This window comes from Oncorhynchus clarkii, chromosome 24 (genome assembly GCF_045791955.1).
Source record: "Oncorhynchus clarkii lewisi isolate Uvic-CL-2024 chromosome 24, UVic_Ocla_1.0, whole genome shotgun sequence".
NCBI lineage: Eukaryota > Metazoa > Chordata > Actinopteri > Salmoniformes > Salmonidae > Oncorhynchus > Oncorhynchus clarkii.
Window position 1 is genome coordinate 21,151,755 of NC_092170.1, and position 257,554 is coordinate 21,409,308.

The window sequence follows — 257,554 nt, forward strand, 5'->3', positions numbered from 1 at the left end:
TCCAACACGGAAAAACACAAAAATCCAAAGCACAAGAACATGAACCCACATGACAACAATAACGCACAAAACAGAGAGGGAAGCCAGAGGGTTAAATAAGGAACATAATAAATGTAATAGAAATCAGGTGTGTATAATGAAGACAAAACCAAACGAAAATGAAACATGGATCGATAGCGACTAGAAAGCCGGTGACGTCAACCGCCGAACGCCGCCCGAACAAGGAGAGGGCGGCGGAAGTCGTGACTTCTGCACTTTTCGCACCAAACTACATTCATCTCTAGGAGACAGAACACGTCTCCTTCCTGAGCTGTATGACGGCTGCGTGATCCCATGGTGTTTATACTTGAGTACTATTGTTTGTACAGATGAACATGGTACCTTCAGGCATTTGGAAATTGCTCCCAAGGATGAACCAGACTTGTGGAGAACTACAATTGTTTTTCTGAGGTCTTGGCTGATTTCTTTTGATTTTCCCATGTCAAGCAAAGAGGCACTGAGTTTGAAGGTAGGCCTTGAAATACATCCACAGGTACACCTCCATTTGACTCAAATGATGTCAATTAGCATAACAGAAGCTTGACATAAAGCCATGACATAATTTTCTGGAATTTTCGGAGCTGTTTAATGGCACAGTCATCTTAGTGTATGTGAACTTCTGACCCACTGGAATTGTGATACAGTGAATTATAAGTGAAATAATCTGTCTGTGAACAATTGTTGGAAAGATGACTTGTGTCATGCACAAAGTAGATGTCCTATCCGACTTGGCAAAACTATAGTTTGTTAACAAGAAATTTGTGGAGTGGTTGAAAAATTAATTTTAAATACTCCAACGTAAGTGTATGTAAACTTCCGACTTCAACTGTATACAGTCCAGTCAAAAATGTGGACACACCAACTCATTCAAGCGCTTTTCTTTATTTTTACAATTTTCTACATTGTAAGACATCAAAACTATGAAATAACACATATGGAATAATGTAGTAACCAAAAGTGTTAAACAAATCAAAACATCTTTTATATTTGAGACTATACAAAGTAGCCACCCATTGCCTTGATGACTCCGTTGATTCAACCAGTTTTTGTCCAGTGGGCTGTACCTCAAGTTTGACTGCAAGTTCATTTACAGTCACACACACACTCACTGAACACCCTTAATACAACAAGACTCCCAACAGGCCTCAGGGTTGGGGAGTAACTGATTTGTCAGCGATTGGGTGCAGAGTGAATGCGGGGTCAGGCGCAGGACACAGGTATAGAGTAATCCAACTGAGTTTACTCAAAGAATAAAGCAAAATTCCAAATAGGAACATACAACACAACTCTAACACAAACAACAACTAATGACATGAACAATCACGGAAAGAACAGAAATGTATGTCAGATGGTTATATAGGGAACGTCCACCTCGGACGCGTCCACCTCAACTATGAACGCTAAGGAGGGATCAGGATGAGCCAGCACGGGAGCCGAGGTAAACAGAGCCTTCAGGTGACTAAAAACCCTGTCCGCCCCTGCTGTCCACTACAGTCGCACCGGTCCCCCCTTCAGCAGTAAGGTAATGGGAGTCGCTACCTGACCAAAACCCCAGATAAATCTCAGGTAGTAGTTGGCAAACCCTAAAAACCGCTGCACCTCCTTTACCGTGGTTGGAGTCAGCCAATTACCCACGGCTGAAATGCGATCATTCTCCATCTCTACCCCTGACCTGAAATGCGGTACCCTAGGAAGGAGATGGACTGTTGGAAGAACAGACATTTCTCAGCCTTGACGTACAGCACATGCTCGGCGCGTGTAGTGGAGTATATTAGAATGTCATCTATATACACCACTACACCCTGCCCGTGCAGGTCCCTGAAAATCTAATCTACAAAGGATTGGAAGACTGATGGAGCATTCATTAACCCGTACAGCATGACGAGGTACTCATAATGCCCAGAAGTGGTGCTAAATGTTGTCTTCCACTCATCTCCCGCCCGGATACGCACCAGATTGTAAGCGCTCCTGAGGTCCAATTTTGTGTAGAAGCACGCCCAGTGTAATGACTCTTTACCGTGATCTTATTCAAACCTTGATAATCAATACACGGGCGCAGACCACCATCCTTTTTCTTCACAAAAAAGAAACTCGAGTAGACAGGTGAGACGGAAGGTTGAATGTATCCCTGTCCCAGAGATTCGGTGACATATGTCTCCATAGCCACCATCTCCTCCTGTGACAGAGGATACACATGACTCCTGGGAAGTGCAGCATCTACCAAGAGATCTATCGCACAATCCCCCTGTCGATGGGGTGGTAATTGAGTCGCCTTCTTTTTACAGAAGGCGAGTGCCAAATCGGCATATTCGGGGGAATGTGAAACCTGGTTTGGACTTTCCACCGTAGTGGCACCTAAGGAAACACCAACACACCTCCCTAAACACTGACAGGACCATTCCTTGAGAGCCCTCTGTTGCCATGAAATAATAGGATCATGAGAGGCCAACCAAGGAAGACCCAGTACAACAGGAAACTCAGCAGAATCGATCAGGAAGAGACTAATTCTCTCCTCGTGACCCATAGCAATGGGTGCTGTGACCTCCCCAATTAGCCCCGACCCCAAAGAACGACTATCTAAGGCATGTACAGGGAAGGGAACATCAACAGGAACAATAGGAATCCCTAATCTATGTGCTAAGGAGTGGTCAATAAAGTTCCCAGCTGCGTCTGAATCTACTAGCGCCTTATGCTGGGAATGTGGGGAGAACTCAGGAAATTCTATAGGTAACCACATGTGTGCAACAGGGGGCTCTGGGTGAGTTTGTGTGCCTACTCACTTGGGAAGACCCACCAGTGCTCCGCCTGCTACCTCGACCTCCTGGAGAACCACCCCAGCACCGACCAGCAGTGTGCCCTCTGCGGCCATAGCTGGTACAGGGAATGGTCCCCCCCTCCGGTCCCCCTCATAGCAGCCCCTCATAACTCCATAGATGTGGGATCCAATGTGCTGGGTAATGGAACGGGCGGACCCCGATCCAGACGTCCACGGGAGGCCAACAGGTTATCCAAGTCCACCAGCTGGTCCAGGTTGAGAGTAGTGTCCCTGCAGGCTAGCTCCCTACGAACGTCCTCACGTAAACTACACCTGTAGTGGTTGATCAGGGCCCGCTCACTCCATCCTGCACCAGCTGCCAGAGTTCTGAAGTCCAGTGCGAACTCTTGAGCGCTCCTCATCTCCTGTCTTAGATGAAACAATCTCTCTCCCGCCGCTCTCCCTTCAGGTGGATGATCAAAAACTGCCTGGAAGCGGCGGGAGAAGTCCTCGTAGTCATCCAGAGTCGGACCTTCCCTTCCCCGGATGGAAGCGGCGGGAGAAGTCCTCGTAGTCATCCAGAGTCGGACCTTCCCTTCCCCGGATGGAAGCGGCGGGAGAAGTCCTCATAGTCATCCAGAGTCGGACCTTCCCTTCCCCGGATGGAAGCGGCGGGAGAAGTCCTCGTAGTCATCCAGAGTCGAACCTTCCCTTCCCCGAATGGCGTTGGCCCACTCCAGGGCTTTTCCAGTCAGGCAGGAGATGAGAGCGCCCACTCTCTCGTGTCCGGAAGGAGCCGGCTGAACAGCTGCCAGGTAGAGCTCCAGCTGGAGTTGGAACCCCTGGCACCCAGCAACTGATCCGTCATACCAAGAGCGAGAGCTGAATCCCACTGGAACTTGACCACAGAGGGGTGGACATCGGTGTAGGTTGAGGCGTGGGTGGAGGTGTATTAGCGTTGACAGGGAAGCTTCCTCTCTCCCATCTGTCCATAGTTTGCAACACACGATCCATGGCTGTCCCTAGCCGGTTTAACATGGTCGTGTGCTGCTGAACTCGCTCCTCTATTGGGAGAAAGGTTGGCTGTACTTGCTGACTCCATTTGAATGGTCCGTGATTCTGTCGGTGATTGGGTGCAGAGTGAAAGTGGAGTCAGTCGCAGGACACAGGTATAGAGTAATCCAACTGAGTTTACTCAAAGAAAAAGCAAAATTCCAAATAGGAACATACAACACAACTCTAACACAAACACAACCACTAGCAACATGAACAATCATGGACAGAACAGAAATGTTTGTCAGATGGTTAAATAGGGAATGTAATGAGGGAATGCAAAACAGGTGTGTGTGTGTAATCAGACAAAACAAAATGAAACAAAAAAATGGATCGGTAGTGACTAGAAAGCCGGTGACGTCGACCGCCGAACACCACCCGAACAAGGAGAAGGGCCGACTTCGGCGGAAGTCGTGACATGATTACATGTAATCAATTACTTGCAATATGATTACAAAAAATGTAGCTGTAATCAGATTACAGATACTTTTGAAAAACTATATGATTACTTATTCGATTACTTTTACATTCAGAAAGGGTGTTTGCGAAACAAATACATTATGGCAACTTTGTGTTTTGTCAATGACATTCAGTTCAGCATTGAAAAAAGGTGCAAGTTTAAGTTTATTCATGATCGAGTCTGACCACAAGTCAGAGACCACTATGTTAACACACCAAATGTGTTTGATGGATCATTTTTGTCTTCTTCTAATGCCTCATAAGGGGGAAAGTAATTGGAAAGTAATCTGATTATGTTACTGAGTTCGGGAAATAAAAAAGTTACGTTACTGATTACAATATTGGACAGGGAACTATTAACTGTAAAGGATTACATTAAGAAAGTAACCTACCCAACTCTGATAGGCCTCATCTCGGAATGTGAAGACAAAACATATTATAATGCTCAACCATACCCATAATCAATGGTCAGAGACAAGCTTGTGATGACTCATCCATGTGCCCTAGCATAACTCTAGTCTTCTGAGTACAATAAGTACTGTAAACTGCATGAGCCGGACTTTGAAGGGCCCTGCTTGTTCCTCTGTTCAATTCCATTGATTGTCTGATATGTGTGGGCAGAAGAAAAGTGGAAAGATCACCCGTCTCTTATTTCCTGGGATTCATTTTCAATTCTCATCTCTCTTTTGAAATGAAAACAATTCTCTGCTTTTCTACTACTGCAATATTTTGTGGGAACACAACAAACTAACATGACTAACATTACAACATGACAGACTGGATTTGTTTGTGGGAATGAGGACTCCTGCTGACACATTGATCCTCATTACTGATAAATGCATGCCATGATGCTCCTGAATTACGTGTGTGTTATTTAAGTCATAATGCCTGAGAAGCCGGTGTTTGGAGGATATATTGGCACGGGTGTTGTTAGGCCCGAGACGAATTTGAGGCCATTATCACTTTTATACAACGGGTTACCAACATATTCAAATAATGATTGACATATTTTTATTGAAACGTTATTTTGAGGAATTTATTCATAGTATTTCATCCTTCCACAAGATGTAGTTTAGGGTTGCTACCCAAGCCGGCTGGTCATTCGTTCTATCGGTTCGGTGGCTAGAGACTCAACACAGTAGTTCAGTCTTTTTGTTCTGTATCTATGGACACAACCCAGTCGTTTGTTCTAAATGTTTCATTGCCATACTGGCCAGCAATGTTCTTATCACTTGCTTGCTAGCTAGCCAACTACGGCTAATTTACAGTCACGTCAAAAAGAGTAGCTAGAATAACAGCAAAGTAGCAGCATTTTCATTTGTTTAAGCTGTTTTGTTGTGACATTTAGTGGGATACACCCATAACAATGAGCTAATGAGGTGCGATTTTCCATGGCATAGAAAATTTGCTCACTCGTCAGGACACTGTTGTTCAGAGGAGCTAGTCAACAACACAGCTAATACAATTACAATGTTGCAGTCGGAGAGACAGACAGCAAGGTTCATACAAATCTCTGCTTTTGAAAACAAAATGTTAGTTTAAAAGAAATGTGAGATAATGTCTTGATGGTTTTTATAGTGGAGATCAAGTTTAGAAATGAATTGGCTAGGCTGATGAGACAGGATGGATTGCGCAGTCAGATGGAACAGAGTAAATAGGCATTTTAACATCATAGATTTAGTTGGTGGTAACTTGTGGAATAGACAATGGCTGGAATGCAGTTTTAACCAATCAGCATTTAGGATTAGACCCACCCATTGTGTAAATGATCATATTATGCTATTTAGCAGATGCAATATAGGGGTGGCAGGTAGCCTAGCAATTAAGTGCGTGGGGCCAGTAACTGAAAGGTCGCTGGATTCAAGGTGGCAAGGTGGTAAAATCTGCCTTGAGCAAGGCACTTCACTCCCCAGGCACTGATGACATGGACGTTGATTAGAGGGATTGGGTCAAATGCGGGACAGACATTTCGGTTGAATGCATTCAGGTTCTGTAACTGATTAGGTAGACTCTTTTATCCAAAGCAACTTACTTATGTTATGAATGTATATATATATTACAAATATTATTATTATTTTTTTACATATGGGTGGTCCCGGGAATCAAACCCACTATCCTGGCGTTGCAAGCGCCATGTTCTAACAACTGAGCTACAGAGGACCTACGTATGTGTGAGTGTGTGTGAAAAGTTAGTCACCTTGTTTTTTATTTGTTAACTTGAATGGAACCCCTACCTAATGTATTATATTTTAATGTATTTTAGTTGATGCTGCATGATGACACATTATCAACATCAGTGGCTGGACAGTTGTTGGCTATGGGTCATTTCTCTGAAAGCATTGTCTGACACAAAGGATTTCATTATTTGAAGGATAGCGCTATGATCAAATCTTTTTGTTTGAAAGGTTGAAACAGAGATGTCTCAGTCAAATCAGCACCCATTTAAAAAAGCATTAGGATAAACAGCCAGAAAAAGACTATGCTTTTCTTTGAAGTGATCCTGAAAATATTTGATGTAATATTTGATCACGTTTCATTTCACAGCCAATGGATATTGGACCTGGACAAAGTATATTAGGTGTCACTTTGCTCTTTGAAGTCAGCTAGCTATACCATCTTATGTCCTCATCCTCATCATCCTCACATGCATATTTCAAATCACATTTTATTCAAATCAAATCAAATCAAATCAAATGTATTTATATAGCCCTTCGTGCATCAGCTGATATCTCAAAGTGCTGTACAGAAACCCAGGCTAAAACCCCAAACAGCAAGCAATGCAGGTGTAGAAGCACGGTGGCTAGGAAAAACTCCCTAGAAAGGCCAAAACCTAGGAAGAAACCTAGAGAGGAACCAGGCTATGTGGGGTGGCCAGTCCTCTTCTGGCTGTGCCGGGTGGAGATTATAACAAAACATGGACAGTATTATTAAACATTATTATGTTGATCCTATCTGCCACCACCACCAACTTCAACTTAATCTCCTGCCAGCCCCACGGTACTAGTCTCTACTAATGAGTCCTTTCATGCTTTTTCTGTGAAATTCAAAAATCATCACAGAATAAAAGACAGAACTATTTATAATGTCCTGTCAGACAACTCCAATTAAGTTATATTAACGTTAATACAGTAGCACAAAGACCTATATGAGTTGTGTGTCAGGTGAACAATATGCTAACTGATGTGTCACAAATGAACCGTTTAATGGCTTTATCATCCACATCACTTTCAGCTCACTTACTCAAGATATTAAAGTCTAGTTCTCAATTCTAGTGAAACCTGCCACAATATGATTTCAATGCAAATATAATGAACAAAAATATAAACGCAACATGCAACAGTTTCAAAGATTATAGCGTTACAGTTCATGTAAGGAAATCAGTCAATTGAAATAAATCCATTCGGCCTTCATCTATGGATTTTCACATGACTGTATATACAGATATGCAACTGTTGGTCACAGAACCCTTAAAAAAGGTAGGGGCGTGGATCAGAAAACCAGTCAGTATCTGGTGTGACCACCATTTGTATCATGCAGCGTGACACATCTCCTTTGCATAGAGTTGATCAGGCTGTTGATTGTGGCCTGTGGAATGTTGTCCCATTCCACTTCAATGGCTGTGCAAAGTTGCTGGATATTGGCAGGAACTGGAATACGCTGTCATACACGTTTATCCAGAGCATCCCAAACATGCTCAATGGGTGACATGTTGGGTGAGTATGCAGGCCATGGAAGAAGTGGAACATTTTCAGCTTCCAGAAATTGTGTACAGATCCTTGCGACATGGCCATTCATTATCATGCTGAAACATGAGATGATGGCGGTGGATGAATGGCACAATAGGCCTCAAGATCTCGTCACGGTATCACTGTGCATTCAAATTGCCAACGATAAAATGCTATTGTGTTTGTTGTCCATAGCTTATGCCTGCCCATACCATAACCCCACTCTCACCATGGGCCACTCTGTTCATTATATTGACATCAGCAAACTGCTCGTCCACACAACGCCATGGTCTGCGGTTGTGAGGCTGGCTGGACGTACTGACAAATTCTCCAAAATGATGTTGGAGGTGGCTTATGGTAGAGAAATTAACATTAAATTCTCCGGCAATAGCTCTGGTGGACATTCCTGCAATCAGTATTCCAATTGCACTCTACCTCAAAACTTGATACATCTGTGGCATTGTGTTGTGTGACAAAACTGCACATTTTAGAGTGGCCTTTTATTGTCCCCAGCATAAGGTGCACCTGTGTGATGACAGGTGTGATATGCCACACCTGTCAGGTGGATGGATTATCTTGGCAAAGGAGAAATGCTCACTAACAGGGATGTAAACAAATTTGTATAATCTTTTTGTCCGTATGTGAAATTTCTGGGATTTTTATTTCAGCGCATGAAACATGGGACCAACACTTTACATGTTGTGTTTATAATTTTGTTTAGTATATAAGCAGTATATCAAACCATCTGTATATTAACTCAACATATTGAACACTAAAGGGTGGATACTTGCTCTGAAGTGAGAGAGATAGAGACAGTAAAGAGAGAATGGGAGAGCGAGAGAGAGACGGAGCAAGAGAGAGAGAGAGAGAGAGAGAGAGAAAGAAAGAAAGAAAGAAAGAAAGAAAGAAAGAAAGAAAGAGATTGATGAAGATGGATGAGTGCCCAGTACTATGGGTTTAGAATGCTGATGAAGTGCAATGGCATATCCTCATGTGGCCACTGTACGGTGACAGAATTAGCTGAACCGGTACTGTGTGATTAAGACCATCTCTCCCTTGGCCAAATTCTCAATTATTGACAGAAAGACAGTATACATACAGTATCTGACCATGCAGTACTTTTATTTATTTATTTAACCTTTACTTAACTAGGTAAGTCAGATAAGAATAAATTCTTATTTACAATGACGGCCTACTCCCCCGGCCAAACCCTCCCCTAACCCGGATGACGCTGGGAAAATTGTGCACCGCCCTATGGGACTCCCGATTACGGCCGGTTGTGACATAGCTAGGGAACAAACCAGGGTCTGTAGTGACACCTTTAGCACTGCAATGTGCCTTGGACCGCTGCCCATTTGGGAGACTTCTAGTCCGTGTCTGGTCTAATAACCTGTGGAGCTTGTTGTCAGACTGGGAGTGCACTACACAACACACCAGCAGAGCTGCAAACAGCCAGTTCTCATCAGATTCATCCCATTCAGGATAATACAGGCAGAACCATTATCATACGGATAAGCATCCAGATATTAAGGATGGAGAATTATGCAGAAACCAATTGACGAGGCTTTTCATGTGTCAGTATGAGTATTGTCCCTCACTGAGTTCTGGTCTCTATGAGATATGAGTGACAGACTGTAACAGAGAGACTTGATAAGAGAATGGTGAATGGACAGATGTTGGATTCTACAGAAGACCATGTTTGCGTCCCAAATGGCACCCGATTCCCTATGTAATGCACCAGAGCCCTGGTCAAAAATACTGCACTACATAGGGAATTGGGGGGCATTTTAGGACAGTCTAGATTTTAATAAAGATGTTTCATATTAGTCACTATTCAGCTATTCAGATTGAATGATAATACCTAATGTCTGCTGTGAGTGAGTACCTTTATAATGGATAAATGAATGATGTATAGGTCTTGCATAATTATTAGTTAAATAGACAAATACATTCAGTATCAGAATAAGGAGCGAGACACTAGTAAACTAGAACAACATAAACATAGTTGGAAATTCAAAAGATTACTAGTTTGAATGTATATGTTGTTCAAATAACTAATAAATTGTCAGTCTGAAATAAAGGTTACATTTTGTTATATCAGAATGTTAAGACCAAACTCTGAATGTTTTGATTAGGCCCCTCTGAATATGTTTTAAGGTTTTAACACCTGTTATAAAACAAATGCAATAAAAACATGAAGCTTGCTTTGTTCTTAACCACAGACTGACTACCTCTGATCAGGCATTTCCTCAGCATTTAAATGTACTTGTATTGTCCTCCCATTGGTAATAGAGTCTATTATAAGTTGATTCATTTAAATTGAGGTCACTTTTATCTAGGGGTCTCATGCCTGTCCCTTTCTGATTACACCGTATATTGAATGAATGAAATCTTCCCCTACATTTCCATTCAAGTAAAGCGACATTGGCACAGCCACAGAGCAGCTCAAGGTTATCTTCAAGTCAAATCAATTGATAGTGTGTGTTTTTTTTACAGCGCTCTAGGGTAGTGCCTCAAAGGATGCAGTATGCATTATGCAATTACAGGTGCAATATGGTAATGCAATATTGTGTGGTTGTGTATACTTACTGTCTGTGGCTGTTTATGCCATGTAGCATTAGATGAGGTCATTCATGTTTAGGTTAAGTTAGAGGCGTATGGCATAATTTACTATCCAATCCATCCACTTCCAACACAGCACCCCATTATCATTGACTGTTACACTTGAATGTGTGACTTTACATGCAATGTTTTCTATGAAAGATTATTCTTTCTTTTTCATTGCATGGCAGATGGATAGTTCAGATTGAACTATAATTGCTTTATCAATCATCAATGGCCGCACACACATGTAAACAGGGATAGAGAGTGAGATGGCTGAAGGGGCTTCATCAATATGTTCCACTGGGACCTAATATCTCACTGGGGAAATATGAAGCAAACTGCATCACCAACTCAACATTCATCCATTGCATGAACGCTAAAGATGGATTTCATCAAGCTTCACTGAGGAGGGAAGGACATGTTAAATTCAGTTTAAATCGTGTTCAGTTTGACATGTTTTATACGTCTCGTAATTTTGTAACTTTGTCAGAGTGACAGAGAGACAAAAAACCATGAGAGAGGCAAACCCCTTTCAAAACCAATCACCAGTAGTACCAGGACAAGAAACAACTCCCGTAACTTGATCTAGGGAGGGACTAAGCAATATTGAGAAAAAACAGTTTGTTATTGGATTGATATGTTCAAAATGGAACCCAAAATGATTAGTAATATAGTTCCTATTTGAGAATGGAGGTGATGTTGCACAATCTATCGTTATGATTGAATGTGTACATTTCAGTCAACTTGCTCTGTGCCTCACAGTTGAGTGGAGTTCAATTTTAGACAAAGACCCAACATAATGGCTTTAGAGAGCAAAATCTCAGTGGACTATTAATACAAGAGCTTACAACCGAGCGACATTTCCTTGGGGAGCAAGTCATTCTTTGTCCCTGTGTATTAACTAGATAGTCAGACACTCAGGAATGTCTTCCTCTCAAAGATCCATTCTGAAATGGCCAAGTACCAAATGAGAATATCTCACTATTGGGTGGGCAATCTGGAGAATGCTATTGAACCAGACCTATTGAGTTAACTGAGTTGAGTTATTCTTATATCTTTGGGTACTTTAGTTGACCATTGCAACTGTTCTATTCAACTGTATTCTCCTAAAATTCCCAATGATGGTGAGAAGATGAGAAGGTGGCAAGGTGGCACCTAAAGAGTGACAATGTGACACATACAGTTGAAGTCGGAAGTTTACATACACCTGACATTTAATCCTAGTAAAAATTCCCTGTCTTCCGTCAGTTAGGATCACCACTTTATTTTAAGAATGTGAAATGTCAGAATAATAGTAGAGAGAATGATTTATTTCAGCTTTTATTTATTTCATCACATTCCCAGTGTCTCAGAAGTTTACATACACTCAATTAGTATTTGGTAGCATTGCCTTTAAATTGTTTAACTTGGGTCAAACATTTTAGGTAGCCCTCCACAAGCTTCCCACAATAAGTTGGGTGATTTTTGGCCCATTCCTCCTGACAGACCTGGTGTAACCGAGTTAGGGTTGTAGGCCTGCTTGCTCGCACACGCTTTTTCAGTTCTGCCCACAAATTTTCTATGGGACTGAGGTCAGGGCTTTGTGATGGCCACTCCAATACCTTGACTTGGTTGATCTTAAGCCATTTTGCCATAACTTTGGAAGTATGCTTGGGGTCATTGTCCATTTGGAACACCCATTTGCGACCAAGCTTTAATTTCCTGACTGATGTCTTGTGATGTTGCTTCAATATATCCACATCATTTTCCTACCTCATGATGCCATCTATTTTGTGAAGTGCTTCTAAAGCCCTTCTGGAATTTTCCAATCTGTTAAAGGCACAGTGAACTTAGTCTATGTAAACTTCTGACCCACTGGAATTGTGATATAGTGAATTATAAATTAAATAATCTGTCTGTAAACAATTGTTGGAAAGATTACTTGTGTCATGCACAAAGTAGATGTCTTAACCGACTTGCCAAAACTATAGTTTGTTAACAAGAAATTTGTGGAGTGGTTGAAAAACGAGTTTTAAATACTCCAACCTAAGTGTATGTAAACTTCAGACTTCAACTGTATTATTAGGAATTTAATAGGATATCTATGGTGTGATATCAGTTCTGAGGGGCAAAGGTGGCCCAGCTTCATGAGTGACAGTGTGGGTACCGAGGAAGGAGCCGTAAGGTTATTATCACGTTTAAGGTAAGACCCAGGTGCAGACAGTGTCGAAATAACAAAAGTTTATTATTCTAACAGGGGAATGCAAAAGGACAGGTCAAGGGCAGGCACAGGTCAGTAATCCAGATAGGTGGGGCAAAGGTACAGGACGGCAGGCAGGCTCAGGGTCAGAGCAGGCAGGAATGGTCAAAACCGGGAAACAAGAAAACATGAACAATAACAAAGACAGGAGCAAGGGGAAAAAACGCTGGTAGGCTTGATGAACAAACCGAACTGGCAACAGACAAACAGAGAACACAGCTATAAATACACAGGGGATAATGGGGAAGTTTGGCGACACCTGGAGGGGGGTGGAGACAATCACAAAGTCAGGTGAAACACATCAGGGTGTGAGAGTACTCCCCCAGGGGCACCACCTGGCACCCTACCTGGGCGCATACCTGGTTGACCAGGGTGTCGGTGTTGGAAATCCGCGATGAGGCCTGGTCCGGGATGTTCCTGGCGGGGACCCAGCACCTCTCCTCCAGGTCATAACCCTCCCATTCAATCAGGTACTAGAACCCCCTGCCCCAAGGTCAAACCTTCAGGAGTCGCCTCACCGTGTATGCTGGTTGGAGAGAGGGGTGGGCCTGGAAACAGGAGACAAAGGGCTGTGAGACATGGGTTTAACTCTGGATGTACACGAAGGGTACGGGGCAACAGAAGATGAACAGCAGAGGTGCTAATGATTTTGGAGATGAGAAACGGGCCGATAAACCAGGGGGAGGGTTTGTGGGATTCCACCCGGAGTGGCAGATCCAGGACGGACAGCCATACCTTCTGCCCGAGACCGTACCAGGGAGCTGGGATCCGGTGGCGATCCGCTTGTTGTTGATACCTGGAGGTGGTCTTGAGGAGGGCCGGGCTCTCCTCCAGGTACGACAACAGCGGCAGACAAACATTTGGGCAGAAGGTATGCCGACCACTTCTTCCTGCTCAGGGAAGAGTGGGGGCTAATACCCCAAAGAACACTCAAAAGGAGAAGGGTGTTGCGGGCGTATTTGACCCACACAAGCTGCTGGCTCCAGGTGGTGGGTTTGGCGGAGACCAGGCAGCGCAGAGTGGTCTCTTGGTCCTGGTTGGCTCGCTCTGACTGGCCGTTGGACTGTGGGTGGAACCCGGAGGTGAGGGACAGGCAGAGGTTGGAGGAGACCAGCCGGAGCTTGCCAAGGTGTCTTGTTCTGTGCACAAACCGTGCAAGCGACGACGAATGCGGACACGTCAGGCACCATGATAGGCCACCAAAAGTGCTGTCGCACAAAGGCCAGGGTCCAATAGGAGCCTGGGTGGCAGGCAAGCCTGGATGAGTGGGCCCACTCCAGAACCGCGGAGCAGACGGTGTGAGGAAATAACATTTGGTAATCAGAGCCCCCCAGGGTTCACGGACCTGCTTCCCTATTCCCCAGCTGAGTGACGTCACCAGGCACTAAGTGGGAAGGATGGTTTCAGGTTCCGGGGTCATAGTCGAGGGACTATAGTGGCTGGACAGTGCATCCGGCTTGACATTCTTGGATCCCGGCCGGGAACAGCGGTGGGGAACTGAGAAATATAGGGGAGGTAATAAACAGGTGATTGATTCCCGGTGAGTCCAATAATACGCTGATGCGCGTGACGGGGAAATGCAGGTGTGCGTAATGATGGTGGCAGGAGTGCGCAATGCTGGGGAGCCTGGCGCCCTCAAGCGCCATGGGGGAAGAGCGGGAGCATGCGTGACAGTTATATACCAATCCTGTCTAGATCAGAGCACAAACTACAACCACATAGCCCACATGTGCTGTATCTGGGAAACATAGGCATATCCATTCTACAATGAAGGCAACGTGTTATCAAGGTGGACAAATAACCAGCCGAAACCAGCCATCGCATATCACAGAATCTCACTGAGTTTTATTGCATTGTAATAATTTAGCAATTTGCAGATTAGTAAATACGCTTTAAATAGATTCTGTATGTTGTTTGTTGGCCTTGTTTATTTGTTATATATGTGTGTAAACCATTTCCAAATCAGTGTGTGAGGCTGCTGATGAAGAGATCAAACATGTCTCCTCTCCACTGTGAAGGGCTGACAAGCTCAGCAGGGGTAGTTACCATGAGGATGATAAATATTTCACAGCGCCCCAGTCAACTGTGTGAAGTTAGTTGGGTTTGGTAGACAAAATATTAGAGTACAATAGATAAAGAAACAGTTCAATAGTAGTCATTTGAAACATGGTATTTATGGTTGAGGCTCTCTATTAAGGCTCTAAAACTGCTGTTTATTGACAGTCCCTGCTGATGCAAATGTACAAACATATGTATCACTCATCCAAATTCATATTTGTACACAAATCCTATCAAGAACACTGAGAGAAAGAGAGAGAGCATCAGAACTATTTAGGGTGCACTCCAGCTGAAGTGATGAGTCACTTAAGAAATGTGCTGAAGAACAGCACGGTAAAATCAAACAATACTTTCTATTTGACCTCATTCAAATGACCCTGTACTGCTTTCATCTACTGGGAAAGGTGCCAATCTAAAGAATATACAAATAAAGGAAGTATTGTTCTTGGGAGTTAGATTTTTTGGGGGGCAGCTCATTGAGACAATATTAAACTAATTCTCTCTAATTATTTGCACACACAGTGCATCCCCTGATATCAAACCAAATCTACCATGTTTCCACGTTATGATGAGACTCAAGTACTCTGATCAATACATGAGATAAAAACATCTCAATATTATTTTCCTCTGACAATGATGGCAAATCTAAATCATCTGATAGCACATCAATAGACAAGGGAGAAAGCATTGTTTCCTCACTGAAATAAGCCAGTGACTTCCCCATATAAGTATGTTTCCTTTATTCATATTGTAGAAACAGCGCAGCGTGCATGTGACCAACGTTTTGGAGATGCTAATTTATGCTAAACGGGTCTATACCTAATCACAGCCTGCCTGAGTAAGGCATTATGCATGATGTTATAATAATGTCTAGAAAGGTATTTGCCAACATTACCTCCTCAGATCACAATTACAGGGGAGTACAAAATTGCTAATAAAAGATTGGGATAATTAGGGTCACTTTGCAAACACAAGTCATCTATCTGGTTCCAGCGAGCTGAATAATTCAATGGGCAGATTAGTTATTGTAATGAGGCCTGGTGATTGTGTGACGAGTTGTCATATCTCTCATTCTGATGTGCTGCGGCCTCCTTCATTTGCATTGATCTCCTGTCCGGTTCATTGCTCTCCCGAGTGATGATGAGGAAATTCCACTGTACGTTTTCTATTGGCCTAATTGATTGTGGGCTGCATGGAGCCAGACACAGTCAGACTGTGAATGCCAGAGCAGGTGTTGATTGGCTGAGCAGGCAGTCAGGAAGTGTGTATTTTGGGCTGATAAGGTGTGATGCTGTCTTGGCGTTGTATGGGAATGAACTAGTGAAACCTCTGGATGCTATTTTAATTCATATACCCGTTCATTACAAGCTTCTTATCTATCGTTAACTGGCTGGCATGAAATGAATAATCATCATGGTGGGGTTGGTAACACTGTAGTAGTCTAGTTATACACTGTAGTATCCTCTATTTCCCTCTCCATTCATTAATCTGTGAATGCCATTCATGGCTTTATCCAGTATAATGTATGCCCATGGATGACCAAAACACTTATGGGTTGAATAAGAATGGCACTGACTCAGCAAATAATATGCATACTATATCATTTCAAAGCCCATCTCATTGCACCATGACTCATTTTCTGAAGGTCATTTCCATGTAAAAGGATCCATGAGTGTAACCTGGACGCTGGCAGTCGGAAAGCAAGTGCAGGTGGTAAATACATGAGTATTCCCGACCCTTTACCAAGTACAGCGATTTCAGCCTCAAGACTTCTTGGATATGACGCTACAAGCTTGTCACACCTGTATTAGGGGAGTTTCTCCCATTCTTCTATGCAGATCCACTCAAACGCTGTCAGGTTGGATGGGGAGCATCGCTGCACAGCAATTTTCAGGTCTCTCCAGAGATGTTCGATCGGCTTCAATTCCGGACTCTGGCTGGGCCACTCAAGAACATTCAGAGACTTGTCCCGAAGCCACTCTTGCGTTGTCTTGGCTGTGTGCTTAAGGTCGTTGTCCTGTTGGAAGGAGAACCTTCTTCCCAGTCTGAGGTCCTGAGCGCTCTGGAGCAGGTTTTCATCAAGGATCGCTCTGTACTTTGCGCCATTCATCTTTCCCTCGATCCTGACTAGTTTCAATCCCTGCAGCTGAAAAACATCCCCACAGCATGATGCTGCCACCACCATGCTTCACCATAGGGATGGTGCCAGGTTTCCTACAGACGTGACACTTGACATTCAGACCAAAGAGTTCCATCATGGTTTCACCAGACCAGAGAATCTTGCTTCTCATGATCTGAGAGTCCTTTAGGTGCCTTTGGCAAACTCCAGCGGGCTGTCATATGCCATTTACTGAGGAGTGGCTTCCGACTGGCACCTCTACCATGAAGGCCTGATTAGTGGACTGCTGCAGACTTGGTTGTCCTTCTGAATGGTTCTCCCATCTACACAGAGGAACTCTGGAGCTCTGTCAGAGTGACCATCGGGTTCTTAGTCACCTTCCTGTCCAAGGCCCTTCTCCCCCAATGTTTGTTGTTTACATTTTTATTTAACCTTTATTTGACTAGGCAAGTCAGTTAAGAACAAATATCTACAATGACGGCCTACCAAGAGGCAAAAGGCCTCCTTCAGGGATGGGGGCCTGGGATTAAAAATAAATACAATATAAATATAGGACAAAACACACATCACAACAAGAGAGACACCACAAAACCACATGAAGAGAGACAGCAGAGACGGCTGAAACAGCAGATTTTCTGACTTTATACACTGCACTCTTTGAGAGAGGTAGTTAACAAACCAGGCCAAAGACCCCTCAGAGACATCAATACTCCTTAGCCGACCCACAAGAATGGAATGGTCTACCGTATCAAAAGCTTTGGCCAAGTCAATAAAAATAGCATTACAATATTGCTTAGAATCAAGGGCAATTGTGACATCATTGAGGACCTTTAAGGTTGCAGTGACACATCCATAACCTGAGCAGTAACCAGATTGCATACCCGAGAGAATACTATAGACATCAAGAAAGCCAGTCAGTTGATTATTGACAAGTTTTTCCAACACTTTTGATAAACAGGGCAAAATAGAAATAGGCCTATAACAGTTACAATCAGCTTGATCTCCCCCTTTAAATAAAGGACGAACCGTGGCTTCCTTAAAAGCAATGAGAACTTCCCCAGATTGGAGAGACAGGTTAAAAAGATTGGAGATAGGCTTGGCGATGATAGGGGCAGCAATCAATAAGAAGAAAGGGTCTAAACCAACTGACCCAGATGGTTTTTTGGTGTCAAGTTTAAGGAGCACCTTTAGCACATCGTACTCAGTGACTGCCTGCATGAAGAAAATTTGACCAGTTTGGCCGGGCAGACAGCTATAGTAAGAGTCTGGGTGGTTCCAAACGTCTTCCATTTAAGAATGATGGAGGACACATGTTCTTGTGAACCTTCAATGCTGCAGAAATGTTTTGGTACACTTCCCCAGATCTGTGCCTCGACACAATTTTGTCTCGGAGCTCTACGGACAATTCCTTTGACCTCAAGTCCTGGTTTTTACTCTGACATGCACTGTCATCTGTGGGAACTCATATAGACAGGTGTGTGCATGTACACATCCTCTCCAATCAATTGAATTTACCACAGGTGGACTCCAATCAAGTTGTAGAAACATCTCAAGGATGATCAATGGAAACAGGATGCACCTGAACTCAATTTCGAGTCACATAGCAAAGGGTCTGAATACATATGTAAATAAGGTATTTCTGTTTTTATTTTTATTACATTTGCAAACATTTCTAAAAAACTATTTTCGCTTTGTCATTATGGGGTATTGGTTGTAGGTTGATGAGGATTTTTTTAAATCAATTTTAGAAAAAGTCAAAGGGTCTGAATACTTTCCAATTGCACTGTATATACATTTTTAGGAATACGCAAAGACTGTGAAGTCTTGTCAAACAGACGGAAAACAGGTCTTGAAAAAAAAAAAACAGAAAAATTCTTAAAAAGGTATTAGAAATACATCAAAACACAATGTTGGAGTAAAGACCCATGCCCAAAGATTTTATAAACAATACAAATCATACACATAGAAACGACCACAATCATACAAACATCAACTACATCACACCTGCTCACACCCCCATCTCCAGTGCCGGCATCACTTAAACTGCACCATTTTGTTTCTCTCCGTAGCCCACGCACTTTCAATATTTAAACAATACATACTTTGATTTTCCCATTGTTTTTATTGATTAATTTCCAAGTTTTTAGTATACGTTTTTTCAAGATGAGTGATGAGAAGAGAATTGTCCAACCCATTGGGTTAGCTCCACCAACAACTTCCTGACTTTATAGAGTTTCCAGAAAGCATGGATTATTGAGTCATTATTCGTTTTACACTTAAAACATGACTCTACCGTTGTGCTGTAGAATTTGTGAATTTTGTCTCTTGTATAATCAATTCTATATATTATCCTGTATTGCATTAAGCGTACATTTTCTTTAACTGTAATTTTGTTAGTTATGCTCAGTTTTTGTAGGTTTTCATTTCCAATCATTTCTATTTTTTTGAACAGATTATCAGTTGGATATGCTCTCTACAAAACGTTGTCTTCCCTATCATATGAATATCCTTTTCTGACTCAAATAAGATTCCCTGAAGGTTCCTCTGATGAACAAAAGATTTCAAATCAAAATGTTGTGATATACAACTGTTAAGTTGCATGTATTTGAAACTATCTACATTGGTCTGACCAAAATTACTTTATAATTCTGTCATGGAAATAAGTTTAGTTTATATTAATGTTTGGTTCAATTGCCAGTGCATACTGGCCAATAATTATAACAGCGATTTTGATCCAACCATAAATTTATACATTGTGCCCATGACCCGAGAGGATGGACATTCAATATGTAGCTAGATGTAGAAGGCTAATGTTAACTAGCTAATGTTTCCAACGAAAGGAAGTTAGGATAGCAAGCAAGCATTTTAGCCAGGACAACAAAAAATACAAATGTGTACTGTATGACAGAGTGATAGACTGTTTCGTCATCATGAGAGGAGGACAGCATCGGAGTTTCTGCAAGTAGGGTGAGTCAACATGTTTTTTCTACTTGCACGCACACATGCACAGAAAAAACACATACACAGAAGTCAGAACCATGGACAGCCACATCATATTTAGCTTACTTTGATTGAACTAAATTGTTTTTGGTATCTTTTAATTGTCACTGTATTAGACAAAGCATAGGTGATTTGATGATGTTGAAATGTTGAAGTTGAAATGGTGATGGAGTAGTGGAGGCAGCTCCTGTTTTGTTTGCTACTTGCGGTAACTCTCCATGGTTCTAAATCAATAGTTGTTTAGTAATCCCAAAATGCCGGAAACATTAACTTGCTTGACCATGCTGTAGGTAATGTAACTGTCTGTTTACATGCAATATGCTTTGTGGACATCACCAGACAGAGGCTGCTCTCCAGTTTTGTGAAAAAACAAAGGTGTGGTTGAATTTATTTTGCCACTGTGTCTTCTTATTGTCTCGGCCTTGGTCCTATATATCACGGTGTTAAGGCATATGAACTAACAGGTTATAGAGCAGACAACACAATTATCACAACATGTAGGTTGTAATATGGTTTTTTTCTGGCTTGTCTTCCCCAGTGATTTTACCCACACACTGCTACTGGTTCTTGTATTTGTTATTAAGTGTCTATTTTAATAAACCCTGTTTGATTGAAATGTATCAAGTCTGGTAAGACTTTTGCCATTTTATTGTTTATAAGCTTTGTTATTATTTTATTGTTACGATTTATTAAAGTATGGGTCTATAATCAGATGAAGACTAAGAGTCTAAGCCTCTACTAAGCTAACACATGGAATTGTTTTAAGACAGTCATAGCATGGATCATTTAGCTATTTCATGACCCATGTAGGTATCACAAAACAATATTTAGAAATTATTTGATGAAACATTGAATTTGCTTTCTGTCCAAAAATGATGCAGAAAAATTAATCCATGCTTTTGTCACTTCTAGGTTAGACTACTGCAATGCTCTACTTTCCGGCTACCCGGATAAAGCACTAAATAAACTTCAGTTAGTGCTAAATATGGCTGTTAGAATCCTGACTAGAACCCAAAAATTTGATCATATTACTCCAGTGCTAGCCTCCCTACACTGGCTTCCTGTCAAGGCAAGGGCTGATTTCAAGGTTTTACTGCTAACCTACAAAGCATTACATGGGCTTGCTCCAACCTATCTCTCTGATTTGGTCCTGCCGTACATACCTACACGTACGCTATGGTCACAAGATGCAGGCCTCCTAATTGTCCCTAGAATTTCTAAGCAAACAGCTGGAGGCAGGGCTTTCTCCTATAGAGCTCCATTTTTATGGAATGGTCTGCCTACCCATGTAAGAGACGCAAACTCGGTCTCAACCTTTAAGTCTTTACTGAAGACTCATCTCTTCAGTGGGTCATATGATTGAGTGTAGTCTGGCCCAGGAGTGGGAAGGTGAACGGAAAGGCTCTGGAGCAACGAAAGGCCCTTGCTGTCTCTGCCTGGCCGGTTCCCCTCTTTCCACTGGGATTCTCTGCCTCTAACCCTATTACAGGGGCTGAGTCACTGGCTTACTGGGGCTCTTTCATACCGTCCCTAGGTTGAGTCACTGATGTGATCTTCCTGTCTGGGTTGGCGCCCCCCCTTGGGTTGTGCCGTGGCGGAGATCTTTGTGGGCTATACTCGGCCTTGTCTCTGGATGGTAAGTTGGTGGTTGAAGATATCCCTCTAGTGGTGTGGGGGCTGTGCTTTGGCAAAGTGGGTGGAGTTATATCCTTCCTGTTTGGCCCTGTCCGGGGGTGTCCTCGGATGGGGCCACAGTGTCTCTTGACCCCTCCTGTCTCAGCCTCCAGTATTTATGCTGCAGTAGTTTATGTGTCGGGGGGCTAGGGTCAGTTTGTTATATCTGGAGTACTTCTCCTGTCCTATTCGGTGTCCTGTGTGAATTTAAGTGTGCTCTCTCTAATTCTCTCTTTCTCTCTTTCTTTCTCTCTCTCGGAGGACCTGAGCCCTAGGACCATGCCTCAGGACTACCTGACATGATGACTCCTTGCTGTCCCCAGTCCACCTGGATGTGCTGCTGCTCCAGTTTCAACTGTTCTGCCTTATTATTATTGGACCATGCTGGTCATTTATGAACATTTGAACATCTTGGCCATGTTCTGTTATAATCTCCACCCGGCACAGCCAGAAGAGGACTGGCCACCCCACATAGCCTGGTTCCTCTCTAGGTTTCTTCCTAGGTTTTGGCCTTTCTAGGGAGTTTTTCCTAGCCACCGTGCTTCTACACCTGCATTGCTTGCTGTTTGGTGTTTTAGGCTGCGTTTCTGTACAGCACTTTGAGATATCAGCTGATGTACGAAGGGCTATGTAAATACATTTGATTTGATTTGCTTGGCCTTACTTCTATTAGCCCAGGGGTCTGTAACCTTTTTTTGCGTGGAGTGCCAATTTATCCTACCATTTCTAACGATCTGCTTGTCAGTTATGATTTTCATATGTGCATTACAACTAATTGTGTCTGTTGAAATAGCTGAAATAGCTCGCTAAACAGTCTATTAGCACCACAGGCTTGATCTTGGAATACAGATTCAGATTTGGACCTAACAACACACGTGCCAATATCCTCCAAACACTGGCTTCTCAGGCACTATCACTTAACTAACCACGGGGTGGCCAATCTTATCTTCAATCAGCTTTCCTTTATGTTTCCCCACCATAGCGGGGGCACCGTCAGTTGTGATAGCGAATACGTTTTTAATATCGACACCTCTCTCCTCAAAATGATCTGTGAAGGCTTTTGCTACATTTTCTCCTTCAGTAATACCATGCATGGGTTTTAGAGAAAACAGCTCCTCACGTACCTGCTCTGAGTCATAGTATCTTCCAACAACTGCCAGACGTGGAAAGTCATTCACATCCACACTCATCAAGAGCCACACTAAACACAGGTGAATCTTTTAATGTGCCTTTCAACAGTTATGGCAGACACAGACATGTCTTTTATCTTTGAGATGATTGTCTTTGTTAGGCCATCCATCAAATAAAGCCTGCGAACTACTGAGGAAAGCCTCCTTGATATATTCCCCATTAGTAAGTGGTTTTCCATTTTTAGCAATGCACTGTGCAACTTTATAGCTCCCCTCTGTAGCTTGATTTTTGACTGCATGTAGATTTCTAAACACACTGCTTTGGTTTTTATACTTGGACATGGCCCTCTTGATTCCTTCAGCCTTGTCTGCCTCATCGTTGAAGTTTTTCTCATGTCTCGTTTCAAAATAATGCGGTACACTTCATGTCTGACAGAGAGCGCAAACAGACCGGTCCTTCAGTAAAACAAATCCATATTCCTTTGTCCAAGAGGCAATAAATGAGCAGACATCTGCCTTATTTTTCTTTGCTGATGACATTTTGAACCCTGAACTTGTTAAAATAACAAAAGAATGCTTGCTAAGTGAAAACGAGTCTATCATCTACAGTGCTGCCTTGGTTTTGAATTTGGTGGGAGAGGCGAGGCGGGTCGTCTTCCGCTGAACTGATAATATGAAACTCCTGCAAAATCATGAAAGCCCATTGGCTAATCAGGATTTAAATACCTTAGGAACTACAATGTTGCAATAAATACCAAAGCAATTTCGAAACTAATGCATGCAATTTCAATTATTAAAAAAAAAGAACTATTTTTTAATATTTTTTTTATTTTTGGGGGGGTGGCTTGCCAAGCCTTGGCGTGCCAAGGCAAATACAGTGTGCCATGCCAAGGCTGGCACACGTGCCTTAGGTTGCCGACCCCTGTATTATCCCACAGAAACACATTGAATAACACATTCATACATGGCAAAACAAATAGTCCAAAAATAAATCAAAAGGAAGTATGGATTGAGGTGTCTGAAATTCATCTAAGAGATATAGGAAAGTTTTAGGAAAAAGTATCAGGAACTTCAGGTGTCTCATGTAGCTCAAACCGTTCAGACTTTTCGTGAGAAGACATATTTTTGGGATGTCTCCTGGTCTGAGAAACACATCTGTAGCACAGAGGCGCAACATCGCAAGACTTCCAGGCCGCTTGCGAAATTGACCAAGTAGACCAGGCCGAGGTGTGGCTTTCATCAAAAAACAACCTCATATTGTCATGCCCTGTTTTGTTTCACCTGTCCTTGTGCTTGTCTCCATCCCCTCCAGGTGTCGCCCATCTTCCCCACTTATCCTCTGGGTATTTATACCTGTGTTTTCTGTATGTCTGTGCCAGTTTGTTTTGTTTGTCAAGCTTACCAGCGTTTGTCCTGTCAGCGCCTGTCTTTTCCCAGCCTCTCTGTTCTCGTCCTCCTGGTTTTTGACCCTTGTCTGTTCTGACCCTGTTCCTGCCCAACTGACCACTCTGCCTGTCCCTGAGCCTGCCTGCTGTCCTGTATCTTCGCTGCACCCCTGGATTACTGAACTCTGCCTGTCCCTGACCCTGAGTCTGCCTGCCATCCTTTGCCTTTGCTCCACCTCTGCATTATCGACCCCTACCTGCCTTGACCTGTCGTATGCCTGACCCTGTTGTTACAATAACATTGTTACTTCACACAGTCTGCACTTGGGTCTTACCTTACCTACAACTAACGAAACACGCTCCATTATCACTGTTTTTGACACATTATTGCTCGTATTATTGGGAAACTAGTAATAAACTAATTTGAGTAATGGATTTAGCACAAAAGGCACCTTGATTCGGTATTAGGCCTAAAGAAAAAAACAGAAAATAACAACATCAGCCATCAGCTATGTTTAATCTAAAGGCAGTAAATGAGGCTGAATGAACTATTTCGCTGCCAGACAAGGCTCCGCTGACAGCCAGGTGTAGCAGTGGTAAGATGTTGGGACTACTGTTGGGATAGCTTTATGTGGGCACTGTTTGTCACCGTTATAGTGCAATTCATGTATTGTTTAGTGTTGTGGCTTTGCTGGCATGCCTCCCACTTTAGTGTTGTGTTGTGGCTTTGCTGGCATGCCTCCCACTTTAGTGTTGTGTTGTGGCTTTGCTGGCCACAGTCTGCAACTGGTCATAAAACTAGATCATGGGAAAGTCTGAAGTGATTACCTTTCCTGTCCTAACTTTATAAATTGATTTCACCAATTAGTATGTGCAAATGTGGCAGTGAATATGACAGAACACTAAATTAACTATAGCTTATGATGCTTCATTATACTGTACATAGAGCTAATTTTCTTATGCAAATTAAACCAATTAATAAATGCCCAGGAGTTGGTTGACCTTTTTATCAATCAGACTTTTATATAATAAAAGAATGCAGTTTTCAGGAAAAATCATCTACTTTTGGGGGGAAACAGTGGTGGGAATTGTGGGAGATTATTTATATCCGTTCAGTCTTTGAGCTAATCTAACATGATTGACAACTGTCAAGTAGAAGGGTACTAAGGAAGGTAATTAAATACAGCTGAATGTTGTTGTACTGCAGTTGGTCAACTATAATTGATTTAATTCTTTATTCATTTTTTTTAATCATTTTAGTCTCTCTGTCTCTGTCTCTGTCTCTGTCTCTGTCTCTGTCTCTGTCTCTCTCTCTCTCTCTCTCTCTCTCTCTGTCTCTGTCTCTGTCTATGTCTCTCTCTCTCTCTCACACTCACACACACACACACACACACACACACACACACACACACACACACACACACACACACACACACACACACACACACACACACACACACACACACACACACACACACACACACACACACACACACTATCATATGCAGCTCCATCCTACTTACTTGGTTTAAGCATGAGAAAATGCACATTTCATTTCAATAAGCCTGTTCTCTCTCATGCTATTGGGGTTATCTTAAAGGTCTTATTCAATAATGTTTTTCTTTCACAACAGAAGTAACTTGTTTTCATGGTAAAACTGTTTGTCTAGATAAAAGGATTACCACCTCAAATAATTATGTTAATTTGTTTGATTTCAACAAAAACAACAAAAAATTGTTAATTTAAAATGCATTGCATTTCTAATCAGAAGTTGATTGGAGGGGTGTGTGAGATTAATTTTCTACTAGAATGTTTTCAACCAATTATTTTTGCTCCTATCCAAATGAACATGTCACTTACTGTGCTGCATAGATAACATTGATAGAGATGATCTGATAAGTTAAAAATGTACAATAATGTTAAGCCATAGACACAAGGTATTTATGAATCGAAAAACAAAATCTGAACCAATTCTGTTTGTCTGCATTGCAGGTCCTTATCTCTCCAGAGAACACACTGACACTGTGGTCACCCCCCCCCCCCCCCCCCCCCCCCCCCTCACACACACACAAACACACAGTGGACTGAGGCTGGTCATTACTACAGAGGACCCACATGAAGAGAGTCAGCCATCTGATCCAGTCCCATCCATTATTCATCTTGCTGGGGGAAAGACGGTCGGTCGGCTCCTCAGAGAGACCCAGGAACCTCATCTATCCTCATGAGCGCAGGAAAGACACACACCAGTGGAGGGAGCCTGCAAAGCTGCAAAAGAGAGAAGCAGGTACAACAGAAGTTTGGAAGTGTGTGTGAGTTTTGGGAGTGCAATAACAACTAAATAGTTCTGTCCAAAACTTTCCTTTTGTTGTGAAATATTTTCTCTAGGACTCTGCAATGTTATATGTGAAAGACCATTTAAAATCATGTTGGATTCTCATCAGAAGTAGGCAACAGACACTGACATACTGTACATGAAACACTATGGTTTGTGCTAAGGCATATAACAAAGCCCCTTGTTTATGTCCAAGTACACCAAGCTCACAAACCTGTCTCAAAACAGCTCTACAATAAATATTCTAATAAATCCAATCATGTAAATGCAGGGTTATTATAGAATAAATGTGAGCTATACAGTCCTTGACAGCTGCCCATCATCTTATTCTCCTAGCAAACAAAGTAGCGTCAGGAAAAGACCTTGTGTACATATCGGAGTGACAGGCAGGGCTGTCAAGCTGCCAGGGGTAATGACATCATAAATGAATTTGATAGGAGGGAATTCAATCTGTAGCGATAGAAACGGCTCAAACATTAGAGTGAAGTTCTAAAATGCTATCTGCTCATCCCCTGAAATGAGGATTGACACATACTCTCAGAGAATAGATTGTGCAATTAGCTGTCCTGGCTTCTTTTTGACATCATAAAAAGATAAGTGAGATTCAACATTATCATGCAGACTCCTTCATGCACACTTCCGTGTGACACTATTTCACCCAGGTTGGAGTAAGTCTATTTGTTGAAGATACGACTGATAGGTTGTGTAGTTATTGGAGAGAGAGAGAGAGAGAGAGAGAGAGAGAGAGAGAGAGAGAGAGAGAGAGAGAGAGAGAGAGAGAGAGAGAGAGAGGGAGAGAGAGAGAGAGAGAGAGGAGAGAGAGAGAGAGAGAGAGAGAGAGAGAGAGAGAGAGAGAGAGAGAGAGAGAGAGAGAGAGAGAGAGAGAGAGAGAGAGAGAGAGAGAGAGAGAGAGAGAGAGGAGAGAGAGAGAGAGAGAGAGAGATGGAAAGGCACTGTGTGTAGAACAATCTGGTGAAGTAAAACCATTGCTTGAGATTAACCTTCTAGATAGACATGTGCTCCGTGCTCAAAACACATGGATGACATGTTTTGTACTGAACAAGGTTCCTGTTTGTGCTATTAGTCCCTGAGTCTGTAGGACCTGTGCTGTATGAGGTGACTGACACACACACACACACACACACACACGCACACACACACACACACACACACGCACACACACACACACACACACACACACACACACACACACACACACACACACACACACACACACAGACAAAGTTTAACACCGAATCACATATAATGTAGCCTATATGGATACTGCCTATACGTCGTCATTCGTGACAAACTGCTCCGCTCAAGGAATAACGTAGGGGGCGCTCTGTGAGTGACAATGGTTAAATGTCAAACTGCGTAGGTACTTGACAAAACAAACTGTAAGTACATGATGTTTTCTGAATCGTGATCTATGATCGTGATAGACATTCTGACTAACGAAACACGCTCCATTAAACGCTGTTATTGACACATTATTGCTCGTATTATAGGGAAACAGTAATAAACTATTTTTAATAAGGGGTTTAGCATAAAAAGCACCTTGACGCAGTATTAGGCCTAATCAAAAAAACAGAAAATAACAACGTAATACTTATTTTTTATAGCCGATTAAGTGTTAATTGGACTGGGGATAATTATCAACATAGATAATTAATGCACATAGCCTACACAGTTTATAAACATGTTATGATATTTATTTTTTCCTAAATTTGACATTTGTCTCAAATCAAAAATACTGAACTATGGGTGGAATTATGCAAAACATGAGGTAAGTGACTCTAAAAATCACGGAGTCTCATTTGATAGAAGATTCCCTATTTGCGCCCTCCCTCCGCTCGCATCCCATGGCCGTCTCTAGGTGATTTAGCGCCGCCAGTCTCGAGCAGGTGTCCAACATGGCGATCACGGGAAACGGATCTCTCACTATTTCTCTCTCTGTTTTCGTGATTTCAGCGGCGTTTCTTCTAAAAGGTAGGATTACTTACTCGTGATTAGGCGCATCAAAAATTGTATGACCTCACGGAGTGTTTGAACATAGGCTACCTACAACTTGAGATGGTTGGTGCGGGATGCGCGTGAGCTTCTCCTAAATCTCAGCATCGGCACTTTGCTTCTTTTGATCTTACTTCAATGTGCAACCTTTTCTGTAACCCGTGTCCCTATATACAAAACAACATATATGTCATTGTTTTGGGGGGACCTTTGGATATAGCCTGTCCATCCTTTTTATAATCAGAAAGTAGCCTATTATGTAGTGTATGTTGCACCTCAAAAGTGGTGAAAATTAGTAAATGAGATAATCAACAAATAGCCTACAATTTTCTTTCAAAGAAAATAACGTTAATCTACCACTGTAACTTCTATGTGCCACATAATTGCCAGTGGAAGAGTTTCCTCGGTGTTCCTCGGAGAGGTCAGTGTAAATGTATTGCAAATGCTCACAGTTGCTAATATTTATGTTGAATAACTCGAATGCCTATTCGAGTACTCTAAATGGATGTCCGGAAAACACGCAATGCAGCTACAGTAGGCTACACTCACGCCAGTGTGTCCCCTCCACGGCTGCGGTGAACGAGTTTCGGTGCATAGGCTCCAACCGACAACATACTGTACCTCCTTACTATTATCCTATTATACACATTGACAGTTAGAGCTTGTCTACATATTATTTCCCGCGAATGGGATACTGACGGACCCAGAAATCTCTTGAATTACTGGATTACAAGGAATTTAAATCCTGCCCGACTGTTCCTGCTATTTGTAGGCTACATAAATTGAGGTGCGCTGATACGGTGCACGCACTAGTCTACACGGTAAATGATGTCCAGAACCAATGTATCAATCTCTACCCAGCAGCAGTCAGTCCCGCCCGTATAATTTCATATAGTAAACCTCAGACACTGTAGCCAAAAATATGTTCATAATCTTTTAATTTACCCTACTGTTGTAGTGTGGACAGTAGCCTAAAATGTATTTTTTTTTGTCTCATGATCTGTCGCTAATATGCAGTCAATTTATAAGATACATTATTTTTAATGATGACCATAACATTCTTTACAGGTCTCTTATGTTGTTCAGATGTAGCCTTTCATTTTCGCAACTCAAAATCAACAGGTCTCTGTGTGTGTTTTTACGCGTGTGTTTGTGTGTGCGCGTGCATGCGTGTGTGTGTTTGTGTGTGTGTGTTTGTTGGATGGATGGATGTTTGGGGGTGATCTAATCAGGATTCCACATTTGGTTACTCAGAAGCCTATCCAAACTAAAGCAACATGGCTAAAGAAACACAGTGCCTTCAGAAAGTATTCCCACTTGTTCCACATTTCCTACAAGCAATATCCCATAATGACAAAGCAAAAACATGTTTGAAGAAATGTTTGCCAAATTTATTGAAAATGAAATACAGAAATATCTCATTTACATAAGTATGCACACCCCTCTGTCAATACTTTGTAGAAGCACCTGTGGCAGCGATTACAGCAGTGAGTCTTTCTGAGTAAGTCCCTGGGAGCTTTCCACACTTGGATTGTGCAATATTTCCACATTATTATTTTCAAAATTCTTCAAGCTCTGGCAAATTGGTTGTTGATCATTGCTAGAGAGCAATTTTCAGGTCTTGCCATACATTTTCAAGTAGATTTAAGTCAACAATGTAACTTGGCCACTCAGGAACATACACTGTCTTCTTGGTAAGCAACTCCAGTGTAGAATTGGCCTGAACCAAGTTTTCCTCCAGGATTTTGTCTGTGCTTAGCTCTATTCCGTTTCTTTTTCATCCTGAAAAACTCCCCAGTCCTTAACAATTACAAGCATGGATTTGCCCCAAACATAACACTTTGTATTCAGGACAAAAAGTTAATTGTTTTGCTAAATTTTTTTGAAGTAATAATTTAGTGGCTTGCAAACAGGATGCATGTTTTAGAATATTTGCATTCTGCACAGGCTTCCTTCTTTTCACTCTGTCATTTAGGTTAGTAACTATAACGTTGTTGATCCATCCTCAGTTTTCTCCTATCACAGCTATTACACTCTGTAACTGTTTGTCACCATTGGCCTCATGGTGAAATCCCTGAGCGGTTTCCTTCCTCTCCGGCAACTGAGTTAGGAAGGACACCTGTATCTTTCCATGGGAGTGCTCGGAACTTATTATGTGACTTGTTAAGCAAATTTTCACTCCTGAACTTATTTAGACTTGTCATAACAAAGGGTTTGAATCCTTATTGACTGAAGACATTTCAGCTTTTCATTTTTCATTCATTTGTAAAAATTTTGAAAAAACATCATTCCACTTTGACCTGATGGTGTATTGTGTGTAGGCCAGTGACAAAATAACTACATTTAAACCATTCAGGCTATTCAGGCTATAACACAACAAAATGTGGAAAAAGTCAAGGGGTGTGAATACTTTCTGAAGGCACTGTACATGTATAGGTAACATAGTAAACTACAGGCTTTCGCTTGACAACTGTTGAATGGAGTGTAGTCTGCATTGAGTAGTGGTTGAACACCATTCACTGTATTTTAGAGCTTCGCTCTCTGTCACCATTAATGTAATTAACCTCTCTCTCTGTGTTAAATGCCTAAATGCATCCAAAATACACAATAGCTTCCAATACAATATCCCAAGTGGTGCAAGATTTGAAGATTATATTCTGGCCTAGCAAAGCTTTACATTTGTAACAAAACCCACATATTGTTAGGACCATAGTTAACCAGGCTTGGTAGGATAACATTTAGACAGTGGCGATTTTAGCATGTAAATCTTTGTGGAGCAAAAACATAAAAAAGTGGGATGCATGCCAGCAAAGCCACCTCACTACACAACACAACACTAAACAATACATTAATTGCACTATACCACTGCTACACCTGGCTATCAGTGGAGTCTTGTCTGGCAGCAAAACAGTTAATTCAGCCTCATTTACTGCCTTTAAAAAAAACATAGCTGATATGGCTGACTTGCTCAAACGAATGTGGTTTCTACTGACAATTGAGATGTACAAACTATGGCATAAAGGGATGACAAGTGGATAAGAGGCAATCCGGAATTTCGATTAAGACATTAATGAGCGAGCTAGGATGTACGTAGTCTGTCGTAGTCTGTTCAGCACTTTTGAAATGTACAGCCGACAGAATTCAGGACATGGGCCGTTCTTACGGTGTTCTCCCTGTACACCAAGTCAGAACCGTAGGATAAATAAAGGGGCGTATGAGCAAACAATGAAAGCTCCTACATTATTCAATGATTACATTTCTCAAAAACACATTATAGGCTACATGTGCACCACCAAGTCAGAACAGTAGGGAAAATAGACCAAATTATTAGGGTGAGGCTCATGGGCTACTAACAGCTAACTACACAACATACACTTGTATTACTTTCTTAGCTACAGTATACATATCTCCCTGGAATATTACATAATTTATGCAGCAGCATACAGGACATTTTTGGACTCACCTTGTTGTGCTGTGCTCACTTGAACAGGAAGGTGGTGCAGTGGTCCTTCATGAGCAAAGTCTGGCATTCTCTGTATTTATGGTGCGTTCAAAGCAACTGGGAACTCGGAAAAAAACAAGGTTGAATCATGATGACGTCATTGATCTTCAAGTTATAGCTCTAGAAAGACGACGGATTTATAATTTTGAGTTGGATGAAAGTTCAAAATGTATTTTCCCAGTCGTAGCTCGTTTATTCCCGATTTCCCAGTTGTCTTGAACTCACTGAAGTCAAGTTTTTGCAGTTAATTTGTATTTATTTTTTATTTCACCTTTATTTAACCAGGTAGGCTAGCTATGAACAAGTTCTCATTTGCAGCTGCGACCTGGCCAAGATAAAGCAAAGCAGTTCGACACATACAACAACACAGAGTTACACATGGAATAAACAAACATACAATCAATGATACAGTAGAAAAGTCTATATACAGCACGTGCAAATTATGTAGGATAAGGGAGGTAATGTTCCGAGTTAACAGTTGAGTTAACAGTTGTTTTGAGCACGGCACAAATCAAGCTTTATTGACAGCATGGCCAATGTTGAATGTTTCATTTTATCTACATTTTATCTATAATTTATTTTAATTACTTCTCTTCATATGACAAGGATTGAAAAGGATTTGCCAGTAGATTGTCGACTTGATTCATGATGACGACTACTAGTTACGATTTAGAAAGTATGATGTTGACATGATCAGTCCAATCAAAGCTACTGTACATATAACGTGATTTGACGTAATGTTATCTGTGGCCAATGACCTTGAGCCTTCTTGGATGGGCACTTCTAATGTAACTCTATGGCAGCACCCAAGGGGCTAGAATTTTCTAGCTCTACCCTTAGACTTGGCGGTGACGTAGTGTCCCCATGAGTAACAGAACACTGAGCCAATCACGGCGCAACACTCTGTATTTTCTGCTGGCTTGCCCCACCACCACCGAAAGCACTGAGCTAGGCTGAAACACCTGTATTTTGGAGCTGCCTTACTCAAGAAAATGAAAAAGAGACCATGTTTGTATGTGGCTTTATTCTCAATTATATATATATATTTTTTTACATTGTTTACAAACTAATATGTGACACGTATTAATGCCAAAATAACAACCAAAACAGGCAAGCTCCCCCCTAAAAAATGTGGGGCTCACCATAACGGGTCGCCGCTGCATTTAGATATGTTTTTATAGTGAGAGTAGAGCACCAAAGAGAAGGGCAAAGTCGGACTAGATCTTGCTTAGCTGGTCTAGGCTTGGCAGGCGTTTATTTGACCTCAAGCCTGGTTGGTTTATACCTCAAAGTAAAGATAAGTAGCGATACAAAAATACAGATTTAAAATGACTGTTGAAGGATCTTGTAAATATTGTTTGGAATAATCCATCTCTTACAGAGACATTACTCAAGGTGAGAGATGGATTGGCTCATCCTCCTCTCTGATAAACCGCTGAGATAAGATGCTGAATGTAAAAAAAGGGTTTGTTTGAACCCTATAACATTCTGTATTTCTCCTTGTGTCTCTCCAGGCGTTCCTAATTCTCTCCAGGGGTCCTCTATCTCTCCAGGGGATTATTCTATCTCTCCAGGGGGTTCCTCTGTCTCTCCGGGGTGCCTCTGTCTCTCCAGGGGGAGCCTCTATCTATCCAGGGGGTTCATCTATCTATCCAGGGGGTTCCTCTTTCTCTCCAGGAGTGGTTCCTCTATCTCGCCATGGGGGTTCCTCTATCTCTGCAGGGGGTCCCTCTATCTCTGCAGGGGGTTCCTCTATCTCTCCAGGAGGTTCCTCTATCTCTATTTCTCCAGGGGGTTTATCTATCTCTCCAGGGGGTCCCTCTATCTCTCCAGGGGGTTCCTCTATCTCTCCAGGGGGGTTCCTCTATCTCTCCAGGGGGTTTATCTATCTCTCCAGGGGGTTCCTCTATCTCTATCTCTCCAGGGGGTCCCTCTATCTCTCTAGGGGGTCCCTCTATCTCTCCAGGGGGTTTATCTATCTCTCCAGGGGGTTCCTCTATCTATCCAGTGGTTCCCTCTATCTCTCCAGGGGGTCCCTCTATCTCTCCAGGGGGTTCATCTATCTCTCCAGGGGGTTCCTCTATCTCTCCAGGGGGTTCATCTATCTCTCCAGGGGGTTCCTCTATCTCTCCAGGGGGTTTATCTATCTCTCCAGGGGGTTCCTCTTTTATAGTACATATCTGTTGTGATCTGATCATGGTATTTCAGACGGTTGCATAATGCTTCTTTATTGTCAGCTCCAGCTCATTCATCAGCGCTGAATGATGGTGAAATGGATCAATAGAAGCTGTCATGGAGCCTTAGGCAGGCCTGTACTGCTTTTGGTGTGTTTCTCTGAGAAACAAAGGAAACATACACTTGTTATGGTGCTTATGTTTGCCATACAGTTTGCTATGTGTGACATGGATGGTGATTGAAGATGGCTGTCCGAGTGCGGTTGAAGGGTTTGGCTTTGAAACAGAGTGATATAAGGCTGCTGCACTGTATTCTGTCTGTGTGCTGCGTCATCACCCTCATACTTCACAGGCCTTGGTAACTGAACTGGCATCTACTGGGCCAGTTTAAATAGAATATATGTTCCTGGGTTCTTCACGTATCCTGAATACAGCGGTTTAACAGTGCTGTTGACTGTTGGGGCCAGTGTACTGATCTTGTCCACTTAACTTGTTCTGTATGCTTATAGAAGATTTGAATGATAAGTAATAAGTACAGCCCCATTGATATCATGTGGGTACTGTGGTTGGAAAATTGCACAGCTCTCACAGCCTGCAGTGAAATGCACTTATCCTGTTTCAAGTCAAATTTAACACCCAAGCTAATGGCCCATTGCCAGCTAGTGAAATATTTCATTGCTTGTACTCTGGGATCACTGCATCATTTGTAACAATAATATACTCTTCTATTTAAAGAAATTGAATTTATAGCTCATTAAATTTACATTAGATTCTGCTTAATAAGCCTCACCCTAATTGCTATAGATAATGCTAGATAATGCAGGATATTACTTGATATGGTGGCAGCAAACAATGTTACTCTTAGGGAAGGGAAGGCTGAGACATGGCAGCTCTTCTCAGTACAACTTGAGAAATAGAGAAGATCCGGTAGACACTGTTGACATCCATAAGAAAATCAGCTACTGCAGTTTTGTTAGTCATTAGTGTCTGATGGAAGACAGCACATTTCAAGCTGTGCGGGTAGTTCTGTCTGCTTCAGACTCAAATTCCGTGCGTGTCAAAACACTTTCTTAAGTGAGCTCTTGCTTACCTGTCCTCTGTACAGGGTTGTAGGTATCCTAGTGTTTAAGTGTTGGGCCAGTAACTGAAAGGTTGCTGGTTTAAATCACCAAGCTGACCAGGTGAAAAATATGTTGATGTACTCTTGAGCAAGGCACTTAACCCTAATTGCACCTGGATAAGCAAGTCTGCTAAAATGTGAAGGGAAGCAGAGGATTTAGCTGAAGTGTGATTAAGGGCTGCAGTGAGGTTCCGCTGTTGTATTTGTCTTCAAGTCAAACTGGGTGAAGGCATGCAGCTAAAGAGGGGTGAGAGGTCAGAAGAGATGGCCTTTGGCTATGTCTGGTGGTGCCTGCAGAATGTCTCTCCATCACTGACCTTGTATAGTTTTTCAACCTTTCAAGACTACTAGGATGCATCCCAAAAGTCACCCTATTCCCTTTATATTGGACTACTTTTCAAATAGTGCACTATATAGAGAATAGGTTGCCATTTGGGACAAACACATAGTCCTCCCTTCAAGCCCTCAGCAGGGGAACACAATACAACTTTGCTGTCTGTGTAAAATAGCCTTTTGCTAAATAAACATGTGTTAGGCCAAGGTCAAAGGGCAGGGAGAGGGGAATTGTTGACATCCTATTGACTTTAGAGTTATTTGTGGATGGAATACGAATCAGACCTCCCACCTTTTCGTCAAAGGCATTTTCACTATAGAGAACGCTGAGTTGTCAATGAATGAAGAATGCTGAAGATAGTGCTGAAACAACAATGTTGGCTGTTGAACTTAAGTGTAGTAAACAGTCAAATAGCAGTAAAGGACTGGTGGCGGGCCCTTTGATGAGTGTGAGGACAGAGTGCTTCATTCATGCCAGTGTTGTGATAATGAGGAGGAGGAGTGGTGTCTGCTGGTATGAATATGACATTGTTCTCTCTGTGCCCTGGATCTGAGGGTCCTCACTGCATTGTTCACATTGCCTGGCTATGACTGTGCGAATCATTTCCATGATAAGAAAATGAAGAAGCAATATTGTTGTTTAGGAAGGCATAGAGTGCACATTAGCATGCCTCATGGAGCAATCACAGCACACCATTAAGAGAGACTGTGGACCAGTCACCGGCTCACAGCACAGCACCTCGTGAATGGAGACATGGGACAGTTTTAATGCAGAACAGAACCGAGTCTATCAACAGACATGGCACAGTCCCTAGCATGCACAGAACTAGGGCTGAACCCACTTATTCGACTGGACGATTGTTTGGCCGATAGGCTGTTGGTCGACCAAGATTTTATTTAGTCGAGCATCAGCAAATATATAAATGTTTTTATGGCACAGAAGACATCTGTCTTATTTACGTCCATCTCAGTCCCTAATCCATTGCAGAGGCCACTGGGATGGCACAGTTCAAGAAGAAGGGGAGTGTCACTAAGATGCACGATGCACATCTCTCTCCAGAATGTGCTCTTTCCTACCAATTTGTGCACATTCATTGTTTCATAACTTCATTCTGTGAATTGTTTGCATTTGATTGTTAGTGTCTATCAATTCCCCATTATATACACTACATGGCCAAACGTATGTGGACACCCCTTCAAATTAGTGGATTCGGCTATTTCAGTCACACCCGTTGCTGACAGATATATAAAATCTAATCAAAACAGCTATGCAATCTCCATAGACAAACATTGGCAGTAGAATGGCCCTTACTGAAGAGCTTAATGACTTTCAACGTGGCACCGTCTAGGATGCCACCTTTCCAACAAGTCAGTTCGTCAAATTTCTGCCCTGCTAGAGCTGCCCCAGTCAAATGTAAGTGCTATTATTGTGAAGTGGAAACATCTAGGAACAACAACGGCTCAGCTGCGAAGTGGTAGGCCACACAAGCTCACAGAATGGGACAGCCGCGTGCTGAAGCATGTAGCTTGTAAAAATCGTCTGTCCTTGTTTGCAACACTCACTACCAAGTTCTAAACTGCCTCTGGTAGCAAAGTCAGCAGAAGAACTGTTCGTTGGGAGCTTCATGAAATGGATTTCCATGGCCGAGCAGCCGCGCACAAGCCTAAGTGGTGTAAAGCTCGCTGCCATTGGAATCTGGAGTAGTGGAAACATGTTCTCTGGAGTGATGAATCACGCTTCACCATCTGGCAGTCCGAAGAATATGGGTGTGGCAGATGCCAGGAGAACTCTACCTGCCCGAATACATAGTGCCAGCTGTACAGTTTGGTGGAGGAGGAATAATGGTATGGGGGCTGTTTTTCATGGTTCGGGCTTGGTCCCTTAGTTCCAGTGAAGGGAAATCTTAACACTGCAGCATACAATGACATTCTAGACGATTCTGGCAACAATTTAGGGAAGGCACATTCCTGTTTCAACATGACAATGGCCCTGTGCACAAAGTGAGGTCCATTCAGAAATGGTTTGTCGAGTTCGGTGTGGAAGAACTTGACTGGCCTGCACAGAGCCCTGACCTCAATCCCATAGAACGCCTTTGGGATGAATTGGAGCGCCGACTGCAAGCCAGGCCTAACTGCCCAACATCAGTTCCCGACCTCAGTAATGCTCTTGTGACTGAATGGAAGCAAGAACCCACAGCAATATTCCAACATCTAGTGGAAAGCCTTCTCAGAAGAGTGGAGGCTGTTATAGCAGCAAAGGAGGGACCAACTCCATATTAATATTCATGATTTTGTAATGAAATGTTCGATGAGCAGATGTCCACATACTTTGGGCCATGAAGTCTATATCACCAGTACTACATTTACCGTTAATTCTTATAATTTCTAATCTACAATGTTTGTTTGGTTACTGTAATGTCTGTTTATGCATTCAATATACAGTAACTGCAGAATCTGCTAAAGCCTGTAGGAGCAGGAGGAGGATGGCCGGGACAGGTGAAGTTTTTTATTCTTCTGGTTATGTTGATCTCTGGCTCCTTCGAGTCATTTGTGTCTTATTTCATTCAACTGTGATCTTAAAGCATCAGACAAGCTCAATGAATATATAGTTGATTTTTATTAAAACACATATGGTGTGTCTATATATGGAATAATTACCCATTTAAAAATGTAGACCAATCGATTGGCCGACCAAGATTTTTTTACATCTGAGTACTGTCCAGAGTTTCCAAAAAGGTACATTTTAGCTAGTTGCAGGTGGAAATGTTGGTATTTTTCAAACACTTCACAGCTTGCATGCAGTTTATTTAACCAGCCTCACGGAGAGAAAGTGGAACAATTCAGAAACCATGACAACAGCTGAGAAGCATCCCCATCTCTAAGACTACATAACTGTTGATCAGTGTGGTGGATAGAAGACCATCAGCTTTCTGTGCGGGAGAGAGTTACTAATCGATAATCTGTACAGATCTAGCTTTCTGAATGAGAGACTCAGCCGATCAATAAATGTACAGATGCTGCCAAAGGAGAGGAGAGTAGGGCTGGCTGGGTAACTGGGAATACCGTATTCAACTGATCTGATAAATAGTCAAGAATGCCAGGTCATCAGATTGCCTCAACTTAATCTAATTGGAGGAAGTAAATGGGTGAGACTCATCAACATCTGTTTGCTCTGCCCTCTCCGCATCAACAGTCACGCTGCAGTCACTCCCCATCGGCCATGGTTAAGTGATGTGGTTTGCTTAGCAGATGCTTTCGCCCAGATTGACTCAAATGGCAGCCACATTATCCACTTACACAGCTGGATGCGACTGGACGTTTTGGAGGGCAACGGAGGGATGTCCCACCTGCCATCAGAATCAGTGGCCCTCTGGAAACCTGCCAATCCACTGAACTAGTCGACTGGTTGACTGAGTCAGTAAGACGAGGGTGTTCAGTAATGGCTGCCTGTTGCCTACTGACTTCATAATCTGACATCTGCATGGTGTTAGTTCACCCTATTGACAGTCATTTAGCAACAGTCTGTTAGCAACTTAGTCAAACACCTGATTTTCTGATCACACTACATGACCAAAAGTATGTGGACATCTGCTCGTCCAAGATCTCATTCCAAAATCATGGGTATTAATATGGAGTTGGACCCCCCTTTGCTGCTATAACATGCTCCACTCTTCTGGGAAGGCTTTCCACAAGATGTTGGAACTAGAGGTTGACCGATTAATCAGAATGGCCGATTAATTAGGGCCAATTTCAAGTTTTCATAACAATCAGAAATCGGTATTTTTGGACACAGATTTGGCCTATATATTTTTTTACACCTTTATTTAATCTTTATTTAACTAGGCAAGTCAGTTAAGAACACATTCTTATTTTCAATGACGGCCTAGGAACGGTGGGTTAACTGCCTTGTTCAGGGGCAGAACGACAGATTTTCATGTCAGCTCGGGGGATTCAATCTTGCAACCTTACAGTTAACTAGTCCAACGCTCTAACCACCTGCCTCTCATTGCACTCCCCGAGGAGACTGCCGGTTACGTGAATGCAGTACGCCAAGGTAAGTTGCTAGCTAGCATTAAACTTATCTTATAAAAAACAATCAATCAATCATAAGTTAACTACACATGGTTGATGATATTACTAGTTTATCTAGCGTTTCCTGCATTGCATATAATCGATGCGGTGCATATCGTTGCTCCAATGTGTACCTAACCATGAACATCAATGCCTTTCCTAAAATTAATACACAGAAGTATATATTTTTAAACGTGCATATTTAGCTAAAAGAAATCCAGGTTAGCAGGCAATATAAACCAGGTGAAATTGTGTCACTTCTCTTGCGTTCATTGCACGCAGAGTCAGTGTATATGCAACAGTTTGGCCCGCCTAATTTGCCAGAATTTTACGTAATTATGACATAACATTGAAGGTTGTGCAATGTAACAGTAATATTTAGACTTATGGATGCCACCCGTTAGATAAAATATGGAACGGTTCCGTATTTCACTGAAATAATAAACGTCTTGTTTCCGAGATGATAGTTTCCGGATTCGACCATATTAATTGTGTTATTGTTATTAATTGTGTTATTATGTTATAACTAAGTCTATGACTTGATAGAGCAGTCTGACTGAGCAGTGGTAGGCAGCAGCAGGCTCGTAAGCATTCATTCGAATAGCACTTTTGTGCGTTTTGCCACCGTTTTGCCACAGTCTAAGGCACTGCATCTCAGTGCAAGAGGTGTCCCTACAGTCCCTGGTTTGAATCCAGGCTGAATCAATCATGCTATGAGAGTCCCATAGGGCAGCGCACAATTGGCCCAGCATCATCTGGGTTTGCTGGGGTAGGCAGTCATTGTAAATAAGAATTTGTTCTTGACTGACTTTCCTAGTTAAAGAAAGGTTCAATAAACTAAATGTATTTCATTTAAGCCTACTAAAAAGTGTGTCCCCTCAGGCCTGGATGGAAGCAAAAGTCACCTAGGAATAGTAAAGCCCTTTTTAGTGGCTAAAATAGCCGACCAATCAGCCTGTCACCAACCCTTAGTAAACTTTTGGAAGGAATTGTGTTTGACCAGATACAATGCTATTTTACAGTAAACAAATTGACAACAGACTTGCAGCATGCTTATAGGGAAGAACATTCAACATGCACAGCACTTACTCAAATGACTGATGAATGGCTGAGAGATATTGACGATAAAAAGTTTGTGGAGCTATTTTGTTAGACTTCAGTGCGGCTTTTGACATTATCGATCATAGTCTGCTGCCTGAAAAACGTATGTGTTATGGCTTTACACCCCCTGCTATATTGTGGATAAAGAGTTACCTGTCTAACAGAACACAGAGGGTCTTCTTTATTGGAAGCCTCTCCAACATAATCCAGGTAGAATGGAATTCCCCAGGGCAGCTGTCTAGGCGCCTTACTTTTTCAATTCTTTACTCACATGATTAAAGCCAGTGTGTCTATGTATGTGGATGACTCAACACTATACACGTCAGCTGCTACAGTGACTGAGATTACTGCAACACTTAACAAAGAGCTGCAGTTAGTTTCAGAATGGATGGCAAGGAATTGGTTTGTCCTAAATATTTCAAAAACTCAATGTATTGTTTTTAGGACATATCTTCCACTAAACCCTAAATCTCAACTGAATCTTGTAATGAATGATGTAGAAATTGAGCAAGTTGAGGTGACTAAACTGCTTGGAGTAACCCTGTATTGTAAACTGTCATGGTCAAGACATATTGATACAACAGTGGCTAAGATGGGGAGAAGCCTGTCCTTAATAAAGCGCTGCTCTGCGTTCTTACCAACACTATCAACAAGGCAGGTCCTACCTTGACTTGACTACTGACTACTGTTCAGTTGTGTGGTCAGGTGCCACAAAAAAGGACTTCGGAAAATTGCAACTTTCTCAGAACAGAGCAGCACGGCTGGTCCTTGGATGTACGTAGAGAGCTAATATTAATAATATATATGTCAATCTCTCCTGGCTCAAAGTGGAGAAGAGATTGACTTCATCACTACTTGTTTTTGTAAGTGTTGACAAGGTGAATGTACCGAGCTGTCTGTTTAAACTACTAGCACTCTCACCCATGCATACCCTACAAGACATGCCACCAGAAGTCTCTTCACAATCCCCAAGTCCAGAACAGACTATGGGAGGCCCACAGTACTACATAGAGTCATGACTACATGGAACGCTATACCACATCAGGTAACTGATGCAAGCAGTAGACTCAGATTTGAAAAAAACAGGTAAAAATACACCTTCTGGAACAGCGGGAACTGTGAAGAGACACACAAAGGCACAGACACACACATACACACACAGGCTTTAGCACACGCACGTACTTTGTAATATTGTTGTACAGTATATTCGGAAAGTATTCAGATCCCTTGATTCTTTCCATATGTTTATATTTGTTACAGTACGTTACAGCCTTATTCTAAAATTGATTAAATTATTTTTTTCAAGTCCGAGCTCTGGCTGGGCCACTCAAGGACATTTAGACTTGTCCCCATTTAGAGACTTGTCCCGAAACTACCCTTGAGTTGTATTGGCTGTGTGCTTAGGGTTGTTGTCCTGTTGGAAGGTTAACCTTTGCCCCAGTCTGAGATCCTGAGCGCTCTGGAGCAGGTTTTCATCAAGGATCTCTCTGTACTTTGCTCTGTTCATCTTTTCCTCAAACCTGACAAGTCTCACAGTCTCTTCCGCTGAAAAACATCCCCACAGCATGATGCTGCCACCACCATGCTTCACCGTGCTTCACCGTAGAGATGGTGCCATGTTTCCTCCAGACATGACCCTTGGCATTCAGGCCAAAGAGTTCAAACTTGGAGAATTTTGTTTATTTTTGGTCTGAGTCACTTTTGGTGACTTTTGGCAAACTCCAAGTGCGCTGTCATGTGCCTTTTACTGAGGAATGGCTTCCGTCTGGCCCGAGATGGTTGTCCTTCTGGAAGGCTCTCCCATCTCCACAGAGGAACTCTAGAGCTCTGCCAGAGTGACCTTTGGGTTCTTGGTCATCTCCCTGACCGAGGCCTTTCTCCCCCGAATGCTCAGTTTGGCCGGGCAGTCAGCTCTAGGAAGAGTCTTGGTGGTTCTAAACTTGGAGGCCAATATGTTCTTGGGAACCTTCAATGCTGCAGAAATGTTTTAGTACCCTTCCCCAGATCTGTGCCTCGACACAATCCTGTCTCTGAGCTCTACCGACACTGACATGCACTGTCAACTGTGGGACCTTATATAGACAGGTGTGGGCCTTTCCAAATCATGTCCAATCAATTGAATTTACCACAGGTGGACCCCAATCAAGCTGTAGAAACATCTGAAGGATGATCAATGGAAATAGGATGCACCTGAGCTCAATTTCGAGTCTCATAGTAAAGGGTCTGAATACTTATTTCAATAATAATGACAAAGCGAAAACAAACCTGTTTTCGCTTTGTCATTATGGGGTATTGTGTGTAGATTGAAGAGGAAAAACAATATTGAATCCATTTTAGAATAAGGCTGTAAGGTAACAAAATGTGGAAAAGTCAAGGGGTCCGAATACTTTCTGAATGCACTGTATGGTGGTATTATATGGGGATCCCTAATAATTACAAATACAAACAGTTATTTTCCGTCGTTATTTTAATACAATATAGAATTTATTAGAATACATGATATGCTGTCAATAGTAAACAGCTACTGAGCTACTTGTTGTAAGCCTACCTTTTTATTTAACTAGGCAAGTCAGTTAAAAACAAGTTCGTATTTACAATGACAGCCTATGAACAGTGGGTTAACTGCCTTGTTCAGGGGCAGAACGACAGATTTTGAACTTGGGGATTCAATCAAGTAACTTTTCGGTTTCTGGTCCAACGCTCTAACCACTAGGCTTGGCTACTATGCCATAACCCTTTCCCTTTGAATTGTTTTCCAGTGGTAAAGGGCTAAAAAACGTAGCTATAGCTATTTAAAGAAAAATATTGCGTTGGAATATTATGTATTTCATAGACAAATGTATTTTGTAGAATTGCCCTCAAGAGTTGTTACACACAACAGCATGGGGCCTTGTATGTCAATGCAGCAATTTGTGCATGATGTGCCTGTATGAAATCTTATTAAGATAGGGTCATATAGGACCACATCAACAGTGTACACAACTACTGTAGAACTTATCATTTCTCAAGGTTGTATACTGTGTGGTATAAGATCATATTTCTGATGTTTACATGAGAGAGGGTTTACAGTCTGCAGGTAGTGTGCTACTAGCCTGGGGCGTCAGCCTCGTGGAGTTATCAGCCTGACTTAAGAACCATCTTAATTACTCTCCCACACACACCTCTAATCTGTCATTGTCAGTTGAATCAGGACTGTGCAACCCAAGCAATAATATGAATTGACCCAAACCAGCAGCCCATTGATTACTTCTCACTCTTGGTCCAGTGCTATGTCTGTCAAGGGACGGCGAGACAGGAAGGCAATATAGTTAATGTGAGGCAAAAACTCAAAGTCACATTGTTTACCTCTAAGATGACAGGTAAATGTATTAAAGAGGAAATATGGGCTTCGTCCATGGGCTGCCAAATGACAGTCTGTTTGTACTTAACAAGGAAAGCAAGCCCACTGTCAAACTATCTAATCTGTTCAGGTGTTACAGGTGTCATCTGCCTGCCACTTTATGAACACTCCATAGCATAGCCTTACCAGTCCTCTTATAATGAATTCTTCTCCCATGCTGCTCTGTGGTTTTGCCGCTGCAGCTCAGTCTTTCACCTTATTGTCACTCATTGCAATTTTTGATTGGCTAACAAACTCAATTGGCCACATAATAAAGGCATGTTTAGTATTCTTTTGAAGGTTTCATCATGATGACTAAGCGTTTATAACAACGTATAATATAGACCCACCACTTGCACTATCAGTAATGAAATAGTTATGTAAAAAAAACTGTCACATTAAACCACATTTAAGTGTAATTAATTGAATTGATTAAAAACAAAACAAAAACATTTGAATTGCAGGATAGATTTGTGTTGTACAGTAGCAATTAGCTTTGTCTGCAGTGGGGGTTTGATTGAATGTCTACATCAAAACACTTTGCTGCAAACTCTTCTTACTCATATCACCATCCCTCTTGAAGTTTATCCCTTTGCAACTCTTGTCACAGGGAAGGAGGACTCTCTATCCTCTTTTCCTCCTCTTTTCCTCCATCCTCATCTTCCCCAGACCTGACGTGTCCTTTATTCACCCAGAACACTGAGGCCTCTCCACATTGTTAATTTAATTTCACCAAGTGAAGCCCATTGATTTCTCCCCACAGAAGCCTGAAACAGAATGAATGGAAAATAGTTTTCACTAACAGGGTTATTTGGACTCATTTGTTGTCTCATTGATGACAGTGGCTGTCATTTACATTTACGACATTTTGGAAGGGTAGGCAGTCGAAGGCCAGGGACATCTCTGGTATCTGAAAACACACATTACATACTCAGTGTTAACTAAAAACACCTTACAAAAAGTTGCAAGTGATGTAAAGTTAGAGAGTTTGTGTTTGTGTAATATTTACATGATGCATTATGCTTGTTTATGCTCAGTGGTCCGACAAGGACCCATCCCAAAGCGTCTTATGTCTGCTCCTTAAATGAGAATTGACTTTCCTTCACCTCAAAAGCCGGATCCTCAAATGCATGTATATACAACATGCCTCAGAGGAAGGCTAACTGCTGCTGTTTAAATAGATATCAATAAAGGAAAACAGGACAGGCTTAGGGATGCTGTGGGAAAGAATAGTATGTCTAGACCTAATAACAGCACAACACAGTGTTATTAGAAAGCAGCATGAGTTATGACCTGTGAGCACTAAGATGACATCCATCAATTTAGGAGTTTTATTGGAAAATGTAGATAAGCTATGCTGCTGCAGTGGGAGATGTAAATGGTTTATTTAGCATAGTAGTTGTGGTTGAGCAGGCAGGAGAGGGGAGGAGGATAGTTGAGTTAGGAAGGGAAAGGGTGGGCCTGTTTGACAAAGGCACTGTTGGAGGATCTATGGCTGATTTCCCCAGCCTGAGAGCAGGCCTGTCTTAACTCTGGTAATTGGGTTGGTATTGGGGAAGTTGGATTAGCTTGTTCACAAGTTATTAGTCTTCAGGTGGACAAGCAGACAGTCACATGTTATGTTACAAGAGTTCAGTTGGTAGAGGAAGGAGTCTATTGAGTTGAGAGAATAATGTGTTTTTCAGTGGACTTGTTTGGTCATATTGTTAAAGTTTGATGTGAATAGTTATGACTTTGGAACTGTGAGTGATTTGTGTTGCCCTGCTGTCATGAATCTATTAGTTTTACTAAACAATAAGTAGTATTTAAATTCAAGGGGGGTATTTTTTTTTCTCCACATGTTTTAATTGGCTGTTTTCCATTCAATTAATTTGAACCACTTCACATTTAGGCTTTTCTTTTTTTTTGTCTCCAATAAATGTTTGGTGGTATGGTGACAAACAAACATGCATCACATATTCCATTAAAAACAACATTGACAGGATAAGAATATTCCCATTAGTATTTCAGTAGGTTGTTTCATATTTTTCCACAGTTGCTAGAACTTTCTAATTTGACTTTTTTTCAGAGTGATTTTCAACAAAGTTTTGAAAGCTTTGCATAATCTAAATAGGCTGAAGTAGTGTGGAGGGAAATGGTTCAGAAACCATATCATGGATCCCAGAGAACAAGCAAATCACTCTGTTCCTTCAAGCCTTTTAGATGGTAAAAGGTATGTTAAAAATTATTGATCTACAGTACATTTCACAATAAACAATATAACGACAAAAACACCTGGAAGACTTTTGAAGCAGAAGTTCAAACTAGACACAAAAATGTTTTACTCCAAAGCTGTGAAATATTGTTCATTTGAATGTAATTGTGAATCACTATGACAGACATGTTGGTTTCATCTTAAATCCCAAATCTGCATTTATTTAAATGTGTTCAGTGCAGTGAGGATTGTCACTGTATAATACATCAGGATGTGCAGGCTTCAAGTATTAGACTACTGTTACTGTCTGCTGCCTCCCTCCTCTCAAGAGTCTGTTTGCAAAAAAGGCTCTTCCAGTTTTTAGCGGGTGCAGCCAAAATGCCTGGCTATCTTCCCAAGCTGGCCTCATCAAATATACAGTATCTAGGACACCTAATCACCCAGCAGTTATGTAAACTCAGGAAATGATTTGTTCCAAATTGACTTGCGTTCTCTTTCATTCCCACACCAACTCAACAAGATTTTAACAGTTTATTTTATTCATGTTTAAAAAAAGATGCGTCACCACAAAGGATCTTCGAAAGGACAAAGATGCTTTGGTTGTCATGTCTTCCGTCTGCCTGATAAAAATGATAATAATGTTAAAATGTGATCTGTATTGCCATTTTGTTTTGATCTTTTTTGTTTGGAGACCTGAGGCTTCCATATAGCCTTTTATGTGCTACAAATGTGCCATTTTCCAGCTCCCTACCAATGTGCACTGTCTTATAATGAGGGCTTAAGACACAGAGTCATCACCAGACTGGTAATTAAATCATTTCACAGCACATAACAGACTGTGGGCTGGAATGGCTGGCTCGCCATACGGAGGTGATGACTTGTGAGAGAGGGCGAGGCGTTAGTGTTGCTATGTTGTGGTGTCAGATAATATCCCAGACTCTTACAAGTACCAGAGATACAGGCTTGATTTACCTGTTCAGACATCAACGTCTTGTTGTTTTCATTGATACAATTGAAATTATTTTACTGACATCACATGCTAGATTAGATACATTTCTGTCACTTAAACCAGATTAAATCAGTTAACTATATCCTGTCTTGTTTTGTATGTCATTTCAGAGCATTTCAAATCGCTCACAACTACAGTAGTTCTAGGTTTGTCCGGAACCTACCACTTTGGAGATTGAGGTCTTGTATCACCAGAGTAGTCGACCCCCATAGATACTGGTAACTAACCCAAGATAGTTAATCCGCGTCAATGGGAGCAAATAAGCACAGTGGGCAGAACATGCAAGGAGGTGAGCAGAGCCAAGCATGAGCTGGCGAGATCTAATTGCCGTGTTTTAGTATGTATTTTCATACTTCTGTTAGGGAACGCCTACTCTGTGAAGTGTGCGTGTGCAATAAATCAATTTGCCCTTGCCATCCTTCTAAACAACGCCATTTTTAAAAAACTTTGGCCAAGGGCCAAGTTTACAAAATGTAGTATGTATTCATGACATATTCTTTTCATACCCCATGTGAACTACCTGGGTTTCCCCTTTTATCTATGGTACTCCTTTCATAACTCATAGTGAAATATTTGATTTAAATAACAAACATGAACTATGGTTGAAGGCTCCAGTACTAGGTTTAAGACAGATCTCCAGCTCCAGGTGGCCTTAATTAGGCAGAGATTGTATTATGTTAACTTCACTATATCACTCACAGCCCTTTGTGGTCAAACATCTGCAGGAGGAACATTTCTGTTACAGTTCTGAGGAAAATGTGACCCGGGGAGGGATTTGGTGAACACACCCACCACACCCCACTGGTTTAGGATGAAGATAGGATTTGGTGAACACACACACCACACCCCTCTGGGTTAGGATGAGGATAGGATCAGCTACAAATGACTGGCTGTCATTTACAGGGACATAAGCCTGCCACAGAACTTCTCTATGGCATATGAAGGGCTTTGTGTCACTTACTGTATGTAGACTAGGGTTGGGGTCAATCAAATTCTAAATCAATCCTTGAATTGACTCATGAAGTGGAGAATTTATGTTGAATTCAATTCAAATTTCAACCATCAAGTTATGGAATTGGAATTGAATTGGAATTGTAAAGACATTTAATCTTTGGAATAAAAAAATTATTCAATTTCAATTTGTATTTCTTTATTTCCAATACAGCTAGGCTGACTGAAGAGTGACATGATCAGCCTGAGGGAATTTAATTGGAATTTGTGGAATTTTGGGGGATAATATTGAATTTGGAATATAATTCTTAGAATGTACAGTTGAAGTCGGAAGTTTAAATACACTTAGGTTGGAGTCATTAAAACTCGTTTTTCAACCACTCCACAAATGTCTTGTTAACAAACTCTAGTTTTGGCGAGTCGGTAAGGACATCTACTTTGTGCATGACACAATACATTTTTCCAACAGTTGTTTACAGACAGATTATTTAACTTATAATTCACTGTATCACAATTCCAGTGAGTCAGAAGTTTGCATACACTAAGTTGACTGTGCCTTTAAACAGCTTGGAAAATTCCCGAAAATTATGTCATGAAGCTCAGAAGCTTTTAATAGGCTAATTGACATAATTTGAGTCAATTGGAGGTGTAACTGTGGATGTATTTCAAGGCCTACCTTCAAACTCAGTGCCTCTTTGCTTGACATCATGGGACAATCAAAAGAAATCAGTTAAGACCTCAGAAAAAATATTGTAGACCTCCACAAGTCTGGTTTATCCATGGGAGCAATTTCCAAATGCCTGAAGGTACCACGTTCATCTGTACAAACAATAGTATGCAAGTATAAACACCATGGGTGTAAGGCGTCTAGGTGTAGCAGGTAAGGCGGAGTCAGGCGCAGGTCACAGAGATGAGTAATAAATGTAACTTTACTCAAAAAAACTAATATTCCAAGAAGGAACATAATCAAGCTCACAAACGAGACCAACTTATAATGAACAAACATGCACAAAACCATGGGGGACACAGAGGGTTAAATAAGGAACATATAATTATGGGAATGGAAACCAGGTGTGTACAATGAAGACAAAACAAATGGAAAATGAAAAGTGGATCGGTGGCAGCTAGAAAACCAGTGACATCAACCGCCGAACGCCGCGGAGGAACCTCCCGCACCTCAGATTCCTGGAGTGGACCAGCCACCACCAGCCTGAGGAGAGACACATGGAACGAGGGGTTAATACGATAATCAGGGGGAGCTGTAACCTGTAACAAACCTCGTTCAGTCTCCTCAGGACTTTAAATGGCCCCACAAACCGCGGACCCAGCTTCCGGCAGGTCCCCCGGTGCGAACACTGAGGCCTCACTGCGGTGGCGGTCAGCGCTCGCCTTCTGCCGCCTTATGGCCTGTTGCAGGTGCACATGGGCAGCGTCCCAGGTCTCCCCCGAGCGCCTAAACCATTCATCCACCGCAGGTGCCTCGATCTGGCTCTGATGCCACGGTGCCAGAACTGGCTGATAACCTAGAACGCACTGGAAAGGAGATAGGTTAGTGGAGGAGTAGCGAGCTGAGCTTCTTTGAAAAGAAGGCACAGGGGCGGAGCTTTGTTGGCGTACCCGAGCGCTGAGACAGCACAGCTCCTATCCCAGCCTCGGATGCGTCCACCTCCACTATGAATGCCAAGGAGGGATCAGGATGAGCCAGGACGGGAGCCGAGGTAAACAGAGCCCTCAGATGACATAAAGCCCTGTCCGCCTCAGTCGCACTGGTTCCCCCTTCAGCAGTGAGGTAATGGGAGCCGCTACCTGACCAAAGCCCCGGATAAACCTCCGGTAGTAGTTGGAAAACCCTAAGAACCGCTGCACTTCCTTTACCGTGGTTGGAGTCGGCCAATTACGCACGGCTGAAATGCGGTCACTTTCCATCTGCACCCCAGACGTGGAAAATCGGTACCCTAGGAAGGAGACGGACTGTTGGAAGAACAGACATTTCTCAGCCTTGACGTACAGGTCATGCTTCAACAGTCGACCAAGCACCTTGCGCACCAGGGACACATGCTCGGCGCGTGTAGCGGAGTATATCAGAATGTCGTTGATATACACCGCTACACCCTGCCCATGCAGGTCCAGGAAAATCTCATCTACAAATGCCTGGAAGACTGATGGAGCATTCATCAACCCGTACGGCATGACGAGGTACTCATAGTGCCCAGAGGAGGTACTAAATGATGTCTTCCACTCGTCCCCCTCCCGGATACTCACCAGATTGTAAGCGCTCCTGAGATCCTATTTTGTAAAGAAGCGCGCCCCGTGCATTGACTCGATCGCACTGGCTATGAGAGGCAGCGGGTAGCTGTACCTCACAGTGATCTGATTGATACCTCGATAGTCAATACACGGACGCAGACCTCCATCCTTCTTCTTCACGAAAAATAAACTTGAGGACGCAGTTGAAGTGAAAGGCCGAATGTATCCCTGCCCCAGAGATTCGGAGACATATGTTTCCATAGCCGCCATCTCCTCCTGTCACAGGAGGATACACGTGACTCCTGGGAAGGGCTGCGTCTACCAGGAGATTTATCGCACAATCCCCCCGTCGATGGGGTGGTAGTTGATTCGCCTTCTTCTTACAGAAGGCGAGAGCCAAATCGGCATATTCTGAGGGGATGTGCACGGTGGAGACCTGGCCTGGACTCTCCACCGTAGTCGCACTGATGGACACACCTACACACCTCAAATCAAATCAAATCAAATCAAATGTTATTTGTCACATACACATGGTTAGCAGATGTTAATGCGAGTGTAGCGAAATGCTTGTGCTTCTAGTTCCGACAATGCAGTAATAACCAACAAGTAATCTAACTAACAATTCCAAAACTACTGTCTTGTACACAGTGTGAGGGGATAAAGAATATGTACATAAGGATATATGAATGAGTGATGGTACAGAGCAGCATAGGCAGATACAGTAGATGGTATCGAGTACAGTATATACATATGAGATGAGTATGTAAACAAAGTGGCATAGTTAAAGTGGCTAGTGATACATGTATTACATAAGGATACAGTCGATGATATAGAGTACAGTATATACGTATGCATATGAGATGAATAATGTAGGGTAAGTAACATTATATAAGGTAGCATTGTTTAAAGTGGCTAGTGATATATTTACATCATTTCCCATCAATTCCCATTATTAAAGTGGCTGGAGTTGAGTCAGTGTCAGTGTGTTGGCAGCAGCCACTCAATGTTAGTGGTGGTTGTTTAACAGTCTGATAGCCTTGAGATAGAAGCTGTTTTTCAGTCTCTCGGTCCCAGCTTTGATGCACCTGTACTGACCTCGCCTTCTGGATGATAGCGGGGTGAACAGGCAGTGGCTCGGGTGGTTGATGTCCTTGATGATCTTTATGGCCTTCCTGTGACATCGGGTGGTGTAGGTGTCCTGGAGGGCAGGTAGTTTGCCCCCGGTGATGCGTTGTGCAGACCTCACTACCCTCTGGAGAGCCTTACGGTTGAGGGCGGAGCAGTTGCCGTACCAGGCGGTGATACAGCCCGCCAGGATGCTCTCGATTGTGCATCTGTAGAAGTTTGTGAGTGCTTTTGGTGACAAGCCGAATTTCTTCAGCCTCCTGAGGTTGAAGAGGCGCTGCTGCGCATTCTTCACAATGCTGTCTGTGTGAGTGGACCAATTCAGTTTGTCTGTGATGTGTATGCCGAGGAACTTAAAACTTGCTACCCTCTCCACTACTGTTCCATCGATGTGGATAGGGGGTTGTTCCCTCTGCTGTTTCCTGAAGTCCACAATCATCTCCTTAGTTTTGTTGACGTTGAGTGTGAGGTTATTTTCCTGACACCACACTCCGAGGGCCCTCACCTCCTCCCTGTAGGCCGTCTCGTCGTTGTTGGTAATCAAGCCTACCACTGTTGTGTCGTCCGCAAACTTGATGATTGAGTTGGAGGCGTGCGTGGCCACGCAGTCGTGGGTGACCTCCCTGAGCACTTACGTGACCATCCCTTGAGAGCACTCCATTGCCACGAATTAGTGGGGTCATGATGGGCCAACGAGGGTAGGCCCTGACCCTAATGGTTGACTATCTAAGGCGTGCACAGGGAAGGGCATATCAACAGGAACAATAGGGATCCCAAACTATGTGCAAATGAGCGGTCAATAAAGTTCCCAGCTGTGCCTGAATCTACTAGCGCCTTATGCTGGGAATGCGGGGAAAACTCAGGAAATTCTATAAACACAAACATGTGAGCAACAGGGAGCTCTGGATGAGTCTGGTGCCTACTCACCTGGGGTGACACGACAGTGCCCTGCCTGCAGCCTCAACTCCCTAAGGAACCTCCCCAGCACCGACCAGCAGTGTGCCCTCTGCGGCCACAGATGGTGCAGGGAATGCCCCCCCCCTCCGGTCACCCTATGAGCAGCACCTCCTAGCTCCATAGGTGTCGGAGCGGAGGTGCTGGGGGATGGAACTGACGGACCCCGATCCGGACATCCGCGGGTGGCCAACAGGTCATCCAGCCGGATGGACAGGTCCACCAGCTGGTTGAATGTAAGGGTGGTGTCCCTGCAGGCCAGCTCCAGACGGACATCCTCGCGCAAACTGCACCGGTAATTGTCAATCAAGTCCCTGTCATTCCATCCCGCATCGGTGGCCAGGGTTCGGATGTCCAAAGCAAAGTCCTGTGCACTTCTCGTCCCCTGTCTTCGGTGAAACGATCGCTCCCCAGCCACTCTTTCCTAAAAAAACTAATATTCCAAGAAGGAACATAATCAAGATCACAAACAACTTACAATGAACAAACACGCATAAAACCATGGGGGACACAGAGGGTTAAATAAGGAGCATATAATTATGGGAATGGAACCAGGTGTGTACAAAGAAGGCAAAACATATGGAAAATGAAAAGTGGATCGGTGGCGGCTAGAAAACCGGTGACGTCGACCGCCGAACGCTGCCCGAATAAGGAGAGGGACCAACTTCGGCGGAAGTCGTGACAATGGGACCACGCAGCCGTCATACCGCTCAGGAAGGAGACGCGTTCTGTCTCCTAGAGATGAATGTACTTTGGTGCGAAAAGTGCAAATCAATCCCAGAACAACAGCAAAGGACCTTGTGAAGATGCTGGAGGAAACAGGTACAAAAGTATCTATATCCACATTAAAACGAGACCTATATCGACATAACCTGAAAGGCCGCTCAGCAAGGAAGAAGCCACTGCTCCAAAACCGCCATAAAAAAGCCAGACTACGGTTTGCAACGGCACATGGGGACAAAGATCGTACTTTTTGGAGAAATATCCTCTTGTCTGATGAAACAAAAATATAACTGTTTGGCCATAATGACCATCGTTATGTTTGGAGGAAAAAAGGGGATGCTTGTAAGCCGAAGAATACCATCCCAACCTGTGAAGCACGTGGGTGGCAGCATCATGTTGTGAGGGTGCTTTGCTGCAGAAGGGACTGGTGCACTTCACAAAATAGATGGTATCATGAGGTGGGAAATTATGTGGATATATTGAAGCAACATCTCAAGTCATCAGTTAAAGCTAAAGCTAAAGCTAAGTTAAAGCTTGGTTGCAAATGGGTCTTCTAATGGACAATGACCCCAAGCATACTTCCAAAGTTGTGGCAAAATGGCTTAATGACAACAATGTCAAGGTATTGGAGTGGCCATCACAAAGCCCTGACCTCAGTCCCATAGAACATTTGTTGGTAGAACTGAAAAAGCATGTGTGAGCAAGGAGGCCTTACAAACCTGACTCAGTTACACCAGCTCTGTCAGGAGGAATGGGCCAAAATTCATCCAACCTATTGTGGGAAGCTTGTGGAAGGCTATCCGAAACGTTTGACCCGAGTTAAACAATTTAAAGGCAATGCTACCAAATACTAATTGGGTATATGTAAACTTCTGACCCACTGGGAATGTAATGAAAAAAATAAAAGCTGAAATAAATAATTCTCTCTCCTATTATTCTGACATTTCACATTCTTAAAATAAAGTGGTGATCCTGACTGACCTAAAACAGGGTATTTTTACTAGGATTGAATGTCAGGAATTGTGAAAAATGTAGTTGGCTATGGTTTATGTAAACTTCTGACTTCAACAGTACCTAACATTGGAATTTAAATATTTCTGAATTCAAAGATTGACCTTGAATTGGAATGAAATTAAAATGAATTTAGAGGGATAGGGAAATCATTTTATTTGTGGAATTAACTCTACTGTAGAGTTGCTTGTTGAATTAAGTTATGTTATATGGATCTTTAATATTGTCAAAAAGAACCTGAGACACATTTCCCTCAATGACTGACTGCATGTTTAATGACACCCTGCATCTCCGGGGAAGCCACCTGCTGCCTGTCAGTCAGTCCAACTGTTGAACATCTAACTGACATTATTATGCAAACCCTTAAACCTTGATCCTATGTTTTGTAGGCTTACTGGGCTATTTATGTATGTACATATTCAAGTAAGGAATTCTGTATAAACATACTATTAGTGTGATGGATGGTATGGATGGTATTCCTTGTCCAGCCATTATGCATAATCATGTCTAATGATTCCCCAGATTGTGGCAGACACCAGACACAGACTAAATGCATGTTTGTTTTTTGTCTCCTGCCATTGTTCTTTGTGTGGGTAGGTCACCTCTGAATATTCATCACTTCTCATGTCATCAACACCGACACTGAAATCTGCAGCAAAACATCTCAGACGGTCGTCCTCTTCAGACTCTACACATTACTGTACATTCTCAGCCCCAGGCCAGCCCAGCTATCAGACATTTACAATGGCATAATTATGTAGCATTAAGCCATCACTTTGACATATCAGCCAGACACGGTATGCATAACGGCCGCGGAGGCCTGCTTCATTTACTCTGTCTTCAGATTGTCAGAATGGCCTCTAAGAGAACGTTGTGTTTCTCTCTGGATGTAATTAGAATCTGTATTTATGGAACCAATCAAACCTTCAGTCAGAGGAAGAGGGGCCCATTTGAAGGTGACACCAGGATGCATCAGGCCCATATTGCAGACATTTACTGTCAGCAGCCTTTTAGACGGGCCATCTACTCCTCTCACAGCCTTTTAAATCATCATCAATCCAGCCAATTGCCTGTTAGTTCACATGACATGTAGCCTTTATGGATCCCACTAATACAGCAGCACTTACAGACCCCCAGAGTGACATTGACTCTGCCAGGGTGTCTGTGGTTTCTTCTAAACCCACATCAGAGCAGTGACGTCAATGTCTGTGGTGCTGCTTGTTATATTGACTGGAACTCTTGTGTGTTAGCTTGGTCGTGATGCTACTTAGTGCCTACTGTGTTACATTTTGGTATGTTTCCTCTTCACCTTGTCAGAGGAACTCTCTGTTACCTGCTAGTTGATTGGTCTGTGAGTCTACAGTATTCTGTCAGCCTGTCTGAGTGGCTGCTTGTTAGCCTGTGTTTGCCACTGCGCTCTGGCTGCTCCACCTCTCATTGTGATTGTTCACTCTTCTTGACTTTCCATGGCAGTGGCGTGTATTTATGGATGCCAACAGAAGCCAGGCTTCCCTAAAAAAATGACTAAAAATAAAGAAAAAAAATCATAAAAAATAATTTATCTTTCATCTCTCTGTGTTTTCATAATTTTCCTTCAATTCACAAGAGGCTGAATGTATCTCACCGGAGAAAGCATCTGAGCGAGCGAAACAGCGCCCCTCTGTCTCTGTCTCTGTATGTATAAGCCATGATGCTGTCTGGTCAAAAAGAGTATGACATTGTTGCCGCCCATAACATTGAGTGCAAGGGAATCCAGCAATCATTTGGTCTCCCTTGATCAAATTATAGCCAATCAGCGATGAGCTAATCTGAGTGAGCTCAACTGTGAATGGTCCTGGCGCACGAAAAAAAGTGTAAAGGGAAGCCAGTCTGGTTTTGGCTTCACTCCTATCACATCGCATCGAGAGAAATACCTCATTGACAGAAACAACTTGAATTACTGCATCTTGTTATGTTGTTTTCATCCAGTGGCTAGCTAGCTAAAATGACTCATGGATGGAGATAGGAATTTGGACATGTGTTTTTACTTCATTCTCCGTACTGGTCAATGATTATAATGGCGACTCTGATCCAACCATAAATTCATACATTGTGCCCCTGGACTGAGATGATGGAAGCTAAATATGTAGCTACATGTACAGTATCAGTCAAACGTTTGGACACACCTACTCATTCAAGGGTTTTACTACATTGTAGAATAATAGTGAACACTTTAAAGCTATGAAATAACACGTATGGAATCATGTATTAACCAAAAAGTGTTAAACAAATCAAAATATATTTATTGTTTGAGATTCTTTACAGTAGCCATCCTTTGCCTTAATGACAAGTTTGCACACTCTTGGCATTCTCTCAACCAGCTTCATGAGGTGCATTTCAATTAACAGATGTGCCTTGTTAAAAGTTAATTGGTGGAATTTCTTTCCTTCTTAATGTGTTTGAGTCAATCAGATGTTTTGTGACAAGATAGGGGTGGTATACAGAAGATAGACATATTTGGTAAAAGACCAAGTCCATATTATGGCAAGAACAGCTCTAATAAGCAAAGAGAAACAACAGTCCATCATTGCTTTAAGACATGAAGATGAGTCAATACGGAAAATGTCAAGAACTTTGAAAGTTTCTTCAAGTGATGTTGCAAAGACCATAAAGCGCTATGATGAAACTGGCTCTCTTGAGGACCGCCACAGGAATGGAAGACGCAGAGTTACCTATGTTGCAGAGGATAAGTTCAGCCTCAGAAATTGCAGCCCAAATACATGCTTCACGGAGTTCAAGTAACAGACACATCTCAACATCAACTATTCAGAGGAGACTGCATGAATTAGGCCTTCATGGTCAAATTGCTGCAAAGAAACCACTACTAAAGGACTCCAAAAAGAAGGAGTGACTTGCTTGGGCCAAGAAACATGAGCAAAGAACATTTGACCGGTGAAAATCTGTCCTTTGGTCTGATGAGTCCAAATTTGAGATGTTGGGTTCGAACTGCCATGTCTTTGTGAGACACATATTAGGTGAACGGATGATCTCTGCATGTGTGGTTCCCATCGTGAAGCATGGAGGAGGTGTGATGTTTTGGGGGTGCTTTGCTGGTGACACTGTCAGTGATTTATTTAGAATTCAAGGCACACTTTTAACCAGCATGGCTACCACACCATTCTGCAGCAATATGCCATCCCATCTGGTTTGCACTTAGTGGGACTATCATTTGTTTTTCAACAGGGCAATGACCCAACACACCTCCAGGCTGTGTAAGGGCTATTTGACCAAGAAGGAGAGTTATGGAGTGCTGCATCAGATGACCTGGCCTCCACAATAACCTAACCTCAACCCAATTGAGATGGTTTGGGATGAGTTGGACCACAGAGTGAAGAAAAAGCAGCCAACAAGTGTTCAGCATATGTGGGAACTCCTTCAAGACTGTTGGAAAATCATTCCAGGTGAAGAGAATGCCAAGAGTGTGCAAAGCTGTCATCAAGGCAAAGGGTGGCTACTTTGAAGAATATAAAATTGATTCGATGTGTTATTTCATAGTTGTGATGTCTTCACTATTATTCTACAATTTAGAAAACCGTAAAAATGAAGAAAAACCCTTGAATGAGTAGATGTATCCAGACTTTTGACTGGTACTGTAGAAGGTTCATGTTAACTAGCTAATGTTGCCCATGAAAGGAAGTTAGGCTAGCAAGCAAGCATTTCAGCCAGGTAGCCTAGGACCTAAAAAATGTAAGCGTGCACTGTATGACGGAGTGATAGACCATTTTGTGAACATGAGAGGAGAATAGCGTTGGTGTTTCTCTACAAGTAGGGTAGGTCAACATGTTTTCTACTTGCACAAATGCATGCACACACAAGTTTGTATCATTCACAACTAAAGTTGCCAAATAACTCTAAATCTAGCAAATAGGACATGTTTCAAATGTTAACTTTTATGTTCAACATAGCCACTTCATAGCCACTTCACTCGCTCCTTAATGGTAATCTTCCTATTTTATTCAGCTAAGATCAATTCTTATTGCATTGGACTTATAAGCATATCTTGTCAGCTAAATGAACAAGCCTACAGCCTATGGCAGGGAGCATCGCCAGATAGCCTACTGTAGGCCTATGTTAACTCATTATGTTCTTCTAAAATACTTTTTCTCCATATCACAATGTTTCTTTAGACCTGACTCTTTTGCATGACAATAACTGGCTAACAAAATGTAATGACCACCACAGCTCGAGGGTTAACCTGCAGAGCCTTTCTCTAACACACACACACACACACACACACGCACGCACGCACGCACTCATGCACACACGCACACGCACACACGCACACACGCACACACACACACGCACACAAAATCTGAACCATGGACAGCCACATCATATTTAGCTTACATTGATTGGACTAAACAGTTTTTGGTATCTTTTAATTGTCACTGTATTTCGACAAAGCATAGGTGATTTCATGATGTTGAAATGTTGAAGTTGAAATGGTGATGGAGTAGTGGAGGCAGCTCCTGTTTTGTTTGCTACTTGCGATAACTCTCCATGGTTCTAAATCAATAGTTGTTTAGTAATCCCAAAATGCCGGAAACATTAACTTGCTTGACCCTGCTGTAGGTCATGTAACTATTTGTTTACATGCAATATGCTTTGTGGACATCACCAGACAGAGGCTGCTCTCCAGTTTTGTGAAAAAACAAAGGTGTGGTTGAATTTATTTTGCCACTGTGTCTTCTTATTGTCTCGGCCTTGGTCCTATATATCACGGTGTTAAGGCATATGAACTAACAGGTTATAGAGCAGACAACACAATTATCACAACATGTAGGTTGTAATATGTTTTTTTCTGGCTTGTCTTCCCCAGTGATTTTACCCACACACTGCTACTGCTCTATGGGTGGTGCCCTGCCATGCCAAAGGGGGAGATTATACACTCTAATTATACACTCTTCTAATTCCCTGTAAATGGATTAACAGAACCCCCTTATCCCCTTTTTTCTCTTTCACTCCACTTCCTGGTGTGGCTTGGCCCTGGCCAATGTGGCACCTATGGGGCAGATGGGGGTCTGGTCCCAGTGGTTCTTACATCTTGCCTGGGCTGGATGGTCCTGGACGATCCTCAGCCCCCCCCACCCCCCTGCATGTCCTTCCCCCTGGCTGATAAACCACAGACCAACCCCATGTATCATTTACAGGCTATTCTTAAAGCCCATCTCTTTCTAATGATTAATCCACTTCAGTTTGATTTAGAAATGATCAAAGGCAAGGCATCAAAGCACTTTATGAAGGTAATTACTCACTCATTAGCCGTATGTTTGACAAGTAAACCCTCCCTGGCATTGGATAGCACTCTATTAATCAGAAAGAGATCTGACAAAAGGTGAGGTTAGCTATGATGAAATATACATCCTGTCCTTTCTGCCTGTCAGAGAATCTGTGAAATTACAGTACATAGCTGATGAATTATTGAGCAAGCTGTCATGCAATAGCATGGTTTCCACTTGATATATGATGCGCTTGGACTATATTTTGGGTCAACTTCAGACTGGTTAAAATCTTTGTCACCATATTTCATCCACAGCCTCATGTGTGAGGGTCATCGGAATCAATCTACGACATGCTAAGGGAAATATTTTTCCTGGTGAAAGTCCCCAGGTGTCAACTTCAGCAGCTTGTCATCACCAAATAACAATCTAAATAGATGATGATAGCCGGCATCTAAACATGAACATGATATCCTCTGTGTTACGAAGACAGCCAGTCCCCCTCTCCTCCCACTCTCCATCTACGACACCACCGCCCCATATTGCAGGCAGATCACCCCAGGCAGCGAGGACAAGACAGGACAGAGGAGGATAAATTACACCCACAAAGCCCAGCCTCTCTCCCATGCCTTCATTTGCACCAGCAATTAATCAGCCATCACTAGAGAGATCCTATGTCAGGCCCAGGATTTTATTAGGGATGTCCTTTATGGGCCTTAATGAGACTTATGTCTTCCTTGAGTATTTCATTTGCAGCACACTGGCTGGCTGCTGTAACCTTGAGGTGAAGAGCTTTTCCACTAAAGTATAGCAGCTCAGCCTTCCTTTCCTTCAGGATATTCCTTTCAAGATGTTCTGACTGCTGGCTTTTCTTCTTTCATTCACTGCATGGCTGGTTGGGTGTTTTAATTAGATAAAGTCTTGTGTCTCCGAGGTGGCTAATTATAGCTGCAATTAGTCAGACTCTCTTTTAATTTTGTGTATTTCCACATTCATCCACATTTCAATTAAATCTAACATTTAAACTTTGCCACGTAATTATTTTGTGCGCTGAGAAAATCTCTGAAATAAACTGTCATGTACAGTATGTTTAATGAGTACGTGAAGGGGTGGAATCAGTCAGAGATGACAGCTGTGCTGCTCGCCTGTCAAGGCTGTAGGTTTCTGAACTAAACTGCTCAAGGCCCCAAACAGAACAGACTTTAAACCTTGTACTAAAGCTGAATAACAGATGAGCAGGTATCTTATCGCTGCTCACAGCTCGTTTCTCTCTGTAGAACAGATCTGCTAGCTCTCTTTAATTACTTCTAGCTCCTAGCGGCTCCTGTTAACTCACAGACAGACCAGACCGGACACCAGACAATTTTTGAAGAAAATCCTTGGAGAGGAAATTAAAATCTTTGTTCCCCCGTTGGCTATTTTCTTCTTCATTCATGAACTTCTCTTTATTACCGTTTGTATATATATTGTAAATTATTACATGGTAAATTGTAACAAGACATAAAATACTTGAAATACTGACATTTTTATAAGTACCTGCTAATACACTGGCTCTTCAATTTCAGAAGTAAAACATTTTCGCTGTCTCTCTATTCGATTTCCAAAGTATACCATTTTTGTTGAATTTGTGTAAACCATTAAACCAACATATTGTACCTCTTCAAGCCACTCTAATAATTTTTTTAAATGGCCTCCCTTTTTTCTTCCACTTAATTATCCACACTCTAGATTTGAGTCTCCCCTCCCCTGCCTTTGCCATAAAGTCAGATAGTTAATGTTGAGCTAATATGTACATGCCCTGTGCTACCCTGATCATTAAACACAAGTCTCACTGTAGATGTAAGGGTTTTCCTCCTCCTCGTCTGAGGAGGAGAAGCGAGAAGGATCGGAGGACCAATGCGCAGCGTGGTAAGTGTCCATATTGTTTAATAAAACGTAAACTGAACACTCAATGAATACAAAACAATAAACGTGAACAAAACCGAAACAGTACTGTGTGGCGAACAAACACAGACACGGACACAATCACCCACCAAACAACAGTGAAACCCAGGCTACCTAAGTATGATTCTCAATCAGAGACAACTAACAACACCTGCCTCTGATTGAGAACCATACTAGGCCGAACACAGGAAACCAACCTAGAAACACAAAACATAGAATGCCCACCCAACTCACGTCCTGGCCAACTAAAACAAACAAATAACACAAGAACCCCCCCCCCCCCCCCCCCCCAAGGTGGGGACTCCGGCCGCAAAACCTGAACCTATAGGGGAGGGTCTGGGTGGGCATCTGTCCGCGGTGGCGGCTCTGGCGCGGGACGTGGACCCCATTCCACCATAGTCTTAGTCCGCCTCTGTGGCCTCCTAGGAACGCTGACCCTTGCCGCCGATCCTGACCTGGGAACCCTAATAAATAGGCCCACAGGACTGGACTGAGGGGCAGCTCAGGACTGAGGGGTAATTCAGGACTGAGGGGTAGCTCAGGACTGAGGGGTAGCTCAGGACTGAGAGGTAGCTCAGGACTGAGCGGTAGCTCAGGACTGAGCGGTAGCTCAGGACTGAGAGGTAGCTCAGGACTGAGAGGTAGGTCAGACTGGTTGACGGCTCTGGCAGCTCCTGGCTGGTTGACGGCTCTGGCAGCTCCTGGCTGACTGACGGCTCTGGCAGCTCCTGGCTAGCTGACGGCTCTGGAAGCTCCTGGCTGGCTGATGGCTCTGACAGCTCCTAGCTGGCTGACGGCTCTGGCAGCTCCTGGCTGGCTGACGGCTCTGGCAGATCCTGGCTGACTGGCGGCTCCTGGCTGACTGGCGGCTCTGGCGGCTCCTGGCTGGCTGACGGCTCTGGCGGCTCCTGGCTGACTGGTGGCTCTGGCGGCTCCAAGCTGACTGGCGGCTCCATGCTGACTGGTGGCTGTGGCGACTCATGACAGACTGGCGGTTCTGGCGGCTCATGACAGACTGTAAGCTCTGGCGGCTCTGGCGGCTCAGGACAGGCGGGAGACTCTAGCAGCTCTGGACAGGCGGGAGACTCTAGCAGCTCTGGACAGACGGGAGACTCTAGCAGCTCTGGACAGACGGGAGACTCTAGCAGCTCTTGACAGACGGGAGACTCTAGCAGCTCCGGACAGGCGGGAGACTCTAGCAGCTCTGGACAGGCGGGAGACTCTAGCAGCTCTGGACAGGCGGGAGACTCTAGCAGCTCTGGACAGGCGGGAGACTCTAGCAGCTCTGGACAGGCGGGAGACTCTAGCAGCTCTGGACAGGCGGGAGACTCTAGCAGCTCAGGCGGGAGACTCTAGCAGCTCTGGACAGGCGGGAGACTCTAGCAGCTCTGGACAGGCGGGAGACTCTAGCAGCTCTGGACAGGCGGGACACTCTAGCAGCTCTGGACAGGCGGGAGACTCTAGCAGCTCTGGACAGGCCGGAGACTCTAGCAGCTCTGGACAGGCGGGAGACTCTAGCAGCTCTGGACAGACGGGACACTCTGGCAGCTCTGGACAGGCGGGAGACTCTAGCAGCTCTGGACAGGCCGGAGACTCTAGCAGCTCTGGACAGGCGGGAGACTCTGTAGACAAAGGACGGAGAGACAGCCTGGTGCTGGGAGCTGCCACCGGAGGGCTGGTGCGTGGAGGTTTCACTGGATGGACCGGACCGTGAAGGCGTACTGGAGATCTTGAGAGCAGGGCTGGCATTATCCGCCCTGGCTGGATCTTCAGTCTAGCCCGGCAGATGTGGGGAGCTGGGATGTAGCGCACCGGGCTAAGCACGCGTACTGGGGACACCGTGCATTCCACCTCATAACACGGTGCCTGACCAGTACAACGCCCGCCATGGTTAGCACGGCTAGGAGCTCTGTAGCGCTGAGCTGGCACAGGACGTGCAGGGCTAAGAAGGTGCACAGGAGGCCTGGTGCGTGAGGCTATCACAGTCTTCACCAGACGACTAGCACGCACCTCAGGACGAGTGCCGTGCATACTGCTCCAAACCAACAGCTCTCTCTCCTCACTCTCCTCCAATTTCATCAACAACTCCTCGAATGTCTCATAATCTCCCCTCCGTTCACTCTCCTCCAATCTGTCCAACAACTCCTCGACAATCTCAGACTCACCCCTCAACTTCGCCGACTGCTCCATTTCCACCCTGACCGGCTCTAGTTTTCTCCTTGGCTTCTTACGGAAAACAGGGGGAGTTGGCTCAGGTCTGACTCCTGACTCTGCCACACTCTCCCTGTGCCCCCCCAATACATTTTTGGGGCTGCCTCTCGGGCTTACAGCCGCGCCAGCTCCTCGTAATGCCGCCTCTCTGCTTTCGCTGCTTCCAGCTCTGCTTTGGGGTGGCGATATTCCCTTGGCCCTGCCCAGGGTCCTTTTCCGTCGAACTCGTCCTCCCATGTCCATTACTCCTTCTTGCGCTGCTCCTGCTGCCGCTGCCTGTTACCACGCCGCTTGGTCCTTGGTGGGTGGGTGATTCTGTAAGGGTTTTCCTCCTCCTCGTCTGAGGAGAAGCGATAAGAATCGGTGGACTAATGCGCAGCTTGGTACGTGTCCATATTGTTTAATAAAACATAAACTGAACACTCAATGAATACAAAACAATAAATGTGAACAAAACCGAAACAGTACCGTGTGGCGAACAAACACAGACACGGAAACAATCACCCACCAAACAACAGTGAAACCCAGGCTACCTAAGTATGATTCTCAATCAGAGACAACTAACGACACCTGCCTCTGATTGAGAACCATACTAGGCCGAACACAGAAAACCAACCTAGAAACACAAAACATAGAATGCCCACCCAACTCACGTCCTGACCAACTAAAACAAACAAATAACACAAGAACTAGGGTCAGAACGTGACAGTAGAGATGTTACTGACTTTATTCTGGGCAGGCAGTGAGTGTTTTGCTTCACACAATTAACACAACACTCGCTGGAATCCTATGGTCTACAGACTGTTGTTCATTCAAAACGTAAAGTGTGAGTTTCACAGTCAACACTTAAAACCTTTAAAGCCATTTACAACTTAAATAACACAGGCAACCTTATGAAACTGAAACAAACAATGTGTTATGAGATTCGGGGGGCAAATAAAGCAGAGTGTGTTTGCAGCAGAGCAGCCAACCAGCTGCCAGAGCAGAAATAGCAGGCTATCATTATGGTTGTGCGAAAGGGAACCACCCTGTGTTTTAGTTCATAGTGGAGGTTGTGTAGTGGGTGTGTCTTAGTTTTTCTGATGGAAAGCCATAGACTAAATTAAGCCTTTATGATACAACCATACAAACCCTTCTGAAAGCTTCTACTTCAGACATGAAAATCTTCAAACATAAAAAAATAAAAAAATCTGTCTCAAAGAAAATTACGTTTTTTGACACTGTTAATTACATTGACATAAGATGATGAAATTCACATACAAATCCATTTGCTTTGTACATTGCTCATTTGTTTCTAGAGAATTTTAAGGACAAGCTCTCTTAAAAGAGGTGATAGTGGTTGACAAGATCAGTGGAGCTGAAACCTTTGTTGTCTCTCAGCTTATGCTCAGATGTAGGTTCGTCTGGAACGGGTTTCACAGCAGATGATTCAGTGGTGTCCTCACATGATGCAATGCTCTGCAATTCAATATTCCTTTGAACTTGGCCTTTTATGTCAGTCTACCAAGTGTTCCTTTTGTTATTGTGTTAATACAGCTCTTTGGTTCATTACTAGTGATGGTTGTCATCAAAGTTAATGATCGGCAGCTCAGAGGAAGAGAAAAAGAGGTCATTTTTTAAAACTTTAGTTTCAAATCCATCATTATATTTAGCCAATAACAGAAGTTATGGTTGAAGCTTTCAGTATAATTGCCTCATGTTCCATGAGCTGAATGGTCTATGAATGATCTAAAAATATGATTTGTTTTGATGCCTGTAAAAAACCCTTCCTTGTATCGCTTCTTGTATGATTTACTCTCCCTTCTATGAAACCTGATCCCAATCGCCAATACATCCTCCAGTGTGTCATCCCCACAGTTTGGTCTCTGCTTTATCAGTGCCAGCATGATCCTCATCCCCACAGAGGGAAACTTGGCTGCCATGTTCTCTGACAGAGTGTTGATAAATTCCTGGAACGACTTCCACAAGTGCCGCGTTTCCAAATGTGAGAGCTATAGTGAAATATTTATGGCTGTGATAAATGAAAAGCCTTATCAGAGGAAATGTTGATGAAATCTCTATGAATGAGTTATGTTCCTTGTGCTTTTGGGTCTGTTAGGGATATAGGAATGAGCCCTGACCCCCTCTAACCTATGTTGTCTCATGTCTGTCAACGGCCTGCTCTTCATTCATGTGTTGTATCAGTGCTATAGAGGGAAAGCTCCCAGAGGATAACCCACATTGAGATGGGTGTGATATAATCTCCTGCTTCCTTAGGGCTGTCTGTGTGCTAGACATTGGCAGTGTTTATCTATGGACTTGTCCTGTCGATGAGCATCCATAGAGCTGTTGAGTGTTCATCTGTAAGAGTCCTTAGAGGTCTGAATGGACTAGACTAGCCGACAGTGTGGCTCCCTTAACCCCAGTCAGTTAGTCTGGGTCCAGCCAGGTGATTTACTTCCTCATTCTTCTCCCCTGGTTGTATCCAGCCATCCCCTTTAACAGCCTTAGCCCTTTAATGGCCTTTAGAGCCCCATTCTCAACAAGGCCTTAAATCTGACTGCTGTCCACTACAGCTTCATATCGACCCCACTGGACCTGGAATGAGCATGTCCATAGTATGTGATTTATCTCCACTGGCTTTATGTTTAAACCAATATCAATCCCTCCCTTCGCTTCATGAGTCCTGTCTCATGGTGGCCATTCTATTTACCACATGTTAGGAGGTTATCACTGGGCTAACATGACAAGGACTATTTTCAGTTATGATGATGATACTCATTTGCCTTTGGAGGGGAGAGGGGGTGGAGATAGTAAATTATTAGGCTAGTGCTGTGAAGTGAGACAAGATTTGAAAAACAACAGCCATTTTATTAAAGCTGCCCTTGGTAGCCTCTTTGGCTTTCCTCCCCATTGGTAGCTTTAACGAATTGCATACAAAACCGTGGCTGATACAACACGAGCATACAAAATCTAACAACTGTCGTGTGATTACTGTAATGCCAAAAAAGTCTAGTGCCTGTCTTCTTTTGTGTAGATTTTGCGCTTGTAAATCCTGCGTCCATCATAAAGAGTTCCTACAATTTTCTTTTGCAAACACTCAAGTTTTGATGCTCAAACTTTTCCAGTTCACACTTTTACTCGAGGCAGAGTTCACACATCCAAGGCTTTTATCATTTTTCAAAAGCTTTATAATGTACACTCTGTACAGCACACACGTCTCAATTCCCACTCCTTTCACACCTCCTTGGATATGTCTTGTATTATACCACAAGAGAGAGTTATGATGCCCATAGCTTTGTAAAGTATTCCCTTACGCTCGACTCCTTCTGAATCATCTCATGTCATATTCAGCCTGCGCCTCCCTTTGGATTCTAAATAAAAGAATCACATCGTTTGCACAATGACATTTCTACCTCACTTCTCACCGCCTATGATTATCTTGTTTAAAGTATATCATCTGGAAAATATACTCCGCTATTTCAATAGTAATGATTCCGCCAAATATGTTTGGTAGCGAGACAATTTTATATTCTTTTATAGCTTTTTTATCTTTCGAAATGCCGCTTTTAGATTGTATGAAATGAACCCTCCACCTGTGAATATGACCTTTATTATGAATATAAATTGTAACTGTGTGTATGTACATGTCACATCATTGTCCTCCGATGTTAATGTGTTTCAGTGTGTGTGTGTGTGTGTGTGTGTGTGTGTGTGTGTGTGTGTGTGTGTGTGTGTGTGTGTGTGTGTGTGTGTGTGTGTGTGTGTGTGTGTGTGTGTGTGTTAGAGAAAGGCTCTGCAGGTTAACCCTCGGGCTGTGGTGGTCATTACATTTTGTTAGCCAGTTATTGTCATGCAAAAGAGTCAGGTCTAAAGAAACATTGTGATATGAAGAAAAAGTATTTTAGAAGAACATAATGAGTTAACATAGGCCTACAGTAGGCTATCTGGCGATGCTCCCTGCCATAGGCTGTAGGCTTGTTCATTTAGCTGACAATATATGCTTATAAGTCCAATGCAATAAGAATTGATCTTAGCTGAATAAAATAGGATGATTCCCATTAAGGAGCGAGTGCGCATATGAAGTGGTTATGTTGAGCGTAAAAGTGAACATTTGAAACAGAAATATGCTAGATTTAGAGTTATTTGGCAACTTTAGTTGTGAATGATACAAACCTCAGAATGTCTTAGAAATCAAAACAATATGGGCTGCATGGTGCGACTATAGGCTACTGATGATTTGAGAAAGTAGCAAAAAAGTTTGCCCTCTGTTTCTTGCCTCAGGCTGCACAGCTGTTCTCTCATCAAGTGATCATATTTTCACCCATCAGACTTTTATCAATTTAGTCTTGTCTTTACTAATATGTAACACATATTAGTAATGTCTAGATTTAGAATGGCCCATTATGAAATGGGCAGGAACAGGGCCAAGGGGAAAAAGACACAATCTGTACGCACTCGAGTAGCAAATGGAGGCCGCACACTTTCCCACCTGTCCGTTTTGTAGGCTACTTCGAGTTTTTAGCAGAGCATGTGCTTAATATTAATATGAAGAAATAAATAGAAGAACACTTTTTTCACACCATGCATCAACCACTGTTTGAGGAGCATGCTCTCGCTGCCTGACAGTGTAAGGACAGATGCTGTCCTTACTAAACAATTGACATGAAACAGAACACGGACATTAATACTGACTCATGGGAGCCTGACTAGACAGCTGAGGCGTGGCTGCCTGATGAGCCGGTTGAGGCGTGGAAGCCTGACGAAACGGCTGAGGCATGACGTGGGGTGGGAGCCTGCCGAGCCAACCGAGGCAAGGAAACCTCTCGAGCCACCTAAGGCGTGGAAGCCTGACGAACCGGCTGAGGCATGACGTGGGGTGGGAGCCTGCCGAGCCAACCGAGGCAAGGAAACCTCTCGAGCCACCTAAGGCGTGGAAGCCTGACAAACCGGCTGAGGCATGACGTGGGGTGGGAGCCTGCAGAGCCAACCGAGGCAAGGAAACCTCTCGAGCCAGCTAAGGCGTGGAAGCCTGGCGAACCGGCTGAGGCATGACGTGGGGTGGGAGCCTGCCGAGCCAACCGAGGCAAGGAAACCTCTCGAGCCAGCTAAGGCGTGGAAGCCTGACGAACCGGCTGAGGCACCCCCGGTTCCTTCGGCAGCGGCCCCCGGACCGACCTCACCATCCAAACAAAAAACAAAACTATTCAAAAACCAAAACTAGGCTATTCAAAATCAAATACAAATTCAATAATTGTAGGTGAACTGTACGCCACCCTGCACAATCAATGAACCAACAGCATTGCTTAGGGCTGGCTATATGTTCTCTCCCAGACTAATGCATTGACATTTTGTAGTGTCGCATAAGGTAACCAGTCCATCCAGTATGCACAATAATACAGTCCACACAAAGGCGATTACTCAAATTTGTTTTTTGGAGTATTTATTTTAATTTTATTTCACCTTTATTTAACCAGGTAGGCCAGTTGAGAACAAGTTCTCATTTACAACTGCGACCTGGCCAAGATAAAGCAAAGCAGTGTGACATCAACAACAACACAGAGTTACACATTAACAAACGTACAGTCAATAACACAATAAAAAAATCTATGTACAGTGTGTGCAAATGTAGAGGTCTAGGGAGGTTAGGCAATAAATAGGCCATGGAGGCAAAAATAATTACAATTTAGCATTAACACTAGAGTGATAGATGTGCAGATGATGATGTGCAAGTAGAGATACTTGTGTGCAAAAGAGCAAGAGGATAAGTAACAATATGGGGATGAGGTAGTTGGGTGTGCTATTTACAGATTGGCTGTGTACAGGTACAGTGATCAGTAAGCTGCTCTGGCAGCTGATGCTTAAATTTAGAGAGGGAGATATAAGACTCCAGCTTCACTGATTTTTGCCATTTGTTTCCGTCATTGGCAGCAGAGAACTGTAAGGAAAGGCGGCCAAAGGAAGTGTTGGCTTTGGGGGTGACCAGTGAAATATACCTACTGGAGCGTGTACTACGGGTCGGTGTTCCTATAGTGAGCAGTGAGCTGAGATAAGGCGGGGCTTTACCTAGCATAGACTAATAGATGACCTGGAGCCAGACTACATCCAGTTTGCTGAGTAGAGTGTTGGAGGCTATTTTGTAAATGACATCACCGAAGTCCAGGATTGGTAGGATAGTCAGTTTTACGAGGTTATGTTTGGCAGCATGAGTGAAGCAGGCTTTGTTACGAAATAGGAAACTGTGAGTCTGGAAGAAGACTTTACAGTCTAACCAGACACCTAGATACTGTATGTGTAGTTGTCCACATATTCTACGTCAGAACCGTCCAGAGTAGTGATGCTGGTCGGGCGGGAGGGTTCGGGCAGCAATCGGTTGAAGAGCATGCACTTAGTTTTACTGGCATTCAAAGCAGTTGGAGGCCTCGGAAGGAGTGTTGTATGTCATTGAAGCTCATTTGGAGGGTTGTTAGCACAGCGTCCAAAGAAAGGCCAGATGTATACAGAATGGTGTTGTCTGCGTAGAGGTGGATCAGAGAATCACCAGCAGCAAGAGTGACATCATTGATATATACAGAGAAAAGAGTCGGCCTGAGAATTGAACCCTGTGGCACCCCCATAGAGACTGCCAGAGGTCCGGACAACAGGCCCTCCGATTTGACACACTGAACTCTATCTGAGAAAAAGTTGGTGAACCAGGTGAGGCAGTCATTTGAGGATCCAAGGCTACTGAGTCTGCCGATAAGAATGCGGTGATTGACAGAGTCGAAAGCCTTGGCCAGGTCGATGAAGACGGCTGCACAGTACTGACTTTTATCGATGCCGATTATGATTTTGTTTAGGACCTTGAGCATGGCTGAGGTGCACCCATGACCAGCTCGGAAACCAGATTGCATAGTGGAGAAGGTATGGTGGGATTCGAAATGGTCGGTGATCTGTTTGTTAACTTAGCCTTCGAAGATTTTAGAAAATCAGGACAGGATGGATATAGGTCTATAACAGTTTGTCTATAACAGTTTGGGTCTAGAGTGTCTCTTCCTTTGGAGAGGGGGATGACCGTGGCAGCTTTCCAATCTTTGGAGATCTCAGATGATACGAAAGAGAGGTTGAATAGGCTAGTAATAGGGATTGCAACAATTTCGGCAGATAGGCTAGACCAATTACAGTGTGTACCAAAAACATATTAAATCAGTTTTGTTTTATGTTTTTCTGCCTTGGGTAATATGCGATAGGCTATGTATTGTATAACGGCACAATCATAATTTTAATTCCGTTTTTTTTTGGGGGGGGGGGGGCTTGGGCTCATAAGCCTATGCATTTGCATTAGCTCTAATATGTGTATGGGTGTTTTTAATTAATCATCACTTTTGAAAACGCTGTCCGTTTCATTGTGTTAGGCTTTGAAACAACATCCACAACAACCTTGTTTTACACTGGTTCAACCTGCTTTTCAACTTCGTTCTTCAAATGTATCACAGTGAGGTGAGTTTTAAAAGTACTATAGGCCTACTGTTTTGATGATCAGTGTTTGATGTGATTTTCCATGGTATTTGCATTAATGTCAGAGTGGTTAGAGGAACAATATAGTCCTGAGTACCAGGCCATTACAACCTGATGGAGGAACAATAGAGCCCTGAGTACCAGGCCATTACAACCTGATGGAGGAACAATAGAGTCCTGAGTACCAGGCCATTAGGACCTGATTGAGGGACAATAGAGCCCTGAGTATCAGGCCACTAGAACCTGATGGATGGACTATAGAGTCTTGAGTACCAATCCATTATGACCTGATTGAGGGACAATAGAGCCCTGAGTACCAGGCAATTAGGACCTGATGGATGGACAATAGAGCCCTGAGTACCAGGTGATTAGGACCTGATGGAGGGACAATAGAGCCCTGAGTACCAGGCCATTAGGACCTGGTGGTCGTTAGCTAGTAGGGTACTACCAAAGCATGTCCAGAGTGCATAAGAGGAGATCAACAGTCACACAGAACTTTACTGCTGTCATGACAGCTGGTGTGGCGGTAATATGGTCACTGTAACAACCCTAGTTAACCCTCCCCTGCTACTATAATGGCCTGAAGCTCCCGTTACTCTCTCCCAGGCTGTGATAAAGATGGCCAAGTGTAGGTCAGCCATCCCTCTCTTCTGTGACCACAAAAAGCTTTCCACAGCCATTGTGTTCCTTTAGGGCTCTTTATAAAACACAACATGTCTGTGTGTCCTCCCTCTAAGTGAAATTAAATGTACTTCTGAGTGAGTTTCAAGTCTCCGACTCTTGTCTTCCCTGCTTGCCTAACTATGATGCTGGTTCAAACTTGAACCACAGACAAAGTTAACCATGATTTTAACATAATTAGAATTATTGTACGAACAGTAAAACAGGCTAGCAATAACTCTGCCTCTCCACCTCAGTTTTACACCCATTATGGGAGAGTGGTTAAAGTAGTCATCAGCAGTAATGTACTACCACCAACACTGTGTTGACTGATCTCCACTGACAGGTTCATTTGGTGATATTAATATGCAATTAAGATTATTTTGCCGTGCATGCCGCCTTACTGCTGCAAAGATAAGTGGTACCACCGCCGTCCTCCTCAGTGATGTGTCAAAATAAATAATATATTCTCTCCCCGCTCTCTGTATCTTTTTCTGCTGGCTCGAATTGCCTGAGCGTGTCAGACAGATGGTTATCGCTCGGTTTCAAAGTCAGGGAGTAAAACTAGCTATCGCTGCCGCCAACTCCAGTCTTTTGTCCCACTGAGTCGTGCTGTTTCGAAAGCAGTCCCATGTTAATTGTCTTAATGAAAGAGTACAACAAAAGGGATGTGCTTACTGCTTACTGCTCAGCACATCAGGCTGCCTCTGCGCTGCGCTGCTCCTCTCCGTATCCTCTCCGGCCCCAGCCTTCTGCACTCCACTGCTGCTGCCTGCAGGCTGCTAGAGACTAGAGCCCTGAGAGGTAGAGGGATGAATAAGGCCTTTATGGAGATGAAGAAGTGTAATGGCACACTCTCCTCTGGAACAGTAGCTCTCTCTCCGTCTTTTATCAGAGACATGAAAGGCAGACAATAAGCCTCTCTGCTATCAACAATATGGTGCCATTTGAAGCAGATTATCCCTCTGTTTAAAGTGGAGAAAACAAAAGACAAAAAGACAAAGGATGCGGCTGAGAGTTGAGAGCCAAGGTTTCTACTCCCCTGAGGAAGTCTTGCCAAGCTGCTTTATCTTATTTCCTAACTCTCATCTGCAAAAGTGCCCGCTCATATTTATCTGAGGGTACAATTAGCGCCCCTCCTCTGCTCAATGCCCAATTATAGTTATTTCAAGGCCCTCTTACAAGTACCTTAATGCACACTCCTACTGTAGTTACACTACCTAGATGTTACACTAACTTAATGTCCTCCATAATGCCCACTGAAACGATCTGAGGCCCCACTCTCAGTAAAGAGGCCTCTCCTGTTGCTAAACTGTTTTGATGCAGATCGATGTATGTTGTCAGAGACAGAGAGTCAGTGGCATGGTGCCATGCTGACGTCATATAGACGCTTAGTGTGTAGCAGATAGGACTCATGTTAGAGAGTATGGAGAGTAGTGCCATGGTGTTCTATGATACAGACACAATGGGGGACACAAGTGAGGACAATAGAGAGAACGTACTGTACACACACAGAGAAAGAGAACAGTCATATGAAGTGGTGATGTGGCATGATGATGATGATGATGATGATGATGATGATGATGATGATGATATTAGTAACATGACAAACAATTAATCATTTGTTTGTCAAGGAATCGTGTGTACAGTTGGCATGATTGAGCACTGGTGCATGAGAGAGAGGGAAAAAGAGAGGGAGAGAGAAAAATAGAGAGAGAGAGAGAGAGAGAGAGAAGAGAGAGAATAAAAAATAAAGAAGCGAGAGAACTGGGACACAGCCAGATGCTTCATGTCTCCATATTAACTCCCCACACTTCCCCTCTATTTCTCTACCATTTCTTTCTTTCTTTTGTTGTCAGCAGTTGCAGAATAAGTTAATTAAAGCTGTGACAGGCTAACATGCTGTGTGAGATGACAGGAGGCCCGAGATGATTTGTGATGGATAACTGCACTTTCTCTTCTCTTTATTTGCTCAGTCAAAAGGCACTAGAGCTTGATGTACTGCCTAAATGAATGTGCACTAAACAGTGATTTTGTGTTTTGTCATAATGACTTAACAACAGTGTATCTGCATGCAATTTGAATAGGGATTTTTTTGTTGTTGAATTTTATGAATATAATGCCACGTTATGGTTTTGAATGGATTGTCAATGTGCTCTCCCACCGGGCAGGAGTGGTCTGAGCAACGGTATGTACCTGTTAAAGGCTTACTGCAGTATGCCATAGATAAACACAACACGTCATGGGACATTATGGATGGAGTGAAAAACACATCTAACCCACAACGTGATGATCTATTTTCTCTCAAACTAACACAGATGTTGTGTTCAAGGTCATTGGTATAACAGAATACATACACATGTTAAGTACATGTTTTTTCCATCCTCAATAACACTGTGGTTTATCTGACCTGCAGTTCTCCAGACCCATCTGTTTCAGGGCATCTCATACTAGGCTATGTGATTCAGCTCTTTCTCTGAGAGCAGAAGGGGCTGGTGATTGTTCTGTCTTCAGGTCAGTAATGAACCACTCAGTGGAGAGTCATCCTGTGTGAGTGGGCATTCAGCCCAGAGCTGGAGCTCTACACAGCCCTTATCTCTAAGCCTAGGACTATCTCAGGCCATGTGGACTACTGGAAAGAATGGTTAACAGGAGTGTACTTTTGTTCCAAAACATTGGCTTTGCTTTGGGAATGTAGTATACAGACCTGCCAGGTAGCCAGCCCCTCAGTAAATCACTTTGGACAGTGTAGCTAGTGGTAGCTACAGCTAGGTAGGCAGGGTATAGGCTATGTGGTGCTCTCTCTCTCTCTCTCTCTCTCTCTCTCTCTCTCTCTCTCTCTCTCTCTCTCTCTCTCTCTCTCTCCTAATGGACTGTCCTCAAGCAGGGTGCTATCCATCACATGTACTACCTGAGGTCTGGATCTTCCATAAAGATTAGGACTGTTAAGACAAGACGGATGGCCCTTGTCATCGCTAAGCATCATCCCCAAACGCCTAAATTAATTCTAGGAATCCTCGCAAGGGGCTTAAATTACCACAGTAATAACAGCAGCTAACAGCAACGCAGCAGGTCCTGCACTCAGTTCAAGGATGGTTAGTATGGCATATCCTCAAGTATTTATGAAAATGGTAAACATGACGATGACATAGAAGCTGGTTTAGGGGTATTTTAGAGGGACAAGGAGAGGCACTTAGTGGCGTGAGAATGCTTTTCCTTGTTAAACTCTTAATGGTTACTTAGTGGTGTGAGAATAATTTGTCTTGTTAAACTGTTAATGGTTACTTTGTGGTGTGTGAAGTATTTTCGACAGGGATACCAAAGCATTGGAGACTGAGCTAGCACTAGCAGTACTGACTATGCCCTACTCCCCCTGTCCCCTCCCCTGACCTCTGGGAATTAGTGAGAGAGGAAAGCAATCGTTAAAGGAGTCCATATTTGATTGACCTTTGTTTCTCAGCTTACACTCCTTCTGGTCTTTTAAAAGCTCCTATTTCACGGTGGCCTTATAAAAGCAGTGGTTATGGATCTGTTTCCCCTGATTGACACAGCTAGTCAAAGCTTTAACTCCCAGTTGGAAACCATTCATAAAGATGTGTTTCTATTGTGTTTTTCTGAACCACAGCATTTCCATTAGAAAGTGCTGTGAGAAATGAACACCACACACTTTGTTTGGTTTGTTTACTGTGCATTGATGAGTCATCTTGTTATTGATAGCTATGTATAGACATTACAGCTTACCTCAGTCAACAACAGCACTGGTGGAAATAACCCCTGTGTTATCGCTGCCAAGTTTGTCCAAGAAGTGCCAAAAGATGTCAGTCTTCACTGACAAAACCCTCAGATCCAAACCTATCCAAATAACATAGATCTCAACGGGGGATAGCCTTAATGGTATATTGAGTTGTCACAACTCTTTTTAAAAATAGGATCAAGGCTTAGGTCGTGGACTCCTCCGCTCGTGTTTTTGCCATAATGCCAGTAGGGTTGTCAGGTTTCACTCTGTCACTCATGATGTAAAATACTTCAGTTTTTTCCTCTTGGGGGAGATTGGCTGTCAATCAGCCATATTAAGCTTGAAGTACTCTGTACTGCCAGGCAGCAAGACTCCCTCTCCTCAGTAACTTATATAGCATTTAAAGCTAGCATCAAGAATTCCCCACTCTTTCTGCACCAGGCAGTAAGTGCCTTTGCTCAAATGTCAATGTATCATGCATGGTTTTATAGTTTTATCTGGGCTAGCTGTTAGACCCTTGTGTGTCATATGTCTGAGCGCTGCGAGGAAGAAAAGATGAGCTCAGAGTCTCTTTCTCTCCTCTTATCTGGCTCTTTTGTAACTGAAACACATTACCACGTTGACAGGCCTAGGCAGAGGTACTGAACTTTAAAGCATCCTGCCCTGCCTGCCTCTGTCTTAGTGAGAGATAGTGCTAGTCACTGCAGGTGTCTGCTATTAGCTATGTTGGCTAGCTGTATGCTAAAGCAGAAATATGACAATATATCTGCTCAATCTTAGAATTCCTGTTTCGCCTTTTTTACTTAGCTAGTTAGATCATGAGATATGCTGTTAGTCCCATTAACAGGAGGCCTGCACTCATTGTATCTCAATCAGTATCTGTCAGTAAAACTAACCTCGTCCAAATAGGGCACGACAGGGCCAGACCTATAGCATATCATAATCACGTCAACAAATTGGTTATAACGAACTCTGAACACCGTAACACATGTGACAGCAAAATGGATACAGAGGATGTGACAAATAAACTCGAAATGGGGGAAGGTTTACTGGTTGCTCAGGAGGTAAAGGAAAAGTCAGGTGTGTGGAATAAATGTGACTAGTGGAAAATACTGGAGATCAAGAAAAATAAGGTAAGGAGCAAGCGCAGCATGGATATTATGTCTCTGCCAAACAGGTCTCTACAATATCATTTTCCTGACCGTTTGGAACGTAAACAACACTAAGTAAATTATAAGCGTACCAGAGAGTCTGTTGTAACTTTTTTGTTGTTGTCAAGCCTTTATTAAAGCAAAGACTAAAAACAGTAGCATCCATTCATGAATGCAATTTCCAAAACAGAACAGTTTATTGATTGTTTAAGCTAATTATTTAATGCTCGCTTTGTTTAATGTTAAAACTAAAATGCTTGATTGCATTTCAAATCAGGAATGACTCCTATGCTGTGTGATGACATGAACGAATGAATGATTGATTGATACAGTAGCCTATTGAAATATAGGCCTAACTAATTTATGTTATTAAGACTAAACAGGATGCGCTCTTAGGCCTACAGCTCAATGGTGGTTATACAAAGCTGCTATAGTAAGCCTACTAATGATTATGACATTACTTATGATCATAATAGTAATAATAACAATTAGAAGGAGATCAAGAAAAAGGAGCGTTATTATTATTATAAATATTAATGGATGATTTATAAAGCCAGGCACATTTAACAGTTAGGCTATAGATGATAGACCTAATTAAGTTGGGGTTTCTTCTCTCCTCACTTTTCTTAGACAATAAGGCAAGGACTGTTTTCTCATCTCCTAATTCTGCTGTTGCCTCCACCGCATTATTCGCAACACTAATATGCTGGTTAACTTTGCTATTATGCACATAGCAACATGGTTTAGGAAAAGTTGCAAATTCACAGCACACTGATGTGTTTCTGAACCCCAGACAGTGACCACTATCCAAAGCAGGAGAAAGCGCATTTGTTATAAAATAATATCATTTTTATTAGTGTTGCACAATTCTTCTTAAGTGATATAACCATATTCAATAGCATGTCTTAGACTGATATTTTTTATTTAACTAGGCAAGTCAGTTAAGAACAAGTTCTTATGTTCAATGATGGCCTAGGAATAGTGGGTTACTGCCTTGTTCAGGGGAAGAATGACAGAGTTTTACCTTGTTGGCTCAGGGACTCGATCTTGCAACCTTTTGGTTACTAGTCGAACACTCTAACCACTAGGCTACCTGCCGCACCTAAACTTCGCCATCCCCACGGCCTCCACAATGGAGCAGTCCACTCAGACAGGCGCCAATCAGACAGGTGTCTTGTACACCATGATAAATATATATTTATTTTTATTGCTACTGCTTGGCTAAAGAAATCTCGGTCGACCAGCATCGACCAAACAATCGAACAGTCGACTAAATGGGGTCAGCTCTAGTGGACATACCATGCCAATTGGGAGTAGCAGGCCAAGACGTGTCAAGGCGGCAGACTGTTATTATCTCAGATGAAAATCTGTGCTAACCTGATGGCTACAATTAGTGTCAGCTGGTTATTGAGTCTTTAAAGAGGACTCCTGGCCTTTTGGCTCCCAGCCTGTCTGGCTATAGAAGTCTCTAATGAGTCATTAGCCGCATGGCCTCTCCTCTCAGGAGTCCACCCCATAATGGCACACTTTTCATCTATTTTACAGAGAGGCTGTCGTTGGTTATTAGCAGTGCTCTGAAGTCCTATTACCTTTACGTCTAGGATAAATGGATGAAATACGGTTGCCAAGTGCACTGTCCCTCCCTTTCTATCTTGTGGTCAGTCTCTCCACTCTCTCCTATCATTGAGCGTAATGGGTAATTGATGTACGTTTACTTCATTGTTTGATCTGTTTCATAATTTGTAGTTATTGAAGTTTATGATTGATAGCATTTATGGCCATGTATTGATGGCCTTTCCATATCACCTGGCAGGTACTTAAACCATGTCTTTAGAACTGAGCATTTGAGCAATGCAACAGACTTCCGTGTTTTTGCCATTTGTTATCAAGCTACTGTAAGTAAGTTATGAAGGGACAGAGTTTCTATGTGGTGATGAAGAGAGCAATCAGTATGATTACACAATAAGCATCACCCTGAGCTGAATGGCCAGGTTTGAGTGCTATTGAAGCAAATGACTTATAGTTGCAGAGTTAAGTAAAACGGAAGTTTCCCACAGTGACTTAAAGTTGCACTATGCAGGAATCGCTCCACCATTTCCTGGTTGCTAAAACTCTAATAATTTGCCTAATTTCAGTTTATGTGACAAAATAAGCTAGTATTGTATTTGTTTCAGCTGGCGTAAAAAAACTAAAACAAAGTAAAAGAGTTAAGAATGGGAAGCAGAAATAGCGCACAAAGAACAGATCTACCGCTTCTTAGACTTGCTTTCAAGTAGAATGATAGATCTATAAAAGTTACATATTGCCACATTAAAGAGAAAACTCTAAGAAGTTTCTGAGTGGTTTTAAATGTCAGACTTTCTAGTCCAAATGTAGAATTTAATTTCACTTTGCTAATGCTGTGCCTCCCACCTTTGTTTCTTTGCTGAAATGATTCAATATCGTATTGCTGTCCCCTCTCTGTCTCTTTGTATGTCACAGGTACAGTATCTCTGTATGCAGGGGAGCGACATCCCTTGGCAAGAAAAGAGCCTCTTGTTGAAAGTGGAGGGCAGATGCAATAGAGGGGGTTCAAAGGCATGCTTTACATATTGCAGTGGGATACATCTAAACAAGCTTTCTTGAACCAGACTGAAGTCTGTCTGAACTCAGCCATCTGTGTCCCATGGTCTCCTTAGTTTGGCTCGTTTGTGTTGTTTCACAAGATATCATCATACAGAACAGTAATTGGAATAAGAGTTGGCGCATGTATTAATAAAAAAAATAATCAGAGGAAATATGTAATTTATTTGAATCTGGTCAGGCTTAACTGTATTTTCAGCTAATGTACAGTAACTTATCTGTCTGTGGTATGTTTAAAGACTATTGACAACACCTCAGCTCCCTCCCTGTAGCTCTCTATTTTATATCCCCCTTAATGCACTGCAACCTTCCATAACTCTTACTCTTTGTCAATCTTGATCTCTCACTGAAGCAGAGAGTTGTTCGACAGAGACAAAGCTCCCAACCTCTATCTCTCCCCTAACCTTTCTCCCTCCCTCTCTCACCCTCTCTCCATCTCTCCCACCTCTGTCCCTCTCCTCCTCTTTCTTCACCTCTCTCTCTTTCTGTCTCGCTCTCTCCCCCTTTATATTTCTCTTTTTTTCTCTCTCCCTGTAACTCCTCCCATCTCCCCTCTCACACACTCTCTTTCTCTCCCTCCATCCCCCCGCACCTCTTTCTTTCTATTCCACCTCTCTAACTATCTGTGGCATTCTTTGTGTGGGCTGGTCTGTCTAGGTTCTTCACTGACTGTCACAGCTCAGCTCATTTTTGATTAAACGGCCTGCAGAACTATTGGAGGCCTCTCCAATGATGAACCTGTATCACTGGTCTGTGAGACACCACGGGATATTCTTCTTCTTCTTCTGGACCCTGTTTGTATTTACACCGTAGTTTACAGCTATGTTTTCCTCTTACTTTGAATGCCTATGCTCCTGGAATAAAATGCCCCCGCCCTTTGCTTATTATGATTATGATGGATGCTCTTCATCTTCCTCCCTGTGTAGTTGGTGGCTCATTGTTTCACCCTTGAATTCAGTCATTTCTTTGCTTTAGCACCCCAGTGTCAACATCATGAATAATTTATGAAATCGGATGCGTAAATCTTGTTCCACGTCATCTGTTGTCTGATAAGCACACTAGAAACTCAGCCTGATCTCAGACTACATTTTACATTTTAATTATTTAGTAGACGCTCTTATTCAGAATGCGTGCATATATTTTAAATTTTTTTTTTGGACTGGTCCCCTGTGGAAATTCAAACCCACAACCCTGGTGGGCGCCACACTCTACCAACTACCAACACATTAAACATAAATTCAGGACACTCACATTAGTATAATATGTTACGTTTGGAATGGTTACACAAGACAGATAATTACTTAAGGCAAAAAATGAAAGTAGGGTGGTTGGTCAGGGTGGATTGTTAGTTCTATAACGCGAATGTGTAGCAACCTAAAGGTTGCGAGTTCAAATCTCGTCTAAGACAACTTTAGCATTTTAGCTAATTAGTAACTTTTCAACTACTTAATACTTTTTTGGAACTACTTAGCATGTTAGCTAACCCTAACCCTAACTTTAACCCTTTTAGCTAACCCTTCCCCTAACCCTAACCTTAACTCTTTAACCTTACTCCTAAACTTAACCCTAACCTTAACCATAATCACTGACCCTAACCCCTAGCCTAGCTAACATTAGCCAGCTAGCTAACTTTAGCTACCTAGCTAGAATTTGTAACATATATCATAAGTTTAGAAAATTCATAACATATAGTATGTTTTGCAAATGTGTAACATATTGTACATTCAGCAATATGACATTCAGCATCATAACATATAATATTAATTGTAATTCACAACATAGGATACGAATTGTGTGATGGACATCCACAAATGAATACATACCATACGATATGTAACATATCATACTAAATGAAGTGTCTCGGATGTATATACAGAATAATACTAAATGCTCTGAGACCAGGATGAGAAACTGGACACTTTTCTTCTGGGTTCGTCAGTGTCTGAAGGTTTTTCATGTATTCTAGTATGACAAAAGAGGGTATTTTGTTCTGACTAGATTAAAGAGTTCATACATGCATGGGTGTATTCGTTCTCAGGTTGTGGCAGGGTCTTCCTTGTTTTTCTTTTCCACGTTGACCTTGTTTTTGTGTCTGCCTTCATGGCCTCTTGGTTTGAGCCTGAGAGGCTCTTGGGGCATTGAGAAAGTAGAGAATGGCCTGAGAAATAACAGAGAGTGAGGTAGTCAGAACCAAGCTGTGTTGATGTACTGGCCTGGCTGGAAGACGTCCTTGTCTTTTGATGGAACCACTCTCATTGAGCCGAGCACAAAACACAATTCACACATAGCTTGAGTCTGAATGCAGTGCAGTATCTCCCTCTGTAGGGAAGCTCTCAGGCAAGGCTGAAGGACAGAGCCCACCTCTCAGCTAGCTCAATACTGTTGTCCTCTTCCTCCCAGTTAGGTTGTTGGGCAGACTAACACTATCTAGTCTGTTCTGTGAAGATCCAGAGAACTGAAGAAGCAGAATATTTTAGCTAACGTATTCCTAGTAAAAATGTAAGCTTTCCCTCGTACTACGGTAGGCTATGTTCTCCCTCCACATCACAAATTCTAACTCCCACACAAATATTTTATTGTGGCTCGAAGAAAGTTCGTGAAATTATTTTTTTTTGTGGGAGAGAGTTTACTTTTTTACCCCATGCAATACTTTGTCATTATTCTCTCGATTCAATCATACTGTTACTGTGAGACGCTCCAATGTGCATTGACCTCCCTCATTTTCTGTACTTAGTCACATTAGAAAATGCTGAGCACCAGAATGTATGGGGATAACCTACTCTCTCTCCATTTCAATTCAAGCTAAGAGAAGAAAAAAAAACTCACTCTGGCAGTATGCTATGTTGAAGAGAGATTGGCTAATCTGTGAAAGCGAGTCTGCCGCTCACTGGGATGTTATGCTCACTGATTTAATGCCCTCTCTGTATTTTTCACTTAGGTAAGCACTTTCTGGCCTCACTGTCGAGGATGGGGGTTTGTGCACTGGTGGTGATCACTCCCTATGAGGGGTTGGACGACTGATTGAGGTGATGTACTGCAGCATGGCTCTGCCCATTCACAGCAGATGGGCTTGTAGCCCTGCTGTTTCAATACACAGACAAGCATAGAGTCAGTGCAGCTATGACACACTGTTACTATAGAAATGTAATCTTGTAGTACTGCTGTGTACTGAAAAAGGCCTATGTATTATTGCAACCATGCCATATTGATATATAGGAATACTATAGTCTTGCAGCATTAATACTTAAATAGGCCTTCAGTATTAATGTATAGCAGATAGTAGTATAACCATGGCATATGATTACATACATGTAGCCTTGCAGTATTAATACTCAGATCAACTTACAGTATTACTATTCATGCGTATAGCAGTACTACTGCTCAGCAGATAGTCAGGTAGCTGTAACTCCTGCTGACTGTCTTCAATATGCATAAGCCCTGACCACCCATCACCAGCTTTCACAGAGCTGACAATTGAATCACATCTAACCTCCCATCACCAGCTGTCACAGAGCTGACCACTGAATCACATCTGTACTCCCAGGGAGAGGAGGAGAGGTGAGAGGGAGGAGGGGAGAGGGGGAGGAGTGGAGGAGAAGACTGGAAGGAGCGGAAGAGAGGGAAGGAAAAGAGAGGATAAGAAAAAGGAGGAGAGAGTATGGGGGAAGAGTAGGGTAGAGGAGAGAGCAGGGTAGAGAAGAGGAGAGAGGAGAGAGTAGGGCGAAGAGTAGGGTAGAGAAGGGGAGAGGAGGGGGAAGAGTAGGGTAGAGAAGAGGAGAGAGTAGGGGGAAGAGTAGGGTAGAGAAGGGGAGAGAGTAGGGGGAAGAGTAGGGTAGAGAAAAGAGTAGGGGGAAGAGTAGGATAGAGGAGAGAGTAGGGGGAAGAGTAGGGTAGAGAAGAGAGGAGAGGAGGGGGAAGAGTAGGGTAGAGGAGAGAGGAGGGGAAGAGTAGGGTAGAGAAGAGGAGAGAGTAGGGGGGAGAGTAGGGTAGAGAAGAGGAGAGAGTAGGGGGGAGAGTAGGGTAGAGAAGAGGAGAGAGTAGGGTGAAGAGTAGGGTAGAGAAGAGGAGAGAGTAGGGGGAAGAGTAGAGTAGAGAAGAGAGGTGAGGGGGGGAAGAGTAGGGTAGAGAAGAGGAGAGAGGCAGGGAAGAGTAGGGTAGAGAAGAGGAGATAGTAAGGTGAAGAGTAGGGTAGAGAAGGGGAGAGGAGGGTAAAGAAGGGGAGAGGAGGGGGAAGAGTAGGGTAGAGAAGAGAGGTGAGGGGGGAAGAGTAGGGTAGAGAAGAGGAGAGAGGCGGGGAAGAGTAGAGTAGAGAAGAGGAGATAGTAAGGTGAAGAGTAGGGTAGAGAAGGGGAGAGGAGGGTAAAGAAGGGGAGAGGAGGGGGAAGAGTAGGGTAGAGAGGGGGAGGGGAAGAGGAGGCTAGATGAGGTGAGATGAAAGGAGGGGGAAGAGTAGGGTAGAGAAGGGGAGAGAGTAGGGGAAAGAGTAGGGTAGAGAAGGGGAGAGAGTAGGGGGAAGAGTAGGGCAGAGAAGAAAGGAGGGGAGAGAAGGGAAGAGAGAGGAAGGGGAAGAGGAGGCTAGAGGAGGTGAGATGAGAGGAGGGGGAAGAGTAGGGTAGAGGAGGGGAGAGGGGAGGGGGAAGAGGTGTGAGTTGAGGACAGGATAAGATAGGAGAAGAAGGGATATGAAAGGAGAAGAGGCGTGCTTTCGATGAGCGAGGCTTTAAGACGAGCCCACTGACATACAGTAGAAACACTCTCTTCAGCTTTACTTCTGGGCTGCTTTCCTTTCCTGTTCCTGCCTGGTCCAGAGGGATCAGTGAAATATCACAGTCATCTCACTCACTGGCACACCTTGATATTACCTTCAACTACACGTCTTGAAATGGAACCTATGCTATCGTTTGAGGAAATAAAACTTTGTACCAATGTGCATACACTGTAATAATTAGTGTGGAATGATAGAGATGGGTGATTGATCTGTTATAATAATCCACTGTTTATATGTACCTTCAGGGGTCTCTCTCTCTCTCTCTCTCTCTCTCTCTCTCTCTCTCTCTCTCTTTCTCTCTCTCTCTCTCTCTCTCTCTCTCTCTTTCTCTCTCTCTCTCTCTCTCTCTTTCTCTCTCTGCTTCTGCCTCTGCCTCTGCCTCTGCCTCTCCATTGATGAAGCAGTTGCGCTGATAATCACAAAGTGCATCTACATTACTGTCTATTCAGCATGTTTAAAAGCAGCCCTATGGAGCAGATGGTGCTGGAGGCATGAGACTCAACCCTCATCTCACCCCAATCTGGAGAGCAGGCCTCAATAGACAGTCACTGCCTGAATGGGATGTGAAAGAGTTGACTCAGAGCAAACTAAAAGCTGACTAGCATATCGGTACAAGAAATTGAATGTAATATTATTGTAGTGAGAAAAAGCTCCCACGCTTTCATATACACAAAGCCCTCTGCAGTAGGGTTGAAAAGCGGGAACTGGGTTACCGAGATTTACCACCAAAACCAACTCCCTTTTCCCGGGATAAATAACTGCGAGAAACAGGTAAATTATTATAAATTATTTCTATGAACAGCATGACGTGAAATGGAACTATAAAATGATATATCTAAATCTGGTTTCTCGCTGCTATTTGCATGATCAATCATCAACGCTCAGGGTGGGGACAGACAGCGCACCTCAGTAGGCTGTGGAGCGCAGTTCACAATGCATGTATCATCTTATTATGGGAACTTTTTTTCTTGTGACAATTAGACCTACATTTGCTGGAGCATAGCCTTTGCTACAGTAGGATAATATAAGGACTGAATGCATGTCTAATTTACACAATTCCATCTAGCTTTAGGGGGTCACCTTACTTTTTAATTGCAAATATATATATATTTTTATTTGCAGACACAAATAAATATGTTTTAAAACAGCATATCACTCGAATATCATTGCTTTAAATCAGTGCGCACTTGAGCACTCTGTTATACATATTCAACCCTATTCTGCTGGCACTGTTTTCACTGCGATAACTGTACAGTCATAAGGCTTTAGGCCAGGGGTTCCCAAACTTCTTTGGCCACGACCCCATTTTGATATCTTACATTTCTCACAACCATATGAAAATAATTATGTCATTAACAGCCAATATTTACTTTTTTATTTGGGGCAATGGCAGTCAATTGAAAAATGTTCTAACAGTATTTCTGATTGTCTTCTCACCATCACATGCTTTTAATGTGGGGCTTTGACAGTAAATTGCAAATGAGTCTGACATAATATCTCTTACCTCACCGCCACTAATGAGATGGGTGTGGCTTGATGCATGTTGTGTCAGAGCTTCTCAAAGTCAGAGGGCTTGGTCGACAGAGCGCACCTCATCTCTGCTGTCACATCCAACCTGGATCGATATTAGGTTTTAATGCAGACGAGAGCACTGAATCCAGCTACACAAAGATATGAGCTGGTAAAGAGTACCATGACTTTTAATGCTCAGAGGGAGACGGCAGGGTGTTCCCTTTGAGTCAGAAACCTCCGTAGTGACCCGTGAATGTGTTGTCTACAGCATTCGGTGACATGACAGCATGATCAGCTGTTCGATTTCACTTACCGGCCTGTCAACTGAGCCAGGATCACAGTCAAACGGATTGGGAAGTAGATTCCAATGTGCTCTTCCAAGTGTTGGAGATGAGAAGTCATCACTTGTGTGGGACACTTACTGATGCTGTTTTCTGTTAGAAACATGCACAGCCAAGGGAAGGGGGCATGGTTCGCTTTTAAAAGACACTCTCTCCAAAAATATTTTTTTCCTCTGAATCCACTGATTTGGTCTCTCATCTGTAGAATGTTTTTGTATTTCCCATGCATGTTTGCATTCAGTTTCCCAAATACGTCTGTTACATAGGCAATGAGACATTTTCTTTTCATTACACAGAAAGTCATCCAAGCCAATTTTGTTTTTTACATCCATTGTGAATGACAACAGTTCCTCTCTCAATGTGAAAAATCTTTCCAACACTCCACCTCAATAACCACCAAATAGAACATTGTCCTGCTCTGATCCCATATCTCCACATCATTTTGCGAACAGGCGTACGTACAGTAGATGTGGTTTGATGTAGTTTACAATCGAAATTACCTGCTGCAGTATCTCAGAGTTCTGTACTCAGCTCTTTTGCCGCCAGTTGCTCTCGATGTATCATACAATGCGTCCATATAACAGAGCGAGACATATTCATAACCAGAGTGCAGTGACTGCCCGCCATCCCGCCATAGATGGAGCCCCATCTATGCAAAAGCCCACCATTCGATCCCATGGAATTCGTTTTTTTGTCAATGTAGCCTTGCAGCACACTGACGATCCCCTGTGCCGTTTCATTCTCGGGAATCGTGAGATAGAACAATATGTCCTCGTGAATAGCATCCTCCGACATATAGCGAACAAAAGTCAATGCATGGGCATCTCGGCCCTCACAGCTAATGTCCATTTGGAGAGCATAAGCTGGGGAGTTTTTGAATCGTTCAGTCAGAGTTAACTTTTGATTGCTAGCAATAGCATACATTCTTCATTTAACAATGTTATCTGACAAAGGTATTGACGTGAGTTTTTTTGACTCTGCCTTCCCACACATTGTTTTCACCATATCAATTGTGACCAGTAATGTCAAAGTCTCTGCAATAGTGTGTGGTTTCATATCGTTGCAGGCCTAGCCATTCACCGTGGGAATGATTCAAGTGCAACGTTGTCCCAAGTGCAGCCTTTTCCCCTGATCTAAGGGAGCTCTGGTTGAATTTGATCTTTTAGATTTGAATCATTTTCATTTAGATTAAGGTTAACCACATTACAATGGTTTTGAGATACAAAAACAATATTATAATACATATATATATTTTGGATATATATTTTTTTTCTTCAGGATTTTGGAAATTCTCCTGCGACCCCATTTTCATATCAGGTGATCCCACAGGTGACCCTGTATTTGGGAACCGCTGCTTTAGGCTGTGGGCCTGGTTATTCAGAAAGCAGGTTATTTTAGAATTAAGTGAATGACTCTCAGGTTTGTGGTTGTACTGTGTAATATGTTTAAATGATAGTGCATCTAAAGGCGTGTTTGATGTGTATTTAGATTACACTGCAGGCAGGGAGTATTATTGTCGTTAATAGTTTAGGGTGGTATGACACTCTTGCATGGCTTAATTATGCCAATACCATTAAGTGAGATAATGAGTTGCCTGACACAATTATTGTACCAGTAATATTGCCATGGGCATTGTGTGTGTGTGTAAAACATTTTTTTAAACTAGGCAAGTCAGTTAAGAACAAATTCTTATTTACAATGACGGCCTAGGAACAATGGGTTAACTGCCTTGTTCGGCGGCAGAACTACATATTTTTACCTTGTCAGCTCGGGGAATCGATCTAGCAACCTTTCAGTTACTGGCCCAACTCTCTAACCACTAGGCTTCCTGCCGCCCCACGTGTGCGTGCTAGTGTGTGTGTGTGTATCCTCACGACACTGAGGGAATAGTCTTATGAATTTATTACAATGTGTATCTGTTAGTATCGGAGTCATGATTGACATTCCACTGTCTGTGGAGTGTGTGTTCAGTTCAGGTGAGTGAGTGAGTGTGTTTTTAGGTATGGAAGAGAGTTATGTGTGCGTGTTCATGTGAGAGAGATTGTATTGTATGGAACAGTGCTATGGAGTCAGCGTGGTGATGTGTGGAACAGAGATATCCCTCATCTCAGACCTATATAACATAGCACCACCATACACTACTAGCGTCCTGTCATCTCCCAGTGTCTTATTGAGGATCAGTGGCTGGGAGTTCCACTGTCTGATAAAGGAAATTGAAGGCATTTTTATCACTGTTCATTTGTATCGCTGAGCTCTCTGCAGCTAATTGGATATGTGCCACATGTTCCTCTTGGCCAAAGTCTCTGTTGCATTTCATTTTAGGATATTGGGGGAATAGTCTTTTGCCACAAAAAAATGTATTTTGAGTTATTGTGGAATCTGGTTGCAAGGTCAGGGACAATGTTCAGTTTATGTTTTCAATGTCTTTCTACTACAATTGAGAATTTGACGTTGACCAGAGAAATGACCTATTATGCATGCATAAACTAGCAAAATGTCTGTCTCACATCATCAAAACAGTCAAATCCTTGTGCAGGCAGCATTATCAACCCAATACAATGTTTGTCTAGCGTTGTTAAATCCACTGACATGTTTGTATTTTATAGCACTAAACTAGTCTGACTTCAATTAATCTACATAGACATTGCTGTAGGTCCCTGTCAAATGAGCAAATGTGTTTCATGCCTGACAGCTATTGAATTCAAATCTCATTCATAATGTTGTATTTATATTAAAGGTCACATTAGCATTTGTGTTGATAAGTAATTGGTATTTTGGCCCAATAGCAGGATTTACTGTGGTGCTGCTGTTGCTGCTGGGTGGGGGAGGAAAGGTGGTGCTGTAGAGGGAATGGTTGTGTTCTCCGGAAATTATACACAATTACAATACAATATGAATCATAAGAATTGCTTAATGTTTTGGTATATGGGTGGATGATTACATAGATCCTTAATCATTTCAAAGACATTCTTCAAAATCTCAATATAATTGAAAGGCTTTTTTTTTTACTGTAATTCCATATGTATTGAGCAGCTGTCTTTTTGTTGTTCTGTTATGGTTTGACCCTTCATATTGACTGCAGTCATGTATTCAGAGGAGATCTTAGTCTGTGTGGGTTGTCATGTAAACACTGTCTCAGTCTGGTACTGCTGCTGCCAAAATATATACCTTAGAAACAGCGACAGACAGCCAAACATATAATTTATCTTAGAACCGCAGTCTCGTTCTTATTTAGTTAGGTGTGCTATTCCTTATGTGTCTGTGCTTCCGTGTGTGTGTGTACGCATTGTTTGTGTGCATAATTTCAGTGTTTTCTTCACCAACCCATTTCCGTCAGTGGTCAACAGAACCAACGCCACTGTCAAAAGCTGTTGATGTAGCTCCACTCTGCTGTGGGCCTCTCTCTCTCGGATCTATCAACTGTGATGTAATGCTCTCCTCAATCAACAGCACTGCCCTGGCTGGGGAACACTAAATCACAGCTAGCCTATCAAGCGCTGCCTGCTACTCTGCATGTAACATCCCTCCCGTCCCCTCCACGGGCTGCTCTGCTCTCCCTGCTCTCCCTCCAGTCAGCTCATCTACAGTCCAAACACTCAAAGAGCACTGGGATGATAGCTGAAGATTGTAATCAGTGCTAATGACCCCACTAATCAATACCACATTAAAACACTTACAGTCAAGCCCTGCTAATACAGAACTGATGCTCTGAGAAAGGTTTGTGTGGAAGATGTTTTTAAATTAGTCTCTTATCCATCCTAATTTCTTAATGTTTCACATATCTCTGATCATATACTGTATGAGATTCTCCTTTTACTTTAGAAAGCAGCATCTGTGTGGCATACACTGCTGTTGCAATATAGAGATACATGATTTGATGCTGACTTATTCACATTCTTGCTCATGTTGGATTTGGGGTAAACTTTGAACATTGATATACTAGAGACATGATAGATCAGAAGCATAGTATATTAAGGAGAGTAAGAGACTGGTTTTTACATCAGAATTCAATGGTTCTGTGTAGAAAGACAGATGTCTTGGAATGTGTTGGGTGGACAAGAGGAAGTCACAGGATTATTATAAGGGAAGGGGATGGACTGTGGATTAGGCGAAGGAGGGGTTGAGGTCAGGTAAGATCCCCTGAAGGGAGAAATTATGGTTTATTATCCTATTACCCTCTTCCTGTGGAACCATAAGATGTAAGGATTGTAGAGAACTAGGAGTGTCTAAAGTGGAGTATATATACTTGTAGTGGTGGAAACATGTCTTTATTTGAATACAGCTGTGTCGACCCTTTGGGAAGAATTCAACTTGGTTAAGCTTCTCTAGTGTCCGTGAGTCATTTACTCTGAAAAATTAGAACCTAACACTACAAATGCATGCTACAGTAGCCTAATTTGAAATCCTGTGAAACAGTATGCCCAAGCATTTTTACAATTCAGAAGACAGTGGACACAGGCAAGTAAAGCAAAGACATACTGTATATAATTTTTTTTAAAGCCACAGGGCCTCCCGGGTGGCGCAAGCGGTCTAAGGCACTGCGTTGCAGTGCTTGAGGCGTCACTAACCTGGGTTTGATCCCAGGTTGTGTCACAACTGGCCGTGACCAGGAGTCCCATAGGGCGGCGCACAATTGGCCCAGCGTCGTGAGGGTTTGGCCAGTTTTTTTGACTTTGCTCCTTGCTGTCTAGTGACTCCTTCTGACAGGCCAGGCGACTGCAGGCTGACCTCGGTCGCCAGTTGGATGGTGTTTCCTCCGACACATTGGTGCGGCTGGCTTCCGGGTTAAGCGGGCGGGTTGACCCATGACTCACCCTTCGCCTATCCCGAGTCCATTGGGGCGTTGCAGCAATAAGACAAGATCACAATTGAATATCACAAAATAAAAATAAAAATGCCACAGTTCGGTGCTCAGTATAGTTGTCTGTTATGTCTAGATGAATCCCTCAGAGGATGGAACTATCCACCAAAGCCCCAAAAAGAGAAAAATCATCAATTGTTTGCTACTAACATTACCATAATTCTCCAGTCAGGTCCAAACCTGTATTTTATTGCTATATCAACACAACATTTCCTCAAGGCCAACAGGTCAAGTATATTCCTTCTTCACAACTCAAAAGGACTGGATCAATTTGCTATCACACCACTTTAGTTCTGGGCAAAGCCTGCTGTCATCCACATAAACACCGGTTTTCAGCCTTAAACACAGGGTGCTGGAAGCATGTCTGGAGCTTGTCACAACAGAAAGGCCCCCTACGAAAAGAGATGCTTTGACATGATCGATAGAGACAGAGAGGAAAACTAGCTGAGATCCTCATGCTTAAAATAGCATAGAAAATGTATGTTTAGAGTAATATTAAAATGTGTGTACTTAAATGAGCTTATAAAGCGAAACAATTATTTTTATATTATATGCATTTGTTTCCAGGGGAGTTACCATTCATAATCATATCGATGTGCTTCTAGGTAGAGAAATGCTGTTTATTATAAATCTGTTTGCATTCACCGGATGACTTGACTTGTATAAAGATTTCCACATCAAGGAACGACTTAAAAGGGGGGATATTATATAGCTTCATTTTCTCCCAGTGGTTCTAAAAGGATATTGGCAGGTGAATACTCCATGTTTCTGCATCCATTTGAGTTGTTATTGCAACAGGTGTCTCTGACTGATAAAATGTGGAGTCTGAAAAAGGATTTCAGGTAAAGGATAGGCATTTCTTATCTCAGATAACCACTTTACTCCTGTCATAGCTCTCTCTCTCTGAGTTGAGCAGATGTGTTTTGTGTGTGTGTGTTTTAACCATGGATGTGTGTGTTTACTGTATATGTTTATACTAAATAATCTGGTAATGTTCAAGATATACTCTTCCGATCTCTAATTGTTGAGCGTGAGGGAAAATATGCCTCAAAGTAGGACCTCCCTTGGGACCTGGTGTTTCACAGTTTAAATCTTATTACAGATACAGTGCATTGCGAAAGTATTTGGCCCCCTTGAACTTTGCGACCTTTTGCCACATTTCAGGCTTCAAACATAAAGATATAAAACTGTATTTTTTTGTGAAGAATCAACAACAAGTGGGACACAATCATGAAGTGGAACGACATTTATTGGATATTTCAAACTTTTTTAACAAATCAAAAACTGAAAAATTGGGCGTGCAAAATTATTCAGCCCCCTTAAGTTAATACTTTGTAGCGGCACCTTTTTCTGCGATTACAGCTGTAAGTCGCTTGGGGTATGTCTCTATCAGTTTTGCACATCGAGAGACTGAATTTTTTTCCCATTCCTCCTTGCAAAACAGCTCGAGCTCAGTGAGGTTGGATGGAGAGCATTTGTGATCAGCAGTTTTCAGTTCTTTCCACAGATTCTCGATTGGAATCAGGTCTGGACTTTGACTTGGCCATTCTTATTTTTGAACCATTCCATTGTAGATTTTGCTTTATGTTTTGGATCATTGTCTTGTTGGAAGACAAATCTCCGTCCCAGTCTCAGGTCTTTTGCAGACTCCATCAGGTTTTCTTCCAGAATGGTCCTGTATTTGGCTCCATCCATCTTCCCATCAATTTTAACCATCTTCCCTGTCCCTGCTGAAGAAAAGCAGGCCCAAACTATGATGCTGCCACCACCATGTTTGACAGTGGGGATGGTGTGTTCAGGGTGATGAGCTGTGTTGCTTTTACGCCAAACATAACGTCTTGCATTGTTGCCAAAAAGTTCAATTTTGGTTTCATCTGACCATAGCACCTTCTTCCACATGTTTGGTGTGTCTCCCAGGTGGCTTGTGGCAAACTTTAAACGACACTTTTTATGGATATCTTTAAGAAATGGCTTTCTTCTTGCCACTCTTCCATAAAGGCCAGATTTGTGCAATATACGACTGATTGTTGTCCTATGGACAGAGTCTCCCACCTCAGCTGTAGATCTCTGCAGTTCATCCAGAGTGATCATGGGCCTCTTGGCTGCATCTCTGATCAGTCTTCTCCTTGTATGAGCTGAAAGTTTAGAGGGACGGCCAGGTCTTGGTAGATTTGCAGTGGTCTGATACTCCTTCCATTTCAATATTATCGCTTGCACAGTGCTCCTTGGGATGTTTAAAGCTTGGGAAATCTTTTTGTATCCAAATCCAGCTTTAAACTTCTTCACAACAGTATGTCGGACCTGCCTGGTGTGTTCCTTGTTCTTCATGATGCTCTCTGCGCTTTTAACGGACCTCTGAGACTATCACAGTGCAGGTGCATTTATACGGAGACTTGATTACACACAGGTGGATTGTATTTATCATCATTAGTCATTTAGGTCAACATTGGATCATTCAGAGATCCTCACTGAACTTCTGGAGAGAGTTTGCTGCACTGAAAGTAAAGGGGCTGAATAATTTTGCATGCCCAATTTTTCAGTTTTTGATTTGTTAAAAAAGTTTGAAATATCCAATAAATGTCGTTCCACTTCATGATTGTGTCCCACTTGTTGTTGATTCTTCACAAAAAAATACAGTTTTAGATCTTTATGTTTGAAGCCTGAAATGTGGCAAAAGGTCGCAAAGTTCAAGGGGGCCGAATACTTTCGCAATGCACTGTATGTAGCTATCCATTTGGTCTGGATTGAAGGTGTCCATACAATACTAACTTGTGTTTCTTGTGTGTTGCTCCTTGCATGTACATTTGTCTAAAGCATTTATCCGGGTCATGGATGTCTTTTGGGAGCTGGGCTTTGATATTCATTTTATCATGATATTAGATTGTTAGGCTGGTTTTAATCCTTAGGCTTCCCAAACCCACCTAGCCCTCTTAACCAGTAGCCCTCCTAACCAGTAGCCCTCCTAACCAGTAGCCCTCCTAACCAGTAGCCCACCTAACCAGTATCCCTCCAGGCCAGTAGCCCTCTTAACCAGTAGCCATCCTAACCAGTAGCCCTCCAGGCCAGTAGCCCTCCTAACCAGTAGCCCTCCAGGCCAGTAGCCCTCCTAACCAGTAGCCCTCCAGGCCAGTAGCCCTCCTAACCAGTTGCCCTCCAGGCCAGTAGCCCTCCTAACCAGTAGCCCTCCTAACCAGTAGCCCTCCAGGCCATGCTAAGGTCCTCTAGTTAAGCAGTAGCAGAGATGAAATGACCTTTCAGCCAGGCAGTTAGAACATTGTTCCACAGGCTGTAGCCATCATTGGTCTGTTGGTGCTCCTTATTTGCAAAGTTTTGGCAGCTCTCCCCTTCTGTTTATTAGGCTGGCAGGCTGGGAACAGGAGGTGGGGACTATGGAAAGCTCTGATATTTGGCCAAGTAAACAATGCTTAGTGGAAGACTCTTCATCATGGTCACAGCCCCTGTCAGATACCTGTGCCGCTGCCAGTTTTTCAATTTCTCCTGGCTTCCCGTGTAATTTGCCAAGCGGAGAAATTGCAATCGTATTGCAATCTGTGTGTAATATTATTTGTTTAACACGGTCGAAAGAGTGACCTGAATGGAAATGAAGGACACCTGGGGAGGGAGGAATCACAAATGATTTGAGACACCATCACACAGGGCTGCTCTGGGGAAGAAATGTCTCCGTGTCTCATTTAAGAGGTCACCAGATGGCAGGAAAGTCACCAGTCTTTTTACCTGAAAAATATGACCCTCTTTAGCCTGAGCTGGTGTTAGCTTTGTACATTGTATTAGCAGGTCTAACCATGCAGCTAGTAACCAGATACCATTCTGTTACCTGTGTCTGTCATATTGTGTCAATAATATGTCAGTTTTGAGGCTCTGTAGCTACCTGTAGATAGTTTTGAACATTAATACATTACTACATACTGCAAATGATATTGTATATCAAGTCATGTTTCTGTAATAGAGAGGTATTGACATGTTTTTTGGCTGCTTACTTGGTAATTCCCAGTGAGTTAGCTCCACGCCACCGCGGGCCTGCCTCAGCCTCAGATGGCATTGTGTCAGGATGAGTACAATTCACTTGGAGCATGTCAAACGGCAGCTTTGGGCTAATGGATATCCTGTGTAACCCTTGGGATGTGTCACTGCTGATAGGAGAGTGGCTGAAGTCCTGCCTGCCATTCACAGACTGTGGAATAGATAACACAGGGACAGACAGAGAGAGACATCATTTAAAGAAAATGTTAGTCATTTAGCTTACAGTTAGTGCATTCATCTTAAAAGATAGCTAGGTGGGACAACCACATATCACAGGCACAGAAAGTAAATTTTTCCTCAATAATGTAGCTATCAGTAGAGTCAAGTGCAATTGCTGTTTTTTTGTGTGTGTGTGGGGGGGGGGGGGGGGGGGGGGGGGGGGTCGAGGTGAGAAGAAGGATTATTTAAGATACTGTTTGAAGAGGTGGGGTTTCAGATGTTTTAGGAGGATGGGCAGGGACTCTTCTGTCGTAACTTCAAGGGGAAGCTGGTTCCAACATTGGGGTGCCAGGACAGAGAAGTGCTTGGACTGGGCTGAGCGGGAGCTCAGGGGTGGGAGGGCAAAGACACCTGAGGTGGGCCAAGAGAGTGGAGTGCTCGGATTGGGGTGTAGATTTTGAGCATAGCCTGAAGATAGTGAAGGGCAGTTCCTTTTGCTTTTCCGTAGGTAGAGTAACCATCACGGTCTTGTAATGAATGTGAAGCCAGTGGAGTGTGTGGAGGAGTGGGGTGACATGAGAGAACTTGGGAAGGTTGAAAACTAGGTGGGCTGCTGCGTTCTGGATAAATTGCAGGAGTTTGATGGCACAAGCTGGGCGCAGCCCAGCCAACAGCGAGTTGCAGTAGTTCAGACGGCAGAGGACAAGTGCCTGGATTAGGACCTGTGCCGCTTCCTGTGTGAGATGAATTTATTTTGTATTATTTTTTTTATTTTATTTAACCTTTATTTAACTAGCCTGGCCAAACCCGGACAATGCTGGGTCAATTGTGCGCCGCCCTATGGGACTCCCAATCACAGCCGGATGTGATTCAGCCTGGATTTGACCAGGGACTGTAGTGACGCCTCTTGCACTGAGATGCAGTGCCTTAGACCGCTGTGTCTATTAGAGGTTGACCGATTAATCGAAATGGCCGATAAATTAGGGCCGATTTCAAGTTTTCATAACAATCAGCAATCGGCATTTTTGGACACCGATCATGGCCGATTACATTGCACTTCATGAGGAGACTGCGTGGCAGGCTAACTACCTGTTATGCAATTGCAGCAAGGAGCCAAGGTAAGGTGCTAGCTAGCATTAAACTTATCTTATAAAAAACAATCAATCTTAACATAATCAATAGTTAACTACACATGGTTGATGATATTACTAGTTTATCTAGCTCGTCCTGCGTTGCATATAATCGATGCAGTGGCTGTTAATTTATCATTGAATCACAGCCTACTTTGTCAAACGGGTGATTTAACAAGCGCATTCGCGAAAAAAGCATCGTCGTTGCTCCAATGTGTACCTAACCATAAACATCAACGCCTTTCTTAAAATCAATACACAAGTATATATTTTTAAACCTGCATATTTAGTTATTATTGCCTGCTAACATTAATTTATTTTAACTAGGGAAATTGTGTCACTTCTCTTGTGTTCTGTGCAACAGAGTCAGGGTATATGCAACAGTTTGGGCCGCAAGGCTTGTTGCGAACTGTGAAGACTATTTCTGTAAAGTATAAAAGTGTCTGTAAAGCCTACAGGGAGAAGTGTGAACAGGTATAGAAAACACACACATAGTTGACAAAGCTACAAAATAGCAACGTTTGATAATCTGTAAATAACTAGGTAAGATACTCAAGTGAATGAGTTATGTGGAGTCTCCCTCTATTTCCTTCCTCTAACAACTCTTGCAGGACAGTCTTTGTTTCGGCGATGGTCTTAGTTTTGCGACACAACCGCCACTGACACAGCCACCGCTGATAAACCAGGGGAGACTGAATAACTAACAATAAATGCTCATTTCCTAGCAGAGGTGGAGAGCACACCTCAATGTACTAATTGCTAATTGCCTAGGAGAGGTGAAACCCCTCCCCCCCAATACAGTAACTGATTACCAAAACAAGTCTCAAATTGCCCTGCCCCTTGATCCTGGTTGATGTGTCAACAACTATCTGCAAATTATGAGAAGTCAGCAGTTCACACACCAAGTAGGCCACTGGGAAAACAGACAGCACTTAAAGGAGATGGCCCTAGCTAGAAAAAAGACTACTAGACCACAACAGATAAAGACAAAACAAATAAGAATTATCACTCCTAGAGTTATCAGGAATACTCTAGCTATAGAATGACAGACAGACAGACAGACAGACAGACAGACAGACAGACAGACAGACAGAGACAGACAGACAGACAGACAGAGACAGACAGACAGACAGACAGACAGACAGACAGACAGACAGACAGACAGACAGCAGATTAAACAGAAATGCACCGCACCTGTCTCTCTGAAGCTCCACTTCCCAACACAGCCTGTTGATTTAGCTGATTGGAGACAGGGCCACTTAAACAAAACACACAGTACAGGAACCCTTGTGGAGTGTGTTGCCAGACATGATGGGTTAGTGGCAGTGTTATTGTTAGTGTAACAGACCTCTGTTGGCTTCAGCATGGCAGACGTGACCTTTTGAGAACCATTGGAATAACTGCTGGAATAAGAGCATTAGGTGGGCTGGAAGATGAGTGGAAACAAGCTGACATTACTGACCATCTGCTTCAGTGGGCAGAGAGGGTCATGGCAGTGGCCACTACCTGCATAGCATCAGGCAGCCTCAACAGTAAGCTAGTCCAGTTGACCTGGGGACCAATAATACAGTACCAATGCCATAGACCAACCTGGCATGACACGCACCAGACCACACTGCATCAGTTGATCCATAGCAAACACACGGTTGTTGTGTTGACCTCCAAGCAAAGGACAGCTTTGAAGTTGCTTCGGTTTTTCTTTGAGTTCCCTTGAAATGTCATTGCACAATTAAACTGTAGGCCTATAGCAAGTTCTGGTATTGCATTAAATCTGTCCTTGGGAGATGTCATTGTTCAGCCACCTATTTGCAGTGGATGCATAGAGAGCACATTGTGTTTGTATCCTTCATGGTTTTGTTGTGACTCATTCAGAGAGCATGCAGGCCAGTGGTGTAATCAGGATACTGCGCTCCCCTGGCTTAGTAATGGCAGCGCTTTAAACTTGGTGCTAGCCAGTGCTCCAGTACTGTATCAGCATGGCCCTGTTCCAGCATGTCATTTGGTCAAAGAGCCTGAACCAGCCAGCAGCAGAATTAATGACTGCATATCCCATTACCTCCAGTGCTGGGGTTAGCATTTTGTCCTCTCGCAGCAAGGAAAGATGGAGGGCTGCTGGAGTTTCAAAACTCTAGCTAGCTGCTTTAGTGGGCAGGACAAGCAAACAATACAAGAGCTTGTTGTGTACTGTGTGTTCCCGTCCTCAAATAAGAATTAAGCTTCATAAGAAGACCTGGTAAGTCTCTGTTTGTTCCACAGTAACAGGGATAAGAAGCTAATGGTGTGTTCTGATGCTGAGTCGTCCAGCCAGCGCTGACCAGCAGAGTAGTTTCAGCGTACCTTCCCACTCTTTCTGGTGGTTAGCTAACACTCCTCCTCCTTGGACCTTCTCCCCAGGACGATTCCATGATGGATGGTAGGATTGTTATTCAGCATTCCTGTGCTCCGCTCTGCTGCCAAACTCCTGTCTTCTCCGATGGCCATTGTTCTCCGGTCGACTGAAAGAGTCACCTTTAGCCGATTGAAATAAATGAGAGATGACCAAACTGAGACATTAATTACAAAGTTTATCTCCCGGCTGAAGTACACCAATAAAGGACTCTAATAAGGCATCCATCATAGCACCCATTCTGTATTTGGCTAAGGGCAGCGACCAGGGGTCAAGCCATGTGATGAATGAAAGTCAGTGGAGAAACCAGAGAGAGTAAGCAGAGATGCTGCTGTATACAAGCCTTCCAAGGCTACTCTCTGCCTCCCATTTAGTTTGTTCTTGTATCTCTGGGGCTGATAGAGCAACTTTAGTGATAGACGGGGGGGAAATGTGTTTTCCCTGGAGCAGTGCAGAGTAACATTTCGTACTGCAACTGTCTTACAATAGCTATTGCTTGGAAAATAAAACACCCCTGGTTATGTATTTGGCTAATTGTGAGTCATTGTGCAATGTACACACTTGTACTGTGCTGTCAGGTGTGTATCTATATAAGGTTAGTTTTCATTCAGAAGTTGTGTGAAGTATGTTAGCATTTTAGAATGTTTCTAGTTCTATCATTTTAATTTGCTGGTCAGGTGTTCAGACCAAGTGGTTCATGTCTCTCTCTATGCCTGTTTGGCTTAGCTAAACTGAGCTCAGGAGTACCCAGGTCTGACAAGTTCAGTAAAGCTCAATAAAATCCTCTCTGCTCCTATAATTTCTCCATAAAGTCAGAAAGGAGATAACTTCACCCAAATAAGTTGAGGTTCCGGAGATGCTGCAATGAGCTGACAGCCAGTATTCCTTTTGCCTCTTTATTTCTATGAGCTGCAGACCATTTCTTTTGTTATTTTCGTATTGGCTCAATGGTAGTACAAGCACGTCTAAGAAAGAAGGTTATTACTGTACATGTAAAAGAGTGCACAAACACTGTGGTCAATTACCTGTACTAACATACTGTAAACAACATACTTAATGAGTATACACTACATACTAAACTTTGCAAAAAAAGAAACATCCTCTCACTGTCAACTGCGTTTATTTTCAGTAAACTTAACATGTGTAAATATTTATATGAACATAACATGATTCAACAACTGAGACATAAACTGAACAAGTTCCACGGACATGCGACTAACAGAATTGGAATAATGTGTCCCTGAACAAAGGGGGGTCAAAATCAGAAGTAACAGTCAGTATCTGGTGTGGCCACTAGCTGCATCAGGTACCGCAGTGCATCTCCTCCTCATGGACTGCACCAGATTTTCCAGTTCTTGTTGTGAGATGTTACCCCACTCTTTCACCAAGGCCCCTGCAAGTTCCCAGACATTTCGGGGGGGAACCACCCTAGCCCTCACCCTTTGATCCAACAGGTCCCAGACGTGCTCAATGGGATTGAGATCCGGGCTTTTCGCTGGCCATGACAAAACACTGACATTCCTGTCTGCAGGAAATCACGCACAGAACAAGCAGTATGGCTGGTGGTATTGTCATGCTGGAGGGTCATGTCAGGATGAGCCTGCAGGAAGGGTACCACATGAGGGAGGAGGATGTCTTCCCTGTAACGCACAGCGTTGAGATTGCCTGCAATGACAACAAGCTCAGTCCGATGATGCTGTAACACACCGCCCCAGACCATGACGGACCCTCCACTTGGTGAGACAAAACCGTGACCTGTCAGTGAAGAGCACTTTTTGCCAGTCCTGTCTGGTCCAGCGATGGTGGGTTTGCAAAATCCCTATTTGCCATGCAAATGACCTGAATCCCCCAAAAACATTTCCACTGCATTTCAGCCCTGCCACAAAAGGACCAGCTGACATCATGTCAGTGATTCTCTCGTTAACACAGGTGTGAGTGTTGACGAAGACAAGGCTGGGGATCACTCTGTCATGCTGATTGAGTTCGAATAACAGACCCCCTCCAGCTTCAAAAGGAGGGGGGTTATTGGAATCATTGTTCTTCCTCTGTCATCCATTGGTTACCTGCAAGGAAACACGTGCCGTCATCATTGCTTTGCACAAAAAGGGCTTCACAGGCAAGGATATTGCTGCCAGTAAGATTGCACCTAAATCAACCATTTATCGGATCATCAAGAACTTCAAGGAGAGCGGTTCAATTGTAGTGAAGAAGGCTTCAGGGCACCCAAGAAAGTCCAGCAAGCGCCAGGACCGTCTCCTAAAGTTGATTCAGCTACGGGATCGGGGCACCACCGGTACAGGATCGGGGCACCACTTGCTTAGGAATGGCAGCAGGCAGGTGTGAGAGCATCTCCATGCAGTGAGGTGAAGACTTTTGGAGGATGGCCTGATGTCAAGAAGGGCAGCAAAGAATCCACTTCTCTCCAGGAAAAACATCAGGGACAGACTGATATTCTGCAAAAGGTACAGAGATTGGACTGCTGAGGACTGGGGTAAAGTCATTTTCTCTGATGAATCCCCTTTCCGATTGTTTGGGGCATCCGGAAAAAAGCTTGCCCGGAGAAGACAAGGTGAGCGCTACCATCAGTCCTGTGTCGTGCCAACAGTAAAGCATCCTGAGACCATTCATGTGTGGGGTTGCTTCTCAGCCAAGGGAGTGGGCTCTCTCACAATTTTGCCTAAGAACACAGCCATGAATAAAGAATGGTACCAACACATCCTACGAGAACAACTTCTCCCAACCATCCAGGAACAGTTTGGTGACGAACAATGCCATTTCCAGCACGATGGAGCACCTTGCCATAAGGCAAAAGTGATAACTAAGTGGCTCGGGGAACAAAACATCGATATTTTGGGTCCATGGCCAGGAAACTCCCCAGACCTTAATCCCATTTGGAACTTGTGGTCAATCCTAAAGAGGCGGGTGGATAAACAAAACCCCCCAAATTCTGACAAACTCCAAGCATTGATTATGCAAGAATGGGCTGCCATCAGTCAGGATGTGGCCCAGAAGTTAATTCACAGCATGCCAGGTCGGATTGCAGAGGTCTTGAAAGAGAAAAACTGAAAGCGTGAACCACTGCTTTTAATCAGGGCAAGGCGACCGGTAACATGACCTGAATACAAACAGTGTAGCTATTCCCTCCGCAAGGCAATCAAACAAGCTAAGCATCAGTATAGAGACAAAGTAGAGTCACATATCAACGGCTCAGACACGAGAGGTATGTGGCAGGGTCTACAGTCAATCACGGACTACAAAAAGAAAACCAGCCTCGACACGGACCACGATGTCCTTCTCCCAGACAAACTAAACAACTTCTTTGCTCGCTTTGAGGTCAATACAGTGCCAACGACACGGGCCGCTACCAAAACCTGCGGGCTCTCCTTCACCGCAGCCAACGTGAGTAAAGCATTTAAACATGTTAAACATTAAACATTTAAACATTTAACATTTAAACATCGCAGGGCTGCAGGCCCAGAAGCAATGTGCAGACCAGCTGGCTGGTGTGTTTACGGACATATTCAATCAGTCCTTATCCCAGTCTGTTGTTCCCACATGCTTCAAGAGGGCCACCATTGTTCCAGTTCCCAAGAAAGCTAAGGTACCTGAGCTAAATGATTATCGCCCCGTAGCACTCACCTCCGTCATCATGAAGTGCTTTGAGAGACTAGTCAAGGATCATATCACCTCCACCCTACCTGACACCCTAGACCCACTCCAATTTGCTTACCGCCCCAATAGGTCCACAGACGCAATCGCAATCATACTGCACACTGCCCTAACCCACCTGGACAAGAGGAATACCTATGTATTTAACACCATAGTACCCTCCAAACTCATTAAGCTCAAGACTCTGGGTCTCAATCCCTCCCTGTGCATCTGGGTCCTGGACTTCCTGACGGTCCGCCCCCAGGTGGTGAGGGTAGGAAACAACATCTCCACCCCGTTCATCCTCAACACTGGGGCCCCACAAGGGTGCGTTCTCAGCCCTCTCCTGTACTCCTGTACTGCGTGGTCATGCACGCCTCCAACTCAATCATCAAGTTTGCAGGCGACATTACAGTGGTAGGCTTGATTTCCAACAACGACGAGACGGCCTACAGGGAGGAGGTGAGGGCCCTCGGAGTGTGGTGTCAGGAAAACAACCTCACACTCAACGCCAACAAAACAATGGAGATGATTGTGGACTTCAGGAAACAGCAGAGGGTGCACCCCCCTATCCACATCGACGGGACAGTAGTGGAGAAGGTGGAAAGTTCCTCGGCGTACACATCACGGAAAAACTGAAATGGTCCACCCACACAGACAGCGTGGTGAAGAAGGCGCAACAGCACCCCAGGAGGCTGAAGAAATTTGGCTTGTCACCAAAAACACTCACAAGCTTCTACAGATGCACAATCGAGAGCATCCTGTCGGGCTGTATCACCACCTGGTACGGCAACTGTTCCGCCCACAACCATAAGGCTCTCCAGAGGGTAGTGAGGTCTGCACAACGCATCACTGGGGACAAACTACCTGCTCTCCAGGACACCTACACCACCCGATGTCACAGGAAGGCCAAAAAGATCATCAAGGACAACAACCACCCGAGCCACTGCCTGTTAACCCCGCTATAATCCAGAAGGTGAGGTCAGTACAGGTGCATCAAAGCAGGGACCGAGAAACTGAAAAAGAGCTTCTATCACAAGGTCATCAGACTGTTAAACAGCCACCACTAACATTGAGTGGCTGCTGCCATACATGTAAAAAATGTATCACTAGCTACTTTAAACAATGCCACTTAATAAAATGTTTACATACCATACATTACTCATCTCATACAGTGCCTTGCGAAAGTATTTGGCCCCCTTGAACTTTGCGACCTTTTGCCACATTTCAGGCTTCAAACATAAAGATATAAAACTGTATTTTTTTGTGAAGAATTAACAACAAGTGGGACACAATCATGAAGTGGAACGTTTCAAACGTTTTTAACAAATCAAAAACTGAAAAATTGGGCGTGCAAAATTATTCAGCCCCTTTACTTTCAGTGCTGCAAGTGAGGATCTCTGAATGATCCAATGTTGACCTAAATGACTAATGATGATAAATACAATCCACCTGTGTGTAATCAAGTCTCTGTATAAATGCACCTGCACTCTGATAGTCTCAGAGGTCCGTTAAAAGCGCAGAGAGCATCATGAAGAACAAGGAACACACCAGGCAGGTCCGAGATACTGTTGTGAATAAATTTAAAGCCGGATTTGGATACAAAAAGATTTCCCAAGCTTTAAACATCCCAAGGAGCACTGTGCAAGCGATAATATTGAAATGGAAGGAGTATCAGACCACTGCAAATCTACCAAGACCTGGCCGTCCCTCTAAACTTTCAGCTCATACAAGGAGAAGACTGATCAGAGATGCAGCCAAGAGGCCCATGATCACTCTGGATGAACTGCAGAGATCTACAGCTGAGGTGGGAGACTCTGTCCATAGGACAACAATCAGTCGTATATTGCACAAATCTGGCCTTTATGGAAGAGTGGCAAGAAGAAAGCCATTTCTTAAAGATATCCATAAAAAGTGTTGTTTAACGTTTGCCACAAGCCACCTGGGAGACACACCAAACATGTGGAAGAAGGTGCTATGGTCAGATGAAACCAAAATTGAACTTTTTGGCAACAATGCAAAACGTTATGTTTGGCGTAAAAGCAACACAGCTCATCACCATCCCCACTGTCAAACATGGTGGTGGCAGCATCATGGTTTGGGCCTGCTTTTCTTCAGCAGGGACAGGGAAGATGGTTAAAATTGATGGGAAGATGGATGGAGCCAAATACAGGACCATTCTGGAAGAAAACCTGATGGAGTCTGCAAAAGACCTGAGACTGGGACGGAGATTTGTCTTCTAACAAGACAATGATCCAAAACATAAAGCAAAATCTACAATGGAATGGTTCAAAAATAAACATATCCAGGTGTTAGAATGGCCAAGTCAAAGTCCAGACCTGAATCCAATCGAGAATCTGTGGAAAGAACTGAAAACTGCTGTTCACAAATGCTCTCCATCCAACCTCACTGAGCTCGAGCTGTTTTGCAAGGAGGAATGGGAAAAAATGTCAGTCTCTCGATGACAAAAACTGATAGAGATATACCCCAAGCGACTTACAGCTGTAATCGCAGCAAACGGTGGCGCTACAAAGTATTAACTTAAGGGGGCTGAATAATTTTGCACGCCCAATTTTTCAGTTTTTGATTTGTTAAAAAAGTACAGTTTTACATCTTAATACAGTTTTATATCTTTATGTTTGAAGCCTGAAATGTGGCAAAAGGTCGCAAAGTTCAAGGGGGCCGAATACTTTCGCAAGGCACCGTATATACTGTACTCTATACCATCTACTGCATCTTGTCTATGCCGTTCTGTACCATCACTCATTCATATATCTTTATGTACATATTCTTCATCCCTTTACACTTGTGTGTATAAGGTAGCTGTTGTGAAATTGTTAGGTTAGATTACTCGTTGGTTATTACTGCATTGTCTGAACTAGAAGCACAAGCATTTAGCTACACTCGCATTAACATCTGCTAACCATGTGTATGTGACAAATAACATTTGATTTGATTTGATTTTGACATCTCCTCTGCTGCACCAGTAAGATTGCACCAGCTGTCTCCCGTTTGCTTTCTTATGTCTTCTTTCTTTGTTAACATTTTATCATCTGTCTGATAGCAGCATAACCTGAGGCCATGCTCTGAGCTCTGAGTCCAGCCGTGGAGGCACTATTGGCCTATGTTGCCAGCCACAGAGAGATTTTCCAGTACTTTAAAGTTACAGGAATCATTTTTGTATATTGCCAGATGATAAATGAAGTAACTTTATTTATGACAAAGTAATATCATAGGAAGAATATAGAAGTACTCTGCTTTATTAGACTCTTGCTAAGAGTGTATTAAGTGTAACTTATTGAGTGTTGTTTGAGCTGAGAAGTTTAAGAGGATAGCTAGAGAAGCTCTTATTTTCTTCATGCTCTCCAAGACTCAATAACCTGCCTAATACCATGATCTTATTTGTGAGGTATGAGAGCTATGTGTTGAGTGTAGTTCTATCTCAAAAAAAAGTAATTAATTTTGAAAGTCTATATTGTGATCACTCTTTGGTTGGGGGCTGATTAAATGGATGAGGAAGGAATCTGTGCCATACAGAGCTTCTGAAGTTAAAGGGATACTTCGGAATTTTGGCAGTGTGGCCCTTTATCCACTTCCACAGAGTCAGATGAACTTGTTGATACCATTTTTATGTCTCTGCACTTGAAGGAAGTTGCTAACTAGAGCTAGCGCAATTGCTAATTAATCTGCTGGGAGATACCCATAGACTTCCAGTCATTGTGCTAATGCTAGATAGCATTGGCTCGCAAAACTACTTCTAACTTCCTTCGTACTGGACACAGAGACATACAAATTGTATCCACGAGTTAATCTGACTCTGCAGAAGTAGATAATTATCATTGCCAAAATCCTGAAGTATCCCTTTAAGTCAAGGCTATGGGCTGTGCAGAAGAAATAAAAGGCAATCCCATTAGAGCTGATTAAAGCAAATGTTTCTGATATAAAACTGCTCCTTTTAATCACATACCGGGGTGTTCTCATGCACACTGTGTATCGCACAAGCCGGAAAACACATTTATCAGTTTAAAAAATGACCACCACACCACCACACATTATGCAAAACAACAGCTTTCCCTATCATATGCAAAACAGGCTTTTTACTCATAAAGATCCATTATTCACTTACTTGCTTGCATATCCAATTACAAAATGCACTTCCCTCCTTCGGACAATCATAGGCCCTAATGAAAAATCTCAGAGGTATAAATTAGTAACAGCAGAGGGTAACATAACTTATCTTTTCATGTTCCTTTAATGTTTGTCATTGATGACTTTCTGTGTAGTACACCGCATCTGAAAACTTCCTGTGATCTGGGATATGGGTCATGATCACTTCCTGTTTTGTGCTCTGCCAACTGACTCTGTGCTGCGACTTATCTGGGATCCGCTGTTCCCCGTCCCTGGGCCCGGCGCCAAGGGCATCATGTACCTACACACCGAGATGTCTGCGATAACTTTCTGGGGAGTGAGCTATGTCTCTGACTACTTCCTGTGGAGTGAGATATGTCTGTGACAACTTCCTGTAGTGTGAGCTATGTCTGTGACAACTTCCTGTAGAGCTGAATGTGAATGTGATACAGTAACAGATGCCAATTCTGCTCTTCCCTGGCTCTCACCTTGGTATGATTCTTTTCAGAACACTGGCAAAAGAGATAGATAAATCTGTACTGTTGATCAGGATAACATAAGCTTAGAGTGGAGATTTTCAAATCTCTTCACCAATGCACACTGCTAAGTTTCCATATTACCCTTCCACATATTAATGTATGCATTGATGGAAACCTGAATAGTGTGAGGCCCTACATGTTAGGACATAAATCAATGTTGGCCGTCCTTCCCTGCCAGTGCAGTGGTACTGTAGGTAACACTGTGGCCTAGCCTAAGCTGTGTGTCTGTCTGCCCAGGGCAAGGTGTCATGTTGTAGCCTTAGCTGAGGAAACTTCCCCAGCTCATCAGTCATGGAGCAGAGCTAAAGCTAAACCTCTGAATTTTTTGCTGAAGACTTTAAGAATGCTCAGGTGAAAGGTCATACGTAGAATCAGAAAGCCTGTGGGGAAAATCTCATTTGATTTTGAGTTCAACTCAGAGTAAGGCTGAGTGTGTTTCTGTGGAAACAGTGCCTGAAGCCTTGGTTTCCTGCCAGTTTGAACCTGGCATTGCATGTGCGCTCAGCATGCAGTTCATTTCTAGGCTAGCAGATTTAAATATCCACCTCAAGTTCACACTTCACTCAGCTGTGATGGCATTATTTTATGGGGATTAGAAGTAAAAATGTAGCTGTGCATCTTGTTTGGTTACATTTTTCATACATTTCTTTGGGATGATGCCAAAAAAACAAAAATCAGAATTTAGATGCAATTACTGCTCTAGTATTTTCCAAAGTAATGAATGGACTGTGTACACTTTCGAGTGTGTTTGTGCTTTTCAGTTTGTTGAATAATGCATATTGGAATGACTGTGTGACGTGAAAAAAATGCATTCAGTTAAAATTCTAAACAGGATTGCAATCATGAGGAAGTATTTGATGGTTGAGATGTTGACAAGACAAGTGTTTGTTCATTGGGTTGTAATAATCTGTAATCAGAGCACAGTGAATGTGTTTTCCATCAGTCTGTTTTCTAGCGCAGATAGATTTGAAAAATTGCTCCAGGACTCCGATCAAACACCGGACTCAATTGTATTAGCACAGTTTGTAAACAGTGTTTAACTGTGTAATCAAAATCCTTTTCAGACACAATAAAAGCTAAACGTATTATCCTGTTTGGATTCGGAGGTAATGGGGCTTGTAGCTTCAAGCCACATCACTGCCACACCTGTAGGTTTATACTGTATGTACTATACTATATGTCCACTCACATCCACTCACAGAGGTGAGAGTGTGTTACAAGGACAGCTCCGAAGTTCACGCCACTGGCTGTTGTCCCTTACTGTTGTCTTAGAAAAGGGGTCAACCTGAGTGACACGTTGTCATACTGTGGATCAAATGCTGCGATGTGTTCCAAATGCCACTCTATTCTCTAGTGGACAACGTGGTGCACATAGTGGACACAGACCAAAAGAAGTTCACTATATAGAGAAAAGGGTGCCATTTGGGATGCAGCCCTGGTCTAGGCCCTGAAGAGTCTCAACCTGTAGTATCCACTCAAACAATGTACTGTAGGTCATCTTTGGCAGTGATGAGCCAAGATGCCTAAAACAGAAAGCGCCTGAGGCTGAGGTTGGCTGGGGGATGAGATGATTCACAGTCTAAGATCCAGCTCTCATCTTCAGGGAACAAATTAGGAAATTAAGTCAATTTGCTATTGTTTCAATCCTATTGTATAGCCTATCTACTATAGAGTGCAGACATGTATCAGACATCAATGGTACAATCAATTACAAAGGCACTTTATGTGTACATCTACACACTCCATTTAAACTCTTTGGAGGTGTACTGTAGCGTAGCCTATAGGTGCAAAACAATGGTGAGTGTATTACACATGCTCTACAACATCCGTAGAGTATGACCCTACCTCACACAGGAAGTGGCGCAGCTCCTACTCCAGGCTCTTGTCATCTCCCATCTGGACTACTGCAACTCGCTGTTGGCTGGGCTCCCCGCTACTGCCATCAAACCACTGAAAATAATAAATTAAATAAACTAAAGTTTAAAAAAAATAATAATAATAAAATACAATAAATATACAAGTGGAACCAGCTTCCTCCTAAAGCTAGGACAGTAAAGTCCCTGCCCATCTTCCAAAAACATCTAAAACCCTACCCCGTCATAGAGTATCTTAAATAATCCCATGGCACCTCCCCTCGCAACCCCTCCTAATAAATGCTTATCGTGAACTAATGCTCGCACTTGACTCCCCCCCCCCCCCCCCCTACTACCACTGACTTTGCTAGCTTACTTTGAGGAAAAATGTACTTACTATAACTGAGATATGTGGTTGTCCCACCTAGCTATCTTAAGATGATTGCACTAACTGTAAATCACTCTGGATAAGAGTGTCTGCTAAATGACTCAAATGTAAATGTAAACCTTTAGTTAGGTAGTAGAGAGGCCTGCTGTATCTGGCGGGATGAGAGTTCACTCTCTGTCTAATCAGAGGATTATAGAAGACTTCAGTCTGGACCAGCAAGTCAGTTGTAAACCCAGGGCCATGTTTTGTGTCCTGAATGGCAGGGTTCTGGTCAAAAGTCATGCACTTTGTAGGGAAGAAGGTGCCATTTGGGATACTGCCATGCTCTGCCCACTCACAGATGGTCCTGAAAAGAATACTAATACTGAGGCAGGACTTTTCTCTGTGGGTTTCTGGTGCATGGGGGCTATTACAGTTAGACAAGGCTAGTTTGATGAGTAGAATTGTTTTAATTTGGCACCGTACTGAAACTGTAAGAACTGTCAGATACATTTACATATGTGTGTGGAATATGTAACAACAACTTCCAATTTAATTAAATGCCAAAGATCTGCTCATTTTTCATATTAGATTGATTGCGAATGCATTGTAAGAGCCATTTGTTGTGGCGAACTAGTGCACTTGAACTTTCCATGGAGAGTGTTTTATTTACACAGGAGCGTGGTGGCCACTTTGCAAGCACACCAGCTCTGCTGAGAGGAGAGAGTACATTACATTCATCTGACTAATGAGATATCACATCAAATAAATACATCTACAAGAACAATAATGTATTTTAATAAGAAATGCTTAAGGCTGTTGGAATGAAAAATTACCTCTCAGAAGTCCTACACTATAAAATAAATCTGAAGTTGATTTTAATAATTGATCAGTGAGAACGTTCTTGGAGAGAAGAGAGCTTTGCTGATAAGCAGCATAATTGGTTTTTAGGGTTTGAATCGCAAAATCCTATTGATCGTCTTTGAATAACGCTTAGTGGAAGAGTCTCAGACTTAGGGATTGTTTATGGATCGTTGTTGACTTTAGCATTGCCCTTGGATATTGTGTTTAAGACTGAAATTGGCTGCCAAATCTGCACATGATAAACCCAGAGACAGCAAACTATAAAGTGGAGAGATGTAGCTGCTCTCAGCTTTATTTTAAGCCAACAAACACATACATCATCATCAGGAACAAGTAGCCTAGCACTAGGCAGCTTCACCCTCAGGAGGGTCTCATGTTCTCATTCGTCACTGTTGATTGAACATGAACGCTTCAAATCACACGAGAGAGAAAATGAAAGTGGGAATTTAGCTGAAATATTTGGTGAATGGAGTGTGTGTCAACAAATAACGTATCTATTTTAGAAATAATGTTTTAGATGGTATTTGATCCCTCTATGAGGTCTGGAATGCTCAGACTCAATCTCCTTGCCATTATGCTCTCATATGTTGATGCAGAAGAGATCTGCCAGCAGAATTATAGAGGTTTGGGTAAAAAAAAATAAAAGCTAACTGAAAGCCGACCAGTTATTGAACAGCTGTGGCTCTTGAACACAACACATGGAATACTCAATGCCCTCCCCTCACCATTAACCCCAAGGGAGAACTTCTGTTATGGTACAGACATCAAATCATCAAGTAGTCATCTCTCCTTTAGATACTATGCTGTCCCTCTCTAGTATAATCTATCCTAACAATCTGCTTTCTGCTTATTTGCTGAGGACAAGATGTCCAGAAAGAGCCAGAATGCTTTATGAAGTGGACTCTTTTCGCTCCACTGCCAAACCGACGTACAACACTCTGAGATTCCAATCAAACGGAAATGGAAATTTGAGCAGCTTAAGATGAAGCACTTCCCCCCCCCCCAAGAGCTTGTTAGTACTCTGCCAAATGAGTGTTTCTCATTTCCATTGCAACTGCATCATGGGTGTACTGGCATATGATTATAGTGTCACTGCGATATAGTGTCACTGAGTAGTTTCACTCGTACATGATATACTTTTAAATTGTTAAAACGGTCTGTTTGAACAATTTAACATCCCGTCAAAATGAGGTGGGCATACTGTAGATGCTGACACAAGTGACTCTTCACAATAAGTTCCATCTTGCATTTTCAAAGCTTTTTTCCTCTATTTATTGATGTGTTTCCATCCTCAGACGACACGTTGCTTTTCTTTCTACTGCACCTGGAAGACTAATGGAGATTTTACCTCCACTGCAGTCAATAGTTTTTGATGTAGCTGTATTCAGTTTATTTATGGGTAAAGCAGTTCACTGTCAGAGAGATGCACCTTTCAAAACCCGCTGTGAGAAGAAACTCAAAGAGTTTGAAGGCAAAGACAAAGGAGGGAAGTGATGAAAGAGTGAGACATTCAGTGGAACAGCTGAAAGCAACAAGGTAGAAAACATGGTAGATTTCAGTTTATGGAGGAGTTGTAACTTTAAAACGGCTGCTGCCGATGCTTAATGACAATGATATATTCATGAGCAGTGTTCATGAGCAGAGTTCTTCCTTCTCTTGGTTTAGGCCATATCAACATATAGCTGCTACCTGGTTCTCTACATACATATCAGTATTTAATCAGTGTGCAGCACACAAATGTACAGTGTGGCTGAAGAGTTATGCAGTCAGTGTATATTTGAATCATATGTTCCTGAATTATCCTAACATCCATGTGTCCCCAAGTACTCACCAGTTCCTGGGTGAGTGGGCGTGCATTTTAAGGTGTGATTTAAGGGACCTAGAATTAACAGTGGATTACAGGTGACTAGGAGGCTTGTGTGAATCTCTTTCCTGTGTCTCTCTTTGGGTCTGCAGCACACACACTGCCTTTGAAGTGGTGTCACTTTTAAAATATCTCAGTTCTCTCATGTTTAACCATGGGGGTTAGAGTCGTTCCGGGATTTGGGAAAAATGTTAGGAGATGAAAGCTAACACAATGTGAGCACCCCTTTGGAAAGAGTTTTCCAAATAATTAATCATGACTTGTTAGAACAAGAGATGAACAGCAGTTCAGACTGTAAGGACTGATCTTAGTTCAGTCTCTGTATGATCAATGTACAGAGGTAATGAACTGAATGAGAGGCAGAGCCAGATAGATGCTGATCTGTCTTTGCTCGCTACACTAGACTGACTAACTGTATAGTACCACAGTGCTCGCTACACTAGACTGACTAACTGTATAGTACCACAGTGCTTGCTACACTAGACTGACTAACTGTATAGTACCACAGTGCTCGTTACAGTAGACTGACTAACTGTATAGTACCACAGTACTAGCTACACTAGATTGACTGACTGTATAGTACACAGGACTAGTTACACTAGATTGACTGACTGCATAGCACCACAGGACTAGTTACACTAGATTGACTGACTGTATAGTACCACAGGACTAGCTACACTTGATTGACTGACTGTATAGTAATATAGTGCTCACTACTCTGGATTGACTGACTGTATAGTAATATAGTGCTCACTACTCTGGATTGACTGACTGTATAGTAATATAGTGCTCACTACTCTAGATTGACTGACTGTATAGTAATATAGTGCTCACTACTCTGGATTGACTGACTGTATAGTAATATAGTGCTCACTACACTAGATTGACTGACTGTATAGTAATATAGTGCTCACTACTCTGGATTGACTGACTGTATAGTAATATAGTGCTCACTACTCTGGATTGACTGACTATATAGTAATATAGTGCTCACTACTCTAGATTGACTGACTGTATAGTAATATAGTGCTCACTACTCTGGATTGACTGACTGTATAGTAATATAGTGCTCACTACACTAGATTGACTGACTGTATAGTAATATAGTGCTCACTACTCTGGATTGACTGACTGTATAGTAATATAGTGCTCGCTACTCTAGATTGACTGACTGTATAGTACCACAGGACTAGCTACACTTGATTGACTGACTGTATAGTAATATAGTGCTCAGTACTCTGGATTGACTGACTGTATAGTAATATAGTGCTACCTACTCTAGATTGACTGACTGTATAGTACCACAGGACTAGCTACACTTGATTGACTGACTGTATAGTAATATAGTGCTAACTACTCTAGATTGACTGACTGTATAGTAATATAGTGCTACCTACTCTAGATTGACTGACTGTATAGTAATATAGTGCTCACTACTCTAGATTGACTGACTGTATAGTAATATAGTGCTCACTACTCTAGATTGACTGACTGTATAGTAATATAGTGCTACCTACTCTAGATTGACTGACTGTATAGTAATATAGTGCTCACTACTCTAGATTGACTGACTGTATAGTAATATAGTGCTACCTACTCTAGATTGACTGACTGTATAGTAATATAGTGCTCACTACTCTAGATTGACTGACTGTATAGTAATATAGTGCTCACTACTCTAGATTGACTGACTGTATAGTAATATAGTGCTCACTACTCTAGATTGACTGACTGTATAGTAATATAGTGCTACCTACTCTAGATTGACTGACTGTATAGTAATATAGTGCTCACTACTCTAGATTGACTGACTGTATAGTAATATAGTGCTCACTACTCTAGATTGACTGACTGTATAGTAATATAGTGCTACCTACTCTAGATTGACTGACTGTATAGTAATATAGTGCTCACTACTCTAGATTGACTGACTGTATAGTAATATAGTGCTCACTACTCTAGATTGACTGACTGTATAGTACCACAGGACTAGCTACACTTGATTGACTGACTGTATAGTAATATAGTGCTCAGTACTCTGGATTGACTGACTGTATAGTAATATAGTGCTACCTACTCTAGATTGACTGACTGTATAGTAATATAGTGCTCACTACTCTAGATTGACTGACTGTATAGTAATATAGTGCTCACTACTCTAGATTGACTGACTGTATAGTAATATAGTGCTACCTACTCTAGATTGACTGACTGTATAGTAATATAGTGCTACCTACTCTAGATTGACTGACTGTATAGTAATATAGTGCTACCTACTCTAGATTGACTGACTGTATAGAAATATAGTGCTACCTACTCTAGATTGACTGACTGTATAGTAATATAGTGCTCGCTACTCTAGATTGACTGACTGTATAGTACCACAGTACTAGCTACACTTGATTGACTGACTGTATAGTAATATAGTGCTCACTACTCTAGATTGACTGACTGTATAGAAATATAGTGCTACCTACTCTGGATTGACTGACTGTATAGTACCACAGGACTAGCTACACTTGATTGACTGACTGTATAGTAATATAGTGCTCACTACTCTAGATTGACTGACTGTATAGTAATATAGTGCTCACTACTCTAGATTGACTGACTGTATAGTAATATAGTGCTACCTACTCTGGATTGACTGACTGTATAGTAATATAGTGCTCACTACTCTAGATTGACTGACTGTATAGTAATATAGTGCTCGCTACTCTAGATTGACTGACTGTATAGTACCACAGGACTAGCTACACTTGATTGACTGACTGTATAGTAATATAGTGCTCACTACTCTAGATTGACTGACTGTATAGTAATATAGTGCTCACTACTCTAGATTGACTGACTGTATAGTAATATAGTGCTCGCTACTCTAGATTGACTGACTGTATAGTACCACAGGACTAGCTACACTTGATTGACTGACTGTATAGTAATATAGTGCTCACTACTCTGGATTGACTGACTGTATAGTAATATAGTGCTCACTACTCTGGATTGACTGACTGTATAGTAATATAGTGCTCACTACTCTGGATTGACTGACTGTATAGTAATATAGTGCTCACTACTCTAGATTGACTGACTGTATAGTAATATAGTTCTCACTACTCTAGATTGACTGACTGTATAGTAATATAGTGCTCACTACTCTAGATTGACTGACTGTATAGTAATATAGTGCTCGCTACTCTAGATTGACTGACTGTATAGTAATATAGTTCTCACTTCACTAGATTGACTGACTGTATAGTACCACAGTACTTGCTACACGAGATTGACTGACTGTATAGTATCACAGTACTAGCTACACTTGATTGACTGACTGTATAGTAATATAGTGCTCACTACTCTAGATTGACTGACTCTATAGTAATATAGTTCTCACTGCACTAGACTGACCTACTGTATAGTACCACAGTACTAGCTACACTTGATTGACTGACTGTATAGTAATATAGTGCTCACTACTCTAGATTGACTGACTCTATAGTAATATAGTTCTCACTGCACTAGACTGACCTACTGTATAGTACCACAGTACTAGCTACACTTGATTGACTGACTGTATAGTAATATAGTTCTCACTGCACTAGACTGACCTACTGTATAGTACCACAGTACTAGCTACACTTGATTGACTGACTGTATAGTAATATAGTGCTCACTACTCTAGATTGACTGACTGTATAGTAATATAGTGCTCACTACTCTGGATTGACTGACTGTATAGTAATATAGTGCTCACTACTCTAGATTGACTGACTGTATAGTAATATAGTGCTCGCTACACTAGACTGACTGACTGTATAGTAATATAGTGCTCACTACTCTAGATTGACTGACTGTATAGTAATATAGTGCTCACTACTCTGGATTGACTGACTGTATAGTAATATAGTGCTACCTACTCTAGATTGACTGACTGTATAGTAATATAGTGCTTGCTACACTAGACTGACTAACTGTATAGTACCACAGTGCTAGTTACACTAGATTGACTGACTGTATAGTACCACAGGGCTCGCTACAGTAGATTGACTGACTGTATAGCACCACAGGACTAGTTACACTAGATTGACTGACTGTATAGTACCACAGGACTAGTTACACTAGATTGACTGACTGTATACTACCACAGTACTAGCTACACTAGATTGATTGACTGTATACCACCACAGTACTAGCTATTCTAGATTGACTGACTGTATAGTACACAGTGCTAGTTCCTCTAGATTGACTGACTGTATAGTAATATAGTTCTCACTGCACTAGATTGACTGACTGTATAGTACACAGTGCTAGTTACTCTAGATTGACTGACTAACTGTATAGTACCACAGTACCAGCTACTCTAGATTGACTGACTGTATAGTACACAGGGTTAGTTACACTAGATCGACTGACTGTATACTACCACAGGGCTAGTTACACTAGATTGACTGACTGTATAGGGGCTCGCTACAGTCGATTGACTGACTGTATAGTACCACAGGACTAGTTACACTAGATTGACTGACTGTATAGTACCACAGTGCTAGTTACACTAGATTGACTGACTGTATAGTACCACAGGGCTCGCTACAGTAGATTGACTGACTGTGTGCTTTGCTGCCTTAATGAGATTTACAGTATGTGAATAGTGTGGCGGTGGCTGATTCTATATTCTGGATGAGTTGGCTAATTGTGCACAGTTCACATTCCCCCAATCCCCTGGCTCCACTGATAGGGATTCATTTAGCCTTTATTTTACCTCATTATATTGCCCTGTGTTATTGCCAGGCTGTATGTGGGGTATGTTCATCGTTGAAATTGACTCTGGTAATCTCATTAGATAATGAAGGCTGTTGCTCTATACCTCATTCATGAGAGAGGGAGAGAGAGAGAGAGAGAGAGAGAGATTGAGAGAGAGAGAGAGAGAACAGCACCAACTGGGCAATTTGGAACAATGAAATTAAGAGAGAGAACAGCACAAACTGGGCAATTTGGAACAATGAAATTAGTTTTCGAAAATTAACTCAGTCTGAGTGTTATTGTTTTTGCAAGTGTTTATTTCAGACGTGTAGATCTGTGTGTGATAAAAGTTCATTTACATTACGTCACAGTATTTTGCATATATCATTTTTCTATCACAACCCCTTCCACCTAACTTTTGCTAAAATTCACTTACAAAAGAAATGCAAATGTGACATTTGGCCACCATAGCAACTAGGTGGGTCATATTGAGGAGGAGGGGGAGTAGGGCAACATACAGACCTGTAGCTCAGAGGGTAATATTACCTACGTCTGTGCCTCTATCATACCCCATTCAGTTTACCCCAGGAAATCATAGTCTCTATTGCCTTCATGCAACGTTTCGTTTAACCTTGTGCACAAATCAAAGGTGAGCAATGGCTCCTGGGGATGTGGTTTCATTGTTGGGGCTGACTCACTGACTCATAGCCCAGCGAGCAGTGCACAGAGAGGAGAATCACAGAGAGAGCCACATCTCTGCCAAGAGCCAGGCAGGGCTTTCCAATACTGACTGTGGGGGCCGTGATGGGTCCAACACTTCAGTACAGAGCACTGATATAGCACCGCTGGCTGTTCACACTCTCATTCCCATGCCAGCCTCTGTCAGGTGCAAACAAACTGTGTCCTCCTAACCGTGACCTTGGTCCTCCTGTAATTGTCCCTCTCCCCCTGAGCTTCTAAGAACAGTACAGCACAGCCTCTCTCAAACATAAAATAGAACAACAGATTAAACAACATTAGTCTCTATTTGTGACCTACTGGCTCGATTCGGTCTTATGTTGCAACATTTGAAATTGTGTTTTTTACATTGGATAAAAGGAGAGACTCAGAGCCAAAAAAGTTGAGGAACAATAGGAAAGTCATTTTGCTTTGAAAGTTGATCAACTTGTCAACCTATTTTTGAGAAAAAGGTCCTTGAATGTTTTAGTACACCTACTGGAGAGTTCTTCTTTGTCTACACCCATTCAGCATTGTTCACACCCTTTTAAGCCTTAGCCACACCCATCTCATTAAATATTCACAAGTGAGACCATGTGCTAAACAGAGTGAGTATGGTAGTATACTAAACAACCCAAGATTTCAAGACTAAAGACTGTTTATACTATGTCTTTCGACATGTCTGTAGACAGTTGTCGCAGTGACATCATGAACATTCTATTGTCGTTCTAAATCAATCTTGTCATTGTTGTTATGAAAACGTATAAACACAAAAACTACAGGCTGCATGACATCAGCAGTCTGGTGGTCCAAAATAGCATAACTGGTATATTTTAAAACCAATAAACCCATCTGTTTAAAAATGTATTTAGTATATGTCAATCTAGCAAACCAGGCAATTAAAAGCAACTTTCTAAACAATGTTTTTGGTTTCTAGCTTGTTAGCTAGCTAGCTAATGTTAAGTTAGCTGGCTAGCCAGTTCAAATAATCAAACATCTTAACTTTAGCTAATTTGTGAAATGTTTACATACATAGTGGAGTCTTTTGTATACACATGTAGCTAGCTAGCTAAACAATTAACAATAATCCCAACTCTTTTCAATACTACCCTGCATGAATCTGCAGGTAGCTAACCAACTAGGTTCAATGTTAGCTAGCTAGCTAAAATTAGGCTATAACTAGCAATGCAAATGTCTCTGAGATACGAATAATATTACTACACATATCCTACACGTAACGTTAGCTAGCGAGCCAGCCAGCTAACATTAGCTAGCTAGCTAACAGTACACTTTAACTTGCAATGAAAATGACTTTCTCACCAAATTAGAAACACATAAAATCTGAAAATGTAGCTAGCTAGTCTCTCTTGCCTGTATACATGGATGAACGCTTCACCCTCTCTATCACGGATGCCATGGTTGCCCTTAGTTTGAAGATGTAATCCGTAGACAGGTGTTTTATACAACAGCCTTTTGTGTGTTCTCTTTTCAACTCCCTCCGTAAATGTATTTGTATGCCTAGGATCTGCACTGTGTTCAGTTGTATGTTGAGGTTTATATTTTCATATTGGGACTTATTTGAAGATGAGAATGTGCATATGCACAGTAATAGATGTTATCATCGGGCAGTGTGTCTGTAAAGACAAAATAAGTTCCAGTGAGGGAATGTAGAGCTAACAGGCTCTGAGTCACAGAGGAGCATCTCTGCCGATGCTGTTTCTTAGATGGCGACTGTTTGATGATGTGTGCTGATGTCTGATGCCTCCTGTCTGATGGCTAATGCTGGGAGTCTGATCAAATCTGTGTGATGCATTCTATATCTCTGCTGGAATATCTATGTGATGGCTATTTCACGAATGACCTCTCTGAGCAAACAATAAAATGAGTTCACCTGAAATCCAGTTCAGTTGTGCCAATAACCTGCAGCTCTCGTATCAGCCATCCCATCAACAGAGAAAACACAGTTTGTGGCTGGTCCTCACCCCCTGGTGCAGGTTGATGGAGCTAAACCACATCAAGGAGATAGACTATTGGCCGTGTTGTGGGGAGGGGGCGTGGGGGGGAGACATGACATTGTCAGCTAATGAGCCTCTCATAGTAGTCTGTGAGTGATATGTTTTCCAGTTATCCCTCTCACCCTGTAGGTGAGAACAGAAGTGAGAAGTGCTTCTATACTGCCTGTGTACCAGCTATATCGCCCTCTAGACAGAGAGAAAAAAACAGAGTAGCTTACATACAGTATATCCACCAAAGCAATCAATACCTGTAAATGCATTCATCTCAACCTATTCTATATGTGTCTTTGGGGGACAGTTTTGAGTGACGACAACACTAGTTTGAGTGATAGTTGTGAATGTGAGTAGTGTTGTTCTGTGTGTGTGTGTGTGTGTGTGTGTGTGTGTGTGTGTGTGTGTGTGTGTGTGTGTGTGTGTGTGTGTGTGTGTGTGTGTGTGTGTGTGTGTGTGTGTGTGTGTGTACGTGTGTGTGTACGTGTGTGTGTGTGTGTGTGTGTGTGTGTGTGTGTGTGTGTGTGTGTGTGGGTGGGTGTGTGTGTGGGTGTGTGTGTGTATGGCTTGTCAGAGCAGCACATCAGCAGTGGTAATGGGCGGTCCCTGTGGAGGGCAGACTGGCAGGCAGGTAATGATCAAAGAGCCTGTTTCCTGTGCCTCATGTTGGGCTCAGAGAGAGGTGCATCTGTCCTCCTGTGTCTCCACTTTTTAATGGGCTCAGTCTGACTGTAGGCAGCGCTCACTCATCACACACCCACACGCGCGTGCGCGCGGACTCACATACAAATATACGCCATCTCTGTTCTGTCTCAGCATCCCACCATACATTCACACAGGGGGTAGACTCGTGCAAAACCACACATACACTGTTTCTTCACACAGTTACACATCCACAGACAGACAGACACACACACACACACACACACACACACACACACACACACATACACGCACACACGCACACACATACCTGAAATAAACTTACCCACATGCCAGACATGCAACCACACAATAAATCACTGAACTCTTCCTGCCTGCACACTGCCTCTCACTTCATCTCAGCCTCTCCTCATCTGTACCACATCGTACACCATAAAATATCAATCTGGTGGGGGAGTGAACAGTTATAGTCAGTCCCATGCATCTCTCTATATATGTCTCTCTATGTGTCTCTTTCGCTTTCTCCCTGCCAGTCTATCTCTCTAACTCAGAAGCCAAGACACTCAGTGGTCTCGTTCTCTCAATCATGTCTGCTGTTTTTCAATGGACATCCACATGGAAGAGCTCCTGCTTCGCTCAGCTTGGCATAGCAGTTACTGTTTATCACATGGGGATAATTTAGTAGTTGATTATCTGCTCTCTTGCTGGAGATTGGCCAAATCTCATTTTAGATCATAGCTATGTTGTTGTAAGTGAATTTTGGAGTTGTGGGTTATGTATAGTTATTTGTCATTATATTTAATTATGGAGACGATTTAAGCTGCAGGGCTGTAGTATGTGCGTAGTACATACATGTGTCCATGTGTATGCATACTCTCTGAGCAAGTCCCCATGTGCACCATGTGTAAACTGCTGATTGGCAGACTTGTCGTGAGTTGGATGTGGTCGCCATCAGGGGCAAATGAATTAACAAGCAATTAACCAGCGTTCAGGTAATTACCCAGCCAATCAAATGAAACCCACTCCACACAGGTAGTAGTGGGAGCATGATGAGCAGATTTAATCATTCATTAGCAACTCTACCTTTATGCACACTCAGATGTCATCGCTCCGATCTACTTTTTAGCTCAGGCAGAAATCCTGAAAAACGAATGTAATTCTTAATTCTATGTTTCATTAATTTTAAATCACACCACATTCATAGTTGGATTCTATTTCCTCCTTTTATTTGAAACCATTAGTATGCTCTTAAAGCAGTTGGTGTTACTTAACATGTGTTTCCTAAATTAACTAGAGGGTTCAACTCCAGGTTAGAGTCTACTATTGTGTCTATTGAAAGTTAATGCATTACAAACATTGCCCTCTTTGGTAACCCATATTTTATAGTAACCAATATTTTACTTTCTCTTTCAGAGTAGGCTTGTCTAATAGTGAACTCCAAGCTGACCTGTTCTGTAGAGCACAGGATTTGATTTGATTTGCTTTGGCAGCTGATCCAGCAGAATAGCACAGAAAGGGAATTTCAGAAATGGGAGGGGTTAAGCATATAGCTGCTGCCATGTCAACGTCCGATGATTGATAGTCATTTGTTTTGCACTTTTAATACAACATAAACTATCCAGCCATTCATCAAAAGTGTGAGGGATTTCCTGGCTGTCTCTGCAAAGCTCACTAAAACTAATCCATTTTCTGGAAGCCACGAGCCAGCTAGGCGCTAATATGAAATATTCATGTGAGTCCGGACTAAATCATATGGCCATTGGCACACAGCTAGAGAGCGCTTCGTGTGGAGGGGAGGAAATGTCAAGCTGTGAAGTCGTATATCAGCCTGCCATTGTGAATTTACTATAGTTGCCATTTGGCGCGGTCACTTCAAATAGATCTCTGTTTTAATCAATACACTCTGTAAAACACTGGCGCATATCGCCGACTCTGCATAATCCTGGAGTTAGTCCTCACTAATAGTCTTTCCTCCCATTTGCCTTTTTTCTTTATACATATACATTACCGTTCAAAAGTTTGGGGTCATTTAGAAATGTCCTTGTATTTGAAAGAAAATCATTTTTTTTGTCCATTAAAATAACATCAAATTGATCAGAAATACAGTGTAAACATTGATAATGTTGTAAATTACAATTGTAGGTGAAAAAGGCAGATTTTTTATGGAATATCTACATAGGCGTACAGAGGCCCATTATCAGCAACCATCACTCCTGTGGTCCAATGGCACGTTGTGTTAGCTAATCCAAGTTTATCCTTTTAAAAGGCTAATTGATCATTAGAAAACCCTTTTGCAATTCTGTTACCACAGCTGAAAACTGTTGTCTGATTAAAGAAGCAATAAAACTGGCCTTCTTTAGACTAGTTGAGTATCTGGAGCATCAGCATTTGTGGGTTCGATTACAGGCTCAAAATGGCCAGAAACAAAGACCTTTCTTCTGAAACTTGTCAGTCTATTCTTGTTCTGAGAAATGATGGCTACTCCATGCGAGAAATTGCCAAGAAACTTCAAATCTGGTGCAACGCTGTGTACTACTCCTTTCACAGAACAGCGGAAGCCCCGGTGTACAACTGAGCAAGAGGACAAGTACATTAGAGTGTCTAGTTAGAGAAACAGACGCCTCACAAGTCCTCAACTGGCAGCTTCATTAAATAGTACCCGCAAAACACCAGTCTCATGCATCCCGGAGTCACCTCTTCACTGTTGACGTTGAGACTGGTGTTTTGCCGGTACTATTTAATGAAGCTGCCAGTTGAATACCTCTTTGTCCTGCTGACACTATGTATTTGCTGCCACATGCTATCGATTTGACGTTAGATTGCAATATTCCTATGGTTTGAACATGCAGGTGTTTGACTTGATATCTACTGAGCCAATTATTTTATTCACCGTAGCGTATTTGTGTTTTTCATTGTGTTGTGTAGGCCGAGCCATAGAGGCGTAGGATCCTAATTATATCACCCTGTTGCAGGAGAACTTTCCTGCAATTAAATACATTTATAATGTGTAGTGTATTTGAGATTTAAAAAGGTTTCTGAAGTTTGTAATTTCCACAGAAATTTAGACTTGATTTTTACCTTTACATTTTTTTTTATCAACCCCTACAAAAATTGAATTAATAATAATCCACGTTATAATTCACATTTCCTGTTACTGCGGGATTGTTTTCTTGCTAAGCAAACTGTCTCAAATGAAGATCCTATATCCGTATACATACATTGTATAATGTGTTAAAATGTGTTATCATTGGTTACAGGAACACCAGACAGGAAACCCGAGTATTTGCATCAGCTGATATTGTGGCAATTAGATTCACTCTACCTTAATATGGCAGCCTATTTAGTCAACCGGTGCTTCACCCTCAAATCCTGATGGCTGCCACGTGTACGCTATGTGCTGGTGTTCATGTTGACATGCTATTGCTGTAACATGCATTACTCTCCATGTCTGTGTGGGCTGTGATTTTGCTTCGTTCAGGGGGATTGATATAGCATACCTTGCTCACTCTCTGTTACTCTTATGATCTTATCCTTATGCATGTTCTGGCAGTGAGCTACCCCGAAGGAGCAGAGCCTGACGCCAAGACTTACATATTGCAAATATTGTAATCGTTTCTAATAAATGGTTAAATGAATACATGGCATTTCCTGTCTGAACCACTGTAAAAGAACAGTGTGTAAAATAGATCCATTTACTCAAATAGAGAGGGTAATTTCAACGGTGTACATTGTGCATCAATTGGAGACGGGCAGGGAGACAGCCTTGTATTGACAGCGATTTATAATGATAAGCATGTTCACACCACCACACACACACACACACACACACACACGCACGCACGCACACGCACACACATTTCCCACCAATCTCTGACTAATGGAGCTGGTGTTGAAGATGGTTCACGGCCTCAGTTTACCTCCTACACTCACACACTCATACACTTCACACACACACACACACACACACACCTGATTGATAGCTGTGATTTTACTGTGAAAAAGGAATAGGAAATTGAAAAATGGTGGAAGAAGATTGGGAACAGTGTGCTCATTATAAACCCACAGAAGAAACAAAAGGCTTCCTCTCTTCTTTTATTATTTTTTGAGTTCCACACACACACAGGCAACAGGTGTGTGTGACAGGTGTCTGATTGAGGCACATAAAATAAATTACACCTGCAAACAAATGGATGCATTTAGCGGTCCTGGATGCAGTTAGAGCTGTGGGCTGATGGATGTGATTATGAGAGTATGAGCACCAGGGCCAGACACAGACAGAATGGGCACAGGTGCAACACACACACACACAGAGAGAGAGAGAGAGAGAGAGAGAGAGAGAGAGAGAGAGAGAGAGAGAGAGAGAGAGAGAGAGACAGAGAGAGAGAGAGAGAGAGAGAGAGAGAGAGAGAGAGAGAGAGAGAGAGAGAGAAGACATGTTATTGTGGGGATAAATAATCATCCACACATAGAATTAATGATATGCCATAACCAAGGTCACCAGAAGTGCCCAACTATGGAGATTATATTTAATGTATCTGTCTCTTTGTAATACAGATCCTCAATGTCATAGCATGCTCAGTGGTTAGACTCACAATAGCTGACTGGATTTGTCATTATGACATAACCAGGGGATTTTTTAAAACAGTTAGAAAACACATTTTGTCAAGTTGTCTCAAAACTCAAATCTCATGGCTCATGGCCATACTCCATCACAATGCAGACAGAGTTATCAAATAGCAATACCCTTTGAGATGGCTTTGTGTTTTCCATAAATGAGGCGAGGGAGCGTCTTGCCTGAGGCCCCAGTGGTTTAATATTCTGTGAGAGATTCCAGACAGTGAGCGGTGGTGCAGCAGCCTCCTGACCCATCTCCAGCCCCTCTTACATCCCTGACCCCTCTCTCCTTGCTGGACAGGCTGTCAGAGGCTTCTACTGAAGTCCTAATTTCCCCCCACACACACTCACATACACATGCATGTACAGACATGAACCCACGCAAGCATATGCACGTGTGCACACACGCATGCATTAACACACACACATGCACGCAAGCACACACACACATCCCAACCTGTCCCGTCAGGTGTCAGCACAGCATTGGTATGCCCCTTGCATGGCACCACAATAGATGAAGGGGAACAATGTACCCAAAACTAAAAGAAAATAGGCAATAATTACACCCGCATAAGACTCTTTCCAAGTTTTGATTTAAAGAAGCTGCATGTGAGCACAATGCAATCAGAGGCGAGCTGTGCATTGAGTCAGAGCTTTGTGTGCTCTCCAGCGGCATTAACACTAACGCTCCTGCTGCCGCCTCGCCTCCACCTGAGACCGGGTTGAAAAGAATCAAGGCTCTGTGTGATCTCTCCCTCTGGAGCAAGATGGAAGGCAGGGCTTTAGCTGAACAGACACCGTGAATAAGATGTGATGTGTCTCACAGCCAGGGTTTATGCATTCACTATGATCTGTTCCTCTCTAAACCTGTGTGGTTTTGTGGGTGCGTACATTGCCTATTGTAACAGCAGCCTTGAAGTCAGTGCTTACCCAAACATTCGTGCTAGCATAACACAACGCAAAATCATGATTATACTGATATTGGTTGTTTTGTTCAAAACTTTGAACCCCTTTAAATCTATTTTGGATGACTGTGGGAGGCTGAGATGTCACTGTTGTTGTATAATGGTTCGGTTCCATTTTCTTGGGTGAAAAATGCTGTTCTGTGGTCATTTATATTTTGCTATGTCAAACATCAGAGTGACTTTAAAGTGTCATGGTGACATAGCGATAGTTCGTTGCTTTATTGGTTTCTTTGTTCATTTTTTTTATTAATAAAGGATGCCGGTATTCTGCACAGATATATAGCACAGGTCTGTACAACTTGCAGGGAAAGCTTTGTATATGTGACGTGTTTAGAGTGAGAGATGGCAGTTGGCGGGGCTGCTGGGCAAAGTCAGAGGTGTGTATCTCTAACACAACCACGGACAGTGAGTGGCACCTGAGACAGGCAGGGGCAGAGTTCTCTGTCAGCTTCTATGTTTTCTGTTTCATTTCTGCTCTTAGAATGAAGACATTACTTTCGTGTTACAGAGAGGACTTGAAGTTCCAATTGAAGAACTTATAAACACGTATTGCAAATGCTTTCAGACAAACATGATGCAAGATCCTCACATACATCAGCCTCCTTACCAACTAGCCCTTGAATACCAGAAAATCACACTGTGAACTCACCATGGGAGCGTCTGAACGTGTCAGGCTACTGTGTGTCTGTGTGTGTGTGTGTATATGTGTGTGTGTGTGTGTGTGTGTGTGTGTGTGTGTGTGTGTGTGTGTGTGTGTGTGTGTGTGTGTGTGTGTGTGTGTGTGTGTGTGTGTGTGTGTGTGTGTGTGTGTGTGTGTGTGTGTGTGTGTGTGTGTGTGTGTGAGCCACATCTGCTCGCGTGCGTGTGTGTACGTGCCTGCATACATGTGTGTGTGTGTGCTTGTACTCAGGGGTGCAAAAGGCCCATGTTAATATTCTGAGCATGGAATCAGCCATATCCAGGGAGAGGTTGTCATATCTGACCTTCGGTGTCTGTTTGTATGTTCCATCAATAGGGTGCAGTTAAACCTCCTCTGGCCATGGGAAAACTGTTTAAGTGGGGATACATATAGAATCCTCTTTGACTACAGTATATTGAAGGAACAGCCTGTAGATGTATTAACATGTTTCTGTCTGCCACTGAGAGGAATTAGCCTGAGCATTCCCTCTGGTGCTATAGGTAAGTGTTTTCACAGATATTCCACAGCCATATCTGAGAAAACGGTGGGGTACCAGAGCAGCTCTCTCTGTTTAGCTATAGCTGCTCTTGACACCTCCCTCTAAAGCGCTCTGCTGCAGGCAACTATACAGATAGCTGGAGTGTTACATTTTCTCCAGGGTTTGCACAGTGTACTACACTGAGTATACAAAACATTAAGAACACCTTCCCAATATTGAGTTGCACACCCCCATTTTGCCCTCAGAACAGTCTCAATTCGTCGGGGCATGGACTCTACAAGGTGTCAAAGCATTCCACAGGCATGCTGGCCCATGTTGACTCCAATGCTTCCCACAGTTGTGTCAAGTTGGGGCTCCCGATTCCAGGCTGTATCACAACCGGCCGTGATTGGGAGTCCCATAGGGCGGCGCACAATTGGCCCAGCGTCGTCCGGGTTAGGGTTTGGCTGTCATTTTAAATACGAATTTGTTCTTAACTGACTTGCCTAGTTAAATAAAGGTTTAATAAAACAATAAAAAAGTTGGCTGGATCTCCTTTGGATGGTGGACAATTCTTGATACACATGGGAAACTGTTGAGTATGTAAAACTGAGGCTGGTTGCAGTTCTTGATACAAACTGGTGCATCTGGCACTTACTACCATACCCCATTCAAAGGCACTTAAATCTTTTGTCTAACCCATTCACCCTCAGAATGGCACACATACACAATGCATGTCTCAATTGTCTCAAAGCTTAGACAATGTTATTTAGCCTGTCTCCTCCCCTTCATTTACACGGATTGAAGCGGATTTAGGGATCATAGTGTTCTTCTGGATTTACCTGATCAGTCTATGTCCTGGAAAGAGCAGTTGTCCATAATGTTTTGTACACTCAGTGTATATTGACACGTTTGGCTTTTGAGCTTGAACTATTATTAATCATTAGTTATAAAAGAGACATGAAGGGAGCCATAATGAAGCTTGGTAGGGGCTGAGTGAGGGAAAAGGATCACATGTGGCGCTACTGATAAGGGGAGGAACCGTTTAAGGCCCATATCACTCAGCTCCTTGCCTAGCAATAAGGATGCAATGTGTAGCGATAACGAGGAGGCTCCATCCAAGGTGGGGTCTGTATACTACCATGGGAGAAACCATGTCTTTGTCTAATGCAGCTGTATTGACTCTCTGAGATGAATAATATTGGTTTAAAGCTTTCATAGTGTCTGTTGAGTTTGTACTTTGAAAATTAGAACCTAACAATATTATGGTATTTGAATTGAGGCTGAGACAAAGATGACATGAACCAAGCATGAGTGAGCGAGGTTACTACAGTAATATCACATTCAAATCCCAGATTCAATGTACAGTATTTCAATTTTTTAAAGCTGTTTATTTGGAAAATGTAAACATAGGAGATTGTGAGCAGTAATTGTGACTAGACATGGGCTAGAACACAAATCTTAGACGTCACTGAAGGTAACTGGACAGTGTTCTTACTTTTGAGAAGAGGTCTTAAACCATCTGATGGCTTGCTGTTTGGAAAATGATGACCACAGCGGCCAATCTGTGTTCCTTGGGTCTACTCAGTAGGTGCTGGCTTTTCCACCAAAGTCCTTTAAGAAAAAGGTCTGCATCCCTCCTCCCAGCCTTTTAATTAAATGAAAGCACAGTGGGACATACACTCACACACACACACGCGCGCGCCAGAAGCTGAGTCACTGAGGAGAGGAGACTGCCTGGGCCGCACAGCATCCCAGCATCCTCCTCCTGCTGTTGCCACACATGCGTTGTGAACACACACACACAGATAACATGCGATAAGCTGCAGATCATGGCCAGAAATAAGAAGGAAAAATGTTTCCTTGACAGCATAGAGAGGGAATGTTACCTTTCCCCAAATGCTATTATACCCAGCAGCCTGGAAAGAGAGGCTGCTCTCTTCCACCCTCAGCAAGAGAGACCGTCTCCAGAGATATCAGTCTGGCTCACAGAGTGTACTGCAGCTCTGTGGATTCACCCAGATGACAGCCTGCTGAACACTGCTAGTATTGTCTGAAAGCATGCACATACTATCTAATGCTCAGATAGTTTGTAGATTTTACTATCTGTCAGGTAATACATTCATACAACAGCATATCAGACATTTGTATATTCTGTCTAAGTCTAAGGAATATGTGTTAGAAGAGGAGGAGAGCAGGCCCAGACAAGGACAGGCTTTATTTGGAGGACGGTGGGCCTGTCTGGCCTCATCCTCTATGATTGACAGATTGCGGTGGAGGCTGCCACTTGCAGGGAATAGCATCACACGCATTTCCCCTGAAATCTGTCTATCAGTGCTGTCTAAGCAGAGAGACAGCCATGACATCTAATCACAGCCTGGCTGGCACCTCATAACTCCTGCCTAATGTGCTCCAGGTACAGGGGAGTATTGGGGATGGGGGTAGCAGGGGGAGCAGTGGACAAGAAACAGGACCAGCGGGTATTTATAGTAGTCCTGTCTGTGGCTGTACACTTTGCCACATTAATATAGTTTTAAACTAGGCTGAGAATATAGATATATTACATCCTCACTCCTCATACTATAACAGAAATGATTTTTTTTCAGTCGACTTTCTGTATGATTTGTAATCTGACATGTACCTTTATTATTATGTGCTGATTTGTGATTTGTCTCCTGTGGGGATATAGGCTGAGAGAGTATAACAAGGACATGCCTTCCATTCAGGTTAGGTCAAAGACGATACCTCAGGCAAGAACACCAGTGTGTGCCTGCTTGCTCTTTACGAAATTGTCCAATTAGATGTTAGCCTGCATCAATAGGCTTACTATAACAAGCTGTGATGTTAGAAATAGGATGCCGATAAGACTATGCATTCAGTGGAGTTGTTTTATGAATGGCAGTTGGTCTGTGTGTGTGAATGATGGTAGCTATCCCCAGGGTAGGGCCCCATGGAGCTGCTCTGAGCCCACTCAGAGCGGTGCTATGAGTCCAGGGTGCCCAGGGTGGTGCCGTGGGGAGTTGAGAACATGCCAGTCTCCCTTGGCCTGCTGGTGTGAGATAACAGTCTCTGGTGGCTGGCCACTGTTCCGAGCGTGCGAATTCCGGTGTGCCCCAGGGCTCTCTGGGGACCTTCACTAGGCTGAGGCTGCTCTACCCCTGGGCTGGCAGGAATCTCAAACAGAGAGAGGTGGGAAAAACAAGTCCACAGATAGCTAACTAGCTACCCCTGAGCTGTTCCATATTAATATCCCCCAAACGACTGAAACTTTACAGTAGTTGTAAAAGAGGTGCTGAAAAGTTTAGATTTTTTTTGTGTGGGGTTGTAAAGCTATACACTCTAAAATACATTGGAATTTTCAGTATTTCAGTTGACACATATTCAGGATTTATGCCAGTCTCTAAAATTAAAAAGAGGAAGCGCTTAAACCAGTGGATTATGACTCATCCAAAATGAGATGAGTTTTGACAGAGTTACCTTCCGTGTGGGAATTATGAATGAATGTGTCCGTCTTATCACGAACATGGGCCTCTGCTTACAATTGTTCTGTCTTATCATGAACATGGGCCTCTGCTTACAATTGTTCTGTCTTATCATGAACATGGGCCTCTGCTTACAATTGTTCTGTCTTATCATGAACATGGGCCTCTGCTTACAATTGTTCTGTCTTATCATGAATATGGGCCTCTGCTTACAATTGTTCTGTCTTATCATGAATATGGGCCTCTGCTTACAATTGTTCTGTCTTATCATGAATATGGGCCTCTGCTTACAATTGTTCTGTCTTTCTTTTTTCCTTTCCTCTCCTCCTCCTTCTCTACTGCTGCAACAGGAGCCGCTGAGACCTTGTCAGGTACTTTTGATTTTCCTCTAATGTTCATCTGACGATGTCTGATGCCATTTGCTCCACTTGCTCTTTATTTATTTGTGAAAAGCATCGAGTTGTGTGTTCATGTGCTGTGCAATCTCGACAATCGTATGTCAATCTACTGCCAAAGTGATTGTATTTGTATAGCACAGCTATTGTGCATAGAGACCATTTCAGCTAAGACTATGTCAGATGGTGGCAGAGTACATTCTACATTCCCTGTTGTTAATGGCTACTGTCACTATGTTTACTGTTTGTGCATTCTAATTTTGTCTATGTCTAGTGTTCTATTGGTTGACCCATGACTGGTATGTACTGTACAAAGTGACTATGGTAGCCTACACTAAACCAAAGCTAAACATTCTGTATTGTGAAAGCCCATGTCTACCACCACTATAGGCTAGAAGCTCCCCTAGTCTCTCTGTCACACTTAAGAAGACACAACGAGCACAAAGAGCCTCTAACCTGCCAATACAGTGGAACATGAGATTAAGCAGTCCCCAACATTGATCTGCAGTGAACATGGCACAATCTGCATAAGATAATAGAGTACAGGAGAGATGCTTTTCCGAGGGGAAATGTCTCTGTACATCTCTATTCAGTCAAAGCCTTGTCAAAGCAGCATCAGACATCTGACATCAGATCAGAAACATGATGAAACTTGAGTGAGAGATTGTCTTCAGAGATAAAAGAGATTACATTAGAAGGCCAAAAACTTTAGAAGCCCTGCTACGATGCAGAGGAGCCTTGAAACAGTGAAGCACTAATAAAGCCTAATGATATGATTGCTTTTTACTCACAGATATCCTTGAAAGAGCTTCCCTTCTTAGAGAGCAGGGCTTAATGACTGAGCTGGACATGTATGTAGCTCATAAGGCATTGAATGGGAGTGTGAGAAAGAGAGCTATTTTCATTCTTAATGACTGGTTCCTCTTTGAAAAGGACAGGGCCGCTCCAGACATCCGTGACTCAGGGGAGAGGAATCAGGGGCCTGGCGCTGTCCTGCTTTCCACTGCCCCTTTCATGTCTTTCGGTGAAAAAATAAAAAGAGAGAGAGAAGTTCAAAGAAAAAAGGAATTTGAATCAAAAGGTGCCCTTTCCTAACTTCTTGGAAGGAATGAAGAGAGGAACTTAGATTATATTTCTTGATTTCAACCCCCAACTACTAAATGTTAGAGTTTCTTCTCGGTGTCTTGCGTTATGTGCTGCTTGTTGATGGGGCCCATCTCAGGCCGCTGCTGTAACATCCCGGCATTTGAGTTCACAGACCTCTGAAGTCCCTGTAATTAATTATCTTTGACTGTGTCATTCAGTGTGTTCTGACGTAGGAACAGGAGGACAGCCATGTGTGTCAATACTGGCTCTTTGCACTCTGAGACAGCTGCTAGAATGAGGGTGAATTTATCAGCCAGTCGTCTGCGCCACATATCTCTCTCTTCTCCCGCCTACCCCTCCCGCCACCAGAAATGAATGACTGCCTCTCCTCATTTGCACCGAATCATGACCAGGATGCTGAGGCAATTGAAAATGTTTACTAGAATTGCAAAAAACCCTCCATGTTCCGCAAAGTGGCCTGTTTTCCCTTTGATGGGATCACTAATCACAGTGCCGTTATTTATGTGTGTTTTGAATTGGAGATGAGCCATGGATATTGGAGAGGACCCAACCCTGCTAAGGGCTGCTGAAACCGTGCTTCTACACCTGCATTGCTTGCTGTTTGAGGCTGGGTTTCTGTACAGCACTTTGAGATATCAGCTGATGTAAGAAGGGCTGTATAAATACTTGAAATATATATAATTCATATAATATATGAAATATATTTCATTTGATTTATGGATATTTTCTCTAGCAGTCCCTTTCCTCTCAGTCCAACAGATTGGGAACAGAATAACCTTTCTTTGAGGCTTCTTCGTGTTGCTGTTTTGACTGCCAATAAGATCACTTTAACAAAACAGAAATAAAAACAACACTTCAAACTGTTTTGGGCTCCTCTGCTGGAGTAGGCCTACTTACTATGAGTATGTCAGAGCAGCCTTTCGGGTTTCAGTCAGACACACTCAAATTAATTACACACTTCCATATTCCAACATTGGAGCACACTTAATAAACAAGAATTTGATTGTGTTATAATGAGTTAATTATGGACCAATTCGCCTTTAGAGTATTTCGCTATGCTCTAGTAGTCCACTATACATTCACACTTCAGAGGTAGTTGAAAACAGAGGCTTCTAATAATAAAACAAATACGGATTCCTAAAACATCACAGATACTCAATTAAGACAGTTTAAAAACAGGACACTTCCATGGAGTAGAAAAAAAGGATTTCCTTACAATAGGATAACACTCACATACCTCAAGATACTACCCATTTAGTACAGAATGTATTTGTCACATACACATGGTTAGCAGATGTTAATGCAAGTGTAGCGAAATGCTTGTGCTTCTAGTTCCGACAATGTAGTAATAACCAACGAGTAATCTAACTTAACAATTCCAAAACTACTACCTTATACACACAAGTGTAAAGGGATAAAGAATATGTACATAAAGATGTATGAATGAGTGATGGAACAGAACGGCATAAGCAAGATGCAGTAGATGGTATCGAGTACAGTATATACATTTGAGATGAGTAATGTAGGGTATGTAAACAAAGTGGCATAGTTTGAAGTGGCTAGTGATACATAAAGATGCAGTAGATGATATAGAGGACAGTATATACATATACATATGAGTAATGTAGGGTATGTAAACATTATATTATGTAGCATTGTTTAAAGTGGCTAGTGATATATTTTACATCAATTTCCATCAATTCCCATTATTACAGTGGCTGGAGTTGAGTCAGTGTGTTGGCAGCAGCCACTCAAGGTTAGTGGTGGCTGTTTAACAGTCTGATGGCCTTGAGATAGAAGCTGTTTTTCAGTCTCTCGGTCCCTGCTTTGATGCACCTGTACTGACCTCGCCTTCTGGATGATAGCGGGGTGAACAGGCAGTGGCTCGGGTGGTTGTTGTCCTTGATGATCTTTATGGCCTTCCTGTGACATCGGGTGGTGAAGGTGTCCTGGAGGGCAGGTAGTTTGCCCCCGGTGATGCGTTGTGCAGACCTCACTACCCTCTGGAGAGCCTTACGGTTGTGGGCGGAGCAGTTGCCGTACCAGGCGGTGATACAACCTGACAGGATGCTCTCAATTGTGCATCGGTAGAAGTTTGTGAGTACTTTTGGTGACAAGCCAAATTTCTTCAGCCTCCTGAGGTTGAAGAGGCGCTGCTGCGCCTTCTTCACGACGCTGTCTGTGTGGGTGGACAAATTCAGTTTGTCAGTGATGTATACGCCGAGGAACTTAAAACTTACTACCCTCTCCACTACTGTCCCATCGATGTGGATGGGGGGGTGCTCCCTCTGCTGTTTCCTGAAGTCCACAATCATCTCCTTTGTTTTGTTGCCGTTGAGTGTGAGGTTATTTTCCTCACACCACACTCCGAGGACCCTCACCTCCTCCCTGTAGGCCAATATCAATATCAACGTCAATATCAATGTCCATTTTCAGTCATCACCATCCTGTGTTGTGTGTGTGCTTGATGAACCAATATCTGTGATGTGGAATGAAATGAAAAGTTCATTGCTACAGACAGGTCTGAGGTGTATTTCTCCACAGGAGGTTCATTTCTTGCTGGTCGCTGCATTCTCTCAGCTCATTTGAATCCTGTTAGTTTGGCTGTCTATTCCCATTATCACTATCTGAAAACGCAGGGGCTTTTTTCCACTTTGTAAATGTCAGCCCGGTTTGGAGGTGTCTGACGACTCAGGCATGCAAATGTGCTTTGGATGTTTTCTTCAGGCTGTTGCTGGGAGTCTTGTTCCTCTCCTGGTGCTAATCCGAGACATTTAAAAGCATTCTCCATTCTTCTTCTTATGCCTTTTGGCTCCTGCCGAATAGCACAAGGTGACTTTTGATTTATCCCCTCCCTCACCTGGAAGGCTGAAAACAAACCTTTATTCTTTGTGAAAACCAAATGGATGCTTGGTTTCTGGCTTTAATGATGAGGACATGACCAGGTAGGCACAGGTGTGGCAATACTCAGTCAGTGGCTGACTCAGTGGCTGACTTAGTGCTGACTCAGTGGGTGACTCAGTGGGTGACTCAGTGGCTGACTCAGTGGGTGACTCAGTGGCTGACTCAGTGGGTGACAAGGCTGTTGTTCCTAAGAGATGGAGAATAAAGCCCTGTGCTCATAGACTCTGTAATTCAACTCTGTCTGTCTGTCTCTCTCTCTCTTTCAGTCTCTCTCTCTTTCACCTCTCTCTCTCTTCCACCTTCACTCTCTTCCCTCTCTTCCACTACCCCCCTTTCCTTCTGTGTCTCTCCGTCCTTCCCTGTCTCCTTTCTTCTCCTTTTCTCTCAGATGGAGAGCTTTAATTCAGCTCCGTCTGTCTCCCTCCCTCTCTCTCCTTCTCTCTTTCTCTCTCTAACTCTCCTTCTTTCTCTTTGTGTGTGAGAGGTAGTGCTTACAGCCCATCTGGCAGAGAGTCACAGGACCCACTCTGAACTGAGAGATCAATAACGTCAACCAGTGCAAATCACATCAAATCAAATTTGATTTGTCACATGCGCCGAATACAACAGGTGCTTACTTACAAGTCCTTAACCAACAATGCTTTAAGAAGTTAAAAAGAAAAATGTGTTAGGTAAATATAGATAAGTAGAAAAATTTAAAATAAAAGTAACAAATAATTAAACAGCAGCAGTAAAATAACAATAGCGGGGCTATATAGAGGGGGTACCAGTACAGAGTCAATGCACCAGTTAGTCGAGGTATTTGAGGTAATATGTACATGTGGGTAGAGTTAAAGTGATAAACAGAGAGCAGCAGCAGTGTAAAAAGAGGGGTCTGGGTAGCCCTTTGATTAGCTGTTCAGAAGTCTTATGGCTTGGGGGTATAAGCAGTTAAGAAGCCTTTTGGACGTAAACTTGGTGCTCCGGTACCGCTTGCCGTGCGGTAGCAGAGAGAACAGTCTATGGCTAGGGTGGCTGGCGTCTTTGACAATTTTTGGGTCTTCCTCTGACACCGCCTGGTATAGAGGTCCTGGATGGCGGGAAGCTTGGCCCCAGTGATGAACTGGGCCGTACGCACTACCCTCTGTAGTGGCTTGCGGACGGAGGCTGAGCCGTTGCCATACCAGGCAGTGATGCAACCAGTCAGGATGCTCTCGATGGAGCAGCTGTAGAACCTTTTAAGGATCTGAGGACCCATGCCAAATATTTAGGCTTTGTCATGCCCTCTTCACGACTGTCTTAGTGTGTTTGGACCATGATAGTTTGTTGGTGATATGGACACCAAGGAACTTGGAACTTGAACTCAAGGAACTTGAACTCAACCTGCTCCACTGCAGCTCCATCGATGAGAATGGGGAAGTGCTTGGTTCTCCTTTTCCTGTAGTCCACAATCATCTCCTTTGTCTTGATTATGTTGACGGAGAGGTTGTTGTCCTGGCACCACACGGCCAGGTCTCTGACCTCCTCCCTATAGGCTGTCTCATCGTTGTTGGTGATCAGGCCTACCACTGTTGTGTCATCGGCAAACTTGATGAGGGTGTTGGAGTCGTGCCTGGCCATGCAGTCATGAGTGAACAGTGAGTACAGGAGGGGACTGAGCACGCACCCTTGAGGGGTCCCCTTGTTAAGGATCAGCGTGGCGGTTGTGTTGTTACCTACCCTTACCACCTGGGGGCGGCCTGTCAGGAAGTCCAGGATCCAGTTGCAGAGGGAGGTGTTTCTTCCCAGGGTCCTTAGCTTAGTGATGAGCTTTGAGGGCACTATGGTGTTGAATGCTGAGCTGTAGTCAATGAATAGCATTCTCACATAGGTGTTCCTTTTGTCCAGGTGGGAAGGGCAGTGTTGAGTGCAATAGAGATTGCAATATCTGTGGATCTGTTGGGGCAGTATGCAAATTGGAGTGGGTTTAGGGTTTCTGGGATAATGGTGTTGATTTGAGCCATGACCAGCCTTTCAAGGCACTTCATGGCTACAGACGTGAGTGCTACGGGTCAGTAGTCATTTAGGCAGGTCACTTTAGTCTTCTTGGGCACAGGGACTATGTTGGTCTGTTTGAAACATGTTGGTATTATAGACTCAGTCAGAGACTGTAATTGTGGCAATAACATTTAATAAAATCCATTATTATTATTCCAAATCAAAAATGGATGATAATAGCAATAGCATAGACTAAGATTAGACTGCACTATATTTATTATTTAAGTAATTCACTCTTATTTTTTATTTTTTTACCTCTTCAGTGGCCACAATCTCAGTGGTGAGATCACTGTATGTCCTCCGGTGTAGGGCAGGGTCTAGGTGAGACAGGGACTTGAACCTTGGATATAGTGCAGTAGATTTATGTGGGTAGTCTTGTATATTAGGGGGTATCTAGGGTTCTGGTCCTCTCTAATGGCAGCCTTGATATCTCTAGTGATGGTGCTGTCTTCCTCACTTGGGGCCATGGATTGTAGAATCCTTGTTTTCAGAGGTAGGATCATGGACACAGACGGTGCAGTTTCAGTCCTCAATAGGGTTGTAACCGTTTTGAGGGGTTTGAGCACCTGGAGGACCTCCTCTGCCACGTTCACATCATCATCAGCCAAGGTGATGATGTCTTCATTTTTTTTCAGGGTCTTGTCTGTCAGTGCAGAGTATACAGCTGCCTGCTGCTCAAGATAGTGCTCCAACATCTCAAGTGGAGTTCCATCTTGTTGTGACGTTGTGTATGAGCTTGTGGGTCGGTAGCTGTAGCATTTCTTGCTTGGTCTTAAGCACATGAGCGGCTGTTGTCCTTCGGTGGAAAAAGGAAACCACCTTCCTGATCCTCCCAAGGAGGCGGTCCATCTTGTTCACTGAGATTCCCCTTTAGGATGCACATTGATCACATGTGCAAAGCAAGCTATCTGTGGCCCCAGTCCAGCTTATATCACTGCATTTACTTGGGTCTTGGCATTATCTGTGGTGGTTGGGATATTGCTATTGGGCCTCTCTAGCTTCCACTCTGCTACTGCTCCTAGCAGTACCTGCGCCAGATTTGTGCCTGTGTGACTCTCATAGAGGGGGCGTGTCTGTAGCGCCGGACTTAGCATCTCCCACTCCTCTGTGGTGTAGTGAGCAGTCACAGTCACGGATCTTTCCATTGCCCTGGAGGGTCCACCCGTCTGTGGTAAGGGCAACAGAGGATGCCATGGATAATTTGTTGACATATTGGATATTTTCCTGTTCATAAAGGGCGATTTTGACGGGATTTCGTAGCCTGGCTCAAGCACTTTCACCATAGTTTTAAACCCTTTGTTTTCCACAACAGAGTATGGCCTCATGTCTGCTGCGTTAAACATCCAAATAGATTTGGTGATGGCTTTAACCCGGTCTGATTCTGTAGCAAATGGCTGTGAAAAGTTGTTGTCTCTTGGCTGAGTTGGCTCCCGTCACTGACACACCGGGGTGATGACGCTTTAATGTGTGGTCATGAACAATGTATTTCCATGATCATACGGCTTTCTTGTGGCACAATGCCTACACAACGTAATGGTGTTGTCCACCACCCTTCTTCCGTCATCATATTTGACAGAGAAGCCAAAATACTCTGATACATGAGACTTATGAAGCGGGAGGCTTTTCCAGTTCTTCAGCTCCTCCCACTAGCCATGGTTGTCACTGCTATTTTTTCTTCTTTGCTTTTTGCAACGTGAGCATCCAGGATTGATTCGTTGGGATTCAACACTCCCCGTTCACGTGACCAGTACACACATCTTTTCACTGCAACTCTGCATCGAGATTTAAGGAATTATTACTTTTAAAAGCAACAGTGGCAGTAAAACTGTATTTCACACAATGATGGTTAAACTTTGCAATTGATCCGTGGTTCCCATGTGTGTACCGTGGGGGGTGATCCGTACGAATCACGGATCAACTACGGTGCGTTATACCACTACTATAAGGGCACAAGGCGAGACCCAAATGCAGACACAGGAGGCAGATGGTTGGACTCTGACATGGTGCACACTGCGACAAAGGCAGAGATGTCAGGAGAGGGCGGGAGAGGGCATCAGGCTTCACATTTTCGGACCCTGGGCGGTAGGAAATGGTTAAGTTGAATCTTGTAAACAATAAAGCCCACCAGGTCTGCCTGGAGTTAAGGCACTTGGCTGTACGGAGATATTCCACATTTTTATGGTCGGTCCAAACCAAGAATGGCTGTTCTGCTCCTTCCAGCCAGTGCCTCCATTCTTCCAGGACCATCATGACCGCCAGGAGTTCTCGGTTGCCTACGTCGTAGTTCCTCTCTGCAGGATTGAGACGATGGGACAAGGAAGGCACAGGGATGGAGCTTTTGGTCCTGGGCAGATTGCTGGAACAGGATGGCCCCCACTCCAACATCTGAAGCATCAACCTCTACCACAAATTGATGGGACGGATTCAGATGGACGAGGATGTGTGCTGTGGTGAACCAATGCTTCAGGTCCACGAAGGCTCTGTCGACCACTGGAGACCATGTGAACGTTACTTTGAGAGAGGTGAGTGCAGAGAGGGGGGCCGCCAGGGTGCTGTAGCCCCGAATGAAACAGCTTTCACAAACAGTTGGTTATTCAGGAGGCGCTGAAGGGCTTGTCTGACATGAAGAATGTGTTCTTCAGCAGACTGTGAAAAAACAGGATGTCGTCAAGGTAGACAAACACAAAACGGTTTAATACGTTGTTTACCAGAGCCTGGTGAGTCCAAACGACATGACCAGGTACTCATAATGTCTGCTGGCTGTGTTAACAGGGCAAGTGGCTTTATAATGTCCCGCCCTTCCACAGTACAGACAACAATTAGAAGCCTACATGAGCGTTCCCCAACCGATAACCTAGGTCTTCCCAGTTTCATGGGCTCAGGAGTATCCAACTCGCCTGTCGCAGATGATTCTCTGGGAACCTTGGGTGTTTTCGGCTCTCCTCGGAAATACAAACTTCTGGGATTTCTGCAATCCTTCGGATGGTCACCAGCATCAGCAGACGAACGAGTGTTCCAGAGACCCAACCTCCTCACACACCAGCATTCTCATAGGCGCCCATCAATCCTAATCGCTATGGCGATGAGGGAATTTTGGTCCTGTGGTATTTCCCGAGCTGTGAGCTCATCCTTTATCCCCTCCAACAGTCTGTGGAGGAAGATTTCAAACAGAGTCTCCAGATTCCAGGAACTCTCGGCGGTCAATGTGCAAAAATCTACTGCGTAGTCTGTCACACTACGGGAGCTCTCATGTACCTGCAGTAGTTTTCGAGCTGCCTCCCTCCCGGGCACCGGAGAATCGAAAACCTTCCTCACTTCTGCCATGAATTCCTCCAGGCTATGGCACACAGCGGATTGCACTCCTACACAGCCGTTGCCCAGGAGAGCGCCCTTCCGGACATTAGCAGGAGTACATTTATTAAATTGTTTTTACACTATTTTCGATCGGTCCGACAGGAACAAAGAGGGCTGGAATTCAGAAATGAGAGAGCACTAGGAAAGCGATCACCTGGATCACCTGCATAACGCTCCAGACGAGGAAAGCGGGGTTCTCGAGAAGCCGGGGTAGGTTGAACAAATCCACTAGTAGTAGAAAGTTTACTGGTTGGTTGGGAGGTCTCAGAGGTGGCGGGCTGCATATGTGCTAACTCACTAATTTGCTCCATTATAGCCTTGAACTCTTGGTCATGGGGTTCGGTCAGGGAACGAAGCCCTTCCAAAAGGTCCAGCAGTAGCTCCTCATGCCTCCCAATGGTGGCTTCCTGCAGGGAGACAGCGTGACAGTGCTGGTCCAAGTCTGCTGGGTCTGTCATGGCCAGTTCGTACTATAAGGGCACAAGGCGAGACCCAAATGCAGACACAGGAGGCAGATGGTTGAGCTCCAATATTTATTACAACAAAAGGGGTAGGCAAATGGCAGATTGGGGACAGGCGAGAGTTCATAAACCAGGTCCAAACAGTACCAGGTTGATAGGCAGGCTTGAGGTCAGAACAGGCAGAGTGGTCAGGCAGGCTTCGGCGTCAGGACAGGCAAGGGTCAAAACCAGGAGGGCTAGGAAAAACATAAGATATTACAGTTTTTAATGTCCCGTTGGTAGGATATACATGATCGTAGTTTGTTTATTTTATTATCGACTGATTGTACGTTGGCTAATAAGACCGATGGTAAAGGTAGATATTCGTCCACGGTACCTTCGTCTCTTTCTCCTGCGAATTATTGGGATGAGGGCCTTGTCAGGCGTCTGAAGTATATCCCATCCGACTCGTTGAAGAAAAAGGTATTCCTCCAGTGCTCCACGGGACCTAAATCACTGTCCTGATATCTAGATGTCACGCCCTGACCTTAGAGATCCTTTTATTTCTCTATTTGGTTAGGTCAGGGTGTGACTAGGATGGGCATTCTAGTTTTTTGTTTCTAGGTTGGCCTAGTATGGTTCCCAGTCAGAGGCAGCTGTCTATCGTTGTCTCTGATTGGGGATTATATTTAGGCAGCCTTTTTCCACCTGTTGTGTGTGGGATCTTGTTTTTGTATTGTAGCCTTTTTGCACTACAAAGCTGCACGTTCGTTTTGTTACTCTTTATTGTTTTGTTGCTTGTTCACATTAAATAACATGAGGAACGCCTTCCACACTGCACATTGGTCCAATCCTTCCAACAACGATCGTTACACTAGAAGCTATTTTCGGGCATAAGACTCGGTGGCGGAAACATTATGTACAAAATAACTTACAAATAACGTGAAAGGCCACAATAGCACAATTGGTTACAGGATCGTAAAACAGCAGCCATCTCCTTCGGCGCTATTATTCTAGGCCCTTCTACTGTATTAGGAGGATTAGGAATGTGGCTGCAAGTACAGCCAACATATGTCTATTGCATTCAGGCTGTGTTCATGTCTCTGTGGGTGTGCTGAAGTATTATGCTGTTCAAATCCGTGGTCTGTTATTGTGCCAATGCTTTTTTGTGTGTCTCAATCCCCAAATTATTAACATTATACAATGAAAAAAATCTGAATGGCAGTAATTCTAGACCTTTCATGTGTTGTCCTCCTCCTCTTGTCCATCTGTCTGTGTCCAGTTGAAGGTCAAAACCTGGGGACTGATAATGTGTCAGTGATCGAGGGGGAGATGGCGACCATCAGCTGCAGGGTGAAGAACAATGATGACTCAGTCATCCAGCTCCTTAACCCCAACAGACAGACCATCTACTTCAGAGACGTCAGACGTAAGTGCTTCTCATAGAGATCCTATTAAATTATTAGAGGGGTTATGTCATAAACCCTCAAAGTTCCATAATGGGGCAAAAATGGCAGCCATCTTGGTCAGTGATAAATCCAAAAAACGGTCTATTTGGAATTAATGGAAGTAGAGGCATTTCCTGCTTTTACTTATTGTGGAAAATGCAAGTAAGGCATGTGATGTATCATAAATTGTGTAATGGAATTATTATTGTCATATAATTATAAATAAAGTTTATTCAGTTTTATATCAATTTTCTGCATAAATAGCCTCTAAAATATGTGTAAACAGATCATAAATGTCTCAGATTTGGTTTACTTGAAAAGCTGTGAGTGCTATTATGTTATACAATTCTAGTACTTGTTGCATTTACAGCTTGTCTAAATCCTATTATCAACTGATTGGTGCCAGTGTATGGCTGTGGATTGACTGCATTTTTTTTATGGAATGTTGGCATATTGGCAGTTAAAGGAGATGTTTCCTTTTCACACATACATCTGAAATTGTATGTAATGGCATGTTATAGAAGGATCCAGACAACTATTTTGTGATTTCACATGTTTTTGAGAGACTTACCCCAAACAGAAAATCACTTCCTCATCCTCATTGTGCAGTATAAGGGTCTTGAGAAAACATCAACAAATTCTTAAAAAACACCCAACTACATCCTTTTAGATACGGCAAAGCTCTCAGTATAGTGATGCCGGTCTTTAGATGTTGTACACGTGAAATTGTGTAGTTCTGAACTTTATCCTCAATATTATATTCCCTTTTGCTCGACTCAAGCCATTTCCCCTATCGAGCTGTTGTTCCATTTTCCATGTAGCCTGCTGCATGTAACTGCCAAAATAAAGGAAACACCATCATAAAGTGTTTAAATAGGGCATTGGGCCACCATTAGCCACCAGAACAGCTTCATTGTGTCTTGGCATATATTCTACAAGTGTCTGGATCGTCCTGGAAGCACCCCATGCTTTCACTTCGTATCCGTCATTTACTCTAGTGTTTCCTATATTTTGGCAGTTTTTTAAATTTTTAAATTTTTATTTTTACTTACTAGGCAAGTCAGTTAAATTAAGAACAAACTCTTATTTTCAATGACGGCCTAGGAACAGTGGGTTAACTGCCTGTTCAGGGGCAGAACAACAGATTTGTACCTTGTCAGCTCAGCGATTTGAACTTGCAACCTTCCGGTTACTAGTCCAACACTCTAACCACTAGGCTACCCTGCCGCCCCAGTTGGCAGTTACACATAGAATGGATGGAGAGGTATCACTCGAGTCGCAAAAAAATGGAATATAACATTGCGGATAAAGTTCGGAATGACAGAATCTAAAGCCTAAATAATCTAAATAAGGAAGGGATTTGCTGTTTGGGATAAGTTTCTCAAAAACATGAAATCACAAAAAAAAGGTGTCTGGATCCTCCTATAACATGATATTTACATCAAAAATATAGATGTGGTTGTAAAAAAGGGAACTAATCCTTAAATCTGAAAATGCTATGGAATGATTTTTCTAAAACGACCTGGCTAGCTATCTAACACATCCTTTCTAGTATTCTATTTTGTTGCTTCACTGGACACTCCCCCATCATACTGGATACTCTGAACAGGAACAACATCGCTGGATACTCTACCGTTAGACTGACCATTTCGTTAGACACATTTCCAAAAGATGACACAGGTTATCTCAATAGTATCATATTTCAGGGCCTCTTGTACTAAAATAAATCACTCTTTAAGGTTTTGGCAGTTTATGGAAACTCATCAGTTATGATGCTATTGGTGACGGCTTCATATTTCAAGGACTAGATTACAATACTGATATAAATAGGATGCTTTCTGTCCTTGATTTAATGTTTAATTGGCCATTGAGTTGATTTATTAATCATTTTGTTCATGCAGATAATCTCTTAGATTAGGAATCTAAAGAGAATCTAAGATTAGGACAATGTTTATGCATGAGCATATGGCTTCCTCTAGGTTCAACCTCAGTTTGCATGAGTTTCACTTGATTGTGTCTTGGAATGGAGCCAACCTTCAAGGTGATATGAGAAACACTTCTTCTTGTTTTCATATTTCATCTCCATCCAAAATGATTTCACAAGTCTGAGTGGTATCCAGATTGGTGTTCTAATTTTCCACTGTATGGCAGAACATTACAGAAGGCTGAGTGTACATCTCTGTCATGTTTGTATTGCTAATGTAATTTATGTGTTTTACCGCGTTAAGAGAGAGAGGAGAGATTCAAATAAAGATAACACAATGACACCCGTGACAGCCTTGAATGCAACACAAATAGAATGGTGTGTGATCTATAAAATCTGTGTTTGAAAGAGCTCTGGCCTCACATCTTTTCTCTATTTAGTCTCATATTCCACACAGCCTCTTTAACAGTTTGTCATTTTACCACTTATCCCATTTTAAAACCAACTCACACTGGCAGCAAGGAAAATGGCTGAAGTGCAATAGTCAAGTGTAATTACAGAAACAGTTGGGTATCAGTAAATTGGCTGGAGTTAGTATCAGATATGAGTCAGAGCTCTGATCATATCTAACTGCTGCTCCCGGTTGAACATTACACCCGCAGTGGAGCCTGGTAAATCCCAGGGCAGCAGGTCTATTCTGGGCTGGGCTCCCAGAAGGCTGTGTTCTGTGGTGACCCCCCTCTGACTAGTGACATTGTTACCTGTTACCAGGCCTCTCTCTACAGAGTCAGCCCTTTGTGTATGAGGAGGAAAACAACCATGACACACAGTCACACAGGGAAAACAACAGACACAAACAGAAACAGACACTTACACAACAGTCAACACTCTACCAGGACAATAATACCCAACATTTACCGTAGGGCTACACATCCCCCATCAAATCTACAAAAAAAATTATCCGTCTGCTTCTTTTGGTTTAAATACCATAGAGTTGCTCAACAGAGCTATCAAGTCCACTCACTGTCAACCACCTGGGAAGTTACTGTTCCAGCAATACTAACACAGTAACACTGTCCCTGAACCTGACGCTAGAGACTTAATGTCAAGGCTTTTGCTGATGCTTTATATTTTTGGCCTAGTGCTCCAATAATTAGGGATCGAGGAAACAAACCAACTTTATGGATGTCATCATCAATTCAACCTTTATAGCTCACATACAGTACATCAAATCAAATCCAATCACATGTGCCAAATACAACAGGTGTAGAGCTTATTCTACATACAAGCCCTTAACCAACAATGCTTTAAGAAGTTAAGAAAGAATCATGTTAAATAAAAAATATTTAAGTAAAAAAAATAGAAGATAAAAGTAACAAATAATTTAACAGTAGCAATAAAATAACAATAGCGAGGCTATATACAGGGGGTACCGGTACAGAGTCAACGTGCGGGGGCACCGGTTAGTCGAGGTAATTGAGGTAATATGTACATGTAGGTAGAGTTAAAGCACATTACACCTGATGTAGAGGGCAATGATCCAACTTTACTTATTGATTGTATTTTTTGTTGTTTTACAGTGCAACCCTGATGTTGGCCACAGCCTCTTTATAATCTCAACACACTTGAGTAATCACCTGTCAATTAACAAACTGCTTCATGCCAGCTAATTCCTCCCTAGCAAGGCCTTTGACTCTCAAAGCTATGCCAAGGCTCATCGCTATGCTTTGAACAGAGACTTCCAAAGACTCCTCAAATTATGAGACAGGATTGGGAATGAGGTCTCATATAGGAAGATGCTCAAAGGCCTCTGTAATGATCAAGATGCTGCCTGACATGGAGCTCTGACAGGAACGAACACTCCCCATGTTTTAAAGATAGGCTGAATAGATTGAGTTCTTTAGCTCTGCGCTAAAAGAAGACCTGATAAGGAATGGGTAGGTCAAAACATCATTACACACTCCAAAGAACCATCTGGGGGTATTTATGTAAAACAGTGTTCAAGTGGGGCGTTAACTGACGTGGAAAAAGATGTCGCTAAATGTAAGATGTAGGATGTTAAGCTAGGTTGCCACACTAAAAGCTAACTCGAGCAACACCACCCTTATATGGCACGCCAGTCCAAACTACAGATTTTTGTTCAAAACAGCTACTTTTTTATTTAGTATGGACCTCAAGTTCTTGTGATTGAATACATAATGTATGTTACAGTACTTCTCCTTTTCCAGAATATGTGAGGTCTTCATGGGCACTTCTTCTATTTTCCTGCCCAGGGAGTGCTCTGTAGACTGGAGAGATTAAACTGTTTATAAATCAACTTTTATGAATCATTCTGAAACTCACTTTTCTTTTTAGAGACCTGGGTTGTAAATGCTGAGGCTTTTTACCATTTAGGAGGCTTTTTTCAGCATAACTACTAGCTATATGAATACAGACCAAATACTTTTACTGCACTATTTCAGTATGTCTCTCTGTTCTCTCTGTTTGTTCCCTCTCGCTCTCTCTCTGTTTCTCTCTCTCTGTTTCTTTCTCTCTCTGTTTCTCTCTAACTGTTTCTCTCTCTCTGTTTCTCTCTCTTTGTTTCTCTCTCTGTTCACTCTCTTTCTTTCTCTCTCTCTGTTTCTCTGTCTTTCTCTCTTCCTGTTTCTCTCTCTGTTTCTCTCTCTTTCTGTTTCTCTCTTTCTGTTGCTCTCTCTCTGTCCCTCTTTTGTTTCTCTCTCTTTTGATTCACTCTCTCTGTTTCTCTTTGTTTCTGTTTCTCTTTGTTTTTCTCTCTCTCTGTTTCTCTCTCGTTCTGTTTCTCTCTCTCTCACAGACACACACACGTGTGTGTGTCTCCCAGTCCTAACTGTCTGTCTGGTATCTGTTTCTCCTCAGCCCTGAAGGACAGCCGGTTCCAGCTGGTGAATTTCTCCGACAATGAACTGCGGGTGTCTCTGTCCAACGTGTCTCTCTCAGATGAGGGACGCTATGTGTGCCAGCTCTACACAGACCCTCCTCAGGAGGCCTACGCAGACATCACTGTGCTGGGTAGGTTTACACACACATGCCTAAACTCACATGCATGAGTGTACGCCTGCATGTATACAGAAGTAACGTACACACACACACGGCACTATGTATGTACACAACATGTTATGTATGCCCATTACATGGTGCCAAATTCATAACCTAGACATTGCTTTCTACCACACTCTCATGCATCCTATATAAACTGTGAATATACAATTATTTGAATTTATGTATTTTCTTAATTCATCTTGTTATATTGAGTCCCACTGTCCCACTGTCAGCCAATTAGGCACTTACAGTGCTCAATAGCATGGTAATGAATAGGAACAGATGCTGCTATGGATAACAGAATATATCTATCTCAGACTGGCTTTGATGACTGACTGTTGAGTGTGTGAATCCTACTGAATGTTAACTTGGATGCTCTAAGTAGTTCCCTATTGAGAGTCATTTGTGCCAAACAGTGGAGCTACGGCGTGAAATTACACTAATACTACAGCTGTATTATACTGGCCGACATCCTAGGGGATTGAAAAGGAATTAAGTACACTTCAAAGTAATTACTCTGCTTTTAGAAATTAAATCTAATAGCAAAAAGTGAGAACTACAGGTGATTTTTAGGCGCTCTTGACGTGACACATCTTTCTGAGTTTTCTACAAGCGTCTCAGTCTGGTTTCCCTATGTGAGAGACAGCGGAATAAGTAATCAAGGTTGGACATGCTTAGCTTGTGTTCATTGGTCATGCTACTATATATGTTTTGATTATGTAAGGGGAAATTGTAGCCTACAGCATATAGCATAGTGGAACAGGACATTATAGCCTATAGCATAGTGGAACAGGACATTATAGCCTATAGCATAGTGGAACAGGCCATTATAGCCTATAGCATAGTGGAACAGGCCATTATAGCCTATAGCATAGTGGAACAGGCCATTATAGCCTATAGCATAGTGGAACAGGACATTATAGCCTATAGCATAGTGGAACAGGACATTATAACCTATAGCATAGGGTCATTATAGCCTATAGCATAGGGTCATTACAGCCTATAGAATAGGGTCATTATAGCCTATAGCATAGGGTCATTATAGCCTATAGCATAGTGGAACAGGACGTTATAGCCTATAGCATAGGGTCATTATAGCCTATAGCATAGGGTCATTATAGCCTATAGCATAGGGTCATTATAGCCTATAGCATAGTGAAACAGGCCATTATTGCCTATAGCATAGTGGAACAGGACATTATAGCCTATAGCATAGTGGAACAGGACATTATAGCCTATAGCATAGTGGAACAGGACATTATAGCCTATAGCATAGTGGAACAGGACATTATAGCCTATAGCATAGTGGAACAGGACATTATAGCCTATGCATAGTAGAACAGGACATTATAGCCTATAGCATAGTGGAACAGGACGTTATAGCCTATAGCATAGTGAAACAGGACATTATAGCCTATAACATAGTGGAACAGGACGTCATAGCCTATAGCATAGTGGAACAGGACATTATAGCCTATAGCATAGTGGAACAGGACATTATAGCCTACAGCATAGTGGAACAGGACATTATAGCCTATAACATAGTGGAACAGGACATTATAGCCTATAGCATAGTGGAAAAGGACATTATAGCCTATAGCATAGTGGAACAGGACATTATAGCCTATAGCATAGTGGAACAGGACATTATAGCATATAGCATAGTGGAACAGGCCATTATAGCCTATAGCATAGTGGAACAGGACATTATAGCCTATAACATAGTGGAACAGGCCATTATAGCCTATAGCATAGTGGAACAGGACGTTATAGCCTATAGCATAGGGTCATTATAGCCTATAGCATAGTGGAACAGGACATTATAGCCTATAACATAGTGGAACAGGCCATTATAGCCTATAGCATAGTGGAACAGGACATTATAGCATATAGCATAGTGGAACAGGACATTATAGCCTATAACGTAGTGGAACAGGCCATTATAGCCTATAGAATAGTGGAACAGGACATTATAGCATATAGCATAGTGGAACAGGCCATTATAGCCTATAGCATAGTGGAACAGGACATTATAGCCTATAACATAGTGGAACAGGCCATTATAGCATATAGCATAGTGGAACAGGACGTTATAGCCTATAGCATAGTGGAACAGGACGTTATAGCCTATAGCATAGGGTCATTATAGCCTATAGCATAGTGGAACAGGACATTATAGCCTATAACATAGTGGAACAGGCCATTATAGCCTATATCATAGTGGAACAGGACATTATAGCATATAGCATAGTGGAACAGGCCATTATAGCCTATAGCATAGTGGAACAGGCCATTATAGCATATAGCATAGTGGAACAGGATATTATAGCCTATAGCATAGGGTCATTATAGCCTATAGCATAGTGGAACAGGACGTTATAGCCTATAGCATAGTGAAACAGGACATTATAGCCTATAACATAGTGGAACAGGACGTTATAGCCTATAGCATAGTGGAACAGGACATTATAGCCTATAGCATAGTGGAACATGACATTATAGCCTACAGCATAGTGGAACAGGACATTATAGCCTATAACATAGTGGAACAGGACATTATAGCCTATAGCATAGTGGAAAAGGACATTATAGCCTATAGCATAGTGGAACAGGACGTTATAGCCTATAGCATAGTGGAACAAGACATTATAGCCTATAGCATAGTGGAACAGGACATTATAGCCTATAGCATAGTGGAACAGGACATTATAGCATATAGCATAGTGGAACAGGCCATTATAGCCTATAGCATAGTGGAACAGGACATTATAGCCTATAGCATAGTGGAACAGGACGTTATAGCCTATAGCATAGGGTCATTATAGCCTATAGCATAGTGGAACAGGACATTATAGCCTATAACATAGTGGAACAGGCCATTATAGCCTATAGCATAGTGGAACAGGACATTATAGCATATAGCATAGTGGTCAGGACATTATAGCCTATAACATAGTGGAACAGGCCATTATAGCCTATAGCATAGTGGAACAGGCCATTATAGCATATAGCATAGTGGAACAGGACGTTATAGCCTATAGCATAGGGTCATTACAGCCTATAGCATAGGGTCATTATAGCCTATAGCATAGTGGAACAGGACGTTATAGCCTATAGCATAGGGTCATTATAGCCTATAGCAAAGGGTCATTATAGCCTATAGCATAGGGTCATTATAGCCTATAGCATAGTGAAACAGGCCATTATTGCCTATAGCATAGTGAAACAGGCCATTTTTGCCTATAGCATACCGAAACAGGACATTATAGCCTTTTGCATAGTGGAACAGGACATTATAGCCTATAGCATAGTGGAACAGGACATTATAGCCTATAGCATACCGAAACAGGACATTATAGCCTATAACATAGTGAAACAGGACATTATAGCCTATAGCATAGTGGAACAGGACGTTATAGCCTATAACATAGTGGAACAGGCCATTATTGCCTATAGCATAGTGGAACAGGACATTATAGCCTATAACATAGTGAAACAGGCCATTATTGCCTATAGCATAGTGTAACAGGACATTATAGCCTATAACATAGTGAAACAGGACATTATAGCCTATAGCATAGTGGAACAGGACATTATAGCCTATAGCATAGTTGAACAGGCCATTATTGCCTATAGCATAGTGGAACAGGACATTATAGCCTATAACATAGTGAAACAGGCCATTATTGCCTATAGCATAGTGGAACAGGACATTATAGCCTATAACATAGTGAAACAGGACATTATAGCCTATAGCATAGTGGAACAGGACATTATAGCCTATAGCATAGTGGAACAGGACATTATAGCCTATAACATAGTGGAACAGGACGTTATTTTATTTTTATTTTAATTTATTTTATGTAACCTTTATTTAACTAGGCAAGTCAGTTAAGAACAAATTCTTATTTACAATGAAAGTTTTGTGTGCATTCCTTTGTGCACACACAGACATGTGTGTGCGTCTGTGTATACTGAATGTGGGTCCGTCTGTACATATATATCTGAGGCTCTTGCTGTTTGTCTGTCAGTCCCACCAGGCAGTCCAATCATGGATTCCCGAGAGGATGTGGTCAGTGAGGGGAACGAGACAGAGCTCACCTGTACAGCCATGGGCAGCAAGCCTGCCGCCTCCATTAGATGGATGAAAGGAGAGCAGGAGCTGACAGGTCAGAGGAATATCTTTCCCTCAGATATCTTTCAGATATAACCCCAGCCAGGCAGCTTTAACTCTCCACAGCATCCTACTGGAAACTGCAAATGCTCCTTTTACATTCAGGACTTGGTTTCACAATCGTCACAATATGCTATATCTACTGATCTGTTCAATGACTAAAGAGTGAGTATGGATATGAGTATTTCAGTTGTTCAACTGAACGAGGTATAGTGTTGACTTTGAGTATGACCTATTCATAAAGCACTGCGTTGGCGAACTGTCTCCTCAGCAATAGCCACATTACAACAGTTACCAAAGAAGCAGTGCATTTTAGTGCTGGGCTGAACTTGTAGTGGGCCTTTTCCAGTGACCAGATAAGTGGCTTCAAATGAACTCCCAACTGTTCACCATCCACTCACTGCAGCCTCCCCCATCGCCCAGCCAACAGCCTAGCTGTAACAGAACAGTGTGTAGGCTAAAGTACATCCCTATAGTACATCACTGAGGCATCCAGTGTCTTTACTGGTTTAATAAACCTGTATCATCGCCAGACACCAGGGAGTTGATGCGGAATCAACACTCTCTCTGAGGAATCCGCCCGGCAACAGCCTGTAAATCTGGTCACAGCCCCGCCTACTGAGAGCATGCGTTAGCTGCTGCTGAAGGACCGCAACTCACACACCAGCAACACGTTTGTTTCTGTTGATCACATGTTGTCTTTTGGTTGATCAGACTTCTGATTCAACGGTTTGAAAGCCTTGAACCTCACTTATTACCTTTAATTGCTAAGTCCTTTTATGAAAGTACTTTATTTGAATGCCTCAAGTTCACTGTAGGCTCCTGGAGAGAGGTGCAGTAGTGTATGGTACTATGGTGTGGGGCCTTATTGTCTCACATATGAGCAAGAAGACCCATCTATTATTCAGCCTATCCATACACTACAGCAAGAGGGAGAATTCATTTCACAGCCTGGTCCTGTTTACATAAGGACTGAATATCTCTGTCGTCAAATGATATACATGTATGTATTAGAATAGAGAGGACATATTTGGCTTGTTGAGAGGATGAAATATTTAGAAGGAGCGAATATAAGCTAAATGCCATCTGCGCCTCCAGTGTTAGAGAAGTGGAAGTCAATTTGTGTTTATGAGATGTCAGGCCCTCTGGGGAAGGCTGGGCTGGTGTGGTGTGGGTATGTTAGACAGGCAGGCAAGCAGACAGGCTCGTTAGATTAGTGAAATGCCACCAGGTTGAACAGGGGCTAATCCAGACTGGCAGAGGAGGACGTGGACGGACCAGGAAGTCACGTCCTTTAGCACCTCTGGAAACACAGCTCACTTCTCATAAGCAATTCATTAGCTCCCCACTGGGCACACACTGGTTGAATCAACGCTGTTTCCATGTCATTTCAAATAAATTATGTTAAACCAACGTGGAATAGATGTTGAATTGACGTCTGTGCCCACATTGAGATCCAAGTCACAAATTGGTGATATACTTAGAGAATTGTCAACGATTAAAAACAGGGGCCTAATCCATGTTTGTTCTGCTACAATTATTACTGTATATCTGCAGAGCAAAACCACTAGAAAAAAACTTTCTCTAAGGTTGTTTTTCAACATCTTTCAGGATGTTTCCCTATGTAAGTGTCATTGGGTTAAAAGCTATAGCAATGTGCATGTTAGTGTATGTGGTCAGTGTGTATTGGAGCAGCAGTGTGATGCCTTCTCTGAGCCCTAAGCGTGCCCCCCTGTGACTGGCTGGTCGGCTGGCGGAGATGGAAGTGTGCTGCAGGTCACAGAAGGCCCTGTAATTATTTCCTCACTTCATTAAGTGCAAGTAAACCATCACACTCAGCACTGCGGCTAATGCGCTGGCCCTGTGGCATTGTAATGCTCTCTAAATGAATGCCCCTCTGACAGCCAGACACATGTAGGAGCCTGGAGGGCAGCTGATTACTGTAGGGGTTAGCCTGGACACAACAGAACAGAACCCCACTCAGCATCCAGGATGCTGCTTAGACACACACTCGTTAACAAACCACAACAACATCCCGTCCCTACCTCATGTTGGACTCAATGAGAATCTGTGGGTTCTAAAACCACATCAAGTAGGCTTAAGTAAATGTAATGATTTTAAGGTGTAAAGTGTGGTCAAAGTTACCTTGTTTTTAGCTTGACTGCAAAAATTGTGCAGTGTGAAATAGGATACATCCGTTGCAGTAGATGTTAGTTGTGTCCATGTGAATAACCAGGTGATGCTAGTCACATTGTTTTAAGCTGACTCAGTAACCCCATGCTCTGTATGATAGTCTGTTGTGAGTTGAGATATCTCTATAGACTTTGGTTCCTAGGCGAGATGACGGTGGATGAGACCTATGACAGGATGTTCACGGTCACCAGTCGGCTGAGACTCACTGTGTCCAAGGAGGACGACGGAGAGCCAGTCAGCTGCATCATCGACCACCCAGCCGTGAAGGACCTCCGGGCACAGAGATACCTGGAAGTGCTATGTGAGTGACCCGGAAGTGAAACAGGCATGACCTGGAAATAGAATGTTATTGACTCTCGTAGTCCCTATGAGGTCTATCACAGAGATAAGGGATACAGTGCCTCAGAAAGTATACAAACTCTTTGATTATTCCACATGTTGTGTTACAGCCTGAAAAGTGACACACTTAAAATATTTTTTTTTTTTGCAAATTCATTGAAAATGAAATACAGAAATATCAACTTTACATACATATTCACACCTCTTTGCTATGGCACTTCAAATTGAGCTCAGGTGCGTCCAATTTCCTTTGATCATCTTGAGATGGAGTCCACCTATGTCCAATTAAATTGTTTGGACATGATTTAGAAAGAAACACACCTGTCTATATAAGGTTGCACAGTTGACAGTGAATGTCAGAGCAGAAACTATACCACGATGTCCACGGAAGTGTCTGTAGATCTCCGAGATAGAATTGTGATGAGGCATATATAAAACAATTTCTAGAGCACAGTGGTCTCCATCATTGGGAAATGGAAAAAATATGGAACTACCCAGACTTTGCCTAGAGCTGGCCGTCCAACCAAACTGAGAAACCGGGAAAATTAGGATATTGGTGACCAAGAACTCTTACAGAACTACAAAGTTCCTTGGCTGAAATGGTAGAACCTGCCAGTCTCTATAGCACTTCACCAATCTGGGCTTTATGGGAGAGTGGCTAGACGGAAGCCACTTCTGAGAAAAAGGCACATGACAGACTGCTATGAGTTTGCAAAAGGGCACGTGAAAGACTCTGAGATCATAAGGCCAAAGATTCTGTGATCTGATAAGACAAAAATGTAACTCTTTGGCCTGAATGCAAAGTGGTATGTCTGGAGAAAACCAGGCATAGCTCATCGCCTGTCTAACACCATCCCTACCGTGAAGCATGGTGGTGGCAGTATCTTGCTATGGGAATGCTTTTCAGCGGCAGGGACTGGGAGGCTGGTAAGTGTAAAGGGAACAATGAATGGTGCTTTAGAGTGCAAACGACTTTAGACTGGGGCGAAAATGTACGTTCCAACAGGACAATGTTCCCAAGTATACAGCCAAAGCAATGTTGGAAGGGCTTCAGAACAAGAATGTGAAAGTCCTTGAGTTCAGCTAAATCCCAAACTTGAATCCCATTGAAAATCTGTGCAAAGCTGATATAGACATACCCAAGACGACTCAAATCTGTAATCGCCAGCAAAGGTGCTTCTACAAAGTATTGATTCAGGGGTGTAAATAATTACAGTTGAAGTCGGAAGTTTACATACACCTTAGCCAAATACATTTAAACTCAGTTTTTACAATTCCTGACATTTAATTCTCGTAAAAATGTCCTGTCTTAGGTCAGTTAGGATCACCACTTTATTTTTTAGAATGTGAAATTTCAGCTTTTATTTCTTTCATCATGTTCCCAGTGGCTCAGAAGTGTACATACACTCAATTAGTATTTGGTAGCATTGCCTTTAAATTGTTTAACTTGGGTCAAACGTTTCGGGTAGCCTTCCACAAGCTTCCCACAATAAGTTGAGTGAATTTTGGCCCATTCCTTCTGACAGAGCTGGTGTAACTGAGTCAGGTTTGTAGGCCTCCTTGCTCGCACACACTTTTTCAGTTCTGCCCACAAATTTTCTATGGGATTGAGGTCAGGGCTTTGTGATGGCCACTCCAATACCTTGACTTTGTTGTCCTTAAAGCATTTTGCCACAACTTTGGAAGTATGCTTGGGGTCATTGTCCATTTGGAAAACCCATTTGCGACCAAGCTTTAACTTCCTGACTGATGTCTTGAGATGTTGCTTCAATAGATCCACATAATTTCCCTCCCTCATGATGCCATCTATGTTGTGAAGTGCACCAGTCCCTCCTGCAGCAAAGAACCCGCACAACATGATGCTGACACCCCTGTGCTTCACGGCTGGGATGGTGTTCTTCGGCTTGCAAGCATCCCCCTTTTTCCTCCAAACATAATGATGGTCATTATGGCCAAATAGTTTTATTTTTGTTTCATCAGACCAGAGGACATTTCTCCAAAAAGTACAATCTTTGTCCACATGTGCAGTTGCAAACTGTAGTCTGGCGTTTTTATGGTGGTTTTGGAGCAGTGGCTTCTTCCTTGCTGAGCGGCCTTTCAGGTTATGTCGATATAGGACTTGTTTTACTGTGGCTATAGATACTTTTGTATCTGTTTCCTTCAGCATCTTCACAAGGTCCTTTGCTGTTGTTCTGGGATTGATTAGCACTTTTCGCACCAAAGTACGTCCATCTCTAGGAGACAGAACGCTTTTCCTTCCTGAGCGGTATGACGGCTGCGTGGTCCCATGGTGTTTATACTTGCTTACTATTGTTTGTACAGATGAACATGGTCCCTTCAGGCATGTGGAAATTGCTCCCAAGGATGAACAGGATGAACAATTTTTTTCTGAGGTCTTGGCTTATTTCTTTTGATTTTCCCATGATGTCAAGCAAGGAGGCACTGAGTTTGAAGGTAGGCCTTGAAATACATCCACAGGTACACCTCCAGTTGACTCAAATTGTTTAATGGCACAGTCAACTTAGTGTATTTAAACTTCTGACCAACAGGAATTGTGATAAGTTAAATAATCTGTCTGTAAACAATTGTTGGAAAAATTACTTGTGTCATTTACGAAGTAGATGTCCTAACCGACTTGCCAAAACTATAGTTTGTTAACAAGAAATTTGTGGAGTGGTTGAAAAACAAGTTTTGATGACTCCAACCTAAGTGTATGTAAACTTCCAACTTCAACTGTATGTAAGTGAGATATTTCTGTATTTAATTTTCTAAAAACATGTTTTCACTTTGTAATTATGGGGTATTGTGGTTAGATGAGTGAGATTTTTAATATATATATGTTTTTAGTTCAGGCTGTAACACAACAAAATGTGGAATAAGTCAAGGGGTATGAATACTTTCTGAAGGCACTGTACCATATATGAATGAATTAGATCATCAATTCTGTATCTAGTTAAAATACCTGGCAGTCCAGATTTAGAGATTCACTTTACAATACGTCTCCTGGAATGTAATAGAATCACCTCCAGGGAAAAGTAACTTTTGCTGTAGTGTTGTGTAACATGAAAGAAGAGAAACCTGCACCTCTAGTCTTGTGTCAAATGTGATTTGCTGTTTCCTCCAATGGTTTATTGATTGAAGAGGTAAAACAGCCGTCCTTACACACTGTAGAACATCAGAGAAAGGTTAAGCTAACCTTTGGTAGTCTGTGTAGAATATTCATTTGTTAACAGAGACGAGTGCTTTGCCTAACCTTTCTAGGCAAAAGGGAAAGCTCAACTTGAACCACTTGACATTTTGACAATCTTTTGCTAACATAGATAAGAGAGAAATATATATATATTTTACTTTATAGTTAGACTGTCTGAACACATAGTCCTTTTCTCTATATGTTTAACCAAGGGGCTATGTTCAAATGAAATGTATTGGTCACATTCACGTGTTTAGCAGATGTTATTGCGGGTGGAGCGAAATGCTTGTGCTTCTAGCTCCGACAGTGCAGTAATATCTAAGTGATATCTAACAGTTTCACAACATATACCCAAAATACACATAAATCTAAGTAAGGAATGGATTAAGAATATATATACATATATGTCAGAGCAGCATTGGACTAAGATACAGCGCTTTCTTCACCACACTGTCTGTGTGGGTGGACCATTTCAGTTTGTCAGTGATGTGTACCCCGAGGAACTTGAAGCTTTCCACCTTCTCCACTTCGGTCCCATCGATGTGGATAGGGGGGTGCTCCCTCTGCTGTTTCCTGAAGTCCACAATCATCTCTTTAGTTTTGTTGATGTTGAGTGAGAGCTTATTTCCTGGCACCACACTCCCAGAGCCCTGCCCTCCTCCCTGTAGGCTCCTCATTGTTGGTAATCAAGCCTACTACTGTTGTGTCGTCCGAAAACTTGATGGCTGAGTTGAAGGCGTGCTTGGCCACGCAGTCATGGGTGAACAGGGAGTACAGGAGGGGGCTGAGCACCCACCCTTGTGGGGCACCAGTGTTGAGGATCAGCGAGGAGGTGTTGTTTCCTACATTCAACACCTAGGGGCTACCCATCATGAAGTCCAGGACACAGTTGCACGGCGGAGTTCAGACCCAGGGCCTCGAGCTTGATGATGAGCTTGGAGGGTACTATGGTGTTGAATGCTGAGCTATAGTCAATTAACAGCATTCTTACATAGGTATGCCTCTTGTCCAGATAGGACAGGGCAGTTGTGCAGTGTGGTGGTGATTGCATCGTCTGTGGATCTATTGGTGAGGTAAGCCAATTTATGTGGGTCTATTGTGGCAGGTAAGGTGGAGGTGATATGATCCTTGCCTAGTCTCTCAAAGCACTTCATGATGACAGAAGTGAGTGCAACTGGGCGAAAGTCATTTAGTTCAACAACCTTTGCTTTTTTAGGTACAGGGACAATGGTGGTCATCTTGAAGCATGTGGGGACAACAGACTGGGATTGGGAGAGATTGAATATATCTGTAAACATAACAGCCAGCTGGTCTGCGCATGCTCTAAGGATGCGGCTAGGGATACCATCTGGGTCGGCAGCCTTGCGAGGGTTAACGCGCTTAAATGACTTACTCACGAGAAGGAGAGCCCACAGTCCTTGATAGCGGGCCATGTCGGTGGCACTGTATTATCCTCAAAGCGTGTGAAGAAGGTGTTCAGCCTGTCAAGAAGCAAGACGTCGGTGGCCGCGATGTGGCTGGTTTTTCTTTTATAATCCGTGATTGTTTGTAGACAGTGCCACATACTAGGACTCAACTTTGCCCCTATACCGACGTTTAGCCTGCTTGATTGCTTTGTGGAGGGAATAACTACACTGTTAGTATTCTTCCATATTCCCAGTTTTCTTGCCCTGGTTAAATGCGGTGCTTCACGCTTTCAGTTTTGTGTGAATGCTCCCATCTAGCTGCGGTTTCTGGTTGGGGTAGATTTTAATGGAGGGCAGGGAGGGCCTTATATGCATTCTGGAAGGTAGTATACAATGGTCGAGAGTTTTAGCAGCGCGACTACAACAATCAATATGTTGATAGAATTTCAGGAGCCTTTTCCTCAAATTTGCTTTGTTAAAATTTCCATTTACAATAAATGCAGCCTCAGGATATGTGGTTTTCAATTTGTATAAAGTCCCGCGAAGTTCTTTGAGGGCCGTCGTGGTATCGGCTTGAGGGGGGATATAGACCGCTGTGGCTATTATTGATGAAAATTATCTCGTAGATAGTATGGTTGGCATTTGATTGTGAGATGTCCTAGGTCGGGTGAACAGAAGGACTTGAGTTCCTGTATGTTATCATAGTTACACCATAGGTCATTAATCATAAAACATATCCCTCCACCCTTCTGCTTCCTGGAGAGATGTTTGTTCCTGTCGGCACGATGTACTGAGAACCCAACTGGCTTTAATAGCCAGGTTTATGCAGTCCTATAACACTGAAAGCCTTAGTCGGTGGAGTTGAGCTGACAGTATACTGGTCATACAAGAGTAATAATATAAGCAATGGAGTAATGGCACTGTCGTAGCCAGCCAAAGCACTCTCCTAACCTTCCCAATGCATTGCAGCATGGTCCTTTGTAGCTCAGTTGGTAAAACATTGTGCTTATAACAGCAGGTTTGATTCTCGGGACCACCCATATGTAAAATGCATGCATGACTAAGTTTCTTTGGATAAAAGTGTCTGCCAAATGACATTTGTTGTTATATTATAGCGCACCGACAAATGGCTCTTTCACTGGTTTGAACATACAATAACGCTTTTTTTATAGTGACTGAAAGCATGAGTCGGGTTGAGATAGGTTGACATTGCTAGAGCTGTGAATATGATATGAATTAGAAAGTGTGTACTGTTTCAATACAATGTGTATGTGAAAATACCATCTGTCTACTTTCAGATCAACCAGAAGTGAAGATCGTTCAGGCGTTCCCTGAAGGTTTAACGAGAGAGGGAGAGAATCTAGAGCTGACGTGCATAGCAAAAGGCAAACCACAGTGAGTATCCATCCATCCACACAGATCATGTAATACTAGTTAACAGTACAGCACTCCACTCTGTTCTTACAAATGCCAACATAGACAGCTACATGACACTTCCAGGCTTCCTATATCCCTAAACTGCCAGCCAAAGGACTCCCCTAACCTTTCCAATGCATTGTAGCATTTATATGTTACCAATTGCTAGTGTGTTTTGTGTCAAATGCATCATTAGGAGGAACCTGCCAATGGCTCTCCGACACTGATCAGAGTTCAGACCTTTCGAGTGAGATTTGGTCTATTGACGGGCGTCGTGCAGGGACTTTCTGATGTGGCTGGTATTTGTGTCATCCAGGCCCCATCAGATCAGCTGGCTCAGAGTGGATGATGATGTGCCATCTCACACCGTGATCACCGGCTCTGACCTCTTCATCGAAAACCTCAACAAGTCGTACAACGGCACGTACCGCTGTGTTGCCTCCAACACCGTGGGAGATGCCTACGATGACTATATCCTCTTTGTATACGGTAGGTACTGTCATGGCTACTGTCGCCTGTAGTTTGTTTTGCGATTCTATCTATATTTGGAGATGAGTCCAGGCCAGGTGGTCTGTACTGCTGATTCAGGATTTGTCGACTAGAATTTGCTAAATATTCCATTGAAACTTCTCATGTGTCAGTTCACTGATTACACGTTTCTCTGGGTGAATCTGTCACAGAAACATGTCACTGACGCACTGTAACACAGTGACAGATGTCTCTGACTTACTGATTTATTCTGACTGACACCTCACAGACTATCCTCAATCTAACTTGTAGCTTACGTATGAGTCTCTGACTTAGGTTACTATGGCACTTATAGCAATGCCACTCTGAGATTGTATTTCTGTAAGTGCTCTTAGGCAGATGGTGACATTTGTTTGTCCCTCTTAGTCCTCAATTGATCATCTCCTGAACAAAAGTATGGAACGTGCTATTAAGTAACAGTTCAGGCCTATTCAGGGTTTCATCCTATGGCTGAAGTCATAATTGGCGCCCAATCCACTCTCATCCATTAGAGGCATGATTCACTTTCCCTCTGTAATGTAACTGTCATACAGTTACTGTATCTACAGGAAGAGGTTGGAGGTTTGGAAAGCAGGCTGTAGTCTTGCTTCCATATGGATCCTTTGTTTGGAATATGATTACTTTTGGCTTTGAACAACACACATCTTGCATTTCCAAATAGATTTAGCTTCATAAAAGTGCTTGTGAGAAATTAAAACTGCCAGAACAGGAAACATTTTCCATACACACCATCTTTTGATTTATGTTGTTTTGTCTTTTACTTTCATACTTGTTTTGGCACATTGGTTTGATTGGGAATGTGAGCTGACCATTTGTTTTGGAGATATACCCCTCTCCCATGCATAATCAGGTTCTATAGTATGCGTCTCTTCATATGGGCCCTCTTCATGTCTCCATATTTCAGTTTCCTACATGTCTTTGAAGGAACAACCTGCTCCCTACTCAACAGAGATAAACTAGACAAACTGTGGTACACTAAAAGACTCTTGAATGAATTTCCATGGTGAAAATGTGTGTTTGCCGGTGCAGCAAACATGCTAGCATGTGTGAGCTGTGCATGTTTTGTAGTAGAATTACCTATTTGTATGCCTTTTGGCACAATGAAATATCCCATCTTACAGAAATAGCTTCCCACCACAAGTCTTTTTCAGTCTTTTACCACCTCAACATTAGAGACAGCATATCTCTGGTGTTATCAGTGCAGTCTCTATTCTTTTAGTTAGAGCAATAATGAGACACTGGAGATTTGTAAAAAGGTGTTGATAACGCTTTGAGTAATTAAGTTTGAGATTCCCAGTTCTGTTATTCCACAGGATTAGATGCTAGACATGTTGTTGGTGCATAAGATGATTGTTTTCCCTGACTACTCATACTAGTTACTGTACACTAGCATAATGAGTGTGTGTTTCTGAACATGGTTATGTCTAGGGGTAAGCATGATGAGAACCACAGATGTGTCAGCTTAGCAGGTGGGTCTCTAGGTGAAGAGACTGCTGGGTGGGTTTTTCTGTGTACAGTATCCTGTTTTCTACTTGTATTAGGCCCAGGAGGAGCCCATTAGTGTCTAGTGTTGGAATCCACAGCTGCTATCTCTTAGTATGTCCCTGATGTTCATTAATGTGGATCTGTCAGAGGACTGTGTGCAGTACCATGTCAAAGCTAGATGACCAGGAACCTAGCTAATGTAGTGCAACAGGAGAGCACAGTATGTGTACCAATGGTCTGTGCTATTCTGGATATATTAGATATTCATATGTGTGCTACTTTCAGAGAGTTGGAATATACAGTCTGCTACTCTCATCTTGCCTCTGCCTACCGCTGCACTAAAACACTTTATCCCTGACACTAGAAATGTTGTGTGTACTCTGTGTACTCTCCTACGGTAAGTAAAAAAACATACAGTAAGTAACAAAGCATGTTTAGTTATCAGTTCTATTCTGGTCTAAGGGTGAGAGAGAAGGTAGTTAGGCTGGTTGGCCTCCTCTGCTGGTTCTGGGTTGTTTTCAGTAGACTGTGAGTGCTGGTCTGTGGTTGGTTGACGTCCGGTGTGGGAGTAAACTGGTCCAAAGCAACTAGGCTCCCAGCTACTGTAGGCTCCCACCAAACTCCGTTCACTGTACAAAGCTGACCTGGTATAACTCACACATACTGGCTGTTGGCAGGAGAACAATTATGTATTTTGCTCAAGGGTTTGTTCTGCAGTTGACTCTCTGACCCAGAGATTTCCTACACGGACATGAAGTCAAAGATTCCCATGCAGCCATCTGGGCGTCAAGCCCAGTCAGAAAGTATGCTCAAATATGGCTCTGTTGACCCTAACTTGGATGAAGCGCTGTTGTGAAAACAAATGTGTTGAATCACAAGGATTCTGAACCATCACCCATCTCTGCACCATAGAACAGAATAACTAATGAAACATCAGGCTGCAAATTAATAACCAAATCATACAGACTCAAGAGAAAACATAGTTTAATGTGTTTTAAAAAAATGCATCTGAGGACATTGTTGTGCTGTATTACTTTATGGAATATTTGTTTGAGTCAGAAATCTCCATTGCTATGTTATGAAGACAATGTGCATATAAAACAATGTATTCAGAATTGCTAACAAACTGAAGAAAAATAAAGTTTTTTGGCTGCCAGGTTTAAGAGGGCATAGCTAAACATTTTCTCCCACATTGTTTCAGTTTGTGCTTAGAATTTCTCATATCAAATGTTCTTACAAATAGAAATGTACCCTGAAAATATGGCACCTCCAAATACATTCATATTTCAGCTCTCATAATGTGGAGCCAAGAGTAATCCAGCCTGCAAATTGCCCATGGAGAATGCTTGTTTGCTAGACTATTATATGTGCCACATCCCATCCAGGCCTTTGTGGCAGCCTCTTATCCCTGGCCTGCATGCCCAATTTCCCAGACTCTGACATTTCAGCTATCAGACCGCCTTCGGTCACAGGGAAAGAAGAAATCCCCTATAAATATTGTTTGCGGAGAATCTGTTCCTGATATCCCCTCACCTCTCCCCCCTGCCCCCTCCTCCCCCAGAAGCGACATTATGCCACCATTGATGTTTTATCATTAGTTTGGAAGTGTGTGGTCCCCTACTGTGGGCTTCTGATGGGCACAGACAGTAAAGGCATGAAGACAGCCAGACAAATTTCTCCCGCTGTGACTTGTCTCCAGCAAGGGGCCGGCGCTATCTCTCTGTGCCAGAAACAGGAAGATATTCCTAGTGGCAGGGAAGCTTTCCAGTCTCTTAGCACCGCTGCATACCTGTATTGGCCTCCATTTTCTAATTCTCATTATTTTGTTTTTGGTGTTATGAAAGGCCTTGTCAGTACACTATCAGTCTGGTGTTGCAAGGGGTGCAGAAGAACTGCAGGGGAGCGCTCCAGAGTTGCTTAATGCACTGCTTAACTTAATTACTGGAAATAATCCCTTAATATTTTAATTTCTAACTTCCCAACTACCCATTGAATGTTTATGAACAATATTGGGCACATTAAGTTAATTTTTCAAACTACAGTATGAGTATACAAAATAGTAAATTAGATGTGTTCATTCCAACCTTTTGGCCTACTGTTAATGAGTAGAGGTTTAAGTAAGATTGGAATTACCTGATATCAAACACTGTTTTTTTTATTTTTTTTATTTCACCTTTATTTAACCAGGTAGGCTAGTTGAGAACAAGTTCTCATTTGCAACTGCGACCTGGCCAAGATAAGGCATAGCAGTGTGAACAGACAACACAGAGTTACACATGGAGTAAACAATTAACAAGTCAATAACACAGTAGAAAAAAGGGGAGTCTATATATACATTGTGTGCAAAAGGCATGAGAAGGTAGGCAAATAATTACAATTATGCAGATTAGCACTGGAGTGATAAATGATCAGATGGTTATGTAAAGGTAGAGATATTGGTGTGCAAAAGAGCAGAAAAATAAATAAATAAAAACAGTATGGGGATGAGGTAGGTGAAAATGGGTGGGCTATTTACCAATAGACTATGTACAGCTGCAGCGATCGGTTAGCTGCTCAGATAGCAGATGTTTGAAGTTGGTGAGGGAGATAAAAGTCTCCAACTTCAGCGATTTTTGCAATTCGTTCCAATCACAGGCAGCAGAGAACTGGAACGAAAGGCGGCCAAATGAGGTGTTGGCTTTAGGGATGATCAGTGAGATACACCTGCTGGAGCGCGTGCTACGGATGGGTGTTGCCACTGTGCATTGTCAAAGCTCTGATATTACATTCACTATCACCAGACAGTAGAAAAGACATCAATGATGCGTTGACACAGGTTACAGATGAAGAATGCAATATGGGAAAGCAACATCCTTCCTGTGGGAAAAACAGCCATCGTCTTATTGAGACCATACAGAACCCAAATCGTTATCTCGCTCTATAGTAATACTACAGTAGTTACTGAGAGATTTGATACTTTCCCAATTCTGCTACAATACTTCCATACTTGCATGACCCCATCCTTAATGGCTTCTCACACGTTCTTTATTTCTTATACATTTCTTCTTTATTTTGTATGTTTTCCATCTAGATGCTCCTACCACGATCCCCACACCCACCACCTTGAACCTAGACAACACCCAAGGTACTGTATGTCCCCACTTTGTTCATTCTCAACCCTCGCCTGTGTGTACACGTGTGCATGCTTGTGAGTGTGTTTGCAGTAGTGTAGTACAGTGAGAAAGAGAGCGTTTGGGAGAGAGAAAGAGAGAGGTTGAGACTGCGGGCGGGCAGTCTCAATCAGATTGTTCTACTGATAGATGCCATAGCGGACACCCTGCGCTGTGCTTTCAGTGACACCTGTCACAGCCCTTTCCTGTCACGTTTGATCTGTGAGGATGGAGGAGACATGTCGGTCGCTCGGCACTCTGCTATCTTATCAGCATCGCCATGCAGCCGTATCTCAACCTGCCCACACTCACATCACAGTCACATTACAATGCCCTTTACATCTCCCCCATCAAATCACAATCACATCCATCTTTGTAGGTCTGGAAACATTGACAGATTTTTTTTCTCTTTGACTTATGATATGGATGAAGGACAGTTTATTTACAGTGTCAGCTGGCCCACCTCTGTACATGCGGTTTAGTGTTGGATCTTCTACGGTACTATATGTAGTTCTTATTCTTTTCACTTTTGTGGCGGAAGAAGTGTGTTGACTATTGGGAAGACTTCTTTGTGTATAATATGGTTGTTCAAATAAACTGAAAAACAAAACAAAAATCTGTCTCTCCTCCATTCCGGATAGTTCAGGTTTGTTCGCATACAGACACATGGAGACCATTTATTAGGAATGCCAAATGCATTCATCAGTGAGAGAAAGTCCATTTAGAAGATAATACATTTCTGATAAACTGGCAGTGAGAGAAATAGAATGGGAGTACTGGGATGGCTAGAGCTTTTAAAATATCTATTAAAGCCTAATGTTGGCCAAAAGTACTTGGCAGCATCAGGAGGTGACATTTAGAGATAACTAAATATGGCATTTATATTGCAGAGTAATTGCAGCACTGACAACTGCCATTAATTATATTCTCTGTTTGCCTGCTAAACGCAGACCTCGTAATTGATTTCTATCAATATTTGCAAGCAGAGTTCCCTCAAACGTTTGGATGAAATCCTGCACTATGGAAGTACTCCATATGTCCTGCTGTGATTCTCTACTAACACACAGGGGAGGGGCAAATGCACGTTCATAGCTGACAATATACTTCCAGAGTTAACATGAAGTCATCCCGAGTCATTCAAAGCCAGCCCACCGAGATGTCCAATACGTACATGTCCCATGGCATGTCACACAGAGGAGGTGGTGGTGGTGGGTGGTGGTACAGTATGGCTCTTTGATTTCCACTCAGGCACTAGAGAAGTAATCAGGTCCCTTTCATGCTGGTGCTGGAAACCTCCGGAGGCCATTTTGTGTGTCTGAGTAGAGGGAGTAGAGAGCCTGAGTGTCTCATCAACTGCACAATCAGGTCTATAAGGTGAATGAGTGGTCTGGGACATGAAGAAGCTCTAGCTCCTATTTCTACGTTTTTTTGAATAGTCCATTCGGAATATTTTACTCCAAAAAAGAGGGGTGAACTTTTATATATAGGATCTTCTGTGTCAATGACAATCCTACTATACTGTGTCCCGGTATTTCTACTTTTATACAGATGTAGGATCTTAATTTGATCACCCTGTTGCAGGAGAACTTTCCTGCAATGCAGGACATTTTAATCCTGTACTGTATTTGAAGTTTAAAAAGGCTTCTGAAGTTGGGAATTTCCACTTTGAAATATATATTTTTTATATTAATTAGAACCTGTATAATAATTCACATTTCATCTTGATGCAGGATTGTTTTCCTGCTGTAAAAAAACGTCTCAAAAGATCCTACATGTGTACATCTAATATTCTTTGATTGTCCTTGGACTAGGACAAAACTCTGAGGAGACTGTTTATCTCATATGGTCTCTACAGAGAATCAACAGATGACTCCTCCCATGGGCGTCAGCCAATTTACTTTGAAAATGCAATTCGTAAACAGGTGGTTGTTAAAATTGTGTGTTGTGTTTTTCATTGTAAATCAATTACTCTTCACTTACAGTTTAATGAATGCGGCAGCGTAGACGTTTTCATAACTCCTCAGTGATTTCCGAGAGACAGGACTAAAACGGGGGTTTGACATGATTTCTGCAGTGCATGCCGGTAGGATGTAATAGAGCTTTCTTGCTGTTCACTACTTTTCTGAATACTATGTCTCAGGGGCCTTGTTAACCTGACATGCAATGTAATCACATTGTGTTACTATAAGCTGCAGAACCACACCTTCTGTTGGCCTTTTACTCTGTTCAAGAACAAACTTACATTCGCAACAGAGGGTAATGAGTGTCATGACCAGAATATTCTTGTAAACCTGAGGCCCATAGAGATTGAAATATCATGTAATGTACCATAGCTTTACATTGTACTTAGATAACTGTATTGGCCTTCATAGGAATTCCTGTCGTCGAGGACAACTTGAGCTAGTTCCTCCCAGCCCTGAGTGCCACAGTGCGCTCCTGTGATGTGTGCGAATGGTGTTATCCAAATGAATGTGTAAACATACAGCTCTCAAGCTGCCATTTTCCATTGATCCACACAAGCAACCGTCCCTCCATGTGGCCTCTCCACTTCCCTTTTATAAGCTAAGGGAAACATTCTGTGGGGTTCCATTCTGAACAAGTTGTTTATGCACCATTTCCTCTTTGTGTGGCTCCTAGTTCATGTGGAATGTAGCTTTTCATTTCCACAGTGTAATGCTTTCATGCCCTGCTAGATTTTTCTCTCCTCTGATAAGTGTTTTATTTTTTTCTCTCGATTTCCTTGGTGTAGCCTAGCAACAGGCAAGAGCAGCAGCGGTTCAAGGCCTAAATATGGTTTTGTGTTGAGGAGGAGCAAATGCCATGGTAAAGCATGAAACCACAGAGTCGTTTGTACATCTCTGTTGTAGAGCTGGCCAGTCCTCCAAGTGTTGTATCTACTGCTCTATCTCAAAGAAAGAACGAAAGAAAGAAAGAAAGAAAGAAAGAAAGAAAGAAAGAAAGAAAGAAAGAAAGAAAGAAAGAAAGAAAGAAAGAAAGAAAGAAAGAAAGAAAGAAAGAAAGAGGCTGCTTGGACAGTTCACATTGTCAAGCTTTTCAGTGTTCCTATATAAAATACTGTATGTAGGACTAAGGGGCTTTAAGTCCCTGTAGAGTTCGGCGAGAAATTAGTCACTATCAGTCTATGAAAGCGTTGTCATGGGTTTTATAAAACCTATATTCAATGCTGTACTGTCAACTATACATACACCAATAGTTACTTAACCAAAGGTTATTGTAAAGTGCATTGAAAGTAGCTTTTAAATCAGCTGTATTCACTTTTTTTAAGTAAAGAGGCCGAGAGAACAGGGGTTCCCAAACCTTCTTCCAATTCACAAATGTATGGGGAAGTTATTTTAAAATAATTTTTACTATTATAAAATGGCATACAAACAAGTACAGTGCCCATCCTAATTCATAAGTGCTGCCTCTCTGATTGGTTTGCTAACCTAATGCAATGCTCCAGGCACCATTGCTTATATGAGGGGCTGGCGTGAATAGATTTCAGCCAGCATTATTAAACAGAGTGGTTTCTGGTATTGTGCTGGCAGGCTGGTTTCTATTGTTGAGAGGGTAGTAGTCGTTCTGATTCTACAGCTCAGGGTTTATAAAGGCAGTCTGCGGAGGTGAAGCCCTCGCTCGTCAAACATTCAGAGATGATCCCAGGGAGGGACATCATATCCCGGGTAATCTCCTGCTAACACCCTCCTTACCTCGCCTTGGCTGGAGAAAGTAGAGAGTATAGAAGAATCTGCACAGAAACACTTCTCACCATTCACAATGATCTCTATGGAAAACTCAAACCACCTGACAGGGCTTCTGTACATTGTTCTGGTGTGCATGTTGAATAAATGAACTGTAAGAAAAAATAGGGTAAATGTTGAGAATCCTGTTCAATTGAATGAGATCGCCAGAGCCCCATGGTTTAACAACTGGTCCAGATGTACAGGCTCAGTGGCTGGAGGAGCACCAAGTCCTCCCCATGCAGGGTTCCCACAGTTCCACGTTCAGCTGCAGGCTATATATTGTCTTAAAGGATATCATGTATACAGAGCCAAAGATAGGCCACTGGTCATGCTGCCTGCTACCACACGGAACTTTGTCAAGCCTGTGTTTGTATGCTGCAAGGATGCTAGCCCAGCACAGTATATCCACTATCAACCAGCTAAACTGATCCTACTCCAGGGAAGGACCTTTCATAAACAATAAATGAGTCAATCTGAGTTTAGCTGGCACTAAGAATAAGGAATGAATGGAACTCTTGACCTCAACTTTTCTCTCCCCTGCTTTGTTTTGTGAGGCAATTTGTTTGTCAATGACTAAAGCTGAAATGTATTGGAGTGAAACTAGAGAAAGTATGCTGTCTTACTGTAAGTGCACATTGATATTTTCGCTGTTTTTATTCATGTGTTCTCATATGTTTCATTGCTGTCTTATGGAGTGGTTTGGCTTCTTCATCTTCCAAAAGTATGTGGGCGGTGTCTTCAAGCTGTGCATGTAATCTTCAGCACAAACAAACGTTAGCAAATGTTCTACAAAATATCAAACTGTCTTTACTGTCACAACAATGTGTAACAGGATTATAAACAGTAATACATGCTAGTTTGAGAAAATAATTGTTAACAGTATCTTACGAGCTAAGTCCTATCTGTTAGATAATATAGCCATGTAAAGTGTTACCAACCACACCAAGGTGAGGCTAAATGGTGTCACTAAATAGTGTTGAATCCTATGTCAGTGAGTTAATGGGCTACAGTGGAAGTGAGAAGTCTTCCACGTTCTGATGTTGAAACGGTACAGTGCCTAACTTTGGCACTCCTAGTTGTGCTGCTGAAGCACTGCCAAAGATGGCTCTGCAGACACAGACAGAGAGACAGAGAGACAGACAGACAGACAGACAGACAGACGTGTGACTTTATTATGCTGTTTCTTCTGGTGCTGAGACAGAAGCAAAAAGACGTGAATGATTCAGCTGTTCACGACTTTGACTGAGTGACTCCTCCAAATACATACACCCACTTGGTTTAGCACCTTAGAAATTAGATGGCACCTTATGATAATGTATGCATTTAGAACTGAAATAAAATCATTCTAGTGTGTTATGAAATATACTATATATGAAAGAGGTGAAAGGTAGAGGCAATAGGTCGGTTTCACTGCATAGTAATTAACAATGAATTAACGCACACTAACTGTCTGAGTCAATAGTGTTAGAGCCAGGCCTGAATCAGAATGCGCAAACGTGTGTTCATTCATTGTTCATCAAACATTATAGCATTTGTTAAACATTTAATGCAAACACCTAACACTTGTATATCATTAGCCTTTGAGGCTCAACATTAAATACTTATTTAATATGCAAATGAGTTTTGGCTCAGATTAGCAGATTGGTTCCCTTTGTAATGGGTGTGCTTTGCTTCCTTGATTTATCAACAAAAAATAAATTATATTTATATGTGGAGAAAATTAGCCACTGGCTCCATTCTAGTCTGTACAATAGTCCATTATAATTGGTCCCCAGGGGTATATGGGTTTTACTGTGCCAGGATGGGGATGTTCAAAGAGTATCATACTAAATGAAGATAGTTTTCTCATAGGGCCTGATTTTAACTTGAAATGTGGATACTTAACTTTAAAACTTTAACTTTTCTCAGCTCTTGAGGAACTGACGTTGTGATGTTAGAAGAGCATATTTAGGAATATTCGAGGTAAAAAAAGGAAGTCAGGCACAGATTCAATATTCCTCAAAACCCATGATGAACCCTTTCAACATTCTTAGGTTGACATGCACCGCAGTAGAATGTCTAACCAGAAGTGGTTTGTTAGTTTGTCTACCTGCTGACCCGGAAAAGGGTAACAATATTTGGCATTGGAAGTTCAGGGAACTCCATTCCTTGAACATTTTTTCTGAGGAGGTTAGAGTTGGTTATGTGGTGATGCAGTAGCTAATGTGAAAGCAGAGCAGAGCACTGGAATATCTTTTCCATTAGCTTGTCAATCACTTTTCTTAGCAATGACCTCCAGATTAAACAGCTTTAAAAAAAAAACTAGGAAGCAGGCAGCTTTCACAATGTTTTTTTTTGTGTAGTCAAGAAGCTTGTTTTGTCAACCCAAAGTTTTCCCAACTACATGTTTGCTAACATCCCAAGGTACAGAGTTCAGTCAACTCTCCATTCACAGATTTGATGTGTTGCCAATAGTAGTTCATCTGTATTTTTGCACCTCCATAAAATGTCACGGTTGAGTCTGCAAATTTTCACTGCTTTGTTCAGAATTGACAAAGAAAGTCTGTCTCGGAATCTCTATTGTGCTGAAGAAGATTGAGGCATTGCAATTGTATTGAGGACAATGCTCATATTTTTCAGCAGTGCAGTTGGAGATTTTTAGATGACCCTGTCTAGAATAAGATGTTTTTTTTAAATGAAAACATAAATTAGAACTTTTCTTTTTTTAAATTTTCCTTCCAAAGGACACATACAGGATTGACCTCACAGCCCTAAGTGATGCCTGCACTCTATGAACTGACCTCAACAAAGACTCTTTCAAATCTTTTTTGATTTGTTTTATTTTACCTTTATTTAACTAGGCAATCTAAGGCTCATTTGAATTCAGTCCAACCTGAATTGCCATATTTATCCTGTACAGATGTAGGATCTTAATTTTAGCCAGTTTGCTACAGCAGGAAAATAATCCTGCAGCAACAGGAACTGTTAATTATTATGTGCATTATATTTCATGGACTTTTTTGTAGGTTGATAAATCAAGTCTGAAATTTCAAAGTGGAAATTACAAACTTCAGAAACCATTTTTAATCACTGGGTGATAAAATTAAGATTCTGTAGCTCTTTTTCACAAAACCAACATGCTTACAAAAGCTTTTGCTACTACCAAGTAGATTCTGCTACTAATAAGTACACTCTGCTACTACCAAGTAGACTCTGCTACTACCAAGTCGACTCTGCTACTACTAAGTACACTCTGCTACTACCAAGTCGACTCAGCTACTACTAAGTACACTCTGCTATTACCAAGTCGACTCTGCTACTACTAAGTACACTCTGCTATTACCAAGTTGACTCAGCTACTACTAAGTACACTCTGCTATTACCAAGTCGACTCAGCTACTACTAAGTAGACTCTGCTACAAAGTAGATGCTTCCAGTCTTTTTCAGGAGTGTGTGAGAGCAGGCCACATACTCCACAAACATATTGCAATGGAGGGTGAGATTGAATTTGGCCCCTTGCCTAATATGTTATGAGCTTTTTCCAGCAATTCACAAGAGTCATCATTGCAATTAAATGTGTGTAATTACATCTGTAAATCCACAGTGTGCATACAAGTGAGTTCCAGTATGACTAATGAAATCAATATTCCATGTAATCCGCCAGGGGACAGATACACACAACTGATCCCCAGTTTCTAAATCAGTCAATCAGTCAAAACATCAGTCAGGCAGTTATTCAGTCAGTTACTAAGTCAGTCATTCAGTTACTAAGTCAGTCAATCAGTCAGTTACTAAGTCAGTCAATACGTCAATCAGTCAATACGTCAGTCAATCAGTCAGTTACTAAGTCAGTCAATCAGTCAGTTACTAAGTCAGTCAATCCGTCAGTCAGTCAGTTACTAAGTCAGTCAATACGTCAGTCAATCAGTCAGTTACTAAGTCAGTCAATACGTCAATCAGTCAATACCTCAGTCAGTCAATCAGTCAGTTACTAAGTCAGTCAATCAGTCAGTTACTAAGTCAATCAATACGTTAGTCAGGTAGTCAATCAGTCAGTTACTAAGTCAGTCAATCAGTCAGTTACTAAGTCAGTCAATCCGTCAGTCAGTCAGTTACTAACTTAGGCATTCAGTCAGTTACTAAGTCAGTCATTCAGTCAGTTACTAAGTCAGTCATTCAGTCAATACGTCAATCAATCAGTTAGTTACGAAGTCAGTCAATCAGTCAATACCTCAGTCAGTCAATCAGTCAATACCTCAGTCAGTCAATCAGTCAGTTACTAAGTCAGTCAATACGTTAGTCAGGCAGTCATTCAGTCAGTCACTAAGTCAGTCATTCAGGTAGTCAGTCAATAAGTCAGCCAGGCAGTCAGTCAGTCACTCATTCAGTCAGTCACTAAGCTAGTCAGCCAGTCAGTTAGTCAGTCAGCCAGTCAGTTAGTCAGTCAGACATTCAGTCACTAAGTCAGTCAGTCAGTCACTCATTCAGTAAGTCACTAAGCCACTCAGTCAGTCGGTCACTAAGCCAGTCAGTCAGTCAGTTAGTCAGTCAGTCAATCAGTCACTAAGTCAGCCAGTCAATCAGTTCGAGGCTGCTAGTTAGTGACCTGGCTATGTATAATTTGTCATTCCAGAACAGACACAGAGAGCGAGGGAACCATAAAGCATGTAGCCCCTTCACTCCAGCAGAGCACATTTCAGTGTTGTGCCGAACGATGTGGGCATCGGCCACAAATCCTTTTTATTCCCCCATAAATCCACCTGGCTGTGTTCATCCTGCCTGGACTGAGGTGTGGGCATGTCACAGCTACCCCAGCTACATCCTGCCTGGACTGAGGTGTGGGCATGTCACAGCTACCCCAGCTACATCCTGCCTGGACTGAGGTGTGTGCATGTCACAGCTCCCTCAGCCACATCCCGTCAGGACTGAGGTGTGGGCATGTCACAGCTACCCCAGCTACATCCTGCCTGGACTGAGGTGTGGGCATGTCACAGCTCCCTCAGCTACATCCTGCCTGGACTGAGGTGTGGGCATGTCACAGCTCCCTCAGCCACATCCCGTCAGGACTGAGGTGTGGGCATGTCACAGCTCCCTCAGCCACATCCCGTCAGGACTGAGGTGTGGGCATGTCACAGCTCCCTCAGCCACATCCCGTCAGGACTGAGGTGTGGGCATGTCACAGCTCCCTCAGCCACATCCCGTCAGGACTGAGGTGTGGGCATGTCACAGCTCCCTCAGCCACATCCCGTCAGGACTGAGGTGTGGGCATGTCACAGCTCCCTCAGCCACATCCCGTCAGGACTGAGGTGTGGGCATGTCACAGCTCCCCCAGCTACATCCTGTCAGGACCAAGGTGTGGGCATGTCACAGCTCCCCCAGCTACATCCCGTCAGGACGGAGGTGTGGGCATGTCACAGCTCCCCCAGCTACATCCTGTCAGGACCAAGGTGTGGGCATGTCACAGCTCCCTCAGCCACATCCCGTCAGGACTGAGGTGTGGGCATGTCACAGCTCCCTCAGCCACATCCCGTCAGGACTGAGGTGTGGGCATGTCACAGCTCCCTCAGCCACATCCCGTCAGGACTGAGGTGTAGGCATGTCACAGCTCCCCCAGCTACATCCTGTCAGGACCAAGGTGTGGGCATGTCACAGCTCCCCAGCCAACAGCAGGACTATGTGGGAGGTAATGGTCGACTGTTAGAGCACTTCCACATTTTAAACATAATCAAAATTCTGTTTAGTTTGTGTGCAATGCCATAAAGGACCTCTAATGTGGTTCTGAACTAAAAGGCAGAACCACTGAATGACTCCAGACAGGGCAACAGCATGGGACGGTTCCAATACAGATCTGTCATTCATCTAGCCATTAGTGACGGGTTATAGATTTTACAGTCCCCCTGCTGATACTTTGTAATACCTTTTAGATGTGTTCAATGATATAGACGGGCCCACTTCTTTGTGTGAAAGAAACCCGCTCCATTTTTCCCTCTGTGCGCTGTGGCAGGTTGGTTGTGCTCGCAGACGTTTGGCTGGTTCAGGTGTTAAATGGAAGGCGGTGGGGGGCAAGGTGAGGGTGAGGTAGGGCGGGCCGGGGCAAGTGAGGGGATGTGACAGGGCTCCTCGGCTCAGTCCATTTAGCGGGTTGATGTCGATTAGCATGGAGCACGGGCCCTTCCCTCTCCTCAGGGAGCGTTCTGTGCTGTGCTACAAGACGTCCCTGATACTGGAAACAAACAGCTCTGCTCTGCTCTGCTCATCCTGCCTGAGATACAACCAACAGCAGCAGCAGATGAGACTCTAGTCTGTGTCAACAGTATGTGATCTCTGCCCCTGCTTGGTGGAGGTAAGTCCATTTTGAAGAGGAAATGGCATTGAAGCATGTCTTTACTCTCTATTCAAGTTAAGTAGGTGTCAGACATTTTAGGCTTTTCCCATTCGCATTCAGAAAGAAAGTCATTTCTCCTAATCATAATCTTTATTCAAAACCATCCAATTTCAGTTCATGATTAGAGGGGACTGATGGGAAATGGAGTCTCTCCTTCAGGCAGTAAAGTAACACCCTTCTCTCACCTCTCCTCTTCACCCCTCCATCAGTCTCAACTGATACAGGTCCCCACACTTAATCTGTAGACCTCAAGTGTGGAATGTTTGGAGATTTAAAGCCTTGCCTTGTTCTTTTGTAGCTAGTAGACATATAAATCTCCCTAAACAGTGGATTCCCGTGGGTGAAATGTATTTCTGTGAGAGGGGACAGCACATTGCAGCCAGATTTATCTATGTGCTTGTGTCTACTCCCTATGATTGAGGTTTATAACTTCCTGATATTACCTCTTAAATCAGAGTGTATTTTACAGTTCCCTGGACTGTTTCTGTTGAAATTGTGGGGTATGTCAAGTATACGATTTTTATGTAACAGTCTCAGAACATTTTACACAAATACTTTTTGGAGATGAAAAGCTCTAGTCTCCCAGAATAAGTGGTATTTGGAAATATGATACAGTGTCATAGAGTTCTCCAGATTTCATTCTATCTGAAAGCACAGAGAACAAATGTTGTAGATATCCTGTTGTGAATGTCCATCGCCACATACAGACAATGACTAATCACTTATGAATGACATACTGTAGATACAGATGACGATTGAGGCCTCATTCACGGCAGTACATTATCAGTTTGAATGGCCATGGGGTCTTCATTACGTAATACATACATATACTGTACATTAGACTTTCATTTGGTAGTTTGAATAACATCATCCAGAAGTGCCCTTCAACTGTATGCAGTAAAAGTAATGAAACCGAAATGAAGTGGGCTATTCTGTTCTACACACCCATACAGCCACAGTAGGAAGGGAAGAGAAGGTGTGACTGAGTGGGAGGAGGTTAATCATACATTTCAATGTTGATTTGAACTGAAAACACTGTTTTCACTCCACTGCTTCATGTTGTACAATGCGTCATTGTCCTTCATTGTTGAACAACACACCCTGTAACAGAATAGCCCTAATAGAATTTCATTGAGTCGCAGCTACCTCCCTGAATGGGTCAGTCGTTGACCATGGACGTCTATGGTAGCTTCTATGTATAAGTTGCCAAATGTAGTCTTGCTACATCCCTGTATTTCTGGTAGCATATGTTACCTGATTTCTTAAAGTATTTGTAACTTTTTATACACTGTTATTTACTATGCTACTTTCAGTCTCCTGCTTTGTGATTTAATCAGAAGTGAGTCACTGCTCTAATACAGTTGAAGTCGGAAGTTTACATACACCTCAACCAAATACATTTAAACTCAGTTTTTCACAATTCCTGACATTTAATCCTAGTAAAGATTCCCTGTCTTAGGTCAGTTAGGATCACCACTTTATTTTAAGAATGTGAAATGTCAGAATAATAGTAGAGAGAATCATTTATTTCAGCTTTTATTTCTTTCATCACATTCCCAGTGGCTCAGAAGTTTACATACACTCAATTAGTATTTGGTAGCATTGCCTTTAGATTGTTTAACTTGGGTCAAACATTTCAGGTAGCCTTCTACAAGCTTCCCACAATAAGTGGGGTGAATTTTGGCCCATTCCTCCTGACAGAGCTGGTGTAACTTGAGTCAGGTTTGTAGGTTTGCTCACACATGCTTTTTCAGTTCTGCTCACAGATTTTCTATAGGATTGAGGTCAGGGCTTTGTGATGGTCACTCCGATACCTTGACTTTGTTGTCCTTAAACCATTATGCCACAACTTTGGAAGTATGCTTGGGATCATTGTCCATTTGGAAGACCCATTTGCGACCAAGCTTTAACTTCCTGAATGATGTCTTGAGAAGTTGCTTCAATATATCCAAATAATTTCCCTCCCTCATGATGCCATCTATGTTGTGAAGTGCACCAGTCCCTCCTGCAGCAAAGCAAGCCCATAACATGATGCTGCCACCCCCGTGCTTCACGGTTGGGATGGTGTTCTTCGGCTTGCAAACCTCCCCCTTTTTCCTCCAAACATAACGATGGTCATTATGGCCAAACTGTTCTATTTTTGTTTCATCAGACCAGAGGACATTTCTCCAAAAAGTACGATCTCTGTCCCCATTGTGCAGTTGCAAACCGTAGTCTGGCTTATTTAATAGCGGTTTTAGAGCAGTGGCTTTTTCCTTGCTGAAAGGCCTTTCAGGTTATTTCGATATAGGACTCGTTTTACTGTGGATATAGATACTTTTGTATCTGTTTCCTTCAGCATCTTCGCAAGGTTCTTTGCTGTTGTTCTGGGATTGATTTGCACTTTTAACACCAAAGTACATTCATATCTAGTAGACAGAACACGTCTCCTTTCTGAGCGGTATGACGGCTGCGTGGTCCCATGGTGTTTATACTTGCGTACTATTGTTTGTACAGATGAATATGGTACCTTCAGGCATTTGGAAATTGCTCCCAAGGATGAACCAGATTTGTGAAAGTCTACAATTATTTAACTGAGGTCTTGTCTGATTTATTTTGATTTTCCCATGATGTCAAGCAAAGAGGCACTGAGTTTGAAGGTAGGCCTTGAAATACATCCACAGGTACAGAAGCTTCTAAAGCCATGACATCATTTTCTGGAATTTTCCAAGCTGTTTAAAGGCACAGTCAACTGAGTGTATGTAAACTTCTGACCAACTGGAATTGTGATACAGTGAATTATAAGTGCAAAATTACTTATGTCATGCACAAAGTAGATGGCCTAACCGACTTGCCAAAACTATAGTTTGTTATAACTTCTTAGGGCTGCAATCCCGTTAACGGGATGATATGACAACAGCCAATGACAGTGCAGGGCACTGAAACAGAAATCTCATAATTAATATTCCTCAAACATACATGTATCTTATACCGTTTTAAAGGTAATCTTGTTATTACTCCCACCACAGTGTCCGATTTCAAATAGGCTTTACAGCGAAAGCACCACAAACGATTATGTTAGGTCACCACCAACTCACAGAAAAATTCTGCCATTTTTCCAGCCAAAGAGAGGAGTCACAAAAAGCACAAATAGAGATAAAATGAATCACTAACCTTTGATGATCTTCATCAGATGACACTCATAAGACTTCATGTTACACAATACATGTATGTTTTGTTTGATACAGTTAATATAAAAAAAATCTCAGTATACTGTCATGACTGTCTTGATCAGGTCAGGTTACAGGAGACCACAACCCTACAGCTTATCTCTCAACCCAACAGCGGTGGAGAGATCTAGGGGTCTGAAGACGTGGGTGCTTTTATGGCCCTCACGCCCCTGGTAAATCTCAGGCCACAGGCAAATTCCTTTGTCGTTTCACTATGGAGAACCAGCCTCCGAACATTAAACATGAACTAAAGGGACTTTGGAACAATGGTTTTCGTCAGCCACAATGGTGGTCATGACAATAGATGGAATATGAAAATGTATGTCATTTTTTTCTGTTATTAAAGGTTAATAGATGACGTTATTACGAAAACATTGTAATTTGAAGGGTGTTCCTAGTATATGTTTGATGTTTATACATTGTACGTTGTATGGAAAATATCCAAATCAAAGAGAATGTTTTGGGGAAGATGAGATGTTAAGTTAGTTGTCTAAAATGGGATTTGAGAAAAACCTAGCCCTTGCCTCATTAACTTGGTACGCCCAGAGAATTGCCGTAAAGGCGGCTACGCCCACTTCTGACTCAAGGGCATAAAACCTGTGAGTATAGAATTTACAACAGGACTATGTGACCCCAGCTGCAGCAGGGTCTGAAAAAGTCAACCAACCCAGAACGCAACGCACGTTTGAGGACAAAGAAATCCTTTTCTACCCAAGCTACAGATGAGTAGCTGTGTCTAAGCGGGTTAATTCAAGTCGAACCACCTAGCCTCCATCTCCCATCGAATCGTGGTATCTAAAGGGTTTCATTCCTATGCCGTGAGCTCTGAGCTACAGAGCTGTCTGTCCTCAGAAGACCCCTTCCAGAGAAAGGGGTGAGGGAACAGACTCCTAAGCCAAAAAGGACACTGACACCGGGAGGACGAGCAGGGAGGTGCGCAGGAGAAGTGCGTCATCGAACAGCAGAACAGTCCACGCAGAGAATCCCCGGAGATCATCCCCACGTAATTACATCATTATATTCTGACCCATAAGAGCGGCAGTTTGGGGCAAGGCTAGGGTTAGAATAGCATAGCTGACAAATTCACCCAAATGTATATTTCTCTTTTGTACTTCTTTTTCTCTCTCTTTTGAAATTCCCATTGTGGGTAACACGCGCCATAGTGTGTTAGCCCGTTATACTAAGTTCTAATCAATAGCCTATGATGTGTTTTGTCTATGTGTATCTTTTATCATAATTTTAGCTTTTTAGTAAATAAATATTAAACTAGGATTGGTGTGGTACGAATTCATTGGTGGGACCCGGGTCCGTGCAGATTCACGGGCTTTACGACGTTCAGAACGAGATTGGTAGAGGCAACTGGTTAATTAGCGGCTGTTGTAAAATCCATATTCTGATATTCTTTGAGTTCATTTGGGAAATAGAAACTCAATAAAAACTAGTTTTCCCATGGTGCCCCAGGTTAATGAGTTAATAATTGCTTGATTCAGTTAATCACGTAATTAGAAACTTGTAATCATTCGATGAGCAACAGTCGTCACATTAACTAATACAACGTCATGAAAATACATTGGCGCGTTACATTCACTAGTTCCAAAAACATCCGGTGATATTGCAGAGAGCCACATCATTTTACAGAAATACTCATTATAGATGTCGATAAATACAATTGTTAGACATGGAAATATAGATATACCTCTCCTTAATGCAACCGCTGTGTCAGATTTCAAAAAAACTTTACGGAAAAGCATACCATGCAGACGGCGCTCAGAAAATAACCACAATTATCCGCCATGTTGGAGTCAACAGAAATCAGAAATCATCAGAACGCACTCCCAGGAATCCTAGTTCCACAATAAATGCTTGATTTAAAGTAATGTCCATTATTTATGTCCAAGTAGCTACTTTTGTTAGCGCGTTTAGTACACAAATCCAAATGCTCATGCAGGTCTATCTGAACGTCGGACGAAAACTTCAAAGTTATATTACAGGTCGAAGAAACTTGTCAAACTAAGTATAGAATCAATCTTTAGGATGTTGTTATCATAAATCTTCAATTACGTTCAAACTGGAGAATTCCCTATGTCTGTAGAGAAGCCATGGGACGCTATATGTGAAATGCGCGTGACCAGGACCTGGCTTTCTGCCAGACCATTGACTCAAAGAGCTCCCATCCGGCTCCACAACACAGAAGCCTCATTCAAGTTTCTAAAGACGGTTGACATCTAGTGGAAGCCCTAGGAAGTGCAACTTTGTCCATATCCCACTGTGTATTCAATAGGAGCTGGGTTGAAAATCGACCAATCTCATATTTTCCACTTCCTGTTTGGATTTCTTCTCAGGTTTTTGCCATATGAGTTCTATTAAACTCACAGGCATCATTCAAACAGTTTTAGAAACTTCAGAGTGTTTTCTATCCAATACTAATAATAATATGCATATATTAGCAACTGGGACTGAGGAGCAGGCCGTTGACTCTGGGCACCTCTGGGCACCTTTCATCCAAGCTACTCAATACTGCCCCTGCAGCCATATTAACAAGAAATTTGTGGAGTGGTTGAAATAGGAGTTTTAATGACTCCAACCTAAGTGTATGTAAACTTCCGATTTTAACTGTAGCTGTGATTGGCTCAAAGAAGGGGTCTGGGGATCATTGTTTTAAGAGGCTGTGTTTGGCTTGTTTCCAGACTCCAGAGCTGATGAGGGGGCGCCACAGAAGATAGACCACGCTGTCATCGGAGGTGTGGTTGCCGTGGTGATGTTCGCTATCCTCTGTGCACTCATCGTCCTGGGGCGCTACTTCGCCAGACACAAAGGTATAACGGCTCACCTGGGTTCCCTGGCTGTTACAATGCTTCCACTGGCTTGAGACGAACTGGTGTACACTATCATTGATCATTCGTAGACCTAGAAGTGGACTACTGTAGCTGTAGAGATTCATTACCATTAATTTGAGTCCAACAGGGGTGTTAATGAATTTGTTTATTCGTTGCAGGCACCTACTTCACACATGAAGCCAAAGGGGCAGACGACGCAGCAGATGCAGACACGGCCATCATTAATGCAGAGGGGGGACACAACAACACGGAAGAGAAGAAGGAGTACTACATCTAATGATGAGAGGCCAGGGGGGTGCTGGGGGGAGGGGGGGCGTCCTGTAAGAGCACTATATCTAACTCTGAGTGGGCCAGAGGGTGTGGGGGGAGGGGGAGGGGGGGGTAACGAGGGATGTCGAACTGGTGCAGCTGAGAAGGAAAGATGAGAGGTGGGGAAAGGAGAAGAGAAGATGAGAAGAATGATGAGAACTCTAGAGGAGAGGAGGATTAGAGTGGATGAGTAGTTGGAGGCTTCATTGCTTTGTCGTGGATTTGTCCATCCAACCTCTCCTGGACTGCTGGGGCCCATTCTGTACAGTTCAATTATTTTACAGACAATTTTGTGCCTTGTTCTATTTCTTTCGTAATTGTTGTTTTCTTTTTTCCCCTCAAGCCTGTCGACTCCACCAGATCCTTTTTGCTGCAGTTAGCTTTCAGAGGAGATTGAATGACACAGCACTTCTTCTCTAGTTGTCCTGCAGCTCTATTTTAGCTTGTGTACCAGGCTTTTAGAAGCACTCTCTCTGCTGTGTACTGTAGAAGCAGCCAACAACACATATGAGTCATTTCCAGACTATCTAAAATCTATTGTAAACAGCTCTCATCAATATCAAACTATACTGTCCCTCTTAACTCATGCATAAATATGACCTCTCCTGCTCTATCAGACATACTGAAACATCCCTTTTATGTTTGTTCTGTGGCTAAAAGACTGACTGGAGTTGCTGCCATGGTCATACGCATTGTTGGTTTGTCTGTCTGATGTTGGTCGGGGCAACAGGCTGTTGTGTTGTTTCAACATCATGATATTATAGTGAATTCGGGGGGTAGTCCCAACCAGGGGACTACCCTGGTCCAGCAACTGTTAAGCCAACACCTTAACTGTTATACCAAGAGGTCCGATCCCCTTGATGAGGTCCCTAGGTGTTGGGCTAAGGTCGCTACAATATGGTTTACTCTGGGTCCTCATACTCATACCCTCAATGGTCAGTGAAGGACCAATGTAATAGTAATGCTTGTACGTGTTCAAATACAGTGCATATATTACCCAGTGTTTTCAGCAAAGGGTCAAATCCAGTTCAAATAATTCTCTTCTACAGATAAAACCAATTTGATTTTGTTCTTGAATAATATACGGGCTTTAATATATTGAATATATATTTAGTAACCTTACAAGGACCTTCAAACACGATTTTATTGTTGTCTTAGGGCTTTATCTAATCTGTTGACTCGGGTTGCTATTGAGAGGAATATATCTCAATATGAAAGGGAAGAAAATATGTTTTCTTATACTTTAGATTGAAGACGTTTTAATTGTAATGATGTTTAAAACATTTTAATTTTTCAAACAGTAGCCAGTACACAAGGAATTCTGTATGTATTATTTTGACTACCATTGTATATCTTACGGATATTATGATACACTTTGAATATAATTTTTGCATGACTTATTGTTTTGTTAAAATGTTTTGTTTTCAAATTAGAAAAAGTAACACACAACTAATGGTCATTGCTCAATGAGCATTCCTAATCGTGTCTGTGAATAATAAGTTATTGAAGATCCCCCTATAAGTTTTGAATGGGGAATGACTAGCACGGTTTCCATTTCTGCCATGTTTCAGCTTTTGAAGTAAATGTACAGATTGCTGTGGAATCCCTGTAATGCATATTGAAGTTCCTGCTTTTGTCTTTCCATGGTGCATTAGTCAATGGATGTATTGGATATAACAGTGTGATAGACAAAACAACTCCAAATACATGAATTAAAAGGACAGCCACTGCCTTAAAGCAATATGATTCAACTTTGCTTTGGAATATATCATAATAATGAAGAAAAAAGAGTGAAGGACTACATGCAGTGCCTTCCTTTATTTAAAGGGTATACAGTACGATGTCAACAGTGTCATACTATATCTTAGTATATGAATCTCTCTGTACCTTACACTAGTAGTGGTGGTCTTACTCTCTACTCACATGTAACTCATAAATCAGACAGTACTAAGAACTGGAATAACAAGTTGAAGTTATTTTCAGTTTGGATAAATAATTGGAATCATAACTGAATGATATGGCTGCTTCTATTTAAAAAACAGCTCCTTATAACAAACAAGCTAAGTAGTATTAATGATTTTATTTACGGACGATCTATTTCTGTCCAATAAGAATTTACAAGGTAGGCAAAGTGTATTTAATTTATTTGCTAAATCAATTTTAGTTGTATTTATAAGGTTATGTGCTGCAATTGTGGCTAAGGCTCGCCACACTTTGGGAAAGGTAAAACAAGCAAAACGGCACTGGAAATCTGATGTTTATATAATTGAATTGCTTGAGGGTGATGCAGAACATAACCGATACCAGTATAACAAATTAAAATTTGCAAATCAATATTAATCTCAAAGTGTATTGATTAGTTCTGAACTTGCTTTTGTTTTGTTAATCTTCAATGTTTTATTCTGGATACAATTGAAATGATCGCTGTAGGGATTCAAATTAAGTGTTGTTTTTGATTTCAGTATACACTCAGTGGAAGGTTTATTATGTACACCATCCCATTCTTGGAAATGGTTTGCTCCTACAGACAGAGTCACATGCCCGTTGCTTGCTACAGTATATACAGTTGGCAGACAGACATTGAGGCATTCAGTTACTGCTCAATTGAACGTTAGAGTGGGAAAAACAAGTGACCTAAGCAACTTTGAGCGTGGTATGATCGTCGGTGCCCAACGACATTCCAGTTTCTCAGAAACGGCCAGCTTCCTGTTTTTTTTACAAGCACGACAGTGTCTAGGGTTTAAGGAAAATGGTGCGACAAACAAAAAACATAAAGTCAGCGGCAGTCCTGTTGGCGAAAACCGCTTGTTGAAGGAGGATGGCAAGAATCGTGCAAGGCCACAAAAAGGCAAGTAACGGCGCAGTACAACAGTGGTTTGCAGAACGGCATATCGGGATGCACAACACGTCGGTAATTGTCACGGGTGGACTATTGCAGCAGATGACCACACTGGGTTCCATTCCTATCAGCTTAAAATAAGAAGCGGCTCCAATGGGCAAGCGATCACCAACACTGGACAATTGAGGAGTGGAAAAACGACGAATCCCGGATTCTGTTGCGTCATGCTGATGGCAGAGTCAGGATTAGGTGTAAGCAGCATGAATCCACGGCCCCATCCTGCCTGGCGTCAACGGTACATGCTGGTGGCAGTGTTGTGATGGTGTGGAGAATGTTTTCCTGGCTCAAATTATGGCCCAATGTTTCCATGCCCTGAAGAATTCAGGCTGTTCTGGAGGCAAAGGGGGTTCGACCCAGTACTAGATGAGTGTACCTATTAAACTGGCCACTGAGTGCTATTTGACATGTAGTCCATGTTTTTCAACTTTCTCAGGTTCATGTTGAATCTTGTGTTTTGCATCTCAGGTGAAATGCAAAGTGAAAGCCCCCCAAGAATACTACACATTTCAGAAAGTTATCAAATCAAAATATATATATTTTTTTCTCAGTTGTATATGTTTGTGTTCTTAATATATGGTGCACTGTTAAATGTTACATATTATTTTGTATAGACCTAGTTCACAAAGAAAGAACTAGATTTGTTAATCAGACAATATCACTTGTACAGTCAGTGTCCAGCAAAATACAAGGGTGGTTATTGATAAATCCTTATATCCACAGTAAAACGTATCATCTGTTTTTCCCCCAGACATAAAGAACAAGTAATCACACAAAAAAATGGAGACTAAAGGCTCTATTGAATCTGTATCGCTGATCGCGTTACAGATTGTGCGCTATAAATGTTAAGGTCATTTCCGTTTGAGCTGACACATACAGTGTTTACCGTGAATGCGGTCTTCTCTAATGCAGGAACATTGCCTTTAAATTTGAATCACGTTGTAAAGCTGAACTTCCGCGATACGGATTGTGTAGAGACTTAAATAGCATCTATTTACTTTCTAATGGTGTATTAGCATCCTGAATATGATGCATGTCAGTCACATTTTCAGATGTTTTCAAAAAACAGGTGGTATAATTGCAGTGGTTAAGTTTTCTGATTAACCCCCAACATTTCTTGGCTGTTTGGATGGAGAACATGTTTGATGCCTAGAACGTTTTGGTTGTTCATTGCTCCAGTTAGTTGTTTTGAGGTCAAATCTTTAGTCTCTCTGTACCTGGGCAACATTTCTGTGTAGTAAAGAAAGGTTTCCTCATGTTCCCATACATATTTTGTATTGGTTCATAAAACATTTTTACAAAAAAAATTCTGAAGAGTACTTGTCTTAATAAAAATATATCAATGTGAAATGGCCTGTATTGTCTTTTACCTGATATTCCTATTGTCAAGAACTTCTAATGCGGTTCAAGCCATAAAGGTGGTTACCATCCAATCTGCTCTGTGACAGCAATCATTCTCTTGGTCCTGCACTGTTACCCCTGGTGTGGATATAGATTTTGTGTTTGTATTTGCTTCAAAACCCTCTATTCAACTCAGCCTCTAGATCCAGAGCTTTTGATATTTCTAAAATATTTTACTACCCATGTTGGCCTCAATTGAAACTGGGCAGTGTATTTCATCTCCATTAGATGTGATGTGGTGAGTGATGTACTGTATTTAGTGTTCCTGATTGAAGGGGTCTTTTTTTCACATAGTAGCTTAACTCCACACACGTTAAGATATCAGTAACAGCCTGTGGATGTTAACATTGATTTGACAAATTGATAAGCATTTTCAAGAACCGGACCTAATTTATTAGTATGAACCATTATTATCCCATTATTTGAAGTGATCCCAGCTAAAGGTCAGCAGCATTATTCAAGCTTTAATGGAAATGTTTTATTCTTAGAAACCAGACATTTCTCTCCACTATCCACAGCATCATGAAAAAGTAATACCCCCCCTTGTTGGTCCCCCCTTTGCTGCTGTAACAGCCTCCACTCTTCTTGGCAGGCTTTCCACTAGATGTTGGAACATTGCTTTGAGGACTTGCTTCCATTCAGCCAGAAGGGAATTAGTGAGGTTGGGCACTGATTTTGGGCAATTAGGTCTGGCTTGCAGACGGCGCTCCAATTCATGCCAAAGGTGTTCGATCGGGTTGAGGTCAGAGCTCTGTGCAGGCCGGTCAAGTTCTTCCACACCGATCTCAACAAACCATTTCTGTATGGACCTCACTTTGTGCACAGGGGCATTGTCATGCTAAAATAGGAAAGGGCTTACCCCAAACTGTTGCCACAAAGTTGGAAGCACAGAATCGTCTAGAATGTCACTGTATGCTGTAGCATTAAGATTTCCCTTTACTGGAACTAAGGGGTCTAGCCGGAACTATGAAAAACCATCCTAGACCATTATTCCTCCTCCACTAAACTTTACAGTTGGCACTATGCACTGGGGCAGGTAGCGTTCTCCAGGCATCTGCCAAATCCAGACTCATCCATCGAACTGCCAGATGGTTAAGCGTGATTTATCACTCCAGAGAATGCGTTTCCACCGCTCCAGAGTCCAATGGCGGTGAGCTTTACACCCCTCCAGCCGACACTTGCACATTGTGATATTAGACTTGCGGGTGGTTGTTTGGCCATGGAAACCCATTTCATGAAAGTCCTGACAAACAGTTATTGTGCTGACATTGCTTCCAGAGGCAGTGTTGAAACTGAGGACATACGATTTTTACGTGCTTAAGCACTCGGAGGTCCCATTCTGCGAGTTTATGTGGTCTACCACTACACGGCTGAGCTGTTGTTGCTCCTAGAGGTTTCCACTTCACTATAACAGCACTTACAGGAAGCTCTGGCAGGGCAAAACAAACTGACTTGTTGGAAAGGCGAACTGACTTGTTGGAAAGGTGGCATCCTATGAAGGTGCCACGTTGAAAGTCACTGAGCTCTTCAGTAAGGCTATTCTATTGTCAATGTTTGTCCATGGAGATTGCATGGCTTTGTGCTCGATTCTATACACCTGTGTGTGGCTGAAATAGCCAAATGTACTAATTTGAAGGGGTGTCCACATACTGTTGTATGTATAGCGTGTTTCATCATTTCTACTCTACACCTCTAAGTTCTATATACAGTTGTAAAGAGTTCGCTTCTGCAAACTACCCCAGTGTGAAAATGACTGAAACAATTTGATCTAAACATGGGAGGAACTTGGGACAACAATGTGAAAATATGAATAATGCAAATGCTGACATTTGAATGAACATTATGCACACTGTATGCATACACACGTATAACATGAAACAGTACACAAGTACATGAATTGATGAACTTTACGGTAAGATGTTTCATTAAGATGCTCTATTTAAACGTTCCATTTTAATCTGCAATGCCATGTTTAAGTGTAATTAGCACAGTGGGGGAATGGAGAGTGAATGAGTGTCAGTGCATGGCTTGTTTAGTTGACTAATTTATTGATTAAGATTGATGGCATGTATCACTTCGCTTGGCTGCGGCCTAATTAAAGGATATAAGTATAAATAGATGCATGTGTGTGAGCATAGACAGCGACAGCTAGGGGTGACGGGTTCTGCCTGCTAACGTAATTCCAGATACTGTGTAACCACACACACGCACGCACTCACGCACGCACACACACACATACCTTGGCTGATTCAGAAGTGGACAATGACTGGGAGGGACAAACAAACATTTCCTCCAGTTACCTAACATCCTTCTGTACAAAGCTCTAATTCTCAGTGTTCAAAAGAGGATATGTCCTCTACTTTTTCCACAGAGATGCTTTTGTTACAACATATTCAGTGGAAATACACACAACAGCCAACAAGAAAACATATAATTATTTCAGGGACTTGCTTTGTACAAGAGATCTACACTACCGACAGTGGAGGTAATTGATTGTTGAGGGACAGCGGCTGCTTCACTAGAATAAGAATATCATTCTGACCAGAAGTGCTGTGGGGGATGTCAGTGCTTGGTCATAAAGCAAAGGCCCACATTGGAGTATATTGAGTTAAAACTTTTAATGGGAAACAAATGCTCAAAACAGACCTCATTAAAATGTAGAAAACTAAAGCCCCATATATGAGCAAACAAAATAGATGAGGTTAGCCCCAACTTTACAAATAAATCTAAATACTGAATCTCAATTGCAAACACCTGGATCGTATGATCAGTCCGAAAGACAGGCCGTTATCTCAGCCTTTTATGAAGAAGAGAGACGTTGGTTAATTAAAACACATAGCCAAGCCCTGCTAATCCTGTGTGTGAGTGGCAGACAGAGGAGTCTTGTGTTTGGGAGGTGATTAACTCTAAGCCTGAAGATGCTGTGAACAGCACTTCAGGCTCATAAGTCAGAGATGCTATTGCTTGATGTTCGGTTTAATACTCGTTGCCTAGTACTTAATCAGACACTGATGTTTACCAGGGGGAAATGTGCTGGATTCGACGTTCAGTTTGCATATGGCTGATAATGCAAAAACAGCACGATTATAATAACACCTTACTATTCTTACTATTCTATGAAAATAGATTAAATTAAAGAATGTCAAAGAAAACAATATAATGTTCTGTTTTAGCACTCTTGAGATGTTTCCCTCAAGCGTCTCTCAAACTTATTTTCAAGGCGACACCTTTTCTCTCAGATTGTTTTTGTATGCAATTTATCACATTGTTGCACAGTTACCAAGAGTCAATTGAAACCTGAGAACAAATGATCTCACAATCCTAACTGTATTTAAATCTTCCCAGCCCAGTAACGTTATCTACTCCTGTTCTGCATCTTATTTCGTTTTCTTCAGATGTCATTCATTTTCTAAACTTTTAATTTGAATGTAGTGGTTAGATATCAGTTAATGTTTAACTCTGTGGCCTTGAATAGCTTGAAGATAGCATTGTTGCAAGTACAGTAAGAAATGTGATGTTTCCTACCTACTTCTCACTTCAACTACTTTCAGTATTTCTGTCATTTCTGTCTTTGTGTGCAATTAGTTATATTCTTATTGTCAGCTGACGTATGTTTAATTAGTTTTCCTTTGGAACTTGTCCAATTAGGCGACCACAAGACACAGTACTTATTAGTATCAGTAAAAAAAAACAGAGGAAATACTTTTAGAACTTTTCTGTGGCAGGTTTATTTAATTGTGAATGTTGTTTTTCTCTGCCAGTCTAACAGCCAGAGAGGTTTCCTTCTAATGACTTTGTTGACTGAATGAGCGTTATGTTCATGTTATACAGACAGACAGCTACCTAACCTCAGTATAGTTGACATCTCACCTGCTACCTGAACTCACATCTCTCCCACTAGTGCCCTCTAGCTCCTCTGGGGTCCTGGAGAAAAACACAAGAGAAAACATGACCCCTAGTCTTCCTGCTCCATCTACCATGAGGAGAGCAGCTGCTCAGCAACACTACAAATGACTGTATAAAACTGTCTCAACCTTTAACACTATCTGTCCAGTCAACCTCATAAAGGGCTGTCTAGACTATTAACAGTGTGTAAAGTATCATCTGTTTTGTTGATTGACCAGTGAGTCAATATAAACAATAATAATAATAACAAGTAAACAATATGATAGATCAGGCTTATTGATGACACTAATAGAAGCCTTTAAGAAATAGGCTTTGTTGATGCAGGGAGGGAGTGGCTAAAGACGAACACTGCCCACTTCCTCCCCAATCATTTATCCGTGTGACGCATTTGCCTCGTTAAATTAATTCGTTTGGTAATTAAGTGTGACATGAATGAATTAAATAGACATGAATTCAAACACTATAGGGCTCCATCAGAAAACAAAAGGTTAGTGGCACATTGTTCATTAGCGTTTAAACTTAAATTGAATTTTCTTTGTGTGGGTGTGGAAAAGCATCTTAGAGAGACAGAATCTTGTGTTTGTATGCACTATTAGACTGTGAAGTGTAATGTATTACATCAAGTCGTACATTCAATGCTCTTGAATGCTAAAATGTTGCATAGCTCATCGGCACGGTACACCATATTATTGTTGAGTTTCTTGCAGAATCAATCAAATGTATTTATAAAGCCCTTCTTACATAAGCTGATGTCACAAAGTGCTGTACAGAAACCCAGCCTAAAACCCCAAACAGCAAGCAATGCAGGTGTAGAAGCACGGTGGCTAGGAAAAACTCCCTAGAAAGGCCAGAACCTAGGAAGAAACCTAGAGAGGAACCAGGCTCTGAGGGGTGGCCAGTCCTTTCTGGCTGTGCCGGGTGGAGATTATAACAGAACATGGCCAAGATGTTCAAATGTTCATAGATGACCAGCAGGGTCAAATAATAATAATCACAGTGGTTGTCGAGGGTGCAACAGGTCAGCAACCAGGAGTAAATGTCAGTTGGCTTTTCATAGCCAATCATTCAGAGTATCTCTACCGCTCCTGCTGTCTCTAGAGAGTTGAAAACAGCAGGTCTGGGACAGGTAGCACGTCCGGTGAACAGGTCAGGGTTTCATAGCCGCAGGCAGAACAGATGAAACTGGAGCAGCAGCACGGCCAGGTGGACTGGGGACAGCAAGGAGTCATCAGGCCAGGTAGTCCTGAGGCATGGTCCTAGGGCTTAGGTCCTCCGAGAGAAAGAAAGAAAGAAAGACTGGAGGCTGAGACAGGAGGGGTCGGGAGACACTGTGGCCCCATCCGATGATATCCCCGGACAGGGCCGAACAGGCAGGATATAACCCCACCCACTTTGCCAAAGCACAGCCCCCACACCAGTAGAGGGATATCTTCAGCCATCAACTTACCATCCTGAGACAAGGCCGAGTATAGCTCACAAAGATCTCCGCCACGGCACAGCCCAAGGGGGGGCGCCAACTCGTACAGATCACGTCAGTGACTCAACCCACTCAAGTGACGCACCCCTCCTAGGGACGGCATGGAAGAGCACCAGTAAGCCAGTGACTCAGCCCCTGTAATAGGGTTACAGGCAGAGAATCCCAGTGGAGAGAGGGGAACCGGCCAGGTAGAGACAGTAGGGGCGGTTCGTTGCTCCAGTGCCTTTCTGTTCACCTTCACACTCCTGGGCCAGACTACACTCAATCATGGACCTACTGAAGAGATGAGTCTTCAATAAAGACTAAAAGGTTGAGACCGAGTCTGCGTCTCTCACATGGGTAGGCAGACCATTCCATAAAAATTGAGCTCTACAGGAGAATGCCCTGCCTCCAGCTGTTTTCTTAGAAATTCTAGGGACAGTAAGGAGGCCTGAGTCTTGTGACCGTAGCGTACGTATAGGTATGTACGGCAGGACCAAATCGGAAAGATAGGTAGGAGCAAGCCCATGTAATGCTTTGTAGGTTAGCAGTACAACCTTGAAATCAGCCCTTGCCTTAACAGGAAGCCAGTGTAGAGAGGCTAGCACTGGAGTAATATGATACTTTTTTTTTGGTTCTAGTCAGGATTCTAGCAGCCGTATTTAGCACTAACTGAAGTTCATTTAGTGCTTTATCCGGGTAGACGGAAAGTAGAGCATTGCAGTAGTCTAACCTAGAAGTGTCAAAAGCATAGATACATTGATTGATTTTTGCAATGTTACGTAGATGGAAAAAAGCTGTCCTTGAAACAGTCTTGATATGTTTGTCAAAAGAGAGATTAGGGTCCAGAGTAACGCCGAGGTCCTTCACAGTTTTATTTGAGACGACTGTACAACCATCAAGATTAATTGTCAGATCTCTTTGTTTCTTAAGACCTAGAACAAGCATCTCTGTTTTGTCCGAGTTTAAAAGTTGAACATTTGCAACCATCCACTTCCTTATGTCTGAAACACAGGCTTCCAGGGAGGGCAGTTTTGGGGCTTCACCATGTTTCATCGAAATGTACAGCTGTGTCCTCAACATAGCAGTGAAAGTTAACATTATGTCTCCGAATAAAATCACTAAGAGGTAAAATATATAGGCGCCTTGGAATGGGATTTCACTCTGGGTGGATGAGCAAAGTCATCACCAAGAGCAGAATTCAACAGCTCTCAAAGGCTATTCATTCTCCAACGGCATGAAAGGCAGAGCAGAGCACAGCACAGCTAAGTATCTGAAGTTAGAGAGTAGAACTCCCACTATCTCGCCCAGCAGATTATCAATAGGCTGTGTCCATCAGTAGAACCACTGATGTGAACAGAGGAAAATTGGCTCTGTATAAAAAAAGGAGAAAATGTATTAGAGGCCAAATGGGCCTATTGTCGGAGGCCAAAGTGTTAAATTACTCCTATTCTTTTTCTCGAAAAAGTTCATCAATTCGGTAAAATACCTCTTATCAAGACGGACAGTCTTATGTCTCATTTTGAATGTAAAACGATTAGAGCCAAGCCCAATCTGTCTGATACAGCTGCAGGACAAGGCAGCAGTAATTGCTCTTTACATTGTTTACCTCCTAATTTGTGTTTCCATTTGATTAATGAGTGTGCCAATCAGCTGACTTATAATAATGACACATCCTCAGCTCCTTCATGTCGTAAAGCACGTAATTGAAATCCACATCAAATTATTCTAATAGAGATAACGGACTACCTGTTTATTATTGAGTGTGTGTAGTTGCTGTAGTGCACACATGGCTGCCTCTGGGGAGATGGCTGGTGTCCAGTGACCCATCTGACGCTGGTGGCCAGTGGCTCGCCTCAGAAGCCATAAGCTAGTTAAATTTTCTTCCCTGTAGAGTAATTGGCTTCCTTTTTAAGACAAAGGTGGCATCATTGGCTTCCTTTTTAAGACAAAGGTGGCAAGACGAACCTGCAGCGATCATCAAGATTACGTCTTAATCACGCTCCCCTGAGCTCTGACTCCAAGAGGTAACGTATTTCAGATCATTTTACCATCGTATCTTGACTCGACCATGTGTGGCTTCTCAGGGGGAGAACCACAAACCATGTGATTCAATACACTTAGGTTCTCTCCGTCAAAGAATGCAATGACAGAAAAGGCCTTGATACTGTACTGTCTTCACTCAGTCATGGAAGACTGGCATCCGTTGAGTGTTTTGCCTATTAGCATAGTGTGTGTGTGTGTGTGTGTGTGTGTGTGTGTGTGTGTGTGTGTGTGTGTGTGTGTGTGTGTGTGTGTGTGTGTGTGTGTGTGTGTGTGTGTGTGTGTGTGTGTGTGTGTGTGTGCATATGTTTTGGTATCTCATTTGATGGGGAACAAGTGACTCAAGCACATAACCTTTATGGATCAGTCATAAATGTTAAGTGATCCGAGGCAGATCCGAGGCAGAAAACAAACAGCCATTTATGGAATAAACCATTTAACCCTCTCCTTACACCTTATAAAGATAATAAACCATTTAACCCTCTCCTTACACCTTATAAAGATAAACCCTTAGCCCTCTCCTGACATCTTATAAAGACAATAAACCATTTAACCCTCTCCTTACACCTTATAAAGATAAACCCTTAACCCTCTCCTTACACCTTATAAAGACAATAAACCCTTAACCCTCTCCTTACACCTTATAAAGACAATAAACCCCTAACCCTCTCCTTACACCTTATAAAGACAATAAACCCTTAACCCTCTCCTTACACCTTATAAAGATAAACCCTTAGCCCTCTCCTGACATCTTATAAAGACAATAAACCATTTAACCCTCTCCTTACACCTTATAAAGATAAACCCTTAACCCTCTCCTTACACCTTATAAAGACAATAAACCCTTAACCCTCTCCTTACACCTTATAAAGACAATAAACTCTTAACCCTCTCCTTACACCTTATAAAGACAATAAACCCCTTAACCCTCTCCTTACACCTTATAAAGATAAACCCTTAACCCTCTCCTTACATCTTATAAAGACAATAAACCTATAACCCTCTCCTTACACCTTATAAAGACAATAAACCCTTAACCCTCTCCTTACACCTTATAAAGACAATAAACCCTTAACCCTCTCCTTACACCTTATAAAGACAATAAACCATTTAACCCTCTCCTTACACCTTATAAAGACAATAAACCCCTTAACCCTCTCCTGACATCTTATAAAGACAATAAACCCTTAACCCTCTCCTTACACCTTGTAAAGATAAACCCTTAACCCTCTCCTTACATCTTATAAAGATAAACCCTTAACCCTCTCCTTACACCTTATAAAGATAAACCCTTTAACCCTCTCCTTACATCTTATAAAGACAATAAACCCTTAACCCTCTCCTTACACCTTATAAAGACAATAAACCCCTTAACCCTCTCCTTACATCTTATAAAGACAATAAACCCCTTAACCCTCTCCTTACACCTTATAAAGATAAACCTTTAACCCTCTCCTGACATCTTATAAAGACAATAAACTCTTAACCCTCTCCTTACACCTTATAAAGACAATAAACCCTTAACCCTCTCCTGACATCTTATAAAGACAATAAACCCCTTAACCCTCTCCTTACACCTTATAAAGATAAACCCTTAACCCTCTCCTTACACCTTATAAAGACAATAAACCCCTTAACCCTCTCCTTACACCTTATAAAGATAAACCCTTAACCCTCTCCTTACACCTTATAAAGACAATAAACCCTTAACCCTCTCCTTACACCTTATAAACACAATAAACCCTTAACCCTCTCCTTACACATTATAAAGATAAACCCTTAACCCTCTCCTTACACCTTATAAAGATAAACCCTTAACCCTCTCCTTACACCTTATAAAGATAAACCCTTAACCCTCGCCTTACATCTTATAAAGACAATAAACCCTTAACCCTCTCCTGACATCTTATAAAGACAATAAACCCTTAACCCTCTCCTTACACCTTATAAAGACAATAAACCCTTAACCCTCTCCTTACACCTTATAAAGATAAACCCTTAACCCTCTCCTTACACCTTATAAAGATAAACCCTGAACCCTCTCCTGACATCTTATAAAGACAATAAACCCGTAACCCTCTCCTTACACCTTATAAAGACAATAAACCCTTAACCCTCTCCTTACACCTTATAAAGACAATACACCCCTTAACCCTCTCCTTACACCTTATAAAGACAATAAACCCTTAACCCTCTCCTTACACCTTATAAAGACAATAAACCCCTTAACCCTCTCCTTACACCTTATAAAGACAATAAACCCCTTAACCCTCTCCTTACACCTTATAAAGATAAACCCTTAACCCTCTCCTTACACCTTATAAAGATAAACCCCTTAACCTTCTCCTTACATCTTATAAAGACAATAAACCCCTTAACCCTCTCCTTACACCTTATAAAGACAATAAACCCTTAACCCTCTCCTGACATCTTATAAAGACAATAAACTCTTAACCCTCTCCGTACACCTTATAAAGACAATAAACCCTTAACCCTCTCCTTACACCTTATAAAGACAATAAACCCCTTAACCCTCTCCTGACATCTTATAAAGACAATAAACCTCTTAACCCTCTCCTTACACCTTATAAAGATAATAAACCCCTTAACCCTCTCCTTACACCTTATAAAGATAAACCCTTAACCCTCTCCTTACACCTTATAAAGACAATAAACCCTTAACCCTCTCCTTACACCTTATAAAGACAATAAACCCTTAACCCTCTCCTTACACCTTATAAAGACAATAAACCCTTAACCCTCTCCTTACACATTATAAAGATAAACCCTTAACCCTCTCCTTACACCTTATAAAGATAAACCCTTAACCCTCTCCTTACATCTTATAAAGACAATAAACCCTTAACCCTCTCCTTACATCTTATAAAGACAATAAACCCTTAACCCTCTCCTTACACCTTATAAAGACAATAAACCCTTAACCCTCTCCTTACACATTATAAAGATAAACCCTTAACCCTCTCCTTACATCTTATAAAGATAAACCCTTAACCCTCTCCTGACATCTTATAAAGACAATAAACCCCTTAACCCTCTCCTTACACCTTATAAAGATAATAAACCCCTTAACCCTCTCCTTACACCTTATAAAGATAAACCTTTAACCCTCTCCTTACACCTTATAAAGACAATAAACCCTTAACCCTCTCCTGACATCTTATAAAGACAATAAACCCTTAACCCTCTCCTTACACCTTATAAAGACAATAAACCCTTAACCCTCTCCTTACACCTTATAAAGACAATAAACCCTTAACCCTCTCCTGACATCTTATAAAGACAATAAACCCCTTAACGCTCTCCTTACACCTTATAAAGATAAACCCTTAACCCTCTCCTTACACCTTATAAAGACAATACACCCCTTAACCCTCTCCTTACACCTTATAAAGACAATAAACCCTTAACCCTCTCCTTACACCTTATAAAGACAATAAACCCTTAACCCTCTCCTTACACCTTATAAAGACAATAAACCATTTAACCCTCTCCTTACACCTTATAAAGACAATAAACCCCTTAACCCTCTCCTTACATCTTATAAAGACAATAAACCATTTAACCCTCTCCTTACATCTTATAAAGACAATAAACCCATTAACCCTCTCCTTATACCTTATAAAGACAATAAACCCTTAACCCTCTCCTTACACATTATAAAGATAAACCCTTAACCCTCTCCTTACACCTTATAAAGATAAACCCTTAACCCTCTCCTTACACCTTATAAAGATAAACCCTTAACCCTCGCCTTACATCTTATAAAGACAATAAACCCTTAACCCTCTCCTGACATCTTATAAAGACAATAAACCCTTAACCCTCTCCTTACACCTTATAAAGACAATAAACCCTTAACCCTCTCCTTACACCTTATAAAGATAAACCCTTAACCCTCTCCTTACACCTTATAAAGATAAACCCTGAACCCTCTCCTGACATCTTATAAAGACAATAAACCCGTAACCCTCTCCTTACACCTTATAAAGACAATAAACCCTTAACCCTCTCCTTACACCTTATAAAGACAATAAACCCTTAACCCTCTCCTGACATCTTATAAAGACAATAAATCCCTTAACCCTCTCCTTACACCTTATAAAGACAATACACCCCTTAACCCTCTCCTTACACCTTATAAAGACAATAAACCCTTAACCCTCTCCTTACACCTTATAAAGACAATAAACCCCTTAACCCTCTCCTTACACCTTATAAAGACAATAAACCCCTTAACCCTCTCCTTACACCTTATAAAGATAAACCCTTAACCCTCTCCTTACACCTTATAAAGATAAACCCCTTAACCCTCTCCTTACATCTTATAAAGACAATAAACCCCTTAACCCTCTCCTTACACCTTATAAAGACAATAAACCCTTAACCCTCTCCTGACATCTTATAAAGACAATAAACTCTTAACCCTCTCCTTACACCTTATAAAGACAATAAACCCTTAACCCTCTCCTTACACCTTATAAAGACAATAAACCCCTTAACCCTCTCCTGACATCTTATAAAGACAATAAACCTCTTAACCCTCTCCTTACACCTTATAAAGATAATAAACCCCTTAACCCTCTCCTTACACCTTATAAAGATAAACCCTTAACCCTCTCCTTACACCTTATAAAGACAATAAACCCTTAACCCTCTCCTTACACCTTATAAAGACAATAAACCCTTAACCCTCTCCTTACACCTTATAAAGACAATAAACCCTTAACCCTCTCCTTACACATTATAAAGATAAACCCTTAACCCTCTCCTTACACCTTATAAAGATAAACCCTTAACCCTCTCCTTACATCTTATAAAGACAATAAACCCTTAACCCTCTCCTTACATCTTATAAAGACAATAAACCCTTAACCCTCTCCTTACACCTTATAAAGACAATAAACCCTTAACCCTCTCCTTACACCTTATAAAGATAAACCCTTAACCCTCTCCTTACATCTTATAAAGATAAACCCCTAAACCTCTCCTGACATCTTATAAAGACAATAAACCCCTTAACCCTCTCCTTACACCTTATAAAGATAATAAACCCCTTAACCCTCTCCTTACACCTTATAAAGATAAACCTTTAACCCTCTCCTTACACCTTATAAAGACAATAAACCCTTAACCCTCTCCTGACATCTTATAAAGACAATAAACCCTTAACCCTCTCCTTACACCTTATAAAGACAATAAACCCTTAACCCTCTCCTTACACCTTATAAAGACAATAAACCCTTAACCCTCTCCTGACATCTTATAAAGACAATAAACCCCTTAACCCTCTCCTTACATCTTATAAAGATAAACCCTTAACCCTCTCCTTACATCTTATAAAGACAATAAACCCTTAACCCTCTCCTTACATCTTATAAAGACAATAAACCCTTAACCCTCTCCTTACACCTTATAAAGACAATAAACCCTTAACCCTCTCCTTACACCTTATAAAGATAAACCCTTAACCCTCTCCTTACATCTTATAAAGATAAACCCTTAAACCTCTCCTGACATCTTATAAAGACAATAAACCCCTTAACCCTCTCCTTACACCTTATAAAGATAATAAACCCCTTAACCCTCTCCTTACACCTTATAAAGATAAACCTTTAACCCTCTCCTTACACCTTATAAAGACAATAAACCCTTAACCCTCTCCTGACATCTTATAAAGACAATAAACCCTTAACCCTCTCCTTACACCTTATAAAGACAATAAACCCTTAACCCTCTCCTTACACCTTATAAAGACAATAAACCCTTAACCCTCTCCTGACATCTTATAAAGACAATAAACCCCTTAACCCTCTCCTTACACCTTATAAAGATAAACCCTTAACCCTCTCCTTACACCTTATAAAGAAAATACACCCCTTAACCCTCTCCTTACACCTTATAAAGACAATAAACCCTTAACCCTCTCCTTACACCTTATAAAGACAATAAACCCTTAACCCTCTCCTTACACCTTATAAAGACAATAAACCCTTAACCCTCTCCTTACACCTTATAAAGATAAACCCTTAACCCTCTCCTTACACCTTATAAAGACAATAAACCCCTTAACCCTCTCCTTACACCTTATAAAGACAATAAACCCCTTAACCCTCTCCTTACACCTTATAAAGACAATAAACCCCTTAACCCTCTCCTTACACCTTATAAAGATAAACCCTTAACCCTCTCCTTACACCTTATAAAGATAAACCCTTAACCCTCTCCTTACACCTTATAAAGATAAACCCTTAACCCTCTCCTTACACCTTATAAAGATAAACCCCTTAACCCTCTCCTTACATCTTATAAAGACAATAAACCATTTAACCCTCTCCTTACACCTTATAAAGACAATAAACCCTTAACCCTCTCCTGACATCTTATAAAGACAATAAACCCTTAACCCTCTCCTTACACCTTATAAAGATAAACCCTTAACCCTCTCCTTACATCTTATAAAGACAATAAACCCTTAACCCTCTCCTTACAACTTATAAAGACAATAAACCCTTAACCCTCTCCTTACACCTTATAAAGACAATAAACCCTTAACCCTCTCCTTACACCTTATAAAGACAATAAACCATTTAACCCTCTCCTTACACCTTATAAAGACAATAAACCCCTTAACCCTCTCCTTACACCTTATAAAGACAATAAACCCCTTAACCCTCTCCTTACACCTTATAAAGACAATAAACCCCTTAACCCTCTCCTTACACCTTATAAAGATAAACCCTTAACCCTCTCCTTACACCTTATAAAGATAAACCCTTAACCCTCTCCTTACACCTTATAAAGATAATAAACCCTTAACCCTCTCCTTACACCTTATAAAGATAAACCCCTTAACCCTCTCCTTACATCTTATAAAGACAATAAACCCATTAACCCTCTCCTTACACCTTATAAAGACAATAAACCCTTAACCCTCTCCTGACACCTTATAAAGACAATAAACTCTTAACCCTCTCCTTACACCTTATAAAGACAATAAACCCTTAACCCTCTCCTTACACCTTATAAAGACAATAAACCCCTTAACCCTCTCCTGACATCTTATAAAGACAATAAACCTCTTAACCCTCTCCTTACACCTTATAAAGATAATAAACCCCTTAACCCTCTCCTTACACCTTATAAAGATAAACCCTTAACCCTCTCCTTACACCTTATAAAGACAATAAACCCTTAACCCTCTCCTTACACCTTATAAAGACAATAAACCCTTAACCCTCTCCTTACACCTTATAAAGACAATAAACCCTTAACCCTCTCCTTACACCTTATAAAGATAAACCCTTAACCCTCTCCTTACATCTTATAAAGACAATAAACCCTTAACCCTCTCCTTACATCTTATAAAGACAATAAACCCTTAACCCTCTCCTTACACCTTATAAAGACAATAAACCCTTAACCCTCTCCTTACACCTTATAAAGATAAACCCTTAACCCTCTCCTTACATGTTATAAAGATAAACCCTTAACCCTCTCCTGACATCTTATAAAGACAATAAACCCCTTAACCCTCTCCTTACACCTTATAAAGATAATAAACCCCTTAACCCTCTCCTTACACCTTATAAAGATAAACCTTTAACCCTCTCCTTACACCTTATAAAGACAATAAACCCTTAACCCTCTCCTGACATCTTATAAAGACAATAAACCCTTAACCCTCTCCTTACACCTTATAAAGACAATAAACCCTTAACCCTCTCCTTACACCTTATAAAGACAATAAACCCTTAACCCTCTCCTGACATCTTATAAAGACAATAAACCCCTTAACCCTCTCCTTACACCTTATAAAGATAAACCCTTAACCCTCTCCTTACACCTTATAAAGACAATACACCCCTTAACCCTCTCCTTACACCTTATAAAGACAATAAACCCTTAACCCTCTCCTTACACCTTATAAAGACAATAAACCCTTAACCCTCTCCTTACACCTTATAAAGACAATAAACCCTTAACCCTCTCCTTACACCTTATAAAGATAAACCCTTAACCCTCTCCTTACACCTTATAAAGACAATAAACCCCTTAACCCTCTCCTTACACCTTATAAAGACAATAAACCCCTTAACCCTCTCCTTACACCTTATAAAGACAATAAACCCCTTAACCCTCTCCTTACACCTTATAAAGATAAACCCTTAACCCTCTCCTTACACCTTATAAAGATAAACCCTTAACCCTCTCCTTACACCTTATAAAGATAAACCCCTTAACCCTCTCCTTACATCTTATAAAGACAATAAACCATTTAACCCTCTCCTTACACCTTATAAAGACAATAAACCCTTAACCCTCTCCTGACATCTTATAAAGACAATAAACCCTTAACCCTCTCCTTACACCTTATAAAGATAAACCCTTAACCCTCTCCTTACATCTTATAAAGACAATAAACCCTTAACCCTCTCCTTACAACTTATAAAGACAATAAACCCTTAACCCTCTCCTTACACCTTATAAAGACAATAAACCCTTAACCCTCTCCTTACACCTTATAAAGACAATAAACCATTTAACCCTCTCCTTACACCTTATAAAGACAATAAACCCCTTAACCCTCTCCTTACATCTTATAAAGACAATAAACCATTTAACCCTCTCCTTACATCTTATAAAGACAATAAACCCATTAACCCTCTCCTTATACCTTATAAAGACAATAAACCCTTAACCCTCTCCTTACATCTTACAAAGACAATCACCCAATAACAGCTGTATTATAAGAAACTGACTAATCTCGTCCCCAGCTGTCTCTCTAGCACTTGAGCCTAGGGACAAGGTTAGGTACTGACTAGTGGCAAGTACAGCAGATAATTAGTGATACACAACTAATTCATATCAAATGTCTAACAATTACCCTTTGTACCAACAGTATTTCCTGAATAATTGCCTACTTCGCTAGGGTGACAGGTAGGGCATTATCATTTAGGATCGGTCACCTACAGGGAAAGGTCAAGCGCTTCATCATCAGTCTGGGACAGTGACACCTGGCATTTGGCATCAGAACACAGTCCAACTACGCCTTCTTCTCAACCACAATCAACTCCACTAGAATAGAATCCAGAATCCACATGAGAATATCAGAATAGAAGAGTGGCCGTGTAAGGGTTGATGCTCAGTGAAGAGCTGTTGCCTAATGTAATTGTGAGGTCTAATCAGGCACTTAATCAGCCCATATTGTTTCTCTGCCTTCCTCTATCCCATCAACCCCTATTCCTCCAATCCATCAGCAAGAAGGTGAACGCCACTGATTGCCTTCTTTCTTCCATCCGAATCCAAGGTTACAGCATTAGAAACCTCAAGCACTAACAAGGTTCTGTTGATTGGGGTTGTTGCTAATTCATTTAGCACCCTATTGCTGAGGTGATTATGAGGGATGCAAATACTTTTTAAAGCTTTCTATTTGCCTTGGTAATGGCAACTACCCCTTTGACAGAACACGCAATTGAAATGATTCTAATAGGGTCAACCGTGAGCTGCTGAAAAGCAGAATATGCCACATGCTAATCAGACTCAAAAGTGCATATCCCCATGGCCTTTTTCCTTAGCGTCTGCATGACACCCCATAAAGCTGCTTTCCCCCTGGTATTATCCCCAAGGACAGTGTCTCTGTACAGGGGTCTATAGTGTTGAGCCACACACGATCTTTCTCAGACAACAATCACCCCCATAGGGCAGATTACAGACCACTCCCCCCTGAGAGGCGTCCTACTGCCAGGCACCTGCTGTCTCCACCAAACTGGCACAGCTTGGCACCAAACTCCCCCCACACAGCACATTTTAGCTGTCTCTGCATCTGGACAAGCACAGCTGTTCAGGAATAATTCTCCAAGCAACCAGGTGAAGAGGATTCAGACTTTCCCTTCACAGTTGAACTCAACTTAACCCTCGCTTCCCCTTAACTTAAACTACTTTGGTTAGGGGGAGAGGGCGGCCAACTTTGAGAAAAGGACATTGGACATTATCACAGGAATCCATAACCCCTTCATTTAATTTGTCCCCACTGAACTATGAGGCGTAAATCTGAAGCTGAAAGGCAGCATGTTCCAAAAACATCACAATGTCCACCGAGCAGATGGCCATCTAGCTGGGGACCAGACCCACCACAGTAAATCTGAATAATGCATGCACACCTTGCTGTGAAACAGCACATCCAAGAAACAAATGGATCGCTCTGTGTCTGGATGCAGCGCAAAACGCTTTGCTAAAAGCTCACTTTACCCAAGTCGTCTCCAATAAGTAATTTCCCCTCCAATGTTCACATGCATAAAAATTGCAACTTGTTGGTTATGAGAGGACACGGTATTGGTGCACATTGAATGTCAATGTAGCAATGAATATACAATGGCTCTGTGGGATGGCTGCACCCGGAGCAACGCTGAGCTGCCAGGAGGGATGTCTCGACCTCCTCAGGTCTCAGTAATTGTTTCTGCCACAGTGCAGGAAACCTCAGTCAACTGTGATTTGATGGAGGCTTGTTTTCTCTTCATTTACAACAAAACACCCAGCAAACCAAAATTGATTCTGTGAATGTTCCCAGAATATTTGTTAGGTTGCGGAAAATGTTGTCATAACATAAAAACTGTCCAGTTGTCTAAAATTGGTTAAATAAATAAAAAATACACCATAATGATAAAGCAAAAACAGTTTTTTAGAAACACCTTGTTTACTTAAGTGTTCAGACCCTTTGCTATGAGACTCAGAATTGAGCTCAGGTGCATCCTGTTTCCATTGATCATCTTTGAGATGTTTCTACAACATGATTGGAGTTCACCTGTGGTAAACTCAATTGATTGGACATGATTTGGAAAGGCACACAACTGTCTATATAAAGGTCCCACAGTTGACAATGCATGTCAGAGCAAAAGCCAAGCCATGAGGTCGAAGTAATTTTGCGTAGAGCTCAGAGACAGGATTGTGTCGACGGACAAGATCTGGGGAAGGGTACCAAAACAAACATTTCTGCAGCATTGAACGTCCCCAGGAACACAGTTGCTTCCATCATTCTTAAACATACTTTTCCTAGAGCTGGCAGCCCGGCCAAACTGAGCAATCTGGAGAGAAGGGTTTTGGTCAGGGAGGTGACCAAGAATCCGATCCAGAGGTCTAGAGTTCCTCTGTGGAGATAGGAGAACCTTCCAGAAGGACAACGATCTCCGCAGCACTCCACCAATCAGGCCTTTATGGTAGAGTGACCAGATGGAAGCCACTCCTCAGTAAAAAAGCACGACAGCCCACTTGGAGCTTGCCAAAAGGCACCTAAAGACTCTCAAACCATGATAAACAAGATTCTCTGGTCTGATGAAACCAAGATTGAACTGTTTGGCCTGAATGCCAAGCGTCACGTCTGGAGGAAACCTGGCACCATCCCTACGGTGAACCATGGTGGCGACAGCATTATGCTGTGGGGATGTTTTTGAGTGGCAGGGACTGGGAGACTAGTCAGGATCGAAGCAAAGATGAACAGAGAAAAGTACAGAGGGATCCTTGATGAAAACCTGCTCCAGAGCGCTCAGGACCTCAGACTGGGGCAAAGGTTCACCTTACAACAGGACAACGACCCTAAGCACACAGCCAAGACAACGCAGGAGTGGCTTCGGGACAAATCTCTTAATGTCCTTGAGTGGCCCAGCCAGAGCCCGGACTAGAACCCGATCGAACATCCCTGGAGAGACGCTCCCCATCCAACTGGACAGACCTTGAGAGGATCTGCAGAGAATAGGAGAAACTCCCCAAATACAGGTGTGCCAAGCTTGTAGCATCATACCCAAGACTCGAGGCTGTAATCACAGCCAAAAGTACCGAGCAAAGGGTCTGAATACTTATGTAAATGTAATTTGTACATTTAAAAAATAATAATAGATTTAAATGTAATAAAAACCTGTTTTCACTTTGTCATTATGGGGTATTTTTTTTATTTAATCCATTACAGAATTAGGCTGTAACATAACAAAACGTAGAAAAAGTCAAGGGGTCTGAATACTTTCCCAATGCACTGTAGGTGTTAATAGTAATAGTTCCATCAGCAACAATATTCCAGGATTTTCTTTTGAACAAATTCTATTGCTCCAACATTTTACTGAAGTATGTTCAGGCAACATTATTAGAACCATCATGTCAATGTCACACTCTTTTTATGAGACCATTGTATGAATATTATTGTGGGTGTTTTGAATAACATGTACATTCCTGTAATGTTTCCGCAGAACCACTTCTATTGCTCCCACATTTTGCTGTGGCATTATGTTCTAAGAACATTGCCGGAACATTGTTTTATTACATTTCCTGGCAACCAAATGAGAACCTTGGGGGAATGTTCTGTGGTAGATTTTACAGATGTTGTGAACAACATTTTAGTGTTAGAAATTATTGTAAAAAATGATTTGATGGTGAAAAACATTCTTTGAATGTTTGTGGGACGTTATCATCCTGGGAATGTTTATTTCTACCTTTGTATGTACAAACCGGGCGTAACGGCAGTAAATGATGATAGTTGATGGGCAGGCCAGTCATATTTGGTGAGTACCAAACTTATTTTGACACAACGCTTGCAGAGCTGGTGAATGGTAGCTTGAAATGGTAGCTTTCTGGGCAGAGGAGATCTCGTTAGTCATCATCTCCTCTGCCCAGATACTGGTTCAAACCCTAACTAGAACTTAATTGGAATGTTAGCTAATGTTCTGGGAATATTCCCGATTTGCTCGGCAGACTACAGATAAATTATCCTGAATGATTTGTTCCTAAATTTCCACTGGCAGTTTCCTTGGATATGGATGACAGATCAAGGGGAGAGGATGCATGAACAAAAATACTAGATTTTCGGAAGTTGTCAAATTTGTCTATGCTAATGAGATACTATTGGGAAACAACTACAGTCACTGTTGTGTGTGTAGTAATACACTACACATCTAAGGAATGAGAGAGACTTTAGGACAAAAATGTATTCACAAAGAAAAATGAGTTCCATCTTCACTAAAGATTCAGAGACATTATTAGGGAACCACTTTTTCTGCAATACTGCAGTGCCCTCTGCAGTCTAATGCTTAAACTTCTGAATCTGCACGGTAGCAAATGCAAGGCCCAGTGAGTATGCATTGTTGCTCCAACCAATTACTTAATCAGATGTGCATTCCCATTAACAAAATATCAAATAAACCCAGCCACAATGTCATAGTATGTTTTATCAGTTTATTTAGATTATCTCATAAAAAAAAAAAATGTCTTAGCAATATCTCATTTACAGAGGGTGGTTTTAAATAATATCGTTAATGAATAAAAAACTATAACAATAGAGTAAAGCAACAGTTAAAACATAACATACCATTAAAATATGCCTACAAAGAGAGAAGGGAATGTCCTCATAATACAACATCATAGCTTCCTGTTAATGTGAGGAGTGCATTGACATTCTGTACACTTCTTTCACATTTGCAGCACACGTACATGTTTGGAAGTTATTTATCCTGGTAACATGACATTAGATGGACCCCAACTGTGGTCACAATGCTCCATGCTCCTTAATCTTTCCATGTCTGAGTGTCTTGTTTTGTGAAGGTGGGAGACGTGCAGGTGAAGAAATGTCCTCCGTGTCTTCCATTATTGAATGAACTAAATAACACCACAAGTGCCAATGTTACCAAACACCTTCAGTGAAGAATCAGTGGAATTGCAAAACATAAAAAGTCAAGGATCTATGCATGGTTCTCAGATGCTAGAATTCTTAAAAAGTGCATGTTTCTTCAGTTAGGGCATAAATGATCTAGGCAAACAATATCACGCTGGCAGTAGGCCCAGTAAGACATATCTTAGATTATTATTGCTCATAAGATTAACAATATTTGGAAGACATTTCAAATGGCATTTTCTGTTTGTTGGACAATATTCTCTCATGGACATTAAATGAAAATTGTACAACACCTTCATAAACAATTTCCTAAAACAAGCTTTCAAAATCTCACCTCTTAGTTTATGAGAAAATAATTTCCCTCTTTCTTTGCTATCTACATGTTACCAACGGTGTGACCCACCCATTCATGTCAATTCAACATTTTCTTAAAAACAGTTTGAAGGGATATGTCTATGAATTTTTGACATTTTTATAAACATCAACATTAATCTGTTGAGTTGGAGATGTATGCCAAGCTGGCCTCTTTTAGCTGCTGGTGTGATTAGAGGACTGAATCACTCAGCATAGACTCCAGCTTCCGGCCTGAGGCCTGTCTGCAGAAAGGCCCCGTGGCCCCCTAGGCCATGTGACAGCAGTCTGTGGCTGTGTGGGGGCATGCAGCCGTGGCCAGGGAACGGCCCTGGCATGGCCTTACCAGATCCTGAGGGTTTGGGCTTGGGAGCTGGGTAGTACCCCTCCAGGTTATTATAATGAGAGTGCATGGCCTTGGTGCTCTGAGTTCTCCTGTGGGGCTGAGTGGAGAAGGACCCAGGGTGATCTGGTTCCACAGGTGATTTGACATGGTGGTAGTAACGAGGCTCTTTGATGCTCTGTGATCGTGGTCTCCTGGGGATGCTTGGTTTTAATCGGACAGAGTAGCTGTTAGCAGCGTTGCCCATAATTACCTTGTCCTTGTCACAACCTCTACTATGACCACCCTCACCCTGCTCCACGTTCTTAACATCTAGGAGCATGGGGACGTTGCAGTGCTGTGGCTGATATCGTTGGGGGGTGCCCTGCTTGGGCTGGGTTCTCCTGGAGACGCTCTCTCTCCTGGGAGGGACTGGCTCCTCACCTGGCCAATGAACCCTCTGGTGCCTGATGTAATCACTAGGGTCTGAAAGCTGCTGACCAGGAGAGATTGGAGACATGGCAGGTACTTCACGTTGGCTGTCCACTCTGTCGATGGCCAGCAGCCAGGCATTACCTGGGTCTGACCTGCTTCTGGTGTGACTGATATCTCTGCCCCTGATGTCACTCTGTGGGAGGGGAGGATTCAGGTTCTCATAAGGAGACATGATAGGGCCCTGGGGCCTCTGCCTGGCTCTATTCTCTTGCCTGATTGGCTGATAGACGGGTCTGTCACAACCCTCTGGGTGGTCCCAGGACTTGTAAATGACTCGCTCTGGATCCCTGCTCTCTAAGAAGAGTTCTCTTTTTGCGGGTGGGATGTTGTGTGAGGGACGGTAGTGGTAACCAGGATGTCCACCATCCTTGGTAGAGCGCATGGTGTATGACTGACTGTGTCGGATGCGGCTCGTCCTGTAAGGGTCCACATAGTAGTAAGACTCCTCTAGAGGCACTGCGTCTGAATAGGGACTGTAGCGGTACTGAACACAGCCATTCTCAAAGTATGGATGCAGAGGTTGGACATCTGACTGGAGTAGCCTTTTGTACTCCTTTTCCTGGACAGCTGGACGTTGGACGTAGAACAGGGTGTCTGCCAGTTCAATACGAATAGGTTGCTGGGCATGGAAGGAGCGTGCCCTGCGGATGCCGGGGTAACCCAGGGCTCTATCCTCAGTCCTCTGCCATTGTCCCCTGGATCTGTGGTGGCCACTGGAGCTGTACTCTTCCCTGGGTTGGGGTTGACCACTATACTGGGGGGAGTTAGAGGGGTAGTTCCAGAGGCCTAATGTATTGTAGCAGCTGTCAGACGTGGGTTTGTACATGCTCTTGGGCCCTGCCTGGTGGGGAAGGAAATAGTCAGGCCGAGGAGGTCCAGATACCTGTCCTGCTGGATTGACCCGATGATGTCTGTACACATCTTCAGCCTCCCTCATAGCTCTCTCTCCATCAGAGCTGTACTGATTGACTAAGGACGGTAGAGGACGATGTGGAGGGATCTCCCCCACAGACCCTGGCATGGACGCCTCAGCAAGAACAGTCTGATAGTTATATGCATTGACTGAGTCAGTGTTAGCAAGGACAGCAGCAGCTAACGGGCTCTGAATGGAGCAGACTGATTGAATGGGAGGGGAGGCCCCACCACTGAGATACGAGGAGGACACCGTCTGTAGATGTACAGTCTTTACAGCTCCCAGGGGCCGGTCTCTCCCTTCCCTCTGGTCCCTCACCTCTGTGCTGCCCAGCAGTAGAGCTCCAGCCTCTAAGGAACTGACAGTGGGAGTGAAGTTACTCATGGCCACTTGTCCTTCAGGGGCCCGTTTTCTCTCATGGCCAGGGAAACGGCCACAAGGACTCTCAACTGGTGTGCCAGCCATGGGTAAGAGGGTGGCTGGAGAAGAGACCTTGAGGTCACCGTAATCCTGAGAGCAGGGTTGGAGGTGGAGAACAGAGGGACGTGGGGGTCTGTCCAGGGGGTTGGGGGTGTCCTGTCTCTGGAGAGGGTAGGGGGGCTGGGTGCCCCTCCTCTGGGAGGTCAGAGTGGCCTTCTGGGCAGACTCAGCCAGGGCTAGGGCCAGCCTGCGGGCAGCACTCGTCAACGGAGGGTGAGGAGGGAGGACAGACACTGAATTCACAAGCCCATCTGTTCCTGGGGAGGCATAAGACAAACAATGCTGCTACAGTATGACAGGACAAACAACGCTGTGATCAGACATGAGGGGACAACACATAGAATAATACCATAAGAACTTAAGTGATTAAGGAAATGCATTAATAACTGTACATATGCATGTTAAACATTGTTGCACATGAATGATACTGTCGATTGAAAAAGGCTTTACAAAGACTCAATCATGGACACTCTTACTGACAGTTACGGCTGCTTTGTATGGTTGTCTCTACCTTCTTGCCCTTTGTGCGGTTGTCTGTGCCCAATAATGTGTGTACCATGTTTTGTGCTGTCATATATTGCTGCCTTGCTATGTTGTTGTCTTAGGTCTCTTTATGTAGTGTTGTCTCTTGTCATGATGAATTGTCTTTTTTTTATATATCCCAGCCCCCGTCCCGCAGGCCTCCTTTTGTTAGGCAGTCATTGTAAATAAGAATTTGTTGTTAACCGACTTGCCTAGTTAAATAAATCAAATTAAAAAATGAACTAAAATTGAATTTCTTTTTAATGTGCCACTGACCTGCATCCGGAGGGTTTTGTGAAGCCAGGCTGTCTGTGACAGTTGAGGTGAAGCTTGGTGGGCTGGGGGGCCGGCAGGGTGCCCTAGCCTCACTCCCCTCCTCACTCACTAGTTGGGCCTCACACAGATCCAGAGGTGGAGGGGAGGAGGATTCACCCCCCTGGGTATCTGAGACACAGCGTGGGGCAGACACACACACAGTGTGCACATCTGTTTCGACCACAGGGGAGACGACCCGAGCCACTTTCTTTTTCTCCCCTCTTTTCCTATGGACTGGGCTGATGTCAGGGGACTGGGAGTCACTGAGGACTTTATTGAGGGATGAGGAGATGGGCTTTGATTCACTGGAACCCCTGACATGCTTCCTACAGTTGACGCTTGCTTTGCGTTGAGGAGCGGATTTAGCTGTTGGTGGGCTCACTGGGCTGCACTGGAAGGACATGGGGTCAAAGTCCAGAAAGGCCATGCCAGGGGCTGGAAGACAGAGGTCAAGGTCATCCTCCTGATGTGGAGGGAACACGCCAGCTGGGTCAAAGGCTGGACCATCAGCACCACTATGTGCTACCTCCTTGACCTGGTTATTGTAGTGGTCACCTTTGACCCTAGCATCACACAGGTCATCCCTGAATGCGGTGGAGAGGGCATCGCTGGTGGAGTGTGGTCTAGGTAGGCGGTACATCTGGGGCTCCCCTATGGCAGACAGACAGTATGCATTACCATTCAGCGACAGACTTCAACATTAGACATAAAAATAAATCTAACAAATTATCCATCTAAATTAGTTTATCGCATATTATGAAACACAGGTACTGACAGGATTGAAAGTATGACGGAGCATATTTACTTTCCAAATTGTGCAAAGAGGTGAGAGATTCTTCACTTTTGGTGGAGCGCAGTGTCCCACTATCACCTCTACCACCTGAATAATATGGAAGTACAAACTGAAGTTGAAATATAATTATTTTTGAAAAAACATGACTTCATCACATCACCCAAGTGGAATAAACAGCCATACATTTAACCAGAGACATGACTGGAGGTATTTTATAACATGGCTTTGAAGACAGTTCTTATGGTTGTGTACAGTCCTGGATGGTGACAGTTTAGTGCTGGTTAAGGCCTGACCTGGTAGCGCGATGCTCTTGATCTCATTGGGTTCGCTGGGGTGACGCTTCAGCTTGCGTTTGGAGGTCATGGAGGATGACTTGCCCAGGTGGAAGAATGAACGCCAGCTTCCCACTGGGGACTTTTTCAACTTCCCAGGAGCCCTCTTACTATAACACAACACAACATCCCCAGTGAAAACAGTGGACTGTACAGGGTGTCAAAGACAAACTCAGCAAAAAAAGAAACTTTTTCAGGACCCTGTCTTTCAAAGATAATTCGTAAAAATCCAAATAATTGCACATATTTTCATTGTAAAGGGTTTACACACGGTTTCCCATGCTTGTTCAATTAATCATAAACAATTAATGAGCATGCATCTGTGGAACGGTCGTTAAGACACTAACAGCTTACAGACAGTAGCCAATTAAAGTCACAGTTATGACACTAAAGAGACCTTTCTACTGACTCTGAAAAACACCAAAAGAAAGATGCCCAGGGTCCCTGCTCATCTGCGTGAACGTGCCTTAGGCATGCTGCAAGGAAGCATGAGGACTGCAGATGTGGCCAGGGCAATAAATTGCAATGTCCGTACTGTGAGATGCCTAAGACGGCGCTACACGGAGACAGGACGGGCAGCTGATCGTCCTCGCAGTGGCAGACCACGTGTAACAACACCTGATCGCTACAGCCGAACATCACACCTGCAGGACAGGTACAGGATGGCAACAACAACTGCCCGAGTTACACCAGGAACGCACAATCCCTCCATCAGTGCTCAGACTGTCCGCAATAGGCTGAGAGAGGCTGGACTGAGGGCTTGTAGGCCTCACCAGACATCACCTGCAACAACGTTGCCTATGGGTACAAACCCACCGTCGCTGGACCAGACAGGACTGGCAAAAAGTGCTCTTCACTGACGAGTCGCGGTTTTGTCTCACCAGGGGTGATGGTCGGATTAGCGTTTATTGTCGAAGGAATGAGCATTACACTGAGGCCTATACTCTGGAGCGGGATCAATACTCTGGAGCGGGGTCCGTCATGGTCTGGGGCGGAGTGTTACAGCATCATCAGACTGAGCTTCTTGACATTGCAGGCAATCTCAGCGCTATGCGTTACAGGGAAGACGTCCACCTCCCTCATGTGGTACCCTTCCTGCAGGCTCCTGACATGCCCCTCCAGCATAACAATGCCACCAGCCATACTGCTCGTTCGGTGCGTGATTTCCTGCAAGACAAGAATGACAGTGTTCTGCCAAGGCCAGTGTAGAGCCCGGATCTCAATTCCATTGAGCACGTCTGGGACCTGTTGGATCGGAGGATGGGGGCTAGGGCCATTCCCCCGAAGATGTCCGGGAACTTGCAGGTGCCTTGGTGGAAGAGTGGGGAGTGGGGTAATATCTCACAGAACTGGCAAATCTGGTGCAGTCCATGAGGAGTAGATGCACTGCAGTATTTAATGCAGCTGGTGGCCACCCCCCTTTGTTCAGGGAAACATTATTCAATTTCTGTTAGTCACATGTCTGTGGAATTTGTTCAGTTTATGTCTCAGTTGTTGAATCTTGTTCATACAAATATTTACACATGTTAAATTTGCTGAAAATAAACGCAGTTGACAGTGAGAGGACGCTTCATTATTTGCTGAGTTTACAACAGCCTATGAAACAAATACATCCTTCATACAGTCGCACACATTTTGTTTTAATATACTGTTCAATAGTTATGTCAAATCAGTAGTGATGTTTGGAACGGATGAATGGTCTCTAAACGGAATTGGCTATCGTCTCCTGTCAGACTGACCAGATTATTATTTTTTGACGAGTTTATAAGGTTTATAAAATTACAATGTACTGTAGGCTACTAGTTTCTAGAAGCACCAACAACCTACCTCTCAGTGGGGAGCGCGATGACTGTGTGGAACTTGCCCATCAGTGCCCCGGGTCCCTCCCCCACCTCGATGTACTCGCTGTGAGACAGAACGGGGGTAGGAGCAGGGGAGCCCAACTGGGCCTGGGTACGGGCCTGGGCTTCCTCCAGAGATAGGAGCTTAGTGGAGGGAGAGCACACCAGCAGAGACTTGGGCCTGGATAGGGTACTGGTACCTGGGAGCAGAGAGAGAAATGTTTTTGAAGTTCCCATAATGTCCCCATAATGACTGCCTAAGCCAGGGTAATGCTGTACCTGTGCTCTCCCGGTTGTGGGCGTTGACCTTGCGGCTGAAGAGTGACTCTGTGTTGTTCAGTATGAACTCCACCACCACTGACTGGATACGCACCTCCATAAAGGCTGCGGTTCCACTAAAACAGGCCGACTCAATCTGCTTGGACCTGAAACACAGTTATGTCCTAATCAACAGCATTGCCAGTCATAGCCAGTTACAAAACAACAGTGTACATTTAAGCAATATGGCACGGCTAAGGGCTGTTCTTAGCAGTGGTATATTAGTCATATACCACAAACCCCAAGGTGCCTTATTGCTATAATAAACGGGTTACCAACGTGATTAGAGCAGTAAAAATAAATGATTTGTCATACCTGTGGTATATGGTCTGATATACCACGGCTTTCAGACAACCAGCATTCAGGGCTCCAACCACCCAGTTTATAAATCGCAGTTAATACTAATGACAGTGTTGGTGGTTGGAATGTTACAATATACCTGAGCAAGTTTGGAGCCCAGACGATGGCCAGGTTCTTGGTGTGCATGTTGGTAATAGGGCTGAAGGTGGCTAGTTGGGACAAATGTCTCATGAGGAATTCCAGAGTCCTGCAGTGCAGACCAGGGACTATTACAGATCAGGTAGAACACAGACATGTGCAATACACCCTTCTTTACTGTCAGCCTACAAAGCCAAGACTGACTTCAATGCTCTCTTTTAGCCAACAGATGGTGCCTAAGCACCTACAGTTCAGTGGTGACTTTATACACTACTGTAGTGAATATAGAAGATGCCGCATTGCAGGAGCCACTAGGGTGTGCTGTGAACTCCTCTCCCACTGACCTGTAGTGAGGAGGAGGAAGCTGCTGGATGACGTTGTGGATCTTCACCAGCCTCTCCTCATCAGTAGCTGCAGACACAGCCTCCTGTGGAGGGAGGGAACACCAGAGGTCCACACTGACAGAGAGCCTGATAACTAGGCCAGCAGGAGCTTTCTGTCCGTTACTGTCGTTCCCCCCTTTACGTTCATCTTCAATACACCCCACCGTGCTACGAGGAGATTTCTGATTAAGAATTCTAAGTTCATTTCAGTGATAAGATCTTTCTATTTCACATATTTTGAAATGGGAAAGACACGTTTATTTGTTAATACAGTATCTCCCTTGGTTTATTCCAAGATGACTATATTATTAATCTATTCCCCAATCAGCGTCCACCTTTCCCCTCTGTGTCAGTTCAGTGTTCTGCTCCTTACTGAGAATCTCTCATAGAGCTGGTAGGTGAGCAGAGGGTTGGGCAGCTCTCTAAAGTACAGTTTACAGAGGGACCCTACGGAGTGGATATCCTGTTTGAAAACATCTCTACTGAGGTCTGGGATCTCCTCCGAGTCAAACTCATGTCTGGGGAAACAGACGAGAGAAGACACTGGTTAACACTCGACATCAGACCATCACATACAATTAACACTGTATACGTCTGTAAGCAGTACTGACATGATGTTTGAATTTCTTCATTGTTTTCCAGGATGTTGTACATTATTTGATGTTAAAAAGTGAAGCAGGGACTTACCTCAGTTTCTGGATGTTGGAGGAGATCCCAGAGAGTCTGTACATCCCGTCCACGACACCATGTCTCTCAATGAACTCAGTACAGCATTTTATCACCTGGGGGACTGGAGAAAGTAACACCCAGGAGATTTTAACAACAAAGACCGAGAAGACTACCTTTCTCTATACAGTGCTAACTATAGAGAGAAAAGGCTGCTGGGAGACTGACCATCATGTTCTGAGTTGAGGAGGTGTTCCCCCAGGTCACAGCCAAACACCCTCTCCCTGAGGATCCCACGCTGCCTCAGCTTCTGGGGAGGTGGACGGGACTTCATGAAGCTCCTCAGGAATGTCACCAGCTTCCCATGCTTCTTACACACTGATGGACACACTGAATGAATATACATTTTGTTTTTGGGTTGTAAATAAAACATACAATAGATGTGCATTTGAATCCCAGTGGATAACACTTGAAAGCAAGAATAAAAACACTTATTCCCAAAGAGTCAACCAATACAACGCCGTTACACACACGCCAGACTCACCTCATTTTTTCAGTACATATTTTAAGAGTCAACTCCAGTCAGCTATACATTAAATCATAGGGAAGAGGGAGGACAGAGTACTGTTGCTGTAAAACAGGTCACAGTACCTGGTTTTGGCACAGAGCTGGACACACAGGTGGGAATCCTGTCACTGATCAGCTCCACACAGTCACAGGGGAAGAAGCCAACCTGCACAGAGAGAAACAGAAGGAGGAATAGTAACACTCTCCTGCGCTCTATAATGCACCAGATATGATCTAAGGAAGAGTAAGTGATAGTAACCTCCATGTACAGTAGGGAGTGGGATGCAGAAAACGGATCACTAGTATGAAGGGACAGACAAAGCTGTTTGAGTCAGACTTATTTGAGGTGTTTTACCTGAAAACCATGCTTCCCTCTCCACCAGCCGGTGTCCTCTTTAGGAGGCATGTCAATGACTGACACAATGTCCCCTACCTAGAACAGGGTCAACACAGAAAAGACAAATGAGAGTATAGCAGTTTGAGTGGGTTTCAAATCAACAACCATGGCAGAATATATCCCCATATCTCCCCACTGTTCCCTAAACCCCTCCCCTTTCCTGTCCAATGACAAGATGCACAGAGGTGTCACCTCAAAGGTCAGCTCGTCTGTGGCCTGGGCAATGTAGCGTTTGATAACGTGGGCCGCGGCGATGGCAGGAACATTGATGGAGGACTCCTCAGCTACCAGCATGCGGTTGCCCTTGTTATCAATCTGAGAGACAAAACACAGGTTGACGAAGTCTACAAAATACTCAACATTATGGAGTTCAGCATAGATATCATATCAATTACTAGAATGGAACATTTAATTGTGCATGAAGTCTAATTGAATAAACAAGTTGTCCTGTTGATCTGAGGAGTGAGTAAGAGAAACATGAGTAGCTCACCTCCATCCATGTCAGCACTGGACCACAGTTGATCTTGTTATCAGCGATGGCTGAGAGATGGGACAGGTAGGCTGCCAACATCTTGGTTATTTCCTACGGAGAATAGAATCAGCAGCAATGAGTTAGGTTTAATGCAAAGCCAGGGGAGATAATGTAATGTAACTATGGCTGTGTAAGTGTCCCTAATGGCACCCTATTCCCTATGTAGTCCACTAGTTTAGACCAGTTTCCTTTACACAGGTCAAACATAGCGCACTACTTAGGGAATGGGGTGTCATTTGGGATACAGATGGTCTCAATCACAGCAGATAGTAAAAATATTCCCAGTTAGTCCTGTTGACTGACTCCTACCTCTACTGTGTCCTTCAGATAGTCAAAGCGAGGCAGCTCATTGAGTTTGGAGAAGCGTCGGTCATAGATACAAAGGTGGAGGTGTTTGTCTAGCACACGGAAGTCTTCATAGGAGCGCTTCACCAACCAGCTCCGACTCTAAGACACAGAGACAAGAGTGAGCCTGAAATGAGACCAGACTGAGAAAAACATTGAAGGAATCTAGGACAAAGATACTGTACACAAAGGCATCAGCCTGTCTCAAACCTCTCCTCCTGGACCCCCAGACATTCCATGTATTTGATCTAGTCCAGAGCTAGCACACCTGATTCCACTTGTTAACTAATGGTCAAGCCTTTGACTACTTGAATCAGTTGTGCTAGTTCAGGGCTACAACAACATTTGTAAAGGGTTGAGAAGCACTGGATTATCTTACCCTCTTAGATATGAATATCATGCTTCAGTTAAATGTTCCAGATTTTTCTATGGGTCAGAAACTAGGGCCTGGCCCTCAAGCTCCATTATACCTGGCAGCAGATCTGAACCAGGAAGAGTGGCTCCTTGGAGTCCAGACAAGCCTTCTGCCCCTCAGTTTGCTCCTCTGCAAAGGACAGCTGCAGGGGAATGGGTACAGAGAGATTAAAATAGTGAGGGACACCACACTCTAAATAATGTAGGAGTTTAATACAGCAACCTCTTTCTGTAACTGAACTACTGTGAAAGTAGAACATATACCAAATTCATGTCTGGTCACTTAGCCAACTCTCCAAACTATCAATAATGGACAGTAAACCAAACTGGGTAATACTCCCATGGTAAGAAATGGGTATGGTTTGTCATGAAGGGAAACATCTAGATAGTACATAATAAAAACAATCATGGTCTTAAAAAAATAAAAAAAGAACAGAGGCCCCTTAAATAAATGGGTTGTAGGAGGTCCTTTGGTCTTGAGAGTTGCTGACTTCACACTCAATAAGGAAAGAACTCTTGGGAGGTTAAGAAAGTGTGAATGTGCCCAAAATATAAGCAGTATATGAATAATGCATAAGCAATTGAAAACCCCTTCAGCGTTTGAGAGGCTATTGAAATCCAATCCTTGTCAAATTCCCTCCATCCCTCCCATAGAACTCCATAACATCCTATACCAAGAGGAGATCAAAGCATCAGGAATAGTTAGGGGAATAAATTGATATCAAATAGAGGCAAAACTTCAAAGTGTTGCGAGGCAGGGGAGGTTTTGGTTATTTATAACTAATCTAGATACTCAACACAATATGACCTAGTTACCCATCATTGCATGGTAAACCACAGTGTGTGGTAAATCATACACATAGCTATACAGAGAGGATTTTAAAAAATAAGCATGAGTCAATGAGTGAATTAAACAATAACATTAACTATGGTCATGCAGATGGAAAGATGGACTGTTAGCATGATAAGACAACAAACATGAATCAATGATTACTAACAATATGTCAAGAGGATGTCTGGACAGAAAAACAGTCACACGGAGCAGAGTCATTTAACACTGAAAACTAAACTGAGTAAATGTAGTGCATGTCTTACTTCTGTTTTGTTTAAGCTCTTTCCATCCCCTAACTCTTTTTACCAACGCATTTTAGCCAAGCAACTAATACTGACAACCTCACACGGCACAGCACAAATCCCTAAATAGAAACATGCCTGCAGTCATTAACTATTAATACACACATCTGGACCCAGAGACAGAAATGAAGACAACCGCATACTGGTACCTGCCAGTGCAGGCTCTTAACTGGTCGTCAGCTATTAAGTCAGGTTACAACACAGCTGGATGTCTCCCAGACAGCGTTCAACTGCAGTCCTGTGTCTCCAGATAGAAGTCACTGGGTTGAACCCTTAGCTGCCTACCACAGATGCTGGTTGCTTTCATCTGTCCCGGAGGTTAAATCCCCTTCAGCCTGTCCTTCGCCGCAAGGTGGAACCACAACATGTTTTCACTGTTCAATTAGACCACAAGAGCAGAGAATAGAAGTAGGGAAAGCATCCCGCTGTTTCTCTCTCTCCCTCTGTCCCTCCCATTCCTTCCTCAATCTCCCTCCCGCTCCCCATTTCAATCTCCCTCCCACTATCTTTCGTCATCCTCTTGTGACAAAAGAGCTCTACAGTATATAGCCTAAACCAGAGCAGTTAGCACACGCCTGAGAGGTGCAGGAGAACACAGACAACCCAGGCATCTCCATTTCAAAATTGTGCTTCTGGAGAGAATGGAAGTAATCTTGGGCAGAATCAGCCCAGTACGCTGTATGTGTTTCAGAGGCTGCTGTCCTCATGTTGCCATTCTGTCTGAGACCTGATCTGTCATATTCCTGATGGTCCTGTGTGTGAGTTCTAGAACAAGCATGAGTCATGAGACCCACCACAGGGATAATGTTATGACACTCCCTCTAATCTGTCAGCCCACTTCCTCTCTGTGTGAAGTCAGCACATAAATTATATCATGACAGCTGTTTAAGGTCCAATCCAGCTGTTTTTATCTCAATATCAAATCATTTCTGGGTAACAATTAAACAGTGTAGTAGTACTCGGGTCCAGGACTTGTGACTCGACCATTGGTGGCTCTAACTCTCCGTCCCGTGACTTGTATTTGCACTTTGACTGGATAGGCTACTATGATAAGCAACACTGGGTGCGCAGAGCAGCGAGAGTTCTGTTCTCTAGCAATGGAAGGACTCGCTATACCAGCAAGCGGTGAGTGTGGATAGGCAGGCAGGCTCCACTCTGGTTCCGCCTCCGATCATACACATCACGCAAGCGACTCTTGCTTCCCCGTAACCACCAGTCACCAGCCTACTGTTTAGCTTTGTATGGTTAAGAAAAAAACTGTTTTACGATATTGAAAACAGTGGTTTTTAGTTTAAAAGTAAAACAGTAAAGCTATTGTCTCCCTCACTCTCCCGTTCAGTATTGAAAAGTTAAAAAAGTTCCACTTTCTCCAGTCTCCCTTTAGTTTTCACTCAATAATAAAACCACCTACACAAATATCAGTGGGTGGGCATCCCGAGTGGCACAGCGGTCTAAATGACTGCATTGCTAGCTGAGCCACTACAGATCCTGGTTCAATCCCAGGCTGTGTCGCAGCCAGGTGCGACCAGGAGACCCATGAAGCGGTCCAGCATCGTCCAGGTTAGGGGGAAAGTTTGGCCGGCCAGGTTGTCCCATCGCGCTCTAGCGACTCCTGTGGTGGACAGGGCGCAACGCACGCTGACACGGGAGTCCGTACGGGAGTTGCAGCGATAGGACAAGACTAACTACCAATTAGGGAGAAAAAAGGGTACACAATTATTATAATAATAAAAAAAAATATATCAGTGGGTGATTACAAAAAAGTAGCAAATAGTAATCTGGTCAATCTGACTGGAGACAATAGCCAATTCCGTTAGAGACCATTCATCCGTTCCAAACATCACTATTGATTTGACATACCTATTGAACATTATATTAAAACAAAATGTGTGAGACTGTATGAAGGACTTATTTGTTTCATAGGCTATTTTAAACTCAGCAAAAAACAAAATATCCTCTCATTGTCAACTGCATTTATTTTCTGCAAACTTAACATGTGTAAATATTTGTATGTACATAGCAAGATTCAACAGCTGAGACAAACTGAACAAGTTCCACAGACATGTGACTAACAGAAATTGAATAAAGTAACAGTCATTATCTGGTGTGGTCACCAGCTGCATTAAGTACTGCAGTGCATCTCCTCCTCATGGACTGCACCAGATTTGCCAGTTCTTGCTGTGAGATGTTACCCCACTCTTACCAAGGCACCTGCAAGTTCCCGCACATTTCTGGGGGGAATGGCCCTAGCCCTCACCCTCCAATTCAACAGGTCCCAGAAGTGCTCAATAGGATTGAGATCCAGGTTCTTCGCTGACCAACACTGACATTCCTGTCTCGCAGGAAATAAGCCATACTGCTCGTTCTGGCATTGACCTGCTGTAGGGTCATGTCAGGATGAGCATGCAGGAAGAGGACCACATGAGGGAGGAGGATGTCTTCCCTGTAACGCACAGCGTTGAGATTGCCTGCAATGACAACAAGCTCAGTCTGATGCCGCTGTGACACTCCGCCCCCAGACCATGACGGACCGCTCCACCTCGATCCCGCTCCAGAGTACAGGCCTCTGTGTAACGCTCATTCCTTCGACGATAAACGCGAATCCGACCATCACCCCTGGTGAGACAAAACACTTTTTGCCAGTCCTGTCTAGTCCAGCGACGGTGGGTTTGTACCCATAGGCGACGTTGTTGCCGGTGATGTCTGGTGAGGATCTGCCTTACAACAGGCCTACAAGCCCCCAGACTAGCCTCTCTCAGCCTATTGCGGATAGTCTGAGCACTGATTGAGGGATTGTGCATTCCTAGTGTAACTTGGGCAGTTGTTGTTGCCATCCTGTACCTGTCCCACAGGTGTGATGTTCGGATGTACCAATCCTGTGCAGGTGTTGTTACACGTGGTCTGCCACTGCGAGAACGATCAGCTGTCCATCCTGTCTCCCTGTAGAGCTGTCTTAGGCATCTCACAGTACGGACATTGCAATGTATTGCCCTGGCCACATCTGCAGGACTCATGCCTCCTTGCAGCATGCCTACGGCACGTTTACGCAGATGAGCAGGGACCCTGGGCATCTTTCTTTTGGTATTTTTCAGAGTCAATAGAAAGGCCTCTTTAGTGTCCTAGGTTTTCATAACTATGACCTTAACTTCCTACCGTCTGTAAGAGGTTAGTGTCTTAACGACCGTTCCACAGGTGCATGCTCATTAATTGTTTATGATTCATTGAACAAGCATGGGGAACAGTGTGTAAACCCTTTACAATGAAGATCTGTGAAGTTATTTGGATTTTTACGAATTATCTCTGAGTTTATATTGCAGGCAATTATGACCATTGCGCAAAAGGAGGAAAATCTTTGCATTACTTCAATGCTCATATTAAAATCTTCCCGCCAGCCCGCCACTAGTTGATGCTGGGCAGATATCCTCAACTAAATCCGAGCCAAATCAATACAGACACGAATCTAGCAACAAACGAGCATTAAGCCAGAAAAAAAAAAGAATAATAAAAACTGCAGTAACCAAAATATAAAATTTGTCTAAAGAACCCTGAATAATTATTTTGGCTTTCAAAAGTTTTTTTATGTGCACATTAACCAATATTACAAAATGTAGCATTTTTTGTTAAACTCGGACCCATTGACGCAGACTTGAGCACTTGGACCAGGACTCGCCCACTAGGACTACTCATAGACTGGTGACTTTACCATTGGTGATTCGGACTCGACCTTAGACATAAGGTCTCGTGACTCGACCTCAGGGGACTGGTGACTCGACTGAGACAAGAGGTTTACTGACTCGACTACAAAACGGATATGTAACGTTACTTTTAATTAAAAACAAATCAGTAACAAAAATAACTAACTTTGCAAAGAGCAATTTCTCAAGCAAGAATTTTGCTAGGACTGTCGGAGTGGTCTGAGTGGGGAGGGGAAAACTGAAAACTAGCTGTTATTGGCAGAGGTTTGTAACTCTTTCTTATTGGTCTATTAACTAATTTACGCATGGTGATATCACCATGGAAAGGCCCCACCAAAACAGGCAAATATTTCAGGCAGTCTTTTCAAACAGCTCTTACACTAAAAGGGAATAATAATTGTTTACAGTTTTACAGTATTATTCCAACCTCAGAACATGGAAATATATTTAAAAAAACACTGAAGAAAAAAAATGACGCACTTTTGACTGCACTGGGCCTTGAAGAAAACAGTTAAGCATGGGAAAGGGATACCTAGTCAGTTGTACAACTTAATTCATTCAACTGAAATGTGTCTTGCGCATTTAACTCAACCCCTCTGAAACAGAGAGGTGTGGAGGGCTGCCTTAAATCGACATCCACGTCTTTGGCGCCCGGGGAAGAGTGTTAATTGTCTCGATCAGGGGCAAAACATGTTTTTAACTCGTCAGCTCAGGGATTCGATCCAGTAAACCTTTTGGTTACTGGGTCAACGCTCCAACCCGCCAGGCTATCTGTGTGTATGTACAGTGCATTCGGAAAGTATTCAGACCCCTTGACCTTTTCCACATTTTGTTACGTTACAGCCTTATTCTTATTCTTTCCCCTCATTAAATCTACACCCAATAACTCATAATGACAAAGCAAAAACAGCTATTTAGAACATTTTGAACAACTTAAAATAACATTTACATAAGTATTGAGACCCTTTACTCAGTTCTAAGTTGCTGCCAAAGGTGCTTCGATTACAGCCTTGAGTTTTCTTGGGTATGACACTACAAGCTTGGCTACACCTGTATTTGGGGAGTATCTCCCATTCTTCTCTGCAGATCCTCTCAAGCCCTGTCAGGTTGGATGGGGAGCATCGCTGCACAGCTATTTTCAGGTCTCTCCAGAGAAGTTCGATTGGGTTCAAGTCCGGGCTCTGGCTGGGCCACTCAAGGACATTCAGAGACTTGTCCCGAAGCCACTCCTGCGCTGTCTTGTCTGTGTGCTTCTGGTTGTTGTCCTGCTGGAAGGTGAACCTTTGCCCCAGTCTGAGATCCTGAGCAGGTTTCCATCAAGGATCTCTTTTTGCTCCGTTCATCTTTCCCTGACGCTAAAAACATCCCCGCAGCATGTTGCCACCACCATGCTTCACCGTAGGAATGGTGCAAAGGTTTCCTCCAGACGTGACACTTGGCATTCAGGCCAAAGAGCTCAATCTTGGTTTCATCATACCAGAAGATCTTGTTTCTCATGGTCTGAGAGTATTTTAGGTGCCTTTTGGCAAACTCCAAACTCCTTTTACTGAGGAGTGGCTTCTGTCTGGCCACTCGACCATAAAAGGCATGATTGGTGGAGTGCTGCAGAGATGGGAGAACCTTCCAGAAGGACAACCATCTCCACCGAGGAACTCTGGAGCTTTGTCAGAGTGACCATCAGGTTCTTGGTCAGCTCCCTGACCAGCTCCCTCCTCTGATTGCTCAGCTTGGCCGGGCGGCAAGCTCTAGGAAGAGTTTTGGTGGTTCCAAACATATTCCAATTAAGGATGGAGGATACTGTGTTATTGGGGACCTTCAATAATTTTTGGTACCCTTCCCCAGATCTGTGCCTCGACACAATCCTGTCGCGGAGCTCTATGGACAATTCCTTCGACCTCATGACTTGGTTTTTGCTCTGACATGCACAGTCACTATGGGACCTTATATATACACACACACACACACAGGTGTGTGCCTTTCCAAATCATGACCAAACGTTTGTATTTACCACAGGTGGACACCAACAAAGTCGTAGAAACATCAAGGATGAACAATGGAACTAGGATTCAACTTAGCTAAATTTCAAGTCTCATAGCAAAGGGTCTGAATACTTACGTAAATGTTTTTTTTTTGCAAACATTTCTAAAACCCTGTTTTCACTTTGTCATAATGGGGTACTGTATGTAGATTGATGAGAAAGATACAGTTGAAGTTGGAAGTTTACATACACCTTAGCTAAATACATTTAAACTCAATTCCTGACATTTAATCCTAGTAAAAAATCCCTGTCTTAGGATCACCGCTTTATTTCAAGAATGTGAAATGTCAGAATAATAGGAGAGAGAATGATTTACTTCAGCTTTTATTTATTTCATCACATTCCCAGTGGCTCAGAAGTTTACATACACTCAATTAGTATTTGATAGCATTGCCTTTCAATTGTTTAACTTGGGTCAAAAGTTTCAGGTAGCCTTCTACAATAAGTTGGGTGAATTTTGGCCCATTCCTCCTGACAGAGCTGGTGTAACTGAGTCAGGTTTGTAGGCCTCCTTGCTCGCACACACGTTTTCTATAGGCTTGAGGTCAGGGCTTTGTGAAGGCAACTCCAATACCTTGACTTTGTTATCCTTAAGCCATTTTGTCACAACTTTGGAAGTATGCTTGGCGTCATTGTCCATTTGGAAAACCCATTTGTGACCAAGCTTTTACTTCCTGACTGATGTCTTGAGATGTTGCTTCAATAGATCCACATATTTCCCCTCCTCATGGTGCCATCTATGTTGTGAAGTGCACCAGTCCCTCCTGCAGCAAAGCACCCCGACAACATGATGCGGCCCCCCCCTGTGCTTCATGTTTGGGATGGTTTTACTATGGATATAGATACTTTTGTACCTGTTTCGTCCATCTTCACAAGGTCCTTTGCTGTTGTTCTTGGATTGATTTGCACTTTTCGCACCAAAGTGCATTCATCTCTAGGAGACAGAACGCGTCTTCTTCCTGAGCAGTATGACGGCTGCATGGTCCCATGGTGTTTATACTTCCGTACTATTGTTTGTACAGATGAACGTGGTACCTTCAGGCATTTGGAAATTGCTCCCAAGGATGAACAAGACTTGTGGAGGTCTACAATTTATTTGAGGCACTGAGTTTGAAGGTAGGCCTTGAAATACATCCACAGGTACACCTCCAATTGACTCAAATTATGTCAATTAGCCTATCAGAAGCTTCTAAAGCCATGACATCATTTTCTGGAATTTTCCAAGCTGTTTAAAGGCACAGTCAACTTAGTGTATGTAAACATCTGACCCACTGGAATTTTGAAATAATCTGTCTGTAAACAATTGTTGGAAAAATGACTTGTGCCATGAACAAAGTAGATGTCCTAATCGACCGGCCAAAACAATAGTTTGTTAACAAGAAATGTGTGAAGTGGTTGAAAAACAAGTTTTAATGACTAACATCAATATATGTAAACTTCCGACTTCAACTGTATATATGTTTTTTCCATTTTAGAATAAGGCTGTAACATAAAATGTGGAGAAAGTCAAGGGATCTGAATACTTTCCGAATGCACTGTGTGTATGTTTGGTCTGTACTATAAGTGTCAGTGAGGCATGCTGGTCTCTCCCTAGAGTGATATTTCTCTCTTAGCACATCTCATCTACCCCTGGAGGAAGACCAAGGTCACAGACAGATTTCTGTTCAGCAGCTACGCCCCAGTCACACAGCTAATGTATCACAGCTGCCACAGCTACAGTAGGTCAGCTATTAGATAGCTGCAAATTACTGTGCTAGAGCTCCAATCAGCTCATACATGTCCCTTAGCATACATGTAATAGCTTGCTGGTCATGTTATGTTATGTTATACCACGCTGCGAACATAGCGGTTCACTGAGACTCTCTCAACAGTAAAAGCAAAGATGGTTTAGTATGATGACATGTAGAAACTGCTTCCCCAATAGAAATCCCAGATCACGCTTGTTAGCGATGCGCTGGAGTCTCAGATGAGTTTCGCTCCACACTTCTTCTGCGGGGCTGAACCAATTATCCACTGCAGAAGTTTTGATCTAGCCCGAGGTCCACGGAGCCAGGGTAAGCTGAAAACCCAGAACACACTGGAACGAACAAAGTCAGCCCGGTGGAGGAGTGACTTAACGAATTCTGGGCCCACTCTCCCTGTCGGTCCTGGCAGTAAGTCCTCAGGAACTTCCCCAGCTCCTGGTTCATCCTCTCCACCTGCCTGTTAGACTGAGGGCTATACCTGGAAGTGGAGGCTGACCGTGACCCCAAGCTTCTCCATAAAGGCTCTCCATACTCGTGATGTGAATTGGGGGCCACAGTCGGAAACGATGTCCTCCGGAAGGCCATAAGGCCGGAAGACCTGATGGAATACTGCCTCAGCAACCTAGAGAGCAGTAGGAAGACCAGAATGGATGAAGGGGATGAAAACATGATTTGGAAAATCTATCCACAACCACACAAGATGGCACTGACAGAGATGGTCGCAACGCTTCAGGTCCTTAGAAAACTATGTACTGTTGTTTTTTTATGTATTATTTCTTACATTGTTAGCCCAGAAAATCTCAAGTGTTATTACATACAGCCGGGAAGAACTATAGGATATAAAAGCGATGTCAACTTACCAACATTACAACCAGGAATACGTCTTACCCGAAGCGGATCCTTTGTTCGGACCTCCGTCCTGGACATGGGATCTTATCCCAGCGGCAGACCCAAAACAACGCGGTCGCCGCAGGAGAGGCAGACGGAGCGGCTTACTGGTCAGACTCAGAAGGCGAGCACACATTCACCGCTTCTGAGCATATTACTCGCCAACATCCAATCTCTAGATAACAAGGTGGACGAAATTAGGGCACAAGTTGCCTTCCAGAGAGACAGAGATTGTAACATTCTCTGATTCACGAAAACATGGCTCACTCAGGATATGTCAGAGTCGGTACAGCAACACGGTTTCTTCACGCATCACAGTGACAGAAACAAACATCTCTCTGGTAAGAAGGGCGGAGGTGTATGACTTATGATTAATGACTCATGGTGTAATCACAACAACATACGGGAACTCAAGTCCTTTTGTTCACCCGAGAATTATTTTCGATTATTGTCACAGCCGTGTATATCCACCCCCCCCCAAGCAGATCCCTCGTCAGACCTGAAAGAACTTCACTGGACTCTGTAAACTGGAAACCATACATCCTGTGGCTGCATTTATGTAGCTGGGGATTTTAACAAAGCTAACCTAAGAACCATACTTCCTACATTCTATCAGCATATCGAATGCGCAACAAGAGCTGGTAGTTTTCTGGATCATTGCTACTCGAATTTCCGCAATGCATACAAAGCCCTCCCCCGCCTTCGGCAAATCTGACCATGACTCCATTTTGCTGCTCCCAGCCTATAGACAGAAACTAAAACAGGAAACGCCCGTGCTCAGGTCAATAGAAAGCTGGTCTGACCAATCGGATTAGAGACAAAGTAGTCGCAAATCAACGGCGCAAAAACGAGATGTATGTGGCAGGTCTACCGTCAATCACTGATTACAAAAAGAAAACCAGCCATGTCGGGGACACCGATGTCTTGCTCCTAGCCAATTTAAAACAACTTCTTTGCGCACTTTGAGGACAAATACAGTGCCACTGACACGGCCTGCTACCAAAGCCTGTGGGCTCTCCTCTTCCGTGGCCACTGTGAGTAAAACATTTAAATGTTTTCAAACCTCGCAAGGCTGCCGGCCCAGACGGTATCCCTAGCCGCGTCCTCAGAGCATGTGCAGACCAGCTGGCTGGTGTGTTTACGGACATATTCAACCAATCCCTATCCCATTCTGTTGTCCCCACATGGGCCAAGATGGCAACCATTGTTCCTGTTCCCAAGAAAGCTAAGGTAACTGATCTAAATGACTATCGCCCCATTGCACTCACTTCTGTCATCATGCAGTGCTTTGAGAGACTAGTCAAGGACCATATCACCTCCACCCCTAGACCAACTCCAATTTGCTTACCGCCCCAAAAGGTCCACTGACGATGCAATCGCCATCACACTGCCCTATCCCATCTGGACAAGAGGAATACCTATGTAAAAATGCTGTTCATTGACGACAGCTCAGCATTTAACACCATAGTACCCTCCAAACTCGTCATTAAGCTTGATACCCTGGGTCTTGACCCCGCCCTGTGCAACTGGGTCCTGGACTTTGACGGGCCGTCCCCAGGTGGTGAAGGTAGGAAACAACATCTCCACCCCACTGATCCTCAACACTGGGGCACCACAAGGGTGCGTTTTCAGCCCTCTCCTGTACTCACTGTTCACCCATGACTGCGTGGCCATGCTCGCTTCCAACTCAATCATCAAGTTTGCAGACAACACTGCAGTGGTAGGCCTGATTACCAACAACGACGAGAGCCTACAGGGAGGAGGTGAGAGCCCTTAGAGTGTGGTGTCAGGAAAATAACCTCTCACTCAACGTCAACAAAACAAAGGAGATGATTATGGACTTCAGGAAACAGCAGAACCCTAAAATTTGATTTGAAATCAATGGATAGATGAGACCAAGAACGCTGAGGCACGGGAAGGAGTTTCCCTGCAGGAGCATGCCAGGAGGGGGGGGGGGGGGGAATCGTAAAGACAGGACAGGGCATTGGCTTTGGTGTTCTTTAAACCTGGGCGATAGGTCAGTGTGGAGTCAAATCTCGTAAAGATAAGGGCCCACCTTGCTTGTGGCGGATACAGCCTCCTCGCTGTCTGTATGCACTCCAGGTTCTGATGGTCGGTGAGGATGATGAAGGGGTCCTTCTCGCCCTCCAACCAGTGTCTAATGCCAACTTCACCGCCAGGAGCTTTTGATCACCAATGTCGTAATTCCTCTCTGAAGGGGACAGTTTCATTAAGAGTAACATTTTTGTAGATTACCTTGTCGTTGAGACAGGACAACCCCCACGCCCACCTATGAAGTGTCCACCTCCACTACATAGGGTATTGTGGGATCTGGTCGTTTGAGCAATGGGGCAGAGGTGAAACATCCCTTCAGTAGGTGAAAGGTCTCGTCAGCTGCTGGACTCCACACCAACCTACGGGGATCACAATTGAGGTGAGAGGAGTGGCAATGGAGCTGAAGTTCCTGATGAAACGGCGGTAGAAGTTGGCAAACCGCAAAAACCATTGTAACCCCTTTATGGTGGTTGGGACTGGGCATGACCTCACAGCATCTACCTTCTTGACGTCCATCTTCACTCCTTGCGGGCTGATTTGGTAGCCTAGAAAGGAGACAGCCTCCCGATGAAACTGGCACTTCTCATCCTTGACAAACAAACAGTTGGTTAGCCAGGAGGCTTCCAGGACTACTTGGATGTGAGCGATGTGATCCTCCAAGGTAGCCGAGTAGACCTGGATGTTATCAATATACACGACAACCTGGCCTCCGAACATGTCCGGGAACACCTTGTTGATGAATGCCTAGAACACTGACAGAGAATTGTCTAAGTCAAATGGCATCACGAAGTACTCATAGTGACTAGACATCGTGCTAAAAGCTGCCTTCCATTCATCCCCCTCCCGGATGTGGATGAGATTGTATGCACTCCACAGGTCCAATTTGGTAAAGAACCAGGCCCCGTGGAGCTGTTCGATCGCTGCCGGCACCAACGGGAGGGTAACGGTACTTGGTGGTGATCTCACTCACTTCTCTGTCATCAATACATGGACGTAACCCTGCATCCTTCTTGGCCACGAAGAAGAAGCCTGCAGACGCAGGAGAAGTGGACAAACGGATGAAACCTTGTTGAGCGCCTCATGGATGTACTCCTCGATGGCCTTGGTTTCAGCCACCGACAGAGGGTAGAGGCATCTACAAAGGGGCACAGAGCCTGCAAGCAGGTCGATGGCACAGTCCCAGGAGCGATGAGGAGGGAGACCGGTGGCGTGGGTTTTGGAAAATACCTCCCGCAGGTCATGGTATACCTCCGGGATGTTGGGCTGAAGGATAACCACATCACACTCAACCAATGTGCAACCACAGGGGACAGGAAAGCAGGTCATCCAGCTCTCTTTCCTCTCGCCTCTACCTCTTTGCCCTTTCTACCACAGTGTAACAGCCAGGGAGGGAGAGAAGGGATGAGTGCTGACGCTCTCGAAGTAGGTTATCCAGAAGAATGGCCATCTCGAGGAGTGAGTCCAAGGAGAGGTTGTCGTCTCGACAGGCCAGTCCCGTCTGGACCTTCTCTCACAGTACTCTTCTGAATAGCGCATGAAGGCCCGGCTCATTCCATCTGCTGGATGCTGCTACTGTCTGGAAGGTGAGCGCGTACTCAGCAGCAGTCTGGTCCTCCTGCCATAGTTGGAGTAGGCGCTCACTCCCCTCTCTGTACTCCGGTGGATGATCGAAGATAACACTGAACAGAGCCATGAACCCCTCATACGAATCCAGACGGCCGTGGCCCATTCCAACGCCCGCCCAGTCAGCAGAGAAATAACCTTGGCAACCATGGACCTCTCGATTGTGGGGGCTCTCATCTGGTGCGCAAAATAGAGGGAGCACTGTAGTAGGATGCCATGGCATTTAGATGGGGTGCCGTCATATTAGCCGGGAAGGACAAACAGGCGTCGCTGAGCTAGGCGAGTTACTAAATGGGCTGGTTTGATGGCTCGACTGATGGTAGAGTATCCTCCGCTAGTTGAAGGCAACGCTTCTCGGGTATGTTCAAGACGTTGAACACTGCAAAGAACCTCTTCCATAGCCGTCCCCAGTTGCACCAGCTGGTCGTGGTGTTGACGAAGTAGGTATCCCTGCTCGTCAACCGTCTAGGAGATGTTCTGGTTTTCTGCTGCTTCCATTTAGTGAGGCAGTATTCTGTAAAGTAGACGCCTGGAGTTGAGAAGCAGGTGTTAAATTTAATACACCAAAAAAATATACAATATAGGAGTAGCGTACTGACATGAAAAACATAAATAATAATGCCTGGGGAAAGAACCTAAGGGAGTGCCAGATAAAGGGGAGGTAATGAGTGAGGTAATGGAGTCCAGGTGTGCCTCATGATGAAGTGCAGGTGCGCGTAATGATTGATGTCAGGACCGGTGGTTAGTAAACCGGCGACGTCGAACGCCGGAGGGGAGTGGTGGGAGTGGACGTGACCACGAGGTTGGCTAGCTAAACTCATGCGCATAAATATGTAAAATCAGGTCTAACAGTCATCTCGCGCTGAACTGCACATGTGCATGCCGTCAAATAAAAAGGCACTTTGATTAAAAAAAGACGTTTTTTTTTTTACAAAAATGAAAACCTGTTAGTATGTCACTTTCACTAGGTTGGAGTAATATGTTCAGCTACTAAGATTTTGGCTCAAATCTAGGTTGTGCCTTTAGATTGTGAAAAAATGACCAACTTCTGAGTAATTTTTTACTTTTCTAACTCCAAACCCCGGTCTGGTCTGCTGTGTCTGCTTCCTATTTCTTCCCGTAAGTCTTGCAATGCTGGGCCTCTGGGTTTAGAAACTGTGGTAAAAGCATCAGTGTGCGAATGAGTAGACGACTACTGCTCTCTGCTAGCAAGCCAACAAAATTACATAGGAATTATGCAGGCAATAAACAGCCACTTTCACAAATGAGTGAGTAACCACTTCCGCTTGACTGATTCTAATTATCACCACAGGCACACAAAAAAAATAAAAAATAAAACTCAACCATCTGAAATCTGTGCTGACTGTAATGGCGATGAAACTTCAATTAAAGTGTCAGCAAAAATTACCCTTAGGGTCATCCTAAAATGACCACCTGATGAGGCTATGGGATGATATCACAGGTGCAAGCTAAGCAAACAAAGCAACATCTTAAACAATTAAATGTTCTCTTACATTCTCCAGTGATGCACATAACTCCTCTCTCCTGCCACCTCCTGGAAGTTGAAAGCTGCCACAGTTCACGCTCTGTACTACAGTAGTACTGACCGGCTGTGGATGCTCCCACAGTAACGCTGTCTGCCCAGAAAACCACTATTTCTCTGGTTGATATCATCACTTTAATCCAACTAGTACTGAGGATTACAGGTTTATCCTGAGCTGAGCGGATCAGAGAGGAATGAATGCTACTTAGTGGATTAACACACACATGGATTCCATGTTGCTGACTGCTGTATCACTTATTCAATTGTATTTACAAATTAAAGGGATACTTCGGGATTTTGGCAATGAGGCCCTTTATCTACTTCCCCAGGGTCAGATGAATTAGTGGATAACATTTTTATGTCACTGTGTCCAGCATGAAGGAAGTTAGCTTTATTTTTGCAAGCCAATGCTTACTAGCGTTAGTGCAATGACTGGAAGTCTATGGGTATCTGCAAGCATGCCAAAATTCCAACGCATCCCTTTAAGTACATAATGAATGAGAATTTAAATTCCATCTGTACTTTTTCCCAAATATGGGAAATTGGAATGGGGGGTGGGACAGGATGACCTAAAATAATTAGAACAAACTGCTGATGCAATGGCTTGGTTCCATTAAGGAAATTAGGTATTTTGTGGAACAATTCACCATGATGTCCACTGAGCTACACATGAACTTGAGCCAAGGACACAATTACCAAACTACCAGCAACAAATGACTTCTGTTCTCCATTGAATGTATGAGTGTTCAGTTCTGGGCCGGGTCTCACCTGCACAGTGCCAAAGTCAACGGTCTCATAGTGGAAGTGGGCACACTCAACCAGCCTGGGAAAATGACCTCTGGGGAACGTCAGCCTGTAATACAGCAGCATCACCTCATCAGTATTCTACTGGCTGATACACTGAGGTGCAGAGAGAGCGAAAGAGAGAGAAGGAGAGAAGAAAGAGCAGAGACAGAAAGAGAGGAGAGAGAAAGAGGAGAAATGAAAGAAAGGAGAGAGAAAGAGCTGAGAGAAAGAGCAGAGAGAGAAAGAGCTGAGAGAAAGAAAGAGCAGAGAAAAAGAGGAGAGAAGGAGCGAGAGAGGAGAAAGGAGAGAAAAAGCAAAAGAGAAGAGAAAGAGGAGAGAGAGAAAGAGCGGAGAGCGAGAAAGAGTGAAAGAGAAGGAAAGATGAAAAAGAGAAGAGAAAGGAAGAAAGAAGAAAGGAAAAAACGGAGAAAGGGGGGAGAAGAGCGGAAGAAGAGTGAAAGGAGAGAGCGAAAGGAGTGAAGGAGCGAGAAAGAGAGGAGGAGCGAGCAAAAGAAGAGCAAAAGAGAGCGAAAGAGAAAGAGGGAAAAAGAAAGAGGAGAGAAGGAGAGGAGAGAAGAGAGAGAGGAGAGAAAGGAGAGGAGAGAGAAAGGAGAGGAGAGAAGAGAGAGAGGAGAGAAAGGAGAGAGGAGAGAAAGAAGAGAGCAGAGAAAGAAGGGAAGGGGGGATAGTAGTGTGAAAGAGAGAGAGTGGATAGAGAGAGTGAGATAGCAAGTTGACCAGTCAGTCTCTGCCCGGCCCATCAATTTACTGCACTTTATTTTACTGCCCTGGTTTAGAGGCCCATTTTACAGCCCATAATAGCCTGTTTCCGTGGGGACAGGAGCACCTACTTCTTCACGTTTTTGACCTTCATGCTGGCTGTGCTGATGCAGGAACGCAGGGTGGGCTCAGGCTCGACAGGAAGCTCTGTGAGCTCATCATTCCGTACCTGCCAATCAACACACAATACTCAATATCTGCCAATTAACACACACGATACTCAACATTCCTGAAGTGTAAACCAATTACATGATGGTCAAACCATCATAAGACTACATAGTAGTAAAGAGACTGCTGTTCCCAGGTTACAGTGGTCTTATCAGACCTCCTCTAGCGATAAAAGACTGTACCATGGCCATTGTGCTCCCTTGTGGGGACTTATCTGTTGGAGTAGTGCTCTTGTATGGATCAGGCTGGTTCTTGTCTTCATCTGGTGTAATACACAGTGACATGGCCCTACAGAGGCAGAGGGAGGGAAGGACTGAGAGACAGGAAGAATCCGAATCCATAAATATATTACATTTGACATACTTTAAATAAATATAAAATGTCCATGGGTTCCACCAGAGGGAGCCAGCGAGAGAGACCGATGTATTCACATTATGTTTGGGGATCGAATCAAATCAAATCATGACATTGCACCAGCGGCCCAGAAAACTGTGGTATTTACATCCTTGTTATTCTGGTGGTAACAAATAACTTCACACAGTCTCAAATGGCTATTGACTGGTACAGAAAGCTCCAGAGAGGAGTATAGCCTAGCCTACATACAGTAAAACACATCCTGGGCCCACCAGGGATTGCCTCACAAAACCTGCAGCTGAAATCGGAGTCAGTGGGCTAGGCAGAGGAAGAAAAGTCCTTTCAGCCAAACTTTTCTCAGGTACAATGAAGAAGAGTGGATCCTTGAGATTTCTCCTTCCTTCCTGGGCTCAGACATGAGATCTGCTGATAATAAGGACAAGAACACTGGCACTGAAAGAATGAGCTCATCTCATCTGCTGGAGATCTGTGATTAAATTAGAGCTATCCTATCTAGGCCTGGTTGTTTTGCAGAATATTTACAGTTGATTGAGAAGATATCATGTGTGTCATCACAACCCTTTACAATGGGATGATATAGTATAGCCATCTCTAATGTCTTTAGAATTCCTCTCGCTATCGCTCTCTTCCTCCCTGTCACTCTCACACACACATAACACATGCCCGTACAATCACCCACACACACAACCTCAACACGTCTTCTTTATATTTATGGGTGTGATATCTGCAGAGTCCTGGTCAGCTGACATAGCACCGGTTCAGTGTGGCGCGTGAGAGAATAGCTCACCCCTCAAGGACGTCACCACTTCCTGGTTTTCCCTGTGGTCCTGAGGCAGCATTCCCGATCACCGCGGCAACCCCACAGCCAGCCTCCATCATACTGCAACAGTCGAGAGAGACAGAGAGACTTAGTTGGGAAGCTGCCAGACATTAACACACTCTTAGCTGCAGCTTGTTCTCTCTAGAATCATTTTACACCTTTAACAAATTAATGGTTAATGAGCCTACAGTAAGAAAAGGCATTCAGTAAACAAGTAAATACCCACTTCTTACACGTTAAAATTGTTTCATTCAAACAGGTAAAATAAAAAATAATATTTTTTAAACAATATGGAACCCATCCATACTGCAGGCAGAGTAAAGCACTGGGACTTGTATGACTGTGTTTGGAATGGTCCTGAAAGGCAGAAACAAACCCTTCATGATGAGTGTTGTTGTGAAGAGAGTGTTGTGACAGCCCCCATGAGGAGTGTTGTGACAGCACCCATGACCCATCATCTCAAATACAGCTCTTTATATACAGTCAACAAATAAAAGGAATGCTCTGACAGAGCAAAACAAAACACCTCCACACAGCCTTCCAAATCTTTCCATAACTCGCCCTCATGAAAGACAACACTGGGAGCTGAACTCACATCTGGTAGGATATTGGGCAAACACAGTGCAGTGGTAACCAACCAACCCTGGTCCTGGAGTGCTACAGTATGTGCATTGTGCACTCAAAGTACCTCGGTTCTACACCTCAGCATTAAAAAAACTCCCCAGCCAACCAATACTGAGGTAGTAAAGCAGGAGTTCCTCTTCTCCAATCAGAAGCTGTAGTGATGACTATAGAAGATACAGTGGGGCAAAACAAGTATTTAGTCAGCCACTAATTGTGCAAGTTCTCCCATTTAAAAAGATGAGGCCTGTAATTTTCATCATAGGTACACTTCAACTATGATAGACAAAATGAAAAAAAAAAATCCAGAAAATCACATTGTAGGATTTTTTATGAATTTATTTGCAAATTATGGTGGAAAATAAGTTTTGGTCAATAACAAAAGTTTACCTCAATACTTTGTTATATACCCTTTGTTGGCAATGACAGAGGTCAAACGTTTTCTGTAAGTCTTCACAAGGTTTTCACACACTGTTGCTGGTATTTTGGCCCATTCCTCCATGCAGATCTCCTCTAGAGCAGTGATGTTTTGGGGCTGTTGCTGGGCAACACAGACTTTCAACTCCCTCCAAAGATTTTCTATGGGTTGAGATCTGGGAGACTGGCTAGGCCACTCCAGGACCTTGAAATGCTTCTCACGAAGCCACTCCTTCGTTGGCCGGGCGGTGTGTTTGGGATCATTGTCATGCTGAAAGACCCAGCCACGTTTCATCTTTAATGCCCTTGCTGATCGAAGGAGGTTTTCACTCAAAATCTCACGATACATGGCCCCATTCATTCTTTCCTTTACACGAATCAGTCGTCCTGGTCCCTTTGCAGAAAAACAGCCCCAAAGCATGATGTTTCCACCCCCATGCTTCACAGTAGGTATGGTGTTCTTTGGATGCAACTCAGCATTCTTTGTCCTCCAAACACGACGAGTTGAGTTTTTACCAAAAAGTTATATTTTGGTTTCATCTGACCATATGACATTCTCCCAATCTTCTTCTGGATCATCCAAATGCTCTCTAGCAAACTTCAGACGGGCCTGGACATGTACTGGCTTAAGCAGGGGGACACGTCTGGCACTGCAGGATGAGTCCCTGGCGGCGTAGTGTGTTACTGATGGAAGGCTTTGTTACTTTGGTCCCAGCTCTCTGCAGGTCATTCACTAGGTCCCCCCGTGTGGTTCTGAGATTTTTGCTCACCGTTCTTGTGATCATTTTGAGCCCACGGGGTGAGATCTTGCGTGGTCCCAGATCGAGGGAGATTATCAGTGGTCTTGTATGTCTTCCATTTCCTAATAATTGCTCCCACAGTTGATTTCTACAAACCAAGCTGCTTACCTATTGCAGATTCAGTCTTCCCAGCCTGGTTCGGGTCTACAATTTTGTTTCTGGTGTCCTTTGACAGCTCTTTGGTCTTGGCCATAGTAGAGTTTGGAGTGTGACTGTTTGAGGTTGTGGACAGGTGTATTTTATACTGATAACAAGTTCAAACAGGTGCCATGAATACAGGTAACGAGTGGAGGACAGAGGAGCCTCTTAAAGAAGGTCTGTGAGAGCCAGAAATCTTGCTTGTTTGTAGGTGACCAAATACATAATTTGCAAATAAATTCATTAAAAATCTTACAATGTGATTTTCTGGATTATTTTCCCTCATTTTGTCTGTCATAGTTGAAGTGTACCTATGATGAAAATTACAGGCCTCTCATCTTTTTAAGTGGGAGAACTTGCACAATTGGTGACTGACTAAATACTTTTTTGCCCCACTGTATTTGAAGTAAGGAGTAGTAGCTAAATAGATACATCAGACCAGCCATTACAGGGTAGTATTTTCCCCAATAGAGGGAGGCAGCCCATTGGCCCATAGACACAGAGTGGTGCTCACTGATGAGAGTTCCACACAGCTCTCTGATTCAGAAATGTGACCAGCCAGAGACCCAGGCCAAACCAGACCTACAGATCTACTATATTCCACTGTACTCTCACTTCATCTTTCCAATGGCGGCTGTAGCCTTGCTATAGGATCTCCTATCAAACATTATGTGACAATTATCTTCAAGATTAGGAGAGTTTGTACACAAATTAAGTGGGAAACCGACACAAAATCACACCAGAGAGTTATTTCCAACAGGACAGCACCTGAATGTTTGTTTATCCATCCTGGACCGTTCCGGGACGCAGGCGTGTTCGATGATAGCAGGGTTCGATACACAAATCAGGTTCTCGATAGATCAGGGTCCAAAACAGACAACAGGTAAGTCCAGACAGTCCAGGTCATACACAGTAAATCCTGCAGATATATTATCACTTTCTCTTTTCAATGTTTCACAGGTCCACAGCTCCATGCTCTCCTTTCTTCCTGGTGTGACTTGACCCCTTATATACGAGGGTCGGCCCCACCTTGCAAGCGTTCCCCTTGCTTCTGTGGATTGTAGTTTCTAGCTCTCTTTTGGGTCAGACATTTTGTGCTTTGTAGTTCCTTATCTGGCCAGCCCTTAGTGAGAGGGCAGAGCCCGTTTATTAGTTCTGCCCTCACATATCTGCCATGTATCACTCGGCCCCCTTCTTTGCCACAATTATTACAACAAATATGTATCTAATGAAAGAGGACAGCATGATGACACACAAAAAAACAATCAACAATTTATGTGAAGTCCCAAAGCTGTCCTGAATCTCTCCAGGGATAGGCTCCATGATTTTGAAGATGAACAAAGTAATACAACAGTTTGCATGTACAGAATGTTTTTGCCATTCAGTATAGTCTGGCAATCTGTCACCCATCAGAATGTGTGGTCCAACTTTCTGTTCCTCCTTCAAAAGCTCTGTAGGCAACTGCATTGCATTTATTCTATGATCAAATGTAACATGCCTGACCTTGATGATTTTTCAGAATGGAGAATGTTTGTTCTCAGATAAGGGCACCCTGTGCTTCACATTGTTGCGTTGCAGATACACTCAGCACTGCCTTATGGCAACATGACAAGGTACATCCATTAATTTATCCATTAAATATTGATAACATGGCAAAGCTATATTATTTAACGAGGACACAGATGTTTCCTGACATGTTAGCCAATGCCTTACATTTTGTATGTCCCAAATGGCACCCTATTCCCTACATAATGAACTTATTTTGAAAAAAAATAAGTAGTGCACTATATAGGGATAGGGTGTAATTTGGGACATTATCTTTACCCCACTTATCTGTCAGTCATGCCAGACTGGCCATAGTAAAACCATTATCCTGCAATGTACAGTAGCGGTAGCTATAAGATATCTTGTTCACCACTTGAAGGAAGTTCTCCATTTCTGCTGCAAGGAGACAAAAACAGCTTTGATCTGGCTTTGACAGCTCTGGCCTACATGGTATTCTAGGAAAACTAGGGCAGCCTATGCAATTCTGCATGCCATTTATGAAACCTGTATTAGAAATCATGGGCTGGTGTGATGAATTGATGCCCACACATCATCTCTAAGAGAAGAATTTCATGCCATAAGCCTCTGAAGCGTCACACTAGACACACTCACATGTTAAGCTAATGCATTTGCTACAGTGCTGTATGCAATTAGGCCAAAAGCTTTAAGACACTATATATACACACACAAATGTATGGACACCCCTTCAAATAGACTCTTTCAGGCACATCCGATACTGACAGATGTATTAAAAATCGAGCATACAGCCATGCATTGGCAGTAGAATGGCCTTACTGAAGAGCTCAGTGACTTTCAACATAGCAACGTCATAGGATGCCACCTTTCCAACAAGTCAGTCAGTAAAATTTCTGCCATTAAGTGGAAACGTCTAGGAGCAACAACAGCTCAGCCGTGAAGTGGTAGGCCACACAAGCTCATAAAACGGGATCGCCGAGTGCTGAAGTGCATACAAATCGTGTACTCGGTTGCAACACTCAATACAGAGTTCCAAACTGCCTCTGGAAGCAACATCGGCACAATAACTGTTCGTCTGGAGCTTCATGAAATGGGTTTCCATAACCGAGCAGCCACACACACGCCTGTAGTGGTGTAAAGCTTGACACCATTGGACTCTGGAGCAGTGGAACGGCGTTCTCTAGAGTGATGAATCACGCTTCACCATCTGGCAGTCCAACGGACAAATCTGGGGTTGGCGGCTGCCAGGAGAACGCTACCTGCCCCAATGCGTAGTGCCAACTGTAAAGTTTGTTGGAGGAGGAATAATGATCTGGGCTGTTTTTCATGGTTCATACTAGGCCCCTTTGTTCCAGTGAAGGGAAATCTTAACGCTACAGCATACAATGACATTCGAGACGATTCTATGATTCCAACTTTGTGGCAACAGTTTGGGGAAGGCCCTTTTCTGTTGTTTCACCATGACCCTTCCAATACCCCCGTGCACAAAGCGAGGTCCATACAGAAATTGTATTTCAGGGCCTCCCGAGTGGCGCAGTGGTCTAAGGCACTGCATCGCAGTGCTAGCTGTGCCCCTAGAGATTCTGGGTTCGAGTCCAGAATGTCGCAGTTGGCCGCGAAAGGGGGGCCCATGGGGCGGCGCATAATTGGCCCAGAACCATCTGGATTAGGGGAGGGTTTGGCAGACAGCGATGTCCTTGTCCCATCGCACAATAGCGGCTACTATGGCGGGCGGGGCACAGTGTACGCTGACGCGGTCACCAGGTGTACAGTGTTTCTCCAACACATTGGTGCGGCTGGCTTTCAACTTAATTGGGCATTGTGTCAAGAAGCAGTGCGCCTTGGTTGGGTCGTGTTTCGGAGAACGCACGGCTCTTGCCTCTCCCGAGTCCGTACGGGAGTTACAGCGATAAGACAAGACTAACTACCAATTGGATACCATGAAATTGGGGAGAAAAAGAAGAAAACTGTATTTTGAGATTGGTGTGGAAGAACTTGACTGGCCTGCACAGAGCACTGACCTCAACCCCATCGAACACCTTTGGGATGAATTGGAACGCCGACTGCGAGCAAGGCCTAATCGCCCAACATAGTGCCCAACCTCACGAATGCTCTTGTGGCTGAATGGGAGCAAGTCCCCCCAGCAATGTTCCAACATCTAGTGAAAAGCCTTCCCAGGAGAGTAGAGGCTGTTATAGCAGCAAAGGGGGGGGACCAACTCCATATTAATGCCCATGATTTTGGAATGAGATGTTCGACAAGCAGGGGCCCACATACTTTTGGTCATGTAGTGTATGTAGTGTTTTATATCTAAGGTGAGAGGCTAAGGGAGCCACTGGGAAGAGGGAAATTACTATTGTTTCACTTCATACTGTTATGTTATTGAGTGTCTCTGGGGTCACTGAGCAGCCCCCACCCAGACAACTGAGCAACACACACACACACGTGTAGGCAGTACTGTATTCGTCAACATCTTCATGGGTTTTGATAAAGGCGCTCCCCAGTGTAATGTTTCCATCTGACTGTTGAGGGGAAAGTTTAACGTTCTCATGCGGTTAATAAAGCTAGTCAAAGTGGAGAAGGCCTGGGGTTGCTATGGAAACCTGCAGGTTGTGAGTCACTCATCTGCTCTGCTCGACTGATGAGGTAGCAGGAAGAGAAAATGAAACTATGACAAAACTGTACACTACAAGAGATTGAACAATATGACAGATTTTCACCAGATGTATAAACGTGAAGCATTCGCTTGGCGTTTCCACTCATTACCAAATATGATAGTGAGAGGAAGCCCACTGTCTGGCAGTGGGAGAAGATGGAATTAAATTGATTTATTTTTAATTGCTTTGTTAAGATGGAGTGCAAATGCGAATTGAGTTATTGCACATGCGCATTTCACAGATGAGGCGTTCCCCAGCGGAAATATGCAGACGCTGCTAGATCGCGCCAATAGGATCTCACAAGCTCATGCTTGGCTCTGCCCACCTCCTTGCCTGTACTGCCCAATTTTACTCATTTGTTCCGATTGGAAATGGCAGGCTGTGGTCTGTCTTGGTTTAGTTATAAAAAAATATATTACAATACTGTCCCATAACGACAATACTTTATACAGTGCGGTGGTGATTGTTTTTATGGGATTAAAAACCTGATTAATGCTTTTTTCAGGGGGAGAATCATACAATTCTATAATCTGATTTACATTTACTACAGTGGGATTCATTTTGTTTCCTCATGATGAATTCCATAGCTGTATAAATCATGTGTCCCATTCCACACACACAAAATTAGGCTTAGACATAGTAAAGTTCATAGACTATACTCTGTCCAGAAATACAGGCAGATGCAATAAACGAGAATAAGAAACTGAAATGAATTCATTTACATACACTTTCAACAAAGGACCCACTGTAAGCCTAGTTTAAATGTAATCAGTTAGGTACGTGAGAAGAAGTCTTTAAGCTTAGTTGACATACACTACCGTTTAAAAGTTTAGGGTCACTTAGAAATGTCCTTGTTTTTGAAAGAAAAGCACATTTTTTGTCCATTAAAATAATGATCAGAAATACTGTGTAGACATTCTTCATGTTGTAAATGACTATTGTAGCTGGAAACGGCTGATTTCTTATGGAATATCTACATAAGCGTACAGAGGCCCATTATCAGCATTACAGAGGCCCATTTACTCCTGTGTTCCAATGACACGTTGTGTTAGCTAATCTAAGTTTATCATTTTAAAAAAGGCTAATTGATCATTAGAAAACCCTTTTGCAATTATGTTAGCACAGCTGAAGACTGTTGTTCTGATTAAAGAAGCAATAAAACTGCACATCTTTAGACTAGTTGAGTATCTGGAGCATCAACATTCGATTACAGGCTCAAAATGGTCAGAAACATGACTTTCTTCTGAAACTCGTCAGTCTATTCTTGTTCAGAGAAATGAAGGCTATTCCATGCGAGAAACTGCCAAGAAACTGAAGATCTCGTACAATGCTGTGTACTACTCCCTTCACAGAACAGCGCAAACTGGCTTTAACCAGAATAGAAAGAGTGGGAGGCCCCGGTGCACAACTGAGCAAGAGGACACAGTACATTAGTGTGTCTAGTTTGAGAAACTCTTGCCCATCATAATATTTTCTTATTATTGGCCAGTCTGAGATATGGATTTTTCTTTGCAACTCTGCCTAGATATAAATTACAAAGTTTCTATCTTTTTATTTTTTCAAAATTATAGTTTTTTATACATTTGTGTATTTGAGTTTAACCATAATAATTGTGTAATAATTTTTCTGTTTTTTTTCTGGTGGATTAAACAGTAATTGCAACCAACGTTCTATGGCTTGTTCTAAAAATAGCAATATTTTTTTAGATTATTTCATTTTCAAATAACCAAAAGTAAGAGGTTGTAATCTGATTAAAGGGAAAAGGACCATTCTTGAACAGGGGGTGAGACATTCTTACTAATCTGCTAGTTCGTATTTAAGTATAACTTTTGTATGACTGAAGCCTTTGGTGAGAGGTCTAATGCATTAATATTTACGCATTTCTCCAAATTCATATTCATTATATAAAATGGGCCCATTTCATTTTGTCAGGCTTACCAATCCAAATAAAATGTCATATTTTGCTCATATAATTTAAAAAACAAGTCGCTAGTTGTAGGCAAGGCCATAAGCAAATAAGTAAACTGGGATATGACTAAAGGGGTGATTTTTCCACAAATAGACAGGTATTTCCTTTCCACGGTAGCAAGAACTTATCTATTTTTGCTAACTTTCTATGAAAATGTATTGAAATGAGATGATTTTTCTTTCGAGATATGAATATCGAGTATGTCCTTATCACCCACCGCCAGACCATTTTACTGGTCAACTGTACGGTAATGGAAAAGTTATATATTTTAGTGATCCAATACGTAATATAGTAAATTTAGCATAATTTGGTTGTAATCTAGAGAGGGAAGAAAAAGTAGATCTATGAGGCTGTGGAGGGATACAAATTGTGGATTTAAAAGAAAACATGAATCATCAGCATACAACCACACCTTTGTTTTAATTAAGCCCTGGATTTCTAGGCCCTTGATATAAATTGTTGGATCTGATTTTAATAGCTAACATTTCGATGGCCATAATAAATATGCCGACAGTGGACAACCTTATTTTACTCCAACAGTTTAATACTTTGAGAAGTAGACATTATTTACTATTTTAAAATCTAGGTTTGCTATACCTAACTTTAACACATTTAAAAAGAGATTATCCAAAATGTAACTATTCCAGGCATTTATATCTAAATTCCTGTCGTACTTTATCAAAAGCCTTTTCAAAGTCAGCTACGAATACCAGGCCTTGTTTCCCCGATTTTTCATAGTGTTTTGTTTCCAGTACTTGTCTTATTTTCTCCAATGTACTGTCCATGTAAACAAAAACTGTCTGATTAGGATGAATAATATCCAACAATATTTTTTTAATTGTTTCCCGGATTTAAAAGGCTTTAATTGCATCAAGAAGTCTCTCCTCTAATTTGGCCTTAACATAAGTCTTTCTGTACAGCTGTTAATTTTACATTATTAATAGGAAATAAATCCTTACAGGTTAGTGGAGATGGAGACTGACTTTGGCTTTTGACAATTTATTGGGTGGGTGCATTTTCCCACCAGGGGTGTTTACACCAAACTGGTGACATGGTTGATGCTTGACTGCGTCGACCAGAATTGTCACCAGAATAAGACATTCAATATTTGTTGGAAATGAGTATCAAGCACATCACTTTCACCACCCTGTGAAGTTCATTTTAACTTATTTCATCTGTAGCCTAATAAACACATGTTAAAAACCGATGTCAAAGCTACTGTGCATACCTTTATAACGTAGGTAATGACGCCACGTAAAATTTTGCCGAGCAGTCATTTGAAAGAGTAAGAACATTTTAGTGAGACAACTCAAAGGCGAAATCCATTAAAGCCAAGATAATAGGGTTCATTGCCCTTGAAAAATCAACCGTACTCTGTCGTGGGCGATATTGGCTTTCGTCGACTGGTCGAGCACCGGTACACACTACTAAGTGCGCTATTTTTCAGATGTTGCCCTACCGAAGTTACACAGTAATAGCGTCACTGCTATTAGCTTCACGACATACATAAAATACATACCATACTTTGGAACGCCGTTTGGGTCTTTGCGTGTCAAAAAAGATACAGTAGCACTGTCAAAGCTGTACAAAAAAGTCTACAAACAACCAAACACCTGCCACAAACGATGTGTTTGCAATACCGCATTGGTAATAAAGCATCATATGTTCGACCGCAACTTCTGGGGCAGCTAGCTTTAGCTTGGTACCTAGCTAGCACCAATACAACCAGCTGGAAAACAATGACCAGTAGAAACTGCAGTCATTTTCATTATTCTTAGCAATGATTTAAGAATCCTTGTGAGTAAGTATTAGCTAGGTTGCCACTTGTTGTTCACCTACTGAAATTTAACTTCAGTTTATGAAAATAAATAGCTAGCCAGCTAGTTAAAATTTTTGCCCTAGCAGCCAGCTAGCTTCATCTGGCTAGTGAGGCACGAGCGGACCGTGTTGTGGATTAGGCACAATAATGGAAGGATTATGATTAGGCACAATAATGGAATTTGCGGTTTGGCTTCAAAATAAAAGTAGGTAATTGACAGTGATGCAAATTAATAAAAAGCGTAGAATTATGCCATACTTGTATTTTGAAGGCTAACCCTTATTGTGGCTAGCTTCATATAGATGGGACCAACAACCAATAATCAAATAAGAACTGTCTTGTAAATTAGGGTTATTTTAGATGTGGACACCTAGCTATATAGGTAGCTAACAATAGCTACTGAAACAGACTGACGTTTTGCTATGTTTTTGGGGAAGAACATTGTTTGCATCCATGAGCTAGCTAGCTTTTTTTATGACAAGCACTGTAGGTGTGCAAGACAACTTTACCAGCATCATAGTGTAACGGATGTGAAACGGCTAGCTTAGTTAGCGGTGGAATAGTGCGCGCTAAATAGCGTTTCAATCGGTGACGTCACTTGCTCTGAGACCTTGAAGTAGTGGTTCCCCTTGCTCTGCAAGGGCTGCGGCTTTTGTGAAGCGATGGGTAACGATGCTTCGTGGGTGACTGTTGTTGATGTGTGCAGAGGGTCCCTGGTTCGCGCCCGGGTATGGGCGAGGGGACGGTCTAAAGTTATACTGTTACAATAGCATATGTATCGATGAACCGTTGTGACATATGAAATACAAGTGTAAATGTAATAACTACGTAAAAATGTCATGAACTCGTTAAATTATTATGTGAAGTGCAGTCATATTCAGGTTCTGATTGATCAAATAGCGTTATTTGATAAGTCAAAAAGCGTTATTTGCAGTGTATCTTTTTGGACACTCAAAGATCCAAACGGCGTTCCATAGAAATTCTGGTTGAGAATGAAGCGACTGAACAAATGAACAACGAAACAGCACAGCAAGTAAGTGAAATACATTTTTTGATTATGTTTTACTGGTAATGGGAACATACGTAAATTCAAAAAAATAACCTTTTGGTCAGTGTGGTGTGTGTGCGTGTAACCTTTATTTAATGAGGCAAGTCAGTTAAGAACAAATTCTTATTTACAATTGTGCGCCGCCCTATGGGACTCACAATCATGTCCGGATGTGATACAGCCTGGATTCGAACCAGGAACTGTAGTGACGCCCCTTGCACTGAGATGCAGTGCCTTAGACCGCTAAGTCCATGTGTGTGTTTTAACTATACTATAATGCTTAAAAAGTATTGTTTTTTTTTGGCAAGGAAAATATTGGAGATCGGTATCAGCCAAAAAATGTCATATGGGTGCATCACTAGTTATTACATTGGATTTGGAAAGTACTCCGACTCCATCCCCTTTTCCACATTTTGTTACGTTAGAGCCTTATTCAAAATGTATTCAATTTTTTTACTCAGTCTACACACAATACCTCATAATGACAAAGCGAAAACAGGGTTTTAGAAATGTTAGCACATTTTTATTAATACCTTATTTTACATAGGTATTCAGACCCATTGCTATGAGACTCGAAATTGAGCTCAGGTGCATTCTGTTTCTACAACTGGACATGCAAAAACAGGTTTAGAAAAAACAGAAATATTACATTTACATAAGTATTCAGATCCTTTACTCAGTACTTTGCTGAAGCACCTTCGGCAGCTATTACAGCCTCGAGTCCTCTCGGATATGACGAACACCTGTATTTGGGGATTTCTCCCACTCTTCTCTGCAGATCCTCTCAAGTGCTGTCAGGTTGGATGGGGAGCGTCGCTGCACAGCTATTTTCAGGTCTTTCCAGAGATATTCGATTGGGTTCAAAATGGGCTCTGGACATTCAGACTTGTCCTGAAGCCACTCCTGCATTGTCTTGACTGTGTGCTTAGGGTCGTTGTCCTGTTGGAAGGTGAACCTTCACCCCAGTCTGAGGTCCTGAGCACTCTGGAGCAGGTTTTCATCAAAGATCTCTGTACTTTGCTCCGTTCATCTTTTCCTCGATCCTGACTAGTCTCCCAGTCCCTGCCACTGAAAAACATCCCCACAGCATGATGCTGCCACCACGCTTCACTGTAGGGATGGTGCCAGGTTTCCTCCAGACGTGATGCTTGGCATTCAAGCCAAAGAGTTCAATCAGACCAGAGAATCTTGTTTCTCATTCTCAGAGTCCTTCAGGTATCTTTTGGCAAACTTTGCGGGCTGTCATGTACCTTTTACTGAGGAGTGCCTTCCATCTGGCCACTCTACCATAAAGGACTGATTGGTGAAGTGCCTCAGAGATTGTTGTCCTTCTGGAAAGTTCTCCCATCTCCATAGAAGAACTCATGGTTTGTTTTTATGCTCTGACATGCACTGTCAACTGTGGAACCTTATATAGACAGATGTGCCTTTTCAAATCATGTCCAATCAATTGAATTTACCACAGGTGGACTCCAAGTTGTAGAAACATCTCAAGGATGATCAATTGAAACAGGATGCACCGGAGTACAATTTCAAGTCTCATAGCAAAGTGTCTGAATACTTATGTAAATAAGGTATGTTTTTTTATATACATTTGCAAACATTTCTATAAACTTGTTTTGATTTGACATTATGGGATATTGTGTGTAGATTGATGAGGGAAATGTTTTATTGAATCCATTTTAGAATAAGGTTGTAACGTAACAAAATGTGGAAAACGTCAAGGGGTCTATATACTTTGCACTGTATATCAATATCTGAACATAAAGGAGTTTCCAATTATACCATTTTTTCACCTTTATTTAACCAGATAGGCCAGTTGAGAACAAGTTCTCATTTACAACTGCGACCTGGCCAAGATAAAGCAAAGCAGTGCGACACAAACAGAGTTACACATGGAATAAACAAACGTACAGTCAATAAGACAATATAATGTCTATATACAGTGTGCAAATGAAGTAAAATTAGGGAGGTAAGGCAATAAATAGGCCAGTGTCGAAATAATTACAATTTAGCAATTAAACACTGGAGTGATAGATGAGCAGAAGATGAATGTGCAAATAGAGATACTGGGGTACAAAGAAGCAACAAATACAAATAAATAAAGGAAATTAGGTAGTTGGGTGGGCTATTTACAGATGGGCTATGTACAGGTGCATATACTACCCACTACCCATATACTACCCGCTGCGACCTGTATGCTCTTGTTGGCTGGCCCTCGCTTCATATTCGTCGCCAAAACCACTGGTTCCAGGTCATCTACAAGTATTTGCTAGGTAAAGCTCCGCCTTATCTCAGCTCACTGGTCATCATAGCAGCACCTACTCGTAGCACGTGCTCCAGCAGGTATATTCCACTGGTCACCCACAAAGGCAACTCCTCCTTTGGCCGCCTTTCCTTCCAGTTCTCTCTGCCAATGACTGGAACGAATTACAAGAATCACTGAAGCTGGAGACATATCTCCCTCACTAACTTTAAGCATCAGCTGTCATTGCAGCAGGTAGTATAAGGGGCATTGGTGACAAAACGGATGGCACTTTGGTAGACTGCATACAATTTGCTGAGTAGAGTGTTGGAGGTTATTTTGTAAATGACATCGCCGAAGTCAAGGATCGGTAGGATAGTCCGTTTTACGAGGGTATGTTTGGCAGCATGAGTGAAGGAGGCTTTGTTGCGAAATAGGAACACGATTCTAGATTTAATTTTGGAATGGAGATGGTTAATGAGTCTGGAAGGAGAGTTTACAATCTAACCAGACATCTAGGTACTTGTAGTTGTCCACATATTCTAAGTCAGAACCGTCCAGAGTAGTGATGTTAAATTAAAACTTCTTGTAACTACCCATCCCGGATCAAGGAGCGTTGTCATCAACTACAGTAATTAGCATAACGCAACAGACAAAAACCGGACAAAAAATATTTTCTAGAAAATATTAATATTCATGAAATATAGTGAAACACAGCTTAGCCTTTTATTAATCACCCTGTCATCTCAGATTTTGAAATTATGCTTTACAGCCAAAGCAAGACAAGCATTTGTGTAAGTTTATCGATAGCCTAGCATAGCATTATGCCTTGCTAGCAGCAGGCAACCTGGTCACGAAAATCAGAAAAGCAATCAAATTAAATAATTTACCTTTGATGAGCTTCAGATGTTTTCACTCACGAGACTCCCAGTTAGATAGCAAATGTTCATTTTTTCCAAAAATATTATTTTTGTACCCGAAATAACTCCGTTAGTTCTTCACGTTTGGCTGAGAATTTGACCGGAAACTGCGGTCACGACAACGCAGAAAAATAATCCAAATTAGCTCCATAATATCAACAGAAACATGGCAAACGTTGTTTATAATCAATCCTCAAGGTGTTTTTCAAATATCTATTCGATAATATATCCACCTGTAGCTGTATTTTCAGTAAGCCCGGGAGGAAAAATAGCTACCTCTGTCTATTACGCAATAATTACTCTGAGAGCCCTCAGCCGGACACTTAAGCAATGTAGTCGCTTACGCTCCTTCTTCAACATAAAGGCGTGAAACTACATCAAAATGCTGTAGACACCTTGAGGAATACGTAGAAAAAGGAATCTGGTTGATAGCCCATTCACTGCTCAATAGGGACGCATCGGAACGCAGAGCTTTCAAAGTCACTTCCTAATTGGATTTTTCTCAGGCTTTCGCCTGCAATATCAGTTCTGTTATACTCACAGACAATATTTTTACAGTTTTTGAAACTTTAGAGTGTTTTCTATACTAAGCTGTCAATTATATGCATATTCTAGCATCTTGTCCTGACAAAATAGCCCTTTTACTTTGGGAACGTTATTTTTCCAAAAATGAAAATAGTGCCCCCTAGTTACAACAGGCTAGACGGGCGGGCAGGCGCGGGCAGCGATCGGTTAAAGAGCATGCATTTAATTTTACTTGCATTTAAGAGCAGTTGGAGGACACGGAATGAGAGTTGTAATGGCATTGAAGCTCGTCTGGAGGTTTGTTAACACAGTGTTCAAAGAAGGGCCAGAAGTATACAGAATGGTGTCGTCTGCGTAGAGGGTGGATCAAATAATCACCAGCAGCAAGAGCAACATCATTGGTGTATACAGAGAAAAGAGTCGGCCCGAGAATTGAACTCTGCGACACCCCCATAGAGACTGCCAGCGGTCCGGACAACAGACCCTCCGATTTGACACACTGATCTCTGTCTGAGAAGTAGTTGGTGAACCAGGCGAGGCAGTCATTTGAGAAACCAAGGCTGTCAAGTCTGCCGATAAGAATGTGGTGATTGACAGAGTCGAAAGCCTTGGCCGGGTCGATTCATACGGCTGCACAGTATTGTCTTTTATCGATGGTGGTTATGATATCGTTTAGGACCTTGAGCGTGGCTGAGGTGCACCCATGACCAGCTCGGAAACCAGATTGCATAGCGGAGAAGGTACGGTGGGATTTCAAATGATCGGTGATCTGTTTGTTAACTTGGCTTTCGAAGACTTTAGAAAGGCAGGGTAGGATAGATATAGGTCTGTAACAGTTTGGGTCTAGGGTGTCTCCCCCTTTGAAGAGGGGGATGACCGCGGCAGCTTTCCAATCTTTAGGGATCTAAGACGATATGAAAGAGAGGTTTAACAGGCTAGTAATAGGGGTTGCAACAATTGGGGAAGATATTTTTAGAAAGAGAGGGTCCAGATTGTCTAGCCCAGCTCATTTGTAGGGGTCCAGATTTTGCAGCTCTTTCAGAACATTTTGCCATCTGGATTTGGGTGAAAGAAATGGGGGGGGCTTGAGCAAGTTGCTGCGGGGGATGCAGAACTGTTGACTGGGGTAGTGGTAGCCAGTTGGAAAGCATTGCCAGCCGTAGAAAAATGATTATTGAAATTCTCAATTATCGTGGATTTATCGGTGGTGACAGTGTTTCCTAGCCTCAGTGCAGTGGACAGCTGGGAGGAGGTGCACTTATTCTCCATGGATTTTACAGTGTCCCAGAACTTTTTGGAGTTTAAGCTACAGAATGCAAATTTCTGTTTGAAAAAGCTAGCCTATGCTTTCCTAACTGCCTGTGTATATTGGTTCCTAACGTCCCTGAAAAGTTGCATATCGCGTGGTTGAGGGAAAAAAATATTGCTGGCCTGCTTTCTGTATTGTGGACATTATTGGGTCTAATCTTAACTTGAGATCTTGCTATTTGTTGCTAATGCGGTATGCCACTGGATGTTTTTGTGCTGGTCAAGGGCAATCAGGTCAAAATTGAATGGGCATGCTTATTTAAGATGGTGAGGAAAGTACTTTTAAAGAATAACCAGGCATCCTCTACTGACCGAATTAGGTCAATATCCTTCCAGGATACCCGGCCCAGGTCGATTAGAAAGGCCTGTTCTCTTTAGTGTTTTGATGAGGGGTGGTCGTTTGACCACGGACACATTACGGACGAAGGCAATGAGGCAGTGATCGCTGAGATCCTAGTTGAAGACAGCAGAGGTGTATTTAGAAGGCAGGTTGGTCAGGATGATATCTATGAGGGTGCCAGTGTTTACGGATTTAGGGTTGTACCTGGTAGGTTCCATAATCATTTGTGTGAGATTGAGGGCATCTAGCTTAGATTGTAGGACTGCCAGGGTGTTAAGCATATCCCAGTTTGCTCACATTATTAATTTTCTCGACACAAAGAGATTCCACCATGTTGATCAAACAAATTGTCTGTCTGCATTTATCAAATTGATTACAGCTGGGGGGGGGGGGGGGGGTTTATACGGTATGACTTTACTCACATAGAAACTGTGGATGGATGTGGTTATTGTTTAAAAATACGTTTGGTCCACTATTTTTACCATATAATATATGATTCTTATAAATTAAAATGGCAAATTTAGGTGCAATCAAGAAAAATTCAGAAAAATGTGAGATGGTGGGTGTCATGGCTTGCTGAAATGACATGGAAAGACCCTGTATTTATAATTATATGACAATATTCTAGGTTGACTATAAATCTACTACACAATTTCTGATACACCACATCTTACTTTTATTTTCCTTCTTAAGGAAAAGCTGGGAATGTATCACCTACTCCTCTATGCCATTAATTCCAATCAGACTGGTTTTAAATTTCTCCCTGACCAAGATGGCTGCCATTTTCTCCCATAATGGAATTTAAGGTTTATGACACAGCTCCTCTAGTAAGTTAACAGGATATCTATGTAGTCAACATGTTGTCATTCCATACACAACAGACATATGTCATAACCTTCAAAAGCCACAACATTCATTCACATCCTATCTTTCTCGCTCACCTAAAATACAAAAATTCAATACAAAGCACAAGAATGACGACGATGGTAACACTTGGAGATGGTCTTTTAAACATACCTGTAACCGCAGGACAAACCACCACACCAAGGGTCTCTTCTCTATATCCTCTTAGCCGCAGTGTGCCGCGCACTTTACTACTGTTGAGGTTTTCGACAGCAATGACTTGTATTTTTCAGCATCCCACTACGAAGCCCAGTTCGCACTGCTTCAGTGAGAATAAAACAAATATGGGATTCGTCAGTGAACATGTCCTACAGAAGGGACAGCGAGATAGAACCCGTAGCCTCGTATGTTCTGCACCCAACGCTGCGAACGCGCACAACTCGGCTGGGCGCGTACGCGCCAGCAAGGTAAATAAATGATTCCTGAAATTGCTCTAGTCCTAGTGCCCTCAACTGTCCTTGTACATCAGAAAACCGGTTTCAATCGCTCTTCCACTCCTAACAAAGAAACACATCTATGTGTACTATGTCATGGGTGATTTATGAGATGAAAGATGTTTGCTATTGGCATACAAAAAGGAGCCTTGTCAACTATTTCAACAGTGGATTGCAGTAGTATATACTGTAGGTTATGTGCACACACACACACCTATGTTGCAACCTGGATTCAGGGTTAGACATAACATAGTAAATGTTCATCCGGGACACTACAATTAATATGACATGTTACATTTCGAATGGTATGGTATGGTATGCATGGTATGTATTAATTTGTGAATGTCCATCATCCATTTTGTTTGATATGTAACGATTTACAATTTCTATGATATGTTACGAATTCAAATTCGTACAATATGTTACGAATTTTTTAAATGTACTAAACTGTATGTTAACAATTCCAATTTGTTGTGGCTAATGTTAGCTAAGTGGCTAATGCTAACGTTAGCTAGGTGGATAAAGTTAGCTAGGCTTGGGGGGGGAGGCATTGTTTTCCAGACCCGGTCCTGGGGACCCCAAGGGTTGCACGTTTTGGTTTTTGCCCTAACACTACACAGCTGATTCAAATAATCAACTAATCATCAACACTGCTGGTCTACTATATATACAATTCATTATAAACTGGGTGGGTCGAGCCCTGAATGTTGATTGGCTGAAGGCCGTGGTATATTAGACCGTATACCATGGGTATGACAAAACATTTATTTGTCCTGCTCTAATTACATTGGTAACCATTTCATAATAGCAATAAGGCACCTGGGGTGTTTGTGGTGTCTTGCCAATATACCATGGCTAAGGGCTGTTTCCAGGCACTCCGAGTAGCGTCGTGCTTAAGAACAGCCCTTAGCCATGGTATATTGATCATATACTACAACCCATCGGGCATTATTGCTTAATTCTACTGAGTGCCATTACCGACTTCATATTTGTAAATACAGTGTAAATACAGTCCATTATTACTATGCATATTACTGCTTCTGTTATACTGAACAACAATATAAACACAACATGTAAAGTGTTTGTAATCCATTCACCTGACAGGTGTGGCATATCAAGAAACTGATTAAACAGCATGGTCATTACACAGGTGCACTTTGTGCTCGGGGCAATAAAAAGCCACTCTAAAATGTGCCTTTTTGTCACACAGCACAATGCCACAGAAGTTGAGGGTACATGCAATTGGCATGCTGAATGCAGGAAGGTCCACCAGAGCTGTTGCCAGAGAATTGAATGTCCATTTCTGTCACGGCTGTTGAATGACGTAGACCAAAGTGCAGCGTGGTGAGCGTACATATTCCTTTTTATTAGGATTACACCGACAAAAACAACCATAAAGCTTAAGGGCTATGTGCCACAAACAAAGTTAACTTCCCACAAAGAAAAGAGGGAAAGGGCTACCTAAGTAGGGTTCCCAATCAGAGACAACGATAGACAGCTGTCCCTGATTGAGAACCATACCCGGCCAAAACATAGAAATACAAAATCATAGAAAAACAAAACATAGAATGCCCACCCCAAATCACACCCTGACCAACCCAAATAGAGACATAAAAAGGCTCTCTAAGGTCAGGGCGTGACAATTTCTCTACCATAAGCCACCTCCAACCGGCCTCACAACAGCAGACCACGTGTAACCACGTCAGCTCAAGACCTCCACATCCAGCTTCTTCCCCTGCAAGATCATATGAGACCAGCCATGTGGACAGCTGATGAAACTGAGGAGTAGTTCTGACCGTAATAAAGCCCTTTTGTGGGGAAGAACTCATTCTGCATGGCTAGGTCTTGCTTCCCAGTGTGTGGGCCAGTCTCCCAAGTGGGTGGGCCTATGCCCTCCCAGGCCCACCCATGTCTGCGCCCCTGCCCTGTCATGTGAAATCCATAGATTAGTGCCAAATTTATTTATTTCAATTGACTGATTTCCTTATAGGAACTGCAACTCAGTAAAATCTTGGAAATTGCTTATTTGAAAGTGCTGATTTTATATGTCAGTATGAATAAACTACATGTACAGTGCATTCAAAAGGTATCCTTTTTTCCACATTTTGTTACATTACAGCCTTATTCTAAAATACCCATAATGGCAAAGTGAAAACAGGTTTTTAGAAGTTTTTGCAAATGTATTAAAAAAAAACGAGATATTCTTTGTTGAAGTGCCTTTGGCAGCGATTACAGCCTCAAGACTTCTTGGGTATGATGCTACAAGCTTGGCACACCTGTTTTTGGGGAGTTTCCCCTATTATTCTCTGCAGATCTTCTCAAGCTCTGTCAAGTTGGATGGGGAGCGTCGCTGCGCAGCTATTTTCAGGTCTCTCCAGAGATGTTCGATCGTGTTCAAGTCCGGGATCTGGCTGGGCCACTCAAAGACATTCAGAGACTTGTAGCGAAGCCACTCCTTCGTTGTCTTGGCTGTGTGCTTAGGGTCGTTGTCCTGTAGGAAGGTGAACATTCACCCCAGTCTGAGGTCCCCCCGTTCCCCATCTAACCTGACAGAGCTTGAGATGATCCCAAACCCCTGAAGCAAGCTTCTAGAAAATTGGAACAGAAATTGTGCTACACCAAACTGGAAGTGTTGCGACAAGCTTGGAAAGACAGTACCGTACAATATCGAAGAGCCCTCACTGCTGCGTGATCATCCTATTTTTATGATCCAATTGAGGAGAATGAATAATCCAAAATCTATTTTTGATACTGTTGCAAAGCTAACTAAACAGCAGCATTCCCCAAGAGCGGATGGCTTTCACTTTAGCAGTGATGAATTCATGAACTTTTTCGAAGAATGAAAATAGTAATGGCCTCTAAAGCTTCAAACTGCATATTCAAGCTCCTATTCCAACTAAACTGCTGAAAGAGCTACTTCCTGTGTTTGGCCCTCCTATGTTGAACATAATAGATGGCTCCCTATCCACCGGATATGTACCAAACTCACTAAAGTGGCAGTAATAAAGCCTCTCTTGAAAAAGCCCAACCTTGTACCGGAAAAGGTAAAAAACTATTGGCCTATATCGAATCTCCCAAAAATAGAAAAAGCTGTTGCGCAGCATCTTACTGGCTTCCTGAAGAAAAATGTATTTGAAATGCTTCACTCTGGTTTTATACCCCATCGTAGCACCTAGACTGCACTTGACCAAATTCTGTCCTCGAGCTCCTAGACCTTAGTGCTGGACGACACACACGTGTACATTTTGTTTAAACATGATGAAGCCCCAAAACTGCCTATTATGGAAGCCTGTGTTTCAGAGATAAGGAAGTGGATGTTGGCAATTTAAAAAAAAAACATTTAATCAAAACAGATATGCTAGTTCTAGGTCCCAAGAAAGAAAGAGATCTGCTGTTGGATCTGACAATTCATCTTGATGGTTTTACAGTCATCTCAAATAAAACTGTGAAGGACCTGGACTCTGGACCCTGCTCTCTTTTGACGAACATATCAAGAATATTTCAAGGACAGCCTTATTCCATCTTCGTAACATTGCAAAAATCATAAATGTTTTGTCCAAAAATCATGCAGAAAATCAAAGCCGTGCATTTGTCACTTCTAGAATAGGCTACTGCAATGCTCTACTCTCCGGCTACCCGGATAAAGGACTAAATAAACTTTAGTTAGTGCTAAACATGGCTGCTACAATCTTGACAAGAACCAAAACATTTGATCATTTTACTCCAGTACTAGCCTCTCTACACTGGCTTCCTGTTAAGGCTAGGGCTGATTTCAAGGTTTTACTGCGAATCTACAAAGCATTACATGGGCTTGCTCCTACCTATCTCTCCGATTTGGTACCGCTGTACATACCTACACATACGCTACAGTCACAAGACTCAGGCCTCCGTATTGTCCCTAGTTTCTAAGCAAACAGCTGGAGGCAGGGCTTTCTCCTATAGAGTTACATTTTTGTGGAATGGTCTGCCTATCCATGTGAGAGATGCAGACTCGGTGTCAACCTTTAAGTCTTTAATGAAGACTCATCTCTTCAGTAGGTCCTATGATTGAGTGTAGACTGGCCCAGGGGTGTGAAGGTGAATGGCAATGCCCTGGAGCGACGAACCGGTATTGCTGTCTCTGCCTAGTCGGCTCCCCTCTCCACTGGGATTCTCTGCTTCTGACCCTATTACAGGGGCTGAGTCACTGGCTTACTAGTGCTCTTCCATGCCGTCCCTAGGAGGGGTGCGTCACTTGAGTCAGACGTGATGGCACAGCCAGAAGAGGACTGGCCACCCCTCAGAGCGTGGTTCCTCTCTAGGTTTCTTCCTAGGTTCCAGCCTCACTGGGGAGTTTTTTCTAGCCACCATGCTTCTACATCTGCATTGCTTGCTGTTTGGGGTTTTAGGCTGGGTTTCTGTATAGCACTTTGTGACATCTGCTGATGTAAAAAGGGGTTTATAAATAAATGTGACTGATTGATTGATCTGCAGAGAAGAATGGGAGAAACTCCCCAAATACAGGTGTGCCAAGCTTGTAGCATCATACCCAAGAAGACTTTAGGCTGTGATCACTGTCATAGGTGCTTCAACAAAGTACTGAGTAAATGGTAAATGTGATCTTTCAGTTTTTTATATGTAATAAATTTGCACACATTTTGAAAAAACTGTTCTCATTATGGGGTATTGTGTGTAGATTAATCTATTTTAGAATAAGGCTGTAACGTAACAAAATGTGGAAAAAGTCAAGGGGTCTGAATACTTTCTGAATGCATTGTATATAAACTTAAAGTCAATGATGTCTATAAGGTCTATATAATACATTTACAAACATACATTCTCAACTTAACTTGTAAAATAAAGATAAACACACCGAACACAGGTGATATACTAATGACATCATCTGTGTGTACCTATTACCAACAATAAGGCCTAAGAGACCAAACGTCTTTTGCTTAATTCAAATTGCCTTAAAAACATATGCTCTTTCCATGAAATTGACTGACCAGGTGAATCCAGGTGAATGCTATGATTCCTTATTGTTAAATCCACTTCAATCAGTGTAGATGAAAGGGAGGAGACCGATTAAAAATATATTTTTAAGCAAGAAGGTGTTCCTAATATCTGGTA

The 257,554-nt window shown here is 42.7% G+C and overlaps 2 protein-coding genes across 4 annotated transcripts; one reads left to right on the forward strand and one right to left on the reverse strand.

Annotated features, from left to right (window-relative positions):
• The first annotated feature begins 28,473 nt into the window (after positions 1-28,473).
• On the forward strand, positions 28,474-185,578 carry LOC139382984 (cell adhesion molecule 1-like). 3 transcript variants are annotated; one of them, XM_071127265.1, is made up of 11 exons: positions 28,474-28,564; positions 130,693-130,713; positions 141,841-141,987; positions 146,808-146,960; positions 151,022-151,159; positions 153,500-153,658; positions 159,591-159,687; positions 160,025-160,197; positions 164,792-164,845; positions 180,874-181,002; positions 181,182-185,578. In XM_071127265.1, exons 1-11 carry the CDS (start codon positions 28,489-28,491, stop codon positions 181,298-181,300), a joined length of 1,266 nt encoding a protein of 421 aa, XP_070983366.1. In that variant the 5' UTR covers positions 28,474-28,488; the 3' UTR covers positions 181,301-185,578. The 3 variants fall into 3 exon arrangements, with proteins under 3 accessions (XP_070983366.1, XP_070983367.1, XP_070983368.1); XM_071127266.1 differs by lacking the exon at positions 130,693-130,713; XM_071127267.1 differs by lacking the exon at positions 164,792-164,845 and having other exon boundaries at positions 28,483-28,564; positions 181,182-181,309.
• Positions 185,579-206,309: 20,731 nt separating this feature from the next.
• On the reverse strand, positions 206,310-233,726 carry LOC139382963 (rho GTPase-activating protein 32-like). The gene is made up of 19 exons (XM_071127241.1): positions 233,489-233,726; positions 232,620-232,704; positions 217,187-217,273; positions 216,681-216,818; positions 216,330-216,422; positions 216,032-216,154; positions 215,798-215,875; positions 215,527-215,608; positions 215,104-215,253; positions 214,897-214,999; positions 214,583-214,727; positions 214,171-214,253; positions 213,828-213,935; positions 213,350-213,495; positions 213,057-213,270; positions 211,191-211,339; positions 210,910-210,984; positions 210,066-210,755; positions 206,310-209,524 (listed from the first exon to the last, which is right to left on the reverse strand). Exons 1-19 carry the CDS (start codon positions 233,509-233,511, stop codon positions 207,264-207,266), a joined length of 4,833 nt encoding a protein of 1,610 aa, XP_070983342.1. The 5' UTR covers positions 233,512-233,726; the 3' UTR covers positions 206,310-207,263.
• Between the last annotated feature and the right edge of the window lie 23,828 nt (positions 233,727-257,554).

What these genes read in the sequence shown, in the direction of transcription:
- LOC139382963 (XM_071127241.1), bottom strand. Translation starts at nt 233,511, where the DNA reads ATGAAGGTCAAAAACGTGAAGAA. An exon ending in ATCTGAAGGACACAGTAGAG is followed by an intron (nt 216,423 to 216,680) that starts GTAGGAGTCAGT and finishes TATTCTCCGTAG; the next exon opens with GAAATAACCAAGATGTTGGC. An exon ending in CAGCTCTGTGCCAAAACCAG is followed by an intron (nt 215,254 to 215,526) that starts GTACTGTGACCT and finishes TGTGTCCATCAG; the next exon opens with TGTGTAAGAAGCATGGGAAG.
- LOC139382984 (XM_071127265.1), top strand. Translation starts at nt 28,489, where the DNA reads ATGGCGATCACGGGAAACGGATCTCTCACTATTTCTCTCTCTGTTTTC. An exon ending in AGCCGCTGAGACCTTGTCAG is followed by an intron (nt 130,714 to 141,840) that starts GTACTTTTGATT and finishes GTCTGTGTCCAG; the next exon opens with TTGAAGGTCAAAACCTGGGG. An exon ending in AGGAGAGCAGGAGCTGACAG is followed by an intron (nt 151,160 to 153,499) that starts GTCAGAGGAATA and finishes TTTGGTTCCTAG; the next exon opens with GCGAGATGACGGTGGATGAG.